We start from the raw sequence: 230,915 nt of genomic DNA on the forward strand, positions 1-230,915 counted from the left end.
GGAAGGAAGGAAGGAAGGAAGGAAGGAAGGAAGGAAGGAAGGAAGGACCAATGAAACATGAAAAATATAGAATGAAGAACAGAAATTCACAGATAATCAGAACAGTACCTACTATACACTTTAAAAACCTGTATGTAATAGAAGCCTATAGTTTCATAAATGATCTTTTTTTCTATTCTTTTTTTATTGAAATTTCCATGTTTGTTGATGTTTTCAAAATTCATAAGAAAAAAATAAAGGGTGACTAGGTGGCACAGTGAATAGAGCACCGGCCCTGGAGTCAAGAGGTTTTGAAGAAAAAAGAAAAAAATTGTTAAAGGGGAGTCCCAAGAGTTGATGACAACTCAAGAGTGTTGAAGACAGTACGTGTAGGAGAGTGCAGCAGCTGTGATGTTTGTGGGAAGAGGGGAATTGTGAATCGTTACAGGGAGTGTTCAGAGAGGTAAGTCCTTGACTGAGAAGTTTGAAGAGTAAGGACAAAGACTGTAGAACTGTGACTTAATCACTAATGCTCCTCCACCCCCACCCCAGTGCAAACCAGTAAAGAGGAAATGACTATAAACATTTGTAAGATCATTTCTTAATATACCATATCTGAATTATGGGCTTGGGCAACCCTCCAGGTTTCTGTTGAGAAGGGAGAAGGTTCAGGGGTGCACAGGATGACTTACCAAATTTATCATTCAAAAGAGCTGTCATTTTCGTTGATGTGGATGTTACCTATAATGATGCAGATTACCAGCCCCCTGTTTTAGTTGACGGTCCATTTGATTGTGAGCTCCTTGAGGGCAGGACCTCCCCCCCACTTTTTTGTATCCCCAGTGCTTAGCACAGTAACCGACACACTTAATAAATGTGCTTTAAAATGTTTATCAGTAGTTTGGTTGGTCTTCATATGGCACTGGTACCAAAAAAGAAAGCCATTACTTGATTGATAACCTGAGTTAAAGAACTCTCTGAAATCTCCTGGGATATCTTTTTCTACTATTGTCCTACTATATAAACACCACATCTTACTGTATCAATCACCACCCCCATGATTTAAGGAATTTGAGTAAGAGACCTAATTCCATCTCTATCTACAATTACACAGTGGAGGAAAAAAGGTTTCTGAAGTTGTCCTTAGTGCCTGCCCTAAAAAAAAATCTTTAAAGAATTTAGTGGAAGCCGATGTTTAATCTCTGTTCATAACCACAAAATTGATTCATTTACTCCACATGATGCAGATATTCAACAAACCATACTTTACATCTCTTTTGTCAGAAACTCTCATAAACCAAAGGTTTGGGGTACAATTTGGAGGAATTTTTTAGCCTTTTGATTCATGTTCTACCACCCCTCCACCCACTTGGAAGACCTAGGAAAATTTATATATGGAGAGGGAGAAGTGAGACTGATACCCCTCTTCTAAGCATGTAATTTTCAATGCTACAGAAGAATGGTATTAAAAGAAGTCGCACCAAACAGAGCTTTGAATGAATGATCATTAGTCCCAAAGATATATGTAGGTAACCTAAGTCACAGTGCTGGAAAGGAAGGCTCCTCCTCCGGCAGAGGATCCCCTTTGTCTATAAATCTTGTTTTGGCCTGCCTCTCACTGCCCTTTGAAGCAGGAATGGCATTCTCTCCCTCTCTCTGTCTTGCTCTCTCTCTCTCTGTCTCTGTCTATCTGTATCTGTATCTATCCATCTAGCTAGCTAGCTATCATTTATCTATCTATCTATCTATCTATCTATCTATCTATCTATCTATCTATCTATCTATCATCTATCTATCTAACTTACGGTACTCTCAGCTCTTAGAGCATACCACTTGGCCCACCTGTCTCTCAGGCAAGGTAAATTTCTCAGGCAAGAAGAATTTCTCAGGCACAGTCTTGCTATGCTATCTTCCCATACAAGATAAGTGCAAAAACTTTCTAAGTTCTTCTCTTTACAAGTTGTTAGCACTCTCATTCCAAAGACTCTTCTTCCTTCCTTTTCTCCTGTTATGTATACCTTCAAACTGAAATGCCTTATCCTCCCATTACTCAAATAGAAGAAGGAGGAAGGGGAAAAAATATCCCACAACACCCTACATTTGTCATATAGTATAATAGCTTGTGATATTGGTGAGATAGTTGCTTGGTTTGACTCAACCTGACATTAGCCTATTCTGATATTACAGTGACTTTTACAACACACATATAACTATGTGTGTGTGTGTATACACATGTAGATGTGTATACATGTGAATGTGTTTTGTATGTATTAACACAAACATATATACTATATTTTCCCCTTCAAGGATGGGTTTTTAAAAATAGATTTCATTCTTCCCTGTAAAGTCTTTATTTATCCCTAAGGGGCTCTTTGTGGAAGTGAACTTAGGGCAGCTGGAAAAACCCAGTGCTCCAAGTTGCCAAAATACTTACAGGAAGAGATTTATGAAGTCTGATGGGATATCTTTTTCCACTATTAACCAACTATATAAATATACCACATCTCACTACAGTATCAATCACCACCCCCATGATTTAAGGGACTTTAATTCAGTTTGAGTAGGAGAGCTAATTCCAGCTCTGTCTACAATTACATAGTGGAGGAAAGGTTTCTGCAGTTACCCTTAGTGCCTGCCCTAAAAGAAACTTAAAACAGAAAGTGGGTAATCCAGCTTAGCAGTTACCTCTTCTTGGTAAATTTCCCTTGACTAATCATACCTGCCCCAATTCACATGGTCTTTCTTTTCTTCCTTTCTTTCTTTCTTTCTTCCTTTCTTTTTTTCTTCCTTCCTTCCTTTCTTTCTTTCTTCCTTCCTTCCTTTCTTTCTTTCTTCCTTCCTTCCTTTCTTTCTTCCTTCCTTTCTTTCTTCCTTCCTTCCTTTCTTTCTTCCTTTCTTTCTTTCCTTCTTTCTTTCCTTCTTTCTTTCTTTCTTTCTTTCTTTCTTTCTTTCTTTCTTTCTTTCTTTCTTTCTTTCTTTCTTTCTTTCTTTCTTTCTTCTTTCCTTCCTTTTTTCTCTATTCTTTCCTTTCATCTCTTCTGAATTTATTTATGAACCCAATTACCATTAGCAAAGATGAATGTTGCCACATACAAAGAACCAAAAGCACTATATGAAACAATGAACTTTTGCTATGAACAGTTTTTTTTAAAAATATATGCTATAGAAGGGAAGGAAAGGGAAGGGAAGGGAAGGGAAGGGAGGGAAGGGAAGGGAAGGGAAGGGAAGGACAGAGCATTAATACAGTACCTACTATGTGTCAGGTACTGTGCTAAGCACTATTTACAAATATAATCTCATTTGATCCTCACAACAATCCTGGGGGTTGGTGCTGTCATTATCCCCATTTTATAATTGAGGACACAGAGGCAAACAGAGGTGACATCACTTTCCCGGGGTCATACAGATAGTAAGTGTCTGAGCCCAACTGTGAACTCAGGTCTTCCTCAGATCAGAGCAGGAACACAGTCAGTTAGCTTTTAGCTTCTGACCCTTAATCCATTAAAAGCACACAGATCCATTCTCCTGCTGGGAAATGTCTTCGTTCTGTAATCCAGCTGCACGTGGAGGCCTTGGGCTGCCAGGGTCTTGGATGCCTGCCTCAGAATCAGTTCCTGATCTTTGCCTCTCCAGTTTCCACCTATGCCAGTTGCTCTAGTTTTAAATATACAGATTCCTGCACACATCAGGGGCTTTGATTTATGTGGTGTTGATTTTTTCAGGGATATCTGACAGGGAACCCCAGGAGTCCACTAGTGTGCTGCACTATGCACAAAAGCATTTGCTCCACATTACCTAAGAATCAGAAAATCAATCCACTTCAGAAAATGAAGGGAGTTCAATGGCCATCTAATTCGACCTAAGCATTCTCTCTAAATAACATCTGACAAGGAGACAAGTACATCCAGCTTGAAGCCTTCCAATAAAGGGGGCCCTATTCCCTCCCACAGCAGTCTCTATTCCACTTTGTGACTACTCTGTTGAGAATGTTTTCCTTAAGCCTAGCCTAAATTTGTCTCACTATCCCCTTCTACTTTGCGGTTTTTCATTTTGCCCTGTGCAGTTAAGCAGATCAAATCTATTCTACCTTCCATATGATTGCCTTTCACATACTTAAATAGTTATCATATTCCCTTGAATGATCTCTTCTCCAGACTCAACATGCCAGGTTCCTTAAACCAATCAATCATCAGAAGGCATGAAATTGGGGCCCTTCACTTTCTTGATTATCTTTCTGTACCTGGATGTCCTCTAGTGTCCTAAAAGTGTCCTTCCAGAATGTGATCCCAAAGACATGAATGCTATACTCTGGGTAACATCTAACCAGGACTGATTTCAGTAGGACTATTTGTCTTTTTATTCCTAGAAGCCATGTCTCCCAATATAAACTAAAAAAAATTATGTTTGCTTTTTTTTGAGCTGCCATTTTGTGGCTTAAAATTTTTACTTGAATGAAATCTATGATGGTACCTGTATTTCCATTGAAATGAAAAAAAAAAGTTTACCATCCACCTCTCGGGGGGCAGGAATACCCATCATGCCTCTGCTTGAAGTCAGATCAAATAATTAGCTCATCTGCAGAGTGGGGCTGGGCAGGCACCAGCTGGAAAGAAAAATTACAGCTCAGAAGTTGATTTCCCAAGCAAATGCTGGCATGCGGGTGGTTCAGAGTATGACTGGAGAAATTCCCAATACTGAGGAAGTGGCATCAGGGCCACAGCCTGCTGAGAAATTAGGAACACAATTTCCAGATGGAATTCTCCTGGCTCACGCCTGGGAAGCTGATTCTCAAGCCCACCTGTGGTACCATCTCTCAGACACACTGCTTGCCTGGCAGTAGCTTCATGACTTGCCTAGATTAAAGCTGAGATGGCTTGATTGGAAACTGGAGTGTTTAGAAAGATATGCCATTCCATCCAACCAGGGAGGAATATCACATTTTTAATCATGTCTTAATAGGAAAGTACCATTAAATGTGCTAGGGCTCTCATCGTGTAATTAGTAGTGTGCCTTAATGATATTTCTTCTCATTACCTTTTATTGCCAATTCATCTCTTAAAAAGAGAAAAAAAAACAGCCTAGCTTATGGAATCTTGACTTGCATTTGCATATTAGTGCAATTTCAGACTCAAATTGGTGGTGGAGAGAAGGATGGTATTGGGGCTGGGGGGAGTAGATTCTTGTCCCCTTTGCACAAATGCTTACTTTCTCAGCTGTTTCTTGACTTGTGATATATGTTCTCAAGAAGAAGAGGCAGGCAGAAGGAAGGAAGAACAAGGAAAGAGAGTGACCCAGGCAGCTGCCTCTAGTATGTGTGCTATTCTGGGAGGAGGGAAAGGGCAAGATGGGTGAGGCAGCTGCTCTAGGCCAGTAGGCCTCAAAACTCTCTTCCCCCACACCTATCAGGCTTCTGCTGCAAGCTGATACTTCTGACGGTTGGAGCCAGGGGGTTGGGGAGAAAGGCTTAGGAAAATAGACAGGGCTGAAAGAAACCTCAAAAGCCATCTAGTCCAACTCTCTCATTTTACAGATTAGGCCCAGGGAGCTTGAGTAGTTTGTACAAGATGACACAAGTATAAATCAAACCTGGTATTTGAACCCAGGTTCTCTGACTCCACCAGAACAATAACTTCCCATTTTTGCAAAGGTGCAGAACACACTTGGAACAAGAAGCACAAAATGTGACCTCAATTCACTTTGGGAGGGGACAATGGAGAATCTGTGCCACTGAGAAACTACTCCAGCAGCAGGGTGGGTCCTGGCTAGAAAGAAGATCACCCGGGGCATGGGGGTATGGGAAGAGGAAGCCAGCTATAACTTCCTATTTTAGCTGATGATCCTTACTAACTAAATGCTAAGTTCAGTTTCTCTGTGCTGTTTAACAAATAAAAGCACAGTGATGCCCCCTCTAAATTTCGGCACCCTGAAGCAAAGCCTCACTTGCCTTACTCTAGCTATGACTCTGGTCTGCAACACTTACCTCCACTTGAACCTCAAACTCCAGCCACAAAATCTTCCTAGTGAATCAGCCTCCTGTCTGCATTAGCTATAACCAGGGAGGATGAAATTTACCACACTTGTCATTTCTTTCCCAATATGCTACTGTGAAGCTTGTAAAAAAATATCCCTCCTGTCTGTTGATTCTGCAAAAGTAACAATCAGATTGAAAACCAGGAGTAGCCACCAGACCTTGGGATAATCAGCAATCTAGGAGCCAACATCATTTTGCCTTATATTTTTTTTACCAGGCACTATCCTGGTCTCTGAGAGCTTGTGTCAAAGACCCAGGACAGACTCTAAGCAGCACCTATCCTCCCTTAGAGGAAAGCATAGAGATCTGAGTATGAACTAGGCACCCAAGGGAGGAACAATCCCTGATGACAAACTTTATCTAATTCATAAACCCAGAGTCATAACTAGGGAGGCAGCTGCCCAGGACGCAACATAAGAAGCCACGACAAAGGAAATTTGTAGGACTGAACTCTTATCCTTCCATATAAGAGACTTAGGCTATCCAATGGAACAGTTATTACTTTTTAAAAATTATTGAAGATTTTTCTTTCTATGTCACATTCACTTTCCAATAGATCCCTTCTATTTCCACTGGTCAAAAGGACTTCCCTTGTAACAAAGGTTAAAAATGAAAAAGAAAAAGCAAATGAGCAAAGGCAGCCAACATATTAACCATGCCAGACAGTATACACTACATCCATCATCTTCCCTCTCTGCAATGAAGGAAGGAGGGAGCTTCAATTTCTCAGCTCTTCCCTAGGGATAAACCTGGCCTTTATCCAGTCAATATTCAACATTTGCCATTTCATTTTCACAACTTCAAGCATTCCTGTGAGTTTATAGTAACCTCATTTTCACTTTCACATTGGCAGCCCATACACCTGTGACTACACACAATAGACAAAAAAAATGAGAGGTATGATGCATGCAAGTTTGTGAAGCATTGGTATCCTACTAAGTGCTTCACTGGTCCTGTTCACCCCACCATCAAATTAAAGATCTCCCTGTACATCTGTTGAATTTTTTCCATGTTTGCCTTCAAAACTCAAGTTTTGTGTTGCAATTATCCTCCCAAAGCATAGTGCAAGTACTTTGGGCTCTAAGGTGGTATACAAAGTCAGTGATATGGCTTAATGAGAAAATAAAAGTCTTAGATAAACTTCATGCAGGAATTCCTACAGTTGATAGCATCTGGAAAACCCTTAAGGATTTCAAACAGTCCTCCAAGCAGATGTCTAATGGATTATTTCAAGCTGCTGTCTTCCTTCACAATCTCCAGCACCATCCACCAGCCATGAAGGGAAGAATGTCAAAGGTTACATAGAGACTTCATGGAGTCTTCCAACAGAACTGACTAAAGTCCCAACAACCTCTCCCTTGGTTTTCAGAGAGCGACCAATGTAGAGAGGTTTATAGCAGTATAGTATACAATACAATGTCCTCATACTGCCATATGACACAGTGGAAGGTAAGATTCAGGTTTAAAAAAGGGTTTTGTTTTAAGAATTGTATTTGCTGTACAATATTTATGGTACTATAGATTTCATGTGTTATGAAAAGTGAATATTATCTGAAATCAATGGGTTTTTTTTATTAGAATTACTAGTGAGAAAACTGTTTTGCATGTTACCAGTTTTATTTTGTGTGCTACCTCTTATGGGTTATTTCACAGTTACTGTGTTAGGAAAAGGACAATATTATCAGAATTAATGCTTTGTTGTAAAGAATTGTATACAGAAAAGTGTATTTTCAGCAATCTCTAGTGAAAGATTATGGATTTTGGTGATCACAGGAACCTAGCCCCCATCTCCTATAGAGTCAATGCATCAACATTCAAGTTTTTGACTCTCATACTGTTCTCTAGGAATAATACCCCACGAAAGTTGAGGATTGACTATAATTATAAAATATTCTATCTCATTTGATTGTTCTTTCTATTTACTTTGTTATGTTCAGTGTGCTTACTGTGCACGTTTCTCCACTACACCATGCTTCCTTTGACAGGGACTGTGCAAATGCCTGGGGGTTGCAAATGACAAGTCAAATATGAGGACCAGTCAGTAGAGTAGTTATCTAGAACACAGAGTATACAAACAGGAGTAATGTGAAATAATACTGTAAATATGTTGGATCCAGATTATGGAGAACCTTAGGTGCTCCACCAAGGAGTTTATAATCTTTATTCTAAAGGAAATAGAGAATCATTGAAGGGTTTTGAGCAAGGGAGAGACATGATCAAAACTGTACTTTTGACCACTATGTGAAGGATTCCTGAGAGAGTTGAGGAAGGAAGACCCTTTTGGAGGCTATTATAATGGTCCAGGTGAGTGTCAATAACAGCCTGGATGGGTGGAGAAGGGGTACAGTGGCAGGGTGGGTTCCATGTATGTAAAGCACTGGGATAGGAGAGATATTATGGAGGTAGATTCCATAGGACTTAGCAACTAAGTAGATAAAAGGTGAGAGGGAGAGTGAAGAATTAAAGATGATTCCAAGGTCAAGGCAACTTCTAAGAATTGAAGGACGTTCCCCTGGTGAGGTGAGGGGCTTGACACCAAGCTAATTCCCCCCTTGTAGAGATAGCACTCACCATCAAAGTACATGGCTCCTGAGAAAACTGATAAGCTAAAAGCATGGGTGAAGACATCAAATTTCACAGAAAAGTAAAGCTTACCTTTTAAATAGCTTATATATGAACTTTAAAGAGACAGAGAAAATGGGTTATAAGTAAGGGTAGAACATCCAGAGCCTTTCTATCAAAAAAACTCCAGGAAGGGATTTTACCTTCTAATTATTTTGTATTATCTTGCATATATTTACTTATGTACATTATCTCTCCCCCAATAGAATGCAAGCTCCTTACATTCTAGTGTCCCCTGAGGGCAGGGACTATTATATTTTTGCCTTGATATCTCTAGCACCTAACACAGGACCTGGCACATAGTAGAGATTTAATAATGCTTTTTAATTGATTGACTGAGGCGTGAAGGAAGTTCTTGCAAAATGAATGCAAGACAGATCCTCTCTCCTTACCACCTCATTGTCATTACCGTCCTCCCTGACCCACAAAACTTGGGAAGAAATAAGGCTGGTTTTAGTTCAAGTATCAATTCCAGATTTGGTTTAATTGGCACTGTGATGCTGCTGGTTCAATACCCACAAATACCAATGCACTCCCCCTAACTATATAAACAAAAGAGCGATACTGTTTATAATAGCTTATTCATATTTTTTTTGCACAAACAGTTGACTCAAACAAGAAGGAACAAATGAACTCTTACTTGGCAGGGAAGAACCCAGAGTCAACTACACTGGCCATGCATAATTCTGATCTTACAAAGATCCTTCCTATCTTCATTAACGTTGTTCCCCTAACTTGGACGATCCAATCATCTCTTTTCCATCTATCCAAATACTGCTGATTCTCTGAGACTCAGATCAAATCCCATCTCCTACATGAAGCCTTCCCTGAGATAATCTTTCCCTTCTCCAAAGTCCTCCAGCATTTATAGTTTGTAACACAAATTATCCTTTAGTTTCCTGTTGCTAGATGTCCCAGTGAATAGAGTGGGGGAGATGGAGTTATGAATCAATCAATAAACATTTAAGTGCATACTATATGCCAGGCATACAGGATGGGGAAAGTTCTTGATTCCATGTCATGTTGCTGTTGTTTGTCCTTCATTTTCAGAGAGAACTAATGACATCACAATGTTGGAGTAAAATAGTGGAAAATGGGTGATGTCTTGACTTGTATGTGAATTGGATTTAAGTGAGGCAGAGTTGCCCAAAGCCATCATCCTCACTCTCTCTTCCAGAGTCATTGAAGTCCAGTGAGAGGACAAAAGTTAAAATAACTAGCGATGACTCGAGATGCAGTGGATGACCTTGGTGTCTTAGATTGTTTGATCAAGCTCTAAGTGCTCCACAGGATCTGTTTTAGCCTCCTTTGTGGCCTTTGGAACAAATTGTTTTCATCTTCCATTCCACTGAGAGAAGTCTTCACATGCTTCTAGTAGATATGTCCCTAACTCACCAATGGGTTTGAGACCTATCAATTACCCTCAACCTGGTGAAGCCCATCTGCTAAGATGATTTTACTCGGGTGTGGCCACTGCACAACAGTGGCTACAACTTCTTGGAGCCACAAGCCACAAGTGAGAGTTGTATAACAGGTGAACACCAGAGGCAGATGAGCAGCCTTAAAAAGGTCTCAGCCATGTCATCTTATGATTGGTTCAGGGAAGGAAAGACATTTAACATGAACAAGAAAAGACTTAAGGAAGAGAGATGTATGATAGCTATCTTCAAGTCTTTGAAATTCTTTGTATTCAAGTATTTTGAAATATCTTCAAGTCTTTGGAAAGAGGAGTTGTTCATGACTAATGTGAAAGTATGTTTAATGGGAATGTATGTGTATAGCCAATATCAGATTACATTCCATCTTGGGGAGGGAGGATAGAGAAGAGGGGGAGAAAATTTAAAACTTATGGAAGTTAATGTTGAAAACTAAAAATAAATAAACTTTATGAAAAAAGAAAGAGGGGTTTTTTTCCCCCAAAGGTCAGAACTAAGAGTAATGGATGGGAGTGACAAAGAGAAAAATTTAGACTTGATAGTGAGGAATAATTTCCCCTTAGTTGAAGCCGTCCAGATGTGGGGTGGGCTACATGGAGAGATAGTGGTTTCACCCCTCTTTAAAGGTCTTCAAGTACATTCCAAATGATCACTTGTCAGGTAATGGTGGGATTACTTCAGTTATTGAGGTACCTGCAATTCTAAATCCTGTGAATCATTAAATTGTGGGAGCTTCTTCTAATAAACAATTGATTGCTAGACTTGAACAGTAGGCAAGATATAGTTGTGTGGACGTGTCCTTATTATGCAAAATTTCCTGTGCTTGTCTTTGAGGGTAGGGGCCATGCCTTATTCATTTTTTTATACACCCCACCACTTAGCTTGCACAGTACCTGGCCCATAGAAGATCCTTAATCAGTCTTGCCAATTGATTGAAAACCTGAAGGAGAAAATGGAAGAAGAAGAAAAAAAGATTTTGTTTTAAATGTCTGCCTTCACTCTAGAACTTAGGGAAATGCCATTGCTATGCTTGTCCATCTCTGGGTGTCTTTTTGTTTTTTTAATGTCTATACAGTACTTCCTGGTGGTTTCTAATGGGCAGGACTCACATTCTTTTCTGATTTCCATCTATACATCTTTCCTGAAACTTTCAGTGCCAGGAACCCTGTGGGCTCTCAGGAAATATTCCTTAATGTTGGTACAGTACAGATAAAAGAAATTAGGAAGCAAGCATGTGTGTGTGTCTATGTTACATTCTTTTATGCCAGAAACTGAATTCCTCTAAAATGATATTCATTTTAAACTTCAAACTCAACAATGCCAGGAAGTCGAGATTAAATCAAAACATCTCAGGGAGGAAAAAAACCACCCACCCACCTAAGAAAGGAGAAAGAAAAATGTCGAGCATTTTAATTCTCTAGTCCTGGAAGCACATATGGGTGCTTAGAATGCCACCAAAGCCTGTCAAACTTAACTTCATCCTCCACCCACTTTGCCCAGCCTTCAGGGCTTAATGAGCACACAGATGTGGTACAGAGTTCACCAGGCTGCATTCTCCTTTAGTGGGACAACATCATTAGCTGTGAACAGGATCTGTTCCCAGGAGGGAGGTACCTGCTCTTAGTAAAAACCTTCTGCCTGGGGACTCACTTTGTTTAATGGGTCCCACTCTTCAGCTGCTCCTAACTTCAACTCAATTAGGCTGGCTCAATTGAGACTCCCCTTTGACGGTGGCAGAGATGAAGGACAATGGTGTGAAATTTGAAACATGAAGAATCAGAGGGTCCCAGAGGATGTACTTAGGTGTTGTCATTGTGTGTGTGTGTGTGTGTGTGTGTGTGTGTGTGTTTGGGATCTGTGTAGGATGTGTGTGGTAAAAGGGATAATTTTTCTATTCTGGCATTGAGGAAAGGAGATCAAGATGGGACTGGAAATGAGGACAAGAGATGTGAAATTATGGTGATTCCCATGCCTGGGCTCTCCTGGAAAGGAGAAGAGGTAGAAAAAGTATAGAAGGAAAAAAATGAGCTGCTTGTCTGTGAGAACTCTCTCCCACTTTCTCATGGGCCACCTGCACTACAGAGACAGTAAGGCATAGAGAAAATCGTGCTGGATTTGGAGGTAGGAGAGATATGGGTTGGAATTCTGCCTCTCATCCTTAACTGGTTTGTGAAGATTAGTCAGTTGGTCAATCAGCCAACAAGTTTGTATTAAGTACCTACTATTATCTGTGCATTGTGGTAGGTGCTTGGAATACAAAGACAAGAAAATTCCTACTCCCAGGACCTTGCTTTTTATTGGGGGAGATTATAATTACATAGAGAATAAATACAAAATTAATACATGACAGTTAAAAACTAAACAATTAGGGAAGGAGGGCTCTAACACTTGGATGAATCAAGAACATTTCTATCACTATAAACAGTGATGCTGAGTTGCATCTTGAAACTAGTATGACGATAGTATTCTTTGAGGCAGAAGAATATTGCAGGTATGGGTGATGACTAGTAGAAAGGCATGCAGATGGAAAATGGTGTACAGCATCTGAAGAACAGAGAGGTCTATTTGGCTGGAGTATATAAACTATGTAGGAAAGGGAACAATTTTTAAAATTATATTTAATTTTTTTAATCAGCAAAAATTTACCTTCTTTTCCTCCCACCCTCCCCACCCCCAAGTAATAATGAGATAAAAACAAAACTCCTATTAGCTAAGCAAAACAAATTTCCACCTTGGTCGTGTCCAAAAAAGTGTCATTCTACACTCTGAGTCCTTCACTTCTCTGTGGAAAGGTAAGATGCACATTTCATTAGTAGTCCTCTGAGACTATGGTTAGTCATTATGCTGATCCGAGTTCCTAATTCTATCAAAGATGCTTGTCTTTACCAGATGGTTGTCATTTTATAAATTGTTCTCCTGTTCTGTTCACTCTGCATCAATTCATACAAGTCTTCCCAAGGTTTTTCTGAAACCATCTAGAGAGGGGAATAATGTTAATGAGGCTGGAAATAGAGGTTGGGAACAGATTGCAAATGGACTTAAAACCCAAACAGAGGAGTTCTAATAGGGAACCACTGGAGTTTACTGGGCAGGGAGAATCTAAAAATAACCATGAAAAAGTTACTTAGACCTCTCTGACTCACTATTTGGTTTTTTGTCGTCCAGTTGTTTTTCAATCACATCCAACTCTCTGTGACCCCATTTGGGTAAAGATATTGGAGTGGTTTGCCATTTTCTTCTGTAGTTCATTTTAAAGATAGGAAACTGAGCCAAACAGGGTTAAATGGCTTGCCCAGGGTCACACAGCTAGTAAGTGTCTGAGGCCAGATCTGAACTTAGGAAGAGGAGTCTTCCTGCCTCCAGGCCTGGTGTTCTATCCACTGTGCCAATTAGCTGCTTTGTATAAAATGGGGATAATACTAGCAATATTTAGCAGGGCTCTCTCAAGAAACAAATAAGATAATGCATGTGAAATGCTATAAAAATGACAGCTATCAATACTATTGTTATGAAAGACCTTATACTCAAAGATACAAAAAGATAAGAAAACATTCATAACTTTTCCTCCCTTCAGGATTCCCACCACTAGAAATGAGTCCTCCTGTCCTTCCACTTTGTTCACCTGTAAGCAAAGTCTCTGGATGGTCTTGTGATCAGCATTCTCCTGAGGAGGAAGAAAAATATCAGCGTTACAAACAACACAATCACAGTGACTGTTGAGCCCAATGATGACCCTTTGTGGGTAGGCATCTCTGTATAGTGGAATGTTGGATTTTTGAGTCAGAAAACCTGGGTATCATATCCATCTCTGCCACTTGCCACCTATGCAACTTTGAACAACTCTTCAAAGTTTCTGGGCCTACATTTCCTTACCTCTAAAATGAAGTAGTTGGACCAGAGTATTTCTATGATCTCTTCCACCACTTAATGCTGCAATCCCTTGAATCTGGAGATGGTCACCAACAAATTATTAAATTATAGATGTTGGTTATATTCAGGGAAGGACATGTGGTTTTGCTTTACTATGTAAGGCCAGGCTTCTGTTATAGTTACAGTTAGCCCAGCTCAAATGACAACAGTTGAAGGCACAGGATCTTCCTTAAGCTAACAAATTAGTATCCCACACAATAGAAACACAAATTATACCACCCTAATTGATAAATGAACTAATTGTTCTTGGTATTCTGGATTGCTGGGCCTTCATCCCTTTCCGACCCAGCTTTGTTTGAATCTTAACTGTCACACCCTGAACAGTGGCTAGAGATAAAATGTCAGCTAATAATTGGCAGAAGAACAAAGAACTAATTGAATGTTATTCTAACCAGTACTGATACCTTTTAGTTAGAGGAAGGAAGAATTATCTATAATAAAAATAAATTCTATTCCTGTTATGGAGGTCAAAAATAAAATAAAAATTCCTGTGGAGAAAGCACTGGTAAAGCTGGACAAGAGAAGGAAAAACTGAGAAAAGAAGGAAAAGTGGGGGAAAAGAGTGAGAGATAAACACTTTTACAGAGAAAGAAGAGGGAGGAATGAAATGGAGCATAAAATGGATGATAATGTGAACAGAGATTTAAAAAGTAAACTTAATAGTACCTGCAGACTCAGAACAGATGTACCAAGGAAAATGACTCCTCTGAATTCAGCGCTTTAGCTAAAGAGTTTCGCCTGATGCCTGGGGTTTGTGAATAGTCTTTTCTATGCATTTGGAAGCAGAGATCCAGGAAAAGGGAAAGATGAAGAAAAAAATCAAAGAGAGGGGGAGAAATGGAGCAAACCCTAAAGGTCATGAAAAAATAGCCTTCGGGGTGGCTAGGTGGCACAGTGAGCAAGAGCCCGGCCCTGGAGTCGGGAGGACCTGGGATCAGTTCTGGCCTCAGATACTTAATACCCACACAAAAAAAAACTGGCTGTGTAACCTTGGGCAAGTTACTTAACCCCAGTTGCTTTAAAAAAAAAAAATAGGCTTCTTTTTTTTTCTCCACTGGTATAAATGCATGCCAAACCTCTCCTTTTAACTTAAAATTTATTAGTCTCAAATCTGCCCAGGGGAGGTTAATACCCAAAAAGTATTAAGCTCTCATTACTAGTTTATGTATTCAGATCCTCAAATATGTCTGTGAGACAGCTCCCTCCAACAACGCAGGTTGCAAACCATCCATGCCTACCCATCCCAGGTGACTCTCACCCATTTTCTACCAAAAGTTGGATGGGAAGTCTAGCCACCATCCTGGGGGTGTGGCATATTTCACTCACATCATCAACAGGGTACCAGTTGTGCAGTCTGGCTATCTTGATTTCTTGATATTACATGCCCACTCATGTAACATCCAGCAATCCATTGTTTTCTCTCAGTATTGCTGCATGATCCAGTGGCCCACCTCCTTTTCCAGTCTTCCATCTCTTTGATGATAACATTCATGCTATTTTGCATACTCAATTCATCATTTGTAACATGCTACACCCTATTACACCCACCATGTATCTTTTGGGTAACCACTATTGTCTTTTGGGTAACTTGAAATTTTGATTACTAGAAGATTGGGTGGACCTTCTGTGAAAGGTATGGAATGTAAATGATAAGAGGCACACAAGATAACAAGGCCTGGAAGGGTTACATTTGCACTATTGAAGTGATTACTTTCATTGAGGGGATCATGGTTCTACTAAAGTAAATACTTGCCAGACCTTGCAACTCAGCCTTTCATTAAAAAAAAAGTTTATCAAAGCTAGAATCTCTGCTGCTATGGATGCCTCTGTATGAAAGTATGATGGAAAGAGTGTGAGTAGTACTGATAGTGTGAGAAGATCTGGGACCTGAGATAACTACTAGTTCAGAAAATAACCAAATTTTTCTGAACCTCAGTTTCTCGTTTGCTCAATAGGGATGGATAATGCCTATACTACCTACTTTACATTATTGTTGTGAAGAAAGCACTTGGTAACCCTGAAAAGTGTTACGTAAACGAGCTATTATAATGACTTCTCCATTTACTGAATCCCCAACAGGGATCACAAAAGCTACTATTTTGCTAAACATTTGACTGTTTACAGAGAAACAGATTCTAAAGCTCTGGGAAAAACCACATTTCAGCAATAAGAGGAGATTCATTTAAAAGTCTTGGAAATTCACACAACAAGACTTTCTGCTCTTCAGTATTTTATAAGCTTCTATCAAAACTTTTCCCATCATGGCTGCCAGAAACATTCAAGACCAGACATGCCCTCTAGCACTGGATTATACCAGTTTCCAAAGCTCAGAGACCTGCCTCTTGCTTCTGTAACATGGCCACAGTTCACTGAAAGACCACAAAGCAGGTATTTTTCATGATAGCTGCAATCATGGATTCAAGATAGAGACCTAGCATTTTAAAAATGGATACCTGGAAAGATAGGATTTTATAGTCCAAAGTCTTCTAGCACCATCTCCAATCTGCCACCATGTTCATAGAATGGAGGAAGAGTTTAGAGGTATAAAAAGAAAAAGATAGATAGATACATAGAGACACAAAAATAAATGATATATAATAGAGAGATAGATGATAGAGTACAGAGATAGATCGGTAGATAGATAGATGGATAGATAAATAGCATTTATGAAGTACTTACCATGAACCAGGCATTGGAAAAACTAATACAAGCAAGCAAAACAGATCCTACCCTCAAGTAGCTTATATTCTTACAGGGAAAGTATAGCAGCAAGCACCCTAGCATACTCAGGATTGCCTGCTAGCACAGGTTCTTTGATCTGCTTGTCTAGGAAAGACTGCTCAAAAAGGGGTTAACAATTCTACTTTTAATTACATTCGCTAGTTCAGGGGAAAAGGTCAGCACCCTGAACATCAGAGAAAATACAAGCAAAGAAACTAGCATAAAGACCAACAGACAGGGCTCTGACTGCTTGAATCAAAGCAATATTGCTATACACTTACATACACCACTGGATCGAGAGAGCCTTTACCTCTGAGCAGTCAGGGGGTCTGAACATACGGCTACTCAGTGTCTACCAGGAAATCAGATGGTCCTTCTCATAAGCAAACCCCTAAAGCAAAATACCAACTGAGAGAATATATATACTTCTCAGAGTCAGAAGGCACCACAACCCTCCTGACTCAGTACCTAATCAACTTAGTACCAAAAAGTGTGGAAGCCTTCCTACAAGCAAGCCTCCCCCTAAGCAAGCTCCTCCTTAGGAAAGTCCTTCCCCTAATGGGCTCCATGTGAGGACAGGGAAGATCTTATTATCCTATTAACATTACAGGAAGATGGCACATAAGAGGGAACTAGAAAGGGAGAAGATTATGCATGGTTTGGAAATGTCCTCAGAAAGAGAAGTGGGGTCTCACATCCAGACAAGATGAGATGAAAGCTCAACTCTCACAACCCTCATTGGTTCCAGGGACATAGTTCATGTCTCTGGTAAGGATGATGACCTATGTGAGAATAGTCAAGATGGTTTGCAGAGGGCTGGGAAATGATACCGCAAATGCAAATACAGATGCTTAGATGATCTTATGCTCCGGAAATAGTATGTGCAGACAAGAGAAGTGGTTAAATGTTTCCTTCTTCTTTTCTGAGTGATTCTGAATACATCATTGGATTTGGAGTTACAGGGTCATTAGAGGTCATCCATTTTTTTCTTCACATTTACCTGTTTATTAAAATTGCTGTCAATGTTCATTAAAATAGCCCTCCCCTGAAAATAAGCCCTCTGGTGTTTTTCTGTCCAAAAAATTTAATAAGACAGTGTCTTATTATCGGGGAAACACGGTAGGACCCTCTCTCTTAGTTGAATTGAATTACCTTGCTCCCAGTGGGAGAGCTCCTCCACTCTGGATTGTGTGGTATATATTCCATGTGTACCTTCTCTGATCCCTGTTTAGCTATAATTTGGATAAATGGATTTCTTCTCTTTCACTACGTATGTTCATTGTGGAACCAACATTGATGAGAAAGGGGTCAAGCCTTGGAAATAGACCTTGGTGGTCTTTCTTCCCCCTAATAATAATGAGACACAGTGACTATAAGTCATATTAAACTTGATCATATCCCTTAGACTAACAATATTTAAGGGAGCAGATGGATATAATTCTATCTTGGTACCTACTTCCCTCTGAGGAGAACAGAGTGGCCTCTGGCCCTAGCTTCCTGCTTCTCCTGGCAGGAGTTAAAGTATCCCCAGAGAAGTACGGAAGGAGGAGCTAGAAATGTCCATTCTGCCACATAAGGCTAGCCCCCTGCTACAGGAGGTGGGGATAGTCCCTTACCACATGTGGGGCTTCACTATACATGTGAGGCCTTTCCATTACCATATAGAGAACCAATCAGTCTGTGTCCTCAAGGAACTTGTACTTAAATAACAGGTGATAACATATATTCTAGTAACTATAGAACAATAACAACAAAACCTAAAGAGGCAGCAAACATTAGGCAAATCTTCACCCTGAAAATAGCACGTGATTTAAACCCAGAAGGATGACAAGGTTTCTGAAAGGCAGAGATGAGCTGGGAGTTCAGTTCTTGTCAAATGCAGAGACTTTCCCCAAGTAGTTTATGCTCTTGGAGTGTTTTAACACTGGACTACTGTTTTCAATTGCTTCTGTTTCTTATCTGTTTCACAGGATGACTTTTCTATTTTTTAACCAGAACTAAATTGTTTCAATGATTTCTACTTTGTAACAAAATTTGAGGTGTGGTAAGGCTACTTCCTTCACTCCTACTTTTTCAATTATTTCTCTTGATATTCTCGACCTTTTGTGCCTTCAAATGAATTTTATTATCATTTATAAGGTTACCTTTTTAAACATTCTGTCAATCATAGAGCTCTCCAGAATGTGTTCTCCATCAGGGCCAGAAAAGCAATTTAAAAGAAAAATATGATTTTCTAAGACTTTAAAATAAAGTTTCATCACTGTGTAGTCCATGAGAAAAGATACTGAATTGGGTATTAGAAAACCTGGGTTCAAATCCCAGTTGTTCTCCTTTCTTCCTGTTTGACCCTGCTGAAACCATTTACCCCTCTAGACTTCTGAAAGATGAGGAGGGTACCTTTATTCAATAAGCAAATCACTGGGGAAGAACAGGATGACGCGCTCACTGCTGCAGCTCTGATTGGATGCAGCTCGGAGCGCGGCGTGCGTTTCACTGGGGGGGGGGGACGGTGCATACAGAGGGTACCGTAATGTAGCGTGTAGCACAGGGGATCACCTTCACTACAGTAGCAATCTCAATAGGGCTTATTTTCAGGGGAGGGCTTATTTTAGAGGAATCTTACACAGTAAGGGGAGGGCTTATTTTTGGGATAGGTCTTATTATCGGGGAAACATGGTAGATCTTACTGAAGGAGAAATTCCCTGAAGTCTCTAGTGTAGCAAGCTGGGGACAGGGACATGATGGGGACTTGTAGCTCCTCTCATGTTTTTCAGTGTTTCTTCTTCTAGCAATATGAAGTGATGTTTTCTTCACCATCCTCCTTCTCAAGGCTGGAAGCCAGCAACACCCAAAGAAACTCAACATTTAAAGAGGACCAAGGAGACTTAAAGTTTTATGAGTCCCAAAGAGGACTCAAGAAGTCTGGAGTTTGCCCATTCTCACCCACTCTGCCATGCCCTGCATTTGTCTCCATCAATGAGGAAGTGAGTGCCATACTAATGGACTTTGGGACAGAGGTCCCTTATAACTACCATGGTACCTTTCCAGTAGTAGCTACTTAATGAATGTCAGTATAAATGTTTTGAATTTAGTTGACATGAACTCCAGCCATATAAGACAAAAAAGACAAAGGACAGGGTTATTTTATACCTTTAACATCATAAGAGACAAGAAATAAGTGTGACCTAGGCTTCAGGTTCATTTGCAAAAGACTTTCTTCAATAGTGGAGAATGATTCCTCAGTGCTCCTGGCTTATAAGAATGGTGAAGTTGGTAAGAGATTCAGAGAGGAGAGATCTAGTTCTTCAAGTACCCAGCTTTGAAAGAGATGGTAGCCAAGGCTCTAATCTCTCTTCAGGTCCCTGGAGTGAGAAAGAGACTTCAGGAAGAAACCAACATGCAGATGAACTTCAACTGATTCACCGTGAGTAGGATCAGGGATTGTCTCTTGGCTGAGTTGAGACATTGGTCACTCTCAGTAGAACTCATTCACTATGTATATTGTTCGATACATTCTAATCTGTATAATTTCTCTAATTTCTATTTGTTATTGGCTTGGATAAATGAGAGTTTGCTATTTACTATATGTGACAGTGTGTGTAACTGCCATTTAGTGGGAGGGAAATCAAACCTTTAGATATATAGCTTGGGACACTCCTCCCCAATTAAAGGAATAGTGACCAGGAGCATATCTTGAATCTAAAAATTATTATCTCGAGCCTAACAATATTTAGAAGGGTATAATTGGCATAAGATTGGCATAATTCTGAGGGAAGCCTCTTGGCCCCAGTCTCTTGCTCTCTATACAGCAGAAATCAAAGTCTCCCTTGAGCCACACCTAGACAGACCCATATGGACCTATATATGACCTACACAGGCAATAAACAGACACTTTATATAAGTATTGCAAAGGTATTCAAGTTTCCATGGATACAGAGACAAAATTAAAAATAGTTCCTGCTCTCAGGATGTTTATATTCTACTGAGGAATATGGAGTAGAAGTACATTTATATAGATAATACAATATAATATGAAAGAGTATACTAACAACTATGGTGATTGGGAAAAGCTTCCTGTAGAAGGTGGCACATACCATGAGCTGTAAGGGAAGCCAAGAAGTCTGACAGATTGAGATGAGGTCAGAATGTGTACCAGTTGTTCAGGGCAGCTTTTGCAAAGATGCAGAGATCCTTCCAGTTCTTCCTGCCCCTGCAGTCACTTAGAAAACCAGATCCTGCAGAAGAAGCCTAGGCAAGGGAAGGTGCGGACACAGATACTCATTGTAGTAAGAATGCAGGTCCTTCAGCCCAAGGTTTTCTCTGAAGAATATAGTCTTATCACTTCAGCCAATTTGGCAATAAGTGAAGCTAAGGAAGAAAGCAGCTTCTTATATTTGTAAAAGTTGTTCTGAGTGAGTTTAAAGGAAATTTTAATTTGGCAAGGTTTTTTTCTTTTCTTCCTTATGTAAGTAACTAAGTCTTTGGAGGAGTTACTAAAGTTCTGTAAAACCAAAATTTACATTCAAATCTCTTGTTTGTTGCTTTAAATTCTCTAATTGTTGCTCTCAAAGTTCTCCATTTAAAACTGGCTTGATCAGTTCCCTAGTGTTGGGGGTGGGGGTGGGGGGCCATCTAGGTGGCATGGTGGATAGTGCTCTGGACTTGAAATCATAAAGGCCTGACCTTACATCATGCCTCAGTCACTCACTAGCAGTGTGACCCTAGGCAAATCACTCTTTCAGCCTCAGTTTACTCAACTGTCAAATCCATAAAATGGAGTTAATAATAGTACCTATCTTTCATGGATGTTGTGAGGATTAAATAATAGCTGGCATTTATAGAGAACTTTAAGGTTTACAAAGTACTTTATATATATGTTATTTCATTTGCTTCTTACAAGTACCCTGGGAAACAGGTGCTATTAGTATCTTCATTTTACTGATGGGGAAAATCAAGGTGAGAGAGAGGATACATGACTTGCCCAGGGTCACACAACTAATAAATGTTTGAGGTGGGATTTGAATTCAGGTCTTCCTGACTCTAGGTCTAACATTCTTTTTTTTGTAGGGCAGTTGGGGTTAAGTGACTTGCCCAAGGTCACATGGCTAGTTTTGTGTTAAGTGTCAGATTTGAACTCAGGTCCTCCTGACTCCAGGGCCAGGGCTCTATTTACTGCACCATCTAGCCACTCCAAGGTCCAACACTCTTAAATGCTGTACCACCTATCTGCCTTAGCAGTTGGCAAAACTTAAAGCACTAGATAAATACTAGTTATTAAAATTATTATCATCCATTTCCATTGCTCAGTAACTAAAAATACCACTAACTCATTTCCTACCAGTTTTCTGCTCTTAGGTCAAATTCTCAACTAAAGGAACAAAGTGGGAAAGTCCCCAGGCTTGGGAGGAAATCTTACTTCCTTCATCAGATTGTGCTGACAGCAATCTAACTCCTAGCAACAGGATCCCCCTCTGCCCCTTCCCCCCCATCTCAGGAGCCAGACTTTCTCCTCTGTCACCCAGCATGCTACAGATGATAAGGTTGATAGAGTAGGGTAGGAGATTCCCGCAGTTTGCAGGGGCCCAGGTGAGGTAAGCAGAGAGCCAAAAGGGGAGGGTCTTTTACTACCAGAGCAAATTCTCTCACCTCCTAAGAACTCTTTTAACCTTTCCCCTCCCTTGAGCATGTGTGAGAGGAGATGCCTCTCCTCCCTGCCCACCTCCACCTAGGATATCAGCTGAGGAACACCCATTCTGCCCCCTAGGCCTATCACTAAACAGAGCCCTCTCACCCACCCCTCAGGGAAATAACACTGATGTATTTTTTCTCACTAACTGGATGGAGGAGGAGTTGATGTTTCTTTTGGGTCACAGAGCTGAAAAACGAGGAGATTAAACATCCTGACTGTGGAGAAGCTGATAAGCAATGACTGGAAAATAGCGTCTGAGGCGAGCCACTCTGGGACCCACATGGAGACAGTGCCTGGGGGAGCCAAGTAAAGAGAGAAGGAAGGAAAAGCAGGTGATGCTAGAAACAGACTCAACTGTTTCTGGAAATTTCCACCCCCAGGACCTGCTCAAGAAAGCATCTATGCCTGAGCCTTCCTTTGTCCAGTCTTCTTTTTGAAGTGACTGTAAGGGCAGGAAAGACTATGAGGACACCGGACTCATTCACTCCCATGACTTTGCAAGAGTTTCTCTGCATGGCAGGCATGTACTCCTACCTCACCTCCACTTTGGCTTCCTTCAAGACTCATTTGAGGTGGCAACCATCTATAGAAAACCTTTTCTGATCCATAGTTATTAGTGATTTATCTCTTATATTGTATTATCTCTATACATGTGACTCCCCTTCCCCCATCCTGCCACCCTAAAATAACATAGACTCCTTGAGGCCAGGAACTATTTTATATGTTGTCTCTGTATCCCTAGCAACTTGAATTGTTGGGAAAAAAAAATCAGACCTTTGATTTCACTGGCATAGAGAACTCTAGATCAGTGTGTAAATGGGAACTTATTTTATAATTTTTAGTCTTAGTTCCCTAGGGGCTATGACAGCTTAATGGACTTGGCCAGATTCACAAGACTTAAACCCAAATCTTCCTGACTTCAGACTGGCTCTCTATCCATTACACCAGACTTCCTCGATGTTTGTGGAATTGCATTTTGTCCCAATTAGACATTTACTGTCTCGGTGATGTTCCTTGCCTAGGTCTGTTAGCATGGTGAGCAACTGAATATCTAAACCTGAGTTAATGAACAGAAGAAATTCCCAATTGTTTGTTGTTGTTCTTTTTAATGGGTTGGCACCAAATGAGCCAAGCTTAGTAAGTTATTACCATGAAAAGCCCCCATGATTCAAATACTAGTCCATGTGCATCCAGCAAGTGCGATGTTTAGAACAAGGATAATAGATCTAGAACTGGAAGAAATTTCAGAGGTCATCCAGGCCAACCACCTCATTTTTCAAATGAGTAAACTGAGACCCAAAGAGAGGTTGTTTTGCCAAACGTGACTTGTATAGCAAGCATTGAGGCAAGATGTGAATCCAGGTCATCTGGTTTCAGAGGCATTACCCTTTATAAATAACACACCACAGCCCTGAGTGATTCTCTTCAGTGGTCCAGAGGCTGATATCTATTTGCTACCAGTCAGGGATTAGGTAGAGTCCATTTCCTGTGTTTTCTTGGGAGCCAGGGAAATCTAGGATCCGAAGACTAAAAGACAAGTCCAGGAAGGATGGTCCAGATAAGCAAATTATCAATGAGCACAGAATGACTTGAAGCAAGGCAAAGTCCAAGAAAAAGTAGAGTCAGACAAAGACAACCAAAACTGATGGTGACTTTGAGACAAAATTGCTTCTTTTAGCCTCACTCTTCCTGGTACCCAAAGAGCCTTGACTCACATGGGCCTTACTATCTGCATGAACTCTAATAGCAAAAGTAAAAGAAATAAATAGAGGTGCAATTTGGTATCAACTCAACAGTGAAAGTGAAAGTTGGGAATAAGGACACCCAGAGCTTATAAGAACTATATAATCACATGAAAGAGTTTTTAAAATAACTCATAAGGGGCGGCCAGGTGGCTCAGCAAGTAAGAGCACCGGTTCCAGTGTCAGGATGACCTGGGGATCAAATCTGGGCTCAGATACTTAGCACCACACCCAGAAATAACTGGCCATGTAACCTTGAGCAAGTTATTTAACCCCAATTGCTTAAAAAAAAAAAAACTCATAATAAGAGAAATGCAAATCAAAACAATTCTGAGGGTCCAACTCACATCCAGAAAACTGACAAAAAATGACAAGGGATGGGAATGGTCAGTGTTAGAGGGCTTGTGGAAAAACAAGCATACTTGATGAGGAGGATGGTTTCAGAAAAACCTGGGAGGATTTATATGAGCTGATGCCAAGTGAATTGAGCAGAGCCAGGAGAATATTATACACAGTAACATTGTACATAGCTACTCTGATCCAAGAATTCCAGAGGACCCATAATGAAAAATGCTATCCACCTCTGAAGAGAGAACTGATGAACTCTGAGCACAGATTGAAGTACACGTTTTTCACTTTTTTTATATTTATTGCTTTTTATTTTATTTTGATTTGTTTTGCAACATGACTAAAATAGAAATATGTTTTGCATGATTTGACTTGTATAATTGATATCAAATTGCTTGCCTTCTCGATGTGTGGGGGAGAGGCTGGAGGTAGAGAAAGAATTTAGAACTCAACATTTAAAAAAATTAATGTTAAAAAGAAATTAAAAATCAAAAGAAATAAAAACTAGAAAACAAGCATATTAATACTTTGTGGCTGTAAATTAGTACAACTGTTCTGGAAAGCAATTTGCAATTATGCAAACAAAAGGATTAAAAGGTACATACCTCTTAGCCCAGGGATTCCACTGCCAGGAAGGCACCTCAAGGAAGACATTGACAGAAAGAGAGAGAGAGAGAGGAAGGGGGGGTTTGTTGAGAAAGAGAGAGAAAAAAACAAAGAAAGAGAGAAACAATGAAAGAAACAAAGACTTTGGTGTGTGTGTGTGTGTGTACACACACACACACACACAGAGATGTACATATACATACCAAAATATTTATAGCAGTACTTTTATTGTAATAAAGAACTGGGAACAAAGCAAATACCCATTGATTGAGAAATGACTGAACAGTCTAGTACATAAATGTAATGGAATATTACTGTGTTGTAAGCAATAATGATTACGATGAGTAGAGAGAAGCATGGAAAGACAAAGACAGATGAATAAAGGCAAATAAATCAAGCAGAACCAGGAAGGCAATGTGGACAATAAGTACAACAATTTAAATGGAAAAACAATAACCACAAAAACAAGCAAAAATGAATCTTGCAAACTCACAAAGACCAAGCTTGACCCCTAAGAAGAAATATGAGAAGATACCTACTTCCCTTTCTCCCCTCATTTAAAGAGATCAGAGTCCATAACTATGGAACATTGCATTTAAAATCAGATATTTTTTTTCAAGATGTTGAATAGTTTTGCCAATTTGTTTTCTCTTTAATTTTATTTTGTATTATTATGATGACTTTTTTTTACTATAAATAATAGCTATATGAGAGGAAGTAAAGGGATACAGGGAGAAATGTAGGTAACATAAAAAAAGATATCAATAAAATTTATTTTAAAAAATAACTATTGGACAAAAAAAGACATCTTAAGACTAAATAATTATACTCCAGAAAGCTGGAGTGGTAGATTAAAGACTGAAGATGAAGCATATTTCCATACACAGCAACTGAGAAAAATTATTCTGGTTGAGCTCATAGGAGTATGGACCAGGATGGAGACAGGTTACAGAATGGACTAGACTGACTACTGTGAATGACTATTGGAAAATTCACACTGGTTACTTAAATGCCTTTTGAAGAGAACTTAGTCAAATTTATGAGAATACAAGTCATTCCCTAATTAATACATGTTCAAAGGATATGAATAAGCAGTTACAGCCAGATGAAAAAATGCTTTAAATCACTATTGATCAGAGAAATGCAAATTAAAACAACTCTGAGGTATCACCTCATACCTATCACATTGGCTAATATGACAGAAAAGGGAAGTGATAAATGTTGAAGAAGATGTGGGGAAATTGGAACACTAATGCTTTGTTGGTGGAGTTGTGAACTGATCCAACTATTCTGGAGAGCAGTTTGAAACCATGCCCAAATAGTTACAAAATTGTGCATACCCTTTGATCCAGCAATACCACTACTAGGTCTGTATCCCAAAGAGATCATAAAAATACGAAAAAAGACCCACATGTACAAAAATATTGATAGCAGCTCTTTTTATACTGGCAAAGAATTGTAAACTGAGGGGATGTATCAATTGAAGAATGTGGTTTATGAATGTAATGGAATACTATAGTACAATAAGAAATAATGAGCAGATGGATTTCAGAAAAAACAAACACTTACATGAACTGAAGTTGAGTGAAGTGAGCAGAACCAGGGGAACATTGTACACAGTAACAGCAACAATGTGCAGTGACTGACTTTGATAGACTTAGCTCCTCTCAGCAATGCAATGATCTAAGAAAAATCCAAAAGACTCATGATGGAAAATGCTAACCACATTCGGAGAAAGAACTATGGCATCTGAATGCAGATCAAAGCTTACAATTTTTTTTTCTTTCTCATGGTATTTCCCTTTTGTTCTGATTTTTTCTTTCACAACATGACTAATGTGGAAATATATTTTATATATGTACAACCTATCTCAGATTGCTTACTGTCTTGGGAAGGGAGAAAGGGAGAGAGAGAAGGAAGGAGAGAGAAAAATTTGGAACTCAAAATCTTATGAAAATGAGTGTTGAAAACTATCTTTACATGTAATTGGAAAAATAATATACTACTAAATGGAAAAAAATTAAAATAAAAAAATGAATGAAAGAATTCTCTATTTGGATAAGTGTTACCATAACCTTTGATAACATTTCCATCTTGTATTTTCCTGTTAGGTGTTTGCAGTTCCTGGTAGGATAAATGAGCTTGCTTTCAAGGTGGTGGCTAGAACTATCACTCCAGTTTCATGTCTTTCAAAAAGTAACCCAGATCTTATTGTCAATAACACCCAAATGGGTTATATTTGCTCTTAGGGTACTTATCTTTGTCTCAGAAAAATGTAAACTTTTTGAGGGCAAACACTAGACATCATATTTTTGGTTTTATATCCCAAGTATGGAGCAAAGCACCTAGCATTGAAAAGGGGAATGGTGGAACCTCAATTTCCTCATCAGTAGGAACTTCTTTGCATGGATATTTCATCTACTAGATGGATCTGAAACTTCCAATCTTAAAGACTTGGATAGTGTACTGGGATCATGAGATATTAAGTGACTTCCACCTGGTCACATAGCTAGTATGTGTCGGTCTAAACCTGAACCCAGATCTTTTTAACTCAAAGGACAGCCATCCAGCTATTCACTTTGCAAATAGTTAATAAATGTTATTTCCAAAAGTAGATGTTGATATGGACACACAAAGGAGGACTTTTTTAATCTGAAATACGGAAGATGAATAACTTGTAATTATTAAAAAGGGCTGTGCCTTTTTTTTTTTTTTTTTGCTTTGGAGGTGGAAGATAGGGAGGAAATAGTTATTATGCTTTTCCTTCATTTGTCTGTCAGCGGAAAGAGAAGAGGAGGGTGGGAAGCAGATAGCCTAGTGGGCAGATTAGTGGACATGGAATCAAAAAGACTAGAGTTCAAAATCTCATCTCTAGCAGGATAACTAGCTCTGTTACCTTGAGCAAGACACATAAACTCCCTGGGCCTCAGTTTCCTCATCTGTAAAATAAAAGGATTAGATTAGATAGCCTCTGAGGTACTTTCCAGTTCTTGCTCTATGATCCAAATAGCTTTTCAACCAGTAGGACAAAAGTCATCCTGATCTGGCCTCCATTACCACGTCTAACACTCCACCATGGTGCCATCTTCTGTTCCTGAGGTCAGCTTATGGAAAAAAGCAAGTGGTGAGCTTCAGAAGTAAACAAGAACACTATATTTTAGTTCACTAGCTAATGTATTACGAAAAACTGAAATTCTTGGTAGAGTCAATCAACTTTAACAACTTTGATACAAATTACCTTAAGAAAACTAGGGTATGCCAAAGCTCACAGGGTCCTGCAATCACTTTCAACTAGACTGCCTGTCTCCCACGATTTGTTTTTCTTTTTTTGAAATTCTCCCAACCCCTTTGTTTTCCTAAGCTCAATTATATGCTGAAGCTGAAGTGAGTATTAAACACTATGATGTTTATCCAGAACTTTAATTAAAACCCTTGTCTGGAACTAGGGAGCTCTTTCCCTGGCTGTGGCAAAGCATCACTGAAGCCCCTAGTCATTAAGGGATGGTCCCCTTAGTCATGCTTGGCCAAAGTTATCAGGCACATTTACTCTTAAATGTTATTTTCCTGGAGGGGGCAGAGGTAGGGGGTAGGGATGGAGTAGCAGAAGGATGTCCTTACTTTCCTTTGAGATTTGGGAAGAAATGATTAGTGAAAGAACCCATATTTATATAATGTCTTATGATTTATTTCTATAAAGAACTTGCAATTCACCATTTATATATGATTAATCAGAGCATTTGTCATGGTATCAGATAATTGTCTCATACCTTTGCTAATATATGGGTGATTAATGAATACGGAATTGAAGCCACCTATGGCCTACCAATGTGAGTCTCTTTGGATTATTTCAATTCAATTCAACAAACACTTATTAAACACCTTCTGTGTACAAGGTATTATGCTAATCTGTGTACAAGGTATTATGCTAGAGGTAAAAATATAACTTACTTTCTATTGGAAGCTCCCATGGAGGGAACTAATCCTCTGCTTTCTGTGATGATAACTTACATTTATAGACAGCCTTTTCCCCACCCTGCCTTTAAGTATAGGGAATTACTTGCAAGAAAATTTCCTCATACAATGCAGATCATCACCTGCTCTGAAATATATGATCCTGAAGGTGCCTGGGAGCACTGAGAGGTTACAAGATTTGTCCACAGCCCATCGCACCACCCACTGCGTCAGAGGTAGCGCTTGTACCCAGGAACTCCTGATTCACTCCAATGTCTGTCTTCATAGAGGGCTTTAAAGTTTTAAAGGCTCTTCCTGCATCTCATTTGTTCCTCACACCCGTCCTGTGAGGTACGTAGTATTTTATCCTAATTAAGGATATAAGGAAACTGAGGTTGGGAAGGCTTAAGTAATTTTTCCAAGTTCGTATAGGCTATGTGCCCAGTACTGTGCTAAGTTTTGTTGTTCAGTCTGATTCTTTGTGACTCCACTTCTTGACAAAGATACTGAAGTGGTTTGCCATTTCCTTCTCTGGCTCAGTTTGCAAGGAAGAAACTGCAGCAAACAGGGTTACGGGACTTACCCAGGGTCACACAGATAGGAAGCATCTGAGTTTAGATTTGAACTCAGAAAGATGAGTCTTCCTGACTATAAGCCCAGCACTCTATCTACTGTACCACCTAGCTGCCCAGCTAAATATTTTACAAAATATTAACTCATCACAAACGTGCTACTATGATACTCGTTTTACAATTGAGAAAACTGAGGCAAACAGAACTTAAATGTCTTGCCCAGGGTAACACAGATAGTAGGTAACTGAGACTAGATTTGAACTAGATATTCTTGATTCCACAGCCAGGGATCTATCCACTCACTAGGCTACTTAGCTGTGTCATAGAACTAGCCTGCCTTTAAGTAAGGAGATTATTTTAGGGAAGGAGAACTGTTGAAATGAAGAGATGCTTTTGTAGCTATTTATGTATATGTGTGTGCTTGACAGAGACAGGAATCCACAAAGCAAGACCCTCTTTACAACTTCAAATTACTATGTGTCTATACACCCAGAATAAGGAAGAAATCAGGTACTGCAGCTAACTGCTGAAAAAGGACACCTACTTCTCATTGCTTCTTAGTTTGTTTTTCAAGGGTTGGGCTTTAGGAAAACTTCTTATCAGTGTTACACTCAGTCCTGTTTGGCTATGCAGTTCTTTTTAGTCCAGAGGTGCGAAAGGTTATGAGGTAGTATTTGGTTTTATATGAAAAGTCAAAGAAAAAGAATATTTTTATTTTGTTATCATGTGTTGTGCTGTTGTAGATGGTGCAGAGTGTAGATCACTGGAGTTGGAATCAGAAAATCTCATTTTCATGAGTACAGATCTGACTCAGACACTTACTAGCTGTGTGACCCTGGGCAAGTCACTTAACCCTGTTTGCCTCAGTTTCCTCATCTGTAAAATGAGCCAGAGAAAGAAATGGCAAACCACCCCAGTATCACTGCCAAGAAAACCCCAAAATGGGGTGGCTAGGTGGTACAGTGAATAGAGCACTGGCCCTGGAGTCAGGAGGACCTGAGTTCAAATCTGGCCTCAGACACTTGACACAAAAACTAGTCGTGTGACTTTGGGCAAGTCATTTAACCCCAATTTCCCTAAAAGAAAAAACAATGGGGTCAGGGAGAGTCAGTCAGACAGACAACAAAAATTGTACATACCAAACTGGGCTGGGTTATGGCTTTAGGAGGATGGAGTCAGGGAAGACCTGATTAGCAAATTCTTGATGAGAGTCCTTCTGACACACCTGCCTTTAGCTTTGACCTAACTAGAAGGCAGTGTTGGGCAGGCCTCTAAAAGTCCTTTCATTTGCTTGCAGGTTACCTCCCAGAAAAAAGCAATTTAATAATTTGGTGGAGTTCATAATCTCCACTCCCATAATCTCAAAAGAAATAGCTTCTCAGGGCTCTGGGTACCTTGCGGCTCCTGGCCACCTTCCTTCGCTCATGTATGTTTCAAAGAAGGCTGCTGAAATCAGTCTTTTTTCCAAGTCTGGAGAATTTGCTCATTATTTTTAAAGCACAGTTTGTGAACTGTGCATGCTTATTCAGCGAGTCACCCAGAACCATGGCTCTTGCCAAATAATGACTAAATGCCGCTATCGTCACAAGTGACTTCTCATCTCCAAATATCCACTACTAAAAATATTTTAAACAACAGCACCATGGCATGGGATTAAGAGACAGTAAACTTAGAAACCTAATCACAGAGCTTAAAATTTTCCCTGAATATGTTTCAGTAAATTGGATGTGAAGCCAAAACAAATTCTTGGCCTTTGGAGGAAAAAAATGTCAATGTGTACCAGAGGCCCAACTTTCCTGAGCCTCTGGCATCAGATTATTCCTCTCTTATGCTTCCACTGCTCCAAAGAATCCTCAATACCCCGTATTTCTTACTGCTCCCATCTGGGGCATTGCAGCCCTCATTTCTCAGAGGGGAAGGTACTAGCCCCTGGAAAGAGTGGGGAAAGGCCTCTTGCAGAAAGTGAAATTTGAACTGAGTCATGAAGAAGGTGAGGAAGGAGGACCTTCCAGGCAAAGTGTAGTGCCCAGTGCAAAAGTAATAAAATGGACTGTTGTATTCAAGGTACAAGTAAGCTTGAATAGCACTACTAGTTCCATATCCCAAAGAGATTTTTTTAAAGAGAAAAGGACCCATTTATACAAAAATATTTATAGCAGTTCTTTTTGTGGTGGCCAAGAATTGGAAATTGAGGGGATGGCCATCAATTGGGGAATGGCTGAACAAGCTGGGGTATATGATTTTAATGGAATATAATTGTGTTATAACAAATGAGAAGAGGGGGGCAGCTAGGTGGTGCAGTGAATAGAGCACTGACCCCAGGAGTCAGGAGGACCTGAGTTCAAATCTGGCCTCAGACACTTAACACTTACAAGCTGTGTGACCTTGGGCAAGTCACTTAATCCCAATAGCCTAGCCTCCCCCCCCACCCCCCCAAAAAAAGAAAAGGAAATGACAAGAGGAATGATCTCAGAAAAACCTGGAAAGAGATTACAAACTGATGCAGAGTGAAGTGAGCAGAACCAGGAGAACATCATACACAATTCCAGCAATATTATATAATGATCAACTGCGAATGACATAGCTATTCTCAGCAATACAGTGATCTAAGACAATCCCAAGGACCTAAGACAATCCCAAAGGACTCATGTTGAAAAATGCTATCCACCTCTAGAGAAAGAACTCGTGGTATCTGAATACAGAACTAAGTGTGCCATTCTCTACTTTCTTTCCTTCTTTCAATTTTTTTTGTCCAAGTTTTCTTCTACAAAATGACAAATATAGAAATACATTTTACATGACTGTACATGTATAACCTGATGAGGTATGGGCTCTGGGAGCCCCCTTGAGCTCTCCTTGAGTCCTTGAGGTACAGGCCCTTCAACTCTGATTAAATTATCTCATTTGATGAGGCATTTTCATGAGGCAAGTCTGTTACTACACTTCCCACCCTATTGATCCACCCAAGGGAACTGTTCAAGAACTGGCCTAGCCCACCATAGTCTCCAGGTGGCCTCCAGCAACTTCCCACCCTTAATCACTCATTGACCTCATTAACTCCTCCTGAAGACCCTCCCCAAACTCCTCCCCTAGACCACCCCTAGATTCCTCCTACAACCTCCTGTCTTCATGTTTGTGAGAGCTCCACAGAATGCCATGTGGGTGAGAGTGCCATAGAATGACCTAGCACAGATTCACTCTACGTCTAATACAAGTGAACTTTTAATAAACTTTACTTTTCTTTGGCTGAGAGAAGATTTGAGTAGGATTCATTTGGCAGGACCTGGTGTGTTGGTATTTTGGGGTCTCCAGAGCAACCCTAACCCTCTTTGTGGGTAACCTCTTCATAACCTAAAGCAATTGTTTATTGTCAGAGGGAGCAGACAGGGGAAGGAAGGTAGGGAAAGATAGAATTTGGAACTCAAAACTTTAAAAAATGTTAAAAAATTTATTTTTACACATAATTGGGGGGAAATGAAATATTTTCAAAATAGTAAACCCATGTAACTGGATCATGGAGAGTATGAAGGGGAGTACAGTGTAATACTGGAAAACTAGGAGGGGGGTAGATTGTGAAGAGTTTTAAATACCAAATGGACAATTTTATATTTGATCCTGGACCTAATGTGGAGCTACTGGAGTTAATGGAGTAGGGAATATGAAGTGATCAAACCTATGATTTAGAAAAAAAAAGATCACTTTGGCAACAGAGTGGAGTATGAATTTATGTCTTTATGAAATGGGGTTGCTGCCAAGATAGAAACAGCATTTTAGAATAAAATCTTGCTCAGCTCACACTTCTGACTATAAGATGGGTGGAGATTGCTCAAACCCGAATCAGGAAATTCTCTTGTCATTAGTTTTGGGTAAAAGATAGGGAATTCACTCATTCTTATCCTGTTTCTAGATATTCACTCTCCTTGCAGAACTTCTTTCCACCAGTTCAGTATAAACGTTAAATTGAGTAAAGCATTAGGCCTTCAAATGTGTAGGACAATTAGCAGTGGGTCCTCATAGCAGTCTTAAATGACAACAGATCAGGGGAGAAAGGGATTTGGTTGGGCTTTGCCTGCACTAAAACAGATATATCCAGACTACTTAATGGACCTGGGGATTTCTTTGATTTTTTAAGTACTTTAAGTACTTAGAAATCATTTGATTCAGAGATTGGATCTTTTTTTTTTTTTTAAAGAAAACTGGGTTTGAAGTTTTAGACTATGGGTCAAGATCTCAGCTCTTTCACTTGCTACCTGAGTAATTGCAGACCGGTAGCTTCTCTCTGGGTCCCAATAATCTTATCTATAAAATGAAAGGACTAGACTAGATAATCTCTAGCTCTAACTCCTATGACCTGTCAGGTGTTAAAGGGTCATCAACAGAAAGTCTTGAGTTTCCTTGGTCACAGGGGATGACAAAGGTCTGGCCAAGAATTCTAATAGTCTTATGGGAAACTCTGTTGGCTGGTTTTGGCAGAACAGCTGGGATTTGGGAGCCCCATATTTGCCTGTGAGGGTGACTTCCTTGTGTTTTTATTTCCTCTAAGATTACTAAGAACTTCATAGTATGAATCAGAAGTCTGGTTCCAATCCTGGCTTTACTACTCTCTGATTGCACATCACTCCATCTAATTGGGCTTCAACTGCCTATCTCTGAAATGGAGATGGTAGTCCTTGCCTTCCCCCAGGGGAATTGTACTAAGTATATGTAACTGGACTTTGCAATGTATGCTCAGGATCACTTAAGATGGAGACACCACACTGGTGGATGTTGAGGTAAGGGAACCATAAAATGTTGAGGTTTAAGATTTAGGGGCACACAAGACCCCAAAATACTAACACACTGGGTCCTACCAAATGAATTCACTCAAGTCTTCTCTCAGCCAAAGTAAAGCAAAGTTTATTAAAGGCTCACCATAATGGGTAGACTCTTAAGGAGCCTCAGTATTGGACAAGTGGGTCAGATTAATCTGACACAGAGTGAGTCTGCACTAGATAATTCTTGGCCACCTCATGGAGGCAAGATGGAGTGTATATACAGAAAGGCTGTGGGAGGGTTTAGGAGTGGTCTAGAGGAGGGGTTTGGGGAGGGTCTTCAGGAGGAGTCAAATGAGGTCAGACTCCAGTAATGAGACTAAGGGTGGGAAATAGCTGAAGGCTACCTGGAGATGAAAGACTGTGGAGGGCTAGGCTAGTTTAAGGGTAACAGATTTGGGCATAGATATTTTGATAGGATCAAGGATGGGAAGTAGCTGTACAATGGAGGGTTAGGCTAGTAAGACTAAGAGATTTGGGCCTCAGGCAAATGCCTCATCTAGTGGAAAGATTCAATCTGAGTTCAAAGGACTTTTCAGAGCCTGCACTCTACCAGTAGAGACAAGGATCTACTTCTGACAAAAGATATTGTGCATCCCCTGGGTGGAATCAGCCTCTTTCCATTGGCTACACAGCTGAAACAGGCTGCATTTTTAAAACTACCAGACATTTTAAAACACCAGACTTTCCAGCTGTCTCCAGGGTTGAAGATCCTGTTCACCCACAGGATGGGCACCAAGAACTAAACTGGGCTGGGGGAAAGACTGTTATGGTCTTGTTGCTCTGAGAACTGGGCTTAGGGTTTTGATCTGTTTCATTTGTTCTTTTCAGCTCTAGGTTCACGTGGTAGAATTCCCAGAACCAGGAGCTCAAGACATGGTGACCTGCAGGGAATCATTAAGAAACCAAGATGCCAGGACTTGACTTGGGAAAAGAAATATTCTTCTATAACGCTCCTAGAATTGCTTTTTATTGTGTAAAAAATCCTTTTTTTTTTTTCATATAATCACACCCATCATCTTTGTCTGCAAGAATGGCTATTAAATTGATAACATTGTCCCTCCTTTTTGAAGTTGACATGAGCATGTTCCTTCTTATATTTATATGAATGGTCCTCATAAAGTATATTATGGTGTATTATGTGAGGAATTACTTCAAATCCATCTTTTTTATCATTCAGTTTTCTCTGGCAATATTTATCAAGTAGAGTCTTTCCCCAGCCATTTTAAGCATAGATTTATGAAACACAGATCTTTCATATTTACTTCATTCGCTGTATTCTCTGTTCTGTTCTACTGACTTATTTATCTATTCTTTTTCTAATGCAGTTTTTACAACTGCTGTTTAAGAGTTCTATTTATGTGTTTGCTTGTTTTTAGTTTTATTCTTTTTCTAAAACATTTTTAATAATTACTGCTTCAGAGTAAATTGTGAGAGCTGGTTATGTTTGTCTGCCTTTGGTGGTTTTTTCCTTCATAATTCTTATTGCTATTCTTGTCCATCTATCTTTCTAACTTTTTACTATAACTATTTCTATGAACTATGTTGTGGGCACTTAAGCAATATATTAAATCTATAATGGGTTTATAAGTGGGTTTCAGAGATATTTACCTATATAAATATATATACACATATATATACACACACATATATATATTTCTTCATCCTAACCATATCCTAAGAACTGTTACTCCATTATTCTGTTCTGCCTTGATTTTCCTTGACAATTATTTATTGTCTTCTGGTTCATCCCCTACTGCCTATAAGCATGCCCCATCCTGAAAAAATTCCTCTCCTGATCCTTACATCCCTATTAACTATCATCCTGTGTCTCTTCTGCCCATTGAGGCTAGACTCCTGGGGCAGATCATGTACAATAAATGCCTCTACTTTCTCTCCTCTCACTCTCTTCTTAATCTTTTAAAATATGGCTTCTGAACTTATTACACCAAAACTTCTCTCTCCAAAGTTACTAATGATCTCTTGATTGCCATATCCATTCTTTTCCCCTTCCTCAGCCTCCTTGACCTCTCTGCAGACTTTGACATTGTTAATGCCTCTCTCCTCCCTGATATTCTCTCCTCATTAGCTTTTCAGGACACCACTTTTTCCTTATTCTCCTTCTAACCTATAGTTCCTGCTAATCTATACCTCTTACTGGATCTTCTTCCAGATCACGCTCTCTAGCAAAGGTGTCCCTCAGTCCTGGGCTTCCATCTCTTTTCCTTTTACACTATTTCCCTTAGTAATCTCGACAGCTCTCAGGATTTAATCACTATCTCTATGCTGGTGATTCTCAAACCTACCTATCCTTGCTCAAACTCTGCTGATTTCCAATTTCGAATTTCCAACTGCCTTTCAAACATCTCGAACTAGATGTCTGGTATACATCTTAAACTCAATATGTCCAAAATGAAACTCATTATCTTTTCCCCTACTCTCTCCCTGCTTTGTCTTCCTTGTCATGATAGAAGACAACACCTTCCTCCCAGCTCCTCAGGCTCACAACCTAGGCGTTATCCTGGATTACTCATTATCTCTCACGCCCCATATTCAATCTGTTACTAAAGCCTGTTGAGTTCACCTTTGCAACATCTCTCCTCTGACACTGTCATCACTCTAGGGCAGGCCCATATCAGCTCACATCTTGATTACTGTAATAGTGTGCTAGTAGGTCTACCTGCCTCAAGCCTTTCATGCTCCAATCTATCCTCCATTCAAACACTAAAATGATCTTCCTAAATTTCAATAAACTCTCCTTCTGCCCAACAAACTCCAGTGTCTCTCAATTGCCTCCAGAATCAAATAAAAAAATCTTCTGTTTGGCATTCAAAGCCCTTCATTACCGAGCTCCCTCCCATCTTTCCAGCCTTCTTACTTATCAACACATACTCTTTAATCGGGTGACACTGGCCTCCTGACTATTCCAAGAACAAGACACTTTTCTCTCTGCTCTGGGCATTTTTCTCTGCTTATCCCCCATTTCTCCCTCTTCCACTCTGACTACTGATCTTTTCAGCTTCAAGTCCCAACTAAAATGTCTCCTTTAGGACGATTTCCCCAACTCTCTTCTCTCTGTTGTTTCCTATTTATATTCCACATAGCTTGCCTTGAGCAAGGGGTGAACGGCCAAGGTTGAGCATGTTGGTCAAGGGGGAAGTACCGGTGTCAAAACTAGAGATAAGAACGTAGAGTAACAATGGAGGGGGAAAGGAATATTCCAAATATAAGAAGGCGTGGCTAGACTGAAGGGAACCATAAAAGCAAAGGATGATCTCTGCAGAGGTAGGAACACAGATACACCATGACAACGAGGACTAGGCAAAATATCCCAATGACTCGAGTCCCTGCTGTGTATTTCCATTCTGGAAAAGTGTGTCCTGTAGTTACTCTCTTCTCCCAATATCCAATTGTGAGGGCAGTTTGATTTCCCTCCAAGCTGGAACAAGAAGTCTTTGAATAAAGGACTACTGGACTTAAAATCAAGAAAATTCCATCTCTGGCATTGCCATGTAACACTAATCAATGGGCTTAGTCAGCTACTTGACCATGCCTTAAACCCAAGTCACTCTGGCTCTCACTGGCTAGCCAATAATAGGGCCCAGTCCAAGCCTCGCTTGGCCATTGTTTAGGTTTTGATGGCTCAGAGTATAAATAGTAATTGTTTCTGTTCTGGCCAGAAACCCTGAGGATCTTCCCCTCCCAGTTTGATTTTTTTTTTTTTTGAGTAGGCAAACCAGGCCATCTTTTGCTTCGTTTCTTACCCAGCCTTCAATCACTGAATGGGTGTTGCTTCAGACAACCTGAGACCTGGGAAAGACTTAGCTTAAAAAAAACAAGGTCTCCCACTGCATCTGGAGTCATCTATAGTCGTCCTGAACTATGTCTTGCCACTGGACTCGGATGACCCTGGAAGAAAAAGTGAGGTTGGTGACTTTGCACAGCTCTGAATCCAATTCACTTGCAGGTCAAGACATGACCCTCCTGATGTCATTGCTCCTCTTGGAGAATGAAGGGCAAACAACAATAACAATTCCTTTGCGATTAGATTGTAAGCTCTTTGAGGGCAAGAACTGTTTTTTGCCTCTTTTTATATCCTCAGAGCTTAGCACAGTGCCTAACACATAAAGGAATTTAATAAATGTTTGTTGATTGATTGATTATTTTATGGCTGTCTTGAAGGTCTGGACCAGCTAATTCCTGAAGTTTGTATAAATTTAATTGTTACTGTAACACTGACTCCCCTGACTTTCACTGCCTGAAGAGTAGGTAGGTAAAATTTCACCACTCCCCTGGGTTGTCCAGTACTCTTAAGGAAGTTTTAGGACATCTAACATCTCTGCAGTCAATCAAGGAAGGCTACCTTCCATATTAGGCAATCTGGGCTTGCCCAGGAAAACCATCCTCAGGGCACCGTCATGGTAGGCCACCTAAGCATGCTCCTAAGGCTCCTTGCATTATTAAAAAGGTTACTTCCTTACCAGTTTCTCCCAGTGATCTCTCTAGACAGATCTCCAATTGGTAGGTGTGGAGTTTTCACACCAGAAGTTCCTTAAACTAATAGAATCACAGGTTCAGACATTTCCCTCCCACTGCCAAAAAAAAAATTAGTACTAAATTTTCTTAAACCACACAAAGTAGCTGTGGTTAGAGTGGATGTCTTTGTCTGAAACCTCTTTTTTATCTTCAAAATGGAAATACCTCTACATCGTGAATAATATTTGCTTGTGGTCCCAAACATATACTTTTTAATTCTATTTTGGAAAGATTTTTCTATGCCTATATTTGACATGTTTTTTTCATGTAAATAGGTAATATATCAAAGGCTTCTTTACATCTAATTATAAAAGAATGTACTCTTAACTTTTTTCTTGCTTGATATGACATATTTATTATTATTCTGGCTTTAAATTTCATTTATAAACACCATTTGAACACAGTAGAGAATTTGGGGTTTCTTTGAGATGGATTTGAATATACCTAATTTTACGTTTTAGTGCTTAATTTAGTAATTTGCAATAATATTTATTTAGAAAAGGAGACGTACTTGAACATTATATTTCAGAAACTCGAAGAAATTTCCCGGAAGTGACAAGAAAGCATCCATAAGATGCTGACAAGGAGGAACCAAGAGATGACCATAGTTTATTGTTGTTGTTCGGTCATGTCCAACTCTTTGTGACCCTATGGACCATAACACACCAATACTGTCTATGGGATTTTCTTCACTAAAATACTGGAGTGTTTTGACATTTCTTTCCTGAGTTGTGATTTGTCTATTCCAGGTATAGTCAGTAAGGTGGCTCAATGGATAGCATTCTGGACCTGGAGTCAAGAAAACTCATCTTCATGAGTTCAAATCTGGCCCCAGACACTATGTGACCCTGGACAAGTCACTTAACTGTTTGCCTCAGTTTCCTCACTTGTAAAATGAGCTGGAGAAGGAAATGGTAAACTACTCCAGTACCCTTGTCAAGAAAATCCCAAATGGAGTCAAAAAGAATTGAACAGAACTAAAATGACTGAACAACAACAAAATTCTAAGTGTGTCATTTAGATCTATGTTTTCAAATAGTTTAGAGAATTCAATGATTTTTGAGCCTATGATTCCTTCTGCTCTTTCTGTATTATGTACAATCTTAATTTTTACATGGATAAGCCTACTATTGGTCTTTCTATATTTTTATTTGTTTTTTAATTTTCTAGTATATTCCCTTTACTGATTTTCTTTTTTTGTTTTTGTTTTTGCTTTTTTTTTTTTTTTGGAGGGGGGAAGGCAGGGCTGTTGGGGTTAAGTGACTTGCCCAAAGTCACAAGGCTAGTAAGTGTTAAGTGTCTGAGGCTAGATTTGAACTCAAGTCCTCCTAATTCCAAGGCCGGTGCTCTATTCACTTCGACACCTAGCTTCCCTGTGATTAATTTTCTTTATTATTTCCTTTATACATTTTTAAAAAGCATTGAATTCTTATTAGATTTCTTCATCTGATTTTTAACTCAAAGATCTTTTATTTGGTCTTCTAATTTTTTTTTTAGCATTTTAAATTCTTGCTTAACTTTTTTGAATGTGTCACTTATTCACTTGAGAATACCTTTTAGGATATTTTTTGTTACTTTTCCCATTGCCTGTTGCTTCTGGTACTTTAGCTGAGTCAGTTCCTCTGTGGTATTTTTAAATTGTTGTTTTACTTATTTAATATCTTAGTTTGCTTTTATTTTGTTATGAGATGTTTGGGTGGTTTTTTAAAAAAAAAATGTTGTTTTTCTTAGGTGTTTATTGTTTTTTGTGGGCTAAATGAGGACTCTGCCAGCCTTTGAGGACTTGTTGGTTTTGTGGGCTAAATAAGAACTATGCCTCCCTCTATCTTGTATGAGTCTCTGAAGCCTCCTTTTCTAAAATTCTGGTCCTTCCTTTTGGTATAGGGGTCTTCAAACTCCTAGTGACACCAGTTTGTTGTTTAGTCATGTCTGAATCTTTGTGACCCCATTCAGGGTTTTTTGGCAAAGATATCAGAGGGGTTCATCATTTCTTCCAGGGGATTAAGGCAAACAGAGGTTAAGTGACTTGCCCAGAGTCACACAACTAGTGAGTATCTGAGGCTGGATTTTAATTTGGATCTTCCTGACTCCAGGCTCAGCATTCTTTCCACTGAGTCATTTAGTTGCCTCTAGTGACACCACTAAGGGGATGTTATTTTTATCTGTGCCACTGGCAGCCCTAAGGCATAGAAGAAAAAGGAAGGAAAAGGAAAAAAAGAGAAAACAACGATGGACTGGGAAAGTGGTTAAAGTATGACAATGTTTCAGGTATGGCTCCTTATTGTCTGCTGCCCTAGTTTGCCTATCCCTTTTGAGGATGTTCTAGACTTCATTAAGTGCAATCAAAGTGTAAATCAAAACCCAGAAAATGTGATCAAAAGCTCTCCCAGAGTGAAGAGGATACTGTCCCTCCTACCTCCTATGCTCCAATGCTTTTGGGTTACTGATTCTATGCTTCTAAAGTTTGTAATCCTAAATTCAGAGAGCTACAATCTAAGCTCAAGCTCTTTTGCATCTGAGTAAGCATCCATGGCCGCTGGCAAGCAGATGATGACAAAAACAGGTAACTGAGGCCAGGCACTTACAGTTAGAAGGCTTCAGAACTGGACTTCAGTGGTGGGGACTAATGAGTCAGTGTCAGTCTATCAAGTCCCTAGTGGAGTGCTATAGGGCTCAGTACTCATCCTTTGTGTGTTCAACATTTCTATTAATGATGTGGATGGCATGCTTATAAAATATGAAGAGGACACAAAGGTAGAAGGGATCACTAACATGCTGGAATAAAATTAAGATTAAAAAAAAAAGGATTTCAGAGGGCCAATGTGCCAAATCCAATAAGATACCATCAATCAATCAATAAACATGTATCAAGTACCTACTACATGTCAGGCACTGTGCTCAGCACTCAGGGATCAAGCATTCACTGAGATGAAGCTTAGAAAGGAGAAATGTAAAATCCAGCAGTGGGATCTGAGGTAGCTAGTGGGCAGGGGATAGAGTGCTAAGCCTGGAGTCAGGAAAACTCAGCTTTCTGAGTTTAAATCTGGCCCCAGATATTTCTTAGCTGTGTTACCCTGGGCAAGTCACTTCACCCTGTTTGCCTCAGTTTCCTCATATGCAAAATGAGCTGGAGAAAGAAATGGCAAACTACTTCGGTATCTTTGCCAAGAAAACCCTAAATAGGATCATGGAGAGTCAGATACAGCTGAAAATTAGAGAACAGCAACAACACACTTGTTTTTAAAATGTCAGTTTCACAAATAGAGGCTAGGAAAGGGATAGTTATTCCTTATTAAAAACAACCTGGAGGTGGGGGTGGCACGTGACAGAAGGATGAACACCTACAAAATTTACTGCTATCTTTTTTTTTTGGAGGGGGGAGGGCAAGGCAATTGGGGTTAAGTGACTTGCCCGAGGTCACATGGCTAGTAAATATTATGTGCTGAGGCCAGATTTGAACTCAGGTCCTCCTGACTCCAGGGCTGGTGCTCTATTCACTGCACCACCTAGCCACCCCAAATTACTGCTATCTTAGGCTACATCAATAATATCTAGAATGAGGGAGGTAGTATTCTCACTGTATTCTGCACCTGCAAAATTCTGTTCTGTTCTGGGCATGACTTAGGATCATGGATTTAGGATGGGAAGAGACCTTAGAGAACATTCAGTCTAATCCCCTCATTTTTTTTTTTTGGAGGGGGAAAGTGTAATGGGAATGCAAATTTTTAAGATCTTCCCTGCCCCTAGGTTAAGTGCACCTGGAGCCTGTGGTGGGAGGCTTGTTTTTCAAGAGATACTTTGTGATTGGGCAGTGGGTCAAGAGGGTTGTTACATTCTCTGAGCCAGGAAAAGGCTATATAATAATCCCTGATGTGAGGCTTTGCTTTGGTGCTCACTTTGAGAAGTGTTGTGTGATTTGACCAGATGAGATTCTGGGCAGCCGTTGAGATACCCCCAGACTTTGAGAACCCAGATGTTGATGCTTCCCTCTCTGGTAACTGTGATTTGGTATGGATGTAATGGTTGGAAAGTTTGGAAGCCTGTCTGCTTGATCTGTTTCTCTGTCTTGTAACTAACTTCTCTCTGTATACTCTAAAGTTCAGGGTGCTGACCTTTTCCCCCTGAACTAGGTAAATTATATATGTTTGATTGATTAAAGTAAGCTTGTTAACCCATTTTGAGTTGCTTTCCTTTAGAAAAGCAGATCTAAGAACCCATGTTGGCAGCCACCCTGGGGACACTGGGGTGCTTGCTGCAACAGGAAGACAGGGCAATTGGGGTTAAGTGACTTACCCAAGGTCACACATCTAGTGCTAAGTGTCTGAGGTCACATTTGAACTCAGGTCCTCCTGACTCTAGGGCTGGTGCTCTATTTGTTGCTCCACCCAGCCACCCCTGATCCCCTCATTTTATAGATGAGGACCTGAGTCATGTTTTAAGAAAGACATTGCAAACAAGTCGAGAGAAGGACAACCAGAGCCTTAAGATCATGCCATACAAGGGACAACTGAAAAGACTAGATATGTTCAAAGCAGAAACAAGACGTAGGGGAGATGCGATACCCCTCTTCCCATATTTATTTTTTATTTGTTTGTTTGGGCTTTTTGAATCCAGATCTCCCTCTCTCAACCAGGTTTGAAGCACAGTGGACACTTATGGGGCTGTTCCCAATATTAATCAATATGGAGGCTTTAACTAGGTCCGTTTCTCTGCCCTGGGCTAGTTTATTACTCCTTAGGGCCGCCTAATGACCCTCTGTTCTGAGAACTGATCAGCTTTATCCCCATTACAAGCAGTGTGCTGACTTCAACCTTCCCCCAGAGGCAAGGATTACAGGTATGAGCCACCATAACCAGATCTCCTCCAATATTTGAAGGACTGCCATGCAACGTGGGATCTGACTTGTTCAGCTTGGTCCCAGAGGCTAGAATGAGGGAGAATAGAAAGAAGTTGTAGAGAGAAAGATCTTGACTCAAAATAAAAACATTTGAATAGTTAGAAATGTCTAAAAGCATAACAGATAACCTAGAATGATAATGTTCCCATTGATTCAGGTCTCCTAGAGAGTATTTCTGTTCTGATGTGTTGGAGTGGTTGACCTCTGAGGTCTCTTCACCTATGAGATTCTTTGATGAAAATTCTGCGCTAGAGTACCCATCCCACATTCCTTCTTACTACCATCCGGAAACCGCTGGTTGCCAACAGTGATCTAAGGATGGGCTATTTCCAGATCTGGTTGTGGAAGCAATCAAAGGTGGAATAACTTAATAATATGGATGCTTGCCCAAACTTTAGAACACATGCAACCATTCCTTTCCCAGAAGACAAAAAAAAAAAAAAAATCCTTTATTCTGATGACATTCCATGGGAATAGACCACATAAGCAGACTCTTCTCACAGGCTTTTAAATCATAGCACATTATGCCAAAGGGCTGAGAAATGTAAGCCTCAGGCTTATTTCTCCTAGGACTGAAGCATGGCTGTGTAGCATTCTACAATATGGCCAAAAAAGGGCAAGAAAAGGCCCCAGTCAGGCATTAAATGTGATGCTATGATGCTGTGCAGGCTCTGATTCTAATTCTAATTCCCCAGCTTCCTCTCTAACCAAGCATCTCCTTGTGAAGGAGGAAAATGTGCTTCAAAATACTTTTAAAAATTCTCTAAACTTGGTTTTCCAGTGTTAAGTACACATGTATATTACATATGTATATATGCACATATATGATATTGTATACCTATATAAAAGACCTGTAAAGCATAAGAAAAAAATAAAGCAAGACTCCCAAGCCGGGGAAACAACAGCTTCTAAGATAAAATAAAAACAAAAGTACCACCTTGGTGGAAACAAATAAAAAGCCATTTGTTCAACATAACTCAACATCCAAACACAAAATCTTTCATGGCAGACACAGGTCTCAACAGCACAAGAATGTAGGTAGCACTGCAAAAGGATGATTGTTAGGTGAGAGGTCATTAGAGAAAAAAATGGAATGGTGGATGGTAAAAGCACCAGATCGTTAGGCAATCTCAGTGGGTTCTGTAATATAATTAAGTCATTTCACAAGTCAATTAAAAGAATTGTAGAATGGTTTCAGGCCTTCCTGAAAAGTATTGGCTGGCACTCTAGATTATTAAGGAAAGGCAAACCCATTAAAAATCGTAGAGTAGTTTCGGGCTGCCTGAAATACCTTCCACTTAAAATGTCAGGAAAGGAATCTTAAAGATCATATAGGCCAGTTATTTGATTTTTCTTACAACACTCTATTACAATAATTAGCACTTTTTAAACTGAGAGGTCAGATAGTGGCTCCCATGGTGTACATGATTCCACCTTCAGTAGCTTCAGGGAATTTTATTTTAGAGAAAACTTAGGAAAACAAGTATAATTGCTCCAAGCTCCCATTCAAAAACAATTCTTAGCATCAAAGCAAAATTTGGCTTTCTGTCTTAATTTACATTTAAATCTCTCTCTAGTTAACTCGACCTTTTTGTGACTAAGGCAAGATTCCAAACATTTGAGTTGGAGCAGCTAGGTGGTACAGTGAATAGAGCACCTTCCCTGGAGTCAGGAGGACCTGAGTTCAAATCCAGACTCAGATACTTAACACAAAACTAGCCGTGTGACCTTGAGCAAGTCACTTAAACACAATTGCCCTGTCCTCCCCCCTCCAAAAAGCAAAAAAAAAAAAAATGGGGGGAATGAAACAATAAGTTATACTAGAGTATTTGAGGATAACCATAAGGATAGGCAGGGAAGGGAACATAAAGAAAGAGCAGGCCTTCTTCTTGGAACTTCCCTCAGATCTTGAATAGCTAGGTACAACTGGTGGTATCAGCTGATGCCTTTTGCTCTGAGATGCCTGTGAAGTCAATTCTACTCCTCAGCAGGAACCTTCCCTGCCACAGCTTAGCTCTACCTCCTCTTTGTCCATTTATGGGTTGCCCCTGGGCTTCTGATTCTTTCCAGCTCAGCTCTCTCTCTCTTTTTTTTTTTTTTGGAGAGAGGAGGGCAGGGTAATTGGGGTTAAGTGACTTGCCCAAAGTCACACAGCTAGTAAGTGTTAAGTGTCTGAAGTCACATTTGAACTCAGGTCCTCCTGACTCCAGGGTCAGTGCTCTATTCACTGTGCCACCTAGATGCCCCCAGCTCAGCTCTCTCTAACCCCACTCCTCCTCTTCATTTTCAGATTCTTAGAATCTCTATCTAGTTCTGACATAGCTCTTTCTTCCTCTGAGCATAACCAAGACTCTCACACAATGGCTTGGATTAATTCAAGGAGGCGTATAGGCTGCTCACATTCAGTTTTGATTGACGGATTGAATCAAGAGGCGCTCCTATATAACAAAGGCAATTAATTTTAAGTGACTGTGAGATCAGCAGCAGTCTCTCCCTTACATAAAGCTAAAGGAACCCCTTAATCAAGGTCCCACAGTTAATGGCAGAGATGATACTAAGAACTCAATTTCCCATGTTCTTTCTACTTTGCACCTGTCCAGTCCAACATTGATAGTGATTTTTGTATAGCAAGGGACAACATAAAGGTAGTATAGTTTTATTTTTATTTTGTTTTTACAAACTTGACCATGACCCATCAGAAACCTTCTCATGACTTATATCCTTAATAGCCTTATTGGTTACTTACCCCAAAGCACCTTAATGATACTCAAAAAAAGATAAGGAGGGGTTTCTAGGTGTCCCTCCATGCCCATGGGCACCTTTTCCCATTGCTGAGTTCTTCCTAGTACCTTCAGTTTGACAGGTTTCTATCTATCATTCAGTCAGTCAGTCAAAGCATCTGCCAAGTGCCAGGTGCTATTCTAAATGCTAAGTGCTAGGAATACAAAGAAAGGGAAAAACAGACAACAACAACAATAAAAAGTCTCTTTTCTCAAGAAGCTCATAGGATAATGGAGAAGACAATATGCAAAAAAAAAATCTGTGCAAACAGTATATATACAGGACAAATCAGGGACATGGAAAGGAAGGCACTAAGTTTAAAGAGTATTAGGATGCTGGCAGAAGGTGGGACTTTAGCGGAAACTTAAAGAAGTCAGGGCATCTTGGAGATGGAGATGGAGATGAAGAGGGAGAGAGCTCCAGGAATGGGCGACAGCCAGAGCAAATGCTTAGGGTAGTTAGAAAGTGCCATCAGCATCACTGGATTATAGGGTCCATGGAGAGGTATAACATGTAAAAAGACTGAACGGGGGATGGACTGGGAAGGGCTCTGAAAGCCAGCTAGAGGATTTTCTACTCGATCTACCACTGCAACTTATTGAATAGAAGGGTGACACGGTCAGACTTTCACTTTTGTTGTTATTATTTAGTTCTTTCAAATCAAGCCCCCTTTGGGAGCTTTCTTGGCAAAGATATTGGAGTGGTTGGCCATTTCCTTCTCCAGCTCATTTTACAGAGGAGGAAACTGAGGCAAGTAGGGTTAAGTGACTTACCTAGGGTCACACAGCTAGTATGTGTCTGCGGCTGAATTTGAACTCAATTCTTCCTGACTCTAAGTCCAATACACTATCCACTATGACACCTAGCTGCACTTTAGGAAGATCATTTGGACATCTGAGAAAAGGATGAATTGAAGTGAAGAGAAACTTGGGGCAGGCAGCTAATTATTAGGCTATTGTAACAGGAATAAGGTGAAAAGACCTGCATCAGAGGGATGGGGAGAGAAGGATGCATGAGAGATGTTACAAAAGCAGAAATGACAAGGTTTGATCACTGATTCGATAAGAGAGGAGGGAAGATGAGAGTGAGAAATTCAGGATCTGGAATCCGCATAGCTAGGAAGGAAGAAGATGGTAACCTTGACAATAAGAGAGAAGTTTTCTTGCAAAAGGATGGGGTTTGGAGATAAAGATAATGAGTTCCGTTTCAGATATACTGAGTTTAACATATCTGTCTAAAAGGCCTTTGGGGATACAAAATTAAAAGTCAGGAGAGAGGTTAGGGCTAGTTCAGGGGTGGAAGCCTGCAACCTCAAGGCCACATGTGACCTTCTAGGTCCTTTGGTGCAGCCTTTTGACTGAGTCCAAGTTTGACAGAACAAATCCTTTTATTAAGGGGGGATTTGTTCTATGAAGTTTGGATTCAATCAAATAAGTACCAGGATCCTCTGCACAGAGGTGATAAGTGAATCCATGGGAACTGGTAAGATCACCAAATGAAATGGTATAGAGAGGGGCAGCTAGATGGCTCAGTGAGTAAAGCGCCGGCTGGGAGTCAGGAGGACCTGAGTTTGGTTCCAGCCTCAGACCTTAACACCCACACACACCCACACACAAAACTAGCCATGTAACCTTGGGCAAGTTACTTAACCCCAATTGCCCTCCAAAAGGCAAAATAAAAATAATAATTAATTAAATTTTAAAAAAAGAAGGGAGTCATTGACTGTGTGTCAAAGACACCAGAGGTCAAAAGTGCTTGGGCAAGGCCATTAGATTTAGCAGTTAAGAGATCATTGGTAACTTTGGAGAGAGACGTTTCAGACAAATAATGAAGCTGAAAACCATTCTTGCAGAGGTTAGAAGAGAGTGAGAAGAAAGGAAGCAGAAGCACTTTTGTAGACAACCTTCCCAATGAATTTAGCTGTGGCTGTGAGAGGGAGGAAAGATATAGGATGATAGCTAGTTGGCATGAATGAATCAATTGGTGTTTTTCTGAGAATGGGAAAGACACAGACATGTTGTAGACAGTTGGGATATAACAAGTAGAGAGAAAGAGATTGAAGATTAGTGAGAATGGGGATGAAAGAGAAGGCAACCTATTGGAGAAGAAGGGACATAGGAGAATCACTTGTGCATGTAGAGAGGTTTGCATTGGCAAAAAGAGCCAACTCTTCCTGTGAGATAGGAATGAAGGAGGAATTAATGGGTGAAGGCATCTGAATTATGTGAAATGAAAAGGAGGGGAGAAGAAGGAGTTCTTAGTCAATAGCCTCAATTTTTTTGAGCGAAACATGAGGCAAGGTTCTCAGTAGAAAGGTTGGGAGGAAGGGGAGCTATAGGAGGTTTGAGGAAAGATGAAAAGTTTGGAAAAGACAATGAAATGAGTAGAATTATTGCAGTTTTGTCAAATTCTTCATGAGCCCATTTGGGGTTTTCTTGGCAAAGACAGTGGAGTGGTTTGCCATTTCCTTCTCCAGCTCATTTTACAGATGAAGAAACTGAGGCAAACAGGGTTAAGTGACTTTCCCAGGATCACACTGCTAGTAAGTGTCTGAGGACAGATTTGAACTTATGAAGGTAAATCTTCTTTACCCACTCTGTCACCTAGCTGCCTGATGAGCAGGACACTGAATTTTATCAGGGAAATATAAAAGGACTGCTTTGCCTCAATAAAGTTCCCTTTGAGATGTCACCTTGCCTCAGCTACCTCTTTTTTTCTTCCTTCCCCCCACTCCAACTCCAACTCACCACCAACATAGACTGATTTTTCCAATGGAGAGGTGTTTCTTGCATTTTGTGGAAAAGCCCAAACCAGCCAGCCATCCCTCATTCTCTGGGCTTCACCACCGTGGCCAACTGGCAGCACCTCCTCCCCACCACAGCCATTTTCAGCTGCTCTTTTATAGGCTGCCTTCCCTCATTAGAATGTAAACTCCTTGAGAATGGGGCTGCCTGTCTTTGTGCTCCTATTTGTAGCCCCAGAATTTAGCACAGTGCTTGGCATATAGTAATCACTGAAGAGATCCTTGTTAATTGACCGATTAGACATTTTCCTTTCTCTTCTCCCTTTGCCTTTAGAAAATAAGATATGTCTACTCTAAGGAGATGGTTAGGGCTGGGAACACTGAAAGAAATTAGAGAGGAGGGGAAGAAAGAGGAAGAACCTGAAAACAAACAAACAAGAAAAAAAACAGTTGGGTGGCTAGGTGGCACAATAAATAGAGTGCTGGCTATGGATTCAGGAGGACCTGAGTTCAAATCCGACCTCAGACACTTAACACTTACTAACCATGTGACCTTGGGCAAGTCACTTAACCCCAATTGCCCTACCTTCCCCTCTCCAAAAAAGCAAAAATCATCAACATCATCAAGAAAAAAAAACAGTGGAAACAGACCTTAGGAGATAAAAAGGACCCTGGTCTATGGCACACATTCTGAGTAAAATCTCATCTTGCCTTCATTGTCTGTTTTCCTTGCCTTCCTTCAGGACTCCACCACTAGTGCCTTCCCTATGAAACTGCCTCCAATTTACCCTCTGTAACTTGTGCCTGCAGAGCTGTTTGCAAATTGTCTTCCTCTCTAATTTGGGAGCTCTTTGAGGGCAGGGGCTATCTTTGCCTTTTCTTTGTATCTACAGAGCTCATTACAGGGCCTGGCACACAGTGGGAGCTTAATAAAAGTTGACTTGACAGAGCAGAGGGCCTTTAGACACTCTGTTTTTCTTCAGTTTGCCAGAGAAATTGCCAGACCAGCTCTCTGTGCAAAGGACCTGGGAGGACTCCGAATAGCCAGAAGTTAGAGAAAGAAGAAAAACATCACTACCATCTACTGCACCAGCAGGAGTTGGGAGAGAGGTTCTCTCTCTCGCTCCCGCTCTGTCTTCCTTCCTCCCCCTTATCTCTCTCTCTCTGCCTCCCCCCCCTCCTCTCCCCCCCCCCCCCCTATCTCACTTTTCATTCCCCCAATCCCCCCCTTTATTGCTCTGTCAGAGGAGCCTTTCAATACAAAACCACAACTTTGGGAATTTACAAATATCTTTGGGACCAAAGGCTGCTCATTCAGGAATTCTCTACCGGGTTCCCCCCCCCCCCTTCTAATAGATCTTTCTTCTGTGATATTAAAGAGGGGATGTGGTGCAATGAAAAGTGTGCTACATGTGAAGTCAGAAGATCTGGGCTCACATTCCAACTCTGCCATTTACTACTCCTGATATATAACATCACCGGACCTCAGTTTCCTCATCTGTGTAATGAGGGGATTGGACTTAATGGTCTTTTAGGCCCCTTCTAGTTCTAAATCCTATGATGACACTGGAGTCATTATTCTAAAATGACCAACATTAAAGTAGGAGAAGATCTGGCTGGACTAACTGATGCCTGAAATCCCTTCCAGGATCTGTGATCCTATGAACTTTTTATTGTTTAGCCAATTAGTCACGTCTGACTCTTCATAACCTCATTTGAGGTTTTCTTGGCAAAGATACTGGAGTGGTTTGTCATCTTTTCCTCCAGCTTATTTTATAGATGAGGAAACTGAGGCAAATAGGGTTAAATGACTTGCCCAGGGTCACACTGCTAGTGTCTGATGTCAGATTTGAACTCAGGTTCCCCTGACTCTATCCACTATGCCACCCAGCCACCCTAATCCTATGATCTACAGCCTTGCAAATGATAAGTTGGTCTAGATTTGCTCTTCTCTATCATACATCTTTTTCTTTCTCCTTTTCAGCATCATCCCCTGCTTATTCCTAGAACCACCCACCCTCTCTCCTCCACCCTTCCCCCTTTTCTGCAGAAGTCTGGTGCAAGAATTCTTGCCACTACACTTTTGTCTCTGCCTTTTGCATTCTCTGAGGACATAAAATTCCCAGAAACCACAAGTTTCCCTGGAAAGATCCCAAAGGCTTCTCTCCAGGAAATCATAATCTGTGTTCATTGAAACAACTTCTTTCCATCCATCTCAGCTTTGGCTTTCTTTGTTCCCCAAACTCAAGGTCTGTTCTCCTTTTTGAAATTCAATCAGTCATCTTCGATGTGCTACATTGGTTGATCTGTCAATGAGAACTCAGAACAAGGATAGTCTTTCATACTCCATCAAGGAGACATTATCAATGACCAAACAAAGTCTAGCATGACTTTCAGATGTTTATACCATCTATAAGGAAAAATCTTCAAAGTAGAGCAGAGACTTCATTTCTCAACCTTGCTAATCTTGTTCAGATTTTTGTCTTATATATAGTAAGATACTACTACCAATGACAGTCAATATATTTATATCACTTCAAATGACATGCAAAAAGTTTTCCATATTACCTTGGTTGATCTTCACAACAACCTTGGAGGTAGGTTCAGCTGAGGCTGAGAGGGGCACTGGACAGAGAATCAGAAATGCCTGATTTCAAATCCCACTTCAGAACCTTATTAGCTGTGTGACTTCTTTGTGACTCAATTTCCTCATCTGTAATATGAGAGAATAGAACTCAATATCCACTAAGGGCTCTTTCAGTTTTCAATTTATGGTTATATGACCTGCCCAGGGTCACACAGTGTCTGAGGCAGAATTCAAATTCAAGTCTTCCAGACTCTTCTTCTATGAAGTCCAGAGTTTTATATACAACATCACCTACAGACCTCTGATAATGATGCTTGTTATTTACAGGCTAAATAAGAAAAACCTGGAGGTGGGGATTTCTGCATGGTCCTTAGGTTCAATGGATTTTTTTAGAGTAGTTGCCATTTTCAGGGTACTGTCTTACATTTATAATTTTTGAACTTCACACCTACTCTATTTCTTACTATTTTTAAGTTGTTTCAAATTGTTTAAATAGGTTTCAAAGCAATTTTAAATTTGAGGGGTAAAAACTACCAACTGTGTCTACATCTTTTCCTCCTCTCTAGTCTGTTTCTTTTCCCCACTTCCTTTTATGCTTTACTTTTCCTCCCTAACTTTCCTGATATACCCAACCCAGGGTCAGAATGATCTAGGCCTTTATGACATCTTATTTGAATTGTTCTGGGGCAAAAGAAAATTATTTTGGGAAGGGTGGGGAAAGAGATTGGTATATCTTTCTTCTTTTGATCTCCATGGAAGCCTCACTAATAAGTTTATTTTCAAGCTTTCATTTTATTTTTAGACCCTTTTATCTAACTTATCTACTTGCCCCAGCCTTAACTTCTTTATACCATGGGTTAGACATTACTCATAGGTGGACTATTTTTAGATCTGGCTGGCCAGGAACTGATTAGCAATTTTAGTTAAGTGATATGTAGACTAATCACATCTATTGCTTCATCACCAAAAAAAAAAAAATGCCAGCTGTTGCTTTGGGAGCAAACTCTTATCTGAAGCTACCAGCCTCCACAAAATAGCTCACCATGCACTATCAACCTTCAGACAAAACTGCCTCAAATCTCTATCAGTCAATAAATTAATATAACACAAAAATCAGTCAATATTGGGGCGGCTTAGGTGGCACAGTGAGTAAAGTGCCAGCCCCAGAGTCAGGAGGATCCCAGTTCCGGCCTCAGACACTTAACACCCACACACACACACAAAACCTCGCCGTGTAACCTTGGGCAAGTTACTTAACCCCAATTGCCCTACAAAAGGCAAAAAGAAAAAAAAATAAGTCAATATTGACTTTCACCAACCATGGTGAAAATGTGTTCCTTATGTGTTGTTGACTTGCTGTGCCCTGAACAGTATTGGACCCACATGGGAGTGATAGTACTAACTAAAGAGGAAATGAAACTTCTTAGAAGGCCCCAAACACAGATGTGACATGGTCATGTGTGTGCTCAGGTATGTATAAGTATGTGCAGTCACGTACATGTGCCCTGCTTCTGAAATATAATAGAAAGTCTGTGTGTGTATATGTGGGGGGGGGGGGAAGGAAAAGATTTCCTATCCCATCTTATTCTGTTTAGTAATAGACCTCATTTGTGGTCCGACTTCTGAGAGCTGCCATGAACCTTGATTTTCAAATGAAGGGTGTGTGCTTAGGCAAAGTGGCTCTCTGCTGCCAAGGCTGATACCCCAGTGTAGACATGTATGCCCCACTGAAATCAGAGACAGACTAGTAGCAAGAGTGTTGGGCTGGGGCGGCTAGGTGGCTCAGTGAGTAGGAGCTCTGGCCCTGGAGTTGGGAGGACCTGGGATCAGTTCCGGCCTCAGATACTTAACACCCACACACACACACACACACACACAAACTGGCCATGTAACCTTGGGCAAGTTACTTAACCCCAATTGCTTTAAAAAAAATTTTTTTAATTAAAAAAAAAAGTGTTGGGCTTCTAGAGTTCCCTCAAGACTAAATTTGAGGGATGAACTGGTAATGCAAGATGACAAATGGAGTTCTGAAGGAGACAGAACAAAGACAAAGCAAGGGTGTTGGGGCTTGCACACAGCTGTGCCTGTCCCTGATGCTATGTATAGTCAAGTGGCACCTGGTAGACATGAACGTATGAGGCACTTGAGTAATAATACCCCTTTTGATTGTTGGACTTACAGCCACATGAGCCAGATCCTGGAGATGGGGGGGAAATTCTGATCCAAGAAAGGCTACTGGCAGAGTAGCTGTGATCAGTTACCCTATACCCCACCCCTATCACCTGCTTCTCTAACAAGAGAAGCAAGAGAGATTTGATAGGCACCAGGAACTTGCTGCATTGCAACCTCAACACGCTTTTTCTTCTTTAGGAAGTAGGAACAGGAATGAACAGACTGTTGCACCTTTTTGAGAGACTAAAACATAGAATCATGAAGGAGAGTGATGTGACATGAGACTAGAAAAGTAAGTTGGAGCCAGATTACAGAGGACATTAATTGCCATATGCTTGGAGAATTTGTTTTTGTTTTTCATTGAAAAACAAAAAATGAGAACTCCACAGGGTTTACTAGCAGGATAATTGATCTGTCTTTAAGAAAGGCAGTGTTTTAACTCCATCAAAAGTAAAGCGTAAGCAAAGCTTAGAGAGACTCAGTATTCTTGGTTCAGTAAGAAGGCAGATGAAATTCAGTGTTACACTGATAGTAACAATCCAAAATGCTTTTATGAGGCCTTAGAGGGTACAATGCATCTCAGCTACTCAGTGTTGATGGAACCAAACTGATTAGTGATAAGGACATGATCCTGGAGAGGTGGGCTAAACACTCAACAAACCATCATCAATCAATGCTAAAGCCATTTTCTGTATACCTTAGACTAAAGTCAATCCCTCTCTAGCCTAATTTCCAAATGAAGAAGGGGTTCTAAATGTCATTAAGCTCCTCACATGTGACAAAGTGCTATTCCCCAGGAGTTCAAGGATGCCTCCATTGCCCATCTCTATAAAGGTAAAAGAAATAGATTGTCCTGTGACAATCACTACAGGTGTCTTAGCCTTTGCTGGCAAGATTCTTGCCAGAGTCCTCCTTAATACGCTGATGCTTCACTTGGAAGATGGTCCTCTACCTGTGAGTCAGCATGGCTTCAGAAAGGGATGAAGAACAGTCCATATGTTTTTGCTGCCTGACAACTCTAGGAGAAATGCCAGGAGCAGAAAAGAGGTTTGATACACAACATTCATTGATCTGACCAAAGCCTTTGATGCTGTCAGTAGTGACGGCTTGTGGAAAATTATGTCAAAATTTGGTTTCCCAGAGAAGTTCATCAGGATTGCAGGTCAATTTCATGATGGCATGCTTGCCCACATTCTGGTTTTTATCCTAATTGTCATAGGGAATTACTCAATGCTTCTGAGCAGAGTACTGACATAAATAGACCTATGCTTTGGGAAGATTATTTTGGCAGTTTTGTAGAGGATGAATGTTCAAAGTGACAGTGTATGAAAGCAGACAGATCATTCAAAAGGCTGTAATAGTATACAGGCAATAAGTGATTCAGTCCTAAGCTAACACAAATTAAAATGGTGACTCTTATGGATTCCATGATTTGAAGTCCTATAAAATCAATGGGATGCTGGTGTTAAACAGATGGGCTTTCATCTTCTTCTCCTAGTCAATCCTGGCTGTTGCATGAAGAAGATAGTCCATCTCTCAGCTCTGTTCATTCTCTCTGGCTGTCCTCCATCCCTGGAATGGTCTCCATTCTCCATTCCAACTACCAACCTCCCTGACTTTCTTTTAGTCTCAACTAAAATCCCACCCTCCTCAGGAAGACGTCCCCAACCCTTCTCAATTCCAGTGCCTTCCCTTTGTTAATCATATCCTATTTATCCTGTATATAATTTGCTTTGTATGTATGTGTTTGCATGTTGTTCCCCTGCCCCCAATTAGATTGTAAGCTCCTTGAAGTCAGACTTTTTGCCTCTTTTTTATATCCTCAGAGATTAGCACACAGTGTCTGACCTCATAGTAAGCACTTAATGTTTATTAATTGATTGATCTTATCTATTTATCAATCTTTGTTTCCTGTCCTAGATAGATATACTGATGGACTAAATTTGAGAGGCTGCCTGTCTAATGAAATGTAATTTTCAGTCTTATTAAACATCATTTTTCTTTCTGTCTATAAGGGACTAGATTTGTGATTTCCCTGGTTCAAGGAACTGCCGGGTGAGGAAATTCCCTATACCAATGTAGGTCAACAACTTCTCTGTAATTTGTAGTCTTATCGTTGTTAAGTTGTTCAGTCATATTCAACTCTTTTTTTTTTAAAGCAATCGGGGTTAAGTAACTTGCTCAAGGTTATTTCTGGGTGTGGTGCTGAGTATCTGAGCCCGGATTTGATCCAGGTCATCCTGACACTGGAGCCAGTGCTCTTACTCGCTGAGCCACCTGGCCGCCCTTAAGCAATTGGGGTTAAGTAACTTGCTCAAGGTTACACGGCCAGGTGTTTCTGGGTGGGTGCTAAGTGTCTGAGCCCGGGATTTGATCTCCAGGTCTTCTCAACACTGGAGCCGGTACTCTTACTCGCCGTGCTACCTGGCCGCCCCCATATCCAACTCTTTATGACCTTGTGGACGATATCACCCCAATACTGTCTGATGGGGTGCTTGGGATCTATGTTTGTAAAATCAATTTGTAACATCAATTTGTAATACCAATTTGTAACATCAGTAATGATAGGGTGCTTGGGATCTATGTTTGTAACATCCATTTGTAAAACTTTGTGACATCAGTCTGTATAACCAGTTTGTAAAATCACACTCCGTTCCCCACCCCCCAGTCTCAGAGCAACTCTGCCCCTCCCCCCTATCCTCACTCTGCCTAGGCGACAACTTGTGACTCCTTTCTTTGTCCTTGCTTAATCTAGCCCTATTGTAGTTGCCTCCTGTCTGGCCCAAATCTCATCTCCAAGTTAAACTCCTCAAACTTTTATCTATGCACTGAAGTCATAAATTAGCCTTAGTTCCCTTACATCCATCCCGTGGGCCCTGACTATGGCAGCCCTACCCTTTAAAAGTTAAAGCCTGTGTCCCTTTCACTTGCAAAAAGTCCCCTAAGGACTCTTGCCCACTTCTGTAAAAGTGTAAAAATGAACTTTTTCAACTCTGACTCCAAGTAAGGCTGAGCTGAATTCTTTCCAGACTGAATTGCAGGTTCTGGTCTTAAGATAAGATCAGAGTCCCTGCTGAACCTATTGGGAGCCATCCCTCTATCACTGTCCATGGGGTTTTCTTGGCAAAGATACTGGGGTGGTTTGCCATTTCCTTCTCTAGTGATTAAGGCAAACAGAGGTTAAGTGACTTGCCCAAAGGTCCCACAGCTAGTAAGTGTTGGAAGCTGGATTTAATCTTAGACCTTCCTGATTTGCCCAGCACTTTATTCACTGAACCACCTAACTGCCTCAATTTGTAGTCTTAGAGAGTCGCTAAGATCAACAAGAGGTTGAGTGACTAGTCCAGGGTTTCAGTTTGTATGTGTCAGAGGCAGGATATGAACCCAGGTCTTCCTCATTTGGAGGCTAGCTATCTTCTATGATATGCTACCTTTATCTCTGCAGTATGTAGCCCAAACAAGACTGAATTCTTGCTCTTCCTTATATATTCTAAGTCTTTTGTTTTTCCAAATTAACTTTGCTGCTATCAAGCTCTATAAAATATCCTCTTGGTAATTTATATATTGGTATAGTGTTAAAAGTATAAATTAATTTTCATAGTATTGTCATTTTTATTATATTGGCATGGCCTAGCCATGAACTTTGAATATTCTTCTAGCTATTTAGATGTTTTCCTTATTCCTTTAAAGGCTTCCCAATGAAATCTATAAAAGTCTTTTGTGTATTTGGGGAGGTGATTCCCAGATATGTTGTGTATTTTGTTATTTGGAATAAAATTTCCCTTTCAATGACTACCATTTTGTTTTTACTACACGGTAGTGAGATTTACCTATTTTGAGTTTACCTGGACCTCATTGAGTAAGCCCTATAGTACTCTGTGGCTTAGTGTAATCAATATAATATTAACTATCAAACAGGATCATCTGGAGGACTGAATTTGGATTTTGCATAGGACATCCTGCATGACAGAGAAACTTACCTTGGGTGAGCATGTTTCCCTGTTTTCTGCCTTGCCTGATACATGAATCACTGTAAGTTTATTGAATAAAAAAGATCTCTAGAATTGCAGTCTTCTAAGATATTAACATATACAAAGGAGATAACTTTAAAAAAATTTTTCAGTGAAAAAGTATTTATTTTCTCTCTCCCATCCTGATGAGGGATGGCTCCCTCTAGGTTCAGCAGGAATTCTGATCTCATCTAAGACCAGAAAACCTGCAATAGAAATGTCTGGAAAGAATTCAAGGTCTCAGGCTTAACTGGAGTGAGAGTTGTAGAAGTTTATTGTTAAGCTTCAATGAGAAGCTGGCAAGAGTCCTTTAGGGGACCTTTGAGTGAGAGGGGTACATGCTTTTACTTTTAAAGGGTAGGGCTGCCATTGTCAGGGCTGACCAGACAGAAGGGACCTCAGTGCATAGATAAAGGTTAGAGCTGAGGGAGAGGAACTTGTGACTTTAGTTCATAGATAGTTTAGATGAGATTTGGGCCAGACCGGAGGAGACATGAAGAGATTAAGTAAAAACAAAGAAGTCACAAGGTGTTGCCTAGGCCAAATTCGGATAGGGGGAAAGGGGCAGAGTTTGAGGCTGGGAAAGGGATTTTACAGATTGCAATTTTACAATACAAATTGCAGTTAAAATTGTACAAACTGGTTTTACAAATTGGTTTTATAAATTGATTTAGACCCCAGGTACCCCATCAATCCCAGTTCTCCCATTAAAGAAGAGAAAAATACAAACTTTTTCACAATGTATACACAAGCAAAATACATTCTCACATTGGTTTCAGATCTCATCATTCAAAAGAAATTGCTTTCTCAAGAGTTACTAATGATCTAATTGCCCAAGTGATGTATGCAGAACTCCAGGGTCCTTTTCTTCTCCCTGGGTCTCCAATACTCCTTTGTGCAGGCCTTTCCTTCCCTCTTCTGTTCTTCACCCTCTCTCAATGTTACCAGCTCTACCCATCACTGTGCATACCTTGGAACAGACACACTTTATTTTCTAAAAGGAAACGGAGGAAAAAGGGGAAAATGTTCAGGCACTCACTAGTCAGTCAACAAACATTTATTAAGTAATTACTGTGTACCAGACATTGTGCTAAGTTCTGGGGATAGAAGCAAAAAGAAAGACAGTCTCTGTCTTAAAGGAGTTCACATTCTTGATTCAGAATATTTCTCTGAACCAGAGAGCTTACATCCTCATGGGAGAAGACAACATATAAAAGAGGAGCTGGAAGGGGGAATGGCAGGGAGGAGGTTCTCTCCCCCCCCTCCCCCCCAAGGAAGGTATGGTGGTGAAGCCCAGAGGATGAAGGATGATTGGTAAGGGCCTTTGCCCAAAATGGAAGTTCTGGGAAGAACTCCCCAGTAGGAGGATGGAACTGCTGGGAGTAAAGGGGAAGGGAGGGAGGAAGCAGTTGAGGCAGAGTGGCAGTCATAATCTCATTTGGAATTTTATTGTGGCAAGGCAATCTTTTTACATAGCCCTAATAAATTCTCTATCCCACATGTCATAGTAGTTTTTCCAAGTCTTTTTATTCCTTCTTATGCCTCCCGTGGTTACTCCTCTTCCCAGTCTCCTAGACGAGAACTTTGCCTTTTATTTCACTGGAAAAATTGAGGCCATTAACTGAGAGCTCCAGCTTTGTCAGTTAATAGACTTTTATTAAGCACAATGGGCCTGTCCTCAAGGAGCTCACAATCTAAAGAGAGAGCCCTCAGGCAAATGGCTTTGTACAAACAAGCTAGATAAAGAAGCTAATAATTAACAGAGCTAAGGCATTAGAATTAAGGGGGAATGAAAAAACCTTCATAGAGTAAGGATTTTAACTGGGACTTGAAAGGAAGCTTAAAAAAATCCTTATGGAGAGAGAGTATTCTAGGAATGGGAGCAGCTAGGTAAAATGTCTGGAGCTGAGAGATGAGTGTCTTGTATCAGAAAAAGCAAAGAGGGCAATGTCACTAGATCAAAAGTACCTGGGGAATTCGGTAAAGCTAAGGAGTAAGAAGATTGGAAATGGGAGGGGGAAGATTATGAAGGGTTTTGAATGCCAGAGTGAAGAGGGGACCCACTAAAAAGGTTAGGGTTGCTCTGGAGACCCCAAAATGCCAACAAGCCGGGTCCTGCTGAATGACTTCAACTCAAGTCTACTCAGACAAAGAAAAGTAAAATGTATTAAAAGTTCACTTGCATTAGACACAGAGTAAGTCTGTACTAGGTCATTCTATGGCACTCTCTCACTCTTCTGTGGCATTCTATGGCGCTCTCACAAACATGAAGACAGGATGGGGTCTTATATACAGAAAGTTGTGGGAGGAATCTAGGGTAGGGTCTTCTAGAGGAGGGTCTTTCAGAGTCTAGAGGAGGAATTTGGGGGGGGGGTCTTAAGGAGGGGTTAATGAGGTCCATGAGTGATTAAGGAGGAAGTGGGAAGCCACCTGGAGACCACAAGCAATGGTGGGCTAGGCAGTTCAAGGATGGGAAGTGTAGTAACAGACTTGCCTCATCAAATGGGATGATTTAATCAAGAGTCCAAGGGAGGTTCCCAGAGCCTGTACCTCAAGGACTCAAGGAGAGCTCCAGGGGGCTCCCAGAGCCCATAACTCATCAAGAGTGTTTTGTACTTGATCCTGAAGATGTTAGGGAGCAATTGGAATGTACTGGGTAGGGGGTGACACTATCAGATCTTCACTTTAAGAAAATCAAGTTATTGGCCTAAAGTAGGATGGATTGGAGTGCAGAGACTTGAGGTGGGAAGACCCACAAGCATGCTATTGTAGTAATCCAAGTGTGAGGTGATGAGGGCTTTTACTAGAGAGGTGATGGTGTCAGAGGAGAGAAGACGTTGTTTTCAAGAGAGTGCAAAGGTGTCATTGAAAGACTTTGGCAACAGACTGGATATTGGGGATGAGATATATTGAGGAGTTGAGGATGACTCCTGGGTTTTGAGCCCGAGGGACTGAGAGGTGTTGCCTCCTTCAGTAATTGGGAAGATAGGAGTTGGGGGTGAGTTTAGGGAGAGAGATGAGTTCTGTTTTGGACATATTGAGTTTGAGATGTCTGCAGGGTTAACTTGGGTTAAAGGCAATTGTGAGACTGGAGGTCAGCAGAAAGGTTAGTTTTAGATAAGTAGATTTTGAGAGCTATCAGCATAGAGATAATAATTGAATATGTCAATGTTGTATTTTGGGGTGCTGGGAACCCCCAAAATGTAAGGGTACAAGATATTAAATCTTCCTGGAAAGAATTCAAGCACTCAAGCTTTTTACTAGTCAAGGTAGGGAGTTTTATTATAGCACCAATAGAGTGAATCTGCAACTTAATTGGGGTAAGACTGATGCTTATATACAAAAAGGACAGTGAAAGGATCTGGATGAGATTAAGGAGTGGTAAATAACCTGGGGTGGGTCAGGATAACTGGGTAACATAATGACTGTGAAAGGATTGTCAAGTATTTAGGTGGGCTGGGGTGGGGCAAGGTACTTTGGGATAGCATCAGTGATCTGGGCTGCAAAAATGTGTGGGAAAATTCAGGGACTGGGTTGCTTTCAAAGACTTGGCCTTTCCCTTTTAGGGGTCCAGGCCCCATCACCCCATCATCAGAATTTATGAGATCATCAATTGTAATAGTATAAAGGAGAAAGGGCCCAGGATAGAACCCTGTGTGGCACTCACAGTTAGTTAGCATGACATGGATAAAGATCCAGCAAAGGGGAATGAGAAGGAACAGTAGGTAGGAGAACCAGGAGAGAAAAGTGTCACAAAAATGTAGAGAGAAGAGACAGTCAAGGAGAAGAGAGTGATCAACAGCATCAAAGGCCAATAAGGATAAGGACTGGGAAAAAGCCACTAGATTTGACAATTCAGAGATTACTGGTAACTTTGGGAAGAGCAGTTTTGGTTGAATGATGAGAGAAAAGAGGAGAGAAAGTGGACACACCTACTGTAGATTGCCTACTCCAGGAGTTTAGCCACAAAAGGCAGGAAAGATGAGATGGTAATTAGCAGAGATGGATGAATCTAATGAGGGTTTTTTGAGGGTAAAGGAGAGGTACAGTATGTTTGTAAGCAATAAGGAAGTAGCCAGGAGACAGGGGGGAGAATAAATGTTAAGTGAAAGAGTGGTAAAGGATGATAGAAACAGCAATCTAGTGAAGTAAACAGAATGGAACAGAATCACTTGTGTAGGTGGAGGGTTTTGCCTTTGATAGGGTATAGGATCTGGGAATGCCCTTGAATCACTTAAGTGACTTGCCCAAGGTCCCATGGCTAGTTTTTGTGTTGTGTCTGAGGCCGGATTTGAACTCAGGTCCTCCTGACTCCAGGGCTGGTGCTCTATTTACTGCACCACCTAGCTGCCCCAAGAAGTACCATTTAATCATAATAATCTCCTTTCCCATTCCTTCCACCTTCTGGTTCTCATGGAGACCTTGCTCCTTCCTGATAATACAGCCTCCCTCACCACCTTTCCTAACACTGGTTGCACTTTCCTTCCCTTCAACTCACTAGTCAAGATGGAGAAGTTGGAATACTTATTTCTCATTGCTACCTTCCCCAGAGGCCAAAAGCCTTCCATTATCAAAATGAGTTCATCTCGGTTACCCTTAACCTAGCCCTCCATTGTCTGTTATTTCCAGGTAACTTTCAGCTACCTCCCACCCTTGATCCTATGAAAATATCTATGACCAAATCTGTAACCCTTAAACTAGTCTAGCCCTCATAGTAAGTTATGTCCAGATTGCCTCTAGCTGTTTCCTACCCTTGATCCCCATCAAATCCCATTCTCTTGATTCATTCCTAGAGTCTTGACCCCAGTCCCATCAAGATCCTCCTTAGACCCTCCCTAGAACACTCCTAACCACCCCCTAGATCCCTCCCAAAGTCTTTCTGTATATAAAATCCATCTTGCTTCCATGAATGAGCTCAGATTCAATCTAGCTCAGATTTACTCTGTGTCAGATTATTCTGCCCCGATTGTCAGTACAAGCATCACAAATGCTTAGGCTCCTTAAGAATCTACCCAATATGGTGGATCTTTAAGAAATTTTGTTTTGCTTTGGCTGAGAGAAGCTTTGAGTTAAATTCATTCAGAAGGACCCAACATGTTGGTATTTTGGGGTCTTGAGCACCCCTAGAACTCAACATCTCGACAAGAAGGGCTATCTTTTCATGTGAGACAGGGATTGTAGGGCATAAAGGAGCAAGACAGAAGATCCCTGAGAGTAAATTTGGAAGGGGATTTTATTACCATGGCACTGCCAGGGTCACATACCCAGATCAGACAGTGAGTTGGCATGGACAATGTGCCAGTTTTTAAAGAGATTACAATAGTTAGGTTACGTAAGCTGAAACTACAATCAGTGATTGGTCAGTGTATATTTGAATTTTCCTGCACCCAAGAAGTTATTTCCCTAGGCTGAGGGACAGAGAACCTAGAATGGGCAGAGATGGGGAATATCTAGTAGGTGGGGGAGGGTACAGGGAAGAATGGATTGGGAATTTTATCCTAGGCTGAAATTCCTACTCACAGATCAATTAGGGGAGGGAAGGGTGGAGTTGTGCTGAAATTTCTGCTCACAGATCAATTAGGGGAAGGGAAGGGTGGAGTTGTGCTCAACAGGATAAAGGAGAAGATAGTACCAGGAGGCATTTGAATGATAGGAATAGAGAAGAGGGAGCTGTTGGGTATAGTCTCAGTTTTTTCCAGTAAAATTTTCTAGCAAGGTTCTCAGTTGAGAGATTGGGGAGGGATCATAGGGTATTTTAGAAGTGATGAAAAAGTTTGAAAGAGCTGTTGTGAGTAGGATAAAGAATTTATTAGGGAAGTATAAAAGGATTGACTAGCAGCAGTGAGTGTTGGGTTGAGTAATGTAACAAATTTGTAGTGAAATCAGTCAGAACAGTTGCATGATTTGCTTCACCTCTGTTCGGCAGTACATGTATAAAAAAATGAAGACAGCAGATGGTGGGAATAATACAAGGCTGAAGTTTGGCAGGCACAATTGGTGATGTAAGGAGGACTCAAGAAAAGTGGACAATGTAGAGTTGAATTAGTTCACCAAAGGGTCAAGATGGGGAAATAAAAGAGACTGAATAGTGTATGAGTGACAGCTTGGGAGAGAATTGAGGGACCAAAAGGTTGGAAGTTATGGTATAGATAAAGAGTAGTAGGGTTTGGTAAGGGAAGACAAAAGGAGAAGTAAGAATTCAACAGATTATGATATAAGGAAATTTCAGAGCTCGTGAATATACAGGTGATACATTTATGAGGGATGATGAGATCGAGGGTTTGACCATCTTTGTGTGTGGTTGAAGTGTGCTGGAGGAGCAGGCCATGTGATATGAGCAGGTTGAGGAACTGGGAGGCTAAGGTGTTTTAGAACATATCAACACATATGCAGAAATACCCTAAAATGAAGGCAGGAATCGGGGAGGAGAGAAAGAGTGCAATGCAGGTACTGAAATCATTGAGGAAAGAGAGTGTCCATGGGGTCTGCAGAAAAAAACTATCAATATTTTCATTAGATGATAGATATGGATTGGATAAACCTCAAAGGAGAAGTTTCTGAATAAAAGTAGTAGGAAAAAAAACTGGGAAGTAGCAATGAGAAATAAATATTCCAACTTCCCCATCTTGACTAGTGAGTTGAGGGGAAAGAAAGTGCAACCAGTGTTAGGAAAGGTGGTGAGGGAGGCTGTATTATCAGGAAGGAGCAAGGTCTCCATGAGAACCAGAAGGTGGAAGGAATGGGAAAGGAGATTATTATGATTAAATGGTACTTCTTGGGGCAGCTAGGTGGTGCAGTAAATAGAGCACCAGCCCTGGAGTCAGGAGGACCTGAGTTCAAATCCGGCCTCAGACACAACACAAAAACTAGCCATGGGACCTTGGGCAAGTCACTTAACCCCAATTGCCCTCCCAAAAAAAATGGTATTTCTTCTCTTCATGAGACACCTGGAAATCAGGCAGGAGATAGATATGCACAATGGAAGGTGCTCACCTTTCATCTTCCCATTCCCACTCCAGAGTTGAGATCAGTCAGAAGATGCACAGGGCATGATGAAAGGCACTTGACTCTTCTATATCTTTGCACAAGATTCACCCCCTCCCAATTCTGAATATTTTCACTGGTTGACCTCATGCCTGAAACTCTCTTCCTCTTCATCTCTTTCTCCTAGCTTCCTTGACTTTTTTCAAGTCTTAACTACAGTCCCACCTTCTGCAAGAAACCATTTTCAGTCCTCAGTCTTAGGCCTTCCTCCTGAAATTACCTTTCAATTTATCCTGTACGCATCTTGTTTGCACATTTTTTTTTTTTTGGTTTGTTTGTTTTTGCATTCAAGTTTCTTGAGAGAAGGGGTTTCTGTTGTTTTTTGTCCTTTGTTTCTGCTTCTTTGCATCCTAGTACTTAGCAGAGCATCTGGGCACATATAGGTGCTTAATAAGTACTTACTGGCTGACTGAAAGAAAACTTTTATGGTTGCTTTGCTTTAATGAAAAAATGTTTCATAATAAACCCTGATCTTGCATTCTCTATTAGTCAATTGTGTGACTACAAAATTTTGAGTATCTTAACCATCACATTTAGGTTTTTTGGTAAGGACTTGTTACATGGTAATTCTTGTTTATACAGGATGAACAGATTTTGAGTGAGAAATACAGTGAGCACAACCTGTCCAATAAGGACAGAAATTCTAGACCTTTACTTAATTACCTCCAAATTCTAAGTAGAGAAATTTTAGTGTCTTGGTTGCCCTAGCAAATTAATTCAAGTCACTTACCAGAAGTGAATAACATCATAAAATCATACTTCAAGGTGGAAAGCACCCTTAAAAGAAATCTAGTCAAGTCCCTTCATTTTAAAAGGTCCAAGAGATTAAGTGACTTGTTTAAGGTCACATATATAGAAACAAGCAGGATCTGAACCTAAGTCTTCTTAGTAAGTCCAGTGTTGTTTTCCTTGTATCATGCACATATACTTTCATATTGAATGCCTATATTCCATTAAGGCTGAACTTTAACAAAAGTTTTAACAAAAAAATTAAATTCAATAAGCATTTACACTAAGCACCTACTAGCACCAAAAGAGGGTCAAGCTATGTAAGATAGACAAGTCTCAAGCATAGGGTCATAGATTTAGAGCTGGAAGAGACCTTGAAATCCAACCCTATCAGTTTACAGATAAAGAAGCAAACCTAGTGAGAAAGGTTAAGGGACTAGGCCACACAGTTAATAAGTAGCAGGGTCAGGATTCAAACTCAGGTTTCAACTGCAAATCCAGTGCTTTTTTCTGTTGTAGAATGATGCCTCTCTCAGGAGCAAGCAAAAAACTTTTTACTAGAACTCTGATTACTGAATATCTTTCCAAAGTGTATTAGTTCATTTCCTAGAACTTAAAATATGTTATAGCAAACATACAGTTAAAAATGAGAGAGCACAGTTATAGCCTGAAAGGAACTAATAGAGAGGAAGAAATTAAAAATTCTTGGGAATGAGGGTAAAGACAGAGGGTACAGGAAAAGGGGTTAGGAGGATCCTTCCATCCTTCAAGACTGTAGGTGAGGAGAGAATGAGGACACAAAGTTGACTTAAGTACAGCTGGAGAGCTGAGGGAGTTCATATGGAAGAAAATCTTAGTCACATATGTGGTCATTTACCAGAAGTGAAGGAGAGAGACAGGATGGAGTTGGGTACTTAAGACATTTGGAAGTCACATGGGGGAATGCAATAATAAGAAATGAAAAAAGGATTGTGAAGCAGCAGTATAGGCCCAGGTGACATTAGATGGCATAAACTTTATTAAATCTAATCAACATGATTTGATGTTTGTTGAACTGAATTTTATTATTAACTCCAAAAATATTCAAGGATTACAAGGGGTTCTTGGGGCATAAGGCAGGAATCATAGATCAAGGTGGCAATCAGTTCAAGAAGGAGGAGGGGCTAGTATTGAAGCAGCTGATCACAAAGTCAAGATTGAGTGGGGAAGAAAGTAATACTAGAATCAGGATGATGGGCTAGGAAAAGGGAGAGAAATAAAGAAAACGAAAGCCATGATGAAGACAAAAATATGTAAGAAGGAACAAGAAATAGGGATAAATTCAAATAAGATTGAAGGAATGCTGGGCTTGGTTCAATATAAATTTACATGTTTGATTATGGCTCTTGGGTTGAAACTCAATATAGACCTATAATAGCTACCCCAAACATAAAATTTTCTGGTAACACCATAACAATGAGATACTTTAGTCATTTTAAAAATCTTCTGTAAAATTAAAAGTTTTATTTTTCTCCTATACCCCATACCACTGGAAGGGAAGGAAAGAAATTCCTTGTAATAAGTAAACATAGTTAAGCAAAAAAAATTTTCACACTGGTGGGATTCAAAATAAGTCTCGTGTTGCTCTCAAAAATGGTCACTTCTCTGTCATGAGGTAAATAGTATGCTTCATTATCAGTCCTCTGAAATCATAGGTGGTAACTGTGTTGATTGTAGTTCTTACAGTTTTCAAAGTTGTCTTTACGTGTTTTAGCAGGATTTCTTCTCTTGGTTTTGATTATTTTTTTCTTCATCAGTTAATAAAAGTCTTCAAAATTATTCATTTTAGTTATACTGGTGTTATAATTATTCTGGTTCTATTTACTTTACTCTATCAGTTCATATATCTTTCTATTCCCTCTGAAATCATCCATTTCCTCATTTCTTAAAAAGTATAACAGTAATCTATCATATTCATATACCACAATTTGTTCAGCCATTCCCCAACTGATGGGCATCCCCTTAGTTTCCTGTCTTCTGCCAACACAAAAAGATGGGATATAAATATCTTTGTATGTACAGGACCTTTTGTACTTTCTCTGATTTCTTTTAATGATAGCTATAGCAGTGGTAAAGCTGTGTCAAAGAATATTAAATTTTATAGTTAGGATCATTGAATTTAAACTTGGAAGAAGCCATAGAGGCCACCTTGACCATTTAACCCCTCCTATTCCCTTTTAATGATCTTTCAATAGAAAACAGTTGGACAATATGCATAATTAATAAGTAGTAGAGTTGGGATTCAAACTTGGGCCTGGATTCCACTCTAAGGCCCTTTCTTTATTCTGCACCATGATGTCTCTTTGCAGAGGTAAGCTGATTTTTTTTTTTAACTACAACCCTTATCATTAAATATATTTCCAAATATTACTCCACTTTCTGGCACTTTAAAGAACATAACAATCAACATACAGTAATTCAATCTTTCTGAATCTTGCAGTACCTTAGGGTTATAACTGTGAACATTAGTTCTCATTGAGGATTACTCCTGTACATTTAGAAGATTGGTCTAATTGAATCAGTGCCAGGACATATGTTTTAAGTTTCTGAAACAAAACTCTGATACTAAACTTCTTAATTTTGCCATTTGGTTCTGATAAATGATGATTACAGCAAAATCTCCAGCTAATAGAGGTCTGGTTTGGTGTTCTAACTGATCAAGACTTTGCCATTTTATAGCTCTGTTCTGATTTTTTTTTAATGGCTTTTACCTCTAAAGTCATATTCTTCTCATATTTTTGTTAAAAGTACCTATTTCATCACTTAAAGGGCACCTTAAGTATATTCAAATGTTGGTAAGACACAGTAGATAAGATGTTTATTTGTCCCATGTTCTTTGAAGTTATTTCTACTCTGGTATTCAATGGTCTCATTCACTACTTACTTTTACCCTTGTATCCACTGATCTAACTCAATAATTTTGCTTTAAAAAATCTCCACCTCAGAGCTTGAAATACATGTAAATATCCATAAATAACAACTATCCATTGACTATACTTAAAAAAACTTCTTTTTATATCACCATAATTTTTCCCAGTATCATTCCCCCTCCCCCTTCCAGAGATCACACTATAATTACAATAACTAGCATTTATACAGTGCTTAGCATGTACCAGGCACTGTGCCAAGTACATTACATTTTCATTTGATCTTCACAGTAATCTTGTAAGGCAGGTGCTATGCCCACTTTACAGATGAGGGAACTGAGGTAGATAGGCAATAAGTGACTTGCCTAGGGTCACAAACTGGTGTCTGAGGCTGCATTTGAACTCAGATCTTCCCAATGCTCCATCCAGTAGTCTATCCATTGTGCCAATTACCTGCCATCCTGTATAACAAATAGTAACTTTTAAAGATGAAAAAAAGAAAAAGGAGAAATCAGCATAATGGATCAATAGTTCAGAAAAGTGTGAAAAAATGCACAATGTACACTTCCGTCTTTGCAAAGGGGTATGATGGAGGTGTTTTCTAATAGCTCTATCTAGCCGTACTTGTTCTTTATAACTTTGCAACATTCACATTTTGGTTTTCTGTAGGGTTGTTCTTTCCATTCCACTGTTGTACTCATTGTATTTGTTGTTTTCTTGACTCTGCTTACCTCAATCTGCATCAGTTTTTTCCTTACTTGTCTTTATTCATCACATTTGTCATCTATTTGAGCACAGTAATATTCCATTACATTCATATACAACAATTTGTTTGGCTACTTCCCAATCAATTGACATCTACTTTGTTTCCACTTCTTTTTTATCACAAAAAGAAAATGCTGCTATAAATAGTTTGGGGTATATGAAGACTCTTCTTAGCCATGGCCTCTGGAGTATAAGCATAATAATATAATCTCTGGGACTAAAAGTATAGACATTTTGTCACTTTGCACAATTCTGGATTGCTTTCTTTAAAGGTTGTATGGATGTATAGCTCCATTAACAATGCATTTAGTGTCCCTTACTTCCCACAATCCCTCCAAAATTACTTCTCTGCTGTCATTTTTGCTAATTTGCAAGGTGTGATTTGAAACCTTAGGGTTCTTTTGATTTCCATTCCTCTATATTATTATGGATTTAGAGCATTTTTTCATAGTTGAGTTTGAAATTCTCTTCTGACGACTCTCTCTATCTTTTGATCACATATTTACTGGTGGAATAGCTTTTGGTCTTATGTCTGTCATTCACATATCTCAAATAACAAACCCTTACCAGAGAAAGTTGATACCAACATTCTTTTCCCATTTAACTACTTCCCTTATCCTAGGTTTATTAATTTTGTTTGTGCAGCTTTTCAGTTTACTGTAATCAAAGTTGTTTATTTGATCTTCTATAACTGTCTCTATCCTTTCTGATTAGTATATATTTTATCTATAGCTGAGATGTATATCTGCTTCTATTTTTTTTTTTAATAATGAGCTTTATTAAGATCTGCTTACCATTTTTATTGTGGAGTATGATGTAAGGTGCTGGTCTAATTGCTGTCCAATTTTCCCAGAAGTTTTCATCAAATAGGAAGCTAAGTAATGTATGTTCTCTAGTTTAATATTAGGTAGAGTTCCATTGTTTCTGACTCTCCTTTATCTAGTTCTTTCCAGTGCTCTTTTTTAACTGTTATCAGATAGTTTTGATGACAGTTGCTTGATAAAATACTTGAGATTTGTAAGTGCTATTACCCTTTCTTTCCACCACTTTTCATTATTTCCTTAACAGTCAGTCTAGATTTCATTTTTCCAAAAGAATTTATCTTATTGAGTTCTATAAAGTATCTTTTAAAAATAACTTAATTGGTATAGTACTAAAACTATACATTAATTTTAGCAGTACTAATCCTTTTATTATATTGGCATGGCCCAACCATGAGCACTGAATATTCTTCTATTTAAGCTATTATTTATATCTTTTTTTCCCTCTTATCCTTTATCATTTATTTTTCTTTTTTTATTATTTATATCTTTAAGGAGCACTTTGTAATTGAATCTAAATAAGCCTTTTGTCTACTTTGGTAAATTGATTCTCCAGATATTTTATGCATTTTAATTTGGAATGGAGTTTTCTGTTTCATTGTTCATTCTTAGATTTTATTATGTGGAAATGCTGATTTTTGAGGATTTCATAGCATGCAAACTTGCTGAAGCTATTGTCTCAATTAGAATCTTTGCTGATTTTCTAGGTAAACCATCATATCAGCAAATAGGCACAATCTTATCTCCCCTTTATCTACTTTTACAATATTAATTTCTTTCTCTTCTCTGAATGTTATTGCTAACATTTCCAGAACTACATCAAATAGTGATAGTGGGCTTCTTTGCTCTAGTCATACATTTGTTGGAAAAGATTCCATTTTGTTTTGGTGCTCAGAAATGCACATGTTTATATTAGCAGTCTTTCTGCTCTATTTTCTCCATCAATTTGTTAAATTCCTTATTTTCCCTTTTGTGCATCTTTGTCAGTCACATTAAAAACTCAGGCAGACATCATCATGTCTAATATATTACCATCTTTTTCTTCTTATAGTTTTTCCTTTATGTTAAGGCTTTAGGAACAAGTGTCTAACTGCTATTGGTTTGTCTATGATTCCTTTCAGCATAATGCAACTTTTTAAAAAATCCCTTTGTGTTGTGAATCTTTCCGCCCTTTGTCTTACATGATTGCAACTGCTGAAGACTAATTTTTGCCTTTTGGAGGGCAATTGGGGTTAAGTAACTTGCCCAAGGTTACAACGGCTAGTATTTTTTGTGTGGGTGTTGTGTCTCAGGCCAGAACCTAACTCGGGTCCTCCCGACTCCAAGGCCAGCACTTTACTCACTGCGCCACCTACCTGCTCCTGAAGACTAATTTTTTAAATTTCATTTTTATTTTTTTCATGTCCTTTTTTGGGGGTGTTTCTTGTAAGCAACAGATTTTTTCTTATCTGTGTCACTTTTTCATTTTTATTTAACCCATTCTCATTTAAAGTCATGAGAATTAGGTTTATATTTTCCTCTATCTCTAATATTTTTTTCAACTTAGGACTTCCCCCTCTTCTGTAAATACAGTACATTCTCTCTTCAGTTCTTTTTGTTTTCAACATTCACTTCCACAAGATTTTGAGTTCCAAATTTTCTTCCCCTCTCTTCCCTCCCCCCCCTCCACCTCAAGATGGCCTGCCCCTCCCTTCTATCATCCCACCCCACCCTTATTCCCTTTCCCCTTACTTTCTTGTAGGGTAAGATAGATTTCTCTATTTCATTGAGTTCCAAATTCTCTCCCTTCTTCCCTACCCACCTCACCTCATTGAGAAGGTAAGCAATTCAATATAAGTTATACATAAGTATATATCTATCTGTTATGCAAGACACTTCCATAATGGTCATGTTGTGAAATACGATTTCCCTCCATCCTATCCTGCCCCCCCCACTCTTATTTTCTCCTTTGACCCTCTTTTCAAAGGTGCTTGCTTCTGACTGCCCCCTCCCCTAATCTGTCCTCCCTTCTATCATCTCCCTCCATGAGTAAGGTACTCAATTGTTATTCCCTCCTTAAACCAAATCCAATGAGAGTAAACTTCACTCATTCCCTCTAACCTTCCCCCTCTTCCCCTCCTTTGTGAAACCCTTTTCTTGCCTTTTCTATGAGATAATTTACCCTATTCTATCTCTCCCTTTTTCCTTCTCTCAATATATTCTTATTTTTTAGATATTGTCCCTTCATATTCACCTCACCCTGTATCATCTATTTATCTGTCTTTTTCCTCCAACTACCCTCATGCTGAGAAAGGTCTCTTGAGTTAAAAGTATTATCTTTCCACACAGGATTGTAAATAGTTCAACTTTAATAAGTCCCTTATGATTTCTCTTTCCTGCTTACCTTTTCATGCTTCTCTTGATTCTTCTATTTGAGAGTAACATTTTCTATTTGGCTCTGGTCTTTTCATCAAGAATGCTTGAAAGTTCTCCATTTCACTGCATGTCCATATTTTCCCCTGAAGTATTATGCTCAGTTTTGCTGGGTAGGTGATTCTTGGTTTTAATCCTAGTTCCTTCTAATCCTAGAATATCATATTCCAAAGTCTCCTAGCCCTTAATGTAGAAGCTGCTAGATCTTGTGTTATACTGATTGTATTCCCACAATACTCAATTTGTTTCTGGTTGCTTGCAATGTTTTTTCTTTGACCTGGGAACTCTGGAATTTGGCTACAGTATTGCTAGGAATTTTCTTTTTGGGATCTCTTTCAAGAGGCAATTGGTGGATTCTTTCAATTTCTATTTTACTCTGATTCTAGAATATCGGGGCAGTTTTCCTTGATAATTTCTTGAAAGATGACATCCAGGGGGTGGCTAGGTGGCGCAGTGAGTAAATCGCCAGCCCCAGAGTCAGGAGGACCTGAATTCAGTTCTGGCCTCAGACACTTAACACCCACACAAAAAAACTAGCCATGTAACCATGGGCAAGTTAACCCCAATTGCCCTCCAAAAGGCCAAAAAAAAAAAAAAGATGTCTAGACTTTTTTTTTTTGATCATGGCTTTCAGGTAGTCCAACAATTTTAAAATTATTTCTCCTGCATCTATTTTCCAGGTCAGTGGTTTTTCCAATGAGATATTTCATACTCTTCTATTTTTTTTCATTCTTTTGGTTTCAGTTTTGTAATGTCCTGATTTCTAATAAAGTCATTAGTTCCATTTGCTCCATTCTAATTTTGAAAGAATTATTTTCTGCAGTGATATCTTGGATCTCCTTTTCCATTTGGCAATTTTGCTTTTTAAGACATTCTTCTTTGGTTTTTTGAGCCTCTTTTGCCATTCTGAGTATTCTAGTTTTTTAAGGTGTTATTTTCTTCAGTATTTTTTGGGTCTCCTTTAGCATGCTGTTGATTAGCTTTTCATGATTTTCTTGCATCACTCTCATTTCTCTTCCCAACTTTCCCTCTACTTCTCTTACTTGATTTTCAAAATACTCTTCCATGGCCTGTGACCAATTCATATTTTTCTTGGAGACTTTGGATGTAGGACTTTGACTTTGTTGTCTTCTTCTGGCTGCATGTTTTGATCTTCTCTGTCACCAAAGTAAGATTCTATAGTGTTTTTTTCTTAATGCTGTTTGTTCATCTTCCCAGCCCAATACTTGACTTACTAATTCTTTGTCAAGGTAGAACTCTGCTTCCAGTGGGGGGTGGGGGTGGGTGTACTGTCCCAGACTTCAGGGGGTTTGTACAGCTATTTTCAGAGATACTTGTAGGGAACTGTAAAATTTCAGCTCTTCCAAGGGTACATTTAAAGAAGAGGAGTTTACTCCCCTCCTGGCCTGCAAGTGACCCTAAGCACTCTTTTCCGCCTTGGAACTGTGAGGATTCCCTCTCCACCACTGCTACAAGCTCCACCATACCAGTGCTCCTCCTCACCCGAGGACTGCAACATCCAGGCAGGGTAAAGCAAGAGAATCCTGCTTTGGTGTCAGCAGGGATCCCCTCAACTGCCCACTGATCAGCTGTTCGATCCCCACCATCTGTGGGTCCAGATCTCCTGAAGCAGCTGCTGTTGCTGCCACCACCACTGCCACTGCCACTACCCTGTGACTGGGGCTGGACTGCACTCCAATTTCACCCAGGTTCCAGAGTTCCACTGACCTTCTTTGATGGCTTTGGCATTTGTGGATTGAGAAGTCTGGAAACTCCACAGGTGCCAGTGATTAAGTCCCCTTAGGCCTGCTCCAGCCCTGTTTGTGCCAGTATGGCCCACATCAGACTGCTCTGCTTCTAGCCAGGTATGACAGACCTTTCCTATCAACCTTCCAAGTTGGCTTGGGCTTAAGATTTGTTTCACCCTGTCATTTTATGGGTTCTGTAGCTTTAGAATTTTAGTCATTTTTAGATTTGGAAGGAGAGCTCAAGCAAGTGCTGCTTTTACTCTGCCATCTTGGCTCCACCCCTCTCTTCAGTTCTTTAAACAATTTACTTTAAGGCACCCTATTCCCTTTAGCTTTCTTCATAGCTTCAAGCCTTCTCACTCCTGATACGCTTTCTAATTTTGCTTAACTTAGCTTCCATTTGTTTCTTCATTTATTTATTCCTTCTCCCTTCAGTTATCAAGTAAAATTCCCATTCCTGTCCACCCTTTCAAGTTTTTACATTTTCATTTTCTATGCCTTTTCTAGAAAGGATTTCTTTCTCTCTTGTTCATCCTGAACTTTCTAACTCATAATCCTTCTTTATTCTACATTCCTCATGGGATTAAAGCTTCTAGGGTACTTCTGAGTTCCCTTGTCTAAACAGTTTCTACTTCAATCGCCTAGCAGATCTTGTTCCCAGCACTCCTTTTCTGTTTTGTCTCACTCTTGGAAATAATAATTCCTTCAGGTAATAGACTATTGCTCCATTGTAGGAATTTTCCTATATGTTTGTGTGTGTAGTTCACTATTAACTTTTGCCATGTTGGGGCAGCTAGGTGGCAAAGTAAATAGAGCACCAGCCCTGGAGTCAGGAAGACCTGAGTTCAAATCTGGCCTCAGACACTTAACACAAAAACTAACCATGTGACCTTGGGCAAGTCACTTAACCCCAGTTGCCCTCCAAAAAAAGGGCAAAATAAAATTTTTGCCATGTCTACAGTCATTTTTTTCTTCATCTCCATGAAAGCTCCTCTCTGGATCCATACCCTTACTCTTCTGAATATCAATTGCTCCCAGGAAATAATTAATTCCTGGAAAAGAAAAAATGTTCAAAAGTTCTGAGCAGAACTCTTGCCTTATGTTCAGGTTTCTTGTGTTCTTTTGGAATTTTAATGTATATATTCTGTCTTTTAAGGTCAGTATGTTTTCCTTGTATAAAGATCATGATATCGGGGTGGCTAGGTGGCACAGTGAATAGAGCACCAGCCCTGGAGTCAGGAGGACCTGGGTTTGAATCCAGCCTCGGACACTTAACACACACACACACATACACAAAAACTAGCCGTGTGACCTTGGGCAAGTCACTTAACTCCAACTGCCCTCCAAAAAGTAAAAAAAAAAAAGATAAAGATAATGATTTTTTTTTAATTATTATTTTTTGCTTCTGTTCTTCCAAATCATCCTTCACTTTTGTGTATTTGCATTCCCAATTTGTTATTCTTTTATTTCTTTGGTGAGACTTGCCATGACGAATGCATTTTTCTATTATGCCAATTATTTTAGTTCTGCAGGCCATAAATTCTGCCTTCACAGTACTTCTCCTTTAAACCATTCATGAATATACTGCTGAGGTTCTATGCTGTATTGGGAATCCACAAGATCTTATACTTCACAAGGATGCTTTAACTTTTATTAACAGATATGTGGGATTTAGCTGATCGGGAGGCTATTTTCACTTTGATTTTTTAATCACTCCTATTTGCTTGTCTGTTGTACACAAAAGTCTTTGCCCAAGTTCACTTCCTCCTGAGATCTTTAGTATTGTGTCTTTTCCCCCTGTATGCCCTTATTACTATGTCTGACTCCTTCCCCTTTCATGGTAGTTTCCAAGTGCTAAACCTCAAAACTGTCCAAGCCCAGGTTGGGCAATTAATAGTTTTAATGACCTTTGACTGATAGATGCTGCACTCTTTCCTTCAGGCTTAGTAGAATGCCACACAGACCTACATGTATCCTTGCCCCAGTTTCCACTGTTCCTCAATTCTCTGGCTGCACTGCTGCAGTACAGAATATTACCACAATGCTGTCCCAGATAGGGCAATCTTCTTTCGACTTTCTGAGTCACTGGGAGGAAAGGTGTTGGTATATTTGAGTTCTGTTGCAAACCTATGCATCAGATTGTGCAGCCCTGCCACAGGAACATGGAGGGCATTGGGGAAAGGGGTGCTGAATCCCTTAAAGTTTAGGGACTGGCTTTATCTGCTGTTAGTTCAATGAATTATAGCTGTTGGTGTCAAATTGTGGAAGCAGCTAAAATTGCTCTATCTCTGGGCATAATTCCAATGGGAGGACAGGAGAGAGAAGATTGTGAGGTTATCAGGTTCAGAGAAAATGCCCAATCTTCTATATTGTTGGTCATATCTGGCTATACAATTTCAAATAAATCTATCATCTTATCAATGTGTGTATTCCCTCCAGCAGTGGAGATTATCAACGGGATGGTTATTCCTGCCCACCCAGTACAAGACCTATGTCATCCCATACGTCTGAAATAGGAAGCCTGTAATAACTTTTCTGGGCACCTCTGGGATTCTGAGACATTAAGAATATCACTGAGGAACATAGGCTTCCCGCAGGCTCTCCTCCGTTTTCTATTGTATATTTCTTTTATATTATGGTGTTTCTACTACTTTTCCTTTGTAATTTTCTTTTTGTAGTATGCTGAAGGCCACACACTTCTCCATGACTCTCTAAGACTATATAGTGTTTCACAACATAATATACAAAACATACACAGTTACCCCCAAGATAACGGGAAGTTATACAGAATTAGCAATGGGTGAGAATCTTCTGCCAGTATACAATAATATTTCGCTTTTGAGACATATGATCTTAAGGAGTGCTTTCTAAATGAGGCACCTCAGACACACCAGAGATTAACAAATGACAAACTATCACATTCATCAGTCAAAACCAACATCAACAGTCCAAGAAACAAGACTCAGGTTTTGGTTTGGCGCTTAGTGACTAAGGGAAATATGTGACAACAATAAGTGCTTAGCTTTTAGTAAAATAAAAGGGTCCACTCCATTCCTTCCAAATAATTTTATTTTTTTTTTAAATTAACCAACTTTAACATCTTTAGACGCTATAGTGTAGGATCATAAAACAGGCACTATATCTACAAAGTAGGGCTGACAAAACTATGCCATTAAGAAATACCTGTCAAGACAGCCATAAAAGAAACATGTAATAAGGAAACTTTTTAAAGAAGTGATTTAAGAGACCTAGTAATTCATACACTAAAGTAAATATATGCTAGCCTAACTTTGTCATGACTGCCTCTCCACCCCAGTAGTGTTATTTACAAGTTATTACTTGTAACATACTATACTTAAGATGATGTATGTTAACATTTTATCTAATAAAGGGAGAAAAAAAAATCTTCTAAGAAGTTCACACCAGTATGAACAATGAACAAGAAATCCAATGAGAAACCATAGCGACTTCTTTTGATCCTACAAAGAGTCAGCCAGATGCCCAAAAGCAGTAGGTAGGAGGCAGAGCAGGGTAGCCTCCCAACACAACCAGGATCACTTGTAGCCTGAAAAGCTATGGATTTTGAGGCATTAAGAGCGGAAAGGTTTCTAGGGAAAGCCCTAGGTTACGGACCTTGAAAACCCTGGGGAACAACAGCAGTCACACTAGAATACCCCAGGTCCAGCACTCTGTAATGAGATACTAGGTAGTGCTCTGAACCTCCAATATCCATAGAGTCTTAACCCTGGAAGAGACCCAAGTTGAGACCACGGAGAGCCAACTACCTCATCCAAAAAAATGCAGCAGGGGGATAGATCCTGGCCCTGGCATGAAGCCCCAATTCAGGAACTAAAACTAAAGTGATGATTAAAAAAAAAAAAACCACTAACCAGTATAAAAAAATTGTTAAAAATTTAAAGATTCCAATAACTCTGTAACTAAAACAAACAGAAACTAAAAAAGGGGACAAAGGGGACAGGGGGCATGCTTTAAGGACTACATGAATACCTAGAAAAAAACTGGAAAAAGAATAAACAGCTTGGACTGAAAATGGGAACAGCTAAAGAAGAAATATATGACTTGATGACACAGCAAGAATATTAAAAAAATTTAAAAGACTGAAAAAATAGAAGTGCAAGATATCTAAGATTAATAATGACTAATACAGAAATAAGGTCAAGAAGAGATAGTTTAAAATCACTAAACTCCATGAAAACCATTATTAAAAAAAAAAAAAAGTCTGGACAAGAAATTCTACGTAAAAACTGCCCAAATCTATTATAACTAGAGGGCAAAATGAAGATAAAAGGAATCCATAAATCACCTCCTAAAATGAATCTTCAAAAGGAAAAGCTTCAGGAATGAAAAGAGCCAAAATCCAGACCTCTTTCATCAAAGAAAAATATTGCAGCAGTCCAGAAACAAGTAGTGCAAATACCAAGAGATATCAGAAAGGATCATACAAGAACTGGAAGCTTCTACTATAAACCAGAGATCTTATAATACAATATACCAAAAGGAAAAATAAATAGGCTTACAATCAATAACTTACCCTGTAAAGTTGAGAATATTTCTACATGGGGGAAAATGGACATTTAATGGAAGAGAACTTCCAAAAATTTCTGATGAAAAGACCAGAGCTGTGTCAGAACTCTTTTTGGTACAAGAGTTCAGAGAAATCTAGAGAAGAAAATCCAATTTCAACATTTAGGAATAGCTATATGATGATGCAGTGCTAAACATTCTAATAGGGAAAGAAGAAACAAGTGCCCTTGCAGAAATGTAAGGTCTTCAAGGAGTATAAAGAGAATTAAAAAAGAAAAAAAGAGGTACTAGGGGTGTACTTGTTCCATTATTATCATTGGAAGAGGAGAATGGGAAGGGAGGATAAAAAAGAGTACAGTAGTATAAAAAGAAGAAAGAAAGGAGCAGAGTTACTTCTCATAAATGATGCAAATGGATTATATAAACATGGAAGAAAGAGTGAACATTAGATGAATCTTCATTTTATCTGAAATGGACAAAGGAAAGTTAACATATAAATAACAGTTTGGTGTAGAAAAACAATAAACTCAAGGAGAGGGAGAGGGAAGAGTCAAAGAGGGAGGATAATATTTGATAATATTTGAGAGGTTATAGCTACTAGTAAAAGAACCTTGCTGATACTGAGGGGGCAAATAGGGAGGGGGAGGGGGAGAATGAGATTTTAAGGAAGTACCTTAGAATGCTTCTTAGAAAACTGGGGAATTGCTGAACAAATTGTAGTATATAAAGGTAATGGAATATTATTGTCATAAGAAATGATAAAAGGAATTATTTCAGAAAATTCTGGGTAGTATAAATTGACACAATTTAAAATGAGGAGAAACAGGAGGAAAAAATTTATGATAGCAGTAATGTAAAGAAAAACAACTTTCAAAGACTCGAGAATTATAAAAAAAAGTGTGCAGAACAAAAGGAAATTCATAAAGTACAGAAATACAGTATAGTTTTCAAAGTAACATAAAATTTATTATATACTTTTTAAAAAAGCAAGTTTATTAAATGAAGGTTCATGTTTTCATATTTTTATGACAGAAGTTTTGTGTGATGTTATAGAAGTGCTCTTTTTGAGGGCTTAAGTTTAGAATATAAAAATTAAAGGGATAAAAGAAAATTTCTCTTGATGTGGCATTTCTATAAGTCCTTTTTTGCAAAGTACCAACTTTTTCCTACCATCAAGTTGAACACATTATCTTACATATGCAATTCTATGAACACCCTTAATTATATCTGTTCTTCATCTACTTGAATAGATTTTAGTTTCTTAATTAACTGATCACAAAGGTCTTCAGACATATGGACATTTCTCCTTCCTATACTATCATCAATAAATGAAACCATTTAAGCTGCTTTATAAATTCACCAAGCACTGTTTTACTGTTGGTTGCACCGACATATCTGCTATTCAATGAGCCTAAGCAATTTTGTAAACAACTTTATATGAGGTAAGTGATAATCTGAGTGTCAGAGATTTGGATTCTGAAAATCATTGTTGCTTATTCAAAGCTTTAAATTTTCTCTAGAAAAATATCTTACCAATGTATTCTGAATTTATACTCTAAAGATATTGTTTCCATTTATTTTTCAATTTATCTGTGACTAAAACATTTATACAAAGTGAACACAATAGTCTTTTCTCTCCCTTAATACATTTTTTATTCTCCCTCCTCCCCCAAAATTAGTACGTGTTATTTATAAGACACAGAATTCGAACAATGGCTGGTCCTAGAAGTGGGGCAACAGTGAAATGAATGCTGATCAGTTGTCATTGATTTGAATAGGGTTAGGGTAACCTAAGTTGGCATGATGAGTAGGTAATCCTATAGAGGGAGAAAGTTTTTAACCTATTTTGGGTCATAGATCCCCTTTGGCAATCCAGTAAAAAATATGGACCACTTCTCAGAATAATATTTGGTGCCTACATTCATAACTGAAGGAAATCCCAAACTTCAGTCAGAGATTAGTACAAATAAAGATGTATTTTTTTTCACATCCAAGTTCACCTCCCCCCCCCACCCGAAATCCATCTATGTATACGGATCCCAAGATGTGAAGTCCTACTGTAGAGATAGGCAGGTTAAGTATAATCATCCATTCCTTATAGATGAGTCCACTAAGGAACAGAAAGATTAGTTTTCCCTAACATGTGGCTAGTTTAGATATATATCTCACATGGATATATTGATATGTTTACTGTTTTACAAATGGGCTAATAATTCCTGGAAAAATTCTACTAGATATTATTGTCTTACAAAAGTACAGAGTCTTGTATTTGTTTTAGAGATCCAAGAAGACACTTATTGAGTTTGTTGAATACCACTGCTTGACCACTGACCTGGCTTTACAGAAAAAAATAATATTTTTATTCTCCTTAGTGTCTATTTAAATTCTCATTAAAAAAATCACTGCAGTCAAAGAAAAAAAAACACTAAAAAACCCCCCCAGCACAAATAAACCAACTTTAATAGATTATTTTGTATTTATATTGAGCCGTTCTCCAAGGAGCTCAAATGTTTTACAGACATCTAATTAATCCCCACAACAACCCTGTGAGGTAGGTAAATAGGGGTAGGTATTGCTCCCATTTTACAGATAGGGAGAGTGAAGCACAGAGAGGTTAAGTGACTTGCCCAAGGTCACACAATTAATTTACTGAAGAGCAGGATGATTCAGAATCTATTTCCCAGCTCCCAGTCCAATATTCTATTTGAATTGCCTCATGAAGTCTTTCACAAAAAGTGTCATTAAACAAAGTATCAAGAGTAGTACATTATGAAAGTGAGGTCTTTGTACTGCTGCCATCAAGGACATAAAAAACAAACTGATGGCCAGAGGCAATGAGGCCCACGTCCCTTTCCCCCAAGCTCACAGCTACTGTCTCTAATCATCTTCTGAACACAAGATTTATAAGACAGAGGCCATGTGACTCAAGAGCAAGGCTTTCTATAGGATACTCACCCTTTAAAGATACTTCATAGAAATTTTGCTCCAATATACAAAATATGGGACTGCTATCCCACTGAACATTTACATAGTTACACAGCAATCAGCCACCATTTACAACTTAAGACAATCTTTCCCATTCTTATCTTAATCACAATCAACCAGACAACTTTATAATGCTTTCTATATTGGTCATCTTTCTTGCTTACTATATTATATTCCTTCCTTCCCCACCCCAACAGTTTAAAAAATAAACTATAGTTTCTGACATCAACTTCAACTTTTTACTTAGCTTCAGTTGTATTAGAAGTAAAAAGTAAATTTAGAACTATCACTCCCACAACCCCTACCCCCACATATCATTTTATGAAATATAGTGTAGATGTTGTGAAGAAACGGAGAAAAAATTGTGTGACTATCACTGAACTCAATAAAAATCCTGTAACTTGCTAAAGTATGAAATATAACCTTGGCTTTTAATACATTTTAAATGTAAAATGTAAAAACAAACATTTGTTAGTTAGCAACTAACATGGTATTATGCAAAGGACTTCTTTCTTTCTGACACATACTGTGGCTTGACCCATGAAATAAGATGATTCAGCCTTCACTTTCTTCCTTTCCCCTGTACAGAGCTGTAGAAATACAGCTCCAAATTCCAAGAAAATTTGGTATAAGCCCTTATAATAAAAATCTCATTTACTTCCATTTTCATGACTTTCTTTCACATGCTTGGTTTTCTTTTTTTTTAATTCTCTCTGCAATGCTGGTAGGTTAGGCAGGCTATGTACAATTTGTACAAAAAATTCTAGCCAAGGTAAGGCTTTAGAAACTTTGTATCTTATAAAGCAATTTGTTAAAATACAGCTCTACTTTCTTTCTGCACATTTGTTTAAACAGCCCAATTAGTTAAGTGACCCTGTTAAAGATCTGTTCAGCTGAACGAATAGGTGAAGTCTTTTCCTGAGCTAAAAGTAAATGCTAATTATAGCAGCGAAGAAAACATTCTTTTTTTCCCCATATTTTAACAGTATTAATAAAATAACTTTAGAAAATTACAGTAAAGCAAAAACAAATTACTCTTTGAAAAGGGGTGACAAAGAACATTCAAAGCCTGATTGCTATTATTTGGAATATATATTCAATTATTTTCCCATTAAGTTACATTCAGCCACTGTCAGACAACATACTGATGCATGGAAAAGTGTCAATTGCAATAGTTTACATATTTTTTACAATACACATTACCTGGTGCTGCCATGATTTAAATAGTGTCTAAAGTTATTTTTAAAAATCCAAAACAGAAAATCCTGTACGAACAAAAAATTTAATTTCTTAAAATTCTTTCCAGTATTATTTGCAAAACTGCAAAAATGCTGGCTTCATCTTTTTGGATTCCTAGACTATTCAAGAAAATTTCATATTGAAAGGGTGTACACTCAGCTAATCATCCAGGCTGCTAAAGAGTGAGTGGATCATTTCACAAGGAAAGAAATGACATTCTAAAATTATCACAATATATAATGTCAGGTTTTCCAAGCACATCCTTAATGTGAACAGTTAGTATTTAAGGACTATAAAGAATAATATATCACCACTGCACCAGCATCTCTTTATGGTACACATTTCTTTTATCATTCCAACAGTTGTAAGAAAAATTTCAGAGCTTTTTTATTTCATCCAAATTGAATAGAATAGATGATTTTGAAATTAAAATGACAGGAAAAACTATTTAGACAGAGATACCAGTTACTCCTGGAAAAAAAAAAAACCTCTTCTCATAGAATTTTTCTTAAGAAATCTTACATGATTTTAAATAGAATTCAAATTTATCCTTCAAAATAGAAAATTAAACACTTAAAGGGGTATAACTGACTAAAGCTAACAGAAATATCCTTAAAACCTGTTGAAAGAATCATTAACAATTCATACAATACTTAGACTCTAGCAGATACAATAAGTCAAATAAATAAGAATAAACTATAATTACACAGCCAGTCTTTCCCCTTGGGGAAGCAAAAAGCCACCTTTGACCAATTGTTCCCTACATATACATACACTGTATATTATTAGAAGCTTCTTCAGAGAAGCAAAACATACTTGCCTCCCTGACACTGGAGTTCATAATGTTAGTCTAGTATGTCAGGAAGGCAACTACAAGTGTTGGGCCCAAGAATATTTCAGGTTTACTCATGAAAAACCACAAAATATGCTCTCCAAACTAAACATAAGCTAATTTATGAAGTGTATTCAGTGTCTTTTTTAAAAATAATCAGTACAATCTAGCACATGTTCCTATTCTTTCTAATGCACCCCCCAAAGGCTTTCAAATTTATGGGTGCAAACATCAAAGAAAAAATGCATGTCAATTACTGGAAGGCTACTCCAACAAGAGAAGCTGGTATCTCTGATTTCAAATTATTCTCGCATGGAACTGTACAGACAGCATGATACCTGAGCAAATAAATCAACTACCATGATATGAAGGGCTTGTTAATCCACAGTCTTTGCATGTTGTGTGCAAAGTGCACTACTGCCCCCTGAGCTCCCTGCATTTCACTTTTCTTGAAAAATCAGTGCTTGATCCTTTCCAAAATAACCAAAGAAATGAGGCAGAAAGTATCTCTTCACCACAGTTCCCATTCAGTCCCGAGACTGATAGAAGAGGATGTAACCAGACTCAGAGTTCTTTGAGATGTCTGATGTCAACCCGTAGAATTCTTCAATAGCTTGTGCATCTATTTTCTGCACGACAATGCAAAAATGGTAAGGAACATAATAAATGATATTTTTCTTTTTCACAAATACAACATAAATTCAACTCTAAATGGAACCATTTAGTTCTTTCCCCTTTAAAAATAAAATCCTATATCCTCCATTATTCTACTTAAAGTATTAAAGAAACAGCCAATGAAACTACTCAATATAAAATACTGAAAAGATGGAAATTATAGTTTTGACATTAAATCAGACACTTATGTAGTATTTATCAAATCACAATAGGTTAGAGAATATCAAATAAAGAAAAAGAGGTGCAGCATTCACAAAAGAAAGACTACACATGAAATGTAAAAAATAGAAAAATGAAAGAAAAAAAAGCTACTTACCTCTACAATGTCATCATCAAACAATAACCAAAAATCATGACTCTTAACTATTGCAATGTAATGGCCTCGATTAGGACCACTATAAAAGAGAGAAATAGAAGACATTTATATTGTGCAATGATACTTAATTTCAAACTTTTGGTCTCAGGTCACATATCGCTGACCTATTTCTTCTGATAACACACTGTCAAGTTGATTTAACTCCTGGGCTATTCAGTTACACAATTATTTCTGTAAGAAGCGCTTTAAAGAAGTACCTCATGGAATAGTTACTTTATACATACTTGTGCTGTTATAACTATTATTTATTTGCTTTTTGCTTTAATAGGTTAATTTTTAAAATTCTTCACAGCAAAATTCTCTTATATCACTGATTAAAGATAAAGTCTCGCCCAGGAAGGAATACACAAATGAAAGATACAGAATCTATTTTCTTGAAATCAGGGTAAAGATGAAATACATTTTGTTTATTTGAGCTGGAATTCTGGAATTCTGGAAAGCATTTCAAATACACATATTTTACTTTTGCCTTCAGCTAACAATACAAAGGGAAAGTGATGCAAATATTAAATCACTACATTGGTTTTCACTTAACTAACAGATAAAAGAAGAATTAAACTAGATCAAGGGTGGGAAACCTGTGGTCTTGAGGCCATTTATGGCCCTCTAGGCCCTCAGATGTAGTCCTTTGAATCCAAACTTCACAGAACAAATCTCCTTAATAAAGGATTTGTTCTGTAAAACTTGGACTCAGTCAAAAGGCCATACTTGAGGACCTAGAGAAGGCCACATGCAACCTTGAGGCTGCAAGTTCCCCACCCCTGCACTAAATCTAAGTAAAGAGGAGGGAAAGATCAAAGCAGTATGTGGATCTGAATGAAAATTAACTGGATTTTTACATGTGTCCCTGTTTCCTGTCCTTGCTATTTTTTTCTTTCTAGGCAAAGACTAAGAATGACACAAAAGAAAACAAAAGATGCTGCAAGATGATGCATCAGGGACTGGAATCCAAATTCAAAATAATCTGACCTCTGAATAAACAATTATACTATACTATTAGTGGCACTTAAGTATACATTCTTACCATTATTAAAGTACATGTGTATATTTCTTTTTTTTTTCCCTTTTGGAAGGCAACTGGAGTTTAATAACTTGCCCAAGGTTACATGGCTAGTTTTTTTGTGTGGGTATTAAGTGTCTGAGGCCAGAACCAAACTCGGGTCCTCCTGACTCCGGGGCAGATACTTTACTCACTGTGCCACCTAGCTGCCCCTTGTATATTTCTTTAAATAAATTCAGAAGGCCTGGATTAACCTAAATTCTAAAGTGGCAGGTAGGTCCTATGGAATTCCTTCAAATTACAAATTTTCTAAATTTTGTGAAAGTATTACTGTGTGTGTGTGTGTGCATGAGTGCGTGTGTGTGTAAAACATGCATGAGTGCGTGTGTGTGTGTGTGTGTGTGTGTAAAACATCAATTGATGAAGGTGCATGTTTCTCCCATATGACTAGATACCTGGACTTGTCTGTTGAGAGAATAATCTTAGGTAAGAGAATGGCCTATAGCAGAACCTTACTGTGTAAGTTGTAGTAGCATTATGTTCTTTAATTTTCATTACAAAGAAAAATATCTATTTAAAAGAAAAAAATTCAGGTTTTTGATAGGTCCATTTTCTCTACCATTACAGGTTTCAATTATTAAATTCTCTAATGTTCTAGGTACAGGTACAGGTTAGAAAACAAAAAACTTTAAACATTTTAAGGAGAGGAATTAAAAGTAAAAGCTACAAAAGGAGGAGAAAATGAACAACAAACAGAAGTAAGGAACAGAAGACTGAGAAGGAAGAAGTAGTGATGAGTCTAGACAAAAAGTAAAAGATTAGCAAATATACACCTTTTTATTAGAATAGATCTAATTTAAAGAGTGTTATCTAAAAAACTAGTTTTAGAAACTAATATAAAATGAAGAGCAGAGGCTCCTAAGTCTATGATCAAAGGAAATTATTTATATGGGAATCACACTCCTCATTTAAATAGATGTTCTCCGAGACTCCTTTTATTGATTCTGAGTTAATTTCCAAACATCAAACTGTATCACAGATAAATGTTTCCCTAATTCCTATATATGAGGAAGGCATTATGGTACAATATTGAGGTCTAAATGCAGTGTAAGGTTCCATGAACTGCTTCTTAGTAATTTTGATTGTACTATGTCAATTTGCATAAGCCTACTGACATAACGACTTTTGAAAATGCTATACATGTGTTGCATTCTTAAAAAGAGAAAGCCCAACAATGCTTAAAGTGTTCACAGAAAAATGTTTATAATTTTTAAGTAACACTGGGGGGGGGGGGAAGGGAGGGGTTAAATATTTAATTAGAAGGTGTGACTTTAAAATAATCGAGTGCCTAAGTTTATGATGTACTTCAAATATCAAAAACCCTTGAGAGGTTATTCAGCATCTCATCTGTTTCCCTGGCTTAATTTCATCCAAAAATGGAGTGAATTTGAAGGCCTGGAGATAATTACTTAATCTTACAAAATATACTTTAAACTTATCTTGTCTATATATATATTTTAAAAGCTTTTAATTAAATTAATAAGTGAAATCTGCCTTAATGACTCATATCATAAAATCAATCCCCTTTAAGATAATTTCATACAATTTTCAGTATGTCCTGTTCAACCTTTAATTAAGCAACAAAGTGAAATTGATTAGATGTTTTGGACTCTTGTGCCTCATTTAGAAAATTTCCTTTTATATTTTTTATTCAACTTCATTCCATACGATTTTGACTCTTACTATCAAAGTATCAAATTTCTGAAAAATGGATACAGTACATTATTTTATGCAAACACCTTTACAATAAAGCAATAATTTATGTATCCATATAAATGAATATATAAGAGCAAAAAGTTACATAGTTTTCTGCAAATATTAAGCATCATAAAATTATAGAAATTTGAGGGCCAAAGGTGATAGGGCTGTGTATTGGTCCTGACATTCTAGAAAGTACTCTCAAACTATACTCCCAAAGACACTAAACTGTATATACCTTTTGACCCAGAGATTCTACTAGTAGGTACATATTCCAAAGAGATCAAAGAAAGGGAATGGGGGCGGCCAGGTAGCACAGCGAGTAAGAATACCGGCTCCAGTGTCGAGATGACATGTGGATCGAATCTGGGCTCAGACACTTATTACCCACCCAGAAACACCTGGCCGTGTAACCTGGAGCAAGTTACTTAACCCCGATTGCTTTAAAAAAAAAAAAAAAGAAAGAAAGAAAGGGAATGGACCCATTGTATCAAAAATATTTATAGTAATTAATTTTATTGTGGCAAAGAACTAGAAAACAAATGAGTGTCCACCAATTAGGAAACGGCTAAAAAAATTATAGAAAATAAATATAATGGAGTACTATTACACTACAAGAAAAGACGAAAGGAAAAGATTCCAAGAAATCTAGGAAGACTTTATGATGCACAGTGAAGTAAGTAGAACCAGGAGAATTCATATAATGACTACAATAATGGAAAGGAAAACAACTTTGAAAGCTTAAACCTCTGGTCAATGGAATGGCTAATCACAACTCTGGAAGACTAAAGATGAAGTACATGTTTTCCATCTCTCAGTAGAGGATAGATGGACTTGGGATACAGAATGAGTCATTTGTTTTCAGATACAAAAAATAAATGAATTTGTTGTTTGACTATACTTATTTTTTAAAGTGAAAGTTTTTATTTTGAAGGACAACGGAGTTATGATAGTGAAGCAAAAAAATCAGCATCAACTAAACATCAAATAAATACATAGAATAGAGCAGAAAGTTCAGAAAGGGGCAAAGAAAAAAGAGCAATGGTACTATCATGTTCATTTTAATATGTGATTTTTTATTAAGCTACATCTAGAGATTCATACTTTCATATAATAATGATTCCTTCCACTTGCTTTTCTGCATACTGAAATGTTCATGTTTGCTAAGTATATAGTGAAAAAGTAAATTTTTTTAAAAGTGAATTCCTTATATCATTTAGGAATGTCAAGTCACCTTTTAGAAATTTTGGAAGCATACAGTTTTGTATATTAAAGGTGTACTAATGGCTAATGTTTCTCTTACATATAATAAATAGTCTATAATTCCATCTACATGATCATAGATTTAGAGCTGGAAGGAACCAGATTTTCTAATTCAATCTTTCAATTTTACAGATGAGGAAAATGAGACCTAGAGAGGTTAAGTGACTTGTTGAAGGTCAACAGTAGGTATCAGTCAGTGTGGAGTAATGGAAATGGCATTACCCTTGGAGTCAAAAGCCCTGGGTTAAAATCTTAGCTCTGTTATTCACTAGTTATGTGACAGAAAGTAAATCATTTTCTTGCTCTTAACCTAAATTTCCTATACTGCAAAATGGGAATAATACTTGCATGACCCCACATGTCACAGGATTGTTGTGAGATTAACAAAGATGAAATATTAATATTTTTGCTCTAAGAATATTCCAGTGAATTGTAGAGAAATCAAGAAGGTTAAGGTATTCCTACCCTTCCCAGCTAATACCACTTCTGGCATGGCTTGGGAATCAATCCCAATTCTTCAATAAAGGGTGGGTTCCCTTCTCTTTCAGAAACAAGATTTTAACTTCATCTGTTTTGTTCTTCCTACCAAGCATCTTCTGGTAAATTTAGGTAAATTAATATTTTTCCTATACTTCAGAATTTTGCTGTCTACTCTTCTTGCTGCTCTGATTTTGGTAACAAGGTATTTTAAATCTGGGAGTGATTGATAAGAGTAAAAATTGGAAAGATAATATTTTTGGTAATAAGGCAGTAATTCTTACTTCATAACACAGAAGAAGCCATATAAATCATGAAGACAGTAAAGCTCAGAAAAGAGCTCATAGGGATTTTTCCTGTCTCCTTTTCATTTACTGGTAAAGGCTAAATGGAAGTTATCATGTATATGTTTATGAAATCTATTTTGTAGCAACTATAGAAACAATTTTCAAAATGCAGTTAACCTATAAAACATTTTACCAACCTAAAGTTTTCATCAGGCACTTTGGGATACTATTTTCCTCCTCAAACTTTATTACAGAATAAATACTATGTTTTGTGCTATTTCAGCAATAATTTTTTGGGTATCTATTATGTGCAATACATTATATATTATATATGGTACACACAGTACCTATTATAAAACAAAAATAATTTTTAAAAGGACATTAGCAATACTGGAAGCAAAGAAGATTTTTGATATTTGTCACTTGCTCTCTAATTTAATGGGCACAGATTCAGGTGACACCAAGAATAGTGCCTTTCACTCTGACTCCCTAATTCATTCCTGTTTCCCAGGGGTGGGGAACCTGTGACCTTGAGGCCACATGTGGCCTTCTAGGTTTTTGGGTATAGCCTTTTGACTGAGTCCAAATTCTTTCATTAAGGGGATTTGTATTGTGAAGTTTGAGGATGCATCTGAAGACCTAGAGGGTCACAGGTTCCCAACTCCTGCGTCTAGACAAAAAGAGAGGTACAAGTAATAAGAGATGGGAAAATGGGGAATTTTTATCTGATGGAAAATATTACTGGAAAATTTTCTAAAGGCAAGGAAGAAGGATAACTTTCTAGAATAAAAGTTGCAGAGAAAATTCTAAACAGGCAGTGCAAACTATCCTATTTGGAATTTGTTTGGCTTTTCTAATTGTACTAGATATATTTTTTTCTAATTATTTGACTGGACTTTGCAATAAATATCATATACAGAGGCATAATACCTTGCATATAGTAGGCCATAAAATACAATTTAATCTCAGGAAGAATTTTTGAGAGGAATTGAGATGAGAAGAGTTTGGGTTTTCATTGGTATAAGAAAGTCCTGATGAGGAAACCTCTTCTGCCAATGCAAAACAGCAACTGTTATACAACTTAGAGGCTTATAGAGTAGCTTGGGCCCACAGAGGTTAAATGACCTGCCCTGGTAGACAGGGCCAGCAATTGTCAGAGGAGAAAGTAGAATCTAGGCCTTCTTGCATCCATAGCTTCCTTTCTATCTGCACTGTCTTTCTTTGAGGATGTATCATTTGGAAAGGTAAAGAATTTTTAAAAATTTATAGAATAAAATCTTAAAATTAATATTATTATGGATCACTTTGCCAGTTTACAAATGTCTCTGATAAACATATACATGAAAGATAAGTTACTGTTACCTTCCACAGTGAACCACAACAGCAACAAGGTCATACATTCTGTCAGGATTGGTGGCATCTCCTGAAGTGTTAAATAGTCGAAGTTCTAAAGGAAAAACTACCCGATAAGAAAGTTTTGTGTATCGGTGAAGCTGATCCATATATTTGAATCTCTTCAAGTGCAGCGCCAAAATCATGGGCAGTTTTTTTACTTTCATCCTGTTAAGGAAATTTTTTTTTAAGTCAAAAAATATGTCCAAGTACCACTAAAAGAAACAAAGGTACAAATTGCCTCTATGGAACAGAATTCAATCAACATGTACTTTATGTTAAGTCATTCGATATCACAATTTTTTTTTTTTACATTTCTACAAAGTTTAAGAGAAGAAATATATACACAAAAAAGCAACTGTTAGAAGAATATATATTTTTAATTAAAACAGGTCTTTTTCTGTCTTAACTATAAATAACAAATATATATTACACAAAAGAAAAATCTATCCTTTTCTAATATTACTTTGGTCAGGCAATTTGAAACTAACAAAGCAATACTATAATTCCATATTCACAAAATCATAGTTCTGGAGCTACAAGTAAACTTAGAAATTATTTAATGCAAACCTATCATTTTACAGATGAGAAAATTAAGGACCAGGGAAATTTAGTGACTTGTCCAACATCACAACAGCAGTAGGGAGAACTGGTATTAATGGCTCAATAACTAATGTTATAGGGAAAGAGTTTTTGATACTTATTTCACCTGTTCTCTACTTTTAACAGACAGAGAGATTCATGTGATGCCTTGGAAAAAACGCTTTACACTGGCCCCTAGAAATTTCCATATTTAATAGTTGAGTAGGATACAGCTGGCTTGGTTAGGTAGCACAGTGGATAGAGTGCTGGGTCTGGAGTCAGGAAGACTCATCTTTCTGAGTTCAAATCTACACACTTACTGGCTGTATGAGCCTGGGCAAGTCACTTCACCCTATTTGTCTCAGTTTTTTCTCAACTCTAAAATAAGCTGGAGAACAAAATGGTAAATCACTCCAGTATCTTTGTCAAGAAAACATCAAATGGAGTCAATGAAGAGTCAGACACACTTGAAACAACAGAATACAGTAGTCAAGTAGAAATATCTACTTCTATTAAATTCAAACAGAATAGCAGACATGATAAGATAGAATCACTGTTCAAACTCAAACAGAAAGAAATTCTAGAAGGCTGCATATTGACTTAGAAAACCACAAATTAATATTATGTACACTGTATTTATGTTAAACACTTCCCAATTACATTTTAATTTGTTTCCAGTCATTCCACCTATAGAATTTGACACTGCTATACTAGAGGGATGAGTGGGATGGAGGAAAGAAGAGACTCTACCCTAAAAACAGGTACTAGAAGGTATATAAAATAAACTGAAAATATTTTAAGCTTACATATGACTACACATATGACAGATCCATATTTTGGATTCAATCCTCATCAAATCCCTAAATAGTATTTAGTCAATGATGTGGCTCACAATACTCCATAATTCCAGTTAAAGGGGTCATCACCAGAAAAACAAAACTGCTAAAATATAGGCTCTTATAAAGAAACACAGATTAAGATCATTAAAAAAAACTGTAGACTATGAATTTACCATTCCTAAAATGCTTACTTTTTTGAATATCTGACTAAACTTTACAATCATTCCTAACTCTAATTTGACAAGTCATATGAAATATAACAGCATTCCCTAATATTTTAAAACCAAGATTACCAACTGAGTTACTATTACTAGAAACAAAAGGAAAATGAACAGCTAAATACTTGCTCCAATTTAATTAATAAGCTTGAATAAGTTTTCAACTAAAATCAAGAAGTAATTGGTTTTCGGATATAAAGTTTCAACAGGCAAATCCCAAAACATTTACTCAGTTCAGGCTACACATAAGACATTGTACAAGGATCAGGGAATATTGACCCATGGGAAAAAAAAAAAAAGACTACTTTGTCTCAAAGGTGCTCACAATCTAGGAGAGAATATAATAGAGAAGATTGTTTACTGATACTTGTTCTCCATATTTAGTCAGTTTCTTTTACTGTGTAAGACCACTATAGTGTCTACTGAAAACTAATTTTTTTTCAGAGAAGAATAACTGCCACAACTTTGAAATGAAACAGAAAAAATAATCAATTTTAGTGGTATGGTTGAAATACAGGAAAGTCTGAGAGGTGTTAGGGAGAGGAAACTTTACCTAATAATATACAAAGTACACTAAGAATAAAAGCAAAACTCTCAACTTTGAAGAACAGTGCCTTCTTGAAGGCTTTTTAAAAATAAAATCATCAAATCTCGATAATACTCTTATCAAGCCACAAGTATAGTGAAAAAAGAATCTCTGGAGTCAGAGGACCTGGGTTCCAATAACTGAGGCTTACTTCCTATGTGACCTTAGATAAGTCATTTAGTTTTTCTGGCCTTTAGCTTCTTCAAAAGTAAAATGAAAGTGATGTTATTTATTAGATTACTTCAGCCGTCCCTTCCAAGTCCGGTAATCTATGATTTTGTCAATGTGTCTGCAATGCAACATAAAGCAAATTGATATATGTGTTAAAAGTCTAGTTCCTAGAGTTGTTACAACCAAACAAAATCATCACCTAGAGGACAACCTTCTAGAGACAAACGTCTGCAAATCTACCTAGGGTCATCATCAGACAGAAGACAAGGGTTGATTGCTGACCTCATATTCAAAGCCCTTCCTTTCTAGTTTTGGTAAGACCTGCCAAAGTTTGCTCTATGAAAACCTAAGGTAATTAGCTAAGAATTACACTGTGTCTTTTAAAGTCCTAAATCAAAGTCTATTTTTATTTTGTAGATTTTTAAGTCTTATAATGTGACAATAAGCAGTTACTTTTTTAAATGAAGCATTCAGGTCAGTAAGAGTATCATCAAGAGTGGGAGAGAATTTCTATTCAGAGAAAACAGTAATCAATCAATAGGCATTTATATGTTAGGCACTGTGCTTGGAAAGACAAAAATGAAACTAATTTTCCCTTAATAAATTTATGTACTATTGCATGAGACAACCTGTATTTATAAGTATATATACAAAATAAATTCCTGGTCATTTTGAGTGAAAGGCACTAATAATTACAGGGGATAGGGTTTATAGTAGACAGAATTAAAGAAATGGCATGCACAAAGTGTTTGAGCTTAGTATTGAAGGAAACAGTAGTGAGAAGGGTGTTCAATTCAGGCAAGGGGGTCATCCTATTCAAAGACACAAAGACAAGAGGAGATAGAGTGTCATGTATGAGAACAGTAAGAAGGCAAATTTGGAAATAAAAGGGAGCAACATATAATGATATATAATATAATTATATAATAATTAATGATATATAATACATACAATAATTAATAATAATATAATAATCCCAAAAAGGTGGGGTGGAACCAGGTTTTGAAGAGCTTTAAATGTCAAACAGAGCATTTCATATTTCATCCTAGAGATATCAGGTAATTACTGGAATTTTTGGAGCAAAGAGTAACTGGTCAGACTTGGGTCTTAGAAATACCACTCTGACAGCTGTGTAGATGAATTAGTGAAAGATCTGACACAAAGAATACAATTAGGAGACTACTGTAATAAGCCAGGTGAGAAATAACGAAAGCCTGAGTGAGGGAAATGTTGGTTGGCCATGTGAGTGTAGATGAAAGGTGGTAGAAGAAAGAGCTGTTGGAAAGGTGGAAAAATTGACAAAGGATATAGGGTGGGGGAGAATGAGGAATTGGAAAGAATGCTGAGGATACAAAGTTGCATGGCCAGAGGAATGGTGGTGCTTTTGACAGAAAACTTATTGTAAGTCAGGCACAGGGTAAGTTTGGAGGGAAAAATATGAGTTCTATCTTGAGCATTTTAGTTTGAGATGTCTATGAGACATCAATTTGAAATGTTCAGCAGGCAGTTTGGTGATGTGGAATTAGAGCTCAGCAAAGACAAAGGCTAGATATATAGATCTGGAGTCATCTGTTTAGAGATAATTGAACTCATAGAAGCCAATGAATTCACTGAGAACAGAGAGAAAAGGGGGTCTAGCACAGAGCCTTGAAGTAAACTCAGAGTTAGGATGTAACATATAGGTGATAATCCAGCAATACTGGAAAGGAATGGTCAAATGGTAGAGAATGAAGACTATTCAGGAGATATTGAAACAGTGTGAGATGCTACAGAGAAGTCAAGGACAAGAACTGAGAAAAAGGAGGGAGAGAATCAGCATTTATATAAGACCTACTATGTTAAGCACTTAATAAATATTATCTCATCTGATCCTCACAACAACCATGAGAGGTAGCTGCTGTTATGATCCCCATTTCAGAATTGAGTAAACCAAGGCAAACAGAGGTTAAGTGACTTGCCCAAGGTTACATTGCTAGTAAGTGTCTGAGTCTTCCTGATTCCAGGCCTAGTGCCCTGTGCACTAAGGTGCCACCTAGAGGCTTCCCCCCCAAAAGTGAATAGATTTACAATAATAATACACACTATATAGGGCTTTATAGTTCATAAAGCCATTTATTCACAACAACCTTATCACCCAAGATAATAAAAGCTATCTGCTTTTCCAAAACCATCCTACCCCCTGACATGCACGTTTGTTTTTTCTTGAGAGGACATCAAGCACATGTTACACACAGCACCTGGAAGATGCTAGAACAGACTAGATCTAAGGCAATTCAATGTGGGCAATAGACAAACCTCATCTACTTCATGCAATCTCATGCCACAGCCTGTCGATTTCATTTTTACATCTCTCAAACATGCCTACTCTTCCCTAACACCTCCACTATCCAAATACAGGCCCTTGTCACAAGAGCCTACAGGTTGGTTGGTAGGCCATAAATCTCTTGCCACTCCTTTCCATCCTCCATTCAATCCCCAACATGACTTTTCTGAAGTACAGATCTGACTATACCAACTTCTTACTCAATATACTTCAATGGCTCTCAATCTACTCCAGAATCAAATACAAAATTCTGCTTGGAATCTAAAGTGCTTCATAATCTAGCCCTCCCTACTTTTCCAGTCTTCTAAAACCTTAATATATCCCTCTCCCCACCTTTTCAATCCAGCAATACTGGCTGTTTCATGAATAAGACATTCCATCTCTCAGCTCTGGGGAATTTCTCTCATTGTCTCCCCTACCTGGAACATTCTCCCTCCTTAGCTCTGACAACAGACTTCCCCAGCTGCCTTCAAGTCTCAATTATCACCTCCAATAGGAAGGCTTTTCCAATTCCTCTTAATTCTGTGCCTTCCCTCCCTTAATTATTTCTTATTTACTATGTAAATAAGCTTATTTTGTACATTTGTTTGCTAGCTAATGTTCCATCCATTAGATTGTGAGTTCCTGGAGGGCAGTAGTTTTTTGCCTTGGTAACACAAAAACTTAGCGCAGTGTCTCATTCTGCACAATTAGACCATCCTCTCTATCAAGAAGTGGGTAACATTTTTGGTTCCCCAGAATCATGGTTGATTACAGTTCTTAAGTCTTTCAAAATTGTTCATTTTTATAGTGTTTCTGTTATATTAGTGATTGTTCTCCTGGTTCTGCTTAACTTCATTTTCTATCAGTTCATAAGTCTTTACCAGGTTTCTCTGAAACTACCTCTTTTATAATTTTATATAGCATGATAATATTCCATTATAGTCACACACCATTATCTATTTCCCAGTTAACAAGCATTCTTTGAAATTAGTTGTTATAAAGAGCTGTTATATGTATTTTTCTTTTGTACAGATAGGACCTTTTCCTTTTCCTTTGGCCTTTTTCAGGTATATGCCTAATCTCTAGATTCAAAGGGTATGTACATTTTAGTGACTTTTGTGTTATGGTTTCAAACTGCTTCCTAGAACAACTGGACAAATACAAAGCTTCTCCAACAATCCATTAATGTGCTGAATGTGAGGTGGAACTTCAGAGTTGCTTCAATTTTTATTTCTCTAATTATTAGATATTGAGCATTTTTTTCCCATAGGACTATAGAAGGCTTGGATTTCTTCTTTTGAGAACTTCCTATTCACAATTTTTTTTTTAACCATTCATTAACTGAATGTCTTTTACATAGCATTTAACAAATTTATTCTTTGTTAGCGTGGCATGTCTTTCGAGTCACTAAGGAAATCATAAGTTTCCTTGCTACGAGTTTTCAGGGCTGATGTCTTCCTCGTGTTAACTTCTTTACATTGTTTAAAATTCCTCATGAAATGATGACAACTGGTGTCAATGTCTACTCCACTACCCATTTCTCATATTTCTGTCAGTACTTTAAGTCAGAGTGTAATTGTCTCCAATACATGTCATAGTTTCTCATTTTTATAATTTCTTTGAATCTGACACTGAATATGGTTTCTTCTTTTTAGTAAATACATGGTTGGTACAGACAGTTGATTTCATAAATAATCTAATTCCAGTTCGTTCCCGTTCATTCTAAGCATTTTATCCTTCTCCATGCTTAAGTATATGCTGATTTAATTTAAAGGGTCTTATCAAGTTCTTTGTTAAATTTCTTTCTCATTCTCAGAAAGAGATGCTAGCAAATTACCATTATCTTCATGGACATCTTTTGGTTATCATGAACATCAGATAGTCAAATGCTGCCTTCTAGGGTTGCAGGCAGAGAGGTGGGGAAGGGAGGTGCAACAGCAACTGAATCCCAGCTTCCAGCATGGTACTATGCTCACTCTTTTACTTCTTATAATTAATGTACAAGTGCAGTTGCTGGTCAAGTCTAGAGAGAATTTTTTTCCTATTCTGCTCCTCTGAGGTGACCAGGAGAACACAGAAGCCACTTAATGCAAAGGGCAACCATCAAACCATGCCAATTTCCAGATTTTCTCCAGATACCAGAAAGAGAGTCAAGGAGCCTGTGGGACACACAGGCCATTTTGTGGCACACAGATAACTTCCTAGAGTACATAAAATTTGTGTGATTTTTTTGGCATTGTATGAACTGGTTATCTTCTTGCAGGAGGCATTTTGAACATCTCATTTCTCACCTGGCTGCACTATTCTAAGACATCTCTAACTTCTCCACTCTGCCCACTATTGGGAAAACCTCATCATCCTGAAAGATTTCATCAGCTTGGTACCCCTCCTCATCACTATCTTCTGCCCCTCTATTTGGAGAGTGGCACTGGAATTCCAAAAACTCCATTTAAGGAGGGAGCTCAGTTGAGACATCAACTCATTTCTCATCTGACTGCTCTACTCGGGGACATCTATGAATTTTCCACCATACCTGCCATAACATACCTACTCCCCTGTTCTTTTTAGCTTCCTTTTGTGTGTTGTCTTTCCTCATTGTATCTTAAGCTCCTTGAAGGTAGGGATTGTATTTTTTCCCCCATTTGTATGCCCAGCATTTAGAACAGTGTATGGCACATAGTAATTACTTAATATATATTCATAACCATTTTGCTAGTTCCTTAGCCTAAGCTGTAAGGATCTTCCTGTTAATCCTCCTTCCTACTTATACTTCCCTTACCACTCAGTATTAGATCCTTGCTGGCTTTTTTGTGAGGTTCTCTATATAAATGGATAGTTGAAAGAACACACATTTTTGGAGTAACCTGCATAAAGAAGATAAACGAAACAATTGAAGCTGACGAGATCCAAGTATATAAATGGAAAATAAAAATGTCTTATTACCAACTCAATAATATTAGATCATTTGAATGTAAATTCAAAGTACCTACATGGATAAAATGCTACATAAACATGTCTCCCCATTTTAACATTTAGTACAGTTACCTGTACTAAACAACCTTGAGAGTATAATTATCAAAATAGAGCACCAATGTCCATCAATTACTATTCACAACAAAAATCAACAATACCATAGATATATTTATCCCCAACTAATATTACCAGATTCATTCCCAAATGACAGAATAAATCCAATTAAAATGACATTAAGTTGAATTTTTATTCAATTATAATACTGAAATAGGTCAATTATATTAAGTTTTTGCTAGCTATATGATTCCTAAGTAATTCAGCTTATGACAGATAAATCTAGAGAGTTACCCAAAAAGGCTAAATAACTTACTTAAGGTCACATAACTAATGTCAAAGGCAGAATTTGAACACAAACATGGCAATCTTTCAACCTAATGCCTAATCCACAACACCATGTACATCAGATCTATACATAATCTGCTTGAATTTACAAACAATTCAATTTAAGTAATCATTCAGTCAGACAGGACCATAAAGTCAGAGAAGTCAAACTATTTCATACTTGAATGGAATTTCACTTTTTAAAAAGCACACTTTTACTCAAGACTATCCACTTACTTAACTACAACTTTCTTTTTTTTCAGTATCATTTAGGGGAATGCAAAGATTGTAGTATGCCCTTTTGTCAGTCACTGAAAAAAGATTTCATTAACATTTATAGAAGGTCTAAAGGAAGTATGATTCTTACCACACTTTACTTTTTTCATTCTGTTACAGTAACTGCAGAAGGCCATACAGGAGTTAAGTGCATTTTTAAAGTTTCTTTGTTTCATAGGTTGCCACAGCCAAAGAATTTATCAGCAAGTGGTCAGCCTACTGATGCTGCATACATAGCAAAGCTTAACCCTCAGAATACAGATATGGTCTGTTGTTGGAACTAAACTCAAAGACCTTCTATCTTCAAATATACACTAATTAATCATTTTACAGATAGTAGCAAAGTTCCAATCACACATAGAGGATATTGTTTTAATCAATTAATGCTTTTCTTCATTAACAAAGAGAAATAACCATTAAAATTCCTACCTAATAAGTACATTAATTTTTAAAGAAAATCTTGTTAATTAAAACCTTCATTGACTAACTAAAGCCAAAATTGGGACATATGATCTGACCTAAGACTATTATTCCTTTTTGCAAAGCCTCAATAAAGCATTTTTTTTTTCTTTTTGGAGGGCAATTGCGGTTAAGTGATTTGCCCAAAGTCACACAGCTAGTGTGTCAACTGTCTGAGGCCAGATTTGAACTCAGGTCCTCCTGACTCCAGGGCCAGTGCTCTATTCACTGCGACACCTAGCCACCCCTAAAAGTGCATTTTTTTCTCTTGAAATGAGGAATGTTTCTGAAAATCCAGGATATGATTACTTGCAGAAAAAAAAAAACCCATGTAATTGCTGACATTTACATTTTAAAAAAAATTATATTAGTAATATTCTAAAAGCGGTATAAAATTGGACAGGAAATCAATGTTTTGTTCCTAAAAAGCATAAAAATGCTTATCTCAAACAGGATAACTTCAAAGCTCAACATTATGCCTGGTTTTGAGGTTGTTAAGCAATTATTAAATTCAGAAAATCTCCAAAGGTGTAGTTTTCATAGAGGGCATACTAAGTGTATAGCCAGTAAACTACTCATTAAGTTTTGATTAATGGTAATGATAAAGATAATTTTTTTTACATGACTATGAGGTGTCATGTAGGGACTAGATCTTTTGAACCAAAAACTGGAGACAGTCCTTTTGCCTCTAAAGCCCCATTATAAGTAAAAATAAACTTTTTTTATTGAGCTTCAAGTGGTGACAGAAAAAAAAAAATCAAGAATGTATCCCTTCTATAAGAACTGAAAATCTTTTGTATATATTTAATAATCACCAACATTCAGAAAATAATTTTACCTTTTGTGTGCTTCCTGTTTGCTGCGACATTCTTCGCAGTAATATTTGTATTCACTGCATAGAGTTTCTGTGTTGCTAAAACCCCTATGTAAAAATTCAAATGAAAAATTGTATCATGAATGTTAGAAAATAATGGTGAATATAACAAAGTACTTAGTGAAGAACTTCCTAACTGACAAGAGCTACATAAAAAACTGCAAAGTAGTTTGGCAGAAATTAGTTCTAGGACAATATCTTATACTATATGCCATAATAAACCAAAAGTAAACATACAACCTGATTATAAAAGGAGACACACATGCACGAGATCAAGTATCTCTTAGAGATACAGCTAAGGCAATTTTAGCTAATCTAGAAAATTTAATCTATAAATAAATTGAAAACAGGGTCTGAGGAAAACACAAAAGATAAAAACAGATTTTCCCAAATTTTTGCAACACAAATTTCTGGTCAGGGGTCTGACATCTAAGATATATAAGGAACTAATACAAATATATATGACCAAGAGTTATTTGTCAACAGACAGACAAGCCATCAAAGGAAATATTTAAGTAGTATTCAAAAGATAACCTACAAATTATTAAAAACCATATGAAAGACTTTTAAGAATCTCTAATAAAGAGAAAAGCAAATCATCTCTGATGTTTTACATCACACTGAGCAAAATGGCAAAAAATGATAAAAGATAATATAGCTCACTAAGTAGGGGAACCAGGAGTGATATGTTTGAAAAGGAGTGCAATATAAAAACAAAAGAGATCAACAAAATATTTTAAGAGAAAATTATGTACACATTTGGAAAGATACCAAGTCAAAAATGTTCACACTGAATTTCAAAATCAATTAAAAGTTATGCAACTCTACCTTAAACAGTGAGTAATTGATGTGTTTTGTTCCACATCAACAGAAAGGTCTAAAAAATCTTCATCTTTGCTACTTATCTGTAGAAACAAGAGATGAATATTAATTTTCTCAAATGTCTCTGCCTATAAATCGTGGTAGCAAGCTGAATACATTGCACTGAGAAGTAAATGCATACAAATTGTTTTAAAAGGTTTTGTAAGTAAACTAAGATTTGGATTATTCAATAAAAATAAAGAACAGCTGCCATTCTCAATTTTATATACTAAGATTCTAAGTGTTACTAGTAATAAAAGAAAAGATAGTGTGGGTTTTTATGATTAATGTTCATCATTTTATCAATTCAAATTGTATAATATTTTCTTCAATATATAATTTTAAAATCACAACCCTTAAAATACAATTTTAAAGCATCAAATCAAAACTACATTCTCTTATCTGTTGGCGATAGTTAACTTTTGCTTGACAAAAACAAATAAGTGATATACTTTTACAACTTTGTGCAGAAAATAACTTGAGGAAATCCAACTCCAATTGAGTCAATTATCATATGTAGTATAAATACAATGAAAGTCTTATAATGGATGAAAAGGAAGTTACAAATATAAATAAGAAATACTGTCCTCTAGAAGAGTTTATAGTTTGGTAAGGGAGAGGAGATATATTCTAGACAACTATAACACAAAAGAGAATAGCATCATGGGGTTATGAGCCGCAAGTTACCACGGGAGCATCTAAGTCCAATCATCTCATACTTTAGAGATGATAAAGCAGAGGTTATATGACTTGGTTAAATAAATGGCCAGCACCAGGATCAGGATTCAAAACCAGGCGTTAAATCCAAATCCAAAGTGCTTTCTCTACTACCTTGCCACTGAAACCAGAAAGAATGCCTGGGAGGTTCTAACCCTTTCATCTCAGTCCGTCAATAGACGTTTACAAATGCTTGCCAGGGCTGCTAAGTAAAAGGGAAGCAAAGAAAAGCAGAACCCTAATTCCCGCCCTCCAGGGGTTCACCCTCTAAGGGGAGACAACAGCTAAACTACTATGCGCATAAAACAACCAGATCATTCCTCCCACTACAGCTGGAACATGTGCGTACTTTATTCACCTATCTCTGTACTCAGCATTTCTATGATTTTCTGGACTAAGGAACCCCTTCCTGGACACCACATTTCTTTATCGGTCTTCTCTTCTTATTAGAATATAAGCTCTTTGCAGGCAGGTACTATTTTTGCTTCTTATTTGTAACACCGGTTCTTCATGTAGTGTTTGACAGAGATCAAACAATAAGTGTTTTCTTTCTTTCCATGCAATCACACAGAAATGGTACAAAGTACTGTAATTCCCAGGGCAGGTAGGTGGCACAGTGAATAGAGTTTGAGGCTTGAGAACACTCATTTTCCTATAAAATCCTGCCTCTGATACTATCTGTGTGACCCTGGGCAAATCATTTAACCTTGTTTGCCTCAAGTTCTTCACCTGTAAAGTGGACTGGAGAAGGAAATGGCAAACAGTTCCAGTATCTTTGCCAAGAAAACCCCAAATGGAGTCACGAGGAGTCAGACACAACTGAAAAACACTATCATTCTCAGAAGAATAGCAACAAACCCCTCCTCACTTGAGATTTTCAATCACTAGTTGGATGACTACTCATCACTGATGTTGAAAGGCTTCTTTTACAGATAGAAACCAGACTGATATCTGAGATTCCTTTTCACTCAGATTCCATAAATGACTATGAATTTCAGGTACCACATCTTAGGAAGGGCACTAACAAGTTGGAATGACCGGGATGGTTTAGGGATTAGAAACAACACCAAAAGTATCTCAAATGAAGGAAGAAGTCATGATGAGGCTGAAGAAAAAAGAATCAGGGGGAGTATCACAGCTATTTTGAAGTATCTGAAAAGCTATTACATGCAACAGAGATGAGATTTTTTCTATTCTAGAATTACTTCTGTTCCAGAAGATGGAAAAACTAAACAAGGGTAAAAGTTGCAGAGGCAGATTTTGGCTTGATACAATGGGGGAAAACAACAACCAACTTTCCTAATAATGACACTTATACCTAAGTGACATGGGCTCTAAAGTTAGCAAGTGTACCTCCATGGAACATTTGCAAATGGGAACTAGATATCCATTTCTTGGCTCTGTTGCAGAAGATATTCTTGGTCAGATAAGGGTCAGAGTAGATGAGTCAGATTCATTAGGCCTACTAAGATTCTAGATGGTTCAGGGAAAACATCATTAATAAGGTATTTGAGCTCAGTCTTGAAGGATGGGTAAGATTTCTAGAAAATAAAGATTTTCTTATGGAGGAGGAAACCAAAGAATAGAAAAGCATTTCAGGTACAGAAAATAGCATGAACAAAGACATAGGACATAATTTTTGACGAACGAGTAGTCTAGGCTGACTAGATTTAAGGGTACAAAGGGAAAAGAATGACCTAAGTATTGAAAGTAGGTTTATAACGAGATTGTGGAGGGGTTGTGAGAAGCAGGCTAAGAAGTTATTATTTCAGCAGGCAACAAAGAATCCTTGAAATTGTTTTCACAAAGTAATTCTAATTTTAAAATTCCAGTTGGATGGGGCGGCTAGGTGGCGCAGTGAATAGAGGACCGGCCCTGGAGTCAGGAGGACCTGAGTTCAAATCCAGCATCCACAGCAGATAGCTGTGTGACTTTGGGCAAGTCACTTAACCCCAATAGCCCAGCCTTTCCCCCTCCAAAAAGAAAAAAAAATTCTAGTTGCCTAACCAACTTTTGTTTAAAAATATTATGGTTTGCTCTTTTAGTTAAGAAACTCCCATTAGGGGCAGAGTAGAAGCAGGACCTCCCCCAGGCTCCAGCTACCACCTTCTCCAATCCACACATGTAAAAAGGGGGCTCTGAAAAAACTTTGGAGCTGCAGAACCCACAAAATGACACAGAGAAGCTAACCTCCAGCTGAGGAAGCCCAGCAGGCTGGCAGGAATCAGCCAGCTCAGTGCTCCAAGCCCAGGCCCACGTAAACCAGAGGTTTTAGCCCCAGGGTGGGCCTAACCAGCCGCCAGCTGGAGGGACTCCAGATCAGTAGCAGCTGTGGCCATTTCCAGATTTATCAACACAAAGATGCTAAAGACAAAGTGAGAGGTCAGTGCAGTGTGGACTTTGGGACCAGTAATCGGAAGTGCGTCAGCTTCACCCGGCACAGCCAGCACCACATGGCAGCTTCAGCTCCTGGCCCGCAGACTGCAGGGGGACCAAATGACCAGTCTGAGGGGTAATCGCTCTTGCTTTAACCTGCTTGGATCTGGATTGCAGTCTAGGGTGGAGGTCCTGGGGTGTATGTCCAGCTTGCCAGAGCGTGTGGAGACCTCAGAGAGGGTACTCATCTAATACCTCCGGCAACTGAGAAAACCCCAGTGTTTGGGACGAAAGCTCCCCTGTCTGGTGGCAGAGTTCTACTGTGGCAAAAAGCCCAGGGGTCAAGTGACTGAGGGGCAACATGACCAGGCAAAGGAAACAAAGTAGACAGAAGATTCCAACATCAGAACCCTATTTTGGGGACAAAAAGGAGCAAAGCATGGAACAGGAGGAAGACAGTGAAGTCAGAACTCCTGCACCAAAAGCTTCAAAGGAAAATATGAGCTGGTTAGAGGCCATAGAGGACTTTAAGAAGCAGATAAGAGAAGTGGAGGAAAAACTGGGAAGAGAAATGAGAACAATGCAAGAAAATTACGAAATGAGAGCCAACAGCCTGACTGAGGAAAATGATACCTTAAAAAACAGACTAACTCAGTTGGCAAAAGAGGTTCAAAAAGGCAATGAGGGGAGGAATGCCTTGAAAAGATGAATTTGAAAAATGAAAAAAGAATCTCAAAAGCTCAATGAGTTGAATCTTTCCCTCAGAGTTAGACTGGAGCAAAGGGAAGCTAGTGACTTTAAGAGAAATCAAGATGCTGTTAAACAGACCCAAACAAATGAAAGAATAGAAGGCAATGTGAAATACCTCATGGGAAAAATAATTGACCTGGAAAATAGATCCAGGAGAGAGAATTTTTAAATTATTGGTCTAACTGAGAGCCACGAGCAGGGAAAGAACCTAGAAATCATCCTTCAAGAAATTCTCAAGGAAAATTTCCCTGAGGTTCTAGAACCAGAAGGCAAAATAGAGGTTGAAAGAATCCACCCAATCACCTCCTGAAAAAGATTCCAAAAAGAAAATTCCTAGGAATATTATAGCCAGGTTCTGGAATTCCCAGATCAAGGAGAGAATATTACAAGCAGCCAGGAAGAAACAATTTGAATATTGTGGAAACACAATCAGGACAACACAGGATCTGGCAGCTTCTACATTGAGGGATTGAAGGGCTTGGAATATAATATTCTGGAGGTCAAAGGAACTGGGATTAAAACCAAGAATCACCTACCCAGCAAAACTGAGTATCATGTTTCAGGGGAAAATGTGGTGATTCAGTGGAATAGAGGACTTTCAAGCATTCTTGATGAAAAAATCAGAATTGAATAGTAAATTTGACATTCAGATACAAGAAGCAAGAGAAGCTTGAGAAGGTAAACAGGGAAAAGAAATCATAAGCTACTGATGAAAGTCGAACTATTAACATTCCTACATGGAAAAATGATAATTGTAACTGATGAAACTTTTCTCAGTATGAAAATAGTTGAAGGGAATACAAATGTATATATATATATATATTGGAGGGTATACTGGCATATGAATACATATGTGAATATGTGTATATATGCTTACAGGTATACATAGATAGAGGGCACAGGACCAATTTAATTGGAAGGGATGATACTTAAAAGGGAAAATTAAGAGGTGAGAGAGGAATATAATAAGAGGACATAGAGAGAGACAGAATGGGGTAAACTACTTCATAAAGAAGAGGCAAGGGAAAAGGGTTACAATGGAGGAAAGAATAGGAAGGCAAAAGGGTATGGGTCAACCTTATTCTCACTGAATTTGGCTCGGGGAGGGAATGAAATACACACTAATTAGGGTATCACACCCTATAGGAGAGTAGGGGGAAGGGGATGAGAGGGGGGATGATGGAAGGGAGGGAAGGCTGGGGAGAAGGAAAGTTGGAAGCACTCACTTTTGAAAAGGGACAGGATCAAAGTAGAGAATAGAACAAGTGGGTGGTGGGATAGGAGGGAGGAAAACATAGTCAGTCTTTTACAATATATCTTCTATGTTAATGTTTTGCATTAGCTATGCATGTACAACCTATACTGAACTGCTTATCTTCTCAGTAAGGGTGAGTGACAAGGGAGGAAGGGAATGAATCTGGAATTCAAAGATTTAAAATCAAATGTTTAAAATTACATATATATTATTATTATTAATATTAATACTATCTTACATGTAATTGAGAAAGAAGATATACAGGCACCGGGGCATAGAGATCCACCATGCCTTACTGAAAAAGTCTAAGGGGGTATGGGAAAAGATATGGGAGAGAGCAGATTGGAGGAAGGGATAGCCTGTGGGACTGCTATTCTGGGGAGGTGTGTAGGGGAAAAACAGGGAGAAAATTTGTAACTCAAAATCAGGAGGAAATTAATGATGTAAATCAGAAGTTAATAAAACATTTGATAAAAAAAAAAAGAAACTCCCATTAGGTGGACAGTTCACTTAGCAATAAAAAGAAAAAAAATTCTCCAAGTCTCCTAATTCCAAGTCTAATACTCTATTCACTATTCTACAGAGATGAGAAGCCTCAGGGTAAATAGCCTCAATTTCCTCAGAAAAGTCAGAAATGAGGTGATCTGCTGGGAAGGAAGAGGAAGTAACAAAGAAAAAAAATTTGGACAGTGGGTAGGCAGATCATGATAGAAAGACAATCATAGAAAAACATAACTACTCCTATGCTTCAGTGAAGGCAATGGATAGTGTTTATTTCTTACTGTTTACTTTAAATGTTTACTAATTGATTAACATGGTTAAATGTCATTGTTTGGAGCTTGGAAATCTTTAATCATATTGAGAGTTTTATTACAGTAAGTAGAGAGAGGCACTGTGATGGGACTGAATCAGTTATTTCATTAGTACCGGACACTGGCAAGTGAGAAAACTCCTTCTACCGATGCAAATTGGTACTTTCTTTGCAAGTGTTACCAAGAGTTTTAAGAGTATGCTAAAGTGGGGTGGCTAGGTGGTGCAGTGAGAAAAGTGCCCGCCTCGGAGTCAGGAGGACCCAAGTTCAGTTCTGGCCTCAGACACTTAACACCCACACCCACACCCACACACACACACACACACACACACACACACACACACACACACACACACACAAACTAGCTGTGTAATCTTGTGCAAGTTACTTAACCCCAATTGCCCTCCAAAAGGCAAAAAAAAAAAAAAAAGAGTATGCTAAAGTGACTTGTATAGGGTCACACTGCCAGCACATGTCAGAGGCAGGTCTTCCTGGCTTCCAGGTTAGCTTTCTATTATAGTAAAATAGATACCAGAAGTAGAATTCACATTTCAACATTAAGAACATTCCAATAAGAAGTATGGGTAAGAGAAATCCAATTATCTTCCTCCCACAAAAGAGCTGGTAATCAGGCTGCCACTCCTTATTTGGAAACATATTCCTGAGCTACCAAAGCATAATTTATTGCCAAACATCAAAAATTTGCTCATTTGAGATACTTTAGGGCAACTATGAATAAGTCAAAAAAGCACTTATTAAGCACCTACAAGGCTCTGTATTACACAGTGCGGATATGAAAAGGGATAAGAATTATCAAATGAAGTTATACTTTATGGGTCAACTACGAGACATCCTATTTTGTACCTTCAATGTATAAATAAATCAATAAAACAAGTAAGTGAAATGTTTGATGAATTCTCCAGAGAAACTGTGCTATTATAAATTCTTTTAGTGTGACTTTTTCTGTTTCTCAGAGATTATAGAATAACAGAAGAAGGTAAGTGGTTGGGTTTTTTAATAGTCAGGACATGTTTTTTCATATTTTATGAAAAATTTTAAGATAGCTTGAATTATACTGTCTGCATATATATATATATATATATATATCTTGTATGTATGACCACATATAAACTTTAGTACCTTAAAAATGATCTAAGAGTTTTGGGACACCCTTTATCAGTATCTTAAAACCACTCTATCCTTATCACCTCTTGCTTTAATCTGGAACAGAGAAGTAGCCTATTCTAAAGACTAAAGTTAAATCCTCACTTTATATCCTTGATCTTATCCTCATTCTATCTCCCTCAGGAGCTTGTTTCATTGACCATTCCCTCTCTCAGGATTTCCTTGATGTTACTTGAACAAGACACTCCATATCCTCACTGGGCATTTTCACTGGCTGCCCTCCAAGTCAGAAACTCTCATCTTCTGGATACCATGGCTTCCTTCAAATCTCAATTAAATTCCCACCTTCTCAAGAAGCTTTACCCAGTACTCCTTAGCCCTACTGCCTTCCCTCTGAAATTATCTACAATTAATCAAGTAAAATTCTTGTGTATATAGTTTTTTTACATGCAGTCTCCTCCATTAGATTATGAGTTCCCTGAAAGCAGGTACAGTTCTTTTTGTCTTTTTTGTATACCCACTGTTTAGCACAGAGTACCTGATACACAGTAGGTACCTAATAAATACTTGTAGACTGGACTATTAACTCCTCCTATCTTGGCTAAGTTCAATTTATTATTTTCCCTAGATTCACTGTCCTCCCACTCTGAGTTCTCCAAGGCTTTGTTCTTCTAACTTCTTTCACTATATTCTCTCCCACTTTGTGATATCCATTCCAATGGTTTGTTTCAATTACCAATTTTGATAAATAGATCAGTTTTCCCTTTCCTTCACAGCCAATCAGTTCCCAACCCTGGTCTATTCTATTTCTCTATCATTTCTTATATTTTTTTCTTTCCACCCAATCCTTACAACCCCAGTTTAGACCCTCATTCCTAGGGACTGTTGTAACTTAACTGGTCTCCCGGCTCAAATTTCTCTTATCTCCAATTGATCAAGTTGTCAAAATCATCTTTCTAAGGCACAGGTCTGATTGCACCTCTCTCCTCTTCAAAAACCTTCAGGGGAAATCACCATTTATTCTACCATGAAGGATAAAACAAACTTCCTAGCTCAACATTAAAATCTTTGTAATCTATTAGCAACTTATTTTTCCAGTCCTCTTTCATTAATTACATATTTAGAACTAGAGATAATTTAGTCCAATGCCTTCAATTTATACATGCTGAAACTGAAGCCAGGGATATTGAATTAATTTTCCAAGGTCGTATGGATAATAACAGAATTGCAATTTGAAACCAAGTCATCTGATTAGCAGGAAGGCTTCTGGTAGTTTGGGTGGCTCCACTACGGAATTCTTTGCAAGTTTACACAGGTTGAGAAGGAGTCATACTTTGACAAGTGCCTATCTTGCAAGATATTGAACTACATGCTGAAATATTTTAGAAAGATTTTTAACAAGGGTAAAAAAAAGTAATCTGATTAACTAGAAATTTATTTAACCATAATAACCTATTGTTTTTCTATGTATATACTATATCTACCAACCCAAGAACTTTATTTAATTCAGTAAATTACAAAATTCAGCTAACTAGAAAATCTCATTTCCCAATCATACAGGGTACCTGAGGCGTTATTCTCACTATACAAATTAAAAATTACCTTACATGACAGCTAACATCACTAGTGTGATATTTGCTGTAATTATCTAAGTTTGAGTTTTGTTTCTTCACCTCCCAACAATTTAGACACACCTATCAACAATTCTATTAAACTGACACTAAATGAATAGGGCAATGGGAGTTGAGGCCTGGGATTGTCATGTTTTAAAAAATCTTTGTACCCCTAAAGTCTTACACATTGCAGGTGCTTAATAAAAGTTTGTTGAATTAAAATGAAAAATATGATGTGCACAGAGACTCCACATTTGCTTTAGAATTAAGAAGGGTATAAACAAAGGACTTACTAAAAAACAATGGTTTTTTTTTTCAATATGTTATATATAAAACAAATACATCCCTTAATCAGTATTCAATGAATGAGAATGTTTTCAATGATGTTAAGTTAAAGGCAGGAAAATCTTAATCTGAAAATAAAGAAGCTTCAGAAATCACTCTAAAAGATTTTACATTTATTAAATATAGCCATCCAAGACCCAAAATTATATGAACCATGTCTTCTCAGAAGCACACTAAGTCTTTTCACTGCTGGGTATTTTAAAAAATATAATAACTAATATTTTAAATGGATAAACAGTCAGAATTTTCATTAAAAAAGCAAAAAAAAATAAACAAAAGTTACAGAAATAGGCATTTGTAAAATCCTATTATTTTCTTATTTTTAGCTATACAAAGGAGGACATATTCCAGAACTTTCACTGTCCTCTTCATAAATTATTCTGCAAGGGACTTAGTATAATTTTTCCCAACTAATGAGTATGAAAAATTTGTTCTTAACTAGAAAATTCAGCTAATTAGAAAATCCCATTCCCCAATCAAACAAGATAAATGAAATGCTATTATGAATATATAAATTAAAAAGAAACGACATACATCTTGTCATGTATGTTATTGATGTAAACTTTTTGGCTGATTTGGTATCCTCACATCTGCTTAGCTCTAAAATTCAATGTAGTTTCAGACCTCTTTTACTAACAACTTTAGCTACCTTTTCCAAGTAATCAGCTAGAAATATGCATATAATTGGCTATGGCTCAGACAAGCACAGGTTTAACCAGACTAGGGCTCTTGTGGATTAGCATTCAGGGCTTCCAGATTTCAGGGCCAGTCCTCTATTCACTTTGCCAGATACTTGCCTATTTTCTCAGAGCTCAATTTACAAAAACTTAAGTTTTTATTTAAACTAAGCTAAAACCTGATTTCTTTACAACCTGAATGCCTCAGCAGTTTCAGCTATAAGACAGAGGTCACAAGTAGTATCTGTTGTTAATGTGGTGATTCATTGGACTGTACATAGTCAAGTTTTTCCTTCTCATAAGTTATCAACTATGAAGCAGAAGTGACTTCTTTTAGCCTTACTATGAGTAAATATCATATATATGCACACATATATGCATATAATAACAATAGTAATATAATAACAATAACATAATAGTAACAATAACAATAGTAATATATATACACACACATATTATCACTGTTGTCTTTTTTTATTCATAACAATAGATACAAATTAAGAAAAGAAAAAAACATTCTGCTTCTGAACAATGAACTTAAAACTACAAATTAGTATTATTTATGTTGTATTTTTGTTTATTTTGTTAAACATTTTCCAGATACATTTTCATATGGCTGTCTACACAAAGAGTTTTACTGGTCCCATGTAGCACTAGGCAGAAAGTCTAATGCCTCTATGAATGAGGAATATAGAAGCCAGTAAAGGAAGAAGTCCCAGGAAATCTCAAAAAAACCTGAGTCACCCCAAAAGAATAAGATCAGCAATAAAGGCCAGAAACCCCTTTGCTGCAGGCAGGGATTTTGAATACCAACCATCTTGCATTTCTCAAGGAGCCTTCAAAGGCCCCACTAGCATAAATCAGCACCAGTTCCCAGGTTCTTGCTCCTTTTCCCCAAGCCTGGGGTGTTAGAGCATGATATGAATATTATAAAACCCAACAGACTTTTTTCACTGGTTTGGGAAAGTGTGTTCCATTTTCTCTGAGGCCCCATCAAGCTGCTCAATTCTACCTGAGGGTCCAGCAGATCTGCTCTAATTCCATCATTCTCCCTGACTGCTCATTTTTTGAGTAGCTTCCCTCAATAAAACTAGCTTGTTTTACTATCTTCTGTGAGCTCCAAATCCTATATCTGGATTAATGGCAAACATGGCAAACTTCAGAAACTCTGAAATGGACCTAAGCAACTGTCAAAACTATCAGATATTTCCCTACTAAAACTCCCATATAAATACGTCCATTTACATAAAAAATTCATTCAAACTCTAAAGTCCAGTGATTAATATAGTATATGCATGGAGACCAAATTTGTGTTCTTACATTATCTCAATATCTGTGGATCTGGTACTGGCAATGTCAGCATAATCTCATAACAAAGATGAACTATGTCATTATATTGCTTGCTACTCAAACAAGAAGTATGTCCATATGAAATTAAACATTTGTGTGGAAGCTAAAAATGTCACTGAACCAATTACCTCATTGTCTTTAGAAAGTACGAGATAAATGTTTTTCCCCAAAACTTCAATTAAAAGAAATTACTAACTCTGGAGTAGTTATGGGTTACGTAACCATTCAAAATCATCAACAACTAAATGTAAGTGTATCTGTTTTTAAAAGTTAAATAATACTACCTTTCTGGTGGATAAATAACTGATTTGAAAAGAAAACCCAGCGTGGTGAAGAACTAATTGAAGCAAAGATGAAAGAGTTTAAGTGGCAGAAATACAAAAACAAAGTAAAAAGCTAAAAATCAAATACAAATCAGCTCAAAACAAATATAAATCAATTTGTGATGAAAAAGAACTAAAAGTAACAATATCATCAATGACACCACATTGAGAAACTTTGTACTGAAAAACAAGCCCACACAGAACTTTAATATTTTCAGTTAATTTATAAGTTATAAATATGAATTTTAAAGGATTTTTATCAATAAATGTTATTTTTACTATAGTTTTTATAATTTGTGCATTTACAAAATCGTCGCAATTTTAAAAAAAATTTGTGTTAACATGAGTTAAAAACTGTTAACCGTTTAATGAAAAGTAGCAATATGCTAATTTTTGTGTAAAGGAGAGGTATTACTACATAAAATCCTAGAAACCATTAGCTTAGACTTCTTTTATGCTTTAAAAGGTAGAGATGATTTTTATGAAAAACTGGTATGCCACAACAGATATTACTATACTTTCATCCATTTTAATAACTGTATTCTTTTGCAATAAATATCAGTAGAATGAAACAGAAACTCATAAGCTATTAAAATCAATAAATGATCTGTTATGAGTTCAATAGCTTAAAACTTTAAGTATAAAATATATTATAATTAGAAAAATATGAAATACTTGATCTTAATATAAATACTAATATATTATTATAACATAATATATTAATAAATAAATACTAATATTTATCTTTCAAGAAGATAAGTTACAATTTTCAAGTTCACCTCTTATTCCCTTATCAACAAATATGAAAATGATAATTTTCTAAGCAAAAAACTGAACATAAAACTTACAGTTTCACAAGTAAGACATCTGGTTTCATTAGTTAATGTTCCCTGAAAGATCTCATGCACCCAAGTCGGGTCTGGTGTGCTGTTGTTATTTTCACTGTCAATATTGCCATTAGGTAGACGGCCATTTTGCTTTTCCTGCTTTCTCTCTTCTTGTAAAATATCAGCAATTGTGTTTAGTAGATAATTCAAAAACTCATGTGCATCTTGCTGCATGTAGTTGTCAAAAAGTTCTATAACATGAAGACAAATTAATATTAAATTATTAACAAAGGGGTAATAGCTTCACATAAATATGCAATATTAAATGAAACAAAGTTGAGAGAATCAATCAGAACAGTTTAGCTGGTGATACATCATAGATAGCTATTTGTTTCGATATTAAAATAATTTTTGAGTTAAGGAAAGGGAGCATTTTTATCCAAAAATATAAAGTAGAAAGTGAAAATATCCTCAAATAATTGTGATAGTCTGCTTGAGCCTTTAAAAAAATGCTTAAAACATTTCTTCCTCAATTTGTTTTGGCTACCATAGAAATTTTCACCAAAAATAAAAAATTCCTTTATTTTCATTATGGAAATTAACCTATTATTCTGATAGACAATAAATACACTTTTACAATTCACAGTTATCTCCTGTGGTTATTTACAAATGATTAAATAATGCAATTACTTTATCATAAAGGCAAGGAATTACAGACATTGCTCTGAACAAGAATCATTATCCAAATTCTTCTAGATGGGAAACTGAGGTACAGAGAGATGAACTGATTAAATACAAGAGTGAGATCAATGAACAGGGAATAAAAGCTATGTCTGATCAAATACTATTATGTCATTAAAGCAAGTTTGATGTAGTAGAAGTCAACACTAAAAAAGGAATCAGAAAATTTAATTCTAGTCCCTAGAACCAGACTAAACTAGACTTTCTGGTACTAACTAGTTGTAAGATTTGGGGCAAATCGCTTCAGTTCTTTGCACCATATTTTACTCATCTATATAAAGATGGCAATGAACTACTAGATGAGGAATTTATAACCTGTTTGTGTAATGCACCCCTTTGGCAATCTGGTGAAACCTATGGACCATTTAACCCATCTCCAAATCCCATCATTTCCTTTTCCTATCTATATTTGCTCACCTAGAATGCAACCTATTCAAATCCTACATATTCTTTAAAACTCCACACCCTCTCCTAACCACTCACAGAACTATTTAACTTTTCACATGATTGTACCCTGTCCCTCCAAATTGGATTTACTGCTCCTTAAGGTTAAAACAATTCTTATTCTTCTTTGTATCTCCCACAGCACCCAACAGTGCTGTGCATATAACTGCATAAATTTTTTGCTGATTTTTGTTCATGAGTTATATAGATTTTGTCATACTCCTTCTTATTATGCTTTTCCAAGACAAACAAGGCTATCTGTGACCTTCTGAAATTAATACATTTATGCACTAGTTTTAGCCTGCTGTTTCTCAGGTAGTCTAACATGACACCTTTGTCAACTGTGGTGATGATAAATATAGTGAGTATGGCACAATGCCCTGGGTTTCTTCACTTCTACTGCCACATGCCAAACGTGTGGATTCCAACAAAATGTATCTATGTAACATTTAACAGTTATTACATAGACATAGCCCATGACAAAGAGTTAATAAAAAATACAGGATTACTTCTGGAAAAAGCAGGCATCAGTTCACTGCACAATATTAAGGAGTAACAATGAGTATAAGTCATTGGATTTGAAAAATAATAAGTGAAATCATATTGAAGTGGAACCTATGAAGAGGCTAAGTTACAAGAAGAGAACTAAAAGGCCCTCCAGCTTGGTGGACAACATCCACGTGGACTTATATGTCCACAAAGTAATGCTGAACACATGGCTGACTTGTACTGATTTGTTCATGACAAAAGAAGGGTTAATGATGGTGAGAAAGTCTAGCTTACTAATACTTCTTTTTAGATTCTAAAAACGCAGCTCATTTCATTAAAACATTTGTTTCAAAAGTGAGAATATGTTCCACAACTATTAACGTATATGGGAACATTTTGAGCATAATGCCAATTTGGAATTTGTATATGTGTGATTTCAGTCAACATTTATGAAATGCCTACTATGTGCCAGGTACAGTGCTAAATGCTGATTTCTTCTCCAAGAAATAGAAAGAATGCAGAAAGGGAAGTGGGGGAGGGAATAAGCATTTATTACATAGCACCTCACCCAGCCCAGGAACAGAGCCATAGCCACATAGGAGAAACAAAAAAATCAAAACCATGACAGTATTCCATTAGTACTCACTAGTCCTTGGGTCAAATTGCTGTTATTTACCAAACTACTACTCAGGATAGCTGAGAAAGTTCAACACCTAATCTGTACTTTATTTTGTAATATGGCTGACATGGAAATATTTTGCACATTGCTTGCCTTCTCAAGGAGGGTTAAAAAGAGTAAGGAGAGAGGGAAGAGAAGGGGAACCCAAAATTTTTAAAAAGTGTTAAAATGTTTGTTTAGGTATAATTGAGAAAAAATGTTAAAAAAAAAATGGCCATAGGGTCTTACATACAGTAGGTACTTAATAAATGCTTGTAGAATTGAACATAGAGTGCCTGTTTCATAAGACTTAACAGTGCTATTTCTGAATCTATTTCAAATACAGTATATATCTATAGAGGCCAAAGCTTTAGACAAGCAACAGGGTGGGGAACCTGCAGCTTTGAGGTCACATGTGGCCTTCTAGGTCCTTGGGTATGGCCTTTTGACTGAGTCCAAGTTTTACAGAATAAATCCTCTTAATAAAAGGATTTATTCTGTAAAGTTTAGATTCAAAGGACTGCACTTGAGGGTGTAGAGGGCTACTTGTGGCCTCAAGGCTGCAGGGTGGGGAAACTGGACTAGCATCATTTATAATTCCATGCAAATAAAGCATTCTTCCTTTGTTATGAATTAAAAATTCAGAACTCAAAAATTCATCATTAGGCATTAGCTACAATTAGCTATTTCAAAAGAGGTCATGCTAATTAGAAATCTAAAGTATACTGGATATATGGCATGATCTAACAAGAATCAAACTTAGTTATACAAAACGCATCATGTACATATGAGGGACTGACACATATACAAAAGAAGAATTTACCGGCAATAAAGGCATACACATGACAAAATAAATCCCCAGTAGTTTTAAAATTCTTCCTAACAAAAGAAATGGGATGAACTAGATGAAAATTTAAGATCTTTAGATTCTAACTAAACAATTTCCTATACTCAAAAAACAAAATACCAAATACATAATCCCCAAACAGGTACAGATATTATTGTCTATCTACAGTTATGGGGCATAAAAAAATAAAACAGCATATCTATAAAATTCCAGGATAAAATGATTTTTTTTTTGCTTTTTTGGGGGGGGGAAGGCAGGGCAATTGAGGTTAAGTGACTTGCCCGAGGTCACACGGCTAGTAAGTGTGTCAAGGGTCTGAGGCCTAGTGGCCCTGAATTTTTTTTTTTAAACAACTTTTAAAATTAAAGCTAATAATTATGACTACCATTTATATAACATTTTAAGGTTTATAAAAATGCTTTTCATATATTAATCTAATCTCACTTGATCTTTACAATATCCCTGTAAGGTAGATGCTATAATTATTATTGTTATTCCCATTTTATGGACAAGGAAATTGAAATTAAGGCTCAGAGAGATTAAATGACTTGTCTAGGATAACACAGATAGTACATATCTGAAGCAGGATTTGAACTCAACTGCTTTTAAACTCAAGTGAAGCACTCTATCCTTTGCCTCAGTTTCATTGGTGAAATGGGGATAACAGTACCTACACCTCCCAGGGTTACTGTAAGGCTAAAATGAGATAATTATGAAACTCTCTGCAAACCTTAAACTACTATATAAGTGTTGGCTATTATTATTATACACTATATCTCCTGGCTGTTAATAAAAATCAATATAAAAGATCAGATAATGGAATGGGCTATCTTTAAAAAAAAACTGCTTTCAGAATCTTAACACCATTTTTTTTTCTTTTTGGAGGGGCAATTTGGAAGGGTTAAATGACTTGCCCAAGGTAACACAGCTAGTTTTTGTTTTAAGTGTCTGAGGCCGGATTTGAACTCAGGTCCTCCTAACTCCAGGGCTGGTGCTCTATTCTCTGTACCACCTAGCCAATAAATTCACCTCTGAACCAATAAATTCACTTGTGGAACTAGTTATCATTTATTTAACTATGTTACTCAGATAACTAAAATAGAACTTCTCATTATCAAATGAGAACAAAGCAAATTATCCCTAACTCTAGTTCTTTCTTCTAATGAAAGCTGTTTATCAATACCAAAGGGAATTAAAACTGATGGTGGATTAAGGTGTGAGAAGATTTTAACTCACTTTCAAGACACTCTGATTATAGTACATAGTTCAAGCAGTAAAAAAAAAAGAGAGAGAAAAAGGGGTAGCATTTATTTATAATTCTTGTTGAGGAAGAAACCTATGCCCTTATACTGAACTTTGACAAAATTAAAAATATTCAACACTGAATGTTGCTTGAGTTTAAATGCAAAGAACTGAATTAGGGATCATAGTGCACTGTAATTATTCAACAGATCCGGGTTGAAATGCTGAGTCTGCTATTTAGTACCTGCATGAATATGAAATATCAACTCATCTTTTGGGGTCTGTTTAATCATCCACAAAATGGGGACTTTTAGACTAGCTGGTTTTTTTTTTTTTTAAAGCAATCGGGGTTAAGTAACTTGCTCAAGGTTACACAGCCAGGTGTTTCTGGATGGGTGCTAAGCATCTGAGCCCAGGATTCGATCTCCAGGTCATCCCGACACTGGAGCTGGTGCTCTTACTCGCTGTGCTACCTGGCTGCCCCTAGACTAGCTGATCTTTAAATTTTTCTCTAAATCCTATGATCCTATTAACAGACACCATCACCTGACTTTTCCTCAAATTATATTTTTAAAAAACTGTATCATTTTATTATAGAAACATTTGCACATAACTCATATCAACACGGATCTTGTAAGAATAGACAAAATTCTCATTCTCACTAAAGGATAGGCAAAATTCTAGTAACTATGTCAAATGAAATCTTAATTAGAATATTCTGAAAACATAAAGCAACTCTTATTCAAGCATGTAAATCTTGTAGGACTAGTTCATAAAAGATACAAGTATATTGGAAGTAAAAGAATTACCATTTTCTTTTCGTAACCTTGTAATGAACTTCTTAGGAGGTATTACTCCAACCTTTTTCTTCTGAGTGGCTATACTGTGAAAGAGATCTGCTAAGCACGTAAGAAGATTCTCTTTCTTCCTAGGTTGACTCTTGTAAGCTAGAACTTTTTCCCGAAATGGACGACAAAAATAAAGTGCTTGTAGAACTGAATTGCAGTAGCAGGTGTTTCCAAACTAGAACATAAAGGAAAAAGTCTCTGTTAGCTTCACTGATCAAAGTAGTTCTCCAGAAAACTTGTCTTAAGTCTGACTTTCGAAGGGGAAAAAGAGACAAGTTGCTAAAATGTGAGTTTCAGCATTAAAGGATCTTGTCTATTTTGACAAACTGGTTTTGATGATTTTTCTTAATTTCCAGTTCATAACACAGTACTTGAAAATTAAGAGAAAAAAAAAAGAAACCACTCCAAATTGAAAAACACTTTATAGTAAGTTATCTACAATAAGATTTAGAATGATTTCCTAAAATCTTTTAGCAAACTCTCCAAGTGGCTTTTCAGTCAATTGTCTTAATGTTCAGTCTCTAGCCAAGTTGCTCAACTTTATCTACTGCATTCACCTCCTTGATCAGTAAATGATGATAAAGCAAAAAAGGGGTTGTGTCAAAGTTTACCTTAAAGCTGACATCCTCATCCAATGATTACTTATTATATTTACTTATTCCCTATAACCCAGACATTACCTTTTACCTCAGAAATGACAATAAATATGAACTTATTCAGAAGGGCACTAGAATTCAATTAATTTCAGAAAAAGGAGAGGTATCACAGGTGAATAAAGGGATTGATTTAATAAAGTAGAGAATATTGAGCCTTAGAAACAATATTTAAAAGGAACATATGTAGCGATAGTAAAATATTTTAATAAATATAAAGTATGGATTTTTAAAATATTACATTTAACATGTTTAGACTAACCAAAATGTTTAAAATAGAATATATTTCCCTCTATCTTTCTTACCTCTCCTCCCACCCCCATCTCACCACTCTCCAAACCTTATCCCTTTTGGAACTTTCCTATTAACTATCCAGGGTACCATCATCCTCCCAGCAATCCAGACTCATGACCTCAGTTGTCATACTCTACTCGTCATTCTCACTTATCCACATATCCAATGTGCTGTCAATTCTTGTCCCTGTGACATTCATGTATCTTGAATTTGTTCCTTTTTCCCCCTTCTTACAGCCTTAACCCTAGTTCACAAACTAGGTCTTCATCCCTCACTCAAAATTGAAAAAACTTTTCTAAGTGTCCACCCTGACTCAAATCCATTCCAATTATCTTCCATTAAGCTACTTATTTTTCTAAAGTGTAGTTCTCACCATATAACCCCTTTCTCAATGAGTTCTAGGTGTTCTTGATTTTCTCTAGGACCAAATATAAAGTCCTCTGTTTGGCATTTAAAGTCACTCAAAAACTGATCCTTTCCTACCCTTGAAAGGTCTCGATTTATTCCTCCTCCATGTGCACTTGTGCACTTGTTTATTTGAAGGTCCTTAAACAGAATACTCCACTTCCAGTCTCTATGCTTTTATACAAACTGCCCCTTCATGCCAGGAATGCTCTGTCCCTCAATTCCACTTCTGTTTCCCTGGCTCAAATTCAGATTCAGTTCAAAGCCTGCCTTCGGCAGGAGGTCTTTATGGTTCCACTGGCTATTAACATCTCCCTTCCCAGACTTCACTTTCCAACTATTCCATATATATCTTGTGCCAACTTAATAATTACATGTTGTCTCCCCCCAAGCCCCCATTGGGTGTGAGTTCCTTGAGGGCAGGGTCTATCTTGTTTTTTGTTTGTTTTGGGGGCTATTTTTAGGGTTATTTTGGGGGGGTGTTTTTTTGTTTTTTTTCCCTCAGCACATAGTAATATTTGACATAAATACCTAAGAAGTGCTTGCTACTTCACCAACCAGGCAGACTAAATAATCCATGAAATAACAAGAAGTTTAAATAATCATAAATAATGATTTCCAACATCATTATTTAATGGAGAGTTCTCTCTCCAAAGTTGCCAATGTAATTGCCAAATCTAATTTATGGCCTTTTCTCAGTTCTCATCCCCTTGAATTGTCACCCTCGACACTGTCAATTACATTCTTTTTCTGGATACTCTGATCTCCACGTTTTTGTAACCAAAATCTATCTACCTACAAAGATTCATATCTATGTTCTTTTTAAATGAAAATGTTATTGGGTATCACTGCCTTTTAATTATGATTCCTTCAAAAACTCATTGAAAATCCAAATATGGTAAGACTTCTCCATCTCTTCAGAACTACCTATAAAGTTTTTTGCACATTAACTATATAGTTTGAACAATTTTAGACTACAACAAAGCAGCAGCTATCTTTAGGGCACTACTAAATCTCTACAATACTGGAATGAAACTCTTCCATAGCAAATTGGAATCTAGCAAAATTGTGTTAATATCCAACTGATATAGAATCTATATTTTAGGAGATCTAATGCCACAAACTACAGAACAAACAGAAGAGAGTGATCTAGATGATGAGCAGTTTCAGGAACCATGCCATATGAAAATCATTTGAGGCAACTAGACATGTTTAGGCCTACATAAAAGAAGTCTCTGGAAGGGAAAGAGGACATAAGCACTGTCTTCAAATATCTAAGAAGTTGCTATATGGAAGAATTGTAAAATTATAGAATCAGAGTTGGAAGGGAAATCAAAATTCTTCTAGTCGAACCTATTATTTGAATAAAGATTTTCTCAACAGTATCTCTCAATGAGTGATCATCTAGAAAACATCCTTCAGAAGTTACATGTTTCAAGTATAAAACAACTTTCTTCTTTTCTAAGGGAATGAGGGAATTTGAATTTAGCAAGCTCTCCTCTTGAATATCATGAAACACATGCTGTAAGGAAGAAGTTTAAATAGCAATGTTTAACTATAATCAATATATACCTTATAATTGATCCAGCCTATATATTCTTTTAAAAATGTTTTGAAAAGCTGATTGTTCTAGAATTTTAAGAAATTCCTTCACAAAATCCTACCACAATGCTTCATTTTGTATGGAGGTGACACTGGGTTAATGAAGACTAGGTCAACAGTGACAGAAATGAAAGAATCTACCAAGGCTTTGAGTACTGTTGCAGCAAACAAGACAATGATAACTTTACTCAGAACTGCCTAGTTAGGTATAGAGAGGCTTATCACCAGGAAATTGGCCATTTAGTGATAAATTCTTTGATCATAGCAACAGATGAAGGAAAACAGCTCTCAGTTCTGCATGATCCCCTTCAACCTCTTTAGTAAAGGCACTAGGGTAGTGAAAAGAAATGAAGCAGACGTTAAAAATGACATAATTTTACTCTAAATGTCTTTGTCCAATGACAGCCAAGTAGATACAACAACAGAGGTACTAAATCATATCATTATTGACATTGATTCTATAAATGAAACCTGAAGATGAAATAAATAGCAGCTAAATGTAAGGAAGCTTCACAAGCTCTATTTGGATAGGCAAACAGAGGAATTGGCAGAATTGGTTTTATTTTGCCCCAAAAGGCAATAAGTAACATAATTTCATGGGACAACAGGTCATACAATGCTCAGGAAAAGCATCTGCAAAAAACAAAAACAACAAAAAAAGACAAACAAAACACCATGAATATAGCTGCAGCTTATGTGCTAATACAGAGCTCAATAAGACCCTCCAAATTAAATCCATATATATTCTGATATTCAGTGGCTTAATTCAAAGGCTGAGAGAAATAAATGTTTAAAAATATGCTTTCAGAATAAGTAAATGTAGCCAAAGGCAGTACAAAAACCATGCAGACTGTACAAAAGTTTGAAGTTTATACATCATAAATATTTTTTGTAAGAAAATAAACATGCTGCTGGACACGGTGAGCATCAGATATCACACACACACACACAAATTAAATCATATTTTGACAGAAAATGACAATTCCAAATTGATGTGGGAATCATTCCACAATCAGTTATCTTTCTACATACAGATGATCATGGCTGTTAAAGATAAAATTCAATTTGAAATATCAAATATGAATTCAAAAGTAGAATTAAAATGATTTTTAAAAAAGATCTGGCATGCAATTAAAACAATTCCAATCTAACCTATTTAGGTAAAAACTAGGAAACAGATGGAAAAAAGGACATTAACAAGAGAATGATCTACAAAAATTTAGCCATTGTAAATCAATTGCCCTAACAGATCAAGAGTCTAGAACCCCAGCAAACATCTGACTTATTTGTCCATCACTAAAAAATGATGCCCAAAAGAAACAACTGTCTTAGAATATAATAATAGTAATCAAAGATAGCATTTCTATAGCAATTTGAGGTTCTACAAAGTGGTTTACATACATTACCTCATTAGATATTCATAACCTTGGCTGAGGCAATACTATTATTGTCCCCATTTTATAATTCAGGAAAATGAAGCTAAGTGAGGTTAACTAACTTGCCCAGGGTGATACAGATAGTAACTGAGGCAGAACTCAAATTCAGATCATACTCCTAGTCTCATGTTCTATTTACTATGCCACTCAGCTCCCCAGAATTAATTTTTAAAATCTTTGGAATAGGAAACTAAATGAGTAAGAGCTATAATTCTTCATAAAATATCAGAAAGCAAAGGAGGAGGGGAAATGAGACTCAACTAAAAAAAAATCATTTTAATGGCATTTCAAAGTCAAACTAGATTACCAAAGAAATAAAAACTAGGAAAGATCTGCAAAAACAGGTAATAAGCTATTTCTACCATAAAGAACAATGGAACCAGAAGATTAGGGCTCTCACATTACAGTCTCAGATGACAGAGTTAGTAGAAGTTGACACTGAAGAAAACAAGTATAGGAAAAGAAACTACAGTTATCCCTTCCACGTAGGTTTAGGAGTACGACGTCCCCACAATTTGGAAAATCCAAGTGCAATTTTTTGGCCTTCCCTTTTTACCAGAGAAGAAGTCTGAATTTTTTATTTTTCTTTTATGGGGCATGTACAGTGCTTGTTGAAAAATCTGAGTAGATATTACAAAATACTATACATATGCTATATATTATGTACTTCCAAGTTTCTAAACTTTTTCTGTGTTGTCTGCTGGCCTTCATGTGCCATTTGCTTTCAAAAAATTTCAAAAAATTCCCATTTAATTTGTTATGCCAATACATGATATATTGAAACCACAATGGGGAAAGTCACAGTGTGGAAGGGATAACTGAAGACAAGATCAAGTATACACTGAGCAAGTTCATACTATAAGTGACAATTCTCAGAGTAGTAAGAGATCAATTCTCAAAGTATCTGAAAAAGGGGCAGTTACAAATGGCTTAGGGGGCGGAGCCAAGATGACAGAGTAGAAGCAGGACCTCCCCGCTGCTGCGGCTTCCACCTTCCTCTATCCATGTCAAAAGGAGACTCTAAACAAACTTGGGAGCTGCAAAACCCACAAAATGACACAGAGAAGCTAACTTCCTGCTGAGGACAGCCCAGCAGGCCGGCAGGAATCTGCCAGCACAGCACTCTCGAGCCCAGCCCCATGCAGAGGCTTTGGCCCCAAAGCGAACCTGACCAGCCATGGCCTGAGGGACTCCAGATCACCAGCAGCTGTGGCCGTTTCCATATTTAACACACAGATGCGAAAGACAAAGTGAGAGGTCAGTGCAGTCTGGACTTTGGGACCAGTAAGTGGGAGTGCGTGGCTTCTCCCCGCTGAGATGCCAGCATAGCCAGCCAGCACCAAGTGGCAGCTTCAGCTCCTGGCCTGCAGAGTGTAGGGGGACCAAGCACCAGTTTGGGGGTAATCGCTCTTGCTTTAACCTGCTTGGTTCTGGATTACAGTCTAGAGTGGAGGTCCTGGGGTGTGTGTCCAGCTTGCCAGAGAGTGTGGAGACCTAAGAGAGGGTACCCATCTAATACCTCCGGCAACTGAGAAAACCCCAGTGTTTGGGACGAAAGCTCCCCTGTCTGGTGGCAGAGTCCTACTGTGGCAAAAAGCCCAGGAGTCAAGTGACTGAGGGGCGACATGACCAGGCAAAAGAAACAAAAGCAGACAGAAGATTCCAATATTACACTCCTATTTTGGGGACAAAAAGGAGCAAAGCATGGAACAGGAGGAAGACAGTGAAGTCAGAACTCCTGCACCAAAAGCTTCAAAGGAAAATATGAGCTGGTTAGAGGCCATAGAGGACCTTAAGAAGCAGATAAGAGAAGTGGAGGAAAAACTGGGAAGAGAAATGAGAACAATGCAAGAAAATTACAAAATAAGAGTGAACAGCCTGACTGAGAAAAATAACACCTTAAAAAATAGACTAACTCAAATGGCAAAAGAGGCTCAAAAAGGCAATGAGAAGAATGCCTTAAAAAGCTGAATTTGCCACATGGAAAAAGAATCTCAAAAGCTCAATGAGGAGAATCATTGCTTCAGAATTAGATTGGAGCAAATGGAAGCTAATGACTTTATGAGAAATCAAGATGCTGTTAAACAGATCCAAACAAATGAAAGAATAGAAGGCAATGTGAAATATCTCATGGGGAAAACCACTGACCTGGAAAACAGATCCAGGAGAGATGATTTAAAAATTATTGGACTACCTGAAAGCCATGATCAAAGCAAGAACCTAGAAATCATCCTCCAGGAAGTTCTCAAAGAAAACTGCCCTGATGTTTTAGAATCAGAGGGCAAAATAGAGGTTGAAAGAATCCACCAATCACCTCCTGAAAAAGATCCCCAAAAGAAAACTCCTAGGAATATTATAGGCAGATTCCAGAATTCCCAGATTAAGGAGAGAATATTACAAGCAGCCAGGAAGAAACAATTTGAATATTGGGGAAACACAATCAGGATAACACAGGATCTGGCAACTTCTACACTGAGGGACAGAAGGGCCTAGAATATGATATTCCAGAGGGCAAAGGAGCTGGGATTAAAACCAAGAGTCACCTACCCAGCAAAATTGAGTATCATGTTTCAGGAGAAAATATGGTCATTCAGTGGAATAGAGGACTTTCAAGCATTCTTGCTGAAAAAACCAGAGTTGAACAGAAAATTTGACATTCAGATACAAGAAGCAGGAGAAGCATGAGAAGGCAAACAGGGAAAAGAAATAATAAGGAACTTATCAAAGTTGAGCTATTAACATTCCTACATGAAAAAACAATAATTGTAACTTATGAAACTTTTCTCAGTAGTTGAAGGGAATAGAAATATATATGTGTGTATATATATGTATATATACACACACATATATGTCTATATATGAGGGTATATGGGCATATGAATACATATGTGAATGTGTGTATATATGTTTACAGGTATACATAGAGGGCATAGGACCAATTTAACAGGAAGGGATGATACTTAAAAGGTGAAATTAAGAGGTGAGGGAGGAATATAATGAGAGGAGATGGGGAGAGACAGAATGGGATAAACTATCTCATACAGAAGAGGCAAGGGGAAATGGTTACAATGGAGGGGAAGAATAGGAAGGCAAAAGGGAATGGGTCAACCTTATTCCCATTGAATCTGGCTTGAGGAGGGAATGAAATACACACCAAATAGGGTATCTCATGGTCTATAAGAGTAGGGGGGAAGGGGATGAGAGGGGGGATGATGGAAGGGAGGGCAGGTTGGGGGGGAGGGAAGTTGGAAGCACCCACTTTTGAAAGGGATCAAAGTAGAGAATAGAACAAGGGGGAGGTGGGATAGGAGGGAGGGAAATATAGTCAGTCTTTTACAATATATCTACTATGTTATTGTTTTGCATTAGCCACACATGTACATCCTATACTGAACTGCTTATCTTCCCAGTAAGGGTGGTTGACAAGGGAGGAAGGGAATGAATCTGGAATTCAAAGTTTTAAAATCAAATATTCAAAATATATATATATACATACACATACATACTATTATCAATACTATTTTACATGTAACTGGGAAATAAGATATACAGGCACTGGGGCATAGAGATCCACTGGAAAAGTCGAAAAGGGTATGGGAGAAAATACGGGAGAGAGCAGATTGGAGTAGGGGATATCCTGTGGGACTGCTATTTGGGGGAGTGGGTGGGGGAAAAATGTGGAGAAAATGTCTAACTCAAAATCTAGCGGAAATGAATAATGTAAATCAGAAGTTAATAAAGCAAAAAGAAAAACAAAAAAGGCAAAAAAAAGCCAAACAAAAAAAGAATACAAATGACTTAGAAAAAATCTTGGACCATAACAAGGAGACACATATCAAGAATAACTAGCTACTTTCATATGAACACATTTGTTTTAGAAGACATTAAAGGAAGGGGAAAAGGGAAAGGACCTATTTATACAAAAATATTTATAGCAGCTCTTTTTGTGGTGGCAAAGAATTGGAAACTGAGAGTATGCCCATCAATTAAGGAATGGCTGAACAAAGTATGATATATGATTGTGATGGAATACTATTTTGCTATAAAAATTGACAAGCAAGATGCTTTCAGAAAAACCTGGAAAAACTTACATGAACTGATACAAAGTGATGTGAGCGGAATCAGGAGAACATTATACACAGCAACAACTGTGAATGACTTAGCTATTCTCAGAAATACAATGCTCTAAGACAATTCCAAAGGACTCATGATGAAAAATGCTATCTATATCCAGAGAAAGAAGTGACAGAAGAATCTAAGTGCAGATCAAAGTATACTATTTTTACTTTTTATTTTTCTTGCTGATTTTATTGGGGTACCTGGGTTTTCCTTTACAACATGACTAATACAGTTCTTCTCAATTCATTTAGAATCAGTTTATATAAGTCTTTCAAGCACTGAAAGTGCTCTCTTCAAAATCACCAGTTATTTCTTAATTACCAAATTGAGGTCTTTTGTCGATCCTCAGCCTTTTTTTTTTTTTAGTCCTTATCCTCCTTGACCTGCTGACTGTACCACTTCCTTTTTTTTTTTTTTTTTTTTGCTTAATACTCTCTCCTCTCTAGGCTTCTGAGATACCATGGCCCTTTTTGTGGTTCTCCTCTTACTTGTTCAGTTGGATCTCCCAACAGATCATACCCACGAACCATGAGTGTCCCCTCAATATACTGCCCTGGGTCCTCTTTTTACTCCCTTTATACCAGGAGTTCTCAGACATTTCTGAGTCAAAGGTGTCTAACCTTTACAAAGTTGTGAAATCTATGTACCCCTTATCAGAATTTTAAAAATGTATATCATATATAGCATTACAAAAGAAATTAGTTTGAAATATATCAGACATTTTCTCATCAAAGTTCACAAAGCCCCTGAAATGTATCCAAAGACCTCTTACAGGTCCATAGACACCAAGTTAAGAGCTCTGCTCTATATTCCCTCAGTTATCTTATCAGCTCCCGAAGGTTCAATTGTCATCTTTAGGCAGATGATTCTCAGATCTACATATTTGGCCTTAAACTCTCTTCTAAGCTCTAGGTTTAACATCACCAGCTGTCTGAGCATCCTCAAACGCTCCCTTCTTCCCAGCTTCCCCATTCCTGTCAAGAGCAACATCACGCTCCCACAATCCTGACTTACAACCTCCGTGTCATCCCGGACTCTTCTCTGACACTCACCTTCACAGCATCTCTCATCTATCCTATACCTCCTTCTCTCCATTCACACAGCCACCTACCTGGCACAGGTCCTCATCACCTCACCCCTCCCTCAAGCATCTCCCCAATATAATCAATCCTCTCCTTGCCTATTTTCCTAAAGCCCAAGTCTGATCATGTCCTTCTCTCTACTCAATAAACTCTAGTGTCTCCAATTACATAAAGGACCAAGACACAAAATACACTATGATTTAGTAACGACAGCCATCTTGGTGGCCCTAGCATATTTCATCGCCATGACTTTTCACTGTCATCCATGTTTGGAATCCTTTCCCTCTTAGTTTTCCTCAAGACTCAAATCAAACTACCTTCTAAAGGAGACCTTTTCTATCACCTCAACTCTTTAGTGCCTAATCTCCCTTTGAGATTTACCTTCCATCTGTTCTAGATCAGGGCTTCTTAAACTTTTTTTCACTCCTGACCCCTTTTCCTGAGAGCATGCATGGTGCAAAGTACATGTGTTTTGGGTTCAGAACCAAGGGTGCAGTGAAATTGAACGATGCAAAACCAGCTAATGCTGCCAGAACACCTTGGGTTCATTACATGTTTGATTTTTAATTAATTTTTGGTCATTGAACATTCAAACCTTTTACAATTGCCAAATTTTTCACAACCCCATATGTGGTTGAGACCCACATTTTAAGAGAAGCCCTGCTCTAGATAACTAGACTCGAATTTATAAGGTTGTTTAAATGTTTCCCTCATTAGAATGGGAGTTCCTTGATAGCAGAGACCATAGGGTTATTTTTCTTTTTCAATCCCTAGCAGCTGGTACAGTTCCTCACATATGGTAAAGCATTAAATAAATGCTCGTTGACTCATAGACATTATCTGATAGTGAAATATCCTTTAGTCAAATATTCTTTTCTGATTTTAGATAGATGGGAAGGTAAATGAGGTAATATTATATTTCAGGTCAAAATGAGAAAGGATAACATTTTTAAAGGATAGTCAAAGTCTACCTTTTTAATCCAATTTTCTCTTTTATTTTTCTTTAATGATCTAGATAGTAAAAAATAGTGTAGTTTCACAGACCATTCCTCTCTCTCCATTCTCATTTTCTCTTTTCTTTAATGTTCTTTTAAACAATGAAGAATTCATAAAAAAAGCTTGATATGAACACACATACTCTCCTAACACCATTAGTGAATGAGAATGCAAAGCAAAAAAAACAAAAACAAACAAACAAAAAACCCCACAATGAACCAAGTAGTTACAGGTCAAATATTATTGCAACAAATGCTAACAGAAAAAAAAAAAACAACCAAATCCCCTGTATAAGTAAATATTTCTACAAAGTATTTAAGAAGTATTAACTATTCACATTTCCATACTGCTTTAATTTCTTTCTACATGAAGTTCTACTAAACTTGTTCCGTTTGATCCTCACAGTAACTCTGGGATGTAAGTTTTATTATTATTATCGCCACTTAATAGATGAGGTTAATCGATTTGCCTAGAGTTAAGCAGCTAGTGTTTGAAGTGGGATATGAATTTGGGTTTTCCTGACTCCAAGTCTTCATACCATACTATCTCTTTAAGAAGTAAATGATTGTACAATTAAAGATAGTATTTAAGTGCTCAGGCAATAATTTGGGAGAGCAAGTTAAAGTCAACTTTGAAGGTAGTGAGAAGATCACTGGTAAACAAGACAATGATACCATATTGAACTGAAAGAATATTAGCAGAAAGATCATAGAGTATTGCAAAAAAAACAAGTTATGAGTTCATGATGCAGGTCTAGACAAAAGGTATTAAAAAATTATTGAATATATAATTATGGAGTTTGAATTTGGAAGACAAACAGCAGGGTTTGGTAACTTTAAAAAAAGGCAGGGAGACAGTTTCTTCAAATGTTTTTCTGTTTGGCTGTCCCTATTCTCTAAAGAAAATTTCCCAAATGATTAAAGAATAAATGTTTACTTTTTCATTGACATGAAATATAACATTCGGATTTCTTACTTTAGAGCAAGAATTAAGGGGAAACCAAAGTCTTTCCTGTGCTTCAATATATTAATAACATCCTGGTTTCATCTGTGTGAACAGGCTTCTCTCTATCCCTTCTCCCCCTACCCCACCCAAGACTGTCATCACTTCTATTTTGCAAAATATTTTCATTTACCTCATTCAACTAGGTTTTACCCATTACTCACTGGGTAACCATATTAAACTTCAGCTACTCCCTTTCTCTCCTCTATAAAATGTGTCAGTACTTGTTACCCTTCTAAAGGTTGTATTAAAACTAATTTCTTAGTATAAGTTCTAATCTGGGCATTGCCCATCTCTTCCTGAAGAGAAATTTCCTATTTCCTCTAAGCCTCATGATTTTTTTTTTTTTGCTTTTTGGAGGGCAACTGGGGTTAAATGACTTGCCCAAGGTCACATGCCTAGTAAGTATTAAGTGTCTGAGGCCGGATTTGAACTCAGATCCTCCTGACTCCAGGGCCAGTGCTCTATTCACTGTGCCACCTAGCCGCCCCTTGTCTCATGATTTTAAATGGGGGAGGGAAGCCGATACTTAGAGCTAATGACATATGAAATGTGGGTATTTAAAAATCCCTTCTAACTCAAGTCTAAAATGCTCATGATGCCTCATGCCAAAGTAAAAATTCATTATTCGACTTGGTAATTTCTACCTGTTAAACACGATAAGAGAAAGAAAGTAGAAAGAAATGTAGTACAGAAGGGAAAGAAACATTCTACCACAGAATAAATTTCCTTAAGACTAAAAAGAATTAGTTATAATCAGAAAGAAGAAACTTCCTTGGATTTAATTGAGTTCTGAAAGCAGAATGGCTAGAAATAAAAGCTTAATTAATATAGTTACCATAAGACATCCATATTATAAGAAAAACCTTATTATTTTGGCATAGTGAACTTGTTAAGAGTTACACATTGTAAATAATCATATTCTACCCTTAAAGAATATAGTCGCTGTCCAGCCTCTCTCAAAGTAGTGAATTAAACAAGTGAAAAGTTTTGTTTTGAACACAACAGTACAAGCAGGAAAGTTTAATGGATACACTATCTCCACATACTTTCCTAATCCAAGACCCCATTAGGGGTGACCAAGGATGGTTAACAAAGTAAGAATATGGGGATCTAAAAGGCACTTGCCAATTTTCTGGGTGTGAAAAGAAACAGAGTTGTTTTGACTTTCATTTCTTTTATAATTAGTGACTTAGAACTATCCTGCATGATATTCTTAATAGTTCTTTTGATAATTTGTTCCTATCTTTTGACAACATCTATTGGGGAGTGGCTTGTTTTTCTATATTCTGTTAATCATTAAAACAAATTCCCAGGTCCTGCTATTTCTTTGTTTATATTGTCTTCCAACTTCTCTATTTCTGCTAAAAAACATCATCAATCTCCTTGGCATGTAACCTGTGTTATACTATCCTTACTGCACATATCCAATTAACAAATGTCAGTCAACAAACCTTTATTAAATGCTTACTACATGCCAGGAACCAAACTAAGTGCAGGGAATACAAACAAAGACAATCCCTGCCTTCAAGGAGCTCACAATGTAAGGGAGGAGGCAACATGCAAATAAGTATGTATAAACAAACTATATACAGGATTAATTTGAAGTAACCAACAGAAAGAACGAACTAGAATTCTTTCTGTTGAAAGTGTGGTTTTAGCTGAGACTTAAAGGAAGCCAGGGAAGCCAGGAATCTCGGATAAGGACATAGAACATTCTGAGAATGGGGAACAGCCAGTTAAAATGTCAGTTTCTTGTTGAAGAACAGAAAGGAAGTTGTTGCCAAGTTTGTGATGGGACGTAAGGTATAGGAAGACTAGAAAGCTGAGGGAAGGGAGAACAGGGCAAGTTATAAAGGTCTTTTAAAGCTAAAAAAAGGATATTATATTTGATCCTGGAGGTGATGGGGAGCTTCTAGGGGAAAGGACAGGATGCCAGAGAAGAGGGTGACACGATCAGACCCATGCTTTAGGAAGATCACTTTTTCAGCTATATAGAGAATGGAATGGAGTAGGGAAAAGCTGCTAGGCAGACCAACCAGCAAAATATTGTAATAGTATATGTATTTGAGGGCCTGAACTTGGGTGGTGGCAGTGTCAGAGAAGAGAATGGAACATATGAGAGAGATGTGACTAAGGGGAAATCACTATGTGTTGGCAACAGATTGGTTATGAGGGATAAAAGACTGACAGGAGTCAAGAATTACACCTAGTTTGCAAGCTTAGGGGACTGGGAGGATGGAGACATTTTTATCTTTACAACATCCCTGAGTGCTGATCCCTTCCCTCTATCAACACAAGTATGACCTTAGTACAAGCCCTCATTACCTCTTACAAAGATTACTGTAAAGGCCTAACTGGTCTCCCTGCCTCAGGTTTCTCCCCACTCTAGTCCAGTTTACACCCTGCTGCCAAAGTGATTTTCTTTAAGTACAGACCTGATCGTGTGACTTTCCTACTCAATCAACACCAGTGGCTCTTTAATGCCTCTAGGTTCAAATATTAACTTCTGTGTTTAACTATAAAAGCCCTTCTCAACATGATCCCAATCTTTCCAGCTTCAGTGGACATTATTCCCTCTCCCACACTGTGATCCAGTCAAACTGGCAATCTCTCACTACTCCTCACACATTACACTTCATCTTCCACCTTTCCACTGGCCATCTGTCTCCAGTGTTCAGAATGCACTCCAACCACCAGTGCATAGTTTTTGGTCTGTGTATGAACTTTAATATTCAGGTCACAAATCTACTTTAAATTTATTGTGATATATGACAGGATATAAACAAAATACCAAGTCTGATTTCCAGTTTTCCTAATAATTCTTTTCAAACAGGGAATTTTTACCCCTGTAGTTTATATTCTTGTCTTTATTAAGCACTAGGTTACTGACTCTAACTGGTTCTGATTCTTCCAAGCTTGCCTATTTTATGTTTCTAATAAAAAAAAAATTGTGATGCTGAATTGAATGCTTTGTGCCATTTGCTGAGATTTCCTATCTGCTGTTCTTTCACACGAATTTTGTTACCATTTATCTAGCCTATAAACTCTTCAGGAGTTTGAGTGGTATACACTAAATCTATAAAGCAATTTAGGTGGGACTATTAGTTCTATTATACTGGTAAGGTCCAGTCAAAGCACTAAGTATTCTTCAAGTTATTTTACTCATTTCTTTAAGGAGCATTTTGTAATTATATCTACAAAAGTCCTGAGTGTGCTTTCATAAACTGTCTCCTAAATATTCAATACATTTTTTATAAATTTATTTCTAATTTTCAACATTCACTTCCATAAGATTGAGTTTTAAATTTTCTCCCCATCTTCCTCCCTCCCTCCCTAAGATGGTATGCAATCTGATATAGGCCCTACATATACGTTCATATTAAACATATTTCCACATCAGTCATGATGTAAAGAAGAATTAGAACCAATGGGAGAAACCATGAGAAAAGAAACAAAACAATAAAAGAAAAAGAGAGCAAATAGTATGCTTCCATCTGCATTCAGACTCCAAAGCATTTTCCTTTGTGAATCTTTTAGAGTTGTCTTAGATCCTTGAATTGCTGAGAAGAGATAAGTCTTTCAAAGAAAGTCAATGCAAAATGGAGCTGTTACTGTGAACAATGTTCTCCTAGTTCTGCTCACTTCACTCAGCATCAGATCGTGTAAGACTTTCCAGGTTTTCCTGAAGTCTGCCTGCTCCTCAAATCTTATAGCACAATAGTATTCCACTACATTCATATGTCGCAACTTATACAGTCATTCCCCAGTTGATGGGCATCCCCTCAAATTCCAGTTCTTTCCCACTACAAAAAGAGTTGCTATAAATATTTTTGTACATGTGGGTTCTTTTCCCGTTTTTATGATCTCTTTGGGATACAGACCTAGAGGAGGTATTCCTGGGTCAAAGGGTATCCACAATTTTGGGCACTGTTCCAAATTCTTCTCCAGAATGGCTCAGTTCACAACTCCACCAACAATGTATTAATGTTCCAATTTGCCCACATCTTCTCCAACATTTATCATTTTCATGTTTTGTCATGTTAGTCAATCAGATAAGGTGTGAGTTGTTTTGATCTGCATTTCTCTCATCAATAGTGATTGAGAACATTTTCTCATGACTATGGATAGCTTGAATTTCTTCATCTGTAAACTGTTCATATCTTTTGGCCATTTACCAATTTGGGGAATGACTTGTAATCTTACAAATCTGACTCAGTGCTCTATATATTTTAGAAATGAGACCTTTATCAGAGACACTGGCTATAAAAATTATTTCCCAGCTTTTGTTTTCCCTTCTAATCTTGATTGCATTGGCTTTGTTTGTACAAAACCTTTTCAATTTAATGTAATCAAAATCATTGATTTTGCATTTTATAATATTCTCTCTCTTGTTTGGTCACAAATTCTTCCCTTCTCCATAAATCTGACAGATAAACTATTCTTTCCTCTCCCAGTTTGCTTATAGTATCAAACTTTTTATCTAAATAAAGTACCCATTTTGACTTTATCTTGGTATAGGGTGTAAGATGTTGATGCATACCTAGTTTCTGCCCTACTATTTTCCAGTTTTCCCAGTAGTTTTTGTTAGTGAGTTCTTATCCCAGGAACTGGATGGAGTCTTTCAGTTTATCAAACAGTAGGTTACTAAAGTTATTAACTATTTTGTCTTGTGTACCTAACCTATTCCACTGATCTACCACTCTATTTCTTAGCCAGTACCAAATAGTTCTGATGACTGCTACTTTATAATACAATTTAAGAACTGGTATGGCTAGGCCACCTTCCCTAGCATTTTTTTTTTTCATTAATTCCCTTGATATTCTGGACCTTTTGTTCTTCCAGATGAATTTTGTTATTATTTTTTCTAGCTCTATAAAATAATTTTTTGGTAGTTTGATTGGTATGGCACTGAGTAAATAAATTAATTTAGGTACAACTGTCATTTTTGTTATATTAGTTTTTCCTACCCACAAGAAACTGGTATTTTTCCAAGTATTTAGATCTGACTTAATTTGTGTGAAAAGTGTTTTATAACTGTGTTCATATAGTTCCTGGGTTTGTTTTGGCAGGTAGACTCCCAAATATTTTATAATGTCTACAGTAACTTTAAATGGAATTTCTCTACCTCTTGCTGTTGGGCTTTGTTAGTAATATACAGAAATGCTGATGATTTATGTGGGCTTATTTTATATCCTGCAACTTTGCTAAATTTGTTTATTAATTCAAGTAGTTTTTTAATTGATTCTCTAAATATACCATCAGATCATCTGCAAAGAGTGATAGCTTTGTTTCTTCTTTGCCTATTCTAATTCTTTAAATTTCTTTTTCATCTCATTGCCAAAGTTAACATTTCTCATACAATATTGAATAACAGTGGTGATAATGGAAATCCTTGTTTCACCCCTGATATTATTGGAAATGCTTCTAGCTTCCATTACATATAATGCTCACTGATGGTTTTAGATAGATGATACTTATCATTTAAAGGAAAACTCCATTTATTCCTATGCTCTCTAGTGTTTTTAACAGAAATAGGTGTTGTATTTTGTCAAAAGCTTTTTCTGCTTCTATTGAGATAATCATATGGTTTCCATTAGTTTTATTGTTGCTATGGTTAATTATGGGGGTAGTTCTCTTAATATTGAACAAGTCCTGCATTCCTGGAATACTACCTAGCCATAGGGTATTATTCTTGAGATAAGTTGCTGTAATTTCATTGCTAATATTTTATTTAAAATTTTTGCATCTATATTCATTAGGGAAATTGGTCCACAATTTTTTTTCTCTGTTTTGGCTCTTCCCAATTAGGTGTCAGTACCATATTTGTATCATACAAAGAATGTGGTAGGATTCCTCCTTTGCCTATTTCTCAAATAGTTTTTATAGTACTGGAATTAATTTTTCTTTAAATGTTTGGTAGAATTCACTTGTAAATTCATCTGGTCCTGAAGCTTTTTTCTTAGGGAGTTCTTGATGTCCTGTTCAATTTCTTTTTCTAAAATGAGTGTAAATATTTTATGTCCTCTTCTGTTAATCTGAACAATTCATATTTTTGTAAATATTCATCCATTTCACTAAGATTATCAAATTTATTGGCATACAGTTGGGCAAAAGAGCTCCTAATTATTGTTTTAATTTCCTCTTTATCGGTAGTGAATTCACCTTTTTCATTTTTGATTGGATGATTTTTCTTCTTTCCTTATTTTTCAATCAAATGTTTATCTATCTTATTGACTTTTTCATAAAATCAGCTCGTAGTTTTATTTATTAGTTCAATAGTTTTCTTAATTTCAATTTTATTAATCTCTCCTTTGGTTTTCAGAATTTTTAATTTGGTATTTAACTGGGGATTTCTAATTCATTCTTTCTCTAGCTTTAGATGCATGCCAAATTTATTGATCTCCTCTTTCTCTATTTTAGTCATGTAAGCATTAAAAGATATAAAACTTCCCCTAAGAACAACTTTCACTGCATCCAATTAATTTTGGCATGTGGTCTCATCACTGTCATTCTCTTGGATGAAGTTGCTGATTGTTTCTATGATTTGTTGTTTGACCAACCCATTCTTTAGGATTAGATTATTTAGTTGTCAATTAATTTTTAGTGTGTCTTTCCATGGCCTTTTATTACATGTAATTTTTATTGTGTCATGATCTGAAAAGGATGCATTTAATATTTCTGCCTTTCTGCATTGGATCGTGAGGTTTTTAATGCCCTAATACATGGTCAATTTTTGTGTAGGTACCATGAACCACCAAGAAAAGGATATATATTCCTTTATATCCCCATTCAGTTTTCTCCAGATGTCAATCATATCTAGCTTTTCTAAAATTCTATGCATCTCCTCAACTTTTTTCTTATTTATTTTGTGGTCAGATTTATCTAGTTCTCAGAGGAGGTTGAAGTTCCCCACTAGCATATTTTTGTTGTCTATTTATTCCTGTAGCTCCCTTAACTTCTCTTCTAAGAATTTGGATGCTGTATCACTTAATGAATGTATGTTTAGTAATGATATTACTTTGTTGTCTATGGTACCTTTTAATAGGATGTAGTTTCCTTCTTTATCTCTTTTAATTAGATCTATTTTTGCTTTTGCTTTGTCTGAGATCAGGGTTGATACCCCTGCTTTTTTTCACTTCATATGAAGCATTTATTCAATTCTAGCCTTTTACCATCACTCTGTATCCCCTCTGTTTCAAATATGTTTCTTATAAACAACATATTGTAGGATTATGGTTTTTAAATCCCTTATGCTATCTGATTCCATTTTATGGGAGAGTTCATCCCATTCACATTCACAGTTATGATTACTATCTATGTCTTTCTTTCCATCCTATTTCCCGTTTATGCTTTTCTATCTCCTTTCTCCCTTTCCTGCCTCACTAGAGTTTTGTTTTTGACCACTGCCTCCCTCAGTCTGCCTTCCCTTCTATCAGCCCCTTCTCTTTTTCTTTCCCTTTCCCCTTACTACTTCTTCCCTCCCTTCTATCCACCCCCTCCTTTTCTTTGTCCTTTCCCCACCTACTTCGTATAGGGTAAGTTAGATTTCTATATCTAATTGAGTGTTATTCCCTGTTTGAGCCAAATCAGTTCAATGAATGTTCATCTCCCTCCCTTCTTTCCCCTCTACTGTAATAGATCTTTGTACCTCTTCATGTGATGTAATTTATCCTTTTCTGCCTCCTCCTTTCTTCTTCTTTCAGCACAATCTCTTTTCACCACTTAATTAGTTTTTATCATCACATCAAAGTCAGCTTACACCTACACCCTCTGTCCATGTATACCTCTTCTAAATGTCTCTAAAGATACTGTTCTCAAGAGTTATAAGTATCATCCTCCCTTGTAGGGATATAAACAATCTGCCCTTATTGAACAACATGTTTTGTTTTTTCTTTCCTTTTTACTTTTTAATGCCTCTCTTGAGTCTTGTATTTGAAGATAAAATTTTCTGTTGAGCTCTGGTTTTTTCATCAGCAAGGTTTGGAAGTCCCCTATTTCACTGAATATCCATCTCCTCCCCTGAAAGATTATGCTCAATTTTGCTGGGTAGTCGATCCTTGGTTGTAATTCAAGCTCCTTTGTCTTATGGAATATCATATTCCAACCCCTCAAATTTTTTAAAAAATTTATTTATTTTTAGTTTCCAACATTCACTTCCATAAGATTTTGAGTTCCAAATTTTCTCCCCATCTTACCCCCCCCACCCAAGACAGTGTGTAATTTCATATAGGTTCTACATATACATTTATGTTAAGCCTATTTTCACATTAATCAAGATGTAAAGAAGAATTAGAACCAATAGGAGAAACCATGAGAAAGAAGGAATAAAGCAACAATAACAAAAAAGGAGACAGAACAAATAATATGCTGTGATCTGCATTCAGAGTCCATAGTTCTTTTTCTGGATGTGGACAGCATTTTCCATGAGTCTTTTGGAGTTTTCTTAGATCCTTGCATTGCTGAGATAAGTCTATCAAAGTTAGTCATTGCACAATGTGGCTACTGCTGTGTAAAATATTGTCCTGGTTCTGCTCACTTTACTCAGTTTCAATTCATGAAAGTGTTTCCAAGGTTTTTCTGAAATCCACCAGCTCATCATTTCTTTTCTATTTTTTTTTTAAGCAGTTGGGGTTAAGTAACTTACCCAAGGTTACATGGCCAGTTTGTGTGTGTGTGTGTTAAGTATCTGAGGCCGGAACTGATCCCGTGTCCTCCCGACTCCAGGGCCAGAGCTCTTACTCACTGCGCCACCTAGCTGCCCCCGGCTTATCATTTCTTATAGCACAATAGTATTCCATTACATTCATATACCACAACTTGTTCAGTCATTACCAAAATGATGGGCATCCCCTCAATTTCCAATTTTTTGCCAACACAAAAAGAGCCACTAAAAATATTTGTGTACACGTGGGTCCTTTTCCCATTTTGTATAATCGCTTTGTGATACAGACCTAGAAGTGGTATTGCTGGGTCAAAGGGTATGCACATTTTTATAGCCCTTTGGGCATAGTTCCAAATTACCCTCCATAATGGTTACATCAGTTCACAACTCCACCAACAACGCATTAATGTTCCAGTCCTTTAATCTTTTAATGTAGAAGTTACAAGGTCCTGCATAATCCTGACTATGGTTCCATGATATTTAAATTGTTTCCTGGCTACTGGCAGAAATTTCTCCTTCACCCAATAATTCTAGAATTTGGCTACAACATTCCTTGACTTTTTCAATTTGGGATCTCTTTCAGGAGGCAAACAGTGGATTCTTTCAATGACTAATTTACACTCTGGTTCTAGGACCTTCAGGCAGTTTTCCTTGATGCTTTCTTGAAAGATGCTATCCAGCCTCTTTTTTGGAACATGAGTTTCAGCTAGACCAATAATTCTTAGATCATCTCTCCTGGATCTATTTTTTCCAGGTCAAATTTTTTTTTTTTACCAACTTTATCACAATACCTGAGGTATTTTGCATTTTCTTCTATTTCTTTGATTCTTTTGACTTTATTTGACTAATTCTTGATGTCTCATAGAGTCATTAAGTTCAACTGGCCCAATTTTTAATGAGTTGTTTTCTTCACTTAGCTTTTTGTGCTTCCTTTCTATTTGACCAGTTCTACTTTTTTGAGAGCTGTTTTCTTCAATGTACTTTTTTTACTTGACCAATTGTATTTTCTAAGGACTTGTTTTCTGTAGTCAATTTTTGTCCTTCCTTTCCCAAGCTATTGACTCTCTCTTACAAACCTCTCATTTCTTTTCCAAATTTTTCTTCTACCCCTCTTATTTGACTTTTAAAGTCCTTCTTGAGCTCTTCCAAGAAGGTTTTTTGGGCTTGACACCAGTTTGTATTCCCCTTTGAGGTTTTGAGTGAGGGTATATTGACAACGCTGAACTCTTCTGAATTTGTGTTTTGATTTTCCCTGTCCCCATAGCAAGAATCTAAGGTCATTGTCCAATTCTGCTTCTTGCTCATGAGGTTTGCCTATTTCCTGGCTTTTAAAGTTGAGTTCTCCTGCTGGAGCATAATGGGCATTGACCCAAGCTTCTTGTGCTGGGAGCCAGGGACCTGGTCAGTGGCTTTGTGTCTGGGACCTAAGGTGATGGCAGCTGGAGGCTATGGGGATCTGGCAGCTTAGTTGGTGTCAGCAATGCCGAATCTCTCAGGGTGAAAGGGGATCTGGTCCCTGGAAGATGGCTGCTCTGAATATTTGGTTGCTGAAGAAGGCCTACCTGCCTGGAATTGTACAGAGGCCGCGGCAAGTTAGGCTGCTGGAGTCTACTGGTTCCCCTGCCTGTGCCAATGCACTCAGGGGGTCCTGATGTTGGCACTTGCCTGATCTACCACCCTGGGGTTCAGAATCTCCTGCTGGTTTGTTGAGGTAGGGCTTGCCTCTGGCTTGCTGGGATGCCTCCTGTCCTGTACTGATCCCCTTCCACAAAAATAAGAGGGATTTTTCTCATTAGTCCCCCAAGCTTCCTGGGTTAAAAGATTGCTGCACCCCATCTTTCAGCTAGTTCAGCTGTTCCAGGGTATTTCCTGGAGTGATATTTTCTTTTCCCTTTTTTTTTTTTGCGGGGGGGGGGGAGTGAGAACAGGGCAGTTGGGGTTAAGTGACTTGCCCAAGGTCACACAGCTAGTAAGTGTTAAATGTCTGAGGCCGGATTTGAACTCAGGTCCTTCTGACTCCAGGGCTGGTGCTCTATTCACTGCGCCACCTAGCTGCCCCTGGAGTAATATTTTCTGAGTTTTTACAGGTCAATAAAAGGAGAGTGAGAACAACTTACTTCTTACTCCACCACCTTGGCTCCCAGAAGTCCCTTCAATACATTTTTAATAGTAACTTTGAATGGGATTTCTCAATTGTTTTTTCATGGATTTTGTTACTGGTACATAAAGAAATGCAGATGATTTTTGTGGGTTCATTTTGTATCCTGCTACTTTACTTCAATTAATTATGTCATTTGCTTTGTTTCTTCCCCAGTATTTTCTAAGCAAATCATGCCATCAGCAAACAGGATAGTTTTGTCTCCTCTTTGTCTATCTTTATGCCTTTAATTTATTTCTCTTTTCTTATTGCTATCATTTTCATTTCTAAAACTATGTCAAACCATAGTGGATAAAGGGATCATTCTTGCTTTATTACTCTAATAACTGGGGAAACTTCTAGTGTTTCCTCTAGTGTCACCTTTTGGTTTTTAATCGTTTTTACCCTATTAAAAAAAGTTCTTCAATATCTATGCTTTATGAGGTTTTTAGTATAAGAGTATTGTACTTTATCAAAGGCCTTTTCTATATATTCATATAATCATGTGCTTCTGGATACATTTGTTTTTAATACTAATATGTTAACTAATTTCCTAATGTAAGCCATCTTTGTATTCCAGAAATAAATTTAACTTAAATGAAGGTAATAATTTTTTACATAAATTGCTATAGGTTTCTGGCAGATTTTATATAAGTTTATTGAATTACTATTAAATAATAACATTAGTCTAGAGTTTGCTAAGTTTGCTTTATCTTTCACTAAAACAAGCATCAAGACTATATTTTTGTGTAGGATAGGTATTAATTGCTCTTTTAAAAATTTCTCTTTAAATTTGATAGAATTTTCCTATCAATCTACCTGGAGCAGGGCATTTTTTTTAAAAAAATGATATTTCTTTTATAGCTATTTCAATTTCCTTTTCTGGATTAAGATATGTATTTAGTGTTCTTTCAATCTGGATATTTTATATTTTTGGAGCTAATCTTTCTTTTAGGTTCTCAATTTTATTGGCATGTACGGTACATTCTGATCATTTATTTTCTTCTATGCTATGACTTTTATTGTGCTCATGTTTTCCTTTGTCTCCCCTCTTTTTTATTAAGAGGTTAGTTAATGATTTATCAATTTTGCTGGATTTGTGGAAGAACCAGTTTATCAGTTGTGTATGTTTGTTTTCCTCTAAAACAAATAATTTCAACATTTCCTTTTTTTGTACTTAAGTTTATTTGCTTTCTTGAATTCTTAATGGCATATTTAGTTCAATATTCTGATATCCAAGTTATATATGTAGCTAACACAAACATACTGGTAAAAAACATAGATATATGATCTATATCTAATGGACATATAGATGATAAATGATCTTAGGATATAAAGAGTTACAAAAGAACTGTAAGTTAACAACATATGAAAGAATAACCAAAATCACTAATAATGGGAGAAAAACAAAATCAAAATAACACCTATGCTTTTCTTCACACTAATCAGAGTTGCAAAGAGGAAAATAAATGACAATTATTAGAAGGGTTTAGGAAGACAGGCACTAATGCTCTACTGGTTGTGAAACCTAAGAACTGGTCTGACCATTCCAGAAAGCAATCTAAAACAATGCTTCTCAAATCACTAAATACTTATCATCTTCCTTTTGTTTTGTCTTCCCCCATTAGACTGTAAGTTCCTTTAGTGCAGGACTTTTTTTTTTCTCATTTATAATCCATGTTAGCACAGTACCTGACACAGAGTAGTCTAAATCTTTTAACCCCATTGATAACACCACTAGGTCAATCCAAAGAGGTCAAAGACACAGAGAAAGAACTTATATTTTCAAAAAATATTTATAAACTGCACTTTTTATACAGTGGATACCCACCCAACTAGGTAACAGATGAACAAACTGTATTCCATGGATATAAAGAAATACTAATGTTTCATTAAGAATTTGTGAGGTAGCACATTGAATAGAGCACCAGCCCAGGAGTCAGGAGGATTTGAGTTCAAATCCGACCTCAGACACTTGACACACTTACTAGCCATATGACTTTGGGCAAGTCACTTAAGCCCAACTGCCCTCCAAAAAGCAAAAAGAAAAAAAAAAGAAATTGTGAAAATGATGGATCAGAGAAAGCTGGGGGAAATTTATATTAACTAATCCAGAAAAAAGTAAGTATACCCAGGAAAACAACTGATACAATATGACAATAATTTAAAGGAAAACAACTTTGAAAGACAAGAACTCTAATTAAGAACAACCAAAACTTTCAAAAGACTATGATAAAACATGTTGTTGACCTCCAGGCAGAGAGATGATGGACTAAAACTACAAAAGGAGACAGTTTCAAATATAATCTTTTTTGCATGAGTGGGAAGCAATGTGTATGGAATATTGTATATAATGTGACACTTTTTCTGTTTATCAGTTAACCTGGTTTTTTTCCCTTCATTTTTTATTCTTTGTTACATGGGAGGGCTCTTTGGGAGTGAGGAAGAGATATACTGGGAAAGGAAGGTAATATAAAAACAAAAGATAACAATTAAAAAAACCTACAAGGGTTCTTATTAGTCAATCAAATAAAAATAAAGATCTCTCTCTTTTCATATTTGTAATACAAGTTAGAAAGTCAGGTAATTTCTGTCCTGAGTAAAAGCATGAGAGGGAACATGGTTTAATATGTAAAAAAGTAGAAGACCTGACTTCAAGTTCAGGTTCTGACATAATTCCGTGTGACTGTGTGACTGCAAGGTTCTGACATAATTCTGTGTGATTGTGTGACTGCAAGGCAAGTCATTTTAACTTTCATTACCATAGGCTACTCTCCTAAGACTCTAAATTGCAGAAAATTCACAAAGTTCCTTATTTCTCATTACCATTTTCAGATTCTATGTTTACCATCTTTCTATCACTATCCTCTGCCTCTCTGATTAAAGGGTAGGGCCATGAACTACAAACATTCATTTAAGAAGGGAGATCAGTTCAGTTCAGACATGTCATTTCTCACCTGCCTGTTAACTACTTAGGGATTTCTCTAACTTCTCCACTATAGCCCCAACATGGCCCTCTATCCTACTTATCTTCCTTTTGTTTTGTCTTCCCCCATCAGATTGTAAATTCCTTTAGTGCAGGACTTTTTTTTTCTCATTTGTAATCCATGTTAGCACAGTACCTGACACAAAGTAGGAACTTAGTCAATGTTCATTTGATTAACACTTGTCACACTGCAACCTCTCTTCCTCTGAGGTTTATACGCTATCCAAATGTATTACTTAATCCTGATCCTGGTGGTTTTTATACATCCAATGTCAGAACATTTGTCTTTTTTCCACAGTTAGTTCAATGTCCAGGTTCCCAGACTTTCCACCTCAACTTCTGCCCTCATGTTAAAGGGCTTCAACAAACTTGCTGATGTTTTCTCAAATATCCTAACATTCCAACTAGTCAGTCTACTCAACTTCCACAACCTACATACATACAGTAATGTTCATACCTTTGATTCTGCAATTACATATATATATATATTCCATTTTCATATTTGTAAACTCTGAAATTCCTTTATGTTATCGAACTTTTATCATGCCATCTTTCCCTAAGCCTTACAACCCTAAACCCTATTCTTTACCCTTAACATGCCCTCCATTACTTCCCCTTCTCAGTTCTTTCTCAGATCATTACACTTACACTCGCTATCACCTCTCTTCCCTACCTCCACCCCTCTAGTGAACCAATTCAATTCTATATTGTAATTCAGTAATGTCAGATTCAAATGGAAATGAGAGCCACTAAACCATACATAAGGATCCCTGGGGGCCACATACTCATTTAGAAACCTACATATTAAAAATATCTGTTTTAAATATTTTTTATTTATTTTGTTAAATGTTTCCTAACTATACTTCTTTTTTGTAGTTTAATGTATTTTAATAGCAAACTTACAGGAACAGCACAGAAGACAGAACATTAAAAACATGTCCTTGCATGTAGGACAACTCAGTTAGAAAAGTATAGTGAATGGATGGAATCTACCGTATGATAAAAATGCTACAAACACCATTTAGTTGCCGTCAATAAGAAATTTACTTTTTTAAGAAATCCAAATGCTGGTATTGTCCAGAAAAATTTAACAGGTTTATTTATAATTGTTATAAAATTGAATTGTTAAAACTTGTTCATGGAAACATTTTTTTGACCACATTAATGCTTTATGTCCTCGCATTTATATTCAAAATCCACACACAAATGAAAATGGAAAAAACTTGCCAATACCTGATTCTGTCCCCTATTTTTCCATTCGCAATCATATAAGTAGGTACCTTTTGACCCCATGGGAAAAAAATATCTAACGTTCAGAACTACCAATAACAGGAAGAAGAGATTTTTTTCTGTTTTGAGAATGAAGAATGTTTCCCATCATAGTGGAATTTAAGCACCTTCTCCACGTATGCGGCATGCTAGCTGGATATCTTTTGGCATGATTGTGACATGTTTGGCGTGGATAGCACATAGGTTGGTGTCCTCAAACAAGCCAACCAGATAGGCTTCACTTGCCTCCTGCAAAACACCAATTGTTGCACTCTGGAAGCTCAGATCTGTTCTGAAGTCCTGAGCAATTTCACGCACCAGACGCTGGAAGGGAAGTTTACGAATCAGAAGTTTGGTGGACTTCTGACAACGTCTAATTTCACGGAGAGCCATAGTACCCCGCCTGTAGCGATGAAGTTTCTTGACCCCTCCAGTAGAGGCGCACTCTTGCGAGCGGCTTTTGTAGCGAGCTGCTTCCTGGGGGCTTTACCACCGGTGGATTTACGGGCAGTTTGCTTGGTACGAGCCATGTTCCTGAAAACTTCTCCTTATACACCCCCCTTCCCTTTCGGCTTGGGCTTGGAGAGCGAGAAGCGGCCCTAGCGCTGGAGAGCTACAGCAGCGGCCCTAACTATACTTTAATCTGGTTCTAGAAGTGTTTGACACCTCTACTGTAATTTACTCTCAAATTCTTTGCCCCCTTTTTCCTACACCCAAACATACTTTGCTAAAACGCAACACTAGCCTATTCCAAATATCTACCTACTTTGCTCCTAGTTACATGTTGCTGAAGAGAGCTGGAAGAAATGAAACCATGCTACCTGGGTTATTTAATCTCAACCAGATCTTTCAAGGCAATCATTCTCCTATTTCCTACGGCACTTGCCAAAGAGGGTCTTTAAAATCTTTCCTCTCTCCTCAATCCTCCATGGGACCCCATCGCCATACTTTCTTTACTGAGGACATCACTTCTGACCCTACTGAAAATAAATGTTGTCATTCCCTCTTCTACCCTCTCGAACAACACTCAGACATCTTCCCAACTATTTCCTCTTTCACTCATGTCTCAGATGAAGAGGTGGGCCATCTTCTTGCTAAGGTCAATCCCTCCAAGTGAACCTTTGATGCCATTTCTTACCTTCTAAGTTTTATTAATGTGCTTTGTTTTTAAATGACAAACTTTTATAAAATATTCCCACTCCATGCAAGGTGTCTTATAACAAATTAAAACTATGAAGCAAAGCTAGTAATAGAGTAATGTAACAAAGTAATACAGCATGCAACATTCCACTTCTCCCCACATCTCTTTAAAAATTAACAGAAATCATGGGACAGCTAGGTGGTGCAGTGAATACAGAATGCCCTGGAGTCAGGAGGAACTGAGTTCAAATTTGGCCTCAGACACTTGACACAAAAACTATGTGACCTTGGGCAAGTCACTTAACCCCAACTGCCCTCCAAAAAGCAAAAAAAAAAATTTTTTTTTAACAGAAATCTCTTTTTTCCCCTTACTTCCAATCTTTACCCAATTGGGAAAAAACAAACAAATTATTTGTAACAAATATGTATAATCAAGCAGAACAAATTCCCTCCATGGCTATATATAAATAACCTTGTACCCTAAATTCATCATCTCTGTCATGGATAACATGTTTCATCCTCTTACAATTTTTAAAGCTTTTTACAGTCTTACCATATAAACTGTTCTCCTGGTGTTGTTTATTTGATATCAGTTCATTTAAGGTCTCTTCCCAGGTAAAGACCAGAGCAAAGGACTGGAGAGAAGTGACCATACCTTTCCATAAATTTTAACACCTTGGAAACACCAAAAAAATACAAACTCCAAGAGCTAACTCTGAAAATAGCTGCACTAAAAATCTAAACTTGGAACAGTGCCCTCTCTTCTCCAGAAACAGAACCCAACTTTAATGTAGAGTTGAAAGTAAAAAATGAGTGAGCAAGTGAGAGATTCTGATGATATAAAGCTATTGTATCATGACAAAAATGACTCCATGAGACATCCAGAAACAATAAAACAAATTTTTTTAAAATGTGAAAATAGAAGAAAATGGGAAATATCAGAAAAACAACTGATATAGAAAACAGATAAAGGAATGATAATTTAAGAATTACTGAGCTACCTGAAAGCTATGACCAAAAAAAAAAAAAAAGCCTAGACATCATATTTCAAGAAATTATTGAGGAGCTAATACTCTAGAACTAAAGGATAAAATAAAAGCTGAATCTACCAATCACTTCCAGAAAGAGATCCGAAAATTAAAACTCCCAAAAATGTATAACCAAATTCCAGAGTTCCCAGCTCAAGGAGAAAATACTCCAAGTAGAAAGAAACAATTTAAATATTGTGGAGGCACAATCAGGAACATACAAGACTTAACAGCTTCCACATTAAAGGACTGGAGGACTTGAAATATGATATCCCAGAGGGCAAAGGAGTCAGGATTGCAACCAAGAAGCATCTACCCAACAAAGCTGAGTATAATATTTCAGGGGAAAAGATGGACATTAAATGAAAGAGAGGACTTTTAAGCATTCCTGATGGAAAGACCAGAGCTGAACAGAAAATGGGATATTCAAATAGAAAAATTAAGAGAAGCATTAAAAAAAGACAAACATGAAAAAGAATACAGGGAGAACAGGTATGAGTTGACTACGATAGGATAATATCCAAAAAGTAAAATTAAGGAATGAGAAAGAGGAATGCACTAAGAGAAAAAGGAAGGAAGAGGTAGAATGGGGGAAACTATCTCACATAAAGAGGCACAAAAGGGAGAGCTTTTACAATAGAGGGGAAAATGGTGGATGATAGGTACCACTTAAATATACTCTCAAAGGAACTAGTTCAAAGAGTCAAACATACAACATTCAGTTAGGCATAGAAATCTATGTTATCCTACAGGGAAGTAGGAGGAAAAGGGGAGGGCAGATTAAGGGCAGTGGTTAGAGCAAAATAGGTTTTTTGAGGGGGAGGGAAATGGGGAGGGGGAGAAAAGAAACAAAAAAAGGTGGGGAGGCAGCAAGAGGGAGAGAGACAGAGAGAGAGAGAGAAACAGGATGGAAGGAAACAGAGGTAATAATCATAACCGTGCATATGAATAAGATGAACTCACCCATAAAAGACAAGCAGATAGCAAAATAAATTAAAAACCAAAATTCAACAATATGTTGTATGCAGGTAACACCACTTGAAACAGAGAGACATACAGAGAGTAAAATAAAGGGCTGGAGCAGAATCTACTGTTTCAACTGAAAGGGTAGCAATTATGCTTTCAGAAAAGGAAAAAAATAGATATAATTAAGAGGTAAGCAGGGAAACTATATATCGGTAAAAGGTACAATGAAATAATATCAATACTAAACATATATGTTTAGTATATTAGAAAACTATAATATATGTACCAAATGGTAGAGCATCCAAATTCTTAAAGGAAAAGTTAAATGTTACAGAAGAATATAGACAGTAAAACTATGGTAGTGGAGGACCTCAACTTTCCTGTCTCAGGCCTAAATTAATCTAGCCATAAGAAGATAAGGAGAGGAACAGAATTTTGGAAGTTATATATATGACAGACCTCTGGAGAAAAGTAAATGGGAATAGAAAGGAGTATAACTTTTTTCCAAGCTGAACATGGCACCTTCACAACAATTAAACAGGTATTACGGCATAATATAAAACCTCACAAATGCAGAAGAGCAAAAATATTAAATGTACCCTTTTCAGATCATAATACTATAAAATTTACATTCAATAAAAGGCCATTGAGTCATAGATTTAAAATTAGTTAACTAGAAACTAAACAAAATAGTCTTACAGAATGAGTGGGTCAAAGCACAAATGACAGAAACAATAAATAAAATTAGGAGCTAGTTTTTATGGAAAATAAAATTAATAAACCACTGGTTAATTTGATTAAAAAAATAAAACCGAATTATCAGTATTAAAATGAAGAGAGTGAATTCACCATCAATGAAGATAAAATTAAAGCAATTATTAGGAAGTATTTTGCCCAATTATATAACAATAAATCTAACAATCAAAGTGAAATTAATATTTACAAAAATATAAATTACTCAGATTAACAAAAGAAATTGAATACTTAAGTAACCTTATCTTAGAAAAAGAAATTGAACAGACCACAAATGAGCTACCTAACAGAAAATCCTCAAGACCAGTTGAATTTACAAGTGAATTCTACCAAACATTTAGAGAACAATTAATTCCAATAGTACATAAATTATTTGGGAAAATAGACAAAAAAAGGAATGCTACCAAATTCCTTTTATGACACAAATAAGGTGCTGATATCTAAACCAAGAAGAGCAAAAAGAGGGAAAACTACAAGCCCATTTCCTTAATGAATATTAATACAAAAATTTTTTTACTAAAATACTAGTAATGAGATTACAGCAACCAATCTTAAGGATAATACACTATACCTAGATGAGATTTATACCAGGAATGCAAGGCTGGTTCGATATTAAGAAAACTATCAGTATAATGGAATATATCAATAACAAAACAAATAGAAATTATATGATTACTTCAATAGATATGGAAAAATCTTTTTGACAAAATAAACATTCATTCCTATCAAAAACACTAGAGAGCATATCATTTCCTTAAATTGATAAGTAATATCTATCTAAAATCAGGAACAAGCATTGTGTGTAATAGATATAAGCTAGAAGCCTTCCCAATAAGATCAGGGTTTGTGAAGCAAGGATGCCCATTATCACCACTATTATTCAATATTGTCCTAGAAATGCTAGTTATAGTAATAACACAAGAAAAATAAATTGAAGGACTTAGAATAGGCAATGAGAAAACAAAACTACCACTCTCTGAAAATGATATGATGACACACTTGAAGAATCCTAGGGAATCAACTAAAAAAATCTGAATAATTAACAACTTCAGCAAAGTTGCAGGATGTAAAATAAATCCACATAAAGGATCAACTTTTCTATATATTAACATAAAGTCCTACAGGAAGAGAAATTACACTTAAAATAACTGCAGACAGTATAAAGTATTTAGGAGTCTACCTGAAAAGAAAAACCTAAGAACTATGCGAACACAATTGCAAAACACTTCTGATACAGATAGTCCTATCTAAACAGTTGGAGAAATATTAATTGCTCATGAGCAGACCAAGCCACTATAATAAAAATGATGATTCTATCTATATCTACTTATTCAGTGCCATACCAATCAAACTACCAAAAAAGTATTTTATAGAGCTAGAAAAAATAATAAAATTCATCTGGAAGAACAAATGTCAAGAATGTCAAGGGAATCAATGTAAAAAACAATCTGGTACTAGCTGAGAAACAGTGTGGTAGACAGGCAGAATAGATTAGATATACAATATACAGTAGTAAATGACCTTAGTAATATACTATTTGATAAAATCAAAGATGCAAGCTTTTGAGATAAGAACTTTTTTGATGAAAATTTCTGGAAAAATTGGAAAGCAGTTTGGCAGAAACTAGGCATAGACCAACATGTCACACCATACACCAAGTCAAACTGGGTACATGATTTAGACAAAAAGTGTGACATAATCAAATATGAGAAACAAAGAAAATTTTTATCTCTCAGATCTATGGATAAGTGAAGAATTTATAATCAAACAAGAGATAGCGAGTATTACAGGATATGAAATCGTTATTTCTGATTACATTAAATTAAATTTTTTTTTGCACAAACAAAAACCAATGCAGTCAAGAATAGAAGGAAAGCAGAAAATTGGGGTAAAAAATTTTTACAGTAAGTTTTTCTGATAAAGGCCTTATTTCTCAAATATATGAGAACCGAGTCAAATTTACAAAAATATATAGTCATTCCCAAATTGATAAATGACCATGGGAAAGTTTTCAGATGAAGAAATCAAAGCTATCATATGACTACTACCAAAGTAGTCATATAAAAAAGTGCTCAAATCACTACTGATTAGATATTAAATAAATACAAATTAAAATTCTGACATATTATTTATCAGACTGGTAAATACAACAAATTACAAATGGTGAAGGGGATCTGGAAAAACTGTAACACTAATGCACTATTGGTAGAGTCGTGAACTGATCCAACCAATCCAGAGAGCAATTTGGAACTATGACCAAAGGGCTATAAAACTATGCATACCCTTTTGACACAGTAATACCACTACTAGGTCTGTATCCCAAAGAAATCAAAGAAAAAGGAAAAGAATCTAACATAAAAAATATTAAAAAGGAAAAAATAATACAATTTGATTAACTCTAAAAAGAAAAAATAAGTAATTTTACAAGAAAAAAATTAGGGGAGGGGGGAAGGTTAGCTCCCTAAGGACAGAGAGTAATTTTCCTTTCTTTACATTCCCAACATTTAGAACACTGAAAATCAGAAGTTATTCTAATTTTTAACACCTATCTTTGTCAGATTCTTCCATTTTCCTCTTTTCTTTAAGTAAAAATAATTCTAAATCAAATCTCTTGTGTAATTAAATTCTAAAGAGTGCAAATGAACAACTGCTTTCAATTATATGTTGTCATTCACCATATTTCAAACATACATGCAATCAGGTTACTTGTAAAAATTATTATAAGAAACTTACATTGACTAATCCAAAATAGTGTTCATTGACTGGAAACTGTTCTGGACCAATCTCTTTCTCTAAAGCCGAGGCATTGGCGCCCTACAAAATGAAAAATAAAAATCTTGGTATTTATCAACATTTTCACAAAATCTTTAGCCAGTAATGTGCCAGCAAAGTAAATCAACTGTACCTCTTACAGGTGAAAAAAAAAAACAAAAAGAAACAACAAAACACAACCATTATTTATTTCAAGAAAATAAAGTTGCAAAAAAAAGGCATAATAGTCCAAATAATATATGACTACAGGCTACCCCCCATATTTTTAAGTAACAAAAATATAGTCATGCACTAAATAAAAATATTCATTATAAGGCTATATCTAAATTTTATACTAGCTAGATTAGAAAAAAAAAGTAAAAGCTACATTTGAACTGATATAATATTTAACTAAAGGCATTTACAATAACTGGGGTTTTTCCCATCATTTTTCAAAATCCTAACAGTCCAACCATCATTGTATTCCAAATCTTGTGTTTACTCAATTTAATTCAACAAATATTTATTCTACAGAGAATTATCAAAGCCTTTAATATGTATACTGCTTTAGGTAGTTCATGTCTAATAATAGGATGCCCTTTTAATTTCCCTACCAATTCCTAGAAACTTACTGCAAGATGCAAGCAATACACCTCACATCCATATTAGTAAAAATGACAAAAGAAGAAAAGGTAAATTATCTGAGGGGCAGTAGGAGGACAGGCACACTAATGAATTGTTGTTGAGGCTACAAATTGGCAAAATAATTCTAGAAAGCAATTTGGAATTATACTAAAAAAGTTACAAAAATGTGCACATCCTTTGACTCAGCAATACCACTAGGCATGTACTCCAAAGAGTTTAGAGACAAAGGAAAAGCATCCTATGTACAAAAAATATTTATAGTAGTTATCTTAATTTTAGTAAAGTATTATAAAGTAGGTACCTATTAATTATGGAATGGCTGAAGAAAATTTGGCATATTAATGTAATGGGATATTATTATACCATAAAAAATGAAGAATATGACTGGTTAAGAGAAACCTAAGGAGATTTCTGTAAGTACTAATGTAGAATAAAGTGAAGAGCTCCAAGAAAACAATTTATGTAATAGATCCAATAATATAAAGGAAAACAACTTTAAAAGATTTTATAACTGATCAATGCTGTGACCACTCATGACTTCTGATGAAGCATGCCTCCCCACCTCTTAACAGAGTTGCAACAGAATAAAGTGAATGTGCATTCTTAGAATGAAATGTGCGTTTTTAGAAATAACATTATTTTTGTTTGACTAGACCTATTTGTTGCAAGGAAGGGCTTTACCTGCTTACTTTCATTTAAATCTTGTTGCTGAGTTGAGCTATAAAGTCTCATGATTTTATACTAAATACAGCAGCAGAAAGCAAGAGGACACAAAATAGGATCAAGAATAGCCAAATATTCTTGCCAGAAGTTCACATAGACTGGCCCTGAAAAAAAGTCTCATGTCAGAAAGTAAGGCTGGAAAAATGAGCAAACACAAAAGGAATTCCCTCATAAAGAGCTATATTATGGTTCCAGTCAAAAGGGATATCTTAAGTTTTCACACCATTGTGTTTTGGTCACCCCATCCTTTAAGTCAGAGCAGATTCATTATTGATTGAACAACTGAACCCAAAAAGCAGTCATTAATGTTTCTATGTTAACCTGGATGGTAGCGAGGGTGGTGCCCCCAAAGATCTGTTTGATCCACTGCAAAACATTTTTTTTAATCAACAATTTAGATTAAGGCAGAGATTTCAGATATTCCATTTGCAGGTGACAAAGAACTAGAAGGAATAGGAATAATTAACATGTTAGATGACAATCACAATAAAAAAGCATACTGACATGCTAGATTGATGGGTTGAATCTAATAAAATATTTAAAATTTATAGTCTTAAATTTGAGGTAAAAAAAAAACCACCTCCAAAAGTATCAGATAGGAAAGACATGGTTAAATAAGATATTCATCAAAAAAAAAAGATCACAAGATTTTAGTTGACAAGTTCAATATGAGTAAAGAATGTAATGTGACAACCAAAAAGGTATTATGTAGGTTGTAATCAGAGAGGTATAATGTCCAAGGAAGTTGATTAATCACATGATAAGCTGCTCTTTACAATCTACATCTAAACTACTTTATTCAGTTCTGGCTGCCACATTTTTGTAAGGAAAATAAGTTAGGAAGTACCTAAGAAACTATGCAGGGATGGTGACAAAATAAGGATGGACCTTGGGATCATGCCATGTGTGGACTGCAGGAAGACAATGGGGATTTTCCCCTGAAAGAGAAGACTTATGGGAGGCATGATAGCTGTCTTCATGAACTTGCAGGTCTGTTTTGGGAGAGAGATTAGATTTATCCTACTTTACCCCAGAAGAAAAAATTAATAGCAATGAATGGAACTTGCTATGGAGGCGTATTTATGTTTGACTTTTAAAAAAATTTTCCTAGCAATTTCAAAAATAAAAAAGGATGTCATGGGAGACATATGAATAGAAAAGGCATCTAGGTGGCACAATGGATAGAGTGCCAGTCCTGGAGTCAGAAGGACCTGAGTTCAAATACACCCTCAGACACTTACTAGCTGTGTGACCTTGGGCAAGTCACTTAATCATGTTTGCTTCAGTTTCCTCATCTGTAAAATGTGTTAGAGAAGCAAATGACAAACCATTCCAGTATTTTTGCCAAGAAAACCCCAAATGGGGTTACTGACAGTTGTACACAACTGAAAACGACTAAACAACAGAAGAGTCATGCTTTAAATCTAGGGTTTCTGATTTCAAATACATCATTTTTTCCTACTGACCACACTGTTCTGGTAGTCATCCACCTTTTGTTTGAATATTGTGAACCTACTGCCTTCCATGATATTCTTTTTTTATTTTTGGAATTATAAGGAAGGAGAAAACCTGGAACTAAAAATAACATAAAAATGGGTTTTAAATTTTTTAGAAAGAGAAAAACGGTAGCATTTATAATAACAAACTAATTTATATAATATGGGAATGACCTTTATAAATTTTATAGTACTTCAGTATAGTATCAATGCTTGATGAAATTCTGTTTAAGTTATTTATCCAGAGTTCTAATGATTAAAACTGCATATAGATTAATTTGCCAAAGACTTCACAAGAAAGCACACATTTTACATTAACTCAATGTACCAAAACATTGCTTTTTTTTTTTTTTTCAAAATATGACATATACCAAAATAGTCACAGCACACTTTTGTGGTAGGAACAAACTGGAAACCAACTATGTGCTGATTTGGGATTTAATAACCTCAAGTACATGAATGTAGTGGAATACAGCTGTGCTATAAACAATGACTATGATAAATGCAGAGCATGTGAAAATATATGAGAAGATACATAGTGAAGTATGCAGAACCATGAAACTATTCAACAACTACAACAATATAAATGTAAAGAACAATACAATGCAATTGTATGTTGTGTAATTATAATGAACAAGCTTGAACTTGGGGTGAATTGCAAAAATTAATCTCTTTCCCTTAATTGCAGAGAGAACTATAGATGTGGACTATTGCAAAAGCCTGTGACAATGTGTTGATTGGTTTGGCTTAGCTGCAGTGAATAGAACAACAGCCCTGTAGTCAGGAGGACCTGAGTTCAAATAGGGCCTTAGACACTTAACACTTACGAGCCATGTGTGTGACCTTGGGGGGCAAGTCACTTAACCCCAATTGCCCTGCCTTTCCCCCTCCAAAAAAGAATAAGTCAAGTCAGAATAACCTCATTTCCTTTTTTTTTTTTTTGGAAAGGATAACTTAAGTATAATTTACCTTGAGGTTATGATAAAGTTCCTCATATTATTCTTATGGAAAAGATGGAGAGATACTGATTATACAATACATATGGATTCAAAGCTGGATAGCCAAATTCAAAGAGTTGTTACTGGTTCAGTGTCACTGTAGCAGACCTCAAGAATCTGTAGGTGATTTTTTTATATATTTAACATTTTTATTATTTACTTTCATAAAGGCATAGATGGTATGTTCAAATCCACAGAGGACATAAAGCAAGGTAGAATAACTAAGACAGGATCCCAAAGGATCTTGACAGGATAGAACATGGGCTGAATATAATAAAATGAAATTCAACAGTTTTAAGTGTAAAGTCTTACATGTGAACACACACACAAAAAAACCAGCTTCACATATTAAAAATGTGGAAATCATAATCAACGATTGTTCTGAAAAGGATTTGGGTCTTGTTAATGAAATGCAATCTCAATGAGTGGTAAGCAGTACAACATGGTAGCTTTAAAAAAAACAACCCTAATGAAATTTTGGGCTCCTTTAGGAGGGGCACAAAATGCAGGAACAGGAAGATAATACTCCCACTATACTCTGCTCTTGTTGTATATATCAACAGGAGTACCAAGTTCACTTTTGGTTATTATAGTTTAAGAAAAACATTGACAAGCTGGACTGTCCAGAAGAAAAGAATGGTGAAAGACTTTTAATTAACAGCATTGTGAGAATTGGCTATAGGAACATCGTATACTTAGCATGAACAAAAGTAGACTGTAAAAACATGGTAGCTGTTTTCATGTCTCTACAAGATTCAAAGGTCAGACTCTTTCTGTTTAGCCTTACAAGTCAGAAGGAAGAACAATGGGTACTAACCACAGAGACCAAGCTTAATATGAGGAAAATTTTCCTATCAATTGGCTGTGGAATGAGGATGGTGGATTCTCTTCCTCAGAAAAATTTTGGCAGAGGCTGGATGATTAATTGTTATAATAGAGATTCCTGAATATATGTGTTGGACTAGATGGCAGCTGAAGTCCCTTACACCTCTCAAATTTTTGTAAATCAAAAGTTTAGTTTTATGAAGAATCACATAACTCTCCCAGGTAGATCCCTAAGACTTAAAATGAGGAGGGCTCATTTAGATTTTCCAAAGAAAAATGAAGCAATGGAAGAGCATGGGGTGCCCCTGAAGTTTCAGAAGGGAAGAAGGGCATAGACCCTCCAGCTCTGTAACACCTAGAATCAAACATGTGTGAAAATGGATATGTCAGAGGGGCTGAGTCAAGATGGCGGAGTACAAACAGGACATCCCTACAGCTTCAGCTTCCACCTTCCCCAATCCATGTAAGAAGGGGACGCTAAACAAACTTTGGAGCTGCAGAACCCACAAAATGACACAGAGAAGCTAACCTCCTGCTGAGGACAGCCCCGCAGGAATCGGCCAGTACAATGCTCTGGGAGCCAAGCCCAGCCCCAGGGCGGGCCTGACCAGCCATCAGCTGGAGGGACTCCAGATCAACAGCAGCTGTGGCCGTTTCCAGATTTATCAACACACAGATGCTAAGGACAAAGTGAGAGGTCAGTGCAGTCTGGATTTTGGGACCAGTAAGTGGGAGTGCGTGGCTTCTCCCCACTGAGATGCCAGCACAGCCAGCCAGCACCAAGTGGCAGCTTCAGCTCCTAGCCTGCAGAGTGTAGGGGGACCAAGCACCAGTCTGAGGGGTAATCGCTCTTGCTTTAACCTGCTTGGATCTGGATTGCAGTCTAGGGTGGAGGTCCTGGGGTGTATGTCCAGCTTGCCAGAGAGTGTGGAGACCTCTGAGAGGGCACCCATCTAATACCTCTGGCAGCTGAGGAAACCCCAGCTGTTTGGGATGAAAGCTCCCCTGTCTGGTGGCAGAGTCCTACTGTGGCAAAAAGCCCAGTGGTCAAGTGACTGAGGAGCAACATGACCAGGCAAAGGAAACAAAGCAGACAGAAGATTCCAACATTAGAACCCTATTTTGGGGACAAAAAGGAGCAAAGCATGGAACAGAAGGAAGACAGTGAAGTCAGAACTCCTGCAACAAAAGCTTCAAAGGAAAATACGAGCTGGTTACAGGCCATAGAGGACCTTAAGAAGCAGATAAGAGAAGTGGAGGAAAAACTGGGAAGAGAAATGAGAACAATGCAAGAAAATTACGAAATGAGGGTCAACAGCCTGACTGAGGAAAACAACATTTTAAAAAGCTGAATTTGCCAGATGGAAAAAGAATCTCAAAAGCTCAATGAGGAGAATCATTGCTTCAGAATTAGACTGGAGCAAATGGAAGCTAATGACTTTATGAGAAATCAAGATGCTGTTAAACAGATCCAAACAAATGAAAGAATAGAAGGCAATGTGAAATATCTCATGGGGAAAACCACTGACCTGGAAAATACATCCAGGAGAGATAATTTAAAAATTATTGGCCTACCTGAAAGCCATGATCAAAGTAAGAACCTAGAAATCATCCTCCAGGAAGTTCTCAAAGAAAACTGCCCTGATGTTTTAGAACCAGAGGTTGAAAGAATCCACCGATCACCTCCTGAAAAAGATCCCAAAAAGAAAACTCCTAGGAATATTATAGCCAGGTTCCAGAATTCCTAGATTAAGGAGAGAATATTATAAGCAGCCAGGAGGAAACAATTTGAATATTGTGGAAACACAATCAGGATAACCCAGGATCTGGTAGCTTCTATACTGAGAGATCGAAGGGCTTGGAATATGATATACTGGAGGGCAAAGGAGCTGGGATTAAAACCAAGAGTAACCTACCCAGCAAAACTGAGTATCATTTTTGAGGGGAAAATATGGTCATTCAGTGGAATAGATGACTTTCAAGCATTCTTGCTGAAAAATCCAGAATTGAATAGAAAATTTGACATTCAGATACAAGAAGCAGGAGAAGCATGAGAAGGTAAACAGGGGAAAGAAATCATAAGGAACTTATCAAAGTTGAACTATAAACATTCCTACATGGAAAAACAATAATTGTAACTTATGAAACTTTTCTCAGTAGCTGAAGGGAATAGAAATATATATGTCTAGACATGAGGGTATATGGGCATATGAATACATATGTGAATGTATGTATATGTTTACAGGTATACATAGATAGAGGGCACAGGACCAATTTAACAGGAAGGGATGATACTTAAAAGGTGAAATTAAGAGGTAAGAGAGGAATATAATGAGAGGAGATGGGGAGAGACAGAATGGGGTAAACTATCTCATACAGAAGAGGAAAGGGGAAATGGTTACAATGGAGGGGAAGAATAGGAAGGCAAAAGGGAATGGGTCAACCTTATTCCCATTGAATTTGGCTTGAGGAGAAGGGAATGAAATAAACACTAGGGGGGAAGGGGATGAGAGGGGGGATGATGAAAGGGAGGGCAGGCTGGGGGGGAGGGAAGTTGGAAGCACCCACTTTTGAAAAGGGACAGGATCAAAGTAGAGAATAGAACAAGTGGGAGGTGCGATAGGAGGGAGGGAAATATAGTCAGTCTTTTACAATATATCTACTATGTTATTGTTTTGCATTAGCCACACATGTACAACCTATACTGAACTGCCTATCTTCCCAGTAAGGGTGGGTGACAAGGGAGGAAGGGAATGAATCTGGAATTCAAAGTTTTAAAATCAAGTATTCAAATATATATACTATTATTAATACTATTGTACATGTAATTGGGAAATAAAATATATAGGCCCTGGGGCATAGAGATCCACTGGAAAAGTCGAAAGGGGTATGGGAGAAAATATGGGAGAGAGCAGATTGGAGGAGGGGATATCCTGTGGGACTGCTATTTTGGGGCAGTGGGTAGGGGAAAAACAGGAGAAAATTTGTAACTCAAAATCTGGCAGAAATGAATGATGTAAATCAGAAGTTAATAAGGCATTTGTAAAAGAAAAAAAAAGAATGGATGTGTCACAATTTGTCAGAGAAACAAAGATAAGTTTAATACTTATAAGAAGAAAATTGTTTTGGTATTGCGGGAAAAAGATTTAAATCTTCAGATGACGAGGTATGTTACCAAGATAATGTAATCATCTCTAGAAATCAAGACCTTTGAACTTACAATGATATAATCCATAAAATTCTGGAATAAAGTGAGCTTATATATATATATATATATATATATATATATACATATATATGTATATACACACATATATTTATTCATAAACTAATCCACTGGAGGAACCTTTCTGAATTGAATGTGTATGTTATTCTTTTGAAAAAAACTGAAAACTGACAACTATTCCTAATGAACTATCTGATTTGATAGCTTTCAAATTATACAGAAAATTATGCATTTTCCTTTAAAAGTTTTTAGGGAAAAAAAAGTAAGATTCATAAGAGTGCTACAACTGAAAGAAAAACACTGAAAATAATATTCAGTAAAGAGTTGTTCTAAAAATAGCCTCCTTAAATATACCCCACCCCCTAATAAGTACCATCATTAGGTTTTTAAAATAGGGTCCTGATAAGAGACAGATCAGATGTCAGAAAACTAGCCTTAACATATATAAGCTCATCTCTCTTTAGGTTGGCCACTAAGTGATGAATTCTTTGGCCACAGTCAAAGGAAAACAAAGAAATTTTTAAACAGTCCTCAGTCCTGTATAGCCCTCTTGATACTTCTGTAGTGATTATAACTGTAACTACACACACACACACACACACACACACACACACACACACACACGATTGTGAGGGTCAGAGGGTGCTAAGAATCATACAGTTTTTAAACTCTCTATAAATTAATTCAACTATTGGGCCTTGTTCAATGACCAATATGCTAACGTAGTGGAGGAACTCAACCACTGACATTTTCACCATGAACAAAAACTGATGACCTAAGTTGCAGCAAAATAGAAAAATGGTTCATAAGGAACCTAAAACCAAAACTTAGTATTATTGCAAGAGAAACTATACCCTTCCCAGTAAGGGGGTAAAAAAAGAAAAAGGTAAATAAGGATGCTCTCTTCTCCCAATTATTACTTACCATCATTCTAGAAAGTCAACCATAGCAGGAAGAGAAAGAAAATAAAGGTATAATTGGCATAGGAGAAACAAAAATTCTCTATTTACAATATGGTGGAATGGCTTATTTTGAAAATTCCTGAGAATCAGAGAAAAAACTAATTGCTGTAACTTCAGTAAAGTATAAGAATACAATATAAACTGACAAAAGTTGTAAAATTTTCCACACAGGAACAAAAACCAGCAGGAAATAATAGAAATTCCATTCAAAATAACTACAAAATGCTTGAAATGTAGAGCAGTCAATCTACCAAGGCACTCAACTTAATATAAACAAAATTATAAAACTACTGAAATACAATGAGAGAAATATTTACTGTCCATGGTAGAACTTAATAATAAAAATAATAATACCCAAATTAACATACAGATTGCTATACCATCTCTGACCTACTGGCTACATGATCCTGGGTAAGTCACTTAACTTCTCTGAGTCCTAGGCCATTCTCTAAGTCCTAAATTTTAGAGAAAGTTAAGACCTGTATTAATGGAGAGAGTTTCCTTACCTGGAAACTCCCTATGTGAGTCAAATCACAGATTCAAGTGTAACCTCTAACCAGAGCAAAACAAAATGATAAAATTCATTTGGAGGAGCAAATGGTCTAGAATCTTAATAGGAATAATTGGGAGGGTTAGGGGGAGAAATAGAGCAAAAGAGGAATAGCAGTTCCCTATGTCAAACCAGACTATAAAATCAGTATTCAACAAAACTGGCTGGTAAGCTTAAAAAAAACAGAAAAGTAAATTAATTTAACTGACTAGTTAAATAATAACAAGAAGGAACTAGTCTTAATAACCTAGGTTTGTAGTCAACTCAAGAATATAAGATACTTGGGAAAATATTTCTCCTATTCAACAAGAACTTCTAAGAAAATCAGAAAACACTCAGGCAGTGCCAAGATGAATAAGTGAATAAAATTTTTTTTACTAAGCATCTATGATGTCAGGCACTGTGCAAGGTGTTGTTGATTCATACACAAAAGTGAGCCTCTAGTAGCTTACATTCTAATACGGGGATGCAACATATATAAAGGAGTGGAGGCCAGGAAAGTCAGATTATGAGTAGATAGTAGAGGCATAGGGTAATCAAATGTCATGAATTTTCCAGCAATAATAGTAGAACTGACGTATTACTGCTTAGAGATCAATGGGTAAAAAAGGGGAAAGGGAAATAGGCTACAAAGACAATACATCTGACAAGATACCCAGAAGAGACAAAGGAGACCTAAACTAGTATTTAGCTTGCTTATGGATGTCTGGAAGGAATAGGAAGCATTTTCTGGGGACAACTATCTAAAGGAGGAACTAAAAGAGTTTACACACCAACAATGAGCACAATTCAGGACCAGGATTCAATTCCAAAACTAAATGTACTGACTCTCCCAGGAAGGAGAGTGATGTGATCTCTAGAGGTCAAGTCTAGAAGTTCACTGTACCAAGTAGGAAGAAGAATGCATGAGCAGGACAGGTGGCAAGATGTAACTATTGTCTTTCATGATGGATTACTGGGTGGGATGTGAAGCATGAAGCATAGATTGGGACTTAGTAAGATCAAACAGGATAAGTTTATACTACATATAAGAGACCACATGGTTGAGCTAGACACTAGATCTGGAATCAAAAGACTTGGATTAAATCCTGGCTTTACTTTTTACTTCCTGTATTACCTTGGCCAACTAAACCTCTCTGTGTTCTAAGATTCTTCATCTTTAAAATGGGGGAACTAAACTATTTGATCTCTAAGTTTCTCTTCTTATCTCTTCTAGTTTCAAAGCACATTACCTATATTCAAAACTATTAAATATTGAAGGGATACAATGAAATTATAAATGGTTTCTGCCCTAACTGTTCAGGTCACTTCGGGGAAAAAAAGACCTCTAAACAATTCAAAAAGTTAAGTAACCACAATTTTTATATAAAAAGTTCAAGGCAACCTGAAAAGATATTTCAATGCATCATAAATACATGATTAAAGGTCTGACTTTGGGCAAGTTACTCAAATAGACCCCAGTTTCCTCATGTAAAATGAAACAAAAAGCATTTATTAAGCACATACATATGCAAAGCACTAAAAGTACAAAATCATCAACAGAATCTGCTCTCAAGAAGCTTACATTTTTTTAATAGGGATGGGGGCAAGTCGTAGCAGCTTAGGGAGATTAATAAAAGTGGTGCTGGAGATAAGCTTTGAAACAAACATTTACAGAATCAGTGACAATGAAGAAATGAATGTATTCCAGGCATGGAGATGGGAGGTGAAGTGTCATAAGAAAGCAAGAAAATAAGTGTTGCAGGTAGCAAGAAAGCTGTGTGTTGGTTGGACTTCTGAGTGAGGAAGTACTTGGAAAAACCAGTTGCATTCAGGTTACAAGGGTTTTAAAACAAAGGAATTTGTATTTAGTCCTAGTGGTAACAGGAAACCACTGGAGTTTAATGAATAGTGAGGGAGTGACATGGTAAGATCAGTGCTCTAGGGAAATCATTTTGGTAGCTGTGCAGAAGATGGAATAAGTGGGGGACAGACTTGAAGTAGGGAAACCAATCATGAGACTATCACAATAGTGCAGGTGACTGACTATAAATCTCATGGAACAATAGTAGAATAAAAATAATTAGTCAATGTTTCTGGAAAATGCCTACAATTTTTAAAGGAGCTCTTCACTTTCTCAAAAGATAATCCAGCCTCCATCTATTCCATTCTGGGTCCATTTGTTTTTGGTTGTTTTTTTTTAAGTGTACTTTTAAAACTCAAACACTAAAGGGACGGCCAGGTGGCTCAGCGAGTAAGAGCACCGGCCCCAGTGTCGGGATGACCTGGGGATCAAATCCGGGCTCAGATACTTAGCACCACACCCAGAAATAACTGGCCGTGTAACCTTGAGCAAGTTACTTAACCCCGACTGCTTAAAAAAAAAAAACTCAAACACTACATAAAAGGCATTTCTACATACAGAATATAAAACTGTACATGAAATTGCAGACCACTGTTTATATATAGCTTGCTTTTTAATTATATAATATATTCAAAACATAGCTTTCAAATCTGTCCTGTTTGCAATTTTTTCTTCTTTGCATTTTAAAAAAGATATTTCAATGACCCTCTATCGTATTTTCTTTCTTTGTTTTTTTGGTTACTCTATCCTTATCTCTCCTCTCCCACACTCCATTAGGAAAAAAACAAAAGAAAAAAGAAAACAAAACCCTTGTAACAAATATGCATAATCAAGCAAAATAAATTCCCACACTCATCATGTACCAAAATGTGTCTTATCCTGCATCTTGAGTCCAATTTGTCAAAAGATGAGTAGCATGCTTCATCAGTCTTTTCTGGAAGAATGGCTAGTTGCTGAACTGATCAAATTTCAGGTCTTTCAAAGTTATTTTACTGTACAAACCATACTTCCTGGTTCTGCTCACTTCATTCAGCATCAATTCATAAGTCTTCCCAAGTTTTTCTAAAGCCATCTTTTCTGTCATATTTTATAATACAACTAGAACCCATTACATTAATATACTACACTTTGTTTAGCCATTCTTTAGTATAATTACAAGAGATGGTAATGTCTAAAGTGTAGATTCTAAAGTCTGGCTGAAGTCTGGCCACCTCCAGGTGAGGAGGCTGCTGGCAGTTGTGAAGTTATAAAACTGTATAGTCAAGATATGAATGGGACTATTTCTATCAGAAAGGGTATAACAATCCACTGCCCTGTGGCTCAACCAGCAGTCTCTATGACTGGTCAGTCTAGAACTCCCTTCACTGGACACTATCTTCCTATATGGCTTATTATTGTTTTATCAGAATATAAAGTCCTTGAAGGTGGGGACTAATCTGTATCCTGAGTATTTACCACAGAACCTGGCACACTGCAGGCATTTAACAAATGCCTATTGATTCATTCATATTATAGAAAGATCTTGGCAAAATGATGCAAAGCAAGGCGAGCAGAACAAAAAAAAAAATGGATACACTCTACAATCAGAGAGCAAAAAGTTAGACATATTGGAACTCCAGAGAAACCTGGAAGGATTATAGAACAAAAACATATTTTTGCTTGTTTTTTCGTTCATTAATTTATTTCTACCTCATTAAATGCTACAGTTTTAGGTAAGATCATACACTTTATTTCGTTTGCTTCAATGAGTTTCTATTGATGGTAATTAAGTTTATAATACAGTAGTTTTAAAAATTCACCCATTAATTTACCTAAAACTAATTTATTAAATCATTCTAGAATTCATGTTTCCTACCCATATGTTCTTCATAACTTTGTAGAGTTCAATCATGTCTCCCTCAGTCATATCATAATTCTACACTAGAATACTAATTGTGTCTTTAATTACTAAACAAAATGGAAATGTGATACAAGCAGGAATTACTTTAATTGAAACTATATAAAATGAATAAAAGTACAAAACAATTGAATAAAAATAGAGCTGTAGCTTCATCACAAATCTAAAGATGACAAGAAACCAAAGCTCATTAAGTACTCCAGGATTTTCATCTGTCAAGAAACATTCCCTTAGATATGAATCAAAATTGTTCTCACAGGGTCACTTTAGTAAATCAGTAGATTTTACAAAACTTTTATCTCAGTTAATGATGACTATCTAGCCAAATATATAGCTACATTTTGAGATAGCTATGGACTCAAAGATTAAATATCAATTTGTTCAAAGAAATTCAGTTTTCATAAAATACCTTTATAATTTTCAATAAAAAATAACTTTTTTCATTACAAACTAAATTAATGATATAACTGAGCTATGCTGGTCTGGCACATGCAGTAGGGCATAAAATAAAATGCAATGAACTTGAGAAACAGGAAACCAGGGTTTAAACTTCACCTTATATCTGTGAGTCATTTTACAATGCAAGTCCTTTTACTTTTGGAGTTTCCATTCCCTGATCTCAAATGAAGATAAGACTTGTACCATCTATGTTATGTTCACTGCATAGAAAGCTCTGTAAAGCTAACAGTGTTATTAAAAAATATATATATGGGCTGTTGTTACAGTTTATAAAAGCCATTAATTCTCTTGGGGAAACTGCTACCTGTTCACATTTTCCAGACACTGATGACCTTGGAACATCATGGACTAACTACCTCTACTGCTTTCCCATTCTCTCCCTTCTCCAACTTCCCTCTTAACAATGCAACTGCACTTTCTTATTGGCAATTCACATTTGTAATAAAAATACTGGCTAAACAAGTCAAAAGAAGGTGGGAATAGGTTTTGGGGTTAGCCCACAAAAGCCTCTATTTTAGTACCACATCTGATAAAGTCCTTCGTCCTATCCTTGTAGGCAAGATAAAAGTTTTTGGGTTTTTTGGCAAGATAAAGTTTTCAGGTACATAAGAATAGTTTAGTGGATTCAGAATTGGTGTACTCACTAGAACCAATGAAAAATCATCAGTCAGTATCAACTTAAAGCTATTCCAGTCCCTATGTGGTTTATTTTGTCAGTGACTTGAATAACAGCATAGGTGGCATGCTTAAAAGAATGACAGGTGACATAGAAGTTGAAGGGACAACAAAGCATCCATAAAAATCAACATGCTATAACGCTATCAAATCTAATTAGATGGAATTTTAAAATTTAACAAGAGAATCTCAAAGTTTTAGCGTGAAAAAATCAAACTGATATTGTTTCCATTTATGTAACTGATTCTAATCTGCATCACTGCCGACATTTTATATTCTGCCTGAATCATGGTTCTTTCTTCTGAGTTAAACTCAGAAATTCAGGTTTCCTCTCCAAGTTAACTAAGTTCTAGAAGTTCAGTTTTCCTGATAATTACTGTTCCATTCTTGTGTCAAGGAAATCTATTATCCTTGAAGAGTGCAGGTAGATGCTGGGGAGTCTGGTCTGTTATCTCTGCAACATTGGCTGCCCTTCAAGAAAGTCTGGTCTGTTATTGCTGTGACACTAACTAGCTATGCAGGTGGACACCACCAATGAATTTTCCATAGAGACAAAATGGAAGGAGGGCTTGCTGATAGCCCTGCATTCTAAATGTCCAACTGATCATATTGTTCCCCACATCAATGGTGCTTCTGACTTTATAACCAATCATATTGCTTTCCCCATTTATGATGCTGCCTTCTAATTTTAGATGTTCCTTTTGCCTGTAAAAATGATCTGAGTGCTCTCATTTGGGGTCTTTTGGCATGCTGAAAAGATAAAGCCCCCTTTTATTGGTAACTACTAGCTTTATCAATGAATTGAACATTTACCTTAATTTCAATCACAACAAGTAGAATTAAAATGCAATATGTTAAAAAACTGGATACAGTAGTAATTCAATCTTAACTTACATGGAGGTTGTAATAGAAATGGAATTTAAAGATCCCCCTGTATTGGTTTGGTTTTCTGGTTGAGTGTTGAAACCCAGAGCTTGTGAATCCCACTTGTGGGATGACTTGTTGACATGAACAGAGAGGGCTGAACTGGGAGGAGCTGGTGCCTTGGATTTAGAGAGAGAGGAAGAAGAACTTTTGGGAGCAGCAATGTGGAGGCAGAGAAAGAGGATTGCCAAGGGCCAGTTAGAGCTGCCCAGGACTTTTGAGAACTGCCACATGGAGCTGCCAAGGACTGAGGAGACATGGCTGTGATGCCAGTATTTTGTCTGTCTGTTTTGATGTTGGTTTTGCCAGATTCGTCCACTGGTGAAGGACAGTGCTGTTGCTGCAGAGGTACTGGAACCTTGCTGTTGGTTCAGAAGCCCTGAGGAAGGATTTTCTTCTTGTATGTTTACAGAAATCTTAGAAGAGGGTCTTGCTGATATTTTCAGGGGTCCTGAGACTGTTCTGCAAGCAGAGTGAATTGATGAGGACACTGGCAATGTATACTGTGGCTTTGTTAAGCTTTGTCTCCTCCAGGAACAGAGATTGCTGAGAACTTGCCTCAAGGTCAAGATAAAGAAAAGACCTCTCTTTGGGTATTAAATGCTGATGATATCTAAACCTTGCTGTAGCTCAGGGGTAGATGGCCTTTGTGCTCTCCACTGTCCCTTTTGAGAAGGTGCTTGTAGTTAACAGATGATAATTGTAATTCAGTTGTGATCCAGGGGTGGGAAACTTTTTTTGTGCTCTATGGCTGACCAAATGAATATACTTTGTTTATGATTGGAAACTAATCTTAATCTCTATTTGAGAAGAGAGACTTTGTGATTGACCAAATGAATGTACTGTCCAGGGGTAGAGTAGTACTTGGAAATTATTGAATCTATACTTGGTGTATTTTGATTTTCCCTTTTCTGTGAATGTTTTGTCTTAATTTGTCACTGAATAAAATGGAGAGTTACTAAGCTGGTATTCTGAACCTTGGAAGTTGCCTTTGCTTGGCATTATAGAGGTCAACACAGTATTCAGCAAAAAGTAGGTAACAGTCCTGCTGTACTCTGATCAGTCAACATATAAAATACTGTGTCCATTACTAGACATGACATTTTAGAACATACCAGTGATAAACTGGAAAATGCCCAGAGGAACATGATGAGCATACTTAAAGGGCTTGAGATCACGTCATATGAGAACCAATTAAAGGAAATGGAGATGTTAGCCTTGACTAGAGAAGATTGCAGGGAGGCCACAATAGCTGTGTTTGACCTTTTGAAGGGTTGGTTGGTTGTTGTCCATTCTGGGAGAGGATCAAAATGACATTACTGTTCTGGAGTCCAGTTACAGTCTGTTTGATTTTGGCTTATCAGACCAGTATGAGCTCAGAATATTCTACCACAGGTTGGACACAAATAGTCCATGTGAACATCTGGGGTGGATTCTCTAAATCTGCACATTCCGTGTTTTTTCTGAAATACTTCAATTCTGCTTTGATTATAGAGGACAGCACCTTCACTGATGAGTGCACACCATACTGGGCGGTCCTGTGACATTGTCACACAATCATTTCCAAAATTCTTGAGAGACTTGAGAGTATCTTTGCATCATTTTTCTGACCACCATGTGAGCACTTACCCTGTGTGAGTTCCCCATAAAATAGTCTTTTTGGCAAGTGTACGTTTGGCATTCGAACAACATGGTCATCCCGTTAGAGCTGCACTCTCTGTAGTAAAGTTTGAAGGGTAGTCATGTGAAAAAAGGATTAGATTTATTCTGCTTGGGTCCAGAGGAAAGAAATGGGATAACTGGGGAAACTGCAAAAAGGTAGATTTTAGCTTGATATAAAGAAAAACTTCTTAACAATTAGAATTATCCAAAAGTGTAGCAGGTTGCCTCCTAAGATAATCAATAGGTTTTCCCTCATTAGAGGTCTTCAAGCAAAAAGTGATCATTTGTTGCTGATGTTTTATCAAAAATCCTAAGTTAGTTATAAGTTAGATTAAATGGTCTCAGATAGTATGAGAACTAACAGTTATGTTTTATACTATTGGTTAAATAGTTCTTTGTGACCCAGACTAGGAATCTTATCAACATTTATAATATCATGGCTATAAAAAAATGTTTTCCAAACTTTCAAGTAAACTTAAAAGTGAATTTCTGGAATATAACCAGGTTATAATTGTCAGATTATATATAGCTATTAAGATGTTCTACTTCAGTTCATTGGTTTTTTCACAGGACCTAAGATTGAAGATTCCTTCAACCTTATTTCCTCTGCTGAAAAAAAAATTTAATTTGAAAAGGATATATTTTTAGGGGCGGCCAGGTGGCGCAGTGAGTAAGAGCACCAGCCCCAGAGTCGGGATGACCTGTGATCAAATCCGGGCTCTGATACTTAGCACCACACCCAGAAATAATTGGCCTTGTAACCTTGAGCAAGTTACTTAACCCCAATTACTTTAAAAAAAAAAAAAAGGATATATTTTTAAAAAGACAATTTTTGACACTAGGTATTTTCTGATACCCTCCCAAACAACCACACTTATAAAATGGATTGCTCAAAATAATTTATCAATTGTTAACAAAAAGAAGATAAGTATCCTTTAATTTTGACAATCCTGTACTAACACTTAAAAAAATCAAGGCATATGCACCAGCCTAAGTTGCTTAGAATGAATTCTTAAGAACTTGATAAACCCCTCCAAATCAAATCAACATATGTTCCAATAATTGATACTTAAAGACTTCAATGAAATGGTGAGAAAAGGTGAGGAGGCAGGGAAAGTACGATTCAACAGAAATAAATGCAGAGATCAAAGACATGAAGATCATGTAGCCTCATGCCTCTATATCACGAATACTTTCATTAAAAAAAGGATTAGGTGGCTCTGGACATGGCGAGTACTTTATGTCACAAAGGGATCAAACTTGCTACATTTTAACAGATAGGAATATATTTATCACGAACATGAGAATTATCCCTGAGTCAAACCAAATCAAATCCATCATTTTTTCCAAGCTAAGATAGGAATTTTTAACTAATGAATGGTAAAGAGAAATAGATGTGATCTACAATTAAGAAGATTTAACCTTGAATTATTTAAAGAAACTACTGAAAATTTAAAATGGTAAATGACAGAAATCACATCAATATTGACAATAATTTTGCCCAAAAGCTAAACCACTAAGTTAAATTCTACAACAATGAGACCACAAAAACCCCAAAAGCACCAATCAGCAAATAACTGACTAACTTGCTAAAGACAAAACAATGGGGACAGCTAGGTAGCACAGTGAATAGAGCACCAGCCATGGTGTTAGGAGGACCTGAGTTCAAATTTGAACTCAGATGCTTAACACTTACTGTGTGACTCTGGGAAAGTCACAAACCTGATTGCTCCCCCTCCCCTCTAAAAGAGGGAGGACGATGGCTGCCAAAGGCATTATCAGATAAAAATATAAACTCATTTGTAAATTCTTACAAAGAAGGATGATAAACAATTATGAACAATAATAACATTTCACAAAGCAGAAGGAAGCAGCAGAGAATAAAACCAACTCAAGAAAGCTTTGGCACTATATGTCTAACTAAGCAAAATCATCCCCACTAGCATCCAAGGATGCAAATGAAAATAACTACAAACAGAAGAAAATATATGTAAAAATGGTTGTAACAAACTGTTTCCTCCATCAAATAGTGGAACTACTACATATGGATCCTAAAACACCAACTTTAGGTGCTTTAAAAGAAATACAAATGGCACTAAAGATAGCAAAAGCAGTTACATTAATCAAGTATATATCAAGAAGACCAATAATATTCTATTAGATAATATGATGAGGGCTCTGATTTAAAAGGTATCTGAAGGAGAAGATATGTAAAGCATGGAAAAAAATCTCAAGACTTTGTTAATACTAAATAAAGGTGAGGAAAACATCTTTGTGAGAGCTTTATATATATATATGTATGTTTAGTGTATGTGTATGTCTGTGTGTATACATACACACACACAATTGAAGGCATCCTTAATGAGGGTATTATTAGGAAACAAATTTGATGGTCTGGTGAGTACAGTACCAGATCTGGAGTCAGAAGTTCAAGTCTGGCCTCAGATACTCCCTATCTGTGTGATCCTAGGCAAGTCACTTTACCCTGTTTGCCTCAATTGTAAAATGAGCTAGAGAAAGAACAGATGAGTTTCCTCATTTGTAAAATGAGCTAGAAAAGGAAATGGAAAACTACTTCAGTATCATTGTCAAGGAAAACCCAAATGAGGTCATGAAGAGTCAGACACAACTGCAACAACCAAAAAAGACTTTCACAAATGATAATCAACAACGAACCACATTTTTACAATCTCAAAAGTGAAACATGTAGAGAATATAGATTCCACATACTTCTTATTTGTTGATTACAAAAAAGCATTTGACTCAGTATAAGAAAGCACCACCTTGCAGGCTCTTTAATAACAAAGTATCTCTCCATCCATATTACAGGATCATTCTAAATTCCTTAGAAGATTTAACAAGAGAAATAGTCCTGTTAATGACTCTCTGATAAGGTAAGCCATAAAACAGGGAGATATTTGCTCACCAAAAGTATTCATCATTGTGATGAAAGAGATGCAGCTTGTAATGCAGATTGAAGAGGGATTTCCCTGTGGATTTTTAGGTCTTTCAAATGCCCCTTTTTGTAGATGATATTGTGCTGACTATATCAAGCCTCAAATCACTGAAGATACTACTAGAAGAGATCTGTAATCACTCAAAGGTGTTTGGCCTGTCTATTCATAAGGAAAAGACCAAATGATGAAGCCTAGATTTTAAATTGCATCTGGAAGGGCATTCTATAGAATTTGATCAACTATATGTATATCTGAGACAGACAGCAGATAGCTGGGACCAGATCTGAAAAAGGAAGAGTAGGCTGGAGTCCCCTTCTGACCCCAAGCTTCTCCATGAAAGCAAAGACCTATCTTTTTAACATAAACATTTTACTGATATTGCTATATGACAATGAGGTTTAGAATACCGCTACCTCCAAAGAACTAAAGATGAACATCACACAGAAGACAACAGTAAGACACATGAGGAGTGCAAGTAGTCTACAATAAAAAAAAGCAAAGAGGAACTCTGAAGAACAAGAGTAAAGGATGTCAAGAAATTAATGACAAAAAGAGAAGACAGGAAGGTAATTTGACAAAGGAGATGATGAGTGAACAGCCAAATAAATTGCTCCACTTGGTATTGCTCCTAACACTGGAAGAAAGGAAGACCTTTAGGACACTGGACTGACCCCTTACAGAGAAGTTTTGAGAGAACATGGATGAGAATTGCACAGAGTGGGCAGGCATGGATAGGTTGTAATTTGTTTCCAAGGAGGAAACTCCAAAATTGATGAGAACTGATAAATCTAAGTATCCTTAGTACACAGCATTGTACCTGACACATAGTAGGAGCTTAATTAATAAGTGCTTTTTGATTAGTGATCTCATCAGTTCTCATAGGTACAATTTGCACAATCTGTCCCCATGCCTAGAACACTCTCCCCCTCATCTAATATGCTATTTTTATTTAACTGACATCAAATAGTACAAAAATAACAAATTTATACAATTTAAAAGGAAACACAAGTAGAAAATTTCACAACTCAGTACAATTATCAAAATGCTATTTAAACCTTGAAAATGAAGTTTAAAACGACTGAATCTTGCTTATTTAACCAGCAAGCTCTAAATCGAACGCTTAAGAATTGAAAGTTTCTTTATTAAGAGAAAAAAAAGCATGTTAATTGCCTAGAATTATAACATATTAGAAGTAAAAGCTTAAGAAGAAATTGTAATTTGTCAAGTGTCATGTACAGCAGTCACTAAATGTCTTATAATTATAATTTGGCTTCAAGAACCTTCATTAAATAGCCTACCCCCAAGTTTTCATTAACTTGTAATTTGATAAATTAGTGTTTTGGGGTTTTGTTTTTTTTTAAGTTCAGCTTTCCCATTGCCTTGTTTGACCTAAAATGAATGAGTTATTTTGGGATAACTAAAATGAAAAAAATATTCTATACACACACAATCTACTTTAAAAATAAGTTTAAATAAAGCATATTTTTCAATTTTCATTTGGATAAATCTGGTATTGCTTTAGAATCAGTGATCTTTTTCTGAAATTTACATTGGTTACAGCCTAGTGGGGAGGGGGGGGGAGAGGGGCAGCACCAAGGAAGGAGGAGAGGATGTGACAGAAGCACTAATCTAGGCCAGCCAGCTAGGTGGTGTAATGGGTTGGAGGGCTGGGCCTAGAGTCTGTAAGACCCGAATTCAAATCCTCTGAGGTCTCTGACAAGTCATTTAACCTGTCTGCCTCAGGTTCCTCAACCGTAAAATGGGGCTAACAATAGCACCTACCTCCCAAGACTGTTGTAAGGATCAAATAAGATTTCTGTAAAGCATTTAGCATAGTACCTGGCATATAAAAGGTGCTTAAGAAATTCTTCCTTCTTTTCTTCCCAGTATAAAAAGACCTGACTCTTCCAAGTTTGCCCCATACTTTGAAATTTTAATAATCATGATTTTTCTGTCATCAATGAAATAAAGACACTAATACCTAATGGCACATTAGAAAGAATGACAAATCCTGGCTCTTCCAAATCACTGGTATGATCTCGAGCAAGTCACTTCAGTTCTGTAGGTATTCAGTTCCCTTAACCATAAACTGAGGGATTTGGGCTAGATGATCACTGGTCATCTACACAAGCACTTCTTTAACTATGTGGTTAATAGTTAAAAAATACTGGCAATAGTAAAAGGTTTCTACATGGGTAAAGACCAAAAATTAGTTAAAAATCAAATACATAAAGAATCCGAGGTGTTTCTAGCAGCATTTCTCCAAACTGCATCTAGCAATTTCACTGCAGCCTTAGTTCTAAACACAAAGCATGCACACTTTGCAATGAGCATGCCCTCAGGCCATGCAACATCAATTAATGCAGCCTAAACAAAGAAAAGGATGGGAGGAGGGACACTACTCCTCAAAAAAGTTTAAGTGCTGATCTAATACATCTTTAAATCTATAATATAATGATGAAATACAAAATCTCAAGGGGCTATTAAAATACACACACATGTAAGTATGAAAGTCTCTGCATCTGTGTATGTGTTTTAAAGGTGTTCTGAAAAGCAACAAGTTCTAAGTTGGAAAAATCCCTATAAAATACCAGTGCAAAATATCTGTCATTTTGACAGTTATTCTCCTTTCCAGCCAATGGTCTATAAAAACAGTGTTCGCTGGTCTGGTTAAAATAAATTCTATCGGAGCAGCTAAGGTGTCGCAGCAAATAGAGCACCAGCCCTGGAGTCAGGAGGACCTGAGTTCAAATCCAGCCTCAGACACTTAACACAAAAACTAGCCATGTGACCCTGAGCAAGTCACTCAACCCCAATTGCTCTCCAAAAAGGAAAAAAAAAATAAATAAAAATAAAAAAGCAAAAATAAAAAATAAATTCTATCCCCTGAGTAATTCTAGGCACTGTTCCAGAAACGGAACATAAAGACAAAAGTGAAACAGTCCCTGACTATGAGAATTTTACAATCTAGTGTACCTGTTTTCACAGAGGTATGTAGAGTACAGAAACAAACTAGACTGTGATTTTAGAGAAAAGGCACCTAGTAGTTGGAAGATTCAGAAAACGATTCATGTAGAACATGGTACTTCAGCTGAAACTTTGAAGGTAACTAGAAGTTCTTAAAGAGAGGGCATTCCAAGCATAGGAGACAGCAGGAAAGGAATGAAGAATAGTGATGTGAAAAATGCTAACAGTTTGGTTTCCACAGATTCTATAGGAACAATGGATATTCCAAAAACAGATGTTGCACAGGAAATGCAGGAAGGTGTAAATCAGGATGAGGGGATGAAAGGCAGTACAACCTTATCCATTCATATAGCTGGAAGAAATCTCCAAGTTCACTCTTAGAAGAGGGCATGGGCTAAGTTGGCTATTATAGGAATGTAAATTTTTAAGATCTTCCCTGCCCCTAGGTTAAATGCACCTGGAACCTGCAGTGGGAGGTTGGTTTTTCAGGAATGCACACACCTTGGTGCTTTACAATTGAGCAGTGGGTCAAGAGGGATGTTACATTCTCTGACCCAGGAGAAGGCTATATAATCCCTGATGTGAGACTTTGTTTTGGGGCTCATTTTGAGAAGTGTTGTGTGATTTGACCAGATGAGACTCTGAGCAGCCGTTGAGAGCCCCCTGGCTTTGAAAACCCAGATGTCGATGCTTCCCTCTCTGGAAACTGTGATTAGGTATGGATGTATGTAATGGTTGGACAGTATGGAAGCCTGTCTGCTGAAACTCTGACGTTCGGGGTGCTGACCTTTTTCCCCTAAAGTAGGTAAATGATATAGGTTTGATTGATTAAAGCAACATTGTTAACCCATTTTGAGCTGCTTTCCTTTAAAAAAGCAGATCTAAGAACCTGTGTTGGCAGCCACCCTGCTAGGGTGCTTGCTGCTACACTGGCTCAAACCAGTCAGGGTCAAAGGATGATCACGAACTTTTCATTAACACACATGCTTAACTAACCTCATACATATAGCTGACACACCCCACAAAGAAGTAAAGTCTCATTATCTAATCATGCATCCCATGTTAGCTCATGTTCTGGAGGAGGAACATAAAAAAAGGAGTAAATGTGTAGTGGGCAGGTCAGAAAGATTGTAACCCATAAGAGCTGGAACAAATCTCAGTTCTGAAGGGAGGAACAGGGCAGGAAATTCAAATGGAAGCAGCATAAAAGAGCTTGCATTTGTCTCATTCTCTGTAGTCTTTTGAAGAAGTTACCCATTTATTCAGGAAAGAATAAATGTAACAAAAAGGTAATAAAAACCTTCCTGGCTTTCCAACGAGTATTGTTTTCTAACAGTGATAAAACATGTGTGCAGAACTGCAATACTAGCTTGGCAGGACTGCAGTGCCAGAAATAATAAGAACCAATAGTAACAGCTAACAATTATATAGTGCTTTATGGTTTCGCAAAGCACTTGACACACATAACTCGTTTGATTCTACTTATGAGATGGGTGCTATTATTATCTCCATTGACATATGATTAATATTCAATGTTTTCAGTCATGTCCAATTCTCTGTGACCCCATTTGAGGTTTTCTTGGCAAAGATCCTTAAGTGGTTTGCCACTGCCTTCTCCAGATCATTATACAGATGAGGAAACGGAAGTAAAAAGGGTTAAGTGACTTGCCCAGGGTCAAACAGTTAGTGTCTGAGGTCAGACTTGAATTCAGGAAAATGAATCTTCTGCACTTAAGACTTGGTGTTCTCCCCTGCACCACCTAACTGCCCACATATGAGTAAACTGAGGCCAACCAAGGTCTAAGCCGCTTACTTAGGATCACACAGCTGAGGCCACACCTGAATTCAAGTCTTCCTTCCTGACTCCAGATCCAACACTCTATCCTCTGCTGAGTAACATATTTAATAAATATGGAAAGGCAGGTTAAGGTCAGATTGTAAGGGGTTTTAAATGCAAATTAAAAACCCCAGAGGTAACAGGGAGCTGGTGGAGCTGACAAAATAAAGAACTGACATATTCACATCTTCACTGTAAAGAATGCCACACAGCACCTGCTTTCTCTGATCCCTATCCACTGAACAGACAGTATGTACTATGAAAATACTTATGTTGTTTCTATGGTAGTCTATAAAGAAGAGAGAGGAAAGCTTAGTTGTGGCTAAATCTTTTACAATTCTGTCCTTCCACCAAGAATAAATTACTCTATCTTAACCATTCCTTTTCTACTTTCTTAAAGAGTTTGATGACTTCTAAATTCCCAAGTTGTCTACCAAAAATGATTTACCAAAATGGTTCTTGGAGACACAAGTGATAGTTATGTGGATCTAGTAGACACCAAATGTGGAAAGCAGCCCTGAAAAGGACTCCATAGCCAACACACCAGAGGTACCATCAGTCCTCCCAGAACACACCCTACATCCCCAGATGGGCTAAACCAGGGTAAGGGTAATTAAGGGGTCTCAAACCCCTTGGTGAATTAGAGGGGTATCTGCCCCAAGCATGTGACTTCCCCTGGTGGAATGGGCAGATGAGAACAATTTGTCCCAAGTGGCTGAAAGACAAATAAGGTCCTACATTGTTATTTAGTGAGAATGAAAAAGCATTAGATTTAATCCAACAAAATGCCATTCTAAATGCTTTCTTCCAACAAAGTGTCTCAAATCCACGCATAAAAATTATTCAGGATTCCATGACAGGCATAACAACGTCTTTAAATAGGGTTCAAAGGCCTTCTGACTCTAAATATCAGGCAAAACATAAACAGAGAGATGTATGCTCACCAAAGGTGTCTGATACTGTAATGAAAAATATGCAACACAGCATTCAAGTTGAAAAGAGATTCTCTGTGGATGGTAAAGTCCTCCATATGCTCTTGTTTGCAAATGACTTTGTGCTGGTAGCATCAAACCCTGGAACATATCAGAAACTCCTGAAAGAGATATGTAACTACTAAAGAGCCTGCCATGATCATTCAGAAAAGAAAGGTGGATGAAAATTATCTACTAACCTAATTATGCCACAGACAACCTACATCTATATCTAAACTATCCATATATACATCTGGAACAGACACTACAGATGGACAATGAGTTGGACACAGAGTAGAACAGGAAGAGAACTGGACTGCCTTTAGAAAGTTTCAAAGCTCCTTTTATGAAAAAAAAAATGAAAGTCATTCTTTTTAACACCTGTAAATTACTCCACATTCCACAATTTTTTTTCTAATTTATGGCAGTTAAACCTTTCTCCCCCCAATTACATGTAAAAACAATTTTTTACATTAATTTTTTAAAACTTCAAAATTCCATGTTCCCTCAGTGAGAAGGCAAGCTGGTATAGGTTATACATGTGGAGTCATATAAAATATTTCTGAGTCATGGTGTAAAAAAAAACACAGACCATTAAAAAAAAGGGGGGGGGGTTAAAATACCTGTTCTTTCTCTAGAGGTAGATATCATTTTTCATTATAAGTCCTCCAGGATATCTTAGATCATTGTAATACTGAAAACAGCTAAGTCATTTATAGTTGATCATTGTACAATTTGCTGTTACTATATGCAGTATTCTCTTGATTCTGCTCATTTCAGTTTGCACCAGTTCATGTAAGTCTTTCCATGTTTTTCTGAAAGCATCCTACTCATCATTCCTTATAGCACAATAGCACATGACAATCACATACCACAGTTTGTTCAGCTATTCCCCAATTAATGGGCATGTCCTCAATTTCCAATTCTTTGCCACCATAAAAAGAGCTGCTATAAATATTTTTGTACAATAGGTCTTTTTCCCTTTAATTTGCTTTTAATATCTTTGGGATATAGACCTAGTAGTAGTTATTGAGTCAAAGGGTATGCACAACTTGATTGTCCTTTGAGCAGAGCTCCAAATTGCTCTCCAGAATGGTTGGATCAGCTCACAACTCTACCAACAGTACATTAGTCTCCCAATTTTGTCATAGCCCCTTCAAAATTGTCCTTTTCCTTTTTTGTCATATTAGCCAATCTGAGAAGTATAGAGTGGCATCTTAAATTTTAATTTGCATTTCTCTAATCAAGAGTGAGCATTTTTCCCATAAGATTATAGATAGCTTTGATTTCATTTAAAAACTGCCTATTCATATCTTTTGACCAATTATCAACGGCATATATTCTTTTAAATCTGATTCAGTTCTCTATATACTTGAGAAATTAAGCCTTTAGAGAATTTGCTGTAAAAAAAATTTCCCCCAGTTTTCTGCTTTCCTTCTAATCTTGGCTGCATTGGTTTTGTTTCTATGAAAATTTAATTTAATATAATCAAAATTATCCATTTTATATCTTATAATGTTCTCTATCTCATTTAGTTATAAATTCTTCCTTTATCTATACATCTAACAGGTAAGCTATTCCTTGCTCCCCTAACTTGCTTATGGTAGTATCATCCTTTATGTCTAAATCAGGGGTAGAGAATCTGTGGCTTGAGGCCACACATGGCCCTCTAGGTCCATAAGGGTAGCCCTTTGACTGAATCCAACTTCAGAAAACAAATCCCCTTAATAAAAGGATTTGTTCTGTAAAACTTAGACTCAGTCAAAAAGCCGCAACTAAGGATCTAGAAGACCTTGAGATCACAGGATCCCTATCCATATGTTATGGGGCAAGTTCATCCCATTCACATTCACAATTGATTGTTAACTGTATATTTCCCCCATTCTACATTTTTCCCCTACTTATCATTCTCTCTCTCTGTCTCTCTCTCTCTGTCTCTCTCTCTCTCTCTGTCTCTCTCTCTCTCTCTGTCTCTCTCTGTCTCTGTCTCTCTCTGTCTGTCTCTCTCTCTCTCTGTCTCTCTTTCTCTGTCTCTCTCTCTGTCTCTCTCTTACCCAGTGCCTCCTCAAAAGTGTTTTGCTTCTCCCCTAATCTGTCTTCCCTTCTATCAGCTCCACCCCCCTACACCTTCCCTTATCCCCATCCCATCCTATTTCCCTGCAGTGTAAGACAGCTTTCTATACCCAACTGAGTGTGTATTGGTATTGGCTCTTTGTCTACACTCCCCCCATTTTCCCTTCTATTGGAAAAGCTCTTTCTATATTTCTTTTATGTGAGATAATTCATCCCATTCTACCTCTCCATTCCCCTTCTTCCAGTACATCCCTCCTTCTCACCCTTTAATTTTATTTTTTTTGGCTGTCATCCCATCACATCAACTCACACCCATGCTCTATGTATATTCCTTCTAACTGCCCTAATAATGAGAAAGTGTTTTAGGAGTTACAAGTATCATCTTCCCATGTAAGAATGTAAACAGTTTAATCTCACTGAATCCCTTTTTTAGCTTCTTGTGTTTCTCTTGAGTCTTGTATGTAGAAGTCAAATTTTCTATTCAGCTCTGGTCTTTTCAGCAGGAACGCTTGAAAATCCACTATTTCATTTAAAGTCCATCTTTTCCCCTGAAGTAGCACACTAAGTTTTGCTGGCAGGTGATTCTTATTTGTAATACTAGCTCCACTGCTCTCCAGAATATCACATTCTAAGCCCTCCAATCCTTTAATGTAAAAGCTTCTAACTGGCTCCACAATATTTGAATTGTTTCTTTCTGGCTGTTTGCAATATGTTCTCCTTGACCTGGGAGCTTTGGGTTTTGGCCATATTTGGGGGAGTTTTCATTTTTGGATCTCTTTCCAGAAGGGATCAGTGGATTCTCAACTTAATTTTACACTAGTTCCAGGATATCAAGATGCTTTTCCTCAATAATTTCTTGAAATATGATGCCTATGCTCTTTTTCTTTTTGTATCATGGCTTTCAAGTTGTACAATAATTCTTAAATCATCTTTTAATGATCTATTTTCCAGATAAGTTGTTTTTCCATCAAGATATTTCACATTTTGTTCTATATTTTCATTCTTTTGACTTTTATTGTTTCTTGATGTCTCTCCTTCACTAGCCTCCTCCTGCCCAATTCCAATTTTTAAGAAATTATTTTCTTTAGAGGATTTTTAAAAATCTGCTTTTCATTTGGTCAATTCTACTTTTTAAGGTGTTCTTTTCTTCAGTACTTTTTTACTTCTGTTTCCATTTGGCCAACTCTGCCTTTTAATTTCTTCCCTTTAGTGAGTTTCCATGCCTCTTTTACCATTTGGCCAGTTCTGTTTTTTAAGGTGCTATTTCATTCGGTAATTTTTGTGCCTCCTTTACTAAGCTGTTGATTTTGTTCACAATTTTCTTATATCACTCATTTCTTTTCCGATTTTTCCTCTACCTCTCTTTTTTGATTTTTTAAATCCTTTTTGAGCTCTTCCAGGAATTCTTTGTTTGGGCCTGAGCCCAATTCACATTTTTCTTCAAGGATTTGCATATAGTTGTTCTGACAATGTTTTCTTCTGAGATCTTCCCTGTCACCACGGTAACTTTGTATAGTCAATTTCTTTTTTTTGTTTGCTCATTTTTCCAGACTATTTCTTGACTTTTAACTTTATGTTAAAAATGGGATCTACTCCCAGGGTAAATGGGGCATTGTCCCAAGTTTCAGGTTTTTCAGGCTTCTACTTTCAGAGATAGTTTGAGGTGGAGGTAAGTGGGAAGGTAGTGTCTGTAAGTTTTCAGTTCTTCCAAAGAGGTATGATCTAAAGAAAGGTGTGCTCACTGTTACCTGTCATGTGCTCTGGTCTGTGAGCAACCTGGAACTGTCTCTTGGGTCCCCCCTCCTGCTAGTGCTTCTCCTCACCTTGGGATCTTGACCTAGAGTTATGTATAGGCAATGTAAGAGAGTGCTGCTCCCAGTGTCAGCAAAGGGTCCCTTCTATCTAGCAATCTGACTTCCAGTGGGCTGAGAGCTCTGGAAGCTGCTATTATTGATTCAGTCACTACTAAGGCCTGCTGCTGGCTTTTCAGGGCCCATCTGTGCTGGCACAGCCTGGGTTGAACTGCATCTCCACTCTGACTCCTGTAAGACAAACTTTTCTTGCCAACCTTCTGTAATGGAAATGCAGATTTAAAGATCTTCCCTGCCCCTAGGCTAAAGTGCACCTGAAGCCTGGGGAGGGAGGCTTGTTTTTCAGTAGATACTTCTTGATTGGCCAGTGAGTCAATAAGGTTGTTACATTCTCTGAGCCAGGAGAAGGCTATATAAGCCCTGACGTGTAGCTTTGTTTTGGGACTCACTTTGAGAAGTGTTCTGTAATTTGATCTGAATTATGGGAAGCCGTTGTTGAGAGTCCCCCGGCTTTGAAAAACCCAGAATGTGGAAACCCAGATGTTGACTGGGTATGGATGTAATGGTTGGACAGTTTGGAAATCTGTCTACTTGATGTTTCTGTCTTGATAATTATGCCTGTATACTTTGAGGTTCAGGGTGCTGACCTTTTCTCCTGAACAAGGTAAACGATATATGTCTGACTGATTAAAGTAAGCTTGTTAACCCATTTTGAGTTGCTTTCCTTTAACAAAGCAGATCCAAGAACCTATGTGAGCAGGCACCCTGGGGACACTGGGGTGTTTGCCGCTACACCTTCTAAGTTGTTTTGGGCTAGAAAACGGTTTCACCACATCCTTTTGTTGGTTCTGCCACTTCAGAATTCTTTTTGAGTCATTATTTTAATGTTGTTTGGAGGGGAATTTGGTAAAGCTAGGCAAGTCCCAGCCTTTAATCTTTCATCTTGGCCGACATTCCACAGATTTGATGCTATAATATCAAGTACTAAATGTGCAATTTGTTTTGTACTCCAGTCAAATGCAGTCACAGTGGTACTATACTGTATATTTCTACCTTTGAATCAAGTCAAGAGTTTAAAAAAAAAAAAGACTGCTGACAAAAAAAATTCTTTCCATTTTTAATGACTTTCACATTGTTTTTTTCTGGACTAATTAAAAATACACTTAGTTTCTCATTTTGGAACCATTTAATAAGGCAAATTTGAGAAAGGATCATTATTTGCTTCAGATACAGTGAGTGCTCACTAAATTAGCTTTAGAATCTTCAAGGTTTGGGGCAGCTAGGTGGCACAGTGAATAGAGAACCGGCCCTGGAGTCAGGAGGACCTGAATTCAAATCCAGCCTCAGACACTTAACACTTACTAGCCATGTCACCTTGGGCAAGTCATTTAACCGCAATTGCCCTACCTTCCCCCCTCCAAAAAGATATATATATATAATATGTATTTTTTTAAGAATCTTTAAGTCTTGTTCTTGAATTCAGAAGACATCTTCATCAACTATATTATCTTCAACTATTATTGCTTCTTTAAAAATATCTTTAATAAGCTCCTAAAAGATATTTCTACTTTGTTTTAGTACATTTTACAACGCAGTTTTCTTGTCAATTTAAAAAAAAATTCTTTCTTTTTAAAGATAACAGCTACCTAATGAATAGCTTTTTTATGTGTTAAAACTTTTCCTTTTCAATTACTCTTTTTTGGAGAATTCAAAATGCTCACATATTTCCATTACTCAAGTTTTTCTAGAAAAAGCATATTTGCTCCCCAACATCAGATATCCTTAAGACAAGGAAATGGGAGAAGTACAAAAGAACAAAAGGAAAGACTTCTCAGTTTTACCGGAGAAACATATGGGACTCCAAAGGGGAAAAAATTGTACTAAATCACTTTATTAAGTATCTTTTCAAGTTTTAAAATTTGTCCTATGTCTCAACCAACTTTTATAGGTGGTGACCTAATTCCAAAAATGAAATCTTTGGCAGGATGATTGCAGTAGCTGTTCTATTAGCAGAGAAGAAAACAAGAAAGCTCAACAAAGCAAATGAGAGGAATAATACCATTGTGACATTATTAAAATTAAAATTATCAAACAATAAACCATAGAGGTAAAGAAAACATTAAATCCAAGAAGAAAAAAATGTATCATGTCTTACTCAGCTGTCCTCCCTTAACTTGTCCATCATGCCCCTAAGAGCCTCATCACTGGGAAACATCATCTTCTGCAAGATTGACTCAGTCTTGGTACTCACACTTCAGTACCTTCTGTTCCTCTGATTGGAAGGCAAAGTGATGAGCAATCAAACCTCCATTTAAGGAAGCATCTAAGTCAGTTATCTCTTAACTTCCCAGCCAGCTGCATTCCTTTGACTTCTACATCCTTGCTGGGTATCTTTCCCCTTCTCCCCTTTCAGATTTCTTTTGTGTGTCTTCCACATTAGAGTATAAAGTCCTTGAGGGCAGAGACTCTTTCTTTTTCATATCTGTATCCTCAGTACTTACTACAGTGTCTGGCACATGATAATTCATTAATAAAATGTTTACTTGACTCACCAATAGTTAGGAAAGATGCTGCTGTTTGCACAAGAAAAACTACTAAAAGAAAACTAAGAATGTAAAAAACTAAGACAATTAAGACAAAACATATAAGTAATGGTATACTATTCTTTAAATAATACTAACTACCTCCTACTTTGCTCCTACTCCTAGGAACACTAGCTATTCATGAAACTTTGTAATACTTTGTATACCATGAAACCTTTTTTTTCTGGTTCTCTTCCCTCTCCATCCTCATCATTCTTTTTCCTTTTCTTCTACCACTTCAAAAATCACCTCTTAAATCTCTAACTTGATGACCTACATTATAATTCCTAAGAAAAATTTGGAATGGATCATTAAAGAAATGTCAGTGATGACCTAAAAGAGGAAATAGATTACAAGAGTCAGAATGGCTTTATCTAGAACAGGTCATTCCAGCCAAACCTCATTGCCTTTTGGGGTAGGATTATTAAAGCAATAGATACGGAGAAATGTTACAGTTATCAGTAACCTACTTTTTAGCATAGCTTTTAACTATCTCATACAATTCTTACGGAAATGATAGAGAACTGTGGTCTAGACTATGATACACTTTGGTACTATGTATGATAAACTATGATACAGTTTTTCAGAACTATTTTTGGCTGACTGGACTCTGTAAGAACTTCCCAGTAGAATGCCTCAAGAATTTGCATTTAGTCCTGTGCTGTTTAAAATTTTTATTAATGGGGGTGGCTAAGTGGCGCAGTGAATAGAGCACCAGCCCTGGAGTCAGGAAGACCTGAGATCAAATCAGACCTCAGACACTTAACACAAAAAACTAGCCGTATGACCTTGGCAAGTCACTTAACCCCAACTGCCCTCCAAAAAGCAAAAAAAAAAAAATTATCAATGACTTGGATAAGGGCATAGATGACATGCTCATCAAACATGCTAATGACATCTGAGAGGGACTGCTAGCACACTCGTGACAGAATCAGCATCCAAAAAAGACCTCAACAAGCCCAGAACATTGGGATAAATCCAATAAAATTAAATTCATTTGGGATAAATTGTGAAGCCATATTTGGGGTCAAAAACTTAACTTGAGAAGTACAGGATAAGGCAGGCATAATGAGGTAAGAGTTATTCTGAAACAGCTCAGGGGGAGTGGAGTCACAGAGGGGATTGATAGTAGCACTAATGCTCAATATGAATCAGTGTGATACAGAAGCCAAAAATGCTAATGTGATTCTTGACCCTCCTAAGAGAAGCACAGCTTCGGGAAAGGGAGGTAATAATCGTCCAGATGCACTCTGATTTTTGTCAGACCTCATCTGCAAGTTCTAGGCACTACAGTGGGAAAGAACCATGAGTTTTGTCATGTGACACTGCATTAAAACAACTGGGAATGTTTAAACTAAACTGCTACATATAGTCACTATGCATGTTGTTTAGCTAGTTCTGTTTGTTCTGTATTCATTCATATTGTCTGTCTATGTTTCTCTAAATTATTCATTAATTTTTACCACATGATGTTATGTTCCATAACATTCACATACCACGGTTTCTTGAGACCTTCCCTATTACTGGGCACCTATTTTGTCTTCAATTTTTTACTATCACAAAAAGTGCTCCTATGACTTTTTCAGTCTACATGGGATCCTTGTATTTTTGACTTCCCTATGATTTGTGCCTACAATTGAGAATCTCAGATTCAAAGGTTTGAACATGTTATGCACTTTCTTAGAAGATCCCAAGAGGCATTCCAGAATGGTTGAACCAATTCACAATTCTAACAGTGTGTTTGTGTACCTATCTTTCTCAAACCTCTTCTACTTGACTTTTTTCCATATTTTTGTCCTCTTCTCCCATTTGCTGGACCTAAGGAGAAATCTCAGTATAGTTCCAATTTGATTTTATCACAACATTAGTAAATTGGAGCAGTATTTAATATAGTTGTTAGCAATTTGTACTTCTTTTGAGAATTCTATGTTCCAATCCCTTGACCAGCTAGGGAATGGCTCTTACATACAATGTTAGTTCTGTATACATATTTGTATATTATCAGATCCTTAAGAGAAATATTTAATGCAATGATTTTCCCCAATCAACCGCCTCCCTTCTTATACTACAATGATTTTGTTCCTGCAAAAGTTTCTCAATTTTACATAATCAAAATCATCCCTTTAATCTTTTGCACTATCGCCATAGTCACATTTTTTAAAAAATGTTCTAAATCACTATTGATTAGAGAAATGCAAATTAAAACAACTCTGAGGTACCACCTCACACCTATCAGAACGGCTAAGGAAAATAACAAATGTTGGAGGGGATATGGGAAAATTGGGACACTAATGTTGATATAGTTGTGAACTAATATAATCACTCCGGAGAGCAATTTGGAACAATACCCAAAGGGCTATGACCCAGTAACCACTGTATCTAAAAGACTTTTTTAAAAGGGGGGGAGGGAGAGCACTTATTTGCACAGAAAATATTTATAACAGCTCTTTTTGTAGTGGCAAAGAATTGGAAATCGAGGGGATTTCATCAATTGGGGAACGGCTAAACTATTGTGCCATAAGAAATGATGAGCAGAACAACCTCAGAAAAACCTAGACTTACACAAATTGATGCAAAGTGAAGTGAGCAGAACCAGGAGAGCATTGTAGACAGTAATAGCAATACCATAAAATGATCAACTGTGAATGACCTAGCTATTCTTAGCAATAAGTACGATCTAAGACAATTTCAAAGGGACTCATAACAAAAAATGTTATTCACTTCCAAAGAAAGAACTGATGGAGCCTGAATGTAGATCAATGCATACTATTTTTCACTTTATTTCTTTCATAGTTTTTATTTCATTTCATTTTGATCTGTGTTTTCTTTTACATGTCTAATATGGTAAAATGTTTTGCATGATTGCACATGGTAACCTATATCAAATTGAAAGGGAGAGAGGGAGAAAATTTGAAACTCAAAATTTTTTAAAATGAATGTTAAAAATTATTTTTACATGTAATTGGGAAAAAATAAAATATTATTCAAAAAATATATTTTGTGGCAACTCTTGGCCCTTGTCTAGTTAAGAATTTTCCACCCCACCCATACCTGCAAAAGATACCTAATCTAATTCTTCCCTTTATTGGTCAGGTCACAGTATCTATTTTTAGTTTATTGTGGCATATGGTTTAAGCTTTATTTCTGCCAGACTTCCAGTTTAACAGCAGTTCTTACTAAGCAGGGAATTCTTCCCCAAATAATTGTTCTCAGGTTTAGAAAATTCTGGGTTGAGTTAAATTGTTTCTAATCCTTTTTCTACTGTTGTTCACTCATTTGCTTTTCTGTTTTTTAAATGAGTATCAAATGCTTTTGAGAATTACTACTTTAAAATATAATTTGGGGTATGGAAGTGCTATTTTTTTCTTCATTCTTCATTTGTTTCATTATTTCCCTTGAGTTTCTAGAGTTGTTTTTTTTTTCCAAAGGAGTTGTGCTCCTATTTTGTCTAACTCGAATGAAGAATCTCCTTGATAGTTTGATGTTGCACTAAATCTGTAAATTAAAGTAGATACTATAATCTTTATTTTATTTTAGTGGCCCAATCATGAGCAATGAATATCATTCCTGCTGTTTAAAGTGTTCTTTATTCCTTTAGGGTGCTTTGTAATTGTACTGATATGCCTTTAGTGTCCCTTGCTGGATTGACTCTCAGATATTTTATTCATTTTTGTTATTTTGAATTAGACTTCTTTTTTTATATTTCCTTCTGGATTTTACTATTGCTATGTGGAAATGGTGCTGATTTTTGTGAGTTTATTTTGTATCCTACTAATTCACTATTGTCTCAAATGATGTCCTGGCTGACTTTCTGGAGTTTTATAAGGAAACATTAACAGAGTTTAGATTCAACTCCTCTTTGCCATTGCAAAGGCCCATGTTTATGCCTTTAATTTCTTTTTCTTGTCTTACTGCTATCACATAGTTCTAGACATGGGAATTTCTAGGAATTCTACTTTCTAAAATTATGTCAAATAACAGTAGAGAAAGGAGGCATCCTTTTTTCCCTCCTGTATTTATTGGTAAAGTTTCCCCTTTTTTTCTCATTGAACACAACACTTTTGGTTTGAGAAATATTTTATCTAACATGATAAAATGTAATGTCGAAATGGCTATACTTTTGGGTAAATGAGTCTTTGAAGGCTTTTTCTGCTCTATATAACCATGCTGTCTATTCTTACATTTTGAAAATAAAGCTTAATTTAGTCACAGTTTATAATTTTAAGGATATGTTTTTTGCTAGGACTGACTGTGTTTAAATTTTTTAAATCTATAGTCATTAGTGATAATAGTTTATAATTCTTTCTTTGCTTTATCCTTGGTTGGCTTAAGCATTATGAGGTCAAGGGTTTTCAACCTAAGGTCAATGAACTTTTTGTGGTTGTGTTGTTTTGTTTTTATTCTGATGACTGTATTTCAAAATAGTCAGTTTTCTTTGTTGTAATCCTGTGAATTTTGTGCATTTAAAAACATTACACATTATTCTAGGAAGCAGTCCAAAGACTTCCCTAGAGACTGTTGTAGGGGTCCATGACCAAAAAAAAAAAGGCTAAAAAAGAATACCTGTATTAAGACTACATTTGTCTCATAAAGTAGGGTTGATAGTATGTTTTCATTCATAAAACTTGAAAATAATTTATTAAATATTTGATTTAATATAGAATAGTATTTCCCCTCCTTTTTTTAGTTCCTTTTACTCTAGTTCAATTTCATTTTTAAAGACTGGATTAAATTTTTATTTTGTTGCATATTTCTCTTACTGAGTATTTTTAAAGTTTTATAGATAATTCTCCATCTTTTAAGTTCTCATTTTTATAAGAACTCACCTCTGAAATACTATGTATTAAGCAACTATACAATAATGAGTATTCATTCAGACAAACCTCCTTAAAAGTTACTACACTAGCCAATGGCACAAAAATTTCAGCAGTGGAATCAAGTATTTACCACTTGTAAATTCACTTCCCCCATCTAACCTATGCAAATCACTCCAATCTTTTAAGGCCCAACTAGTTTCAACTCCTCTATAAAGTTTCCCCTTACCCACTCAAGGCTTAGTGACTAATTTCTCCTATGGCTTCCTAATAGTACCTGTTATATGGAACTAATACTGCCCTGTTTGTTATATTTTCATGTATATTTGTCAGCTTCCCATAGCATTAACAATAAACAGCATGTGGTTCAGTGTTTGACAAATATTTCCTGAATGGAAAAAAAACTTTTATCTTGTTTTTCTATTCCACTTTGAGGAAGTGGAGGAAACTATTTTATTTTTTAAATTTCATGGAAAACAAAGCGTACAACTCCAATCATTTTGTTTGAGAGGTTTTAAACTAACATTTTCCTTCCTATAGGCTATTTCATAGAAGAAAAAAAATTTAAGCTGAAAATTTTGGCAAAGAATTCCCTATACAAGTGATCTTTGGTTCTCTCAAGTTAATTAAAATTAACACTTTCAATCAATCCCACAAATATACTATCAGATGACAAAATAAAAAGCAGGATTCATCAACTTTCAAAGATAAAAGCCTAATCTACTGAAATATAAAACTTAAACCATTATATATCAAACACTTGTTAATGATTATGTATCACACAGGTGAATTCTCACAACTATGACAGATCACAAATTCTTACTGGTGTTTAACCTCAAATTTGGAATATTACAGATGTTTCTAAACACAACATTAAAGAACAGACAGCATTACTTTAGACTTTACATAGATTAAAAATAAAGGATAATTATAAAAGCAAGAAGCACTGAGATAAATTAATTCATACAAAGATGCTCTATTTTGTACATCTTACACTTCATGCAAATATTTGTCAGTATTTAACACTATACAAAACTAAATCCCACTTGTACTAAAAACTGACTAATTTTCTTTCAAAAGAAAATCAGACTGTATATGTCCTCTTAAGATATTATCATAGATGTTTTGAATCTAATTCTTATATTTAAAAACATCCAACAATTATGGGTTTTCAAAATACATATTTCTGGCATTTTCATTCCAAGTTTACACTGCTATACAGATATCTAATTAATTTTCTCTCAATGACTGAAAGGTGGCAAAATTTACATGGGCCATCTAAAGATAGATTATATAACTGTGTCATGTGCCGACAAAAATGTTATTACAGTAATTGATACAGGATAAGTTTAATAAGGTTCTGAGTGTTTTACAGTGAATGTAAATTTAACATATTACCCTCAAAGGATTCTTGGAAAAGTTTGAATATGATGGATTAAACTCTCAGGCTATTACTGAAAAGAAAGGGGGATGACTGTTTTTTATACCTAATTTTCAAGGATAAAAAAATTATGCATGGGTTGTAAAATAATATTTCTGAGTTGAGATTTTTCTTCCAGTAGTAGTTTTCCTGGACTCACACTGCCAAAATGTTTTTCTAATGATTCCAAGTAGTAAACATTAGACCTTCATTTCTATTCCCAGACAGGACATAATAACATTTTATACAAACTGTACAAAATAAAACATAATTCTTCCTGATTCATGTCCAACTTAATAATAAAAAATGGAACAAAATTATCCATTTCATGATTTGATGTAACTTGTATTATTTTGTCATGTACTTTTTTTGTACTTTCATATATTTTTAGTTTTCTAAATTCACTTCCATAAGTTTTAAATTTTCTCCCCTTCCCTTCCCTCCCCAAGATGGCATGTAATCTGATATAGGCTCTACACATACATTCCTATTAAATATATTTTCACATTAACTATGTTGTATAGAAGAATTAGAATGAATGGAACCATGAGAAAGAAATAAAACAAAATCAAAAAAAGAAAATAGTCTGCTTTGCTCCGTATTATTTCTCTGGATGTTGATGGCATTTTCCATCATAAGTCCTTTGGAACTGTTTAAGGTCTTTGCATTGCTGAGAAGGGCCAAGTCTATCAAAGTCAGTCATTGCACAATGTTGCTGTTACTATGTATAACGTTATCCTGGTTCTGCTCACTTCACACAGCATCAGTTCATATATGTCTTTCCAGGTTTTTCTAAAGTCTCCTTATTCATCATTTTTTATAGCAGAATAGTATTTATTCCATTACATTCATATACCACAACTTCAGCCATTCCCCAATTTCCAATTCTTGGCCACCACAAAAGGGAGCTGCCATAAATATTTTTATACATGTGGATCCTTTTCTCATTTTTATGATCTCTTTGGGATACAGCCCTAGAAGTGGTATTGCTGGGTCAAAGGGTATGCACATTTTTATAGCCCTTTGGGAATAGTTCCAAATTGCTCTTCAAAATGGTTGGATTAGTTTACAACTCTACCAACAATTACATTAGTGTTATAAATTTTCCCACATCTTCTCCAACATTTATTATTCTCCTGTTATGTCATAATAGCCAGTCTAATAGGTGTGATGTGGTACCTCAAAACCTCAATGTTTTGATTTGCATTTCTCTCAATAGTGATTTAGAGCATTTTTTCATATTACGATAGATAGCTTTAATTTCTTCCTCTGAAAACTTCCTGTTCATATCCTTTTGACCAACTGGTGAGTCATGTACTTTTCAACATACACCAGTGGAAGAAAGCCTTTAAGTTGGCTCTACTGAATCAAATGCTCTATTGTAATTTTATAATTTATTATAAAATTTATAATTTTTTTAATAATCAACAGTGGATACAAGATTTCCCTCCCCTAAATCAAAGGTATTTATCACTGTCATTGTGGAGATCCAGTGCAGCATCCACATCAAAGAGGGCTTCCCTAAGGATGATGAGACCCTCCATTCCATATGATCCTCTTTGCAGAGGACACTGTGCATCAAATCCAGGAAAAATGCTGCACCTCCCAAATGGGATTCATAATCACTCAGGACTTTGAACTAACTATCCACACAGGGGGGAAAAAACCAAGCAAATGGAAGAATACCTATTGTGAGAATATAATGTTCAGCTGGATAGATAACCCAGAGACCTTATAAATCAGTATCCATCTTGGACAAATAATGCAAATGGACAGTCAGGCCCAGAATTGACAAGGAAGAATGGAACAGACCAGATTATTTTTGAGAAATTGTAAGGTTATTCTATGGACCCAAATTATCTCCCTGAAACATAGGCCTATCTTTTTAATACCAATATTTTGTAGTAAAATATTGGGCAGCTGTGAATCATGGAATATAAGTCTCCAAAGACCTGAATCACAGAGCTACAGAAGTTGAGGATTTGCTTGGTAGATCTGAGTGAGCTGTTACACATTTTGCATGCTGTCTTGGGGAGGAGGGAGAGGCAAGAGGGGAAAAGCTCTGGAATTCAAAATCTTATAAAAAAAGAAAAGAAAAAAATTATCAGCAGCATAAAATCAAAGAGTACTTACTCAAACACTTAAGCAGGTCACTACTAAGTCACTGGTCATAAAAGGTCATTACTACTGTAATCCCTTTGGAACTATGGCAAACAGGCAAGGCAAAAGATTGCCTGAATTTCGAAAAGGGGAATGAAATAAGCAATTCAAACTGTAAGCCAATAAACTTCACATATATGTTCCAGTAAAATTATAGAATGATTAAAGAAATGTGAGCATTTAGACAGGAAAAATGACCACTACCAGAGAGAATTGATAAAGACAAAGAATCTTCTGATAAAAGTATGACAGCCAAGGAAGGCAACTAACATAAATAATGAAGAACAAAAGTCATTCCCCAATAAATAGTCAAAGAATACGAATTCAACTCAGCTGTTTGCTAAGCACCAACTATGTTGCAAACACTATGTTAAGCACTGGATTACAAAACAAAAACTAAACAGTCCCTGCCTTCAAGAGGCTTACATTCTACTCAAAATAAAATAAAAGCAATTTTCTGTTGGGGGAAGACGATTAAGAGAAGCAATTACTAAAGGTAAGAGGGAGAAGAACAGAAAAAGATCTGCTACTGGTTGGGAACTCTACAGAGATATAAAGTACATCATGAAAAACAGGTAGTTTTCAAAAGAAAAACTGCAAACTGTCAACAACCAAACTGCTCCAAATCACTAATAAGAGAAGTCCAAATTAAAACAACTCTAAAGGTCTACTTTAAACTGAACAACCAGCAAATTGACAAAAATGAAAAAATACAGAAATAATCAATGTTGGAAGAGATATGAAAGGTCAGGAACACTAAAAATCAAACCATTTCAGATAACAAATGTGGAACCATGAAAGAAAAGTCCCTTAATTGCTCATACCCTTTGACAAAGAGTTCCCAGTACTAAATATAGTACACCCAAAGGAAGTCAAAGACATAAAAAGGTCCCATCTACACCAAAATATTCATAGCAGTACTTTTTGTGATAGCAAAAAAAAGTAGATCACCATCGGTTGGAGAAAAGCTGAACAAAATACAGTATAGGAAGGAATATAATCAAGTATTACTGTACTAGAAGAAATGACAAAGATGAAGATTTTAAAGAAATATAGTAAAGCTTGTATGAACTAGTATAGAATGAAATGAGCAGTAACAAGAAAACAATATATGCAATGAACCACCACCAAAAAAAAAAAACACCAAAAACTTAACTCCAGAGAAGAAAAAATTCACTTCTCCTATCTTTAGAAATATGGGAGACTATGGACACAGAATGCTGCATGCACTATAAGATGCATGCCCTATGTCAGTTGGTTTTGTTTAATTATTTTTTGTTACAAGGCAGTTAAGTGGTGTAGTGTATAAACTCCTGGGCCCAGGATCAGAAAGATATGAGCTCAAATCTGGTCTCAGACACTTTGTGATCTTGAGCAAGTCACTGAACTTCAGTCTGCTTTAGTTTCCTCAACTGTAAAGCACCTACCTCCTACAGTCGTTGTTAGCATCAAATGAAATAACATTTGTAAAGTACTTTAGCACAATGCCTAGCATAGAGTAAGGTGCTTAACAAATGTTTGTTACCTTTCCTTGTTTATAAGAGGTTTGGAGAAAAAGGAAAAGTTATATCCAAATGACTATGATGTTCTTAAGGCATCAATAAAAAATTTCTAAAATTTATAAGAGCTACACTTATCCCAAGGAAGCCTTGTGACTAGAAATGAGCAAGAAAATACTTGTCTTTCCAAGAAGTTATCCTGCCCAGGTGTAATGTCTAAATGGAAATCAGGGTAAAAAGCCAAGGGGGGAAAGAGGACAGCAATAGCTATATCTGGCCTACAGGCAGCAACTGAGGACACTTCAGCTTTCTTCCTAGCTAGAGAGTGCAAAGAGATACAGAAGTAACTGCAGAACTGTGGGAATGAGCTAAACTCCAAGCAAAGACATAGGCATTCCTGAAGATTTCCACCCCTCACTCCAACAGTAGAAAAACTTTCCCATTACCTTCCCTTTTAATACTCTAATACTCCATGGAGAAGGGGAATAAGACTCTATAATCACTGGGAATATGGGATTGCTTTCTTTTGTGCTACAAATACCCTTTTGCCCTGAAATGTTCTACTGTTCTCAAAAATAATAGCTGTAGTTAATAATAGCTAACATTTATATAGTGCTCTGAAGTGTGCAAAGCACTTAAGTTATCTTATTTCATACAACTGGGCAGATACTATTTTATCCCCATTCTACAAATGAGGAAATGAGATTAAAGGTTAAGTGACTTGCCCAGGATCACTTACATATTCTGAAGAATCACTCAAATCCAGGTCTCAGTGGCTTAAAGTTCAGCATTTTATTCCACCATGCCAAATTGCTTCTAAAAGGTAAAAATAAATAAAATGCATGTTTCTGTGGATATGGTCATACTTTAAGGAGAGGATAATAGATTATGAGCACCTTACAGATAGGGTCTGTTTCATTTTTGTCTTTTTATCCCCAATGCCTAGCACTGCCTGGAACATCATAAAACTATAATACTATTTTTTTTCTTTTTTACAAGGTTACTAGAGTAGGAAACCAGGACCATACTACAAATAATTATATGTGGATTTCTGCAAGGCATTTGCCAATTTCTAATGACAACCTTAGAGTAAGATGAAAGATACTAAATGGATGATCATACCAAATGAGTTCAGAACTGACCAGCCTTGGGGCAGCTATGCGGCACAATGAATAGAGCACCGGCCCTAGAGTCAGGAGGACCTGAGTTCAAATTTGGCCTCAGACACTTAACACAAAACTAGCCATGTGACCTTGGGCAAGTCACTTAACCCCAATTGTCCTGCCTCCCCCCCCTCCCAAAAAAAAAGCAAAAAGAACTAACCAGCCTAGCCCAATAAGTAGTTATGATCACTGAAAGCCTAGATGGAGATCTTTATGCCACACATACCACAGTTATCTGAGATCTGTTCAATATTTTGAACAATGGTTTGAAGACAAAGATAATATGTCTGTCACATTTACAAATTTCAAGAACTAGAAGGAATAGCTATTACATTAGAAAACAAAATCAGGATCTAAAAAAGACTTTTTAACAGAACAACAGAGTGTACAGAAGCTATCAAATAGGATAAACTTAAGGATCAACCTAAGTCTTACACTTAGATACAACAAAATTCCAACTACACAAGTATGTAATGGAAACGATATGATTAAAAAGCAATCAGTTCATGTGAAAAAGACCTAGGGATTTTGGTGAACTGCAAGTGTAATGTCAACAATATAAGTTAAAAAAAACTAATATAATTTTAAGATGATGTAATCAATCAACAAGAAATTATTAATTACTTAATGTGTTTCAGGCACTGTGCTAGATGCCAAATATAAAAAAAAACAAAAGCAAAACCGAATTTGACCTTGAGTAGCTTGTATTTTGCTAGGGAAAACAACACACATATATATATATATATATATATATATATATGTGTGTGTGTGTGTATATATATATATATATATATGGGGGGTGTATGTATGCATACACATTAGGTATATACAGAATAAATGGAGATCAAGAAAGATTTCATATGTAGTAGCACTGGTGCTGAGTTTTATATAAGAATACAAGGGGTTCTAAGAGGCAAAGGTGAAGATGTAGCAAATATGGAAAATGGAGCATCAGTTGCAAGCAACAGCTAGTTTAGCTGAATAGAAACATGAAGAAAGAAGAGTAATGTACAATGAGGCTGGAAACCCAGGGACCAGGTTGTTAAGAACTTTAAATGTCAAAACAGTAATTTGTATTTAATAGTAAAAGCAATAGGAATACACAGAGTTGTTCAAGTAAGAGAATGACATATTCTTTAGGAAAATCACTATGGAAGATATGTGCCACACTGGAGAGGGAAAGAGACTTCAGGAAGGGAGAGCAATTAGGAGGCTATTGTAAGAGTCCATTAATAGAAGAGAGTATCCAAAACAAAGGAAGTGATAGTTCCACAGTACTTTGACCTTTACTTTAATCACTCTGGGCTATTGTGTCCAATTCTGAGTATCACATTTAAGACACATATTAACAAGTTGAAATATTTCCAAAGGAGAGAAAACCCCAAACTATGTCAGAAAACCTAAAACTATGTCATATAAGGATCAATTTTAAGAACTAAGGATGTTTATCTGAGAAAAGAATTAGGAGGAAGATAAGTGAATAACAATTCACATATCTAAAGGGTTGGAGGGCAGGGGGTAGACATGAAGGGGAGAGGATGATATTAAACTCTTGGCCCTATTATTCTGCTTGGCCCTAAAGGGAGAGAAAATGGGAAAAGACCATAAAGTGGAAGATTCCAGCTTAACATAATGAAAAAAACTTCCTAACAATTAAAGCTGCCCAATGGAATGGGCTTGCTGCAAACACAGTTAACCTGCCTATCAGTGGGACTCTACCAGCAGAAGCTAATGAACATTTGTCAGGGATATTCTCAACACGATTCATACTTTTGGTGGAGATTAGACTAAATAACCTCTAAGATCTTTCTCAGCTCTATAATTCTGATTCTTCTTGAGTTTGAATAAAAGCTGTATACTGAATGGGATAAGACATTATAATGCTTATTCTGAAATGTTCTAACAAGCCTTCTCATACCCCTAAAATATTCACTTTCAATATTTAAACAACTATATATGACAAACAGTTCTTTATTGTCAAGGTTTTGTTATTTTCCTAAATGAATGTTTAAATAAATACTATAAAATGATTAATGTACCCAAATGTTTTGTCCATCAAGACTCCAAGGTCACCCCTATGCCCACAATCTCTCCCTTCTCTTGAGGCATCACATCAACCCTAATTCAAGTACTCTATATAACTCTGGCCTATGACACAGACTCACTCATAGGTCTCCCTGCATTTTTCACTCCCCTCTTTAATTCAAAGACCACACAATTACCAAATTGATATTCCTAAAGTGCAGATCTGATCATGGCACTCTTCTGCATAAAAAGTTTTAGTAGTGTGACCCTCCCCACCTTAGAATAAAATACACATGGGGCGGCCAGGTAGCACAGCTAGTGAGAGCACCAGCTCCAGTGTCGGGATGACCTGGGGATCAAATCTGGGCTCAGACACTTTGCACCCACCCAGAAACACCTGGCCATGTAACCTTGAGCAAGTTACTTAACCCCAATTGCTTAGGGGCGGCCAGGTGGCTCAGCGAGTAAGAGCACTGGCTCCAGTGTCTGGATGACCTGTGGAATCAAATCCAGGCTCAGACACTTAGCACCACACCCAGAAATAACTGGCCGTGTAACCTTGAGCAAGTTACTTAACCTCGATTGCTTAAAAAAAATAAAATAAAATACACATTCTATTTAGCATTTAAAGCCTTTCAGAATCTAGATCTAATCTCTTTCCAAGTTGATTATACATTATTCCCTATCACTTATTCCATACTGCAGACAATTTCTTGCTATTCCCCATACATGGCATTCCTTCATGAACTTTACACACATTGCCCACCACACCTGAAATGATCTCCCTCATCATATCTGACTCTTGAGTCCCTAGTTTCTTTCAAACCTAACTCAAGTGCCATCTCCTTTAATAGGCCTTCCCTGATTCCTCCAGTTTTTAGTACCTTCCCCCAAGAATCACTGTGTCATTTTGTATAAGCCCTCAAGTAATTACTCATGCGTGAACATGTTGCATCCTCCTAATAACATCAGCTATAATTCAAAGGTCTCACTTTTGTATTTGTATCCCAGCACTTGCACATTTGTCAAGTCTAGAACAGTACTTGACACATAGAAGGCATGTAATAAATTCTTAATTGATTACTGTAATTCAAAAAACATCCCTATAATCAAAGAGCTCATAATCTAGTAGAGAACACAAAACATGTATACAAATAACTAACATATAAGTTTAGCAGAACTATAACCAACCAAGGTGGCTCTAGTCAGAGTCCATGGGCATAAGTGATCATAGATCTAAAAGCTGGAAAAGACCTTGTCCCAGTTCAACACCCTCATTTTAGAAATGAGAAATTTGAACAACTTGGGGAGGGATGAAGAGACTTTCCCATAATGACAACAGGAGTAAGAAGCAGAGCTAGGACTTGAAGTCAGTTCTGGAACTCTTAAGTTAAACTCTTTCTATTTCTATCTCAGAGAAGGCTCAATGAAGAAAATGGCACTTGAAATGTACCTTGAAAAATGGGTAATATTCCAGTAGTTAAAAATTTGGGGAAGTTAAAGGGTGTGCATTCCAGGTATAAGCAAACATATGTACTAAGAAAAAGCCTGAGTAATAGTGAGAAGTCCAATTTGGATTACTGAGGAATGGTATAAAATAAATTTGAAAAGGTGGGCATCAAGACTGTGGAAAATGGCCTTGTACATGCAAGTGAAAATATTATTCCATTAGTAAGACATGGATTGTGGTGTTGTTTTTTCCCTGATGGTGATGATGTACTAGGTCATGCACATATTCTTGTGTAGCATTCCTTGCTACACAAATTTGAAAGTGGATAGCCAGAATTAGACATTCATTCAGAAAATCACAGAATCTGAAAGTTAGAAGGAACTTCTGTGGCCATCTATTTCAAACAACTCAAAATAAAATCATTATAACCTATCTGACAAGTAGTCATTCTGCTTTCTGCTTGAAGACCACAGCCCTCAAATAGAGAAAAAAAAAAATTTCTCAAAGCATCCCATTCTTCAAACGAACAGCTGTCAACAAGTTTCTTCTTTTTTGTTTTTGTTTTTGCTTTTTGGAGGGCAACTGGGGTCAAGTGACTTGCCCAAAGTCACACAGCTAGTAAGTGTGCCAAGTGTCTGAGGCTGGATTTGAACTCGGGTCCTCCTGACTCGAGGTCCAGTGCTCTAGCACCACCTAGCCGCCCCCAAGTTTCTTCTTGATATTTAGACCAAATTTACCTCTTCACAACTTCTATATATAGTTCAACACCCTTGGGACCCAACAAAACAAGTATAAACCCTCACTGAAATGACAGCCCTTCAAGTATTTAAAGGCAGCTATCTTGTTTCCTCCCTCTTTTCCCCAAGCCAAACATATCCAAGTTGTTTCAGAGTGATCCTCATGTGACACGAATTCAAGATCCTTAAGTATCTTGGTTTCCCCCTCCAGTTTATCAATATTTTTTTAAATTATGTTGCCCAGAACTGAAAACAATAATTTAAATAAGGTCTGACCAGAGCAGGTTGTGGTGAGACTATCATCTCCTTATTCCTTGAAATTGTGTCTCTTAATACATCCCAACATCATATGAACTTTTTTTGCTGCCACATCACATTGCCTGCCTCTTATTGAACATGTAATACCCTAATATCACCCCTCTGTTCACTTCAAAATAACTACTATGTCATCATGCTTCCCCCATCCTATGCTTTTCAAGTTAGTTTTTTTTTATATATAAGACTTTACATTTATCCTTACTGAATTTCGTCTTACTAAATTCAATCCAATATTCTGGATTTGTCAAGATCATTTTAGGTCTTGATTCTTTCATCCAGTGTAGGAGCTATCACTCCCAATCTGGTGTCATCTGCAGATGTAATGGACATACCATTTTTGCCTTTACCCAAATTCATGTTTAAAAAAAAAGAGTCAAGCACAGATCCCTGGGGTACTCCACAGGAAACTTCCCATTAAGCTGACAATGAATTTGACCAGGAATAAAGTTCTGAATCCATTTAAATGTATTATTATCTAGTCAAAAATTACAAGAGATACATTATTAAAATATTTGTTAAAATATTAGTAAACTATATTTATAGCATTCTCCAAATATATCAATTAGGAAGCATGTCAGAAAAGGAAATGAAATTAGTCTGTCATGACTTGCTCTCGACGCCATACTAGCTTACTGTAATCACTACTTCCTTTCCTAGATGTACAATCACTATCTCTTTAATGATCCATTCCAGGATTTTCCTAGAAATCAAAGTCAAGCTCACTGGCCCATAGTTTTGCAGTCACTTTCAAGAAAGCAAACAAGGGACACTTTTGGAACTGAAATATTTTAATTCATTCATTCAAAAATTGTCTACTATTTAAAGGCAAAGCTAAATAGTTCACATATTCCCATCCCTTGCCCTGTAAAGTTACCTGGATTATACCATGACGCCTCTTGCTCAGTGTCTCTAATACCACCTTCTATCTGAACTGCCTTGGTGTCAAATCTAACAAAGTCCTTACTTAAAAAAAAAAAAAAAACCATAAATTATGTGCTCATCCTCAATCAGAGCTGATTTTTTAAAAAAACCTGCTATATCTACAAATGACTAAAGGAGACACAGAAAGCAAATGTGAATAACATTAATAATAATAATAATATAGCACTTTAAAAATTTGTAAGATGTTTTATATAATAATTGAGCCTAACAATAACTCTGAGGTAGTTACTACAAATATTATCCCTATTTTAGAGGAAGAAAGTGAGACTCAAAGAGTACTTGTGGTCAGACAGCTAGTAAGTGCTAGAAGTAGGATTAGAACCCTTGTCTACCTAGGTCCAAGCCATATCTAGCTCTCTATAAAGAAAAAACAACTCCATAGGTTTACCTAAAATCTATTAAAAACAGCAACATTTGAAAAAAAATAATCGGTTTGGATGAATTACACATTTTCCTTAGTCCCATATATACTTTTTTAAATAGCCATTTGATTATTTCAGCTCTTCAGGTTCTCTTCCTCAAAGGTTATTCCTTAGCATAGTATTAGAATACTGTCTGATTTAAGTGCTGTTCATGCTCTGATCTTTCATTTCTTAAAGATACTGTACAAATAAAAAGAAACCACCACAACTTCTCTTCTGACAATTAGAATTCCTTCTCTTAGTATCTTACTTGTGATCTTCTAAGGGGTTAATGAGGGGAAAGGAATAATTGGGTACATCTAACCTTCAAAGAATAACTTTTTCCTACAAATATAATCTAGAATCATAACTATTCCCATTATGATGCTGCCTACTGTTGTCCTTTAGGTATGTACAAAAAAAAAGGTCTTTAAAGCTTAAGCAGATTATTTCCAAATTTATATATCCAGCCCTAGTATTTCAGCTCAAATTATATCAGCTACTGTATATCTTCATAGATATCACAAAATCTGCATATCCAAAACAGAACTCATCTTTCTCTACAAAGCACTCCTCCTTCCAATTTCCAAATTCTATTGAAAAGACTACTGTAGTACCACCCATGTCCAATCAATTGAAAAATCTTTCTACCTCCCTCCACAAGGTATTGTGGAACAATTTCCTTCTCTCTACTCACCTTTTCCCAAGACTAACAGCCTCTTACTTGGTTTCCCTGCATCCATTCCCTCCCCTCTTCTATCCATCCTCCAAACTACCAAACTGACATTCCTTAAGCACTGGTCTGACCATTATTCCCCTGCCTAAGCTGTGGTTACATTTAGGAACAAACAGGAATTTCTCAGGTTTCTGAAACTCTTCACAACCTAGTTCTAACCTACCTTTCCAGGTTAACTATACATTCCTTTCCTTTACACACTCACCAAAATGGTCTATTTGTAGTTCTCCATAAAAGGTGTTAACATCTCCAGTCTCCGTGCCCCTTTACATATGCTTAAAATTCCTAGTCCTTTAAAACACAGTTTAAGTGGTTCCTTCATATGGAGGGCCTTTCATGATCTCTGCCAACCCAAAACCACCCATCTCCAAAGTATTCTGTAAATGTGATTTATTTACTCATACATGTGGAAGTTAATTCCCCCATAGAAGGTAAGCTCCCTGAGGACATAGGCTGTTTCATTTGTTTTTGTCTTTATATTCCTATAGACCATCCTAGTCCTGGTACACAGAAGGAAGACTCAAGTGTAACATGTTTAAATCAAGATTCTAAACAAACACTGGTACATTTCTGTTGTAAAGAATAAAGGTGGGGGGGGGGGGGCGGCCAGGTAGCACAGAGAGTAAGAGTACCAGCCCCAGTGGGGATGACCTGGGGGATTGAATCCGGGCTCTGATACTTAGCACCCCACCCAGAAATAACTGGCCATGTAACCTTGAGCAAGTTACTTAACCCCAATTGCTTAAAAAAAAAAAAAGTGGGGTTTTTTTTAAGGTTATCACACAAATACTACATCCCCATCAGTCTGATAAAGATACTTTAAGCTAAATAAATACAGATGGATTAGGTATATTCCAGTAAATAAGTTAAAAGATTTTCATTGAAGTTTTTAAAAGTAACTTACATTCTGAGAGACCAAGCTACCACTTAAACAGTCACTGTCTTCTTTTGTTTGGAAAAGGGTGCAGGCAATTCATTACAAGAACTCTTCAGCAAATTTAAAATAGAAAATAAGGAAAAATTCTTCATCAACATGCATTTCCAGATTTTTACATTTAAACAAACCAGTACATCTTTTCAACCCACAAGAGTAACAGACTGGAGGGTCCTTCAAGAGGTATGAAGCCAAAAAAAAAAATTCTACCCAATCCTATCCATCTCCTTCCCCAGGAGAAAGAGATTTCCTATCAACACATTTGGTAGACCCTCCCATAATGACAAAATCTAAAAAGGCTGTCTTTTCCACAATCAGGCAAAATTGGAAATTTCTAATTTGTTTGCCTTTAGCTCTATTCACACTCATTTCCCCTACTTCAGTCTCCTCTGCCCTCAAACCTCACAATCTTTCCTCCTCTTCCAGAAGAGGCCCAATCCCATCAAACTCGGGGTTCTTTGGGTAATGAATTAGAGAAGTTTCACCCCAGAAGTAATTACTCATGATCCACAATTTCCCAATCACCCTCAAAATCCAAAAAGACCTCTTAAATGCCATCCCCCTCACACTAAGAGGTGACTATAATACACATACATACAGAAGGAGAAACTTCCAGGCTTCCCTTACATACAGAGGGAAGACCCTCCAGTAACTCACACAAGCTAAGGGAGAAGCCTCCACTATCTCAAACCTCACACGCACAAGCCTTAAATAACACACACTGGGAGGGGAGCCTCCAATCTCTCATGCACACATAGGCAAAGGAGAAAGGCTCCAATATCTTGCGCGCCCGCACAAGCACACACAAACACACGGGAATCTCAACTGCTCTCACACACTCGCTGAGGGAATGAGTCCAATCTCTCTCTCACACACACGCTGAAGGGAAAGCCTCCAATAGCCTACAAACACACACGCCTCCAAACTCACATACGCATGCCGAATAGACCTCCAATAACTCACACACCCGATAACTTACACACGCCCCTCCAAACTCTCACACTCGCATGAAGACCTCCAATTACCTTACACACAAGCACGCACGCACTCGCAGATGAGTGGAACCTCCTCCATCGTTCATTCACACTAGCAGGGCGAATAAAAGTGCAATCGCTCTCACATGCTGAAGGGAAAACCTCTAATAGCTTACAAACACACGTCTCCAAAGTCATACACATGCTAAGAGGAAAGGCCTCCGATCACTCAGACACATACACACACACACACACACACACACGGGGGTGGGGGGAGGAGTTGAGGGGGAAACCTCCAATCCTCACACCCACATGGTAAAGGGAAAGCCCCCGATATCTTACACACTTACACACACACACACACACAGACACGCGCGCGCGGAGAGGGGATCCTCCACTATCTTTTACACACACACGCGCGCGCACACGCACACACGCACACACCGGCCGGTCCAGGGAGGCCTCTAATGGCTCCCGCCGCCCCAATGTCCAAGCCCTCCCCGCCCGCCGGTGCCTCCCCTAACGGCAGCCTATGCTCTCGCCTCCACTCCTCCTAGGAGCCCGTAACCCGCCCTCACCGCCCTCCTCCTCCTCCTCCTCCTCCTCGAACAACCCGGCCCCGGCCGCCTGTCTCCTCCAACCCGGGGGCCGCCCTAGGCCCCGCGGAGTCCGGGGCCGCCGCGGGCGGGGGAAGGTCAGGGGCTCCCCCGGGACGCCCGCTCCCGACGCAGCTCCCACCTACCATGGTACAGATGGAAGCAAATTTGGAGACTGTCATTAGGATTTCCATCCGCCCAGCGCCATCTTCCACCCAATCACAGCGGCAGCGGCGGCGGCGGCGACGCCGGGCTCCGAGCACCGGGCGCGGGGGAGGAGCAGGGCAGCGGGGCCGCCTCCCTCACTGCCGGCTGCCCACCAGCCCCAGTCCGGCTGGCTGACTGAAGGACCGGCCGAGCGACCCACAGACCGACCCGGACAACCGTCTGAGCCCAGCGCTCCCGCACTCTGGCCAAGGCCCCCGCCCCCGGCTCCGGCTCCGGCTCCGGCTGCAGCTCCTCCCCGGCTCAGGGCGCAGCCGCTGCCTCCGGGGCCCGCTCCAGCCCGCCTCGCACCCCGCCCAGCGCGGCCTGGGGAGCAAGTTCCGCCAGGGCCCTAATGCCCGGCCTGTCCAGACAACTCCGGCACCACCCACTCGCCGCACCCCGGGGACCCACAGCCCGAGCGGCCCGCACCCCCTCCGCCTCCTCCTCCGCCTCCACCCCGCTGCTAGAGGCCAGCAAGCTCCGCCCCCAGCAGCCTGCCCGCCGAGCCCGAGCGGCCGCACGCGCACGAGGCACCGCCCTCTCCTCCTCCTCCTTCCCCCGGGCCGTGAGAGCCCCGCCCCCAACGTGTAGCGGGGTAGGGCCTGAGGGGGCGGGGAGGTGCCGCCGGCACTTCCCTCCGGGTCCTAGTGCCCTTCCATAGGCTGCCGCCCTTCCTTCCCTTCTCCGGGAATAGATGATGTGAGCCGGGAAGACAGAGCAGCCGAGATGGCCGAGACGGGGCTAGGAAGTTGGGTCTTTGCCTTATTTATTCGGGCAGTTCAGACCCCGAGGTGGAATGATGCGACTATGCTCCCACCACATACTTGCCCAGGGGGTAAGAAGTGAGGAGGTTTGTCTTTCCATTCTTGGGCTGAGAATGGGAAAAGCCCTCCTCCACAGCAATGACCTGGTGGAGACCAAGTCATTCGCAAAGTCTAATCTTTCTTTCAAAACGGGGTACTTGTGTCAAATGCTTCATGGGAACACAATATTAAAGTCAGATGGGATCTTCTAACATCTCAAAGCCCAGTCCCCTTATTTTACAGGCGGGGAAACTGAGGCCCAGAAAGGGCAAATAATTTCCCCAAAGTACCTTACCGAAGAAAGAGAGAAAAGTAAAGACTCGACATATACATGTATATTTAGCTCGGTGATGTAAGAGGAAGGGTAAGTAATCTGCAAAAAGACAGCCTGCCTGTTGGGTATGAATTTTGATGATGCTTATAAATATACTCTCTAAATATATTTTTCCAGACAGCAAGAACTGCAAAGGGAAGAATAGGATGAGACCCAACGAGGATAATATTACCCAGAGAGACAAAAGGAAGTTGATAAGACTGAGAAGTGGGAGAAAAAAAATAGACAAGTTCTGTGAGAAGTACATCAAAGTGTAAACTAGTGGAACTCTTTCCTTCTTTCTATTTTTAAAGTGCATCATTTGAAAATCTATCCTTCATTTCAGGCAGCTCAGCTTTAATTTTTCTTGTTCCAGGGAATTAGTTTAATCACTTCAAATTATCCAGTAAATTCCTGTATTTTTTTTAAAGGTCTGTTTTATTTTTTGATACTAGCTTACAGAAGTAATTTGAAGGTGGGGGGCAAGACAAGGTTCTGCCTGGTTCAGTGTCTGGTATATAGAGATTGTTCTCAACTGAATAACTGTCCCTAAAATAATGGGCCAAAGATATTTAAAGTTTGCTAAGAAGTCAATTTCCATATCACTTCCATTATAGCATATGAGATGAATTACATTAGAAAAAAAATTGTTCTCTGTAATCAAATACAATCCAACAAAGTACTTTGTACATTGTAGAAAATCCATAAATGGTTGTTAATTTGATTTTTAACCTAATCTGGCTTCCATACTCTAATGTCTTCTCTTAAACCATCTATACATCATTACCAAGTTGGTCTTCCTAATATACAACCTGGATCACATTATTCCCCTATTCAGTGATTCCTTCAATGCCTATTAAATAAAGCAAAAGCTCTTTGGCCTTACCCTTCAAAGCCCTCTAGCTCCAACCTCCTTTTCCAACCTTACCTCACACTTAATATTCCCTACTCTCAACACATATTTCCAAGAACATTTGAGGAAGGAGAAATCAGCAACAATCAAGACAGGAAAGGCTTTCTATAGTGGCTCATGAGTTAAGTCTGGAGACACCTAGGAAATCTAAGAGGTAGAAGTAAGGAAATGTATAAAACACTGCATGGCAGAAGATGGAATTTCAGTGCAGTGAATATGAGGTACTGATGGAGCATAAGAGTGAATAAAAGCGAATGAAGAAATAAGCCTCCCTTCCTTCATTGCAAAAGAGGAAGATTATGGGTGAAACCCTGAATATGATGCCAGACTTGATTAATATACTGATTTATTTTATTGAACTGTTTTTTTTATTCTTTGTTATAATGGACAATTCTCTCCAAAGGGGAAGTAGAAGGATATATTGGAAAATGCAAGTGATATAAAATAAAAATATGTTGATAACATTTTAATGGAGAATAGATCTGGAAAAGTAGGCTATAAGATTAAAAAGATTTTGCACAAACAAAATTAATGCAATTAAAATTAGAAGGTAAACAGTTAACTGCAAAAAAAAAAATCCTTGAAGCTAATTTCTCTGCTAAAGTTCTGATATCCAAAACATGTAGGAAAATGATACAAGCATAAGGAACAAGAACCATTCCCCAATAGTTAAATGATCAAAGTCTATGAATAGACAGTTTTCAAAAGAAGAAACGCACATTAAAACAACTCAGGTTCTAGATGACAAAAAATAAAAAATGGACATTTTTAAAGGAGATGTGGAAAAACAAGCAGACTAATGCACTGTTGATAGGGCTATGAAATGATGCAACCATTCACAAGAAATTTGGAACTATACCCAAAATATCATCAAAGGAAGAACTATAGATAGAGAAGGCCCAGAAAATAATCTTGTCAGTGAACTGCAGTTAGGTTATGCAACATGAATGATGATCCAGGAAGAGAGACTGAGAAATAGCAGTCAGGCAGGTAGAAGACAAATCAGGATAGAGGTCTCACAAAATCAATCAAGGATAAAGCATTTATTAAATTAGGCTTACTATGTGCTGGAGTGTGCTAAGAGCTGGGAACACGAGTATAATGGAGGTTTGGCACATGCCCAGACTAATGAAAATCGTGTCACATATGTGGGAAATGCTTGGGACTTGCTTCTGAGAGACAGGAGAACTAGAGCATGCTTGAACATTCTGAATTGGCCTACCGTGTGGTTGGGAGCAGCCCATATATTGGCTATATAGTTGGAATTACTGTTGTCCCCTTTTCCAGCATTTGCATCTAGGAATGGATTAATTCACTCACAGAAGATGACACTATGAAGTAAGGGAGGATGGGAGTGGGAGGGGGAGGCACACCTGAGGTATACCTCCCTCTCCTCTATAGGCCATGAGGCCCCAAGAAATGGGCTTGGAATTTGGGGCTGTTTCATTTGTCCTTTTCAGTTCTAGGTACAGGAAGTGGAGTTCCAGACCCAAAAAACTGAGCTGCAGCTGAGTGGAGCACAGCACTCCAGGCCAGAAGTTGGCAGAGACTTGAATTTGGTGGGATTAATTCTAGGTAAGAACTGAAACTTCCTAGAGACTGAGATGGTGTAGGAGGCATTAGGCTCTTAGGTGCTAGGGAAAATGTTTGTATGTTTTCTCATATTATACCTTTGAAGTAAATATTCCTTTGTAAAAGCTAAACTAAGTGAGTCAGTGGAACTCACTTGCCCCACAAACTGGGGAACACAATTCATTCCAGCTTTAGCCAATGCGGGAGAAGAGCCTAATCTTCCAACCCTTTCAGAGAACCCTGGGTTATAGGGATGGGGCAATGTAACAGAACTGGCCTTAAAACAGCAGAAGCCAGAGAAACAATGTTACAAACCAAAAAACTGAAAACAGTCCTTGTCCTCTAGAAGTTTGAATGGGAAGAAGATTGCCCATACTGCCCATAGAGGAATGTAGTGATAAGTAAAATTTGGAATATTGCAACACGTCAACAAAAATCCCTGCTTGCTTTTAACCGAAAATCAATCATGAGCAAATTTCTGGAGAATAGAAAGGGAAAGGATGAAGGGCCCAAGTAAAGGGGTCAGACTTGGCTAAGAGTAGAACCACCTTTTCATCAGAGAGTGGAACAAAAGAGGATAAAATGGGGAAAGATGGGGAAAGGTTCTGAAGCATATCATCCATTTTTTCATTAGGAGAATTAGAAGATGGAGGAACACAGCTACTTTTTTAGATCTGGGACACTTCCATTTAGGGTTATTTTCCACAAACCTGGTATATCTGGTTCTGACCACTGCTGAACCTAACTACCTGCATTCGACTTTAAAAAAAAAAAAGCAGTAACCTAAGGGTGGAACTTTAGTCCTTATGTACATTATAGGTCTTATTTCCTTATGGGGGGTATGAAGTTACTATCTGTCTTACCTTGTTTCTAAAATCTATATCATATGAGGCTTATGGGGTGCAAACTAGAAATGTAACTTTATAGTAGTCCTGAAGCCTGGCTCCATGAAAAAAATTTTCTTATCTTCCTTTAGACCCAGGTTAGGCTAGGAAATTTTTTCAGAAGTGTGCTTTATAGAGGCGGCCAGATGGCACACAGTGAATAGAGCACTGGCCCTGGAGTCAGGAGGATCTGAGTTCAAATGCAACCTCAGACACTTAACACAAAACTAGCCATGTGACCTTGGGCAAGTCACTTAACCCCAATTCTCCTGCCTTCCCCTTTTCTAAAAAGCAAAAAAAAAAGTGTGCTTTATCTGTGAGCTCTTAATTTTTCCCAAAAATGGGAGCAAGTAGAAACTAAATCATCTGTATTAATTTAAGATCAATGATGAACAATAATCACTGAGGTGTTTTTTTTAACAAAACCAGAGTACAAAGAAATATATACATATATATATATATATATATATATATATATATATATTCTCTTATTCTAATATGAATGGTTTTTTCTAAATAAAATCATACAAATAATAAGGTATCTATGTATACAAGGGGCATATAAGAAATTAATTGGTATAATACTTAGTAGAGAATCTTTACCTACTTTTAGTAAGCATTAGTTAATTACATCTATAAGCAAGAGGATCTTAAATATTTGCCATCCTCCTGCTTTGGATTAGACTGGTTTAACATAAAAACAAAGAAATATTGCTAACAACAAAACAAAACGAGCAAACACAGTGGTTTAAAGCTTCTTTCTAGGGATGGGAGGGGGAGGAACATAAAATTGTTCTTGCATCCTCAGCAGGATTGAAAAAAGGAAGAAAATAACTCTTAACCAAAGTAAAATTAATATAATAATAATGGCTAGAATTTATTTAACATTTTAAGATTTGCAGAGTGCTTTAGATACATTATCTTATTTGATCCTCACAACTCTGTCAACCCTATGAGGCAAATTTTATGTGGGACACACACACGAACACACACACACATACATGCACATGCACTCACGCACTTGCAAACCTTATTATGTGCTAAAAACTGTGTTAAGTGCTAGGGATATAGGAATACAAAAACGAAAAGGAGTGACAGTTCCTGCTGTAAAGGAGTTTACAATCTAATGGCAGAAGACTATACACAAAAGAAAACTTTCTCTGTATATATATATATATATATATATATATATATATATATGTGTGTGTGCGTGTGTGTGTGTGTGTACATGTATACATAGACACATATACAAATATAATGTTTCTATAAATATATATTATATATTAAAACCTACTTCACAGGGTTGTTATAAGGATCAAATGAGATAATATATAATGTGTTGTATGTGTATATATGTGTATGTGTAAGTGTGTATGTGTTTATAGACATTTATATATAACCAAACTGCCCATAGAGGAATGTACTGATTCATAAAAGTTGAGATATTGCAGGATGTTTTAACAAATATCTTTGCTTGGTTTTTATTGAGAAGTGACCTTTAGACTTTCAAAGAAATGACCTCTCCCTCAAGTAATTATTTTAGAAGGATAAAAGGAAATATGATAACCACTTCTCAGATGATTATCATAGAAAGGAAGACTGTTGACATCCACTCCCTCTGATTACTGTCTTAAACCACAAAAAAAACTTAATATGAAAGAAAAAAAAAGAAAAAACTTCAAGTGATTTTTCACTGCTACTTTTAAAAAAGAAGATTATCATAATAGGTAAGTCCAGGTAGGTCTGGAATGCAGGGGGATAGGAGGCAGGTTATTTTGAGAATAGGTCTAATAACCTGCAACTAGAAGAAAAACATATTAGCTCTGAAGACTTTTCTTTATTATTTCAGAGTCTAGCTTTGTGACCTTGAAGACAGCCCTCGATCTTTTCCTAGGCTTAAAATATTTTCAGCCATATAGAACAAATTAATCAGGGATTATTTTCACACTCCTCACACTGGGGTGATTTTTATCTATGAGATGAACAATAGACAAAAGCAAGATGGCTAAAAAAAGGCTACCTACAAAGGTGGTGAGGTCAAATGGGTGACCATCTTTATGTGTGGCTTAAAAGGAATAAAGAGGTAGGTCATGGTAGTAATAAATAAACTTTGAAGTCAAGATGTTTGAGGAGGCATCAGTATATACCCTGAAGTTCCCAAGTGTTAGGGCAAACAGGGGTTAAGATGGAGAGGGAGAAGACTTTGAACTAAGTACTAAACTCCTTGAGAAAGGAGGAAGATAACCTGGTTGCCAATAGATGATTTCAACCAGGATATGAATAGGGCATGAATGTAGACAGACAAGCAGACTAAGGCTAACTCATCTATAATAGAGCTACTTTTTAAATACACGTGGTATACAATCAACCCCCACCACACACACTCATATACATACCACCACCAAGTCTTCTGACCTCTAAAATGATATAGATAAATGGATAGATAGATAGATAGATAGATAGATAGATAGATAGATAGATAGATAGATACTATACATAAGTTTCCCATACTAGTAAATTAGAAAATTTTTTTACCCAGATTTTAGCAAACCATTGAACATTATTTCTTGGTAACTTTGTGGAAAGGATGAATGAATATGGATTAGATGACAACAGTATCAATATCCTCAGTTCTTTCAACTAATCCTCAAAGACTTGGTCACAAATTACTTTGCCATCCTGTTCACTGTTCACATCTTGCTCCACCTTGCTCATATCCTTCCTACAATGTAGCACCCAGAACTGAAATAACACAGTAGTTTCCTGACTGCTACAGGACTGTTACCTCCTCCCTTATGGGTGTTAATTTTTCTTTGGCTGTCATGCCACAACACTGACTCACTAAAATTGAAGCCCGCTAACACTGCTAGGTCTTGTTCACATCAATTGTTATTTAGCCATGCTCCCCTTTATCCTGTCTTTATGGGACAGGATATATTTTTTATATCCAAGTATAAGACTTTACATTTAACCACATTAGATATGTTGACTGACTGAAATAATCAAATGAACCCATGACTTCATCAAGTGGATGTTTCCTCCAGTAATGGATATCACAACTTATCCCTGCCTGCCCATTCTGTGTGATTTTCATTCATGTCCTCATGGAGGTCCTTGCTTCCTTCTGATGTCACAAGGGGACCAATGGAACACTCTGGTTCTCTACCTGTCATCCCTCTTTCTCCTTCTGCCTTATAGTTCCTTGATTGCCTCCTTTACTTCTGTTCTTCTGACTAGTCCTTTGTTGGTTATGTAGTATAGTTACACTCAGCACACACTTCCCATTGCTACCCATGAAACAAATGAATCCAAGTGTTCTATGCACCCCCCTGCAAAAAATTCCAATCTACTAGTCAAAATTCTGTAAAAAAAAATCGAAATGGGACTAGGCATTCACCAGATCATCCTTTCCTTTTGAAAACAACCACAAATCGGGGTGGCTAGGTGGCACAGTGAATAGAGCACTGGCCCTGGACTCAGGAGGACCTGAGGTCAAATCCAGCCTCAGACACAACACACACACAAAAAAACTAGCTGTGTGACCTTGGGCAAGTCACTTAACCCCAATTGCCCTGCCTTCTCCCCTCCAAAAAAAAACAGCCACAAATTATCTGTAAATGTTATCAACAATGTTGTGATGTATTTAAAATAGTTAAAACAAATGGTTGGGGGGAGGGGGCATCTAGGTGGCATAGTAGATAGAGCTCCAACCCTATAGTCAGGAAGAGCTGAGTCCAAATCTGACCTCAGACACTTACTAGCTGTATGACCCTAAGCAAGTCACTTAATGCCCATTGCCTCCCCCAAAAATGTTATCATTAATGTTGTGATATACTTAAAATAATTAAGAAGAAAATGTTGGTAGTAAATAAGAGCAACATATCTGAAAAGTATCAAACTGAGACCAATATGACATAGATTCAGGTTTAAGTTAGGCTGCTAGCATTCATGACCTTGAACAGGTTACTACTCATTCTCCTTTTGTTTCCACTTTTCTCACATGTTAAATGATAATGAATTAGTTGGTCTCAAGTTCCTTCGGATCCAAAATGCTAAAATTCCTTGGCTTCTGGCAATATGATCCATTGGCTCACCTACTAGTCCTGCTACAGAGGTAGTAACTTAAGCATTGAAGCCACAGGTTTTCACCAGTCCCAAACTATCCTTAATACTTTCAACTCTACTTTCAAGTTAATTCCTTAACTTTTTTCCCCTGAGGTTTCCCCAATATTTAAATGTACTGACCTCTTTCTAAGCCCAAGTCAAAGGATTTGGAGCTATATAAAGCTTGTGAAAGTCTTCTTGCTCTAGAACTAGCAACAACCAAAAAATAAATTCTCAAGTGTTCAAACTCTGCTTATCAATGTTGATTCTGGGACAAAATCAGAAAGGAGGCCCTCTGAAGAATCCTCCTAGAACGCTAGTCATTTCTGCCACAACTATGTGAGTAATCAGTGGCCAAGGACGTTGGCTTTAGGAGTTCCTAGTCCCTTTATACTTTTTATTCCTGTCAGAGGTAGATCATCAGAACATTTCATGTCTGTCTAGCCATTCAGACTACAAAATGTTCTTTATTACAGGGTGAGAAATTCAATGTGCAAGCTAGAAACAGGTAAGAGTTTTATACTTAGGAGCCACAGAGTATCACCTGGCCTAACTTTACATGTATGTCTGACTTAGTTCTGATCTACCACTGTCAGTATTTGATGAGATTAAGGTCATTTCTAATTGGTTTACTAGTCTACAGCCACCTGACATGCAGCTGCTGCTTTACTTGATCCCACACAGGGAAGCTCTTGGAGGAGCCATCCTCACTGGAGCCATCCTCACTAAACCCCCAACACTAAGGCAGACATCCTTAGCCTTCATCCATCCTTACTATTCTAGAGCCCTCTCTTTGATAATAGATGTCTGTGTCCCTGTTGTTGGCAGTCAGTTTCCAACTCACTTAAATTCAGCATCATTAAGTTGCAAGGCACTGTGCTTGACTAAGAGCACAAAGATAAAAACCAATATGGCCCACAATCTCAAAAGGCTTGTGCTCTACTAGACAGATAAAATATATACACAAATAATTATAATACAAATTAGAAATATAGAGAGTATACAGGGAAGGTCGGGGTGATATCAGAGATTGAAGGGAGAAGAAAAAGATCCTTGACACAGAGCTGGAATGATTATCAGAAGTCATTTTGGAGAGAGGAAGCTAAAGTCCAGAGAGACTGAGTCACTTTTACACAAAGTTGCAGACAATAGGAAGTAGAATCAGGATTTGAACTCAATAGGAGAGACAACTAAGTCACACAATGGGTAGAATGCTGGACTTGGAGTCTTGGAAGACTTGGATTCAAGTTTTTCTCCATAAGCTTACTTAGCTATGTAACCCTAGGTAAGACACTTCACCTCCCTCAGGCTCAGTTTCCTCATCTATAAAATGAGGATAATAGCACTTACCTCACAAGGTTGTTGTGAGAACCAAACAAGATAACAGATGTAAAGTGCTTGGTCAACCTTAAATTGCTTTATAAATATCTCCCCCTCCTCCTCCTGCTCATCATCATCATTGTCATCATTATTTCTTAGACTCCAAATCTAGTCCTTGTGGTCATTGGACCATGCTAAAAATCACTTTTACCTAGGAAAACTGGTGACATTTTCACAAAAGAGGTAGCACCACTGGACTCTTAAGGAAGGGAAGGCTTTAAATTGAACAATAAATCGAAAATTTATTTCAGATCAAGAGGAAGTAAACAAATACAAGAGTAAAGGAAAAGGCAGGACTAAGTTTAGGGAATACAGTGTGGTTGGAACTTCAGTGAATGATGGGATAGTATTGTCAGATAAGGTTAGAGAATTGGTATGAACATTCTGGAAAGAAATTTGAAATTATGTGAAGAAAGTGATTAAAGTATCTATACCCTCTGAACCAGACATTCTACTAGTAGGTATATACTCCTAGGAGGTTAATGACAAAAAAATAGAAAGTTTCCATATATACCAAAATATTTATAGCATCACTTTTTGTAGTAACAAACATTGGAAAGAGCTAAACAAATTGCAATACATGAAAGTAGTGGCATATGACTGTATGGTAAGAAACAATGAATATGGTAAATACAGAGAAGCATGGGAAGTCTTATGTGAACTGATGCAAAGTGAGAAAAGCTGAACCAGGGAAACAACTTGCAGTTTCTCTAAAGAAGACAGCAGATCCTGATTTTCTTCAGGGAGAGATCCCTGAGGATTCTGGAAAGAAGAAAGTTCCATATGTTATGGAACCCCAATCATGTCCCTAGCCCCAGCTGTGGGGAATTTCCCAATGGGAGGCTCTATAATAGCTCGTGTGTGAAGTAACCAACATGACATTCACAAATAAGAACTTCTGAAGAACTTTGTCATCTGTAAGGAATGAATCCTGTTTCAGCACTGAACTGCACTGAATCTACTGTGGTATCACAGTAGGGAATATTTTTGAGTCCACCTCCAATGCCAACTCTTCCATAAAGCCTTCCTTGATTGCTCCTAGTGGACCATTAATTTTACAGTCACATCAGAAAACCAGTGACCTGATTTTCCTGGCTATTACTCATTCCTGGAATGCTTTCCCTCCTTGTCTCAACCTTCTAACTTGACTGGCTTCCTTATAGTCTCAGCTAAGAAAGGGAATGCTTATTCATATAGTTCCTACTATGTGCCAAGCCCTGTGCTACGTGAAATATGTGAAGTCAGTGATAACATTACCCTATTTTGCAGTTGAGAAAACAGACACAGAAGTTGAGTGACTTGTCTAAGGCCTAAGACTATCCCCAATTAGTCTTGTGTGTATCTCCCTTATACCCAATTCATTTTCATGCTGTTTTCTGCTAGACCATGAGCTCTTAGACAGCAGGTATTGTTTTTTGTTTGTTTTTGTTTTCCCTTTCTTTGTATCCCCAGCAATTATCTCAGCATTAGCACATGGTAGATGTTTAATAAATCTGAGTTGACTGACTGATCAAAAGAACAGCATCAAAATAATTAAAAATCAATTGAAATTATAATGGTTGAGCTTGACCCCAAAGAAGAGATGAGAATGCACCTCCTCTTTTTTTATAGTGGGTGTGAACACAGAATATAACTGCAGATAATGTCGAATTTGGTTTATGCATTTCTTAATTTAGACAAACTTTTAAAGTCTTTTTTTATTCTTTATTATAAAGGATGATTCTGTTCTACCACCGTTGCCCCACTGCCCCCATGCCTGGAATACTCTCCCTCCTCATCTCCATCTTTCCTGGTTTGCTTGGCTTCCTTCGAGTCCCAGCTAAAATCTTACCTTCTACCTGAAGACTTTGCCAATTCCTCTCAATTCTAGTACCTTCTGGTTTCGATTTTCATCTTATCTTGTATAGTTGTTACTACCATTAGACTATGAGCTCCTTAAGAGCAGGGACTGTCTTTTACCTTTCTTTGTAACTCCATTGCTTAGCACAGGGCCTGAGACATAGTAGGCACTTTGTAAATGTTTACTGACTTCACTGAATGAGGAGAAAAGAATATGGGAAAATGTAAGTGACAGAAAAATAAACGATATAAATTTCTAAGATTTTAGAGAAAAAGAAAAAATTAACTGAAGGTAGATAATGGAGAGCCTTGAGTGCCAAGCTAAGGAATTTGTATTTTATCCTGTGGGAAAAAGAGACTCACTAAAGGTTTTGTAACAAAGGAAATAACATTCAAACTTGTTTACTGGGGATATTATTTTGTCAACAGTGTTTAGTATAAATTAATTAGAAAGTGTAGAGACTGGAGTCAAGAAAACCAATTATGAGGATATTACAATCACCCAGGTGAAAATTAATGAAAATGGCAGCAATAAGAGTGGGAAAAGAAGGAGAGATATAAGCTATTGTGTATATAGAATCAATTAGACCCACCAACTGATCTCATGGAGGGGGTGAGGTAGACAGAAAAGTCAAGAAGGACTCTATTACAGTAAAAGAGGACTCCATTACTGCCAAATTTATTGAACAATTACATCTCTCTTTCCCTCTCTGTGCATCTGACAAACAACAATTCACACAAAACATCTTCCATTCCTAAATTATATTCCTTATTACTCAACCTTTCAGAATTCTATCTTCCCTAAGATTCAACCTCTGCTGAGCCTTCCCCAATTCCCCTACTTGGTATGTATGTATGTATGTGTATATATGTGTGTGTGTGTGTGTGTGTGTGTGTGTGTATGTATGTGTATATATATATATATACATATATACTCACTTTCTCTAAAATTTTCCTAAATCACTTTGTGTGACCTATTTCCCACTTTCACTTACTAGCCTATATCCTTATTTTACAATTATCTATATACATCTTTTATCTTCTGAGAAAGATCCTTAAGGGCAGGGAATGTTTTGCTTTTTATCTTTGTATCCCGAATGTTTAGCAGAATAATGAAAATCATAATAAACATTTAATAAATGCTTACTGAATTAAATTCAACTCTAAAGGCTTTCCACCAACAAGGTGTCCCTCATTCATTCATGTTGATATAATGTCCTGTTCTTTTAATGTTGTTGCTGAGTTAAATCTACTCAGAGCTCTAAAAGAAACAATTACTCTGAGAAACAGTTGCTGAAGGTTGAGTTTTACTCAAAGGTCTCAGAGATGAACAGTATATAGTATATTGAAGACTTAATGACCCCAGAATTGTTCCATAGGATAAATGTAATTTATGGATTTATAGACAGAAAATGAGAGTTTGATTACTAATTATGAACTAAGGTGATGTGTTGACACAAAAGATCAAGAGTTTGAACTCAAAAAGATAAAAGAGGTGTAAGCACCGGCCCCGGAGTCAGGAGGACCTGAGTTTGGTTCTGGCCTCAAACACTTAACACCCACACACACAAAAAAAACTAGCCATGTAACCTTGGGCAAGTTACTTAACCCCAATTGCCCTCCAAAAGGCAAAAAGGAAAAAAAAAGACAAAAGAGGTGAAAGTACAGATTTCAGACTTGTGTAAGTTTGAAACTGGAAGTGGGGGAATCTCCAGTTGTGGCTGAGGAGCAAATCCACCTGAGCAGAGGAACAGAATAGAAACAAAAAACAGAGAAGTCACCCAGTGGATCAACTAGTTTCAGTGAGATGTCATGGTTAGTGAGGAGTTAGTCAAACATTACATGATTCAGTTTAGCAGTAAATGAAGTATCTGTTCAACACAGAAGTTACATCCATCAAGGATTTGTTATTTCCTAAGACAGAAAGAGAATGCTGAAATATATGGTTGCAGAGTTGTTATTCTGAGCACATGGACTTTATTCATGTATCATTTTGGCAGGATTCTTCAATTGTGTGCACACTCATACAGCTGATTGAATTAGAGGGCAAGTGTAACCTAGGTTTGTGTGTGAATTGTGATAGATGTATTAATCCTATATTTTCTTTGATCTATGAATACCTATGGCATCATTATTCTACTTTATTGATAAGTAAATGGTTATTATTAAGATGTGTATCATTATTGTAATTTAATTATATAAATTTATATAATATTTATATAAAAGGAAGAGTATTGGAGAGAATTCAGTAACTGAAGTAGTCAGTAGGGAAAGTGTATTTCTCCTCAATAATGTTATCCACTAGGACACTAAGGTAATTTGTGTATAACCTGGTGGTGGTGGTGGTGGTGCTGGAGCTGGAGCTGGTGCTGGTGGTGGTCGTTCTCTGAAAACCTGAACCTGCTAGTGTGAAGGAAGGTTGGAACAAGCAAGCCAACCCAGAAAGTAAATGTCCACATGTCTCTGTGAGAGATATTAGATGCTAATGGTGTGGCAAACACACCCTGCACATTAAGATCACATACAGTTCCCTGGTAGATGTAGCAAAAGAGGTAACTTTGTGCAACAGTTCTATCATTATCAATACCAAGTGAAACATAAAATAGACATATGCTTGCCAAATGTGTTTGCAACTCTTGTAGAGGCTGTATAGCAGCAAGCACCCCAGCATCCCCAGGGTCACTGCCAACACAGGTTCTTAGATCTGCTTTGTTAAAGGAAAGCAACTCAAAATGGGTTAACAAGCTTACTTCAATCAGTCAAACATGTATGGTTTACCTTGTTCAGGGGAAAAAGGTCAGCACCCTGAACTTCAAAGTATACAGGCAGAATTATCAAGACAGAAACAGATCAAGTAGACAGCTTTCCAAACCGTCCAACCATTACATTCATACCAAATCAACATCTGGGTTTCAACATCTGGGTTTTTCAAAGCCAGGGGGCTCTGGACAATGGCTTCCCAGAATCCATATCAAATCACAGAACACTTCTCAAAGTGAGCCCCAAAACAAAGCTACACATCAGGGCTTATATAGCCTTCTCCTGTCTCAGAGAATGTAACAACCTTTTGGACCCACTGGCCAATCAAAAAGTATCTACTGAAAAACAAGCCTCCCACCCCAGGCTCCAGGTGCACTTCAGCCTAGGGGCAGGGAAGATCTTTAAATCTGCATTTCCATTACAGAGGCTCATCACTGAAAGAGGGATTCCCCACAGCTTGGAAGGTCTTTCAGATGTTACTGTTGGTAGATGACATTGTTCTGTAATCAAGCCCCAGAACACTACAGACTATGCTACACAGTTGCATGTGCCTCATAAGACCCCTAACCCAAGCATAAAGTGTTTTTGCACCATTAATAAATAAGATAAAATGTTATTTCAATAATACTTTATTTCATCCTTCTATTATATATGTTTGTGTATTCTTTTATTATACATAATATTAATAATATGGTGTATTGCATGCATGTGTGTGATTTATAAATAAATATACTGAGAATACAAGTGTATATGAAGAATATATATTCTAAAGAATACATAAATGTATATGAAGAATAAATATACATATCTTTATCTTTCAAAATGTTTTAAAAATAGAATTAGAAGTATCTTTCATTAATAGGACAAAAAGTATATATTGGGGTTGGAGTGGAGCCAAGATGGTGGATTAGAGGCAGCAACACAGCCAAACTCTTCTGACATTTCCCAGTACATGTTCCAAAATTTGGAGACCACTAGTCTAGGCAAAACCAAGGTGAACTGGCCTGTGACCTGCACTGTCTTGGTGTTGTTTAGAAAACAAAGCTTCATCACCAAATTTTTAAAATATGAGGAAAACCTAACTTTGAAACTTAGAAAAGATAAAGAAAAGAGCAAAGAAGGCAAAATAAATCAAGAAAATTATCAGGGATTGCATAGGTTTAGGGTTATAAAAATTTTAAATCTAAAATATGTTGCTAATTAACTATGGGAGTATAAAATACAAAGAATTAACAAAACAGGAAGTAAATAACTTTAGCTTTAGACCAATTTTTCTTTTTTGCTTTTTTTTTTTTTGGAGGGGGAAGGCAGGGCAATTGGGGTTAAGTGTCTCGCCCAAGGTCACACAGCTAGTTTTGTGTTAAGTGTTTGAGGCCGGATTTGAACTCAGGTCCTCCTGACTCCAGGGCTGGTGCTCTATTCCCTGCATCACCTAGCCACCTCCATAGACCAATTTCAAAAGGAGAAATCTATCAAGCTATTAGAGTCTCTCTATAAAAAGACACTAGGACTATTTAGAGGGATTCAGAAGCAAGTTCTACCAACCTTTTAAATAACAAATAACTCCTATACTAACTATATAGAGTACTTCACAACATAGTAAAAGATGGTATGCTACCTAGTTATTTCTGTGAGGCAAATATAGTCATTGGTTAATAGATTTCCATTATTATGGAATATTATTATATTATTATATTATATTATATTCCAATAGGACTTTCCAACTATCACATGAGATGAAGAAACCAAGGAACAAAAAGGTTAAGTAAATTGTCCTAGGTTGTAGCTACTGTCTGAGGCAGGATTTGAATCCAGGTCTTCCTGACTTCAACTCTAGTGCTGTATCTACTAAAATTGAGGGAAAAATTATAGACAATGTCATTAATGAATGTTGATATATAAAGGAAATAAAATATAAGTAGAATCAGCAGTAATTAAAATATCACAAATAATACTGGTAACTAAAATGCAAGGGAAATTTAATATTATGAAAATAATATAATAAAACATTTCAACAAAATAAAATTAAAGACTTTGATGTCACTATATGCAATGAGAACTTTTGGTATAATATACTATTTATTTATCCATAGAGGAAGAAGTGCCCAGACCAGCCCCACTTGAGTTTTTGTTCAGGTTCTCTCCTGATTCTTTGGAATTTTTCACCTGTCCCCATATGGGTACCTTCACCCTCCTTCCTCAATCTCCTCTCTAGACTTTTCAGTTCTATTCTATGTGTTGTCTTCCACAATTAGAGTAATAAGCTCCAAGAGGGTAGGGACTACATTTCTTTTTGCTAGTATTTTTATTCCCAGTGCTTAGTACTATATCTTGCACAGAGTATCACTTAATAAATGCTTTACATATGTATTATTTATCTTCTAAAATCTTTTAGAGGTATCTTTCATTATTATGACAAAGAGCATATATTGGGGTTGTGGAGCCAACATGGAGGGTGAGAGGCAGCAACGCAGTCAAATTATCCCAACATTCTCCTCCAAACAACTTTAAAAGCATCCCTCAAATCAAATTTTGGAGTGGCAGAGCCAACAGAAGGTCAGAATGAGACATTTCTCCAGACTAAGACAACTTAGGAGGTCAGCAAGAGAAGTCTGTGTGTTATACTAGGGTGGGGGTCAGCTCAGAGCATAGCAGCTGCAGCACTACCAATGATGAGCCCTGGCAGCAACTGCACCATCAGCAATAATAGCCTCAGGAACTCTCAACCCAGAGAGGGTAGGAGGGTCAAACAACTGATTAGAAAGAGATTACAAGGAACCTTTAACTGGCACTGCATGTAGCTGGTGCTGATTAGTAACTTTATTGCCCATACACAGTTCTGGGTCATAGTTTGAGAGCAGAGAGGAGCATTTTGGTTGGTCACACGGGAGCAGGGGCCCTGGTTATAGTTCCAAGGTACAGAGAAATTCTAGCACTTGTGAATAAAGGGGAGCAAGACTGGCTAAGGAACAGAGTGCAGACGAAGAGAGCAGCATCTAAACCTCTTTCTGGATCACACCACCATGGAAGCACCAAGAACTTGTAGACCTGCTGAAAACAGCAGCATGAAAAATTCTGAAGTTTGGAAGTGCCTCTCCACCTCAAGGTGAGCAGAGCCCAACTTTGACATAAAATTCAAAGTTAAGAAATAGGCTGGAAAATAATCAAACAACAACAACAAAAGAACTTGACCATAAAAAACAACTACAGTCGCAGGGCAGACCAAGAGATAAATGCAGAAAACAATAGCAATGTGAAACCAGTTATAAGTAAAGCCTCAAAGAAAAATGCTAGTTGGACCCAAGCCTAACAGGAATTCCTGGAAGAGTTGAAGGAAGAACTAAGAGTGGTAGAGGAAAAATTGGAAAAGAAATGAGAGTGATGCAATAAAACTAATAGAAGAGAATTAACAGTTTGGTAAAAGAGGCACAACAAAATACTAGAGAAAATAATACCTTAAAAACAGAATTGTCCTAATGGTAAAAGAGGCACAAAAATTTTCTAAAGAAAAGAACTCCTCAGAAAGAAAATTATCCAAATGGAAAAAGAGGTACAAAAGCTCACTGACGAAAATAATTCTTTAAAAATTAGAATTGGGTAAGTGGAAGTTGATTCCATGAGACAACAAGAAACAATAAAACAAAGCCAAAAGAGTTAAAATATGAAGAAAATGTGAGCTATCTCATTGGAAAAACAACTGACCTGGAAAATAAATTCAGGAGAGAGAATTTAGGAATTATTGGACTACCTGAAAGTCATGATCAAAAAAAGAACCTAGACAGCATATTTCAAGAAATTATCAAGGAAAAGTGCCTTAATATCTTAACTCTAGAGTAGGGGTGGGGAACCTGTGGCTGGCCTTCTAAGTCCTTGGGTATGGCTTTTTGACTAAGTCCAAGTTTTAGAGAACAAATTTCTATTAAGGGGATTTGTTCTGTAAAGTTTGGATTCAGTCAAAGGGCCACATTTGAGGACCTAGAGGGCTGCATGTAGCCTCGAGGTCACAGGTTCCTCATCCCTTAATTCTAGAGAGTAAAATAGAAATTGAAAGATTCCACCAACCACATCCTGGATGAATGAAATGAAAAGAAAACTCACAGGAATATTGTAGTCAAATTCCAGAGCTACCAGGTCAAGAAAAAAAATATTGCAAACAGCCAGAAACTATTCAAATATTATGGAGTCCTTTATTGTAAGGATCACACAATATTTAGCAACTTCTATGTTAAAGGATCAGAGGACTTGGAATATGATATTCCAGAAGGCAAAGGAACTAGGAATGCCAGGAGAAGGGGGAAAGGAGAAGTAGGATGGGGAAAATTTCCTCACATAAAAGAGGCATGCAAAGAAGACTTTTTATGGGGGAGGGAAAATGAGGGGGGAGGTGGCAGGCAATGCCTAAACTTCACTATCATTGGAATTGGTATAAAGTGGAAAGTATATACATAGGTATAGAAATCTATCTTACCCAATAAGGAAATAGTAGGGGAAGGAGACTAAAAGATATGGGGGGGGGGTGATAAATGAGTGGACAGATTAAGGGAGGCAGTGATTAGAAGCAAAACAGACTTTTGAGGAGGGACAGGTTAAAAGGAGAGAGAGAAGGATAAACAGAAGATAATAAAATGGAAGGAAATAAACAATAATAATAACTGGATGTGAATGGGATGAGCTCACCCATAAAATGGAAGCAGATAGCAAAATGGATTAAAAAACAGAATCCAACAATATGTTGTTTATAAGACACACACTTGAAATAGACATATACAGAGTTGTCTTGAGTTATGGATCCACTGGTTCTTAAATTTCCCTTGCCTAGAACTTAGATTGGTTCCAGAGCCTGGAACTAAACTACAGAAGGCAGCTAATTGACCCCACAAGAGAGAACTTGAAATCTATAGGTATCCAACATAATGAGAAAATTCTCCAGCTATCATCCTGTCAGCTATCTGAGATTCTTTTCACAACACTTCTACTATTGTTTGAATAGTCTGGTGAACCTGTGACCTCATCAGTGCAGATGTTCCTTCAAATGATAAAGATTATAACCTATCCAAATCTCAATCAATCAATCAAGAAGCATTTATTAAGCACCTACAATTCCTCAGGCACTGTGTTAAGTGCTAGGGTTATGAAAAGGCAAAATACAGTCCCTGCCCTCAAAGAGCTTACAATCTAATGGAGGAGAAAACATGCAAATAAATGCATAGATAGCAAGCTATACATAGGATAAATAGAAAATAATTAAAAGAGGGAAAACATTGAAATTAAAAGGTGCTAGGGAGGGCTTCCTGTAGAAGGTAGAATTTTAGTTGAGACCTTAAAAGAAGCCAGGGAGGTCTGTAGTGAGAGCAGAAGAGGAAAAGCATTCCAGGAATGGGAGATAGCCAGAGAAAATGCCAAGAGGTGGAGTGTTTTGTTTGTGGAACAGCTAAGAGACAATGTCCCTAGGTTGAAGAGTATGTGTTTGGAAGTAAGATGTAGGAAGACTAGAAAGGTAGAAAGGGGCTAAGTTATAAAGGGCTTTGAATGCCAAACAGAACATTTTGTATTTGTTCCTAAAGGCAAAAGGAATCCACTGGAGTTTATTGAGTGAAGAGGTGATATGATCGGACCTGTGTCTTAGGATAGTCACTTTTGTGGCTGTGAGACTTAACCAAATCTTCTTAAAAACTGACCAAAGGGGATCCACCCAACATGTTGGTAGCTCTCCTTGTTTCCCCTTGATACCAGAGGATTATCTGTTGTTCATACAGGTCATCCAATGACTAGCCTCCAATTAGGCCACCTAACAAGTCCATCTTTTCCAATCGTGCATTTGTTTGATAATATTCTTATGATGGTTCTCCATAATTTTTAAAATTTATTATGTGCTGCTGCCTGCTAACACATGAACCTTTCCATTGTCTTCTGGGCAATACTCAATTTAAATCTTTGGAGACTGTAGTGTTCCATGACTGGTAGAATATTAGTATTAAAAAGATGGGCCTTCATTTCAGGGAGAAGTTTGAGGTTTTTGCAGAAGCCTGCAATTTCTCATAAGCAGTTCATTCTGTTCTCTTCTCTTGTTTAATTCTTGGCTTCCACACCTTTGCTATCTTCCTTTCCTCAGCTATCTCGTGATTCTATCCCCGCAAACCCTGACACTTCCAGCACAGCTCTACTCTATTTATTTATGGTCTGATCTAGCAGCTTTTCCCATCTTTGCTCTTTTTTAGTGGCATTTCTAACATCCCTGCAAGCACATCCAGGTCTGTGGTGTTACAGTCTAAGAAAGGCAGCTATATTTTCTTTGATTGTCAAATTACAGATATTTTTCATTCTTCCATTTATTTTCTCCTTTCCATTTTTATCTTTAAATGTCCTTGGGATATCTTTGCTTACTTGGATTTCTTATCAAGTTTTCTTTAAACTGGTTTTTACCCTCAGCTGTTTCTCCCCATTTTATGAGGCAATACTGCTCATAATTTTCCATCATCTTCCATAAGATTTTACAAACAAGTTTATGTTATAAGCTATTGTTACCCTCAGCTGCCATATCTTTTATAGTTGCCAGGTAAGTCAAGTATTTCCTTTATTAAAAAAAAAAAAAAGCCATTTTAGATGCTTTTGGTCTCTTCATTATGGCAGTTGATTTTTATCAGTTAAACTGCTGTATGAATTTATTGTGATAATATCAACTAACATATTACAGCACTTTAAGGTTTGCGAAATGTTTTATATGTATTATCTCATTATGGTTAGTGTCAGTGTCTTTAGCAGCTAGTTGTCACAGTGGATAGAGAGCTGGGCCTGGAGTCAAAAAGACTTCTTTTTAAATTCAGCCTCAGGGTTGGCTAGGTGTCGAAGTGAATAGAACACTGACCCTGGAGTCAGGAGGACCTGAATTCAAATCCAGCCTCAGACACTTAATACTTACTAGCTGTGTGACCTCGGGCAAATCACTTAACCCCAATTGCCCTGCCTTCCCCGCTCCAAAAGAAGCAAAAATAAATAAATAAACAAATAAATAAATTCAGCTTCAGATACTTACTAGCTATATGACCCTGTTCAAGTCATTTAACCTCAGCCTCAATTTCCTCAATTGTAAAGATAGGGATGGAAATAGCACCTATTTCACAGAGGATAATGATGATGATGATGATGATGATAGCTAACATTTATATAGCACTTATCGTGTGCCAAGCACTTACAATTATTTGATCAATTGGAGTAATATTTGTAAAGTGACTGGCACATAGTAAAACATTTAATAAATATTTATGCCTTTTCCTCCATGTTCCTTCTTATATTTCTATTCTATTTTTTCATCAATAATTTGTTTAAGTAGCTCAATGTGGAGTTGTTTCTATTGTATAACACTTCTTTTTCTCATTATAAGTCTTCCAGTTCTGAGTAAATTTTGACCTTTGCTCTAATAGGTTGACTACATAGACAGCTGATTGAAGAGTAACTTCTGTATCAGTAACAAGCCATTTCCTATCTGTTAAAATATAAACAATTTCATTTTTTCATGATGCCATTCTGTCCTTTCTATGCCTAGAGTTTTCAGAATCTTGTCTTCAAGAAAGTATTCATGATAATGTATTTCAGTATATTCATTGGACTCCTTAATTCCTTATTTCTGATTCAGATTTTCTAGCATATCTCTCACCAAATTTACCTCACTTTGCATTGAAGTCAACAAGTATCAAGGTAGATATGTGTTTAATTGGAGGGTCTTTTATCTCTTCATGCCTTGAAACAGATGTTGGAACATAAGCTGTAATTACTTTCATGATGGTCTTTTCTCAATTTCTTATGAACATTGCAATACTGGAAGACCAACTGTTCCATAAAATGGTATTTCCTTGGGGTGAATGAGAAAAGCAACTCTGCTAACTCCTTTATTTGCTTCTGGCTCCAAGGAGAAATGAAGCCATCCTTCCAATTAGCTGCAACTTCTTTTTTAATAGCAAGAATGTCAAGATGATAGGATTCAGACCCTCCAGTAATATGTCTGCTTATTGGTCATCAAGAAAGAATCTCACACTTGGAATACCAATAGCTAAATTAATGTTTATAGGCAGTCAAAATAGGCTACCATTCTTAGTATCTTTTACCCCCATTTCCACCACTATCACCATTACTATAGAAAAGAGGTGGCTAGCTGGTGAACAAGGACTATTTTGTATTTTTTTTTTGTTTCATGGGTTACCACGGTTAAAGAATTCATCACTAGTAGTAAGCCTGTTGGTAATGAACCTTTCCATGCTTAGCTAGGTAGCCCTCAGAAATTAGATTTCATCTTATACAAGGATTATATTCAAAATCTTTATAGCATAGTAGAACCTATCAAAGTCTACATTTTGATGACATAGGTTTTGAGAACCTAGAGGCATTTCCATGCCATGATGCAACATTAAATAGGATTTCAGCAACTTAGGGAAAATGTTAACAGCATTAGTAGTTTTGTTTATATAATGGGAGCATCTAGTGTATATCCTGAGTATCTGAGAGGTTATCTCCACATGGAGATGCTAGGGAGAAAATGGCATCTCTTAATGTGGAAAATGTTAAGAAGCTGTTTCAAGGGAGAATCCTGATGATATCTAAGGGAAGTACCTTGGAGAGAAATACTATGAAGTATTCCTAGACAGCTTGTGACTAGTTCTGGTCTGCTAACCCTGTGTTGAAAGGAAGACTTTTGATTGATTGTAGAGGCATTCAAAAAGTCTTATCGCCTTTAGCCATGTTATCTTGGCCTCATTCACGTCAATGACTAAGGAGCTCGTTATTGAGTGAAGGGAGTAATGTTTCCTGCCTTAGGAGAGAGAGCTGCAGAAATCTGGGAATTGGGATCCAGGTCAGGTTTTATCCAGGCCAGTGCAACACTGATGTCCTAGGGAGCAAGCACTGATCTATTGGGAGCAACCTTCAAGACTAGCCCAAAGCAAGGATTCGTCTGGCAGAAGTGCCACATTTGGATATGAACTTGGTTGGACCAATGTCACATAAGAACTGATCTAAGTTTAGGGCCTATTCTCTCAGAGACCCAGGTGCTGTAAAGAAGAGTCTGCCTCAGATGTGGAGGAAATGTTTGTACTTTTGTTCTTGCGCTGTCTTTGAAGCAAAAACTGATGGGAGGTTAAGTAATTAGGTAGAACTGGCGTGGTAGTTTTGGAGGCAATTCAACCAACGATGGCTCCACTTAATGAAAGAGGAGAGACTCACAAAGGTATCTCGGAATGCTGAGATGCAGATGTAACAAGACTAGCCCTGCAATAATGGGGCCGTAACATAAATGCTAGTCTTAGCAGAAGCAGTACATTCTTCTGAGGTGGAGTGCTATTCTTGAAGTTGAAGGTTTGGATTATAGTTTTGTTCTACCACTTACTCACTATGCAACCTTAGATAACATTTGTTATATACCCTTGACCAGCAAATGATATTTGAAAAGTTTGTTTTTGTTGTTTTTTTTAACCATGAATAACAAGAACAATTAATATTGTTTTGGACTAAGAGGTATCTATTGCAATGAAGATCTCTGGGGAAACATGTCAGTAAAAGGGATATCAGTTGACAGCAACAAGCTTTTATTAAGCCCTCATACTTTTTTTTGGTTGTATATGCTAAGACTGAGGTACAAAGAAAGTGGAAAAAAATAGTTCCTACCCTTGAGAAACTTATATTCTAAAGAACTTAGATTTATTTTTACCCTAAGAAATAGTAACCTTAGTTCAAAGTCTTTGAGGAATATCTGTCTGACTTTGTTTCTGGGTAATTTCTGGCCCAAACGACTTAAAATACCTTCAAATATAATATTGCTAAATTAAGAATCTCTTTCGTTACTACTCATCTTTTTAGGTTTTTTTCATGTTTACCTTCATAATATCTTTCCAACATGTCCCTTTCTTTGCACTCAAATAGCTACTACCTTACCTCAGTTCTCTATCCTCTCTCCTAAACTATTATAGCAGTCTTCTAATTGGTCTCCTTGCTGTCTCTTTCTCCACTCCATCCTCCACTCAGCTTCCAGAGATTTTCCCAAAGTGCAGTCCTGACCATGTCACCCCCTCACTACCCACCTTTACTCAATAAACTCTCCAGTGACAACTTAAAACCTCCAGGAGGAAATGCAAATTCCTCCGTATGCATTTTAAAGCTTTTCATGACCTATGCACTTCTACCATTCCAGTCTTCTTACCCATCATTCCCTCCATCTCCATGTGTTCTGTGATCCAGCATCATTGGCATACATGCTATTGTTTGAACACACCATTCTGTCTCCTTTCTGTGTGTTTTTGCACTAGATGTCCCCACTTCCTGGAATGTTTTCCTTCCTCATGCTTGCCCCTTAGCTTCCATGGATTCCTTCAAGATTCAGTTCAAATTTCACTTTTGGCAAGAGGCCTTTCCTGCTCCCTTCACCTGCTAATGCCCTTCCCACTCAGATTACCATTTTCTCCAATGCATCTTTTACATATCTAACTCTTTATATGTTTCTCCCATGAGATTGTGAGGTCCTTGAGGGCAAGGATAGTTTTTGCCTCTTTGTGTTCCAAGTGCCCAGCATGGTGCCCGACACAGAGTAAACACCTAATAAAGACTTGTTAACTGATTGACTCATTCATACTTTCACCTGGATTTTACATTTCACAGTTCTATTTTAGAGAAAGTGGCAGCTAGGTGGCACAGTGGATAGAGGGCTGGGCTTGAAGTCTTCCTGACACATCTTCCTAAGTTTAAATCTGGCCTCAGACACTTACTAACTGTGTAACCCTGGGCAAATCACTTAACCCTGCTTTGCCTCAGTTTCCTCAGCTGTAAAAGGAGCCAGAGAAAGAAATGGCAAACTACTCTAGTATCTTTGCCAGGAAAACCCCAAATGGGGTCACAAAGAGTCAGACATAACTGGACAGGATTGCAGTGAAACATTTTCTTATGCAACACAGCAAACTATTTATTTTGCTGCATCCTTTCAACTCCTTTAATTAAATCATTCTTCCTTGCCTTTGCGTCAGTAGGTCTAATATTTGTCCTATTGCCTGACCTAGAAACCCAAGGTGCTTCTGCCTTGAACTTTGCAATCACCTTGTTTTCCCAGTGTCTTGTCTGCTTGATACTTATACCAAGACTATCTCCCCAGGAAGTGGCTTGTTGCAGGGTTTGGGGTTTTTTAGTGTGTGTGTGTGTGTGTGTGTGTGTGTGTGTGTGTGTGTGTGTGTGTGTGTGTGTGTGTGT

General features: G+C 37.4%; 1 protein-coding gene across 4 annotated transcripts; it reads right to left on the reverse strand.

Annotated features, from left to right (window-relative positions):
* Window positions 1-81,576: 81,576 nt before the first annotated feature.
* Window positions 81,577-205,383, reverse strand: USP12 (ubiquitin specific peptidase 12). 4 transcript variants are annotated; one of them, XM_069080030.1, is made up of 9 exons: window positions 205,064-205,383; window positions 203,318-203,400; window positions 152,648-152,728; window positions 114,134-114,363; window positions 101,911-101,987; window positions 101,047-101,130; window positions 91,389-91,586; window positions 85,182-85,260; window positions 81,577-84,819 (listed from the first exon to the last, which is right to left on the reverse strand). In XM_069080030.1, exons 4-9 carry the CDS (start codon window positions 114,344-114,346, stop codon window positions 84,718-84,720), a joined length of 753 nt encoding a protein of 250 aa, XP_068936131.1. In that variant the 5' UTR covers window positions 114,347-114,363; window positions 152,648-152,728; window positions 203,318-203,400; window positions 205,064-205,383; the 3' UTR covers window positions 81,577-84,717. The 4 variants fall into 4 exon arrangements, with proteins under 4 accessions (XP_068936131.1, XP_068936129.1, XP_068936130.1 ...); XM_069080028.1 differs by lacking the exon at window positions 203,318-203,400 and adding an exon at window positions 119,343-119,556 and having other exon boundaries at window positions 205,064-205,379; XM_069080029.1 differs by lacking the exon at window positions 203,318-203,400 and having other exon boundaries at window positions 205,064-205,120.
* Window positions 205,384-230,915: the final 25,532 nt, after the last annotated feature.

Source organism: Petaurus breviceps, unplaced genomic scaffold (assembly GCF_028583685.1).
Source record: "Petaurus breviceps papuanus isolate PSGF00001 unplaced genomic scaffold, PetGlider_PUasm1.0 91133, whole genome shotgun sequence".
NCBI classification, from domain to species: domain Eukaryota; kingdom Metazoa; phylum Chordata; class Mammalia; order Diprotodontia; family Petauridae; genus Petaurus; species Petaurus breviceps.

Coding starts and splice junctions, on each gene's coding strand:
- USP12 (XM_069080028.1), bottom strand. CDS start 205,111: ATGGAAATCCTAATGACAGTCTCCAAATTTGCTTCCATCTGTACCATG. Junction 114,364..119,342: donor AAGGTTACGAAAAGAAAATG/GTAATTCTTTTA, acceptor TTCATGTTATAG/AACTTTTTGACAACTACATG. Junction 101,131..101,910: donor TCAATTACTCACTGTTTAAG/GTAGAGTTGCAT, acceptor ATTTTTACATAG/GGGTTTTAGCAACACAGAAA.